The 277,302-nt window shown below is 37.3% G+C and overlaps 10 protein-coding genes and 4 long non-coding RNA genes across 37 annotated transcripts in view; 8 read left to right on the forward strand and 6 right to left on the reverse strand.

The window, feature by feature from the left end:
* Positions 1 to 1,479: 1,479 nt before the first annotated feature.
* On the reverse strand, positions 1,480 to 13,437 carry LOC149610468 (glutamate receptor 2-like). 12 transcript variants are annotated; one of them, XM_089859494.1, is made up of 13 exons: positions 12,669 to 13,437; positions 12,432 to 12,479; positions 12,200 to 12,355; positions 12,062 to 12,145; positions 11,800 to 11,905; positions 11,622 to 11,721; positions 6,192 to 6,289; positions 5,821 to 5,911; positions 4,727 to 5,045; positions 4,470 to 4,670; positions 3,877 to 3,893; positions 3,052 to 3,356; positions 1,480 to 2,147 (listed from the first exon to the last, which is right to left on the reverse strand). In XM_089859494.1, the coding sequence occupies exons 7-13, from the start codon at positions 6,287 to 6,289 to the stop codon at positions 1,925 to 1,927; spliced, it is 1,254 nt and encodes a 417-aa protein (XP_089715620.1). In that variant the 5' UTR covers positions 11,622 to 11,721; positions 11,800 to 11,905; positions 12,062 to 12,145; positions 12,200 to 12,355; positions 12,432 to 12,479; positions 12,669 to 13,437; the 3' UTR covers positions 1,480 to 1,924. The 12 variants fall into 12 exon arrangements, 10 of the variants coding, with proteins under 10 accessions (XP_089715620.1, XP_089715616.1, XP_089715621.1 ...); XM_089859490.1 differs by having other exon boundaries at positions 12,200 to 12,316; positions 12,389 to 12,479; positions 12,669 to 13,435; XR_016376762.1 differs by lacking the exon at positions 12,669 to 13,437 and adding exons at positions 2,278 to 2,365; positions 2,437 to 2,640 and having other exon boundaries at positions 2,043 to 2,147; positions 12,200 to 12,662.
* Positions 13,438 to 14,369: 932 nt separating this feature from the next.
* LOC149610469 (uncharacterized) lies at positions 14,370 to 118,020 on the reverse strand. 3 transcript variants are annotated; one of them, XM_089859473.1, is made up of 19 exons: positions 117,086 to 118,020; positions 74,031 to 74,276; positions 69,346 to 69,450; positions 65,492 to 65,571; positions 51,834 to 51,969; positions 49,843 to 49,907; positions 37,424 to 37,470; positions 36,009 to 36,111; positions 32,295 to 32,336; positions 29,968 to 30,055; positions 25,894 to 25,971; positions 25,563 to 25,764; positions 19,435 to 19,619; positions 19,072 to 19,367; positions 18,797 to 18,974; positions 18,493 to 18,658; positions 17,399 to 18,362; positions 16,374 to 16,706; positions 14,370 to 16,306 (listed from the first exon to the last, which is right to left on the reverse strand). In XM_089859473.1, exons 3-19 carry the CDS (start codon positions 69,448 to 69,450, stop codon positions 15,844 to 15,846), a joined length of 3,531 nt encoding a protein of 1,176 aa, XP_089715599.1. In that variant the 5' UTR covers positions 74,031 to 74,276; positions 117,086 to 118,020; the 3' UTR covers positions 14,370 to 15,843. The 3 variants fall into 3 exon arrangements, with proteins under 3 accessions (XP_089715599.1, XP_089715598.1, XP_089715597.1); XM_089859472.1 differs by lacking the exons at positions 74,031 to 74,276; positions 117,086 to 118,020 and adding an exon at positions 71,552 to 72,044 and having other exon boundaries at positions 51,834 to 51,966; XM_089859471.1 differs by lacking the exons at positions 74,031 to 74,276; positions 117,086 to 118,020 and adding an exon at positions 71,552 to 72,043.
* Positions 57,790 to 60,860, forward strand: LOC149610470 (uncharacterized). The gene is made up of 4 exons (XR_016376657.1): positions 57,790 to 58,593; positions 58,946 to 59,068; positions 59,144 to 59,162; positions 59,239 to 60,860. It is a non-coding gene; the product is annotated as an uncharacterized LOC149610470 (long non-coding RNA).
* LOC149610471 (uncharacterized) lies at positions 83,400 to 87,004 on the forward strand. Its single transcript, XR_016376815.1, has 2 exons — positions 83,400 to 86,243; positions 86,327 to 87,004. It is a non-coding gene; the product is annotated as an uncharacterized LOC149610471 (long non-coding RNA).
* A 655-nt stretch (positions 118,021 to 118,675) lies between the features above and the next one.
* Positions 118,676 to 160,635, reverse strand: how (protein held out wings). Of its 3 annotated transcripts, none has more exons than XM_089859499.1 (7): positions 160,451 to 160,635; positions 129,713 to 129,846; positions 129,488 to 129,604; positions 127,241 to 127,475; positions 126,665 to 126,949; positions 122,949 to 123,066; positions 118,676 to 121,797 (listed from the first exon to the last, which is right to left on the reverse strand). In XM_089859499.1, the coding sequence occupies exons 1-6, from the start codon at positions 160,470 to 160,472 to the stop codon at positions 122,993 to 122,995; spliced, it is 867 nt and encodes a 288-aa protein (XP_089715625.1). In that variant the 5' UTR covers positions 160,473 to 160,635; the 3' UTR covers positions 118,676 to 121,797; positions 122,949 to 122,992. The 3 variants fall into 3 exon arrangements, with proteins under 3 accessions (XP_089715625.1, XP_089715622.1, XP_089715623.1); XM_089859496.1 differs by lacking the exon at positions 160,451 to 160,635 and adding an exon at positions 149,271 to 149,942; XM_089859497.1 differs by lacking the exons at positions 118,676 to 121,797; positions 122,949 to 123,066; positions 160,451 to 160,635 and adding exons at positions 123,089 to 124,836; positions 149,271 to 149,943.
* A 178-nt stretch (positions 160,636 to 160,813) lies between these two features.
* On the forward strand, positions 160,814 to 184,309 carry LOC149610473 (APOBEC1 complementation factor-like). 6 transcript variants are annotated; one of them, XM_089859479.1, is made up of 10 exons: positions 160,814 to 161,579; positions 162,400 to 162,465; positions 167,678 to 167,852; positions 169,891 to 170,077; positions 170,574 to 170,703; positions 174,712 to 174,792; positions 175,604 to 175,708; positions 177,024 to 177,150; positions 178,796 to 178,975; positions 182,587 to 184,309. In XM_089859479.1, exons 1-10 carry the CDS (start codon positions 160,989 to 160,991, stop codon positions 182,628 to 182,630), a joined length of 1,686 nt encoding a protein of 561 aa, XP_089715605.1. In that variant the 5' UTR covers positions 160,814 to 160,988; the 3' UTR covers positions 182,631 to 184,309. The 6 variants fall into 6 exon arrangements, with proteins under 6 accessions (XP_089715605.1, XP_089715606.1, XP_089715610.1 ...); XM_089859480.1 differs by having other exon boundaries at positions 170,577 to 170,703; XM_089859481.1 differs by having other exon boundaries at positions 160,816 to 161,579; positions 178,850 to 178,975.
* On the forward strand, positions 179,240 to 180,326 carry LOC149610474 (uncharacterized). The gene is made up of 2 exons (XR_016376764.1): positions 179,240 to 179,577; positions 179,886 to 180,326. It is a non-coding gene; the product is annotated as an uncharacterized LOC149610474 (long non-coding RNA).
* Positions 184,310 to 187,743: 3,434 nt separating the features above from the next.
* On the forward strand, positions 187,744 to 190,542 carry LOC149610475 (uncharacterized). 2 transcript variants are annotated; one of them, XR_016376509.1, is made up of 3 exons: positions 187,744 to 188,086; positions 188,308 to 189,732; positions 190,330 to 190,542. XR_016376509.1 is itself a non-coding variant. In XM_089858869.1 (2 exons), exons 1-2 carry the CDS (start codon positions 187,814 to 187,816, stop codon positions 189,664 to 189,666), a joined length of 1,632 nt encoding a protein of 543 aa, XP_089714995.1. In that variant the 5' UTR covers positions 187,744 to 187,813; the 3' UTR covers positions 189,667 to 190,542. The 2 variants fall into 2 exon arrangements, 1 of the variants encoding a protein (XP_089714995.1); XM_089858869.1 differs by having other exon boundaries at positions 188,308 to 190,542.
* LOC149610476 (inhibitor of Bruton tyrosine kinase) lies at positions 190,522 to 201,215 on the reverse strand. 2 transcript variants are annotated; one of them, XM_089858868.1, is made up of 13 exons: positions 201,061 to 201,215; positions 200,641 to 200,811; positions 199,778 to 199,988; positions 198,589 to 199,210; positions 198,216 to 198,511; positions 197,084 to 197,436; positions 196,112 to 196,436; positions 195,230 to 195,426; positions 194,793 to 195,010; positions 194,121 to 194,222; positions 193,924 to 194,041; positions 192,604 to 193,396; positions 190,522 to 190,891 (listed from the first exon to the last, which is right to left on the reverse strand). In XM_089858868.1, exons 2-13 carry the CDS (start codon positions 200,799 to 200,801, stop codon positions 190,766 to 190,768), a joined length of 3,522 nt encoding a protein of 1,173 aa, XP_089714994.1. In that variant the 5' UTR covers positions 200,802 to 200,811; positions 201,061 to 201,215; the 3' UTR covers positions 190,522 to 190,765. The 2 variants fall into 2 exon arrangements, with proteins under 2 accessions (XP_089714994.1, XP_089714993.1); XM_089858867.1 differs by having other exon boundaries at positions 196,112 to 196,466.
* A 492-nt stretch (positions 201,216 to 201,707) lies between these two features.
* LOC149610477 (sodium-dependent glucose transporter 1A-like) lies at positions 201,708 to 207,116 on the forward strand. The gene is made up of 4 exons (XM_089858871.1): positions 201,708 to 202,002; positions 202,205 to 202,331; positions 202,840 to 202,998; positions 205,008 to 207,116. The coding sequence occupies exons 1-4, from the start codon at positions 201,871 to 201,873 to the stop codon at positions 206,069 to 206,071; spliced, it is 1,482 nt and encodes a 493-aa protein (XP_089714997.1). The 5' UTR covers positions 201,708 to 201,870; the 3' UTR covers positions 206,072 to 207,116.
* Positions 207,117 to 208,411: 1,295 nt separating this feature from the next.
* LOC149610478 (uncharacterized) lies at positions 208,412 to 232,022 on the reverse strand. 2 transcript variants are annotated; one of them, XM_089859657.1, is made up of 22 exons: positions 231,874 to 232,022; positions 229,811 to 230,314; positions 228,343 to 228,384; positions 227,451 to 227,611; positions 222,886 to 223,134; positions 222,500 to 222,821; positions 221,712 to 222,442; positions 221,489 to 221,633; positions 220,994 to 221,415; positions 220,579 to 220,928; positions 220,311 to 220,496; positions 219,561 to 220,237; positions 213,152 to 219,495; positions 212,623 to 212,955; positions 212,388 to 212,556; positions 211,863 to 212,319; positions 211,446 to 211,807; positions 210,023 to 211,381; positions 209,488 to 209,942; positions 209,283 to 209,406; positions 208,925 to 209,217; positions 208,412 to 208,840 (listed from the first exon to the last, which is right to left on the reverse strand). In XM_089859657.1, exons 2-22 carry the CDS (start codon positions 229,881 to 229,883, stop codon positions 208,703 to 208,705), a joined length of 13,392 nt encoding a protein of 4,463 aa, XP_089715783.1. In that variant the 5' UTR covers positions 229,884 to 230,314; positions 231,874 to 232,022; the 3' UTR covers positions 208,412 to 208,702. The 2 variants fall into 2 exon arrangements, with proteins under 2 accessions (XP_089715783.1, XP_089715784.1); XM_089859658.1 differs by having other exon boundaries at positions 209,497 to 209,942; positions 231,874 to 232,021.
* Positions 232,023 to 241,208: 9,186 nt separating this feature from the next.
* On the reverse strand, positions 241,209 to 242,044 carry LOC149610479 (uncharacterized). Its single transcript, XR_016376510.1, has 2 exons — positions 241,622 to 242,044; positions 241,209 to 241,551 (listed from the first exon to the last, which is right to left on the reverse strand). It is a non-coding gene; the product is annotated as an uncharacterized LOC149610479 (long non-coding RNA).
* A 15,086-nt stretch (positions 242,045 to 257,130) lies between these two features.
* Positions 257,131 to 271,387, forward strand: Hmgs (hydroxymethylglutaryl-CoA synthase). Its single transcript, XM_089858870.1, has 9 exons — positions 257,131 to 257,652; positions 257,713 to 258,173; positions 259,190 to 259,315; positions 259,387 to 259,551; positions 260,918 to 261,071; positions 265,273 to 265,443; positions 265,511 to 265,743; positions 265,814 to 265,962; positions 266,728 to 271,387. Exons 2-9 carry the CDS (start codon positions 257,720 to 257,722, stop codon positions 266,776 to 266,778), a joined length of 1,503 nt encoding a protein of 500 aa, XP_089714996.1. The 5' UTR covers positions 257,131 to 257,652; positions 257,713 to 257,719; the 3' UTR covers positions 266,779 to 271,387.
* Positions 271,388 to 274,029: 2,642 nt separating this feature from the next.
* Positions 274,030 to 277,302, forward strand: part of LOC149610481 (suppressor of lurcher protein 1-like) — a 5,357-nt gene continuing 2,084 nt past the window's right edge. Inside the window, exons 1-8 of the mRNA XM_089859540.1 lie at positions 274,030 to 274,036; positions 274,356 to 274,560; positions 275,055 to 275,269; positions 275,339 to 275,555; positions 275,732 to 275,958; positions 276,037 to 276,283; positions 276,346 to 276,536; positions 276,986 to 277,193. Of these exons, the coding sequence (XP_089715666.1) occupies positions 274,030 to 274,036; positions 274,356 to 274,560; positions 275,055 to 275,269; positions 275,339 to 275,555; positions 275,732 to 275,958; positions 276,037 to 276,283; positions 276,346 to 276,536; positions 276,986 to 277,193 (1,517 nt within the window). The remainder of the gene's footprint in view (positions 274,037 to 274,355; positions 274,561 to 275,054; positions 275,270 to 275,338; positions 275,556 to 275,731; positions 275,959 to 276,036; positions 276,284 to 276,345; positions 276,537 to 276,985; positions 277,194 to 277,302) is intronic.

Raw genomic sequence — 277,302 nt, forward strand, 5'->3', positions numbered from 1 at the left:
AAAAACTTAAAAGAATCGTGATACATTAGGTAAATTTTTTCCAGAAGTATATAATATCTTTGGAAGAGAAGTAAGGCACTAACCTAGAGCCCAGAGCTAGGGTATCGCGGCAGGTGTTACGAGGGTACATGGAACTGAAAAAATAAAGTGACGGTGAAATACCTGTTGCAGAGCAGACTGGTGGGTATGTTTTACGTCAAATGGTACATTTTTGGTGTAGCTCAAAAACGATTCTTCGATGTAAAAATTGGGGTAGGCAATTTATAAATTAGAATTAAAATGAGATCTGCTACTTCATGGAGGATTTTTTTTTAAAAAACTTTAATTAAAAGTGTTAATACGGGAGCTTTCGGACCGCGGTCCCTCTTCAGCCGTTGTTACAGAATCGGGACATACAAGGGAGCTGACCCATAGCTGTCTCTGCAAACTCTCTAGACACAAAACAACCAGAGCGCAGGCGCTGAAAAGCGAGATGGAAGGCATAGTTTACCCCCGTGTCTTTCCCTCACTCTTAGTTACATCGAAGAGGTTTATAGAGAGCTTTCATATGGGATAGTAGTACGTCACACCCTCCAAAGTCTTACCGCTGTTCTGGTAGCCATATTGGGTGGTCTTAGCTTCATTCCCGCTTTAAACCCACCGATATGGCAGCGTATATTATGTCACGAGACTCCAATTGAAAGCTCTCTATATATCACTCGTATATTGAGTGACGTCACTTTCAATAAAAATCCGAAGAATATTTAGTATAAAATCTCTATAATAATCTCACAAGCAACTAAAGTCATTAAATTAAAAGTGAGCGTAAATATTTACTTTTTCGAAATTGCGTTGTAATTGGCAATTTCCAATAATTACGGCTCCACTGAATGCATTCTCAACACGCGTATAAGTTCACTTAGAAATGCTAAACAGATAACTTTGGTATTTTAAGAATTTCAGGGTTAATATTTAATTTGATATTAAAGGTGGGAATTATTTAAATATAAAAAGGAAGGTGTTAGTTATACGAATTGCTTTTTTGTGGAGAAACCAGTTAGAAAGGGAGCGCTAGGGAGGCGTAAACTGGGAGATACCTGAAAAAAAAAAAAAAAAGAATTCCGGCCAGATCCTGAAGAAAAGATGGATGGAGTAGTAATCTCCATCCCTATAACGTTGCAGTCTGTGCCTCCATCTATGCACAGCGTTTCGGCAGGGCCGTTCAGTGCGGAAACATAAATGATGCCCCCTGTGTCTTAAAGAAGCTACTTTACAACAATACAATACAATGGCACTACGCGGCAGCACTTAACAATCACCTCTTCAGAAGGTAGGGGCGTGCGCAAGATACAGTGGGAGACTTTCATTACCGCAAATTGCCCATCATCATCAAATTACCGCTCCATCTTACCTCTTTTCTCTCTGTTGATAGACAGCTTCCCGCTTACATACACGTGGATTTTTTTAGATTTAAGAAATTAAATGAATTGTGATGCTATCGCCACCTATTACCTAGTTTGAAAACTAGTATTTATTATTTTTTTTTCGGTCAGAAGATTATAATTTTATTTTCCTTAGAGAGAAGTGTTCCTCCATTTCTAACACTAAAGCCATGTAGAATTTGAAGCAAAAGGACTAACAAAGTAATTTGCGCATGTTTTAAGTTACCAATGAGCCATTTAAGATGACTTTCGTATTAATTACTGAAACTTGGCCGATAATAATATTCTACGGCATCTCTAATTATCGAAAACTAGCTTCCTGATTAGTACTAACAGAATTTTAATCGTTAGTTAAAGCAAAGTTCCTCCGCTGTTATTCTAAGAACTTTTCATAAGATGCTGATTGCGCGCGTTTAAGAGGTTTAAACGTGACTAGAAATTATTGGAATATTATTTAACGGGACATGACGTCACTGTCAATAATATTCCGTTGAATTTAGGTTTCAAATTTTTTTGAAAAAATTCCCGCTTATAACAATCTCAAACACAAAGACAGACAAGGCGATTCCGTGAAACGTTAACATAAGATAGAATATAGATCTCAAATGTTTCATTTCCATGGCTTGATCTTCTTGGGAAGTGTCTTGCAATTCGCATTTCCAGTAATTGCGGCTGGTTTGCGACAACCAACGGCTGAATAAACTTCCTTCCAACATGTACCTCACTCTACACAATAAATATGGTAAATAGCAATAGCACAATGAAAGGTAAAAATATAATAAGAAAATAATAGAAGTGGCACGTGGAATTTTTATTCCACGGTTATGCGACTAATAATGGGTGGAGCTTGTATTACCCTTCTTTAACATGGCATAACTGAAGTACTTGCCCACCCATATTGGGAAGTTGCTTCAACTTGAGTCCATAAGAATTCCTAGTGTCATCTATATACACTCATAATTTGACACTGATTTATGACTCTGAGAGCTTGTGAAATGTCATAAAGCTGACTTACTATTGACATAATTTCATAAGATATGTTCCATAAGTTTGTCACTGGTTACTGAGAGCTTGTCATGAAGTGGCGTAGGTGAAACGTCATAGATTCTCGTAAAGCGACGCCTGGTGAGGCGCTGACAAATACTTAATAGGAAGATGGACTCCAAAACCGCGTGTAGTCAATTCCCGTGTCGTTCTCGATCTAGCTCTCAGTAATTCTCTAGCATTACAAAGTATAGGTAATATCATACTTATGAAACATATGTTATAAACTTATGATATTAAGTGTCACTCTTTAATAAACTTACGCTATAATTGTACGGCAATTAAAATTGGTATTAATTTAGTTAAGAAGTTAAGGTAATTTGAATTTAAAACTTAAAGGCCGACTTCCAGAAAAAAAAAGGATTCTAGCTAACTGAAATCCGTGCAATGTGGTTCTAGCGAACATCTTCAGTTCACTAGAACCACATTGCACGGCTTTCACTTAGCTATATAACCCTTCCAACTTTTGCTCCAGCAGAGATTCGAAAATCGGCAAGGTCTGTCCATTGTTAGTCTCGATGCTCGGTTTTCAGTTCGCTAGAACCCTTTTCACTGAAAGTCGGCCTTTAAGGATAGAAAGCCTTACTTGCGAAATAGTTTTTTCAAGAAGATCTTATCCATTTTGGGGGAAGCGGCGAAAGCCAGATGATATCCACTGCAAACTTGTTCTACCAGATAGAAGTTACGATGACCGGGCAATTGAGTGCAGAAATAGGAGAGGGCCATCCTGACAACGGCCGGGTCGATGACGGCCACAGCCTCTCCGTCTTTGACCATTTGATAAATGTCCGGTTTGGCAAAGGCGAAAGGATGGATGATGCTCTCCTTGCCCTTACTCTTCCATGACAGAGCGTTGCTCCAAACGCCGTAATAGTCCCCAAAAGAGGAATCCTGTGTCGAGATAAGAACAAAGTGGATCTTAATCATTGGCTTCGGAAGATATTGGGATTCTTGCGAGTCGGAATCGATACGGCGAAAATTTCGGAAAAATCACGTCGTGGATACGATTAGGGATACATATCGCTAATAGGAATCATTGTTTAATCATTTTCTCAACGAATCTAGGACTGCGGATTTTGTGGTAAGAGACTCAAGAGCTAGACTAATCATCATGTATGACCAATTTTATCTCGCAAATAATGTATGTCGTTGCGCGTTAAACCTAGCGCGCACCCACCGTGGTGTAATAATAATAATTATAATAATGCAAACCAATGAAATCATCCAATCTTGGCTAGTAAGTTCTCAAGCCCGGCCCACAAAACCCGCATAGAAATAAACACGAGATATATTGGGGCACCCAACGTGGCGGTGCTACAAACCAATGAAATCACCCAGTTAGAAAGACGTTCCGTATCCCTTTCTCTACGCTTTGATTTTAGCCAATCAAAGTAACGTTTTTCATACTTACGCTCATGCAACTGGTGAATATCTTCTTAGGACTGTTCACGAGCTCGAGCCAGCTCGGGCTCGTGACGAGCGAGCCGAGTTCGAGCCGAGCCGAGCCGCCACTTTTGCGGCTCGATTAATTAACGAGCGAGCTTTTTTATGGTCGAGCCGAGCCGAGCCGATAGGCATCGAGCCGAGCCGACTCGCGAGCCGGCTCGCGAGCTTAGTCACTGATATAGTGCTTTCCTTTTAGTCTTTATTCTCTCCACCAATAGCGTTCCGTTGTATCTTTACATGAAATAAAGCGTGGGAAAAATCTCTCGTCTCTAACCTTGAGCATATTTTAAAGAGCGGGGTTTACTGAACCACTACATTCCTAAACATGGGATGGCATTTATAGTCATTCTCAAGTTTGACGTTAGTAGTAGCAATTTTTTTTAATCATGTATATGTTAATCGAGCCAGCTCGGCTCGGCTCGATCATTTTCGAGCCGAGCCGAGCTAGAGCCGAGCCAAGACCCAGCTCGGCTCGAGTCGAGCCGAGCCGCCGTTTTTTTGACTCGAGCCGAGCCGAGCTTTTAAAAAGCTCGCTCAGCTCGGCTCGTGAACAGTCCTATATCTTCTCATCAGGAATTACGGGAACAATCTCAGGATGCTCAGCCAAATCTTTGACAGAATGAATGACAGAATCATCCACTTGAACCATAAGCACCGCTTTCAGTTGTCCAGAGAAGGCATTCATCAAAATCATCATCAGAATCAACCAAAGACCAAAGTTCATTCGGTTGACCGACCGAGTTGGACTTCGGTCGGTTCCTAAAGATGGAATGAATCAATAAAGTCAAAGTTTCAGAAGTCGATGACATAAATACCTTCGTAGAAAAGAGTGGCCAAGTACATCCAAAGATAATGGCTAAAGAAACGACTATACGGCAATGGAGCTTTGAGAAACATCTTGGCTCGTAAATAATCACCAACAGAGGACAGAGTCATCATGAGGAACATGGCCACGAACATGCAAATCCATATTTCGGAATCGAAGGTCAGAAAGAATCCAAAGATACTACCCGGTTGTGCCCTTCCCGCTGATGCCAAAAGAACGAATGTTGAGGAATGGTAAACTGGACTGATCTCCATTCCAGCCATACGTTCCTCGTCAGGTACAAAGGGTCCCATGATAATGTCGATTTCCTGAAAAGGACAAGATTCAAACGTAACAAAGGTTGTTTTCGAGATCCAGAAGGTGAAATGTAAATCATAAAATTTTATAAAATATGATCAGTGTTCCAAAAATGGTATAATTCGTATTAACCAACGATTAGGCCAAACTGCTTTAACTAAAAGGCTGAAATTTTGCACGGACGTTACTCTTAAGTAGTAGGCACTCACCAAGAAAGGTTTTTCCAATCCGTGGCCATTTTGAAAAATGGCGGCCAAAAATGTAAAAAGCCTTCTTTATGAAATAACGCCCGTGCATTTCAACAGATGTCTTTAATATTTTGTACACTTTTTCCCTAAATGCTATAGACAGGCTTTTGGGTTTCCATTTGTAGCCATCTTTTAAAATGGCGGCCGGAAAAGTAAAAACTTTTATGGAATAACGTTGATTGTGTGTCAACTGATCTCACAAATATTTAGTATACTGGTTTCCCAATATTATATTGACGGGCCTTATGGCTTTTGGGCTTCGATTTGAAGCCATCTTATCTTTAAATATGGGCCCCGAAAACTAATAAAAATGTCCCGATGAGCTGACGGACTACGCCGGGTGCCGTTGACCATTACCGAATACATTGTCAGGTGGCCTTATAAGCCTCCAATTAATCATTTCCTGACATTTATTATCAGAATATCAAAATTTAATGACGTAGATATTGGTGAATAACTCAAAAAATTTTGAAAGTCAATTGCAATTGAAAATGACAATTCTATCAATTTCTTCGATTAGAATCAAATGTTATTATACCTCTCTTTTTACCATTCCAACCAAACCAGTCCAAGTGCCGTTCGAGAGTTCACGACCCCATTCATTGTCCGCGGGCACAACGGTTTCGTACCTGTATCAACGACCGCCGACCAACAGGGAAGGAGACATAAAAAAAAATATTATATCAAAATACTAATACATATAATCACATTAACAGTAAATATCAGCGTATCCCTTGACACTACACCCTAATACAAAACCACCCTTCCATTTCCTTCAATCGCAGTGCCAAGTAACACACGGTGGGAAACGTAGAAACGGTATAGGTAACGGATTTTTGGGTATTAAATAAAAAAGTAGGAAGAGAAATTTTAAGGTAAATGTCTATAGTAAAAAAAAAAACACTGAACTCGAAACGAAGATCCTTGCTAAGGACGTTGAAAACGTGACCCAAAATTCCTCCGGCGGCTTTCTCGGTATCGCTTGAAATGCTAGCCCAAGGGATCATCTGGAAAATACGTTTCCCGAAGTGAGACTGGTTTTAGTTTAGGTGGCATTATCGCTTATCCATACAAAAACAACTCCAAATGCCTCGCGTGCAATCACCAAACACCGAGAAATTCTTACATTATAAAAGTTCAACTTTATTTGTGGGAGGAATTTGTTTAACAGATATGAAAGGGGTACTTAGATGCTCCCCAAAAATAACCTTTCAGAACTTGAAACAAATAAAACCAGGAGCAGCTCTGCTGCTGATAGAATTGTTGACGAAATAACCTTTGAATATTGTCATAAGTTCATCTTTGAATATTGCCATAAGTTCATCTTTGAATATTGTCACAAGTTCATCTTTGAATATTGTCATAAGTTCATCTTTGAATATTGTCATAAGTTCATCTTTGAATATTGTCATAAGTTCATCTTTGAATATAGTCATAAGTTCATCTTTGAATATAGTCATAAGTTCATCTTTGAATATTGTCATAAGTTCATCTTTGAATATAGTCATAAGTTCATCTTTGAATATTGCCATAAGTTCATCTTTGAATATTGCCATAAGTTCATCTCTGAATATTGCCATAAGTTCATCTTTGAATATTGTCATAAGTTCATCTTTGAATATTGTCATAAGTTCATCTTTGAATTATAAAAAAACGTCTTGGTTTGGACCAAGGCCGAAAAAACAAACGATATGTGTGAGGTTTATCAATTGGCTGAAGTTTCAGATATTGCAATTTTTTTTAGTTATTTTTATCCATTTAATCCTTAAAAAATATTAAATTCAATCAACTGATTTTACTGTTAATCGATCTATTCCCTCTAAATTAATTGAAAAAATTACATATCTACGCTTTTTCAAGAACAATTACATTTTCCGAAAACATTTTATCATGAAATTAATTATTTTGAAGGGAGTACGTGCTGAGGGATCAATAATGAATATTTGAAATACTCTGTATAAAAAGACCAAGTGAACTTTGACATAATTCGAAAGGAAAATGTAAATTTTTAAAAGTGGATTCCAAAGCAGGGTGTTGCACGAATTCATACATTTAATTTCGTACTACGAAATGCTACATTTCCAATGTCGCGACTATGAAGTAAAGGTTGCACTGCAATTTCCCTCTTCGTACTTTAGAATTTGAAACGTCACCACCCCTTTCTACATTGTTGGCGTTACTTGTACACCGGTAACGTATTACGCATAATCATTTTAGCACGCGTAAATACCATTTCGGAAAACACACAGTGGCGAGGCCACCATTGGGTATTCTCCCTCGCACCAAGGGTCACCGCCAGACGGTAACAAAGTTGACTGCAGGCAGGAGGCTAGTCAACTTTCACTGCCTATAGCGGTGCTTCTAGGCGAGAGAGAGGACCTTAATGGCGGCATCACACCTGTGTTTTAATTCTCTTTATGTAATTTCTAAAATGGTCTACTCTCTTACAAATGTACACCGATTGGACTGAGTGATCGGTCCTTCAGGCGTTAGCGAGTGTCAAGCCACAACAATAATCATTCTTGTACACGAACGTTTTATAGTTTTAGGTTATTAAGGTTGGCGGGCAAGTCCGAAGAGTCATGTACCGTTCACTAATGTCACGTGAAAAGGTTTCGACCTATATGGTAATATTTGCTGGGTGTATTGCGTCGGCTCAGATACAATTAAAATTGTAAAATTTTATATATTGGGGAAATGGAGGAAGGGGGGGGGGTTAAGTTAAGTGTGACCTTCTTCGTTTAACTGGTAATGAATGGAGATGAATATAACAAGCCTTTGGAACTGAAACGTATTTCTTTTTATGCAATCTTTACCCTTACCTTTGGTTATATACCGATATCATATTTGTCCAGTGTTACAGATAGCTACCTACTAAATGAAACCACACAGGATAAACGATGTTGCTTTGTCTTAAATAGACGACATAAGTTATTTAGTTTATTAACTAGTCTGAACAAAATAAATTTAAATTATCATGTTTTTTTGAACATCAGTCTTCTTAGCAACTTACAGATTTGAACTATTTTTGGGTGCAAATTTGAAAATTTGTCAAGCCAGCAACAATTAAATCTATGTCCGTCAAGGTGCTTACACGAAATCCCTTCAAAATAATTAATTTCATGATAAAATGTTTTCGGAAAATGTAATTGTTCTTGAAAAAGCGTAGATATGTAATTTTTTCAATTAATTTAGAGGGAATAGATCGATTAACAGTAAAATCAGTTGATTGAATTTAATATTTTTTAAGGATTAAATGGATAAAAATAACTAAAAAAAATTGCAATATCTGAAACTTCAGCCAATTGATAAACCTCACACATATCGTTTGTTTTTTCGGCCTTGGTCCAAACCAAGACGTTTTTTTATAATATCTGTCACTTCAGTCTTAATGTAATTAAATTTTGAATAATTATGTTAGCTCTACCGTCATACATTTTGGGTTGAAAGAAGAACTTATGTATCGTTAATTACATTTAACTTATATAAAAAACATAGATTTCGATAAGCATATAATTTGTACTTTATTTAAGATAAAGTTTAAAAATTACAATATTTAAAATATAGAATAAAAATGTTTATTTGTATCGTACACTCTATACATATACAGTGTGGTCGAGATCAGACCAACACCTTCCTTTATGTACAACCCCCAATACTGCCAACGGCTGATGTCATACTAAATTATACAGCGTGTAAATAAATGTCTGGAATTCATGATTATTATATGCTAGTGACAAGTTACAAAAAGAATACTGGAGAATATGCCTGAACACAACAAAATATTTTAAAGCACAGTCCTACGATTGGTCTTAGAACGTGGGCCTCAAATTAAAACTTCTTAACTGTTTGGTAAACACATCAACGAAAATATTCGACGTTTCTACCATTGTGGTTGAGGCAGACGACTGTCCATGTCTTGCAATACATTTGCAAGCAGTAAATTCATGACGCCTGGTAAGACTAATGGTATTGCCGTCTTAGGTAATCCTCGTCCGTTAAGGCATGATGTAAGGGGTATGATAATGCCGGTAGTGATGCCATTGTAAACTGGCACAAACAGTAGAAAGGCATAGTGCAACTTCTTGTTCCACCGCTCTATTATTACTTATTAGCATGAATTGGCTTCAAAACGTGCTACGATGTCAAAATCTCTATCCTCATTACAGACTATACAGTCTCTTCTACATTCACGATCTTGCACTACCGAAATCACGAAGGTGCTCGCCAATGTCGGCAAAGGTGCTTCGCACCGGATGTTGTCGGTGTGGAAACAGTTCGGCATAAAGCACTGCCTTTAGTTGAACGTTACTGCGACCTTCACCCAAAATAAACATCTTGTCCAATTTGTCCTGGTTTGAATAGGTTGGCATTTTGCTAGGAAACGAAACTAACTACTATAATTCTACTACTTAGCTGCTACACTGAAGACCCTGTATATCAAAAGGGACCGGAAGTACCTCAAAGTTTTCAAAGATTGCCAGATTGAGCGGGTCATGGGGTTTATAGTGGTGAAGGTTGCTTTGACTTTCGACACGTGACACCGCGGTATGTTTTTGGTGCTTCAATGTCCTCTCCCGATAGGCCCAACCAATTACCATCCTGGTTTTTCGGCTCAGTGTTGCGGTATTGCCGGTCCCATTAGAAATACAAGGTCTGTATTGTTAAGGCTTAGAAATACGTGGTCTTATAAACTGGTCCTCAGGATTAGTGACCCCTAACGTCTATAAAAAATAAACTGGTCCTTAGGACCAGTGACTCTTACCATAATATTCTTTCTACTGGTCCCATTGTAAAGTTTTTTGTTGATATATATATGCGCTAGCCCACTTGCGAGAAAGTTCAAGGTAGTTTGACCATAAATGATAGGTTTGACTAAATTGACTCTGCGAGACTTCAAAATTCCAATCGTACCGAGACTGCCGACTGCCGTATAGTTTTAAATCTAACTTAATACCACTACCAAAACCTGGTACCACTTGGCAAAGCCCTTCATTTGGGTCTAAACTCTAGAGTGATACGGTTTGTTGTGTTTGAAAGAGAAAAGTTAAGAGTAGAAATTGGAAGAAAGCTTGAATTTTTAAACTGGTCCCGCCTCAATTCCCATCAAAAAACTTAATTATTAATTTTTTCAATTAAAAAACTGGTCCAAGCAATTAATAAACTGGTTTTGGACCAGTGGACGTGTGCTATTTCTAAGTCTGGTAGTGTTAAAATTGTAACAATACTCTTGTTAAAAAGGCACAAATACTGTAACATCCCGCCCAAACTTTTAAGTTTCGCTCCTTTTCAATGGCTCTCTTTTCAATATGGGAAAAATGCTTTTAAATGACAATTTATTTACGTGTAAGAATTAAACAGGAAAATGGAGCCTGAGTGTAAGATAAGTGTAGTTTTAATTATAATTTGTTAGATTAATTATAAGGAATCCATGAATTTCCCAAAAACATTCGTGTTTTGGGTTGATTTCACATTAATTATACTTGATTAAGTTTAATTTAACGGTTTATCTAGTGTGGATACAAGTTTCGATAGAATATTAACTTTAATTGCAATTACCCTAAAATATGTAAGACCTTTCGATGTATTTTAATGATGAATTAAATTAATTTGAAAGTGAAATAGGAAACATCTGTGGCTGTGCGAAAAACTTGTGATGTTTTAATCTTAATTTGAGCGCGGTTCGGGAGAGTGGATTAAGCTTAAAAGTATAATTTATTGGCATTTTTTACCCTAATTGGAACGTTTAGTGAAGTTTAACATTTTTGCCAGTCATTATTTTACCCAAAACTTTTGAATTTCGCGCCAATTAATGTACTTTCAAGATAGTTTAAATTAACTTAAGTGTGAAATAGAAAACCTTGGGATTTCCCAATGGCTTGGGTAGTTTTAAATAAGATTAAAAGTTATTTGAGTTTTTATCCAAAAAATGAATATATTTGGTTTAATTTCACGTTAATTATATTTTATTGAGTGACAATTAACGTAGGATTGTGTTTCGGCAGTGTACATTTAGGTTATAAAATGACTTTCAATATATACTTCACGTTAATTGCAATTTTTAGTGGAGCTTTTGAATCTTATTTTACCCTACACTTTCGAATTTCGCGCCTATAAATGGACTTTAAAGATAATTTAAATTAACTTAAGTGTGAAATAGAAAACATGGGGCTATACCAACAGCTTGTCCAGTTTAAATCTTAAGTTACTCGAGTTCTCATCCAAAATATGTACATTTCATCTTTAAATTCACGCTAATTATACTTAATTAAGTTTAAATTTATGAAGGATTGAGGTTTGGCAGTGTTGATTTAGCTTATAAAATGAGTTTCAAATTACCTTTACAGTAAAGTTCAGAAGAGTTTTTTCATTCTTGCCAACACATTGCGTTCAATTTTTATCACACCCCGTGCTAAATTTTCGGTAACATAAAGATCATCTATAACATATGTTAATGAATGATGTGATTCTATAGTTTAGCAACTTTGGCTTCAATAACAGTAATTAAATTAAATACCTAAACAATTCATAGCAATTTAGTCAAATAAACAAACGGCAATGTGAACTGTGGAAATAGTGAACAACATAACCCTCCGTTGCTGACGTGGTTACGTTTGAAAAATCTGCGCAGATGTAAACATGGAAATTATTTGACTAATTAAATTACATAACGACGCTGTCCTCCTGGATTAACCAGCACCACTGTTATATTTATGAATTAACAAAATCCACTGTTGGTAACAAATGGTTTTTAAAATGATTAACGTAACATAACATACTGACTGGTTCAATAGTATAGAAATTGTTTTAATGAATGATCTGGTCCTCTACGTTGGTTGAGTTTCAGGAATTATATCACACACCTTCACAATTAGTAGCATTTTAGTGAGATTAACAAATAATGAAACCTTGTATACCTCAAATGAGAATGTTGAATTAACTGCGCTAACGTAAACACGACGACTCTTAAAACTGCCGTAAGGAAAACACATTGAACTTTTTGTCATTTCCAGTAGTATTTTGAAGTTCTCGATCTTTTCAAAGGGTGAAAAGCACTATCTTTATTTCAACACCTTAATAATTTGAATAAATATGCCATTTTTTACTTCAAATTGGAAGCGCACATGGTAAATACAGTAAAAAAAAAACCTGGGGTTAGCCTGGTTAGGAAATGTTTCTAGCATAAAACGGAGCAGACTATATAAAGAATTCCAAAACAAATGAGAGCTGGAAATAAGCCTTTTTAATAATCTTTGAAGAGGACAGACACTATAAAGACTATAATTTCATAGACTAACTAAAATACAACCTAAGCCTTGGCCGTAAAGAACGTCGAAAAACTTACTTCAAAAGATATAAAAACCTCTATTAACTGTAATTATTTACCTGAATTAATTTTTTAGATGAAAATTCGACCTGATAACAAAGTATTTGTTCTTAAGGGTGTTATAGATAATTAGCAAATCCAAATAAAAATGTTCAAGCTCGGATGAAATACCAAAGTAATTAATTTTAGTTGCCTTACTGTCGTCTGTTATGAAATTAGGAATTTTCCACATAAAAGCAAACGTTTGAAATTTATCAACGTAACTTGTTAGCACGCAAAAAGCTAGGCCGTTCTAGTTATCAATGAGAACGAAAATGGGGAAATAAGTTTAAACGCGCTAGGAGGTTAGGCTGACTTCTGACCCAAAAGTAAATTTTTGACGTACTATCTTAATTAGTTAAATTACAAAAATTAGAATTCATTAATTAAAAATCGAAACACGTAAGTTTCTCATTTAAGAAATGCTTGTTAATTTAGAAGCATTCCTAAAACTAACTTCGCTATAGTTTTTCCGTATGGCCTGTCTCAATTTCCTTAAAAAACCGAATTTTTTTTAATGCTTTTTCTATGGGACGCTAACCCTAAAAGGTGTGACTTTTTGTTTAACATTACGGAAGGGTGTCATGTCATATCTACAAGGGCCTACCGGCCCTGTAGAATATTGTCATAAGTTCATCTTTGAATATTGTCATAAGTTCATAAGATATTTTCCATAAGTTTGTCACTGGTTACTGAGAGCTTGTCATGAAGTGACGTACAGGTGAAATGTCATAGATTCTCTTAAAGCGACGCCTGGTGAAGCGCTGTCAAAGGTTGTTTAGTACAGACTAAATAGGAAGATGGGCTGCAAAACCGAGTGTAGTCAATTCTCGCTTGTCGTTCTCGAACTAGCTCTCGTTAAGTCTCTTGCATTACGAAGCATAAGTAGTGTCATACTTATGGAACATATCTTATAAACTTAAGCTTGAAACTAATAGAACTGTTAAGGTTTTCATGAAATAACCATTGAAAATATAGTATAACACTCCTTCCACATATAAAACGTGGATTTAACCAGAATCTGTGCTCGATAATAAATAATTATTTTGTTAAGGTTGTCTTTAAAAACTTGTACGTTTAAGTTTACTTGACCAAGCAATAGGAGGTGAAATGTTTAAAATTCCGAACTGAAATAAAAAACTTAAAAAGTTACTGGAAACAATTACCGGTAAAAACCCAAGACGAAGTTGTCGGGTGACCGCGGCTTCCGCACTTTCGTTCTGTAATTAGATTAAATCGTTAAATAGTGTGCGCTTTAATTAGTAATATAATTAATGTCTGTTTGAAGCCTAGTAACTGCGTAAACTTCAATAATAACCCTATGTAGCATTATTGAATTTCCTGCCTTGAAATTTAAACAAAACATAACTTACATATAAAATTACGATATAAAAAACTTAATTGATGGATTTAGACATAATTAAATATTTTCAAAGCTTAAATGTTTTAAAGAATTCAATAAAAAAACGTTAACAACTTACTGCCATAGGAGAGGGTTACTTGGGTAAATTTTTAAATAAACCAGCGTCGCCTCAAAAACTGAAAGATTTAATCAAACGCTTTGTGGTGGTTAACTGTTTTTCCCCAGTCCTGAGAACTCACCTGCTAATGACAAAAATATTGATTATGCATTAAGAACTATCTTCCAAAATCTTCGGACATGTAAAAAAATTCTTAATATTATAATACTGGAGGCTATAACTTCAAAAACAAAGAAAAACTTTGAACAATTTTTTTTTTCTTTTTTCTGCAAAAAGCGTAATACAAAACTTTTATTCTTAACTTTTAATCTTTCTTTTTCAAATTAAAAAAGTATTACGAACAGAACAAGTTTGGGTTTTTTGTATAAATTTACATAATTTTTGTGAGGTGGGTGGAAGTGAATTGGGAATTAATAAATTTTATGATTCGCGTTAACGGAAGACCAGAGAGACAAAAAAATTATTGAGCAAAATCAATGAAACTTATATAAAAAAAATCTGCAAAATTATTGAAGCTTTGTTTAATTCCTAACTAATTTTTGTTCCTAAGTCTTTCTCGACTCTCTAAGACTTCGGAAATGACAACTAAATTAATATTCTAAGCTTATTTAGGTCTATATCTGGGTTAATAACATGTTTAATATAAATTTAAAATTAAAAAAAAAAATTAATATAAATTTTTGCAACATTCGTAAAAACAATTAACCCTGAGCGCATTTTTCTCTTCAATTGAAATTTTTGATTTCATTTAATAACTATACAATTAATCATCCTTAAAGCGTTAGATCTAAGGGGAGGGGGGGGGCGAAAAATGTACAAGGATTTATATAAAAACACATTTAAATATAATTATGATAAATGAATTTGTCTTGACCAATGGTAGGCAATTAACAATTATTGTTTGTTTAAAAATATGTATGACGGCCATCTTAAAAAAATATAGGGGGAAATTTTTCTGTACAAAAATCGCCCTAAATTTACAATTCATTTAATGATTTTTGTTTTTAATTATCAAATCGGGGGCTATGAATTATGACGAGAGATACACGATGTTTAATTTTAATGATATGAATTTTATTAAGTTTTAAAAATATGGATGCTTTAAGATTCGATTGAGATATTATTAGATTTTAAAACGAACAATGAGATTCAATGTATTTTTGAAAATTATGATTATTTTTAAGCACCATTTTATATTAATGCTGAAACACAGTAGGTTTAACAGCATTGGTTGGATTACTTCAGCAATCATTGTGAGCTATTTAATACTTGCGTAATTGATGAACAGTTTGGTTAAAGGGAAGGTGAAACTACCCAAATCTTTTATTTTCTTTGCTATCCTTTAAAATCACTAAGAGAAATATTTTCCTTGTTTATCTCATCAATTTTAAACCTAAGAAACCATTTTGAACTCCAAAAACTATTAGCTAGTTCCAATATCAATTTAAAAATTCATAAACTTTGTTCAAATGGAAACATCAGATAGCTTTCACCCTCCCTTTATCTCACTGCATACTCGGTAGGCGACGCATTAATCTTGCTATGACGTCATATAGCGGTAAATTTAACAAGGGAACAAGCACATGAGGAAGACAATATGCATTTTGTACGATTATACAGTTTCATCATGAAAACGAAACGACTATTTCCCGGTAGATGAAGTGATTATTAAACAAACGAACAAACAAACAATCAATTTTAAAACAAACAACAATCATACAAACGATTCTTCTACAATGGGCTTATCATGATCGAATCGCTTATGGTCTCTGAGCAAGTTATCATTGGTGGGAGGTGGCGGTCGATACGGAGGAGGCATTAACTTGTCCTTGTCTAGACCTGGGGAAGTATTATTAGTCGAATTACTACTAGTACTACTGGTACTACAAGTATTGCTATTCGCGGATGTTGGCGGGTTGAACAGGCTCCTCAACTGAGCGACACTCCAGTTAATACTGCCTTGAAGGTCATCCGGAACATCGGGACACTCGCGCCAAGTCCTTTGCAAAGCGATCACTTTGTTCTTGGGGGAACGAACGCCGCTAATTTGTTCATCCGTCACGTGAACCGGCGGTAATTGGCGGAAACGCAATGAGGACCCACCCTCGGATGGCGATCTAACAGCCGCCTTGTGGGATAATTTCGTAGCTCTACGTTGCTTGACACCACTTGACCTACTGCAAGAATTATTTATAATATTAGGATTCTCATTTGCGTAGGTTTGATGAATAGTTAAGGACTTACTTGCTACAAGTGCTTTCATCAGAAGAGCTAACTTTAACGGAGACAGCCCTATGAAGGTCACCTTTATCCGATGAAGGGCTGGTTGACGCCTGATTGTTGTACAATTTAAGAGATTCTTCGTAAAGTTGTCGGGCGCGAGCGCTAAGATTCGTTTGTTCTTGTCGCATTTGATCAGTGACTTCTAGGGAAGTTTGGGGTTGAATTCTTCTCCTGAGGATATTCCTCCTACACACGGCTTCTTCGTAACTAGGCGGCTCCTGTTTAGACTTGGGCGTACTCGCGCAATGGCTCGAGAATTCTTCCGAATACCCGGGGCTCATTCTATTCGTGTGCCTAATAAAAAAAAATTTTGTTAAAGTGTTAGTGACATAATTTTCGTCATCCACAAACTTAATATGCGAAAAAAATGCTTGAAAAATCTAGTTTATTATGTTTACTTTTTTATTTGGTTTCGTAGCAATTTAGAAAATTGCAATCCAAGTATTGTGTTTGGAAAAGGCTTAGTTAAAATTTTGTTTCGTTTGATGACGTAGTAAGGAGAAATTTTCTCTCTAGATATCGCTCACGTGACGCCTGTTAGTGTCGCCGCGCCTTGTTAAGCCTATTTTATTCAGATTCGCGCGGCATTAGTAGACTCGGGAGTCTCGTGCGCTCGCGCTTGGCTTTCCCGCAAGATGCCGTGAGTGACGTATCAAGGAGAAAAACCCGCCAAAAATCTTCTCCGCAAATTTGCTTTTGCCCCCAAATTTCAAATGTTTGAAGTGTCTTTTCTGTGTTTTCCCTCAAATTTAAATATTTATCAAGCATATTTTTGGAATCAGAAGAGTTTAAACTCTCAAAAAAGTAAGGTTTTCTTTAGATTTGAGATCATTTTTAAATCACGTCGCTATTCCTTTAATAAGTTAAAAGGAAAAACTATATTTGGAGAACTATAATGGTGCATATATTAATCATCCCTCCTCGGGAATAAGTCCCCACCCTGTTCTAACAGTTTTAAAGGGATTGGAATGTCGCCGATTGCTTACCTTAAATTATTGATGTTTTCATAGATGTGCAATTCACCGCACGAAATTGAACCCATGTCCCCTAACTGTGGCGCGTAACTGTCCGTTTCATCACTTGGTGAGACTGAGTTACCCTGAATAGGCGTTCCGTTGACTAACTGGTCGATTTTCGACGTGGACTGACTTCTTTTCCAATCCATGGTGCCAGAATGATTGGCGAACCATACCGCTTGAATGTCCGGTTCCACTCTTTGACTTCGGCACAAAGTTCTACCATTTTTACCTCTGGGAGGTGAGGGAGCCCGACCTTTCCTGTGCATCGCGGGACGTTTTTGAAAGTCATTCGCAGTCTCGCATGTCGAATACTTGCGCATCAAACTCTCTTCCGACGCGCTTCTCCATAGAGATTGTCCGCCATTATAACCGCGTTGTAAGGGTTCGAAACTAGATTGAACTTGTCGACGATTACGCGATAGACGCTTGTGGTCCCTAAGTTTAACCGGACCGTGGCTATCACGTCTCGGGGTTTGAAAACCGCTTGAATCAAAGGCATTTTGACGCGGAAGAGAGGATAACGTTTTGAAGAACTCGTCGTTCAAGTAACGTCTTCGGTGTACGAGATCGTGGCATGACCCATCGATTCCGTTATATTTGAAGCCCGATTTCATACAACTTATTTCATTGGACGACGTACCCATTGTGTCCATTTGGTGCGGCACACTCTTTGTCATGTTGGAACCGACTGAATTTTTACGAGAGTCGACACCAGAAGTTTCACCACCGTCCCGATTATTTTGTTGTTCCATTTCTTCTTCGGGTGTGTAAAGTTGGTTATCGCTTAAAGTCAGACCAGAATCGCGACTAAGATTTGTTAAAGAAACTTTCGTTTTCGACGTTGGTTTGGGACTGAATGGCTCGTTTAAGTCTTGATAGAATAAATCACGATCCAAGCTGTCAATGGAAGATGAATCGTCTCTATGGTATTCTGTAAAGAAAGGTATTATTGTTATTATACCGTGGGACGCAAATACGTCCATAATTCGTTTGTATGTTTGATGAAACACTTATAGGCATTCGAGGTCGGTAAGAACAAAGCAAAAATAAAAATAACATACCTCCATTGGCATCTTGGAGGCTATCTTCCCTTTCTTTGATACCAGAATCTTTCCTCTCACTGGTCGAACTTCCACTAAAGGAACTTTTACTTTGTTCTTCGCCAAAGAGAGACGGGTAATTTTCGATTAGATAAGCGATAACTTTTGGCACTTTTTTCGAAACATCCTAAAAGAGAAGAAAAAAAAAATAATGGAAGATATCATTATTACGAGTTACACTTAAAATTCTTTCCTGCCCGACCCATAAGGTCATTAGGGTTCAAAATGATACAAACAAAACAAGATAAGGTAAGAATAAACTTACTTCGCTTTGTAAGGTGGAGGAGTAGAGAGTGGCGGGGCTCAAAAGACTAGGGCCAATACAGACGCCCAAATTATCGGCGCACATTTTATTCTCGGAAGAATTTTGGGCTACGCAATGTAGTACACTGAGCAAATGTTTCAAAAGTTGAAGATTCAAAGGCGGGAGCTTTGACAATAAACTGTAAAGCGAAAGAGAGAAGAGACCACAAATTTAATTGGGTTCGAAAATTTGAAATTGTAACAAAGGAAAGTATGCCACAAATATTAAAAACATACCTTGAAATATTTTGCCGCGTCCTCCAATCATCCGTGGGGTCAAGGGCATCCAACCACTCGTAATAGAGAGAAGATTGAAGTAGGCAATCGGACAAGGATCGCAAAAACTCCTTGAGCAAACAGGCCAAAACGACCGGAGATGAATTCTCCAAACAATCCAATCCGGACAAATCCTCTTCCGAACTTGGTGAAGCCAATAACATATCCTTGGTCTCCCTCAGAACTCTAGCGTTGGCGGACTTACGAAAAATGCCCACTGTCTGGGGACCTTTCGAGTACAACTGGGAAAGGATTTTCTAGAGAACGCAAAGTATTTTAAGGATTAGGTATGTCCCACAATTTTGGAGTCGCGTTGTCGCTTACCACAATAGAGGGTGGAAGATTCCCAGAATTCCAAGCATTCGCAACTTGCCAACCAAAGATGCCACTTTGAGAGGAAGGCAACGCGCTGTCAACTGAATCGGACTTGGATACTTGACGTTTGAATGGCCAATTGATAAGAGTCTGACGACGGTTACCTTTCCGTGATTTCTTCGGGAAGCAAGGACCTTTTAGAATAAACAAAATAACTTAAAATTAATAGCTGTATAACATTTTAATTGAGGGTTCCAATGTGGTATTGGTAAAGTTTACCCGACACTTTTTTTAAATTATCAAAACTTTTTGAACTTCGCCGTTTAGCCGATGTCTTCATTTCGACATAAAGTATAAAGGTGCTCGAGTCTTAGGTTATATTGGGTGAAGTTGGGGTCGGGTTAAGGTTCGGTTGGGTTAAGTTTGGGTCGGGTTAAGGTTAGGTTTACTGCAGGTTTAGGTCATTTAAGATTGCGCTGTTTCAAAATTTACGTTCATTTCTATCAATTTTAAACCGTAATAATAATAAAACGAATGAAGTGTAACTTTGTAAAGAAAGGTTGATTATGTTAAAAAGTAAAAAGACTTTTAAAGTTTCCTGGTAGGCATAACGCAAGAATGAAAAACATACTTTTAATAACAATGAGAACAAGCCGCCGATTAAATTTAAAACGAACCCTAAATATTGTCTTTATCTAAAACATTGTTGTCAATACAATTACTACCAAACCTGTTAACAAAAACCAGGAAGTTATAATTGTACGTATACAACGATACCATCGATAATATTCCTTAGAGTATTCCAATGTTTATTTAATTAAGAATGCTATAATTAAGGTTTAGGGCGATAACAAGTAAGTCGAGGAGAAGCGAGACTTCCTTGGCCAATTCTTTTAACATCTAATTATCAACTTGTCACCCATTTGTACAAAAAAAAAAAAGAAATAAAAACTCGAAACCACTAAGGTTGTCTGTCCGTATAATTCAAATTAATGACAAACCTTTGGGCGTAATCGGAAAACTAGACCGTACGACAATGAGCTTACGAAAAGCCTTCATTAAAAAGTGTTAATAGTGCTTAGGCTGGGTTCCCCCTAAACAAATTAACGCTACATAAGCGTGAAGAAAGATTAGCCTAGGTGGAGTGTAACAAAAAAAAGTGATTTTTCTTTTATATTATTTATTGAATAGCAATTTTCATTCCATTCCAAATAGCTACTAGCATAAGTTAATAAGATATGATCTTCCATAAGTTTGTCACTGGTTACTGAGACCAGGGTTCGGAACGAAAATTTTACATTGAAAATCCCTGACTTTTCCAGGTTATCCCTGACCAAATTTTGGCAATATCCCTGACCATTTTAAGGTGTTTACCAGAGCCAACTCCATAATTACACCTGCCTCATATTTAGCATTGCTCGAAGCATGGTTTGATATCCCAAACGATTTCCCTGACATATCCCTGACCATTTTAAGGTGTTTACCAGAGCCCACTGCATAATTACACCTGGCTCATATTTAGTATTGCTCGAAGCATGGTTTGATATACCTAACGGAATCTCTGACATATCCCTGACTTATTCAGGTTATCCAGGTTCCTTACGAACCCTGTGAGAGCTTGTCATGAAGTGACGTAGGCCATAGATTCTCGCCTGGTGAGGCGCTGTTAAAGGCTTAGTACAGACTAAATACGAAGATGGACTGCAAAATTAACCGAGTGTAGGACTTCAATTCTCGTTTGTCGTTCTCGAACTAGCTCGATCCGTTTTAAGCCTCAAGCATTACGGAGTATAGGTAGAGTCATACTTATGGATGCAACATATCTTATAAACTTATGCTACTAGCTAGTGTTGGGTTCAGTGTGTAAAAACGCGAGAAACTCATTCCATAATCAAGTAACAACCTTGGAAACGTTATTCTATTCAGCATCGGGCCTCAAAAATTAATTCGCTCCTTTCACACAATCCATCTAACTCTCCTTATTTTTGCTTTTTAGCTTGGTGCGTTTTTAAGAGACGGCCCGTGTCACTTAATTAGAATCAAAAGCCGTAAAAAGAAAATATTTTCTTGAAAAGGAATAGTTATTTGCACGCTAAACCGTTTTATCTCACTCAAAACGTGAGTTTTATGGAAGGTCTGTACGAAATTAAGGCCGGGGGATGTTCTTTGGGTCGAGAATGTTTTATGACATTTTGGCACAAGGGACACCGCTTTCAAGTTATGATTGGATGAAGTATTTTACGAATGACCAATTAATTATTAAATTTAAATAAGAAACTGAGAGACAATGCACATTAAAATTAATTAAGTTGTCATCCACAAAATACTGCAATCATAACTGGAAAAAGGGTGGCCCCCTAAGGACAAAATGTCACATAAATTACACTTTTAACTCGAAATCACCCATAGTGTAACACCTCCATAATTTCATACAGACCTTTCAGAAACACTTGCCTGTGTATTATACCAATATGTCTGAACGACTCATTTAAACATTAACAAACAGTTTCTTAAGTAGACCATGTTCACGAGTAACAAACATTTTCTTAAATATAAAGATCATGCTTACTAATTTGTTATGCAACGAGGTTTTTTAGCTAGCTAGGAATTTGTTGGATCCTTTTGAAGTTTCGTTAGCCAACAAATTTAAATCTATACTAAATCCGATCAAGGGTAAAACAGTCTGGTTTTTGACCACCGGGACATTGATGGGTATATGGACAACAAAAAGACGTCACAGTCAAGATTGAGTCCGATTTAGTTTGACGTGTTGTAATTGTCTCTGACTTAAAACATATAACAAAAACATAACACCTTTGTCAGCTCCTCACAAGGCGTCGCTTTCATCTACGCCACTTCATGACAAGCTCGCAGTAGCCAGCGACAAACTTATGGAACATAGCTTATGAAATTGTGATAGAATCAAAACTATTTCACCATATCTTGGATGATTTAAAAGGAGGCCCCGTCATATAACCACCATCACACACACATTTTTATTTTGGTCGAAATAGACACCGTCTAGGTCCTAAACTATATCGTGGGAAGACGGTTTTGGTTTTTTTAACTACGCTTTCGGAAAAAGATGAGAGGAGTATTAAGAAAGAGGCGACCAAATACGGGGGATTTAGCTATATATACATTTAACTCCGTTTTAGCTTAGAGAAAAAAGATTAACTTTTAGTTTTAGCAGCTCATGAGAGGCCGAGGGTTCCTTCTTTGACGGCCGCGATGGTGGGTTGATGGTAACTTGGAGGAAGAGAGGTGAAATGGAGAACAAATGTTGCAGGGCAATGAAAGCCTCAAGTACCTTGAGCACGCCCTTAGCTTTGGTAACGGATTGTTAAGTGCTGCCATGCAAGGCAATTTTAAAATAGAAGCTAGTTATCATGAATTAGCTTCAATTTTTAAGACACAGATGGCTTTCTCAACGTTTTCGTACCGTACGACCCTACCTGATGGGATGTACAGAGGCTACGTCATTGCATAAGTTAATAAGATATGCTGCATAAGTATGACACTACCTATACTTCGTAATGCTAGAGAGAGCCTGAGAGCTAGTTCGAGAACGACAAGCGAGAATTAACTATACGCGGTTAGTTCTGCAGTCCATCTATTCCTATTTAGTCTGCACTAAGCCTTTTAATGTGCGTCACCAGACCTTGCTTTACGTGAATGACCTACTTCAATCACTTCATGGCAAGCTCTCAGTAACCAGTGACAAACTTACGGAAGATATCTTATGAACTTAAGGTTATTGGTAACTACTCCATTTCACATCTCCCCTCCAAGATAGCACCAGCGCACGTACTAAATGCCTACCTCCGAAAAAACTATGAATCAAAACCCGCTGGTGTGTTAATAACTAAGAACTGATTTTGGACTTGGAACTTTACGGGGCCCCATCACTGAAACACACACGCAGTTTCAATGCCGCGCCGAGTTCAATTCGCACTAAGATATAAGATGATGCTTTCCTTTAAATCTTAAACTTGGCTCGCCCTAATCTAAAGGTATATCTGCGAAATCCATCAAGTATATCTTGAACCTCTTGACCAACGATGCTGAAACTCGCTTTGCAGAAAAGTAGTTGATATTCTTAAGTACTAAGAAAGCGGTTTTTTCAAACCACTGTCATTTTGAAAAATGGTGGCCAGATAAGTTACTAAAACGTCCTGACGCCCTAAAAAATATTTTAACTATACCATTTATTAGCTTTTCCTTACACAGTTTCAAAAACAGAAGCAAAGTTTGTTTGTTTTACTATGGAATGTTTGTTTATAAATTACAGCGTACATGGTGTTTACATAAGGTCCCACATCTCCGCAAAAAACATTTAGTTGCGGAGATGTGGGCTGCCAAACATTGAAAGGCTCCTAAATATTTTAATAGTAATAACACACGTTTAAAGTATTTAGTTTTACTTTAACAGCTTACGCACACTTTTACTCATTTAATAGTACACTTCTGCTAGATAAAGGTTCAATAACGTTCTTAGATTTAAAACTATTGAAGGCTGATATGTCTTACTCCACCATGTATAACTATTTCCTCGTATTAGGGGCTAATCAATGTTTGGGAGCCCACATCTCCGTAAGTAAATATTGCAGACCCCATGTTCTTCGACACTTTCCACACAGTTTGACTTATGGCCGACTATTCAGAAACATATTTTAAAAAGACTTCATAGAACCGTTCAGTTATAGTATTTCTCTACTAAGACACATTCTACTTCAAATCTTGAACTAAGAAGTCCTCCAGAACTATTTATACTAAGTCAAACCAGTTGTTATGACCATTAACTATCAGTTAAGTCGAAGGCTCGAAGCGTGGGTACCTTGCTATAGTAATTATCGTAAATCTTTTGCGACCCTCAAAAAGTATTGGATTTATGAACTTTTCAAACCTCAGTAACAATATTTATTAGACGAGGTAATTTAACTTTGACAAATTCGGTCCTTTCTTGGTAACAATTACATTTGTGAAAAGTTTCTTACCTAATCGTAGGTAGATCTGAATCATCATTACAATCTTGAAAAACTAACTGTACAATTACATTACGTATGACTTAGGTATGCGGATCAAGTTATCACACGACAATAGAAACAACATAAGCGCATTACCATTAAGTTGATACAATTTATATCAAGTCACGATTCACGAATTGTAAAAAAAAACTTCAATGTCTCAATAATCACTACTTCCTATGTCGACCACACACACGCAAAGTTAATTTAAATTATACCCGATATGAACGCGACCTTTTCAAAGTCAAATCAAGCATGGTTAATAAGCTTGGCATTTCTGTACCCTAAGTACCTTTGATCTTTTAGAATTGTACCTTAAGGTTAAGCAGCGACTAAAATCAAAATTTTACGTTTCAGGGAGGTCCTCGTGGCTCTAAGTTGAAAAGGTCACGTTTTATAAGTATCACCAGAGATAATTTAGCAAGAGGAGCCGTAGCTTAACCATGAGAATGTGTATATGAATTTGAACATTAGTTTATAAGATATGTTCCATAAGTATGACACTATCGATACTTCGTAATGCTAGAGACTTACTGAGAGGTAGTTCGAGAACGACAAGCGAGAATTGACTACACTCGGTTTTGCAGGACTTCCATCTTCCTAATTAGTCTGTACTAAGCCTATGACAGAGCCTCACCAGGCGTCGCTTTCACTTACGTCACTTCATGACAAGCTCACAGTAACCAGTGAAAAACTTATGAAACATATCTTATGAACTTATGATATAAATCAAAGCCCTAACTGACTTATAATCAAAGGCCCAGCCCAGAAGGTTGAAAATTTGCAGGGACGTTGCTCTTATGTAGTAGGCAAGCACTAAGAAAGATTTTTCAATCCGCCGCCATCTTGAAAAATGGTGTTCCGAAAACTAATAAAAATACCCGACAGGCAACGCCAGGTGACTTTGCTACAAGTTTAATATAATTAACTTGAATATACAACACATTTAAACCAAAAAAGGGCATAACAGATAAGCCAAACCAAAAATCAAATTTAGTTCCCTAAAAACTTCAAAGTACCTTATTTCAAAGAACTAACTTTCTATTCCCCTTTCAATTTATCTTTACCGTTATCACGACATTAAATAAAAAATAAAGAAACATGTCTTACTTTGCAATCGTCTCCGTAGAATAAAGGCGCATTTCGAATCGGTGGTCACGTGACTAACATTTACGTCTAAATCGGAACGACGCAATAATTCGCGAATCAGATTCATCTTGATGCAAAATGGGAATTCATGTCCGACCAACGGATAAGGACTCTCGTCCTTACCCGTTCTCACCCATAACTGATAGTCTCGCGCCTCTTCATCCTTCATTAACAAATACAAGTAAAAGAATTTCATTAGATAAAATATTATCGAAGATAAAAAAATCTTTTCTAAAAAAAATCCGCAGGGGTTAATGTTAATTTATGATTGAGAAATAAATGTATAACTTACTGGTAAAAAGAGCTGTCGAAGGACTAGTCGAACGCAATCGAGGGCGGTGTGAGAGTTGGTGATTTGCAGAGTTTTTACCTGGAAATGAAATCATGGAAAAAAATCTAGATTATCGATTTTATTTCTTGTTTAAAGGAAGGGTCCAGGTAACATAACATTATACCAAGAAGTGATATCTAGTTTATTAGTGAAAAGGTATAAATTCGCCGCATTTCCAGTCCAAACGTAGGTCCGGAGTTAATCCCCGCCTGCCTCTAAACTACAACCAGCATCTCATTGGTTATTGAAAACTCACGTCAGCGCCACGCGAATGACGAAAATTACTTGTATTTTCCGACTGAGGAGAGACAAAATAGCCCGGCGTCCTTTTACGTCCCCCCTTGTATTTTGAAAGGGGGACTGGGACTATGGCGCGCGAATACTTAGGCATCTTAGACATTCTCCCTACTAGATATCACTTCTTGGTATAAACTTATGTTTACCCGAACTGTTCCTTTAATAAAATTATTTCAGAAATTAATCGCGACGGTTTTGAACAGTTCCTGTCACAAAAGGGAAGTATACACGAAGCATATTCGGGTTTCGTAGTTTTTGGGAGGTATCAGGCTCCATCTTTAATGGGCGGTTAATTACACGAAGATATTATTTTAGAAAGCCCGGCCGCAAATCATTCAAACCGCACCAACCGAACTTTAAAAGGAGATTTCTTTTTAATTAAATATGTCAAAAATTAATTGGGCCAATATATTTTGAAGTTTGATATATTAAAGGGAGGGTATGTATGAACAAGACAGATTCATGGCACGCAGGGCTCGTAAATTTCTGGTAAATTAAGAGCATGGGCCTGTACAGGTGACGATAACGCGTTTATGAACTTTGAGTAAACTACCTTATATTTATTATTGGGAAAGGCAAACGCAGCTGATGCACACGGTAAGCAGTGATTCTATTACTACTAGGCCTAGTCGAAGTTAATTATTATTTTAACTTCATATGACATTACAGAAGTTTCAAGCGTTTCGAATGTTTTGTTGGTCTCTGAACCTCCGGGCTAGAATTTTTTCTTTGTTAATCGAAAGAGCGCATAAAATAATGAATATATCAATTGGAACTATGTTTCTATCTACAATATTAGAAAAGATACACGAAATTAAGTTTCCGTAATGGATGACACTACGCGTTAGGCTACTCCGCGACGCACTGGCGAGTACCTCTATTGGACGAACACGTCAGGTGGTACTAGGCGTCCAATAGGGAGAGGTACTTCCCAGTGCTTCGCGGAGTAGCCTAACGCGTAGTGTCCATTACAGAAACTTAATTGCTGGTATCTTCTTTAATATTGTAGATAGAAACATGGTTCCAATTGATAACATTCATTATTTCATACCCTCTTTCGATTAAAAAAGAAAATATTCTAGCCCGACGGATCCATTTAAGTAGAGTAGGATTAGGATTACCCTGGATACGGGCTTTACTCTGAGCAAAAGTGCGCGGCAGAGTAAACGCTTCAACAGGGTACAGACAGGGGTCACGGTATATTGGGACTAAATTCACCTCGCAGTTAACTTCGCAGGTTTTAATTAAGTAATCGTTGGGCTTAATTATATAAAATGCACAACAATATTGGAAGAGATTTGCATTTTTGAAAGGTTTCGCCTTAGCAACATGACAAACAAACTTGACGTAGAGAAACATTTAATTATTAAGCTCCACCCTCGGCTGAATTAGGCCTATTAACCGACTTAAAACACGTAACACATTTAGTTCCATCCGTCTACTGATGTATTTGGTTTACTTAAAAGTGTGATTTATTATAGTAGAGTAGAAATCGGGGTATTGTTTAAAATCGCAAATAAATAAATAAAAAAAAAAAACGTAGCACCAAAATCGTCCATAAATTTTGGTCGCCCATGGCCTTATTTTGTTTACAACACGTCATGTCAATTTAATCCAAGTCCATACGCGACGCAACCATTAATAAAGAGTAATAGTAAAGACTGTCCGATAAACGTCCTAAAACCAACTTCTTTCCAATTACACGTCACTCTACGAACGCGTATCGAATTATAGATAGGAAATGGGCACCCCAATGCCAGGGGCTACGTATCGTACACTAAGCTATAGTAAACGAAACAAAAATGGCCTCAAGCTGAAACAAAGAAGACGTCGTGGGACCACTCTGAAGTGATTTAATGAATGAAAAAATGTTCCCGATGAGAGAAAGAAGAGAGAGATCGCGGATGTTTCAAATTTTACTATCCCTAGCTCTAGCTCTTGGTATAGATAAGGATCTATAAATTTATTCACCTATTTTTCATTCGCTAATTTGTTTCTTAGATCTATCTTGAAGAAGTTAGAATTAGAACCCGCCTCAATTTCCAACACTCGAAGCTAAACCGCCAAAAGAATGTCGGCCACTAATTATAAATCGACTTATACTATTAACAAGTAACTTGCAAATGGTCCAAGAAACAGAGAGTTAGGCCTAATATAAGAAACGCCTTATTCAGTGTTCACAGATTTTACATCTTGCGTTAAAGCATAAGTTTATAAGATATGTTCCGTAAGTTTGTCACTGGTTACAAACTGGAGCTTGTCATGAAGTGACGTAAGTCATAGATTCGAGGTAAAGCGACGCCTGGTGATTGGGCACTGTCAAAGGCTTAGTTACAGGCTAAATAGGAAGATGGAAGATCTGCAAAATTAACCGAGTGTACTCAATCCTCGCTTGTCGTTCTCGAACTAGCTCGAGCTGTAAGTCTATGGCATTTAGAAGTATAGGTAGTGTCATACTTATGGAACATATTGTTATAATAGACTTATAATAGACTTCATAAAAAAGTAACTAGACGAGATAAGAACATGATAGAACAAAGGTCATGTTAAAGAAGTTATATAAACAGACGTAGGTGTAATCTCACCAGTTAGTATTAGTATGTAGATCGAGACTAGAGTTGACTCAATAAACTATGTCGTTATAAAGCGTTGCCTTTGACCTAACTCCGTACCGTAATACATATCTTATAAACTTATGGTCTAGGCATGATATTATTATTATCCTATTTAGGAAAGATTGATAACAATAGCTTGCCAAAAACAGGTACTACAGACTTTAAATGCCCATTCAGACTACTAGTAAAATCTAATCGTTAACTTCGGTTTATTTCACTGTTCAGACGTTAGAGCAGACGATTTAAAACGAGTCGCGTTTATGATAAAGCCAACCAATAAAGTCAACTATTTTCTACACTTCATGCTCCCTTTAACTGCTCATTTTCAACGGATATCTTTGAAGTAAGATATCAGACCTTTGGCACGTTTTCAAAACCACACACAGGAAGTTACCTAAGTTTATATTGAAATCTCATTTAGAAGAAGTAGGCCTAAAAGGCCCAATGAATGAATGACTTCATGATAATGGAATTAATAAATTATTAAAAAATTTACTTGATTCACAATTACAAAAGTTGGCAAAGAGACCACCATACTATACCACCGATGGTTTTATAATTTCTTGGGGGTACTGTGCGCATTTATAACGGCAAAGGAAGGCAGGAAGCGTGAGTAACCCAAATTAGTCCGAAAAGGAACCGGCGTTTCCATTTCGCGGGAAAGAAATTGAGAACGCACGTGACAGTGATAGTAGCGCGCCGAAATAGAACTCGCGCGGTTTTTCCAAAACCGGGAAAATTTTTACCACTCTAGTCTATAGGCCTACATTTAAAATTAAAACCAGAAGTGATATCTAATTTATTGGGGAGAAGGCATAAATTCTCCTGATTTCCAGCTTTATCTCCAGTCCAAACGTAGGTCCGGAGTTAGTCCCCGCCTCTAAATTACAACCAGCATCTCATTGGCTTTTGAAAACGCACGTCAGCGCGACGCGAATGACGAAAATTACGTATTTTCCGACTGAGGGGAGGTGAAAGAGCCCGGCCTCCTTTTGCGTCCCCCCCCCTTGTATTTTGAAAGGGGGACTGGGACTATGGCGCGCGAATACATAGGTATCTTATAACTTCTCCCTAGTAAACTAGATATCACTTCTTGATTAAAATTAAAAGGAACAAAACTTACGTATTCTTGTTTGGTCGCGGCGTCCGAATATGAGACGTGAATGGACGAAGGTGATAGACCCTCGTTCTCTTTCGCCTCGTGAACTAACCTAAGAATAAAGAAAATTACAATAATTTAATAAATGTTTTTCACAGTACATTTTTTAAAAAACAAAATGGTTAGTATACTGCGATTTTAAACTCTCAAAATAGCTTTAATGCCTCGTTCACACTTATTCATTTTCAAATTAAATTATTTCAGGGTGTTTCTGATAAGTTTGTCATAAATTAAAGGGGATGTTCTTTGGGAAATCGATTTTGAGTCGAAAGTGTAATTTCTATGACATATTGCCATAGGGGTCACTGTTTTCGAGTTATGATTTGAGTGTTTTAGGGATGGCCCCATAATTAAATTAGAAATCATTGTCTTAATCAGTTTCTTAATTAAATTTAAGGGGTCATCCGTAAAATACTCAAATCGTAACTTAAAAACAGCGGCCCGGACGGCACAAAACCATAGAAATTACATTTTCAACTAAAAATGGCCCCCCTCAATTTATGGCAGACTTATGTAACAGCGAAAAATTAGCCAGTGCGAACAGGGAACAGAGTTTATGCTAACAGCTGCATGTAATTCTATGGATTAAAAGCGTTCAAAATCCTTCGAAATTTTATGAAAAGAATTATATGGTTATACATAATTCGCCAATTTTGAGTATCACGCGATTTCTGCCATGGTAAAGCGATTTTTGGCTATGAATTTGGAGATATTATGAAAATATAATTTATATTTTGTTATGCTTGTAGACTGAGGGCCCAAAAAGTTGTTCAACCTCATCTTAATTGCAATGATTGGTCTTTTCATTCTAAACGGTTCTCCATCTCATGGGCTTTTCTTTTGCCATTTAATAGTTCTTTATCTCACGGTTTTTCATTTGAAAGTTGTCAATCTCACGGGTTTTCCATTTAAAAGTTGTCAAACTCACGGTTTTTCCATTTAAAAGTTATCAAACTCACGGTTTTTCCATTTAAAAGTTGTCAAACTCACGGTTTTTCCATTTAAAAGTTGTCAAACTCACGGTTTTTCCATTTAAAAGTTGTCAAACTCACGGTTTTTCCATTTAAAAGTTGTCAAACTCATGGTTTTTCCATTTAAAAGTTGTCAAACTCACGGTTTTTCCATTTAAAAGTTGTCAAACTCACGGTTTTTCCATTTAAAAGTTGTCAAACTCACGGTTTTTCCATTTAAAAGTTGTCAAACTCACGGTTTTTCCATTTAAAAGTTGTCAAACTCACGGTTTTTCCATTTAAAAGTTGTCAAACTCACGGTTTTTCCATTTAAAAGTTGTCAAACTCACGGTTTTTCCATTTAAAAGTTGTCAAACTCACGGTTTTTCCATTTAAAAGTTGTCAAACTCACGGTTTTTCCATTTAAAATTTGTCAATCTCACGGTTTTTCCATTTAAAAGTTGTCAATCTCACGGTTTTTCCATTTAAAAGTTGTCAATCTCACGGGTTTATCCATTTAAAATTTGTCAATCTCACGGTTTTTCCATTTAAAAGTTGTCAATCTCACGGGTTTATCCATTTAAAAGTTCTCAAACTCACGGGTTTATCCATTTAAAAGTTCTCAATCTCACGGGTTCATCCATTTAAAAGTTCTCAATCTCACGGGTTCATCCATTTAAAAGTTCTCAATCTCACGGGTTCATCCATTTAAAAGTTCTCAATCTCACGGGTTCATCCATTTAAAAGTTTTCAATCTCACGGGTTCATCCATTTAAAAGTTCTCAATCTCACGGGTTCATCCATTTAAAAGTTCGCAAAACTCACGGTTCATCCATTTAAAAGTTCTCAATCTCACGGTTTATCCCTTTAAATGTTCTGCGTCCTAGCTTTCCCAATTTAAATGAATGAAAAGACCAATAAAAGAAGCGATAGATACCTGTAAACTGACCAAATGACGTTGAAGAAACTTATCCAAACTCTTAAGTCAACACCAGTGAATATTCCGCAAGAAAAGAAAACTTCACAATGACGCTTTGAAAAGCACATGCAATTATAAACTAAATAACTTCCTTGTGGAAATTAAAATTCCACGGAAAATCGAAACAAATTAAAACCACATATTCCCAAAATTAACAATAATTTAAACCCCAAATATTCTACAAATTTGCGAAATTAATATAAAACTTCGATGGAAATCGGCGAAAAGGTTTCCCGGTACCGTATCAACACCAGAACGCTACGAATATTTACAGACCGCAAGCTAACATTGTATAACACTTACACGAAACGGAAGATAAAATGTTATAAAGTAATAAAGATTGAAAACACGATGACACTTACTGTTCGAGCCTGCTCTTCCATAAAGTCCTGCTTGGATGAGATCTGCGTAAGAAAAAAGAGAAACCGAGAAAAATTTAATGATGATCGGTTACGCGTCATCAATCTCGCTAACTCATAAAAATAATATCAGTTTTTCTTTCAGACACCAAATTTTAAGGGCAATTAAATAATCGACCAAAAAAAAAAAAAAAAAAAAAAATAAAACCAATTTGATAGTTCTCTCGCTCAGGAAATACGCAATTATTGTATCTTCATCTGTCGAGAAGTATTGAAATTGTCAAGTCTGGGCCTAGGGACATACATACACAAGTTGAAATTCTAACCATGGTCTAGTTCTCGTAATTTGTGGCTTCCAGGGGCGGAGATTCGCGAGCGTAAAGTTTTAATTAATTTAATTATTAGTAAAGAACTAATATTCTTCAATACTTTCAATAATAGATTATTTAGAATTACCTAGGAATAAATTATTATTCGATTTTTTGCTTTATTTATTAGGGCTTCGAATGTAATTTCTTAGTTGGTACTGTATAACACAAATTAAGGGGGATGTTCTTTGAGCGATTTTGAGTCTAAAATGTATCCGGCCACTGTTTTTGAGTTCAGATTTCAGTGTTTTAGGCATAACCCCTTAATTAAATTAGAAATAATTGCCTTCCAGTTTCTTAATTAAATCTAAAGGGGTCATCAGTAAAATACTCTAATCTTAACTTTCATAGAACATATTTGACTCAAAATCGTGCAAGAACACCCCCCCCCCCCCTAATTAATGCCAGACCTATCAGAAACCTTCAAAAGTGTGTATGGAGAAAAATATGATCCACTGATTTAAGAAAATAAATAGTAAGTCAAATAAGATCTAAAATATTATGAGAGACAGTCACTTTAAATTTTAAGTTGAAATATTAATTTTTTCTCGGCCATTTACATTTTCTTCTCAATAATATAAAGCCACATTAACCCATTTTACGTGCAGAACTATTTGCAATCATTGCAAAAAAAAACTATTTAACCGAAGGTACAAATATTTATGTTTACAGTTGAAAAATTGAATAGGAATTTAGGGTAAGAATCTCTCCTAACTGGGTAATAGATATTTTGACATTTAATGAGGCGTTACAAAAGATACTACTATACCCGTCCCTATACCGCGACCATCTAATCAGAAATAAAACTTTTTTTGGCGCAATAAAAATGATATCATCAAAATTTCTGAGAGAGAGAAAAAACAAACAAACATGGATTTAAATATAGCGATGGAGTTAATGGACTGTTTTGGTGCATAAAACCACATCAGAATAAAATCTATGACGGGTAAATGGATGAAAATCAATTTTAAATGCGTTTCTGATGTAGTTATGTGTTAATATTCTTGTTACTATAAATATGTGCAATTTCAAGAATTCACCATCATCTTAGGACAATTTTCGGAACTCCCACGCCTCTCCCTGACCATTTATGGCCTCTTTTGAGGTTAGAGAAATTTTGGTCGATTTCAGAGCCCCTAGACATTTCTTTGAGAAATTTTGGCCAATTTTCGAGCCCCTAGACATTTCCTTTAGAAATTTGGCCTATTTTCGAATTCCTAGACATTCCCGTGAGCATATTTGGCCTACTTTCGAATTCCATGACATTTCCTTAACCATACTTGGCCTACTTTCAAGCTCCCAGTCATTCCTGTGACCATATTTGGCCTATTTTCGAACTCCTAGACATTCCTGTGACCATATTTGGCCTATTTTCGAACTCCTAGACATTCCTGTGACCATATTTGACCTATTTTCGAACTCCTAGACATTCCCGTGACCATATTTGGCCTATTTTCGAACTGCTAGACATTCCCGTGACCATATTTGGTATATTTTCGAACTCTTAGACATTCCCATGACCATATTTGGCCTACTTTCGAACTCCTTGACATTTCCTTGACCATATTTTGGCCTATTTTAGAACTCCTAGACATTTCCTTGACCATATTTTGGCCTATTTTAGAACTCCTAGACATTTCCATGACCACATTAAGCCTATTTTCTGACTCCTAGATATTTCCATGACCACATTAAGCCTATTTTCTGACTCCTAGATATTTCCATGACCACATTAAGCCTATTTTCTGACTCCTAGATATTTCCATGACCACATCTGGCCTATTCTCTGACTACCCAACACTAATTTTGGGTCTACTTTTGCAATTAGAAGACTTTACCTAAACCTTAAAAGACCAAATTCAAATTCACTAACATTCCCATTTCCCGACTATCCCAGTCCAGCGGAAACTTAGCAACACTGTACTTTAAGTGAGGTTGTTCGTAACAGTACTCATCAACTTGTTAACAACCCTCGTTTGGATCTCTTACCTTAAAAGAAAAGCTAAGATGTTAAAAATACAGAGGCGTCGCAAAGAAAACGAGTTAGGTATATCTGTAAAATATTAATAGCGGATTTTTACAAGACATGGGCGTTCAGAAGTGATGAGCCGTTCCGCTTGGCAGATACACTCTTGTAACTACACTTAAGGGTTCAAGGTCGTTGCAATTATTAACCAGGTAGAGAAAAAGAAGAGTTGAGAAAACTGGCTTCCAAATTTTTGGGCAGAAAGATAGATAGATGTACGAGAGAGATATTAAACCCAACATTAAAACTATTTAAAATAATATTAAAACGCTTATGATAGCGAAGTGTTTTTCTTTTTAGAAATTTGTTGAGAAGAGTTCATGTCAGTTTAACTTTTATGAATCTAATGAGACTGAATAAAGTCCGTTAAACTCAAACTGGGAGAGTTTCAATAAATAAATCACTTAATTTAATTTAAATGAAATGCTTATTGTTCAATACTAATGATTTTTCAATAGAAGATATTTTTAAATGTATATACAGGGTGTTTCTGATTAGTATGGCATAAATTAAGGGGGATGTTCTTGAAGTCGAAAACGTAACTTCTATCTCCATTTTGTAAATTGCCCTAAGGGACACCATTTTCGAGTTATGATTTGAGTGTTTTAGGGATGGTCCCTTAATTAATTTAGGAATCATTGTCTTTCAGTTTATTAATTAAATTTAAGGGGTCATCCGTAAAATACTCCATCCAATCTTAACTTAGAAACAGTGGACCGGACTGCAAAATGGCATAAAAGTTACATATTTGACTCAAAATCGCACAAAAACATCCCCTTATCCGAAACACCCTGTATGTTTCTTAATAGTGAAGAGCTATTCAGAAATGTTTACAAAATATTTTAAAATTTAATTTTAAACTTATATTACCCAATTTTTGATAAATTATATCGAATAAATAAGAAATTTCGTATTTGAAGCTTTAAAGAAATCATTAATTATTATATATTTTCAAAATTGAGATGCGAAAAAAAAATGCTTTCAGATTTAATTTTCCTCATCCACTTAATTCTTTCACGTCGTCTTTAAGAAGTTAAGTTTGACGTTTAATTATAAAACTCGTTACAATTTCGATATTTATTTATCTATATTTATTTTACCAAGATCTAAACTAATAAATAAATAAATAAATAAATAAATAAAGTAAAGGTTTAGGGGAAATTAAAACTAGTGAAATGAATAGGGTTAGTACGATTGAATACCCCAAAACATCCTTAATCGCGTTATTACTGATTTTAACTTTTTAAGACTTAATTTGTGTCTGAATTAATTCCCTCAAATTTTATAAATACTTAAAAATAAATAAATAGATTAAAAATTTACCTGAAAGTGGCCACGACGTTGGTAGTTGGCCAACCCAAAACGAATGAATTCTCTGCCGTTTTGGCCACTTCGGATATCTCCTCGATACAATCGGAAATCCACAATCCTATGAAAAACATTAGCATGTACAAAAATGGGCCAAGCCTCGCCTCGTGCCCTTTCCGCCGTAAAACGTTCTGAGATCCCATTTAGAGCCAAGTCTGCCTTTTCTTCTCATTCAATCGCCAATTGAACAATTATGTTATAAATTAAGTCCTTTTCCTAATTAATAACCAATATTCTTTGACTCTATCATAATTATACATCTTTGTTCGTATCAAAAATATCGTGACTTGGCAATCGAGGGTAAGTAATATTAAAAGGAAGTCGAGGGGATATTCACAAAATCGTTGCTGATTTTAAAATAATCGAAGGGATATTCACTAAATCGTTGCCGATTTTAAAATAATCGAAGGGGATGACCTGCGCTTGCCAAGTCACGATATTTTTGATACGAACAAAGATGTATAATTATGATAGAGTCAAAGAATATTGGTTATTAATTAGGAAAAGGACTTAATTTATAACATAATTGTTCAATTGGCGATTGAATGAGAAGAAAAGGCAGACTTGGCTCTAAATGGGATCTCAGAACGTTTTACGGCGGAAAGGGCACGAGGCGAGGCTTGGCCCATTTTTGTACATGCTAATGTTTTTCATAGGATCTCACTTCTTTTTGTAGACCCTCTCGTTATACTTTGATAGTTATATTAAAACAAGACCCTCTCGTGGTACTTCGTTTGCCAATATAATCGCTAACGTTTGTCCTTATTTACGCTGAATTACCCCTTTCGACCCGCAGAGAATATGTAATAAAGATTGTACGCGATATCCTAATATAAGAATGTAGCATCAGTTACGACACATTTCTTTTAAACTACTACTCTTATTAGCTTTAATATATATTTAACTTTCGGTTAACTTTGGACCATTACGTCCTTTCATAGAGAACACACACTATTTCTGTTGAAAAGACGGCAGCGCCATCTAGTTTTAAAATAAAGAACTAAAGAACAATTTTATAAAAATTTCGGGATGTTTTAATTTTTCTGTGCTTTATAAAATAAATGAAAACTAAATCCTGAATTTTAAGTTTCTATCTACCCTAGAAGTACCTTAGAATTTTGATGATCGGTGAGTGAGTGAGTGAGTGACAAAATAAGGCAAATTTCACCTTCGATATTTCGAAAAGTATATAGGGTAGGAACTTGAAATTTGGAAACTATAACTAGGATTGACAGTCCTCGCGGCAAGCAAAATTTCAGACTTTTACCTATACCCATCACGAAGTTACAGTGGGCTTAAAAGTGTCGTGAGTTGCTTCGAGAAAAGGGTGTCAGTGCTCGACTTGGCTGGGAGCACTGCCGTGCTCCCAGATTCGCATATCAACACCTTCTCTTTTAATTTATATGTTCCGGATGGTCTAAAAATTTCAAAACACAATACGTCGAGAAAAAAAAAATTAATTAAATAAATAAAACGCAAAATTTGTCGCGAAAAATTAATTTATAAAAAAAAATTATAAATATATTAATCCTGGGGCCAACAGTATTAAAACATTCACTTAGAAAAGAAAGTAGTTTTTTGGAGATTAAAATCGGTAGAAGAAAACGCCTTCCTCAAATAACACAGTCAATAGCTTTGCACTTAGGGATAATAAAAAAAAATTGAAAAATCGTCGGTATATCTGTTTTACAATCGGCAATATTCCAAAATAGAAGTTGAGAGATAGAGATAGGTCAAAATAAAAAAAAAAAATAAAAATTCACTTTCACTGAAAAATTGCTCTCGGAACGCACACACAAACTGATAACGTCTAAAACCGTGGCAAATTTTTCAAACCTAACCGCTGATAAAATAGAAATATTTTCCAAAATACGGTAGATAAGCGTTTCAAGCCCGATTCACAAAAAAAGGTAATATTTCTTATTCACAAATTTGACGAGTTGGAAAATAAAAAAAATATATATTTTTAAAGATAAACTTTTTTTAATATTTTTTATTATTTATTCAAAAAGAATTTACTACGCCCAAATTATTCACGGTTCAGTTAGTTAAATAAATAAATAAATAAATAAACACACGAATTAATTATAATATATTACGGATATAAATGCGCGTTGCGTCTAGTTAGATTCGCGAACAATATTAGACTGAAGAATGTTTTAATTATATACAATATCAACTTTTAATATTATTTTTTTATTTTGTCACATATTTTAAGAGGGGGGTTTCGCAAGGTAATATTTAATATTACTAAGGTTCTTTATAAATGAAAATTAAGTAAAGTAAAATGCCGCAGTCAATATTTTCGGGGTTACGCTATACCAAAAAGATTTAAAGGGGGGGGAAGGCATATAAAGTTTCCAAATGTATATGCCTCGTTCTCAAGAGACATTTTTTTTTTCAAAAAATTGGGAAATATACTAAATGGGAAACGTTTCGATGAACAAGTTGGTTAATAGTGTGTTAGGGGAGTTCACGTATACTTGAAAATTAAAGTATATATATTTTTGAAGTGGTTTGTTTGTTTTTGTGTTTGTTCTTTATGCATATTTAATTAACAATTCGATAATTAACGATATCGGCAAACTGCATGGCTGATATCAGTAACACTAGGGGTAGGAATGGTTTACAAGTGTTTTGGTTCATTTCTTTTCAAGATTAAGAGGGATGGAGGCTAGTCATTAAGGCTGTAATTGTGTAAAGAACGAACAATTCTAGGTCATTTAAAGTTTTACCTTTATGAATAACCCCTAATTAAGCACGGATTTATTGAATTTGAAAGTTATTAGCTATTTAGGGTCTACAGAGACAGAAAACTTTTCTTGGTTTTCAGTCCAATAAAACACCAAGCTTTGTAAGTAACACTCTTTAAAGTGCTTAACTTCGAAAGCATGATAGGGACTTGGAAATAGATAGCTTGCAGTTGGAGGAGGAGCTATAATTTGTGAGATAATTTACACGATCATATTGCTGGGTTGAATGCAGGAGGAAAGCTGAAATCCACCAATATGGCTACCAGAACTGAGGAGGATCTAGCCTAGCATTCACCCTTTTCGAGCTTAGCTTGACCCCAGCACCATTATGGTAAGTTTTCTTTTATAGTATGTATGCTATTTAAGCCCCTCCTCCTGGTATGTATGTTTTTAGTATTAATGAAAGCTAGCGTGACGTTGCATGATGTAGTACCGCCAAGCACCTATGGTAAAGTAATTATTCAACTCAAAATTATTCAAATATATTTATAATTTTGAATGTTTTTCAAGAAATAAATCGAAACTTAAGTAAGGATTACTTCAAGGAGCCAGTGAAACTTGTCGATGTAATAGTTATGAAAACAGACTTACGTCAGCTAATTCTACATAAATTACTACATCTACATCATCATCAATCTCATTATCCCCAACAAATATAACTTTTATTTTTAGGGGAAAAGGCTAAATTATAAAGACATTCAATTCAAACAGGTAGTACAATATCACACAGACAGACAGACAAAAAAGAAAAACTAAATACTCCTTATCCATAACCTTATTTTTCCCTCCCCAGCATAAATAAAGTAAAAAAAAAAAAAGAAATCCAGTTTTCTTAAATCACAAAACCCTTCGCCTTCCTTACCTCCCTTTACTATAAAATTGTATAATGATTTAACGAATTAATTAAAAATATCTAAGCTTATATAGAAAAAGAAAAAAAAAATGGTAAAAATTAAAACCAAGAAGCAAGGTCTCTCTTAAAAGGAGTGTGCCGCCACGTTTGGTCTTCGGTGTTCCACCATGTCCGCCTTCCGGCAAAATACAGGTATATACGAAAGAAAACCAATACAGAGTTATAGAATAGAACAAGGTCGGTCGGTACTGTACCAGAAAAGACAAACGTCACCCCTTCCGTCTACTACGTATGGCCCCTATTCCCCTATTTTTCCCCATTCCAGAATTATCATTAAATTAAAATTAAGTCGTCGTTTCGTTTCTACGCACAGAGATCCTTTGTCGAAGGTGAAAGTACTAAAGAAATATGTGGTCCGTCAACATTTAAAAGGGACTCGTGCGGGGTTGCTTCGATTTTAATTACCTTACGCATAAAAGATTCAACAGGTCTTGCTTATAGTTGCTTAGCACATTTTATCTTATTAGTTGTCAGAAATAATTTTAACTTACAGCTTTAAAAGGGATATTCCGGGCTAGATTTTATTTGTCTATTTCAATCGAAAGAGCGTATAAAATAATGAATATCATCAATTGGAACCATGTTTCTATCTACAATATTAAAGAAGATACAAGCAGTTAAGTTTCCATAATGGATGGCACTACGCGTTAGGCTACTCCGCGAAGCACTGGGAAGTACCCCTCCCTATTGGACGAATCCGTCAGGTGGTACTAGGCGTCCATAAGGTGTACTTCCCAGTGCTTTGCATGAAAGCCTAACGCGTAGTGTGTCCATTACGGAAACTTAATTGCTCGTATATTCTTTAATATTGAAGATAGAAACATGGTTCCAATTGATAACATTCATTATTTTATACCCTCTTTCGAATAAAAAAGGAAAAATCCAAGCAAGCTGTATCCCTATAATAAGGTTGCCACGAAATTATCGGAATAAATTTCCCTGACTTTTCCTCACCCATTTTTACGATTTTCTCTGACGTTTATAGGCCCAATTGCTATTATTTTAAATATAAGAAGGGGTAATATAATTAAACAATTTCGTTTAATTCGCATTTTACGAATATTTAACGTGATCTCACTTAAATGGCGTTTCAAACGTCACCCAGCTGGATGGTTGAAACGCGGATATTTTAACAACTTCTTTGTTGAAACCCTAAAGAATCCCTGACTTTCCCTAACTTTTTTGGGCAATTTTGAAATTCCAGGTTTCAGACTTTTCCAGGTTTTCCTTAACCTGTAGCGACCCTGTAATAATCTGAAATAGAATTTAACTCCCTCCAAAAATACACCAAAACTTAATCGATCGAAGCCAAAATCAAACCATCTGATAACAGCTTTGTTCTTCACAAATGTTAAAAATTTTCAACGAGTTCGAACCAACCGTTTGTCAATTATCGCAAAAAAGAGATGCCCAAACACCCACATAAATAAGAAAACATACTCAGAAAACCCCAAGCATAAGGAATTCCAAATAACCAACGATCATACCAAGGTGCTACACGAGTACATAAATTTTATTACATTACAAATACTCCGGTTTGAAGGTATGTATCCTTTTTTAGGCAGTTCTTATTTTTTTGTATGGACAAGATTGATCAACTAGGGAAGGTTTTATCACCATTAAAAAGCAACCGCCTTATACAATCTATCCAAGCCCCTCCGGGGTCAAACGAGTACAGAAACCGCATGCTCGGTTCTTCTATTTCCTCCGAGAAAAGGACGTAGACATTGCACGCATGAAGATAGGATAAATGATGGTGTAGGCTTAACACTTAAGTCTATGACAAACTGAGCGACAGACGAATTATGAGGGATTTTTTTAAGAGAGGGTTGGATTTATTTTGAAGGTTTGTGTTACCATCTAAAGCGGATTAAAAATATTTAGGATCTCTCGTTCTTCTTTGGTTTCGAACGAATGGTTATGAATCTATTGATTTCAATCACTTGTATTTGTAACTTTAATTGACAAGAGCTAGAGTCCAAGAAATCGTCAAGTCAGGCTTTGATTTTCATAATATCTTTGGGCCCTCGTGTTCATACAACAGCGTAAGTTCATAAGATATGTTCCATAAGTTTGTCACTGGTTACAAACTGGAGCTTGTCATGTAGAGACGTAGGTCAGATTCAGGGTAAAGCGACGCCTGGTGAGGCGCTGTCAAAGACTTAGTACAGACTTAGTAGGAAGATGAACTGCAAAACCGAGTGTAGTCAGTTCTCGAACTAGCTCGAGCTGTAAGTCTCTAGCATTACGAACGAAGTATAGGTAGTGTCATACTTATGGAATATATCTTATAAACTTATGATTTCAGGTGTACTAAATAAAGTCAAGTTGGCCTTTCTCAATCCAATTTTGAAATAGTAGCGACGGTATAGTGGTTAGTTAAGTTGAAGCAACCCTTAATTTTAAAATTTCCCTGAAATTACCCAGAAATGTACAGTTCTTTTTGGTTGACCCATTCCTGGTTGGATATTCATGGTTGAAATGAATAAACTAGAGCTGATAAAATATCCACACCACTGTTTTTGTTCGAAATCTTTTCCACGAACGTTTATAGCACGATTTGCAATTCTACCCAGTTAATGAAAATTTATAGTGGCAATTCCGGAGTCGGTATAGTTAAAGTATCCGAAAAAACCGTCAACGTAAATTTGACGTAGCAAATCTTACTTTATTCGAGATAGACAAATTCTCATTTGAAGCTAAACGAACAAATATATTGTCTTATGTTTGCAACTAAGAATATACAGGGTATTTCTGATAAGTCAGGCTTAAATTAAGGGGGGATGTTCTTTGGGAAATAAATTTTGAGTTGAAAATGTGTAATTTCTATCTCCTTTTTGCCACAAGGGACACTGTTTTCGAGTTAAGATTGATATGTGATTTAGGAATGAAATTAACTTCTCGAGTCAAAATTGATTTCCCAAAGAATATCCCCCTGCCTTAATTAACGCAATTCAGACTTATAAGAAACACCCTGTATTTTTTTAATGAAAAAAAAAATGTCGCGTGAATTTTAATGAGTATCGTCCTTTTGGTATCGTTTAGACTATTTTTAGACTGCAGTCAAATTTAACCCTGTAGAATATCCGAAACGACAAAACGTCAAACTTAATTTAGCGAAAAATATCACGAAATGTTTTTAAAAGACACTGACTCACTCAGACTGTTGACGCACGGGACCATTATATCCCGGTTTAACTCGTTTAAATATAACGTTAATTAACAAGAGACTATATCCAGAAAGGCACTAAAGCAATCGGGGTCACGCCGATATTATAATATCGATTCCTCCTCGATATTTGTTCTTTCGATAATTATCGGTCAAGATAAAAATAGGATATACCTTCTTAAGACAGGTGAAATTATAGATATAACTATAATGATAAGGGGAATAAACATAATAGTGTACCACGCCCCGATTAAAATGTTTATCTTTTTTCTCTTACTTCGTCTTTATCAAGAAGTGATATCTAGTTTACTAGGGAGAAGGTATGAGATTCAAAAGTATTCGGGCGCCATAGTCCCAGTCCCCCTTTCAAATTACAAGGGGGACGTAAAAGGAGGCCGGGCTTTTTCGCCTCTCCTCAATCGGAAAATAGGCAATTTTCTTCATTCGCGTTGCGCTGACGTGAGTTTTCAAGAACCAATGAGATGCTGGTTGTAATTTAGAGGCGGCGGGGATTAACTCCGGACCTACGTTTGGACTGGAGATAACGCTAGAAATGGGGCGAATTTAGACCTTTCCTTCTCCCTAGTAAACTAGTTATCACTTCTTGTCTTTATCTTATATGATAATCAGCGGCTATTGAATTTCTAGTAAAAATTTTAGGCCCGGTTTCACACGCCCGTGAGATGTCATTGACCATTATAACGTTTCTAATCCGGATTCGTTTTCCAATTGACCTAAAACCACCACCGCCACTTTGCCCCTTACTCGTACTCTACAGACAACAATACTCCTTGTTTGGGAAATTCAAGTATCTAACAGTTGCTCATGCCATGATCAGCCAATTAAACTAGTTTGGAACGTGACGATTTATTTACTCGATTTAAAATTGCCGGCGTGGCTTTTATTTTTGCCTTTCATATAAAATTCGCTTTGTCTATTTTGATATTAATGCATCATAAGTTCATAAGATATGTTCCATAAGTTTGTCACTTGTTACTGAAAGCTTGTCATGAAGTCACGTAGGTGAAAAATCATCGATTCTTCAGCCTGGTATGGTGCTGTCAAAGGCTAAGTACAAACTAATTAGATAAATTGCCTGTAAAACCAAGGAAATTAGGTCTAACTGATTTTTTCAAATAATTGATATTGTATAAAATTTTTAATATCTGGAACTTCAGTCATTCCATTTTGTTCACTAATCTTTTACACACAAAGACAGTTTTTATTAATTGAATAGGATCCAATCAGGATCGTGACTGGTAAATTACCTAAGTAATCTTCTGATTTTTATAATGCTATAGTTATTAAATTACCGATTACCAGTAACTCAGCGTAATTGGTGTACACGCTATAATTTTCTGTACTTGCTAGATTACACGCAATCCTTATATACCCTTTTTACAACCTAAAATTGCTAAATGATTACACGTAACTAACCCCTAATCAGTAAGTGTACAGGGAATCTGATTGAACAGCCCCTTGTAGAGGATTCATAATTTTTGTCAATGAATATTTTTAGATATTAACTATTGACTATAGTATTTACACGGCAACCGATTTATGAATAAAACGTCTTATAACGCTTGAATAATTCAGTATTTTAATTTTAACCCCTGCAGTTGCTTATCAATAAATAGCAATATTTGCATATAGGGGTAAATAAGTGTAGTCCTCTCGAGTCGGAGAGGCAAATTTTGGTTTCCCAACTTGTTTTAATATTTGAATTAGTTAATTATTGTTTGTAAAAATTATGGTAGCTTCGTATCTCCATACTCTTTGCGACAGATAGCTGAGAAATACATGTTCAGGAACGATTCCAGGTTTCGAATAATATAAATAAAATTCCCATTTCAGTTTCCCTGGGCTGGGGTTTTTACCATCAGATCTAGACTAGTTTCAGGTATTCGTGAGATTGGAATGGAGTCAGACTATACTCTGATATCTTTATTTTGATTATTGCTCTGCTAAGGTTAAATTTTCTTATCGTCTATTGCTCCGATGTTTTGTTACGATACGGAATGGGGCTCGGAAGAATGAAGAGAATTTCGGAATTGGCTTGACATTATCGATAAGATCGTAAAGAACATTTTTTATGCCAAGCCTCTCTCTAAACACTAACCCTTTCGATACTTCTCTGTGGGTAAAGATTTAACGAGAAACGAAAAAAAAAAAATGCCATTTAGAAAAACAAGAAAAATTACGATTTCGTATTGTTAAGATCTACGTGTGTCAGCGTATTCCCAAAAATTCCTTCTCTTCTCTAATGCTTACTATACATGAAAGGGGGTGGGCAACCTCAGTATCGAGACCAGCGAGCACGAATCGAATTTTTGTGCTCACTATCGAGATATACAAGGGGGTTGATACATTGCCATCCGTCTCCGCGCACTCTCATGATACAAAAATACTACTGCGCAGGCGCCAAAAAGCCAGATGGAAGCCAAAGTTGTACCCCGTGTCTTTCCCTTTTAGTTACATCGAAATGCTCAATTTCAGGTTGAGTACAAATCGCCCAATTGCCATATCTAAAAAATGGCAAGCAGATAAGAAATTTACATATGCAGTTCACAGTTCCGTTTGCGAGAAACTGGTTGCAATCCAGCTCCTGTTCTTCAAAACAATGGCTAAGAATCGTTTAAGCCTTTAATTGTTCTCGGAAAACGTTTTAATTTATGGGTTAATCGGTTAAATAGTTAGCAGAAAACTCTGCCTTCCATCTCGCTCTTGCTTTTTTTGCACCTGCGCTGTAGGAGTTTTAGACTATGAGAGTGCGCAAGGGCAGAAATGGATCAACCCCCCTTGGTATGTCCTGATACTAGGGGTTGCCTACCCCCTTGTTCTCTTTCCCTGCTCCTAGTTAAATAAATTTTCGTGTATCCCATCTCCACAAACAAACATACACACTAAACTCGGTTTCTATAACCTACGTTGAGATAATACATTCACATGCAATGCTAAAAAATAGAAACTACCTTTTACTGAGAACGTTCTCGTATTTCACGCGAAGAAAATGCAGATAAAATAAAGACTCCACCTTAAATTCCACCGACAGGCATTTAAAGATAGATAAACTTATCTTCGGAAAATAGTTAAAATATTTAAAGCGTCTACGATCTACCACACTCGGTTCTTTAATTGAATAAAGTTGTAAAAGGATTGTGAGAAAAATATTCTTAGGATAAGGTTTATAAAAAAATATTGTAAACTACAATATACGTACGAGTTATCTACGTTTACTAAGGCTATTTATGCAAATGCAACGCATATTTTGTATGAAACTCGGTATGCTAAATAGTAGATCTACGGAATTAAACTATAAGGGGTCAATGCTTGCAATGTGAACGTTTAAATTCCGAGCCACAAATACTTGAAGCGCTAGTGTTAGTTGTTCAATATCTGTAATTACTCACTAGTCTATAATTTTGATAACTATTTTTAAACTATAAGGGGTCAATGCTTGCAATGTGAACGTCTAAATTCCGAGCCACAAATACTTGAAGCGTTAGCGTTAATTGCTCATTATCTGTAATTACTTATTAATCAATGGTAATTGAGAACTATTTTTAAAATCAAAGGAACCTTGTTTATTTCTAAAAATTCTAATAGGTCTGAAATTTAATATATCGATTTCATCTGTGGTAAAAAGTGATTTTCACAATTGTGATCTATTCCATACAGTATAGTGAGTGGTCTTGCCTATACGTTTATGATAACGAATGGAATGTTTGTATTTAAAACAAAAACCTAGAAACTAACTAACTAACCAACTGGGTATCAGAGCAGTACTCCGTTTGGTTATAAAAACTACCAAAAAACCTGTACTGTTAAACATTACTAAAACATTGCATCTGCCAGTGGTATGGCACGATCTGAACAATGCTGCACAGGTGGATTTATCAGTATAAGCGATTTAACTTGGTAAAATTAGACTACAATGAAAATTAACTTTATAGATAACGTACTTAGTTTCAATTTGAAGTACAAAATATTTTAAAACTTTTCAGGGTTAATTAAAAAACACAATACGCAGGTCTACCCTTTTTTCATGTTCGTATAAACTCTGTTTCAATTTGTTTGTACGCTTTCCAAATTAAGAAAATAAGTTGAACCAGGAATACATACAGCTACTAGGAATCATAGTGTCCCAATGAATCCCATATTAATTTCTTCACGGGTTTTGTGGGACGGACTTGAGAACTTACTATCCGTCACCCCTCATAATTTTGACGTCTTTCTAACTATGATTTCATTGGTTAGTAGCAACGCGTGGTCAGGAGCCCGAGGTCAAGGTTCAGCGTGGCAGCGATATAGATCATTCGTGAAGTAAAATTCGTCATACATTATGATAAGTCTAGCTCTTAACACAAACTCTGCATAAATACGTTGAGAAAATGGCTACACGTAGATTCTTATTATCAATAAGTATTCCTGGCTTAACCAAGTGGGTCAAAAATCTAGACTGAATAACGTGTGCACCAAATTTCCCTTAAAAGCCATGAAAAGATTTGCATTTTTTTGTCCATAGACTCTCCTAAAAGTCGTTACATCTTTCTTTATTGATTACCTTATCATCACTATCGTTTTTGTTATAAAACTTGACCCGTTATATAAGGGGTAAAGATTTTTCGTACGTTTTTTTCCTTCACAAACATCTCGCTGACGAGATATTCCCATAAAAAAAAAGTACAAAGACATCGGAGTTGAGGAACTAAATACTTTTTAAAAACTCAAATTCAGTCCAAAAAAAGGGTTCGAGACAAAGTCTCCTAAAACTAAAAAAGACCTTATACAATTTTCCAAGTCGGGCGATATCAAAGAACTTTCCAAAAGAGATAAAAAAGAAAAGTAGGTTACCAAGTCTCGAACCTCGAAAAAGTTTTAAATATTTCAAATTTTGGGGGGTGAAACCTTGACGGGTCGTAGCTGTATTATAGTCAACTATATCTTAACTTTTAATATTGCGAATTAATACGTTTTTGCTAAGAATATTGAAATCTAATTGCAAAAGGTACGCGAAGCAACCTGTTGTTGGGACAAAACTGAAATATTTTTTTTTTCGTGTATATAAATATTTCATTTGTGGTAATTTTTCAATTGTTTCTTTAGTTAACTGGCATTAAAATGATACCTCAATGTTTTAGCACATATTTTTTAATAATGTAGGTAATTTAAGTTTACAAATTACCATATCAAGGTGTGAAGATTTTAGAGATGTGAAATTGAAGTAATTTTTGAAAGCTGTAATTTAACGATTCTAATTTATGGGGAAAATATAATTACCGTTGTTATCTCGGTAATTTATGGTAATTTATTTTTTAAGGTGTAAATTAATAAATTAGATTAAACTAAGTTGAGTTGTGAGCACTTCATTCCTAATTTTGGGGCCTTAAACAGCGCTAATGGGAAATTGGGGTAAAAAATTGGTCTACGGAACTATAACAATCAAATTTTTATACTTAAATATTTAGTCAAAAAGGTTTTGATGCTGATCGCCTAAATTTGGAAACTCTTTGCTAATTTATAACTGTAAAATACGATTGTAAAATTGCGGTATGATAAAAATCGTAAGGTAAGTTACGGCGGTATTTGGTAAAAGTTACTGATGGTAAATTATCGACTCATATCTCCCTCTGATTATGACGAACATTTTTAAAATAAATCAAGAAACTATAAATTTGTTGCAGAAAATCAAATGTGAATATTTTAAATCGTTCAGAGGAGGTTTCATTAAACTCCGTGATATTTCACACTTTTACCGATTTGTCATAACTCTGAGCACCTGTTTCGCAACAAAACGTATTTCGCTAAAAAAAACCTGTTAATCAAAGCCTCAACATATCTATATTCATGGGACAATTAAATTTCATTAAACCAACTTGCTAAGGAATAATGTCGCAAAAACCGTAAATGAAAATGAAGAAAAGCAATTTCAAAACAAAAGTAAATCAAGGCTTTCTCTCTCTTCTCTCTTATCATTTCGCATTAGATTGAGAAAAAATATATTAGAAATAAATTAAAAATGCAATTTACCGCTTGATCGAATTCATTAAGATCAATTAAAAATGTACACCCCCCCTGTATAAGAAAACTATTACGTAGTTTTAATTTTATATAACAAGGATACCAATCGGATCCGGCGGTTTTTAAAGTACTTTGCTAAAAGGGTTCTTTAAAATAAAATAAAAAATAATAAAAATTTGAAATTTTGAAAAATGTATTTGGAACAAACCCCTTAAAGGTAAGATTTTTTAAAGGTACTTACTAAACCGCGTTAACCACGCCACACAAACTATAAATTTTAAATTTTCAAGTTTAAAGGGTAGTTGTATCGAAAATTGACGTTAGGTCACGTGATTTAATCATAACGTAATAATTCTTACTTAAATTAAGGCCCTAAAATGTTGGCCCTAAGGGGCAAAATCGCCACCCATAGAACCCACTGTATTCTGGTTCTAGCACCCTGTTTAGTCTGCTACTTCGAATTTTCTTGTGACGTCACACCGTCCTTCTTAACTCTACTACCAATATTGACGTGACGTCTCCGTAGCTCCACCTCACTCAGTATCAATCAATTTGTCTAAAAATGCGTGCACCAATTCAATACACGCTATAGTTGCGTTGTCATTCGGCGTCCATCTTTGAAAATGGCGTCTCAAACGTATTTCTTAATTCCTTTTATGCAGATTCAACAACTGCCAGTTCAGTTCAATTGCGAAAACTGATTCAAATAATCATTTCACTTTCTATTTACCATACTTAATCCCAGAGATAAGAGTGTTTAACACTAGACGTCGTCCATTGATTATAATCTCCAAAAAACTTTTATAAGACGCGGGTAACTTAAAATGGTTTCAAGGCAATTTTTCTTTTTCTTTTTTTCGGTTTCACGGATTTTTGTTTAACAACAATTGTTAAAAAGAGAAATGATGAGAAAAGAAGCATCTTTTTTCTTACCTCAATTTGGCGATGAGCAAGAAATCGTGAAAAAGAAAGAGGTGTCGATCCTGACTTTGCACTCCCTGTTTTTTCAAAAGAAGAATCGAAAAAAGAGAGAGAAAAAATATTATAGCATTAACCTAATTTTATCCCTAAACGAGCCTAAAAACGAACAGTGTTTTTAAACCAAAAAAAGTAAAATTGAGGGCGCCTCTTACTTAGCACGATAGAGAGGCGCGGACAAAAACAATTATTATATCTTAATTCAAATCTTATCTATTCAAAAACACCGATTACTGATGATGTACCCTTCTTCCTTAACTAACTAACCTTTAGTTTAATCGCACGAAAGAACCTCATTAACTTGAAGCATAAGTTCATACGATATGTTCACCATAAGTTTGTCACTGGTTACAAACTGGAGCTTGTCATGAAGTGACCTAGGTAGGTCATAGATTCGAGGTAAAGTGATGCCTGGTGATCTGGCGCTGTCAAAGGCTTAGTGCAGCCTTAATAGGATGACGGACTGCAAAACCAACCGAGTGTAGTCAATTGTCAATACTCGATTGCCGTTCTCGGACTAGCTCGAGCTGTAAGCCTCTCGCATTACGAAGTACAGGTAGTTGTCATAATTATGGATGGAACATATCTTATAAACTTATGCCACAACTGATAATAATTTAATAATTTCCAATTCAATATTTAAACGGAAACCAGCGGACAACAAACGTTGCTTCGAGAGGGTAGACACTTAAGAACTCAGGTGTACAATATATCTTGAACTCAATGCACTGTCAAAGCTGAATTGTGAGTTCCGAAGGCTTTGAACCCAATGCACTGTCAAAGCTGAACTCTTTTGAACTCAGGTGTACATCCAAAGCGTCTACCCCTCGCGTTGCTTATGCACGTGAACCAGTACTTCAACGTTATAAACATCTAACGCCCGTAAACCCGTTACGGAACCACGACACAACACATAATAATACAAGCCCCGACATAATCCAAAGCACATATCTACTAATAATATATTGATTCCGCGATTCTATTCAATAATGAATACAGTGAGATTAGTGACCCATAATTGCGACAATAAACCCAACTATAAAGGGGTGTGCCCTAACGGCGGCGGATGTCCTATGGTCACGCGATATATATCGGGAACTTCCGGTTAATAGCAGATTGGTTGGTGCCTTTTGAACTAAGTGAATAAAGGGCCGGGGACTATACCGAGTTTATTATTAAAGGAAAAGTTCAGGTAACATAACATTATACCAGGGATAGATTTAATTTTAGAAGTAGGAATGGAGAACAGAGTAATGTGGGCGCGCGTCAAAGTCCCGGACCCCCTTCCACGGGACCGGGGCAGCATGAAAGAAGAGGCGAGTCATAGCGACAGAGGTAAAAGGAATGGCGTATTTTACGCCGTCCCTGTCAGCAACGTCATCAAAACGTACTTTAAGTGAGCCAATAAGATAATTTAAACTTTTCGTTACCGTTGGAGGGAGGGGCTCTATACTGGGTTATGAGTCGGACTGGTGTAAATACAAACCGTTCTCCATTCCTACTTCCAGAAGTGAGATGAGACAAGAAGTACTGAGCTAACCAAATTCTTCACTCGGCGATAGTGAATATTCTTGATAACACACCAACGGTTGGCCCTCTGGTGGCGGTTTCAGAATTTTCCCTCCAAAACGTGAGACGCTCGCGGTGGTAGACGACCGAACTAGATTCAAGCACCCGCGTCCGTGTTTCGCCGCTTTAGGTTGAGGGGAAGGGGGTAGGAAATGTTTTTGGAACTCGACCAATTTTTTTCTCTCTAGTGTAGGCGCGATGGAAGCGGCATAAAATCCTCAAATTTGTTCACTAGTGCCAGGATCTACTATCAATGCTAGAGCCCTTCACTTCTAGTCTCATCTCACTTCTGCTACTTCTAATCTATCCCTCGTATAATGTTATGTTACCTGAACTTTTCCTTTAACATTATTGAAACAGCGTGAGAAAGAACTTACGATTGTAAATTGAACAGGACTTTCCATGATGAACTGTCTCCGCTTTCCGTTGTTGTTGATTCCATGACTAGTAAGAGGAGTAATTTCGGGACTCGAAAGTTGACGTTTCGTTAGGAGTGGGTGAACCCTGTTGCTGCTATCAAGAAATAAAAAATACAAAACAAATAAGTTAACACTTATCTAAAGACTTAAGATACATTCATATCCGTAATAGATAAGCTCATTGTTTTGTAATAAAGGAAACTTTACTAAACACGTGCTCGGTTTCAACTATTTGAGCACACATTTCTACGACAACTACGAAACCCTTTCTTAATTACTCAAGGTTGCTTTTTATTAGGTAATAATTTAACCTACAGTCGCGGAAGTAAATTTCGGAAGGAGGAAGTTAGTTTACCGAATCATTTATAGAGAAGTGCTCAGCAGCTTTTAATTTTTGAAACGAACTTATTTATCGATGCGGAAGCCAGTACTAGTACTGTTCAACGGCATTTGACAAAACAGATGTGCACCACAATAGAGTGGTACCAAGAAGCGATATCTAGTTTACTAGGGAAGAGGTATAAATTCGCCACATTTCCAGCTTTATCTCCAGTCCAAACGTAGGTCCGGAGTTAATTCCCGCCTCTAAATTACAACCAGCATCTCATTGGTTCTTGAAAACTCACGTCAGCGCGACGCGAATGACGAAAATTACGTATTTTCCGACTGAGGAGAGGCGAAATAGCCCGGCCTCCTTTTACGTCCCCCCTTGTATTTTGAATGGGGGACTGGGACTATGGCGCGCGAATACTTAGGCATCCTATACCTTCTCCCTACTAAACTAGATATCGCTTCTTGGTGGTACTGAGAGGGGAGGAGCTACGGGGACGTGACGTCAATATTGGTAGTCTAAATAGATAGCTTTCAGATGGGATAGTAGTACGTCACACCCTCCCAAGTCTTACCGCTGTTGGGTGGTCTCAACTTCATTCCTACCCACCAATGTGGCAGCGTAAATTATGTCACGAGACTCAGACTGAAAGCTCTCTATTGTATGGCCTGAGCTGACGACTTCCAATATGGTAAAAGATGGGGTGTGACGTCACGAGAAAATTCGTGGTAGCAGACTACAGCTCATAATTTGAAACATCTTGCGATAGAGAAAAGTGTTTTCAAGTGCCACTGAAACGACTTCTGGTTTTAGTCCTGAAGCAATTAATTGACATTAAGCAATGCTTCTTGGATCATATAATACTACTGTTAATAACTCCCCATTTAATTAAGACTCGAATTGTCAACGATATAGGGTGGTAATAACGAAGTACAATGGGTTCTATGGGCAATTTTGAGCCCAAAATGTTCGATGACACCGTTTCATAGATTATAGGCTAATTAAAACGAAAGTCTTCAGTCACGTTTACTTTACACAACTCTTGGCTGACTTATATATACTCTTGATACATAACTCATACGTAAATTTTTGGCGTAACGTAATAAATATTTAGTAAAATGTAGTCTTGATTACTTGATTAGACGCTTTCGAAATTAAAAGATTTACTCCATAACTTTCTCGAAAAGAAAACCACGATCGTTAAGTAAAATAAATCATAAACTCACGGCCAAACGTACAATTTTAGTTAAATTAATATAATATTATTACATGCGCGGCCTCATATATCAAAGAAACAAATCCAGAACATTTTTCCAACTTCAAAAAAGGTTAAGGCCCATTCAGAATAGATTTAAATTCGTCTGTCGACTAGTTAATTTCGATTCCGTCGCGTCGGTACAAGTGTTCATTTCATTGTTCATACGTCAGAGTAGACGACTTAAAACGAGTCACGTATATGGTGATTTTTGAGCCAAGCCTTTTGAATACTAAAACAGTCGAATCCAAGATGGCAAGTGAGATGAGACTGAAATGATGACAGGCGACCTGCGGCGATTGTTAAGTGCTGCCGCGTAGCGCCATTGTATTTGTATGAGAACTAGCTTCTATTTTTAAGATAGAGGGATCGTCCTTTACAATTTCGTCTAGTACGACCCTACCTAACCGCGGACTATGGTGCCGAAGGTGGGGGTACAGAGGCAACGTCATAGGTATGGGGGTTTCCACTCCATTCCTCTCTCCTTCAAGCAAATACTATACATCGCCAAGAATCCTAAAACTTTCATACATCGTCTGCTAAAGCATAACTCACTCGATCTTGAGTGACTAAAGCATGATCGAGTGAGCTATATATGGCTAAAGAAAAGGGGCTAACGAGGTGCTGCCATCTGGACACAGCAAGACGAAATAGAAAATTTTCAAACTAAACCCACGAATCCTTTACGTAGACGTTGACACGTGAGAACAGTCTAATTAAGCGACTTCACCGACGTCTGAAGGGGCCTTTAAGATTTGAGACTGGATGAAGTCCATCAATTTAAACGTAGAATTTAGCCTCGAGTAAGACATTTTCCTGTAAAACATATTCTGGAAAGAGTGGGGCCTTTTTTTAAATTACGCCAAAAGTAAACTTATAACTTTCCGAAATAGGCCATGTCATGTTTTTATATTTTGATATGAAAAATTTTAAAGGAACACAAATTTCTCTTTATACTGAATGTAAAAGAAATTCCAGCTTCTGGAATTTGTGATCTATAAAAAAACATGTATATAAACGTAATTGAAAAGCAAGATGCTAATAAATAATAAATAAGTTTCGCCATATTATTAAAGCTGTGCGAAATTATCCTTTGACAAAAATATAGTGTCGAAAGATTCATCTTCATTTGGAATTTATTTATTTTTTTATAAACAACCATCAGATTAAAAGGATACTCCAGGCTAGATTTTTTTTCTTTTTTAATCGAAAGAGGGTATAAAATAATGAATGTTATCAATTGGAACCATGTTTCTATCTACAATATTAAAGAAGATACAATCGATTGTATCCGTAATGGACACTGCGCGTTAGGCTTTGCCGCGAAGCACTAGGGAGTACCTCTATTGGACGAATCCGTCGGTTGGTACTAGGAGTCCAATAGGGAGGGGTACTTCCCAGTGCTTCGCGGAGTAGCCTAACGCGTAGTGCCATCCATTACGGAAACTTAATTGCTCGTATCTTCATTAATATTGAAGATATAAACATGGTTCCAATTGAAAACATTTATTATTTTATACGTTCTTTCGATTAAAAAAGAAGAAAGCAAAATTCTAGCCCGGGGTATCGCTTTAATAATAATTATAATTTATTGTTCTGTGGAGTTCATACTTAGGGGAATTTTGTGGGCATGGTCAGATGCTAATCATGAACTTTAATAATTTAGCATATGGGTCATTCCACACCGATTCGAACGACCATGTTACCATGGGTCGGCCGATCTTAATGAAATTTTAACCAGGTTAACTAACAACTATTTGATGGTGAAAGCCCAAATTTTAGCCCAAAATATTAATTAGAACCAAAAGTAGAGGCTTTTGAAAAAAAGTCACGTTTTTAGGTTTGAGCCATGACCATATTCGTACCCCTAAGCATAATGTTGAATAACTTTTTTCCAGTTTGATCAAATTTTGTAATATTTTCAGATATAGGGTAATATAACCAGTCAATTTCAATAGTGCTGACGATATGTATCTAACTTGAACGGTTCTCTCGCAAATAGGGATCAATTTTGAATTTTCGGAGAGCGGGGGGTGAACTTTGATGCATAACTCTCCAAGGCCGTTAACTTCGATTTTTTAGTTTTTATAAGGTATCGATAGCCCTATTCCTAGGCTTTAACGTGATACCAGATTTGTTTGTGATATTTTGGTTCTAAGGCACAAAAAATGTAAAAAACTAAATTTCGAGAAAAGCACATTTTTAGGGAAAAAAATATTTTTTACTGCGCGAGGAAAACCATTATTTAGCCATAAATAGTGCTTGTGCATTATCTAGGCATATTTTGGGAATCGTCAATTTCCCTAAATATGCCTAGAAAGTTCTGCTTTAACTTTGTCGCTCCTCAAAAACCTGATAAAGGAAGTTATTTTCATCTTTGATGGCTTCCATCACTGAGGCCACATACACGTCTTTATCGTATTTGGCCGTTACGTAGCCCCCAACAGAAATATCAACAAATCGAATTGTATTCACGTTGGAATCAACATCCTAATCTATTGCGACCATAACAAATGTGCTGAACGAATCACTTGCAAGTCTGTACATTTGTGTGATGAGGAAGAGTCTATGGTGGCTTCGAGGGCCTATGAAAACACAAGCTTCTACCATTAACTACTTCATTAAGTCCATAATATCATACATTCAGGTCATTTTACCACACGTCAAACATCTACACTGCTTTAGCGATGTAGGTGCTTCGGAATAAAAAAATTGCAAAAAATCTGCTGAATTTAGGTTTCCACTATTCGGATTTTGACTAACCGCAGACTGGAATTCCTTTGCTTATTCGCATAGTAAAAGCCCCTGTGACAGTATTGGTATGACGTGCTTCCTTGCAAAACTTTGAAAATGATCAAATATTAAAGCCTTTACAATTCTGTAAATGGCCAGCAAGAAGCATTCTTGGTACTAAATTTGTTTTACATTTCGAAAGAGGATGTTAAATTTCATCAACTATCTCTTGATAGACAGGCTTGTACTGTCATTGGCACTCGAAGCCACCATAAATTCATTTCCACATCACACAGTTAATTACAAATGTACAGACTTGCAAGTGATTCGTTCAGCACATTTGTTATGGTCGCAATAGATTAGGATGTTGATTCCAACGTGAATACAATTCGATTTGTTGATATTTCTGTTGGGGGCTACGTAACGGCCAAATACGATAAAGACGTGTATGTGGCCTCAGTGATGGAAGCCATCAAAGATGAAAATAACTTCCTTTATCAGGTTTTTGAGGAGCGACAAAGTTAAAGCAGAACTTTCTAGGCATATTTAGGGAAATTGACGATTCCCAAAATATGCCTAGATAATGCACAAGCACTATTTATGGCTAAATAATGGTTTTCCTCGCGCAGTAAAAAATATTTTTTTCCCTAAAAATGTGCTTTTCTCGAAATTTAGTTTTTTACATTTTTTGTGCCTTAGAACCAAAATATCACAAACAAATCTGGTATCACGTTAAAGCCTAGGAATAGGGCTATCGATACCTTATAAAAACTAAAAAATCGAAGTTAACGGCCTTGGAGAGTTATGCATCAAAGTTCACCCCCCGCTCTCCGAAAATTCAAAATTGATCCCTATTTGCGAGAGAACCGTTCAAGTTAGATACATATCGTCAGCACTATTGAAATTGACTGGTTATATTACCCTATATCTGAAAATATTACAAAATTTGATCAAACTGGAAAAAAGTTATTCAACATTATGCTTAGGGGTACGAATATGGTCATGGCTCAAACCTAAAAACGTGACTTTTTTTCAAAAGCCTCTACTTTTGGTTCTAATTAATATTTTGGGCTAAAATTTGGGCTTTCACCATCAAATAGTTGATAGTTAACGTGGTTAAAATTTCAATAAGATCGGCCGACCCATGGTAACATGGTCGTTCGAATCGGTGTGGAATGACCCATATATATAATTAAGGTTTTTACTAGTTCATCGCGTCACGTGACTCTTCTAGTTCAATAACAAACAAAACACTCTCTGATTACGCATTTGAAGATTAATCTAAATGAATATTTTTTATTACGAAAAATAAAACCTTGAAAAGTTGCTTGGTAATTTATCGGTAATTTTTGGCTCTTAGTAAATTTATTTATTATTTTTTTTTTTACTAATTTCTAAGTCAAAATTAAAATACTTAGAATTTAAGAATTTAAACTAAATTCCTTTAAGATAAGAGACCGTCTATAAGACTATATCATAAAATTACATCGTTAAAGTTTATTAACTACTGGAATTTAGAACGACACTCGTACATACATAAGCAACAACATCTTATTTCAGAAATTGGGTTTCGTCTGGTGCCGGTGCCGGTCGAGTTAAGTTTAAGAATTTCTCATACAGGGTACATAAATATAAATATTTATTATACTGTGTATTTATATTTATATTTACCCATATATACCGTATACAAAACTGCGTGTAAAATATAAGCGGGTGTTAGTTATCAAGCCAAATAAGGTGTTCAAGAAATCTACCCCAAATACCTTAAAAAATAAAATAATAAAATATGCTTTTTTCTTATTTTTGTACATTTCTGATTTATTTTAAAGATAGTATTATATTAAAATTTTAATCCTAGGTTCTAAAATAGGCTATAAAACTAAATACATAAATAATTCAAATTCTATTTACTAGATATGCAAATTAGAGACCACGTGGCTAGTAGGTGCCAGAAAAGTAACCAGAACGTTATCTGACGTCATATATTTTCCATATTTTTTAAAAAAATTTCAAAGTAGCCCAGGCAACATTTGGAACCTTTGCTACTAGTAATCTACATGTCAGTCAACAAAGGCACTAATCACTCTTATTTACTGTCAAAGAAAATAACTAACAGGCTTACCCTAGGTCGCTCGTAATTTATTACTCAGCGATAGGAGCTCAGCCTATTGAGTGGTAGCATAGCCCACTTGAATACCGCGCTCACGAACGCAAGATGATCGGCCGTCATACATAGGGCGACCACCTCGGGTACGTGAACCCAACTTTCGAGTGGGCTATGCCGTCTGCTACGAGAAACCGAAATGCAAGCCCAAAATACCAATACTAGTTATAAAATTTACGTTACACGATTGGCTCATAAAATATGGCTTATATCGCTTTGGACAGTGGACTACAAGGTAATACCAAGAAGTGATATCTAGTTTATTAGGGAGAAGGTATAAGAAGCCTAAGTATTCGCGCGCCATAGTCCAAGTCCCCCTTTCAAAATACAAGGGGGGTCGTGAAAGGAGACCTGGCTATTTTCGCCTTTCCTCAGTCGGAAAATATGTAATTTTCGTCATTCGCATCGCGCTGACGTGAGTTTTCAAGAACCAATGAGATGGTGGTTGTAATTTAGAGGCGGGGATTAACTCCGGATCTATACGTTTGGACTGGAGATAAAGCTAGAAATGAGGCGAATTTATACCTTCTCCCTAGTAAACTAGATATCGCTCCTTGGTAATACTAGACACTGTTATTCATATTTAGTGAATGTCCCCTCGCACAGTCAAGTAACTTTCAAGGATAATGTTCGAGAAATAAATCTGGCACCCTACCCTTCCACCGAAAAGAAAGAAAAAACAGCTTTCAAGATTCAAATAGCGCGAAAAAGTGGGTGCTAACACATTCCTGAATATAAAATCAATGCCTTTGAATTGATTCTCTCTCTCTCGAACCCCTATGCAGTTTCAGAGAAGCAATGTATGTATGTATATATATTTCATCTTTTTACCTAGAAGGTTGTAAGGTAGTGTGATACCAGGAAAAGTTATCAAAAATAGCTAAGACGAAAACAGAAAAAAGAAGTATTTCAAACGAAACTCGAAAAGATAGATAATATATCTAACAAGCAATAAAAAGTCATAAAACACGTTGGCACGCTTTTTACCCCAAGACCATTATTTTTCACCAAATTTCGCCTCTCGACTAAGATTTTTTTTAAAGGTAATTTTTAAAAGGTAATTTTAAAGGGCACGCCTCACGAAATAATATTGGTTAACTTCCAATAGAGCTCAAGAAAAGCTACGACCTACGAGAAATGGGACCCAATTTAGGGAGAGAATACGAAAATCCATAGACCTTTCACAGGGTTCACGTGATCGTGGATGTTAAAAAGTGGGTAGGCAACCCTCAGTTTCAGGACATGAATATGAACAGAAGTGAGATGAGACTAGAAGCGAGGGGGAAGACACTTGAGAACTCAGGTGTACAATATGACTTGAACTCAATGTACTATCAAAGCTGAACTCTGAGTTCCGAAGGATTTGAACTCTATGCACTGTCAAAGCTGAACTCTTTTGAACTCAGGTGTACACAGAGATCTAGAGCGTCTACCCCCTCGACTAGAAGTGAAGGGCTCTAGCATTGATAGTAGATCCTGGCACTAGTGAACAAATTTGAGGATTTTATGCCGCTTCCCACGCGCCTACACTCGAGAGAAAAAAATTGGTCGAGTTCCAAAAACATTTCCTACCCCCTTCCCCTCAACCTAAAGCGGCCGAACACGGACGCGGCTCCTTGAATCTAGTTCGGCCGTCTACCGCCACCAGCGTCTCACGTTTTGGAGGGAAAATTCAGAAACCGCTACTAGAGGGCCAACCGTTGGTGTCTTATCAAGAATATTCACTTTCGCCGAGTGAAGAATTTGGTTAGCTCAGTACTTCTGGTCTCATCTCACTTCTGATATGAATAGTCTATTACTGTCTAAACGGTTTTCCAATACAAGGGAATCGTTAAGAAATAGTGTCCAGAAATGTGTCTTTATAAATTTCTTATATTTGCAAATCCGCAATTTGCAACAATTTGGTTCTACCATAGAGGATATACAGTAGAGGAGTAGACTAGACACTTAAGTCTGAACCAAAAAAAGTTTGTTATTCATTTCCGGTTTTTTCCCATTGAACAATAGAGCAATCTCAGAAGCCTAAGTGTGACATCACCCATGCTATTTGCCCATAGAACCAAAGCGGTACACAAACATGGCCGCCCATTGCCAAAGCTAAGCCAGTGACGTTAAACCTAGGCACTGACGTCACAACTGAGATAACTCATACATCATTATAGGTTGAAAAATGTCGCCCGGAAATAAGAAAAATTTCTTATAGGACATGTGTCCAGTGACCCCCTGTTTGGCTGGAAGATTTATAGGACATTGTCCACTGGAGTGTGCAAAAATAGGGTCGCATCTTCATAGTCAAGCTATCAAAACTTGGGAAAATGTTTGATCAAACTGTCCAGTGGCCCCCTTAGTCTTTACAATAAAATTAAGGGACATTTTAAAATTTTATTGGACAATGTCCAGTGTCCTGTGCTTATTTCCGGCCCTACTATTGAGGCATAGAGTGATGATATTTGGACAAATGTAACCAACTAGGTGTCTACCAAGAAACAGCGTACCGGAAGTAGCTAAAAAGCATTTAACTAGAAGTGAATACAACAACTGTCTACTCCTCTACCATATATCCTCTATGGTTCTAGTCTAGGTAAAAGCTATTTACTGAGACTTCCCCTTTAATAGGCAAGACACCCAACGGTAAATTATCTTCGTTTCGAGACTTTTTCAAGGATAAAAAGTTGGAAATTAATTTCGCTATTCTTTTAAGTTTGGATTTTAAGCGATTTTGAAAGCTAAGCAATGAAACAACTTATCGAAAATCGTGAGCCTTTCACCCCCTATATTACCATTCCGGCTGTAGTAACAACAGTGAACCAGAAAAAAAAATCGAGATAAAATTTCACCGAATCAAAGGTCAATGCTAAAGAAACTGAATAACCATAGAAGCATAAAGCATGCATGCTGCTAGAGATGTAGATTTCACAATGAGACAAGACATATAAACTATTATAAACGATTATTAACAAATTGTTGAGGAATTGCCTAATATAACACACAAACCCATATTGTAATAGGTAGGTGCGGGCCTACGATTGAAACAAGAGGTTGCATTTACAAGATATGTCCTTGCTCAACAGTTTCACTTGGATTATAGTGCAGAAGGCCCAGCCAAAAATTTTAACTCCTTATAGGAAAAAAATAGGTATTCTTTCCGGAATTATACGATTAAACAAAGGTGTTTCTATAGGAAAATGTAGGGCTAAAAATGCTCATAAATAATACTATTTTGGCATAAACCAAGAAGCGATATCTAGTTTACTAGGGAGAAGGTATAAATTCGCCACATTCCCAGCTCTATCTCTAGTCCAAAGTCTCCAAACGTAGGTCTGGATTTAATCTCCGCCTCTAAATTACAACCAGCATCTCATTGGTTCTTGAAACCTCACGTCAGCGCGACGCGAACGACGAAAATTAAGTATTATCCGATTGAGGAGAGGCAAAATGGCTCTAGCATTTTGAAAGGGGGACTGGGACTATGGCGCGCGAATAGTAAGGCAACGTAAAACTTCTCCCTAGTAAACTAGATATCACTTCTTGCTTAAACTATGTAGAAAAATCACAAAAAAAAAATAACCAATTGAATTTTACTTTGAAAAGAGGAACTTAACTAAAATATAATATAATATAATAGGGTATGTAAGAAATCCTGAGCGAGCCTTCCAAGTGAGCTCCGCAATTTCGGTGTCTAATCAAAAGTAATCTCAATAAAAGAGTTAAATTTTGATAAATTTGATGCTAAACAAGTAACTGTGAAAAATATAGAATATTATAGGACCTTTCATGAAATTATAAGATAATATAGGACAGGTTCAAAAATATAGGATTTTATAGGAAGAAAAGCTGGGCTCCCTGAAATTGTAATGCACTGTAAAAGGTAAGATACCTTAAAAGGGGGATAGATTCTTTAATATCACTAATTAATAACAAATCTTAAATTAAACCTCAACCTCGCTTCTCTGTGAAACCTTTAAACACAAGAAGTGACACACAAGATGTTTGCAAAAAAAAACGTGCCTGCCATAAAAAAGAAGCGTTGCAAAAGTAAGTCACAAGAACTTTGACACTTAATATTCATAATACGAACTAACTAATAAGTTATAAAGAAAATAAACCCAAACAAATTGACTGTTAAATACCATTCTACTCATTAAAATAATTGCTTGACCGAGATTCGAAAAAATTCCTTCTTGTAACTTTCACATTACGGTAAAACTCATTCACACGCTGTCTTAAGTTTTAACCGCTAACTTAACCTCACGTTTAAGGTAATAACAAAACCACATTTCTCACACACACACACACCAACGTATTTTCTACTTCTAAACATTTCATAAGACCCCCTCCTAGGCCTAAGTTCGTTCAATTCCTTCAAATCTCAATTCTCAATCAAATATTTCAGCATACAGCTAATCTTTCAAAGAGATATCTAGGCTATCCGCTATTACATCTTAAAAGGTAAGAGAAAAAAGTGTTTTCTTTTATCCATTATGATTTCATTCAATTACAGACATTCATTATATTAGTGAATACACATATTGTAATATACAATTTCTCCCCTTTTTTCACGAACTTTTTCTCTCCTAAAGGTCAATCTCTGGGGGTCAAGGTATTACGGCGCCTGATAAACGTGAAATTCCAAAAGATTGGGAAATATTATGTACCTCTTTTAAAGGAGAATTGGCTTCAAGGTATTAATTACCAAATTAATACACGTGATTATCATATTAATAGTTAGAGTAATTAGAAGATTTTTGGGTGTAATTTTTGGTTTTGTAATGATGCATGATTTTTAATTTCCAAATTCGCTGATAAATTTTTCCATTTTAATTTTTGTATCAACGTCAAATGTTCTGTTGGTTATTTTACTAAAGGCTGGTTTTCACTGGCCTGAAACGAAGGAAAATCCGCGTGCCGCGAAGGTTTTTCAGAGGTATCTTGCCGCGTTCCGTGAAATATGTTTGGTGAAAATCAGGCTTAAGGTAAGCTTACCCGGCATTTCTCGTGTGTTTTAAGGGTCTGGAAACCGGGAAGGGTTTCCATGTCTACGTTGACACTAAAAACTAAATAATCTTTGGTTGTATGTTTGCATGTTATGGTTTTTTCAAACAAATCAAACCTTTTTTAGAACTTAACAAATTCAATAAAACTATGCTTAATTATGGGTTATTCATAAAAGAACATAGATAAGGGGGTTCGCGGACCCAACCTTGAGGAACTCAACCAAAAGTATTACATCTAAAGCCTTCCCCAAGTGAGCAGATATGAATCATACAGCTTGGGCAAGTTCTGCGCATTAATAACAAGCAAACAAACTGCGTAAATAATCTTTCTGAAAATTTGAAATTAATTTCAAACATCGACAATTTTCCCATTGGCAAAACAATGTTTATCCTACATTAAAGAAGCCAGAGAAATTTCCACCCACGTTTCTTAACTCTTAACTGCGCTTCAAAGTTGCCAATAATTTGTAATAGCGTCTCAGGTTTGGTTGGGAACTGATTAACTGAATGATCACTGAATCGAGCAGAATACTACAACCTTTTCAGTATGTTGTAGAAAGTTAGCGGTTAAATTGCACACGTCACAAATGACTGGCAACTCTTCTATTATTTGATGCCAATTCTCCTTTAGAGTTGAAAGCGCGGCACACAAACCCCGGAAAATGCTAAGCTTAGCTCGTGTTAAAAGGGTTAAAAATAAAATTAATGTAATAATTTAGTTTTTAAAAGACCGTGCCATTGAAATTATAAAATAATATAAAAACCACTTTTTCCTATTATCGTAGAATGAGGTAATGTCTACAAAGGCCCCACCCCATTTACTTAGATATTTACGATTATCTCGGTGATTAGCTGAGAAAATATTTCACTAAAGGGAAGGTAAACTTGTAATATAACACCTTTCTAAAACTCAAGATTGAAAAATCTCCGGAGTGTTAAAATAATAATAATAAATGCGAGGATGTCGAATAATTTTCACGTTTTTAAGCGATAAGAGCTTACTTCAAGACTCGATTTGAATTAATTTTTCAAGGGTGTAGTTTTTAAAGTTGAACACAAAATAATGGTTATGGATGGCATATACTGGCGTCACGAATTCAATATTAAAAATGGTACTTAAAAAGCGTTTTCAAGAACTATTGTACATCTTTCGTTTTTAAATGAAAGACAACACTTCTGCTCAGTAAATTTGGAAGTTACGTAACCAGTATAAACCAATTGGTTTTCGAGAATTCCTAAACTCTTTAAACCTGGAATTCATACAGCTACTTGGAATCATTGATTCAATTAAGATTTTGTAATGGGGCGTAATGGACACTACGCTAAGCACTGGGAAGTACCCCTCCCTATTGGACGCCAAGTACCACCTGACAAATTCGTCTAATAAGGAGCTAACAACTGGCTAGGGGGAAGAGATAGTGTGACGTCACGCAGCCGCCCTCTGGTTGGCATTTTTGTGCGTAGAACACTGTTTCCAACCGTTAGGGGGGATGAAACTCCAATAAGAGATAGAAGGGTGTGACGTTTCAGGGTCAGAACTGTTAGCTCCCTATAGGGTTACTCCCCAGCGCTTCACGGAGTATCCTTACGCGTAGTGCCATCCATTACGGAAACTTTATTGTTTGTATCTTCTCTAATATCGTAGATAGAAACATGGTTCCAATTGATATATTCATTAATTTATACACTCTCTCGATTAAAAAATAAAACATTTAGTCCAAAGTAGGTATCCCTTTAAATAAAGTAATATTCACCTCAGAGTTAGGTAAAAGGTAAATCTTACCCATGTATTTAGTTTTAATTAAAAGAGAAAATGAAGAATAAAGGTAATCTAACCCTAATTATTGTATAACCTTCACTTTAAAAGCAATTAAGATTTCCTAAGATTAATTTTCACTATAGGTAGTACGTAACGTAATAACGGAAACTTTTACAGTATAATTATTCAATACCACCTTCTCTTTAAAATTTAAACTTAAGCAATTAAGAGATCCTGAGAAAGTAACCAGTAACCCGAGTTTAGCAGCCAAGATTCCGATACCCTGACTAATTTTTATAATAACTAGGAAACGATGAACAATCAAGAAAAGAAAAAAGAAAAAAATATTCAAACAAAGCATATGGAAAAACAATATTCACCTTTCGTTCTTTGAGGAGTTCCTGGAAAGTGCTCTCTGCAACTTGAGTGTTGTAGATTTGCTTCTGAGTAGGGCTTTCCTCTGTTAAATAACAAACAAAAATAACAATGATTAGCCTGAATTAAACCGTATCCTTTAAGTAAATTATATAAAAATTCCCCCCTCAAGAAAGTTCCATCAAAATCGACCGCGAGGAATTTCCCGTTATAATCTCAATTTCTGTTCGAAAGCGTACTAAAGACAATACTAGCATAAGGAATTTATGCTCTTAATTACATATAATTACGGTTATGGCACGCCTTTGTCTTCAATACACTTTCATAATGAACCCCTAAAGCGTGATTTAATCCTTACGCGACCGCAACGACATTAAAGAGTGAATTAAACATGAATTAATTTAATTATCTCATAGAATTGAATGATACAAGACCCTAAAAATGTTAAAAGACGTTAGAGTCTGGAGTTTGACCAATGACTACGTGGTTATCAAAAGACATAACACTTGGTATGTTAACAACAGAGCCGTCAGATAAGGATGGCTTCAAACAACAAGGACTTAGCCCTATCTAATACCATAAGTTTATAAGATATGTTCTATAAGTATGACACTACCTATACTTCGTAATGTTAGAGACTTACTGAGAGCTAGTTCGAGAACGACAAGCGAGAATTGACACCACTCGGTTTTGCAGGACTTCCATCTTCCTATTTAGTCTTTACTAAGTCTTTGACAGCGCCTCACCAGGCGGCGCTTTACCTCGAATCTATGACCTACGTCACTTCATGACAAGCTGTCAGCAACCAGTGACAAACTTATGAATCATTGTCTTATGAACTTATGCTAATACTCTTCGTATTATAGAGAGCTTTCAGTTGGCTGAGTAGTACGTCACACCCTCCTTGCCAAGGTTCTGGCAGCCATATTGGTGGGTATCAGATTTCCTTCTGTATTCAACCCACCTGCAGTATGGCTGTGAAAATTATCTTAGCTCCTCCCCCAACCGAAATATCCCTATTAAAGCAGACGACACTTCGGTCCCTCCCCTTTCGAAAATGGATGCTGGGAACTAACAGCCAAGTTGTTGTATGAAGCCCAGCCCCACTTTATCACCTTTTACGAAATTGAGACTATTTTTCCCCAATTGCTTTGAACATGTTACGGATAATTATTATTAAATGAATTAAATAAATTCTTCTACACCTAGCCTAGGAATACTACATCATAAGGTGGCGGCTTTTCGCGACCCCGAAAACCCAAGAAGTGAAAGAAAACCCACGCTTAAAATTACGCAACAAAAAGAAAAGAAGCGGAAGACGTACATACCGCAACCTACCCTGCGAGAAAAATTCGCTTAATACTTTTAATATCTAGAGTCTAAAATTTTTAATAATTTTTTTTGTGTTAAATTAGTTCATATCTAACATATTTTTAGGTGCTTTTATAGCGTAAGTTTTCGTTGTTTTTAATGCCTTGGGATGGAAATTTCACACTCTTTATAGAGAAGGAAGCGGGAAAAAAGGTGGAAGTTAGATCCATATATCCCAAGGGTCCAAAGCAATCAAATGTTTATTCAATTTCCTTCTGACGAATCTTATCAACACTCTTCCTGAACTTATTATAATAGCTTATGGGCAACTTTATGTCAACTTTTACATAGTCTTTCAGACTAGGAGGACTGATACCATTTACACCAGGAGGGCATGCTGCTTGGAAGACAAAGTGCAGTAGAACGAAGCCTCGCCTCCTGGTGTAAATGGTATCAGTTCTCGTAGTCTGAAAACTATGTATAAAGAGTATTTCAGATAAGTCTGCCATAAATTAAGGGGATGTTCTTTGGGAAATCAATTTTGAGTCGAAAATGTTGCTGCTATGACACTATCCCGTCCGAGCCACTGCTTTCCAGTTACGGTTAGAGTGTTTTAGGGATGACCCCTTAATTAAATTTGAAATCATTGCCTAAATCAGTTTCTTAATTAAATATAAGGGGTCATCCCTAGAATACTTCATCCAATCTTAACTTGAAAACAGCGGCCCGGACGGCAAAAATGTCATAGAAAGTACATTTTCGACTCAAAATCAATTTCCCAATAAACATCCCCCTTAAGTTATGGCAGACTTTTCAGAAACACCCTGTATAACTTATTTGATTTCTCAATTAAAAATTTAGCAGCTATCACAGAGGTTGTCTACTTAGAACGTTTCACGTGGTCTCCTCATTTGCATATACCGAAGTTTAAATTTTAGCTAGTCTACAAGCCACTTTTGACATACATTTAACACCAAAACCACGTTTGACGTAAATGTTTTTGGATCTGAAAGAATCAGCCACGCGTCAATTTTGACTGAAGCAGTCAAATTTCATCTACATAAAAAGGTAATATAAAGCTCGTGTACAAGTCACTTGACGTGTCTCAAAACTCATTCACACGTCAAATTTGATGTAATCAAATTTCGCTGATAAAACTGGCCAAAATTAAAAGGTACTTTTTAAAAGAGGGGCAGACAGGCGCCTAAATTGGGATCAACACTGGGAATTCAACTGGACTGTCTATCCCCTCGACGCAATGCCCATATACGGACCTAAAAACGTTTAAATACCTCAAGATTTTCTGGCAAATTCCATTGGGTTCTCGGGGAGGTCTGACATGCATGGAGCAATGAAAAGAGGAGAGCCTGATTCCGCTAAAACAACCTTTAACGAGGCAGTAAACTACTTCTCCCGTCTTTATTGCTCCATGGGGAGAGATCCGCGAGACCCCAATGGAATTCGCCATTAATTGTACCTCACTTTTTGAACTTCAATATCTCATTTTATGCAGTTTACAAACTAGGAGGATTCATAGCATTTACACAGGGAGGCCAGGCTTCAGGTGTTATACAAGGAGGCCTAATTCACTGGGTGAGTCTAAAGCCACGCCTCCTTGTGTAAATGGTATCAATCCTCCTAGGCTGTAAACTAGGTATATTTGTATCTGTATAAATCCCTACATTGTCTCCCCTTAATTCTTCAATCTTGTTAATTGCTATTTAGCCCATTTGATGCAGTATATACTCCAGTTAAAAAAATCTAATGCAGACATTTAAAGACAAATTTTCTTTATACACGCTTTAAACTAAAGTTATTGTTTTTTTCCGTTATCAGTGTTGCCAGGCCGTTGGTGAGTCATGAGATTGCAGAGAGAAAGGTTAACAGTTCAGTTTGAATCAGTACTCGATTAAATTGCCTCTCCGAGACCCTACCAACACTGCATTGAGGGTTTTAGCTAAAAGAGAGTAGGGGAGGAATTTCCTGCAGCCCTTTTAGTGAAAACTATCCATGTTCAAAAGAACCAGATGAGTCAGCTTCTATTTTTAAGACACTTAGACACAGGGGGCAACTGACCCAACTGGAGTGGTTTTTTAGTTGAAGCAACCCTTTCAGAGCAAACTTAGTCATACCTCAGATATTCCCCTGAATTTATTTCCCTAAGTTTTCCCTGAGTTTTTGTCAACCATTTATTTCCCTAAGGGTTCCCTGATTTTTTGTCAATTATTTATTTTCCTTAGTTTCCCTGAGTTTTTGTCAACCATTTATTTCCCTAAGGGTTCCCTGATTTTTTGTCAATTATTTATTTTCCTTAGTTTCCCTGAGTTTTTGTCAACTAGAAATTCTAAATTTCCCTAACTTTTCCCTGAGTTTTTGTCAACTAGAAATTCTAAATTTCCCTAACTTTTCCCTGAGTTTTGTTAACTAGAAATTCTAAATTTCCCTAGCTTTTCCCTGAGTTTCTTGTCAATTATATATTTCCCTGAGTTTTCTAGGTTTGTAACATCAGGCCAAATTCCAAAAACCATTTTAAAAATGATCAACTTACCGAAGTGAGGGTTCCCCTCTCATCCAAATAGAGTTTGTCATTGGGGAATAGAGCTTGGATCCAATCGAGATCCGAGTCTTCCTGTTTGTTCTCTCGCGAAACCATCTAAAAACACGAACAAAATACAAAATAAATAAAATGAGACATTTGTCGTAGTACATAAATAAACAACTCCGAAGACAACTCGAGTTACGTGATATAAATGTACCTCTACACTAAGAAAACTCGACCAAGACCGAAGAGAAGAAACAAACAGTCATCATTAAGAGAGTGACTTGCCGCTAAGTCACGTAGCGTCGAAATAAAATACCCAAAACGCTTCCCTCCTCCCCCCAAGATGAAGTTAGGGTCTTACACGCACTAGAGGGGGGCGAGTAAGAGACAACTACAACTCCGAGAAAGGGAGCTGGAAAGATGAATCAAAAATAACGCGAATTTTAAATTACCGGTGTGGTGTGGTAATAGACAGACGGACGTACGAACGGGGGTGGGAAGATCAAGAGATGGAGATGAGATCTTAGCCGTGAGATGTTGCGTAATTTCAGGGGCGAATCAGGTATTGGCAGCTTGGTATAAAGGCTCTTTGGACACTTAGCATTAAGTGCTGTTGGCGTTTATGAAATTCTCGACTGACACATTTATGTAAGGGGTAGGACATCGTCCAAATTTCTCAACCGGAATATTTGCATGATTTTAGAAAAAGAGTTAGTCTGGTGTATTTTATACATGAATTCATACCATTTACACAAGAAGGCCGGGCTTCATGTGTTCCACAAGAAGGCCTGACTCACTGGTCGAGTCAAAAGCCACACCTCCTCGTGTAAATGGTATGAATCCTCCTAGTCTGTAAACTATGTATTAACTATTTTCAATTAACCGATTAGTTCAGAACCAACAGAGGCTAAGGCAGTAAGAGGGTTGCCAGTCAAGGAGAGAGGCATGGAGTGGAAACCCCCACAACTATAACGTTGCCTCTGTACCCCCACATGCCCACCTACGAGGCTACGACATCGAAGTCCTCCCAGCATTCTCCTGACCTTATCGAGCGTTTAGGTAGGGTCGTACAGTACGGAATCATAAATGTCGCCCCCTCTAACTTAAAAATAGAAGCTATTTTTCATACAAATACAATGGCGCTACGCGGCAGCACTTAACAATGGACTACCAGTACCAAAGGGTAGGCGCGTGCGCGAGGTACATTGGGAGAGTACGGTGTCGCAGTTTGCCCATTGCCACTCCATCTCTCGTGAGAACAGAGAATATCTGTTGACCCTGTGATCGAATGAACCCTGTGAGACTTATTGTTTTCCGCCAACACTGAACTTTCTAAACATTTTCGAATGAAAATTCCATCACACTATGAATAGCCCTGTCTATATACACATTTAGATCTGTTTTTTATCCCGAAAACATACGGATAAAGCTTAAAAACAAAACAGTGGCAAATGTCCCTCCCCTCTGACAACGCCATCATCCCATCCGTCAATTAGATGTTGTCTTTGTTGAGATTCGTGACTGGTTACCGTCCAAAAGAAAGAAAGAAAAACAAACGAAAAGAATAGAAAAATTCGGACTATAAAACAACAATGGACATCCGGTCTGGTGGTCAGACAGACTTTTCAAATTAAGCCATGTAAGACTCTCGACATACATTTTATTCAAATTCAAGGGGTTACTTTCAACGGTGTATCCTTACCAACGCTTTCTACTTCGTCTAATGAACTAAAATGATGCTCGGAGTAATGAAAACAATACGATAAGTGCCGGGGACCTACATTTTTCCAAAACTGTTTTAAACGCCAATATCAAATTAACATTATAAGAATGAAGATGCTCATCTTAGTACATCGACTGAAAGACTTATTTTAATGAGGCATTGTTTCCGAATGACCGTTTGCAATTATCCAATTAAAACACGGCGCCGTCGCTGCGCAAACTGTTATTATATAACTTTTGACCGGATTTTCACGTGCTTTTGCCAAATGAATTTAAATTAAATTGTGATAATAATATTCCTGGGTTTTAAGAGAAATAAATGTAGCGAACTTTCATTAATAAAGAAGACTAATACATAAATATTCATGACTTGAAGATGAAACAGTTTCAAAAAGAATGCCGCATTCTGTCTCAGAAATTAAGAGTTTAGGGTAAGACAATTAATGTCTTTTGAAATTTAATTCAGATTCAAAAAGGGGTGAAAACTTACAGTTGCCATTAGATGAATCAAAACGAAATCACTATCACTGGTCCCGAATCATAAATTGAAGACAATAACGCACACTCTATTTCACGCAGTTTGTAACTAACACCATCAGGAGGATCTTGCAGAGTTAAATCATAGTTAACACACTTAAAAGCACCGCAAAACAGATGAACCAATCGATCACAACAACACAAACAACTTGTTTATACCGGGTTAAAGGTGGTTAAAATATTGGTCATTGCCACTGTCCAGTTAGTTGTCCACTAATCTCAAAAACACAGGGTGGTAATTAACGCATTTAAAAACACCACAAAACAGAAGAAGAACCGGTCACTAAAAGTATCCAACACACACAACTTGAGTGTTTATACCGGGCTAAAGGTGGTTAAAATATTGGCCATTGCCACTGTCCACTAGTCTCAACAACACCGGGTAGTAGTTTACACATTTAAAAACACCGCAAAACTGAAGAACCGTCCGATCACTTCAAGACACAATGAAACAACTCAAGTCTAAGAGGTGGTAAAAAAAAAGTTTTTCCACGGTCCAGTTGGTTGTCCACTAATCTCAACAACACGGCCCGGGGTGGGGAGCCTTTTGCTTTCAAAAACCACCTCTCTGTTCTGCTCCTTAGCAGAAAAGCGAGGGAATGAATTGAATGTCACACACACACCTGAGACTTTCTTGGACAAAAAGAATATTCGACTCGAGTTGCCAACAAAATAATTCGTGGAAATTTTTACGCGAGCTCCTTGGAATCTTTTACTACGAAAACAAACTCTTTCGCAATCGGAATTTTCCAAAACCAGTGGTGGTGGTGGTGGTGGTATTTCGTAGAAGGGGGTATATTATAGAGAGAGAGAAAGAGAGCCAGGTATCTATCAAGAAATACGTATTTCGGATTTTTTGGTAGGAGCGAAAAATCTCCTTACTGCAATCGCTCGCACCCGGTTTGGCAGGTGTTTTTCCGCCCCACCCACCCATCACCCGGACAACCATTTTCTTCTTTTTCCATATTCCACCACCACCTCAAGGACTTGACCCCTTCGGCTTTTAAAAATCTCGCTTCCTCCCACTGTTTTTTATTCTCAAGAATTAATCAATTGTAATCCACCCAGTGTCTCATTTTCAATGTTTTCTTTTGTATCCGGTGAAAGACATCACGTAGGCAATCACTGGTTTGCGACAGCGTAAGGATTCAGTGGGTGATTGTACATACCAACACTTTGTACTCTTCTTTTTTTTTTTAAGGAATAAATTGCTCATTATCAGCATCTTCTTCATTTATAATTAATTTTTAAATCGTTAAGGGAAGAAGATACTGATAATAAGCAATTAGTTAGGAGCACTATTCAGTACTATAATGACCACTTCGAAGATTTCTGGTCCAGTGTCTTCGGGAAATTTTTTTCTTTATGTGACGTAATAGAACTTAATCAAAAATCGCGGGTAAACAATTTGATATTTGACCTTGGAGGAGATTTGAGATGGAGTAGTAATGTTCGTGGGCCATGTGAGGCAACGAGTCTCCCAGAGTACCTTGCGCAACACGTACTACGTATGCAAACGTCATACCCTTCTATCTCTTAGCTCAGTGTCATCCCCTACTGGACGTGTACAGTATCGCCTCTTACAAGAGCGCCCCTAGAGGGAGAGGTACACAGTCTCTAACGACACCAGTCTATAGCCTATTTCAGCCCCTCTTCTGGTATCTTTTTAGCGTGACGTTGCATGACGTAGCATTGCCAAGTCGTAACTATCAAGTTTTTCTCGAAAATACACCTAATCCATTAATGGAAAAGTGAAGCTAACGTAACGTTAAACCTTAAAAGAACGACCTTTTCATAAAATGAAAGGAAAAACCAAGAAAAAAAATTATCTCTTATTACAAAATAATTAGCAATTAATTTGTCTTAAAAACTAGGTCTACTGCGCCAGGGGATTGGATGAATTTTCACAGGCTGAGAGAGGTAAGGGTAAGAGGTTCTGGCTAGCAGACGCCACTAAACCAACGGCGGATGGCGCAGTAGCCCTCGTTTTTAAGACCAATTAAATGCTAATAATTTTTTAATAAGATATCATTTATTTCTTTTTTAATATTTTTCCTCTTATACTAAAAGCTGGAAATCTGGCGAATTTATACCTTCTCCCTAGATATCGCTTCTTGGTCCCACTTTGTGCTTTCGCTTTACTTATGGTAACACGCTACTTATTGTATATTTTGTTTCCGCGCTAAGGAAATAATTCAAATAAACCCTTCTATGATTTTTACCTACAAATATAAGGAGTTACATTTCAAATATTTGACCCGCAGTCAGTGTAACATTACCGGATTCAAAATACCTCTTTTCATAAAATTTAAATTCCAGGTAACGTGATAGGTCTTTCAACCTCAAATTGACAGACACCAGACAAAAAAACAAATTCAATAACACTAGTCCTATAATGGAATAAAAAATAAACAAAATAGAAAAGAACCTACCTATGCATAACGTAATAAATGTTCTTAGATCAGCCAAAATCTATCCATTTTTTGGAGGTAATCGTTCAAATCCAAATCACAACAACAACAACGGCAGAGAAAACACACGAGGGGGTATAATTTTCGCTCCAAATTCCTGCGTCGTCGTCCGTTGTTATCTCCCAAATTAAATGTTTAACTCGGAATATCCGTTAGATGGACATCCTTATCATCCAAAACAAACAATTAACTTCGCTGTGTGGTCTCCTATAATTAAAAAGACAAAAAAGAAAAACAGTCGTTAAAATTCGTCAAGCCTAAAAACAAATATAGAAATACGGGCTAAGTAAGAAGGGGTTTAAGAATTTTTGCAGAAAATATTTGAAATAAAGCTAGTACTTGAGAATTTATTTAATTTGCTCGTGAATATGTAGAGCCATAGGGGATATAGGTAGTCGTGAGATTGTGGTTCAGTTACATGTTCTTGCGTGAGTGGAAGTGGTTCGCGCTAGAAACTATTGATGGCCGATATTTAACTAAATGAAACCAATTTTTACCAATTATCAACCGATCATTGAAAGATTTTAATCGATTTTTTAACTAAATGAAACCAAAACCAGTATCCATATTTTTACCGATCATTGACAGATTTTTAACCGATTATTTACCTAAATGAAAAATATGGATAGATTTTTACCAATTATAAACCGATCATTGACAGTTTTTACAAGATTTCAAACCGATTATAAACAGATTTTTACCGATTATTTAGAAGATAATCGATTATTTAACCCAATGAAACCGATATCGATTGATTTTTACCAATAAATTGCTAAATTAACCGATTAATTAATCACAAATAGAGACAAATGACCTTTTGAACTTTCGACAATGGTATAAACACAAATTGAAAAGAAATCAACATTCAAACTCAAAATGAATAACTTCACGCTTACCCCAGTTCCGTATTTTTTAAAAATACCATCACACAGCGTGTGAAAAAAAATAATAATAATTTAAATTGCCGACAAATATTTTTCATATATATTTATCATAAGATTATTAAAAAAACAACGGGGGATTCTTAGCATATCAGCAAGAATAGCTTAGGGCTGCTATACTAATATACAATGGTGTAAAATAACTACCCTCTCTTTTTTAAAAATATAAGAGTAATTTTAATCTTTAGACTTGAGTTAAATTCAGAACTTTTAGATTTAAAACGCCGGGGAAAATTTTTTCTTATATCTCATATTTGACCTACTTTAATATTAATATTATTATTATTTTATTTCATAGGTAGGCTATTCAGCAAAAATAAAAAAAAAACTGTTTTCTTGTAAGCGTCAGGCTCGATAAAACTTTTAAGAATGTAACGGTATATGTTAAATAGAGGGAGGCCCCCTCTTTGGTGGTATTATTATTCGAGTAGAGCATCTTTTTTGAATACAAAGAAACGGCTTTCAATTTTTGTTTTTTTATGCCTCTGAGACTTAGTAAAAGGGTGGAAGAAGGAAAACCCACTTTTGAAGCATGACGCAATCTTCCCTGTCAACAACCCCTAATAGAAATCAAACCCGAATTCCTTTTAGGAAAAAGAATGAACGAACGTTACTTTTACGTTTAACCATTACGCATTTTTGCAGTTGGCCACATTGCACCCATTACGTAAACGAAAGTAAAGGGAGGAAGAAACGTAACCCAGGCTCATACAACTTTTGGAAAACCGATTTCCCCAAGTTCTCCATGTTTTTTTTTAAATTAAACAAAATCCTTCAGAGCAAACTTACTCAAACCTCACAAATTTCCCTGATTTCCCTTAATTTTACTAAATATATTCTAAATTTATCTGAGTTTTTTTGTCAACTATTTATTTCCCTGAGTTTTCCAGGTTTGTAAGGAACCCTCGTTTTCGTAGAATAATTTTAAAAGGGACACGATAGTACTTTAATATTACGTCACAACGTTTTCATGGATTTTCGACCAACAACGCAAATTATTGGTCTAACCCTCATTCAACCTTTTTTTTTTAAAAAAAAATTGTTGACAATCACTTTGGGATCAAGAAAAACTGATTGTCCTAAATTCGTCAACTATTTTCAATTTATTTCTAAAAATTACCTCTATGTCATGACGCAACACTTTTACAGACAAAACGAAATATACCGTTTAATTTTCATGAGAGTTCAAACACAGACCAGAAATTGGTCTGTGGTTCAAACGTACCAAAGGTTGAAACAGTTTGTTTTATGTTGAACAAGAAACAACAGAAAAAGGTATTTCAACCAACTATCTAGCCTCTCTTTATGAAATTGAACGTCCTAGTTTCATTTTATACTTAAATTGCGTTTGTAACTTAACTCTACTAACGTTAATGGTTAAAATAAGAATGAAAGAAGCTTCATTTATGACCAAAGGATGGTCCATTACAGCAGAAGGGGATAATAGAAGAAGGATGACACTCTGTATCCTCTTAATACTTCAGTTACGTAACATGATTCTTCCCTGGCTCATACACCCTTTTTGTTTGCTCTCCTGCTCATCAAACTAAGTTCAGATGGGCATCGCACCATGCAGGGTGAATTCTATACTGTTTGCCAGTACTAAATCCCCAGCAATCAACTAACACCCCTTGATTGTCTTGACGTGGGACAAAAACACACAAGCGCATGCTCCTTGCTAAATAGTTAAGGCGGCGCTAATAGAGTAATGATGAGGGAACTATTTATCGCGTATGCGATTCGCGATTCGGTTTAGTAACCTTGCTCCTAATGTAATGTAATAATGTTGGGAAGATTCACGTTACAATTACCCCGCTTTACGGTAGTTACACTTCCCTCGAAGAGAAGTATTATATACTTCTTATTACAGTAACAAAATATTCCATGCTTAGTTACGAGAGCACAGCACCGAAAAAAAATAATGAAAAAGAAAAAAACGAAAACGAAGACTAAGAGAAACTTTTCCCGCTTGTTTCTTTAAATCTTAATTCAGAAGAATGAAAGGTTTATAGGCGGGCATGACCATAAGGAAGAGAAAATAACGGCATTTTACGACTTGACTAGCATGCACAGCTCACTCAACACGCACCATCCATGTCACTGGATTACAAAAAGGCATTTATTACAGGATTGGCCGGGTCTTTTTTTGGTTAATGTTAGCTAGCACTCAGCCATAGACTTAAATAAAAATAACTTCTCAAGTCTCAGACAAGAAAGGAAAAGCTTAATTTTACGGGGTCGTTTTTTGCCTAACTTCACGGTTTAATCTATCAAAAGAAAAAAGAAGAATCGAAATAGAAATTGTTTCGAGATTTTTGAACTCGCCAGTCCTGTCTCTCTCTGTCTTATGGGATAAAGAGGATGTTTCTGATAAGTCTGCCATAAATTAAGGGGATGTTCTTTGGGAAATTGATTTTGAGTCGAAAATGTTTTATACATAGTTGTCAGACTAGGAGGATTCATACCATTTACACAAGGAGGCAAGGTTTCAGGTGTTACAAAACACAAGGAGGCGACAATTCGTGGAGGAGTCTAAAGCCAGGCCTCCTTGTGTAAATGCAGTTTGAATCATCCTTGTCTGAAAACGATGTATGGCATACATTTTGGCGTTCGGGTCACTATTTTCGAGTTATGATTTTGAGTGATTTAGGGATGACCCCTTGATTAAATTCGAAATCATTGTCTTTCAGTTTCTTAAGTAAATTTAAAGGGTCATTCGTAAAATACTCCATCCAATCTTAACTTGAAAACAGTTAAACTATGCATGAGATTTTGCCGTTCAGGCCACTTTTTTTTTCTAGTTATGATTAGAGTATTTAGGGATAACCCCTTAAATAAATTAGAAAAAATTGTCTAAATCAGTTTCTTAATTAAATTAAAGGGGTCATCAATAAAATACCACAATCTTAACTCGAAAACAGTGGCCCTTGTGGCAAAAATGTCACAAAAATTACATTTTCGACTCGAAATCGTTCGTCCAAAGAACATTCCCCTTAATTTATGGCAGACTTATCAGAAACACCATGTATAATAGATTTGATAGACAATTTAGGATGGCTTGTAAAAATAAAAGGTGTAATGGCCTTTAAGGATGTTCAGTTTAGTTTTTTTGAAGCACCAAACAGACAACCAATTCGATTCAATTGATGGTCTTTATTGAGCTAAATTATTATTGACTTTGGATTTATTAATACTTCCATCCCAGAGAAATAAGAATGAGTTTATTGGCTCCGGGAGTCTTTTGGGGGTTGACTTAATATAGTAAACAAGTTATTTTGGGGCAGTCTTTATAAATTTTATAAGAAGATCATTAAATAACAATGGTTCTTTTCAACCTGGACTATTTTAAATTATTTTTCGGAAGACATTTTTGAGCAGATTTAATTGATTATTTATAGGCTTAGAAGCAGAAAATATCTTTTACCTCCCCCATTTCTTAACTTTAACTGAGCTTCATGGTTGCCAGTAATTTATGAGGATCTCCTGCGGGTTTGGAACTGAATCAGCAGAACTTTCAGTCTTTTGTACATAGCGAGTTTAAATGCACTCACTGGCAACACGTATCTGCACACTATCTACACACATTGGTGCTTAGAGTATGGGTTAGCCTAAAATTACTATAGAGAGACACAGCAGTACAGGCAAAACCCCTCCTACCTAACGTCATACCTCTGCTTATCCAATCAGCTTTACTCCCCACTAGCCTTCCATTTAATAAAATTCTCCACCATGTAGATGTAAAAGGCAGGAGGCTTTTTCAAGCCCAGCCCTTTGCTGTTTCCCTACAGATTAGGCTAAACACTAAAACAAGGGTCAGAGGTCATGGGACGAAACCAACTTGGGAAGGAAATCAACAAACAACATGATATATTGTTGCATGATATTTTTTGTTTGTTCACTAAGTTGAACCCTTGGTTATGTATTATTACCTTTTATTACCTTGTGGCATTATTGGTATCATAAAGTTTACGATTAAAATTTTCCGAAAAATGCTTAGGTTAATTTAAATAAATAAATAATCATTTAAAAATACTTGCAGTATTTAATATCGCTGAAATCAGTAGGGTTATATAATGAATTTCAGTTGAAATAAAAATTTCATGATCTATTTAAAAAAGTGGGTACTAATTAGTTATGTTTAAAAAACAGAGAGAAAAACAAAACTGTTTTCCAACAACATGCCTCAGGTTGGAACAATTAAAATTCCAAACAAACAGACATACACTAAGCAATCTAGATTCATCATAACACATTCCTACACATAAAAACAATTCGTGATAAATACACGCTTCAACTCTTTAAAATTTATTAAAGTGTTTACTCTTGTCTCACCTGTATTACATATTTTAACAAGAGAGAAATATTGAATGTGCGCAGCCAATATATACCCCCCCTTTCTACCTTTAAAACCATAATCCACTTCCTGGTGTTTATTGTACAACATATATATCATTATAATAAATACCTTAATAGCGGGGTTTTGAAAAAACATTTCCTGAACAGTCGTGTCGTGACAATACCAGGTATGAAAGAGACTAACTAACACCAGCGTACACACCACCACCAAGGGGGGTGCAAATGTATTTATCTCAGAAATGAATTCATAAGTCACCATCTGTATCGCCAGAGGGGTCGGTCATTCCCAAAAACATAACCAGGTAAGTTTGTTTTTCTATGTATTTAATTTTATTAGCTTGATTTGTTTTTATTTTTTCAGGATTTTGATAAAATTCCTTGAGCATTTTTATTTTTAGGGTAGTATTTGAGGATTGATTTGGATTTAGTTCGGATTTAGAGGATCTTCTAAAAAAACTATAGACTTTTGGATTTATTTAGAAAATACACTAAAATCAATGTTTATTGGAGGGGGGGGGATTTTGGTGCTGTAAGTTGTGAGAATATTTTGTTGGTATCTTTGAGAAAAAAACTAAGAATATTTTCATGTATTTAAAAAATTTTATAGGGCGATTTGAGGTTGTTTTTTTAGATATTTCACTAATTTTCTGTAGATTTTTGTTATATTCTAAGGATTTTTGTTATATTCTAAGAATTTTTCTTATATTCTAAAGATTTTTCTTGTATTCTAAGGATTTTTCTTATATTCTAAGGATTTTTCTTATATTCTAAGGATTTTTCTTATATTCTAAGGATTTTTCTTATATTCTAAGAATTTTCTGTAGATTTTCTTATATTCTAATAATTTTCGGTAGAGTTTCGTCATATTTTAAGAATTTTCTGTAGAGTTCCGTCATATTTTAAGAATTTTCTGTAGAGTTCCGTCATATGTTAAGAATTTTCTGTAGAGTGCCGTCATATTTTAAGAATTTTCTGTAGAGTGCCGTCATATTTTAAGAATTTTCTGTAGAGTTCCGTCATATTTTAAGAATTTTCTGTAGAGTTCCGTCATATTTTAAGAATTTTCTGTAGAGTTCCGTCATATTTTAAGAATTTTCTGTAGAGTTCCGTCATATTTTAAGAATTTTCTGTACAGTTCCGTCATATTTTAAGAATTTTCTGTACAGTTCCGTCATATTTTAAGAATTTTCTGTACAGTTCCGTCTTATTTAAGAATTTTCTGTAAATTTTTGTCACATTTTAAGAATTTTCTGTAAATTTTTGTCACATTTTAAGAATTTTCTGTAAATTTTTGCCATATCTTAAGAATAATGCATAATAACGCTACTTTCAGTAGAATTATGAATAATTCCGGGACGGCGTGATATATTAGGGAATGACCGACTCCTCGCCATCCATAACCATAATCGCGGCGTCCACGTGTAAAGAGAGAAAGTGTTTTAATGGTTGCGGAAAGAAATTCCAACAAGATTCCTGGCCACCCTCCCTCCCCCCATTACTTAATATAATAGCTTGGAGGAGGTAAAGAAAGAGAGGAGGGGGGAACTCCCCTTCTTTTTGTTTAAGAGATATTCAAAAGAACCTGTTCTTAGACTCATTTAAAATAGAAACAGAAAATAAAAGAGTCAAGAGATAGAGCCGGGATATTCAAATTTTGGCCCGTTACCGGTTGCTTGACAGGAATGTTATTTCAACGAGTTTGCTCCCCTTTAAAGGGAGAGTGAAATGGAAGATCAAGTGAGTTTACTTTTATCAGGGATAGATGTAATTTTAGAAGTAGGAATGGAGAACAGAGTAATCTTGACGCGCGTCAAAGTCCCAGACCCCCATCAACGGGACGGAGGGGTATGAAAGAAGAGGCGGGTCATAGCGACAGAGGTAAAAAGGAATTACGTATTTTTCGCCGTCCCCGTCAGCAACGTCATCAAAACGGTACTTTAAGTGAGCCAATTAGATAATTTAAACTTTTCGTTACGTGCTATAGGGAGGGGCTCTATACTGGGCTATGAGTCGGGTTGAAGTAAATACTAACCGCTTTTCATTCCTACTTCTGAAATTAAATATATCCCTGCTTTTATCGATTCTTCTACTAATTATAAGACCAATCTGCGAAGAGAGAGGCTAGAGGGGTGTAGTTTAATTATGGTTCCTCCCCTTTCCACCAAAATGGCGGCAAATTTTACTGAGTGGAAGGCAAGTGAGGAAATGCATCTGATTGGCTAAGCGGAGGCATGACGTTTAAGGGGGGATATTTTCACACCTTTACCCACACCCTATGGTGAAACATTCAGGAAATACCTCCCGAGTTATTTTAAAATTCAAATTAGTTTCAGATTTCATAGATGATTTCAAATTATCACCTCCGATTAACCAATCGCGTAATACCTTGCCTTCTTCTTCTTAACAAAATTTACGTGACACCATCTATAGAGTGGTACTAAGATGGGAGGAGCTACGGGGACGTGACGTCAATATTGGTAGTATAAATTGTATGGCCTGAGCTGACGACTTCCAATATGGTCGCCTAAAACAACAGATGTAAGAGATAGGACGGTGTGACGTCATGAGAAAGATCGCAGTAGCAGACTAAATTTCGCGCCATCCACGATTGCGCAATTTTTATCAAATCTCGCGCGCAGATTTCATTCGACATAATTGCATAAATTTGCTTCTTCGGCATCACTTAACTGAACCTGGTAATAAGTTTGGAACCGTAAATTTAATTTAAAATTAAGAATATAAATCTTAGTTTGAATTCACGACACGAAACTAAAATAAAATGATTAAATTTTGCCCATTAGAAAATCAGTGAATATAATTATATATTCATCTGAAAAAAAATATCTATGCTTCGCTTTGTACTTCATACGGGTTCTTTCAAAAAATTACATCCCGATATTTGGCACAACAACAAACAAGTCAAATATACTTTTAAATTTTCAAATAAAAGATTATTTTCTCTTATTGAACATTTTAAAGCAATGCCAGAAGTATAAATGCGTGTGTATTACACACGATTACATCATAAAAAAATACCGATATCAATTAAGGTACTAATAAAATAAAACAAGAAGAAAAAGAAAAGAAACATGGCGCGCTCGTAAAATTTCCCGCGTAGAGCCACAACCACAATTTGTTTTCGCGCCAAAAAAACCCTTAACCTATAGATTGATGCAATTTCTCGTGAAGTCGAGCTATTGAGAAGAGATGGGACGAACGCTAGGAGACTTCCAAATGAGTTAGAACAACTTCGCGCAATTCCATTTACCTTTTTATCTACATGCGTAGTTACAATAAAAAGAAGTTTCTTGTGACCTTGTGAGTGTTTGTGGCGTGAGTGTTTGTGGCGTTATGTTTGTGGATATTGGATAGTTAAGAAAATTATCGCTACGTTCTCGTATTGGAAATTAAAGAGTTAGACTAAACAATAGATAGTGTGCAGACAATCATTTGTGAGTGCAATTCAACGGCTATCTACAACAGACTGAAAATCTTGTAGAATTCTGTTCGATTCAGTGATCGTTCAGTTCCAAACCCGCTGTAGATGCTCTAGTGACAAATTACTGGCACCCCTGAATCGTGGTTCAAGTTGAGAAACGGAGGATTATAGAATTTCTAGGAGCATTCATGCTATTTACCCAAGGAGGCCAGACTGCTTTGAGGACAGTTTTTTTTTCCTGCAAGTAGCCTGGCATTCTTGTGTATATGGTATCAATCCTCTTAGTGGGGAATGTCGAAATCAAAAATTAAAACCCAAAGTTTCATCAAAATCTCTACAAGAAATATTAACACAAACAAACGTAGCTACTACTATTACGTAATATTAATTTTCCTTGTTTTCATTATTATTAATCCCCCTACAACTACACCACCTCTACGCTCCTCTTCAAGCGTTTGAAGCCAAAAAAGTCGATTAAATTCAATATTTATTAATATAAAAAAAAATAAGAAGGTATCGGTAACTTGGCCCTTGGCGACTTGTCCTTGAGAAAAACGGATAATCTCGGAGGGCTCTCCGGGATTGAGTAAATTCTACAGGGCCGGTAGGCCCTTGTAGATATGACATGACACCCTTCCGTAATGTTAAAGAAAAAGTCACACCTTTTAGGGTTAGCGTCCCATAGAAAAAGCATTAAAAAATTTTCGGTTTTTTAACGAAATGGTCATAGGTCATACGGGAAAAGTATAGCGAAGTTAGTTTTCGCAATACTTCTAAATTAACAAGCATTTATTAAATGGGAAACTTACGTGTTTCGATTTTTAATTAATGAATTCTAATTTTTGTAATTTAACTAATTAAGATAGTACGTCAAAAAATTACTTTTGGGCCAGAAGTCAGCCTAACCTTATAGCACGCTTAAACCTAATTCTACATTTCGTTCTCGTTGACAACTAGAAGGGCCTAGGTTTGTGGGTGCTAACAAGTTACGTTGACATATTTCAAATGTTGGCTTTCTTGCTGATTTTCCTAATTTCTTAGCAGTGGACGCTAACAAATTACTTTGGTATTTCAACCGAGCTTGAGCACCTTTATATGTATTTTCTAATTAACTGTAGCACCCTTAATAAGAAATACGTCGTTATCAGGTCGAATTTTCGTCTAGAAAAGTAATTCAGGTAAATAATTACAGTTAACAGAGGTTTTTATATCATTTAAAGTAAGTTTTTGAACGTTCTTTACGGCCAAGGCTTAAGTTGTATAGACTAATAGCACCCCATCTTATTTCCCCATAGAGCTTAATACAGTCGAAGGCAGAGGGCTGCCATTACCCTATTTTAGTTACTCTTTAAAGATTATTAAAAAGGCTGATTTCCAGCTCTCATTTGTTTTGGAATCCTGTGTATAGTCTGCTCAATTTTATGCTAGAAACATAGCCTAACCGGGTTAACACTAGGCTTTTTATGCTGTATTTACCGTGTGCGCTTCCAATAAATGGCATACCTATTCAAATTATTAACGTGTTGAAATAAAGATAATGCTTTTCACCCTGTGAAAAGATCGAAAACTTCAAAATACTACTCGTAAGATGACAAAAAGTTTAATATGTTTTCCCTACTGCAGAGTCGTGATGTTTACGTTAGCGCAGCTTAACTATTTGTTACCAACAGTGGATTTTGTTAATTCATAAATATAAGTAACAGTGGTGCTGATTAATCCAGGAGGTCAGTGTCGTTATGTAATTTAATTAGTCAAATAATTTCCATGTTTACATCAGCGCAGATTTTTCCAACGTAACCACGTCAGCAACGGAGGGTTACGTTGTTGGCTATCTCCACAGTTCACATTTATTTGTCTAAATTGCTATGAATTGTTTAGGTATTTAATTTAATTACTGTTATTGAAGCCAAAGTTGCTAAACTATAGAATCACATCATTCATTAACATATGTTATAGATGATTTTTATGTTACCGCAAATTTAGCACGTGGTATGATAAAAGTTTAACACATTGTGTTGGCAAGAATGAAAAACTCTTCTAAACTTTACAATTAAGGTGATTTGAAACTCATTTTATAAGCTAAATCAACACTGCCAAACCTCAATCCTTCATTAATTTCATCTTAATTATGTATAATTAACGTTAATTTAAACATGAAATATACATATTTGGATGAGAACTCGAGTAACTCTGAAATAAAATACTTAATTAAGATTAAAACTGCACAAGCTGTTAGTATAGCCCCATGTTTTCTATCTCATACTTAGTTAATTTAAATTATCTTTAAAGTACATTAATAGGCGCGAAATTTGAAAGTTTAAGGTAAAATAAGAGTCAAAACCCACTAAAAATTGCAATTAAGGTTAAGTATATATTGAAAGTCATTTATAACCTAAATGTACACTGCCGAAATACAATCTTACGTTAATTTTAAATCAATTAAATATAATTAACGTGAAATTAAACCAAAAATATTCATTTTTTGGATTAAAAGCTCAAATAACTTTTAAATAAACTGTTTAATTAAGATTAAAACTACCCAAGCCGTTGGTAAATCCCAATGTTTTCTATTTCACACTTCAGTTAATTTCAACTATGTTTAAAGTACATTAATTGGCGCGAAATTCAAAAGTTTAGGGTAAAATAATGACTGTGGCAAAAATGTTAAACTGCACAAAATATTCCAATTAGGGTAAAAAATTCCAATAAATTATACTTTTAAGCTTAATCCACTCTCCCGAACTGCGCTCAAATTAAGATTAAAACAACGCAAGTTTTTCGCACAGCCACAGATGTTTCCTATTTCGCTTTCGAATTAATTTAATTCATCATTAAAATACATCAAAAGCTCATACTTATTTTAGAGTAATTGCAATTAAAGTTAATATTTCATTGAAACTTGTATTATAAACTAAATCCACACTAGATAAACCGTTAAATTAAACTTAATTAAGTATAATTAATGTGAAATTAACCCAAAACACGAATGTTTTTGGTAAATTCATGGATACCTTATAATTAAACTAACAAATTATAATTAAAACTACACTTATCTTTCACTCAGCCTCCATTTTCCTGTTTAATTCTTACACTTAAAAAATTTAAAATCATTTTTCCCATATTGAAAAGAGAGCCATTGAAAAGGCGCGAAATTTAAAAGTGTTTTGGGGGGAGGGGGCGGGGGTACAGTTTGTGTGCCTTTTTAACAGGAGTATTGTTACAATTGTAACACTACAGACCTTGTATTTCTAATGGAACCGGCAATACCGCAACGCTGAGCCGAAAAACCAGGATGGTAATTGTTTGGACCTATCGGGTGAGGACATTGGAGCACCAAAAACATACCGCGGTGTCACTTGTTGAACGTTAAAGCGACCTTCATCACTTTAAATCCCATGACCTGCTCAATCTGGCAATCTTTGAAAACTCAACTTTGAGGTACTTCCGGTCCCTTTTGATATACAGGGTCTTCAGTGTAGGAGCTAAGTAGTAGAATTACAGTAGTTAGTCTCGTTTCCTAGCAAAATGCCAACCTGTTCTAACCAGGACAAATTGGACAGGATGTTTTTTTGGGTGAAGGTCGCAGTAACGTTCAACTAAAGGCAGTGCTTTATGCCGAACGGTTTCCACACCGACAACAACCGGTGCGAAGCACCTTTTCCGACATTGGCGAGCACCTTCGTGATTTCGGTAGTGCAAGATCATGAACGTAGAAGAGACTGTATAGTCTGTAATGAGGATATAGATTTTGACATCGTAGCACGTTTTGAAGCCAATTCATGCTAATAGTAGAGCGGTGGAACAAGAAGTTGCACTAAGCCATTCTACTGTTTGTGCCAGTTTACAAGGGCATCATTACTGGCATTATCATACCCCCTACATCAAGCCTTAACGGACGAGGATTTCCCAAGACGGCAATACCATTAGTCTTACCATGCGTCATGAGTTTACTGCTTGCAAATGTATTGCAAGACATGGACAGTCGTCTGGAAGATTGCCTAAACCACAATGGTAGAAACGTCGAATATTTACGTTGAGGTGTTTACCAAACAGTTAAGAGGTTGCAATTTGAGGCCCACGTTCTAAGACTAATCGTAGGACAGTGCTTTAAAATATTTTGTTGCATTCTCCAGTATTCTTTTTGTACCTTGTCACTCGTTGTCACTTGCATACAATAAAACATGAATTCTAAACATTTATTTACACCCTGTATAATTTAGTATGACATCACCCGTTGGCAGTATTGGGGGTTGTACATAAAGGAAGCTGTTGGTCTGATCTCGACACCACTGTATACGTATACAGTGTACGAAACAAATATTTTTCTTCCATATTTCAAATACCGTCGTTTTTAAGCTTCTTTCATAAATAAAGTGCAACATTATATGCTTATCGAAATCAATGTTATTGGATATAAGTTAAATGTAATTAACGATACTGAAGTACTTCTTTAAGCAATTAGAAATAGATCAACCCCAAATGTATGACGGTAAAGCAAACATAATTATTCAAAATTTAATTACATTAAGACTGAAGTAACAGATATTATAAAAAAACGTCTTGGTTTGGACCAAGGCCGAAAAAACAAACGATATGTGTGAGGTTTATCAATTGGCTGAAGTTTCAGATATTGCAATTTTTTTAGTTATTTTTATCCATTTAATCCTTAATCAATATTAAATTCAATCAACTGATTTTACTGTTAATCGATCTATTCCCTCTAAATTAATTGAAAAAATTACATATCTACGCTTTTTCAAGAACAATTACATTTTCCGAAAACATTTTATCATGAAATTAATTATTTTGAAGGGATTTCGTGTAAGCACTTGACGGACATAGTTTTAATTGTTGCTGGCTTGACAAATTTTCAAGTTTGCATCAAAAAAAAAAAAAAACTTAAAGTGTTAGCGACATAATTTTCGTCACCCACAAACTTATAATGCTAAAAAAATCCTTGAAAAATCTAGTTTATTATGATATGTTTACTTTTGTATTTGGTTTCGTAGAAATTAGTTAAATTGCAATCAAAGTTTAGTGTTTGGAAAAGGCCTAGTTAAAATTTTGTTTCGCTTGATGACGTAGTAAGGAGAAACTTTCACTCTTGATGTCGCTCACGTGACGCCTATAAGTGTCTCAGCGCCGCGTTAAGCCTATTTTATTCAGATTCGCGCGGCATTGGTATACTCGGGAGTCTCGGGCGCGCGCGCTTGGCTTTTCCGCGAGATGCCGTGAGTGACGTAGCAAGGAGAAACCCCGCCAAAAATCTTCTCCGCAAATTTGCTTTTGCCCCCCAAATTTCAAGTTTTCAAAGTGTTTTTTCTGTGTTTTCCTTCATATTTAAATATTAATCAAGCATATATTTGGAATCAGAAGAGTTTATACTCTCAAAAAAGTAAGGTTTTCTTTAGATTTGAGATAATTTTTAAATTACGTCGCTATTCCTTTAAATCGGTAAGTTGCTAAGAAGACTGATGTTAAAAAAAATATGATAATTTAAATTTATTTTGTTCAGACTAGTTAATAAACGAATGCCGTATACTTAAGACAAAGCAACATCGTTTATCCTGTGTGGTTTTTGTTAGTAAGTAGCTATCTGTAGCACTGGAAAAATATGATATCGGTATAAATATAACCAAAGGTATAGGTAAAGATTACATAAAAAGAAATACGTTTCAGTACCAATGGCTTTTGTATTCATTTCCATTCATTACCAGTTAAACGAAGAAGGTCACACTTAACTTAACCCCCCGCCCCAAGAAAGTATAAAGTACGAAGATGAAAATTGCAGTGCAACCTTTCTTTCACAGTCGCGACATTAGAAATGTAGCATTTCGATATACGAAATTAAATGTATGAATTCGTGCAACACCCTGGTTTGGCATCCACTATTAAATATTTACATCTTCCTTTCGAATTATGTCAAAGTTCGCTTGGCCTTCTTAGACACAGTATTTCAAATATTCAATATTAAATCCCTCAACACGTACTCCCTTCAAAATAATTAATTTCATGATAAAATGTTTTCGGAAAATGTAATTGTTCTTGAAAAAGCGTAGATATGTAATTTTTTCAATTAATTTAGAGGGAATAGATCGATTAACAGTAAAATCAGTTGATTGAATTTAATATTGATTAAGGATTAAATGGATAAAAATAACTAAAAAAATTGCAATATCTGAAACTTCAGCCAATTGATAAACCTCACACATATCGTTTGTTTTTTCGGCCTTGGTCCAAACCAAGACGTTTTTTTATAATTTGTTAAGTATTCTATCCGGGGACACGAGCAGAAAAGAAGTAGTAATAGCATAAGTTTATAAGATACGTTCCAAAAGTATGACACTACCTATACTTCGTAATGCTAGAGACTTACCGAGAGCTAGTTCGAGAACGACAAGCGAGAATTGACTACACTCGGGGTATACAGTCCATCTTCCTATTTTGTCTGTACTAAGCCTTTGACAGCGCCTCACCAGGCGTCGCTTTACCTCGAATCTATGACCTACGGCACTTCATGACAAGCTCCAGTTTGTAACCATGACGTGAAAAACTTAAGGAACTTATGCTATAATTTCTGGTACTACAGTCATTCCATTTTGTTCTCTGTACTATAAGACACGTTTTCATTAATACATGACAATCTCCAGTTTGTAGCCAGTGACAAACTTATGGAACATATCTTATGAACTCATGGTGGTGGTAGTAGTAGTAGTGAAGAGGACCCGACCAAGAAAAACAGGGAGACAAATTTGGGTTCTCGAATACCATTAAAAATAATTTTTACGCTGGCTTCTCCCCCTTCATTTTAAAATACTTTTTTTTTCACTCCACCAAATTATTGAAAGAAGAAGAAAAAAAAACGAAACACCTAACCTATCGGTACTTTAATTAAAACTGGTCTGAAGAAACCGGTTACGAAATACCCGGAGTGTTTTAAATTCCGCCAGAGGTGCATGGGGAGCCTCTTTTTTAAGGATTTGGGCTTTTTGGGTTTGTGCCTGCCTACTTTTCGATATTATAATTCCGATTGGAATAACAATTTGGGGTTGGTATTATTAATACAGTTTGTGTGACCGTATCGCGGTGATAACCCATTGAAAATTGAATTAAATCTAGCGTTTTCTTGATCTTGATCTTGATCCACGCTCATTTTCAAATCAGTTGTTTCATTTCTCTGATCAATGGCATAAAATAACCATTGCTTATTATGTTTTTTAGGTAGAAAATTGGCCATTTATAATTAACGACGTTTATTTAACCTTTAAGGCCTATTTTCAAATTACACTGAACAGTGGAAAATGGCAACCCCGCTTGAACTAAGATGGTAATGTGAACTATATCGAAAGCGGTTACAACAAGCTTCAACTCTTTATGCACTAGTACAAAGAACAACGTTTAAGACCTTATTTAGCTGTGGTGTTATGTATGATCTCGGGTTCCCCGTTATACAGTGTGTTTCTGATAAGTCTGTCATAAATTAAGGGTGATGTTCTTTGGGAAATCAATTTTGAGTCGAAAATGTAATTGCTATGACATTTTCCGTCCAGACTACTGTTTTTGAGTTAAGATTTAATGGAGTATTTTATGGATGACCCCTTAAATATAATTAAGAAACTTAAAAGACAATGATTTCTAATTTAATTAAGGGGTCATCCGTAAAACACTCAAACCATAACTCGAAAACTGTGGCCCGGACGGCAAAATGGAGATAGAAATAACATTTTCGACTCAAAATTTATTTCCCAAAGAACATCCCCCTTAATTTATGACAGACTTATCCGAAACGGGTGTGACCCAAAATCCCCCCAGCCAAAATCCCCCCGGACAAAATCCCCCCAAATCATAAGTAACGGACAAAATCCCCCCAATGTAGGACAAAATCCCCCCAAATCATTATAACAAGACAAAATCCCCCCAAATCATTATAGCAAGACAAAATCCCCCCAAATAATTAAAACAAGACAAAATCCCTCCAAATGATATTTAACGGTAAGGTTTGGTTAGGATAGGTTAGGTTTGGTTAGGTTAGTAATATTTTATAAATCATTTAACAATGTTACGCCTTTTCCAAAATTTTGATGTTTAGCTTCATTGACTTCTCAAATAATATGCCTTTTCCAAATCATTACTGTTATGTTAGGTTAGGTTTGGTTAGTAATATTTTAAAAATCATTTAACAATGTTACGCCTTTTCTAAAATATTGATGTTTAGCTTCATTGACTTCCCCAATAATATGCCTTTTCCAAAACATTACTGTTATGTTATGTTAGGTTAGGTTTGGTTAAGTTAGGTTAGTAATATTTTATAAATCATTTAACAACGTTACGCCTTTTCCAAAATATTGATGTTATGCTTCATTGAGTTCTCGGTACAATTTCGGTATGAGTGAATAAGGTCAAAAATCATTTTAGAGCAAAATCAAGCACACCATTCGATAGAGCGTAAAATTTAGATCTAAAATGGCCGCCGCTTTTTTCAAATTTCCAAAAAAAAAAGTCTTATCCCCCATAAGAATTGCCACCTTTTCCAAAATATTGATGTTTAACGTTAGGGTTCATTTTCACTTAAGAGGCCGAATAGGTTAGGTTAGGTTAGGTTAGGTTGGGTTAGGTTAGGTTGGGTTGGGTTAGGCTGGGTTGGGTTGGGTTGGGTTAGGTTAGGTTAGGTTAGGTTAGGTTAGGTTAGGTTGGGTTAGGTTGGGTTGGGTTGGGTTGGGTTAGGTTAGGTTAGGTTAGGTCAGGTTGGGTTGGGTTGGGTTGGGTTGGGTTGGGTTGGGTTAGGTTAGGTTAGGTTAGGTTTGGTTAGGTCAGGTTAGGTTGGAAAAGGTGCCAAATTATTGGCCCTCTGATGTTTTCCACACTGTTTTTGACCTTGTTCACCTATACTGCAAAAAATGTTTTTGGTTTTTTTTTTGGAAATTTGAAAAAAGCGGGGAATATTTTAGATCTAAATTTTACGCTCTATCGAATGGTGTGCTTGATTTTGCTCTAAAATGATTTTTGACCTCATACCGAAATCCTACCGACTTCTCAAATAATATTTTATAAATCATTTAACAATGTTACGCCTTTTCCAAAATATAAATGTTTAGCATCATTGACTTATCAAATAATATGCCTTTTCCAAAACATTACTGTTATGTTAGGTTAGTAGTATTTTACAAATCATTTAACAATGTTACGCCTTTTCCAAAACGTTACTGTTATGTTAGGTTAGGTTTGGTTAGGCTAGTAATATTTTATAAATCATTTAACAATGTTACGTCTTGTTATAATTATTAGGGGGGATTTTGTCTTGTTATAATGATTTGGGGGGATTTTGTCCTGTTATAATGATTTGGGGGGATTTTGTCTTGTTATATTGATTTGCAGGGATTTTGTCTTGTTATAATGATTTGGGGGGATTTTGTCCTACATTGGGGGGATTTTGTCCGTTACTTAAGATTTGGGGGGATTTTGGCCGGGGGGATTTTGGTATACAATCATCAGAAACACCCTGTTTAAACTAAAATCACGAGGGGTCGTTAAAAAACCCGCGATTACTAATCATACGGCATCAAGTCTTAATTGTAATTTACTTAATAAATAATTAATTAACTTTAATTTTCTTTTTAACCCGAAACATCTGGGATTAACTTTCTACTAAATGAAGAAGATATGGTCTAGGTCTAATAGAGCTAGTACCTTATAGATCCGACTTTGGACTTTCGAAACTAGGTAGGATAGGATTAAGAAGTGATATCTAGTTTACTAGGGAGAAGGTATAAGATGCCAGGCTAAGTATTCGCGCGCCATAGTCCCAGTCCCCCTTTCAAAATACAAGGGGGGATGTAAAATGAGGCCGGGCTATTTCGCCTCTCCTCAGTCGGAAAATACGTAATTTTCGTCATTCGTGTCGCGCTGACGTGCGTTTTAAAGAACCAATGAGATGCTGGTTGTAATTTAGAGGCGGCGGGGATTAACTCCGGACCTACGTTTGGACTGGAGATAAAGCTAGAAATGTGGCGAATTTATACCTTCTCCCTAATAAACTAGATATCACTTCTTGGTAGGACCAGAAGAAAATAGGGGAAGTACGTATTCTTAGCTATTTCGCGAGACGTCACTTTATCGGTTTTTTCGCGCCACTGAATATCCGCTTTTTTTGGCGGGAAACCGCGGATGAATACAAGAAACTATTTTCTTCGAAGGTTCGTCTGCTATCCAGCTGAATGCTGATTTTGTTATGGTACCTGACTTCTTGAGTTTACTATGGCCGAGGCTTAACGAGTCACTCGAATTTGGCGAAAATTCTACTTGAATACCTTTAGTTTTGCCTTTAAAACTTGTCTGGCTTTTCTTGTCACTAGTTTCACGATATACTAAATTACACTGGACAGAACTATCCATTTTTAACTCTTAATTGAACGATAACTTTCAATGTCAATCTACCCGGGCGAAAGAAGGACGGAAATCGTCGTCTATACTCTGTAGTTCGGCGCACCTTCAAAAATTTCTATCGGTTCTCTGCCTATCTCTGATTGGCCAATTTAAAGCGATAGCTTGTTTCTGGGAGAGAAGGACGACTTGCACAAGCTAAAGGTACGAATACGTACTTCCCCTATTTTCTTCTGGTAGGACTAATAAACTAGATATCACTTCTTGGTAGGATCTTGTGGTAGTTTGAAAATATTCGGAACGACTTAAGAAAGACGTTGGCGGAATATTTATTTCTTTTTAAGCCGGCTGCGTTTCTCATTTACATATATCGTTTCTTCCCAAAAGAGTGTATGTTTACGAAAAGGGAGTCAACGTTAATTTGAATATTCATTTATACAAACAGTGAACACACGCATGATCAGGGACGAAGAAGCGACTAGCTTAAGTTCGCTTATAAGGCGTTGACTTCGACGTCAAACTTCCAAGAAAGATACAAATAAGCTTCGTTTAAAATAGGATGACAGATTATGGATTAGAATCGAAGGCAGGGTTGAAATGGAATTTTCAGATTCAAATTCCCTGATTTTTGCAGATTTTCCCTGACCTTTTTTACGATTTTAGCTTACGTCTTTATGACCAATTTCCATTTCTCTAAATATAAGCAAACAATTGCATTGCGTTTAAATCGCATTTTTGAATATTTAATGTAAAGCATTAAAACTTTACCCAGCTGGATGGTTGAAACCGCAGATATTTAAGCCACTTTGGTTAATTTCCCTTAATTTTTTGATATTTTTTTAAAATTCCCTGACTTTTCCATGACTTTGTTGATATTTTTTTTAAAATTCCCTGACTTTTCCATGACTTTGTTGATATTTTTTTTAAATTTCCTGACTTTTCCATGACTTTGTTGATATTTTTTTTAAATTTCCTGACTTTTCCATGACTTTGTTGATATTTTTTTAAAATTCCCTGACTTTTCCATGACTTTGTTGATATTTTTTTAAAATCCCCTGACTTTTCCCTTTCTTTTTTGATATTTTTTTAAAATTCCCTGATTTTTCCCTTACTTTTTGGATATTTTTTTAAAATTCCCTGATTTTTCCCTTTCTTTTTTGATATTTATTTTTAAGTTCCCTTACTTTGTTGATATTTTTAAAATCTCCTGACTTCTCCCTGATCTTCTTGGCCTATTTTGAAATTTCCTATGCGGTGGTTTCTCTACAAGCAATAAATGCAATGCTCTATTGTCAACATTTCGACTTCATATTAGCCCTAACCTTCATATTACAGAGAAAAGCCTTTGTTTTGAAGTATTGTGGGAGTTGATGATCCATTTTCTGACTCAACCTTTTGACTCATAAAAATTAATCATAACTTTTATACAAGTGTCTTCGCAAATTTCCCTTCCGCATTAACAGTAGTACCCCCACACACAAATAAAAAGCCATATAGATTTTGTTATCCCGGATTTACGTCCAAATTTAAAGAGTCCTAGAAAAGTTCTTGAGACTATAAATGGCGGGCGACCCGACTTTTGGGCGGGGGATCAGGCGTACGCGTAGGAGTTTCCTGGGTAGTTCAAAAACGTCGAACTTTAACTAAAGAAAAGGCTATTTTGAAGAAAAGAAAACCTACACGATGAACTTGACACGGGAGACAAGAGAAGGAAGGCGAGTGTTCTCCAAGAAGGACGACTGTTGTCGGTTACAAGAACGACCTACTATAATAAAGGACAACCCGAAGAAAAGGTTCTTGACAGATACAATATCCTATTGTAAAGAATACCTAAAGTCCTCTTTCAGTGGATAGGAAGTCACTATCAACTTAGATACCAAACCACTATCTAGAGTGCTCGAGTCTATTTGGTATCTGATAAAAAATGTCCTTCTGTATTCATTAATTTGATCTATTTCAATCTCTCTGGCAGAACCAGAGTTTACTCCTTTGGGCCTGAGCCAGTACAGGGAAAGGCTTAGAGTAGGTAGTAGCTATGGAGACTCGGGTCTGTTTTCATTTTACTAGTTTCGAGTCGGTGGACGGACACTTGAGAGTAAAAGATGGAAGATTTACCTTAAGGATATTTTAAAGTTATGTGCAGAAACTAGAGGAATAGACACATAATTGCGATTTTCCCTGACATTTCCATGAGGTCTCCCTCGCGCCAAGAAGCAACGCCAGACGGAGTCACGGAGCCCGAGATCACTTAACAAGTATTTTGTCCCCATGAAAAACAGCACTACCGTACCAACGTTATAACAATATTATTATTATTCAATTGATCTGATTATTAATGAATTCGTTAGGATAAAAAGCAATTAAGTACCTTCAAATCGCAACGTTACCGTGTTTAAGAAAAGTGTACGAAAAGCTCACATGTTTCCTACTTTAATTCCGTTAAGTAAGTTCTAATGTAACAACAATTTCTATGCTTTGAATTTAAAAACTTAAAAGCAAATGTGTGATTTTTCTGGCACCAAACTTTGAAGATCTTAGATAATTTCTATTTGTACACCGTAATAGACCATCCCATTAATGACTTGCAGGGAAACCAACACACAGGATGGGGGTGCCCTCTTACGTTACTTCCCTCACGCTAAGAGGCAACACCAGATGGAGCCCAAGTTCACTACACACGAAGGGAGGCTAGCCAACTCTCACTGCCTCTAGCGGTGCTTCTTTACGCTAAGGAAATAACCCAAGAAGGGCGGGGACTATCTTCTGGAATAGATCACTTCTATGTAACTAATTGGGAAAGACACGTGGGTAAAGCTTTGCCTTCCACATCGCTTTTCGGTGCCTGCGCTGTAGTCTTTTTGTATCTTGAGAGTGCGCAAAGACGGGGATGACAATGCATCAACGCCCTTGTATGTCCCAATACTGAGTGTTGCCTACCCCTATTTTACATCGAAAAGGTCTATCAATGGAGTGGTCTATTTCGTCAAAATTGCCTACCGATTTTGTGGGGGCCTATTCCTTGAAAAGTTCCTTTTAAGGAGGAGTCGGCTTGTCAACTTTTGAAACGGCAAGCTAATGGCTATAGGCATAAACAGGTGAAGAAGCGATTTGGGGAAAATGTTCAAATGGAACGACAGGTATGACAAAAGAACCTGCCAGTGCTCACGTAGGCCCTTCTATCCCCTTGTCAGATTGAGGATCCCGATAACTCTTATCAGAGGACTACCCCCGGACATCTTTTCAGGTGTTTCAAGGTCAAAAAGGGAGCTGCTTTTATCAGAGATAATGGGGTCAGAGGTTAGACCAAGCTCGGTTTGACATTGACAATAGAAAACCAGGGTGGCACCAGGAGGTCGGACGTCGCCTATTCCGAGAAAGCCATTAGCTCTTCGGGTTCTGTCGCCAGAAAAAGAAGAAAAAAAAACTGGAACAAAAGAATAATACCGGGAATAGCATCTTTAGAGGCTTAAGAGTTTTCTAGGTTAATTTTCCAGGGAAAAAATTTCAAATACGCCATTTTCCCTTTGAAAGGATCGTTCGATTTTAAAGTGGCAGTGAACTGCTTGACAATATGACTTGAGAGGTATCATATGGCACAACTCTTGATTATCTGAAGACCCTCATTCGTGCTACTTATTATTTAGTTAAATTGCAACGAACAATATGTTGTTTCCCAACTATTTCGGTACATTCACAAAATTTCACAAATTACGCAACCTTGCCTTACATAGTTTTCAGCTAGTTATGGGTAAAAACCGATATCCTGTCGGTATCGGTGACCGGTACAACACTCGAGCTTAAATTAAATATTTTAACCCATCAATCAGTTCTAAGTTAATTTACCCATTTATCGGTTAGTAATCGGTAAAAAAGTCGATATTGGTTTCATTGGATTAAATAATCGGTTAAAATCGGTATTAGTTCCAGTAAAACTTCGATAGATTCATCGGTTAATTAATTTACGATATAGACCAACACTAGTTTTCATAATACGATGTCTTTGGCGTTCTCACATTAATGACTGGCCGTTGACGAGCAGAGAAAAAGGCTAACAGTTCAGTTTAAATCAGTTCTTGACTAAATTGACTTAACTACACTGAAAGGAGATGAATTTTCACGAGTCCCTTTCTTGAAATTTATCAATTTTTCTCGCATCCTGAGCCGTCAAGGGCTTCCAGGGATACTGACCGTATTGACCAAAACCCTCCTCCTGATGGCCCTTGCCCTTGCTCGCATGCGAACTTCACTTGAAAGACAATCAATCTTTTCGAAGCTCTTTGCATTTTCTCGCGATGAAAAACATTTGGGCGGAAGTTACAAAAACGATGCGAGCATTTACAACCGCGATGAAAGAAAGGTGCCCTAAAGGTGAAACCAACTCGTAATTGGCTAAAATCAAGAGTATCAGTTCGGCCGGTACCTTTTGAACCATCCATAAAACCATCCACTGTGAAACACGTGCGACCTTTTCGCCTCCAAGGTAAAAAAGCCAATCCCACGGACGGTAGGTCCCAGCTTAATGGGCCCACCCCAATGGAAACCACCCCAAAACTCAAGGAGCATCTTTTGAAAACCATAAAACACGTGCAGCAGAAAAAAGACCAATCCCATCTTGAAGCCTTACTTCCAACGGCTTGTACTTCGCTCAGGCCCAAACACTGCAAAGAAAACTAATGTCAATACCTAGGCGACTTGTCTAGGGTAAATAAATGGTACCACTTCGAATTTTGGACTCCCCAAAGCAACAAAACCGTAAAACACGTGCACTTTCCCGCCAAAAACTCCCGCATTTATCTCACGCTGCTCTCTAAATTTCAATGAATTCTATAGTAAAATTACTATAGAACTATATATAAAACACGTGCAACCATTTTCCCGCCAAAAATAAACCATAGATCACGTGCTACACCTTCAATTTCAATGGTATCGATTGTAAATTTACGCACAAACCATAAAACACGTGCGTTTTCAGTCATAATAAACCATTACTCTCATGTTGCAGTTTCACGTTTTGAATAAAAATCTAGCGTACACTATAATGGTAAGCAAACTCCCATACACTAAAAAGAAACCTATCCAATGGTGTCATTCATAAAATCACCTTTGAAAAATGTTTCAGATTCTCGTTTTCAATGATTTCGTATAGTAAACTATAGCAGGAAATTTTCGCGCGCAAAGTTTTCCCGCCAAAATAAACCAATCCCTAAGCTCCAACCTTAATTTCAATGACTTCTATGACGGGTTTTGTTCATTCAAAGAGTGTCGACTTAACAACATACGACAGAAATTCGATCTTTTCAATGGCTCTATTGACCAGTGAAAGGAAACGTTTGGTAACTTATGGGTATGTGTAATTAATAGCGGTACTTGGTAAATTACTGACATATCTCCAAATGTTGTCATCTTACAATATTAAACCATTTCTAAAGGTCGCGCGTTTTGTATAACCAGAAGGGGATAATAGAAGAAGGATGACACTCTGTATCCTCTTAATAGTTCAGTTCATGATTCTTCCCAGGCTCACCCTCTTTGTTTTCTCTCCTGCTCAACAAACTTCAGATGGGCATCCCACGTTGCTAGGGTGAATTCTATAGCTGTTTGGTTATAAATCCTCAGCAATCAACCCATAAACCTTGATTGTCTTGACGTGAGACAAAAATCCACAAGCGCATGCGTCTTGACAAATAGTTACGCTATTAGAGTAATGATTCGGGAACCATTTATAGCGTATATGATTCGGTTTAGTAACCTTGCTCCAAATGTAAAATGATGTTGGGAAGAATCATGTTACAATTACCCCGCTTTGTGCTGTACACTTCTCTCGAAGAGAAGTATAATATATTGCTGGGATAACGGAATTGAGCACTAAACCAGGTGCGTACTAAAAATGGCGCCACGAAGACATTTCCCGCTTTTTTTAAAGAATGATGCAAGTAGTACTAATTTCGCTAATGAAAGAATCACCCTGTAAAACAGTTAAGTATTCTGGCGGCAAGTAACATATTCTTAAGAGCTGCCGATGACGCGACGTCTAAAGTTGAACCATACTATAGCCGCCCTATACCTACACCCAAAAGATATCGTAGCCAAAGCGATTAAGGCAATAATCATTAAGCCACGGCCTATCTGACACCAAAAATCACCACTCCGAGGGAGATTAACTTAGGCTGACAAAAAAAATGGAAATTGTAATACGTATAGTTTGTAAAAAGGGCAAGCGATATAAAGGCGTCGTCAACCATGTGTGGAGTAAAAATGAATATTACAAAAATAGCTCACTAAACCTATGCACCGTCCGGTCTCAGGTATGTATGTTTAGTCGTACAATCAGAAACAAATTAATTCGAAATTAACTTTCAATCAATTTCAAAAGATCTGAGATAATTATAACTACTTGAAAGTCCAATTATTTCGCTTTTTGTGACGTAACTTATAATTATTTTGATATGCAAGTCCACGAAAAGGGTACGTCATGTATCTACTCCGAGGATGCCCATTTCCGCACAATTTTTGAGAATCATAGCCCAATTCCGCACACTTTTTATGGCCCATTTCAGCACAGTTTTTACATTGAAATTTTAGTTCACCATTTTTAGCATAGCCCATTTCCGCACAGTTTGCAAATAAAACATTTTTATTTTCTTGTTGATAAGGTTAGGTTCGGTTCGTTTAGGGTTAGGTTTGGTTCGGGTTCTATTGGAGTTAGGTTAGGTTATGCTACAATTAATAGAGGCATGCTATCTACTCGAATAGATTGGTGGGCGTACAAGTGTTGCCAGCCATTTGCGAGCGCAATTCAACCCGCTTTCTATTTAAAACAGACTGAAAAGCTCGTAAATCTGTTCGATTCAGTAATCATTCAGTCCCAAACCTGCTGGGAATTTATTGGCAGCACTGAAGTGCAGTTAAGGTTAAGAAACTAGTGGGAGACAATTTGTCTAAACCCTTTAGTCCTAATATCTATAAAAATTTAAATCAGGAGAGTCATATGATGCTTTTTGAAAATTCAAGTCAAATAATTCTAAATCAGAAATTAATTTGATGTAAAAATTTTGTCTCTGATGAAGATATTGCCTTGTTCGGTGACACAATAACTGAAATTAACGATTTAAAATTCTCAACAGTGCACTGTTGTCATTCTTGATTTCATTTTGTTTTGTTGTTATTTGTTGTACATCACAACTTTGGGTTTATAGGTTTCTGTAACTAGGGGAATTTAAAAGAGAACGAGTGGATATGAGTAACATATACATATAGTTGATGTCTAAATGTTGATTTAACTGTTTTAGGAAATGCAAGCATGCGTTTAAGCGCCTGATAACTAACTAGCTAGCTCGCTCGCTCAGCTGCATTGCGGGCGGCCTTCTTTGTGTTTCGATGGTCAAATGGGTCAAGAGGCACACCCACCCATCCTACTAGCTCTTTTACGAGCATTTTAAGAATACATACAAAAACCCCAAAACACGTGACGCACTTTTTGGGAATTTTATAATGGGTAAACAGAATATTCATTTAAGTGGGATTAGGCCTAGTACTCGAGTTCGTTTGGGGTCAAATGGGGCGCCCCCATTTCTATTTTATTTTGTTTCTTATGTAGGATGTAGAGAAACTACAGGAAGTTCGTAAAGCGGTGGTATAGTTTCCAAACTTCAGTGGCTTGGTTCTATGGGAAATAAATTTTTGAGTCGAAAATGTTCAATGACATTTTGACCTAAAGGATACCCGTTATGATTGGAGTGATTTACGAAAGACCCCTTCACTTAATTTTAAGGGGTCATCCCTAAAGCACTCTAAGCGTGGTTAGGTAAAGGGTGGCCCTTAGGGCATAATGTCATCGAACATTTTCGACTCAAAATCACCCATAATCCCCATTGTGCTTGTCCTACCGCCCTTCTTGGAACACCCTGTATACTTTAACTGTATAAGTCATCATGACATTTGACCCTAAGGGTCAAATTAACAATGATTAATCTGAGGGTGTCATCTCTAAAAGACTTCAAACCATAACTTGTAAACAGTGTCTCTTAGAGCAAAATATCATTGAACATTTTCGACTCAAAATCGCCCATATAGAACCCACTTTACTTCGGTACTGTCACCCAGGATTTTATGGAACAACCACTATATCACAGTTTATACTCAATTACTTACACAAATTCCAAAATCTAATTCAAATTTCTTTAAAAAATTTATAACGTTAATAAATTAAAAAAATAAAATGGGTTAAATGTTTCAAACGCAATTAAACTAAACACCCAAAAATTAAAAAGGGGTACGAATATTCTATAAATGATTTTCAACTTGCAAACGAGGTTAAATCAAGGTAATTCGACATTTTTAGCACCCTAAATTAAGAGTACTACCTCCTGCAGTATACCCCAAATAAAACCACTCACAAGAAAACGTTTTAACCATCCCATACCAGGAAGCTTAAACGCGTTAGCATTTCAAACAATTTTTATAATAAACTAGAATCGGATCGGAAAAAGAATTTCTTAAAAAGTTAAAACAGTGTTATTTGAAAATTTCCGAGAACATAAAAAAGTAATTACTAAATATCATCGTAAAAGGTTTTACAGAGAAGGGGGTTCTAAAAGATTTTAAAATATTATTAGCCCCCCCTCTCTCCATTTAAAAATCAACCGTGACTCTAAAAACCATACGTCATATAATGAATGAATGATAACCATTAAGTGTCTTAGATACACCAATCGCAAAATACCACGAACTAAGTTTTACAAAAAAAAAAAAAATAATAATTCCCAAATCGCCTGCAGGAATTTTATGACCAAAAAAAAATTAAATGTATAAATTTCTATCTATTCAAGACTGTAGCAAGAATTGATAGATTCGATTATTCTACATTTAAAAAAAAAGCGAACCACGAAAGAAATTGCCCACGGCCTTTTTAACCCGTTTCTTGTACGTTATAACATAAGTGCATATGATATGTTCTAAGATAAGTTTGTCACTGGCTACAAAGAAGCAATATCTAGATTACTAGGGAGAAGGTATAAGATGCGCCATAGTCCTAATACCCCTTTCAAAATACAAGGGGGGACGTAAAAGGAGGCCGGGATATTTCGCCTCTCCTCAGTCGGAAAATACGTAATTTTCGTCATTCGCGTCGCGCTGACGTGGGTTTTCAAGAGCCAATAAGATGCTGGTTGTAATTTAGAGGCGGGGATTAACTCCGGACTTACGGGTTTGGACTGGAGATAAAGCTGGAAATGTGGCGAATTTATACCTTATCCCTAGTAAACTAGATATCACTTCTTTTGTGTCAAGTGACGTAGGTCATAGATTCTCGTAAAGCGACGCCTGCCTGGTCACCCTGGTGAGGCACTGTCAAAGGCTTAGTACAGGCTAAATAGCAAGATGGAAGTCCTGCAAAACTAACCGAGAGTAGACATACAATTCTCGCTTGTCGTTCTCGAATTAGCTCTCAGTAAGTCTCTAGCATTACGAAGTATAGGTAGTGTCATACTTATGGAACATACCTTATAAACTTATGATTATAAGTTATAAAGACTTCAATTTTTGATTTCAAACTAAATGTATTAGTCTTTTTAAAAAACGCTTAACTATTATGAAAACGTTCGTTTGCGGGAAGTTTTCAATTTTTTATTTTTCGTGTCTTTCAAACACCTCAAGGGAATAATAAGAGAGAGAAAAAAAACCTTATTTTTTGTTGAATTAGCTACGTAAAATCAACAATTAATTGCTTTTTTAAAAATTATTGGATTCGAAATAATTTAATTAAGTTCTTTTCATCGTAATCTTCTCTTTTTCTTTCAGAAAATTAATTTATAAATTGATAATTTAATTAAGTACTGTTAATTGTTTATCTTCTCTTTCCCTCTTGAAAATTAGTTGATAAAAAAATTTGATAAAATTTAAACTAATAATTAGTGATTATAAATTTGAAACTATTTATTGTTTACCCAATGGCCAAATAAAATAAAGACAATATAATTTTAAGTTTGAAGGCATCTTAATTCCCGTAAGTTCATCAATAATTTTAATATTCAAAACGGAGGAAAGGCGCATGATATAGTCCGTTAAGTTGATAAAAATGACAATGACGCTAGAAAGGGCTTCAACGTTACCAGTCCACCAAAGTCTTTATTGTTTCAAGCCATATCTGAAGACAACAAGGTGGTCAAACACCGAGTCCATTTCACCCCCTGACTTTCGAAAAGAGTGTCCAAACCGAAGTAACAGTGACAAAAAATTGCAAATTCAACTTAAATAAACCCTTAGCAACCCCACACTAAACATAATAAAACAAAAAAACACACTAATATGTGCAAGTCAAACTCAAACCATCCATGAATAACAACAACACCACCCTTCAATCAAAGTATCATTAAAAATAGCTTAAAATACGACAGCCCCTTTAGCTTTAAAATTTAAAATAAAATACTTAGTAAAATAACTAAAAATAAAATTAAAAAAAAAGTTTGAATAAGTCATAAGATTTCTGACGTCTATAGCTTTCCGTGTTTCAAATATTAACAGAAAAGGGGGTAGGGGAGACCAAGAAAAAACCCATTGAAAAGCTAGACAAAAGAGACTTGGACCAACAGTAAAACACCGCACCACACACAGACCGTAGAAAGTTAAAAGAAAACGGCGTTGAGAGTTAAAAGGGGAACGAATACGTCACGACTAAATTCTAAACCTAATCAAGAGAGCGTGGAATGTGGGTTGTGGTTTCTCTTCTTCTAAATAAACGGCATCCCACGTTATTTCAATGATATCCTTACAACTGTCAAAGACTGACGAATGCCAACACTCTCCAGAGCAAAAGTAATGCCTTTTCATACCATACAAACACACACCAGTGTATTTATTTAATTATTTCACGACGAAAGCATTTGTGGTTGTTTAAATATTTTTATAACATAATAATTTGCATTAAGATTATTTTCTTTACACGGCGTATATTATATTATGTTTTAAATAATATTAATGAGTAGCTAAGATTTTTAAAATAAATTATATACAGGGTGTTTTTGAAAAGGGTCTATCAGATATTAAGGGAGATGTTCTATGTGTGATTTAGAGTCAAAAAGGTAATTTCTATGGCATTTCGTTACGAGGGCCACCGTTTTCATGTTGTTTGGAGTGTTTTACGGATGACCCCTTAATGAAATTAGAAATCACTGTATTTAAGTTTATTAATTACATTTAAGGGGTTCATAGTGGTTATCGATAAATATTCCAAACATAACCTTTGTGGTAAAATTGTAACATTTTGTAGACGAAAATGTTACATACAAGGCCACAATTTCCAAGTTATGGTTGGAGTGTTTTAGGGACGATCCCTTAATTAAATTAGAAATCATTGTCTTTAAGTTTCTTAATTAAATTTAAGGGGTCATTCGTAAATACTTCAAACAACTTGGAAACGGAGGCAATTGTGGAAAATGTCATAGGACAGACATTTTTGGACTCGAAATCGCCCAAAGAACATGACATAGTACATACCCCCTTAATTTTTGACAGGCCCTTTCAGTAGAAACACCCTGTATGTATTTGGGGGCTGAATTTAATCTAAAAGGGTTAAGGAATGTTATTTGAAGAAACATAAAGGAATAAAACTCGAAACGCTAATGAACCTAACATAAAAACGAACGGGGGAATTTATTTTGAATTTTATTACCGTCTCAAGAGCTTTAAGATTCGGATTTTATTTAAGTGGGGTCCTTGATTTTTTAAGTAATTTCTTTTTTAAGTAAAGTTTGTTTGGTTACATTATTTAGATTTCAACCGCTAAAATCGACAGAGTGGAACGAATTCTATTATTTAGAACTTAAAGTAACTGTTTTCTCCGCTTTAATTTATACGAAAGATGTTCGGTAATCCTTTTTTGAATGACAGATTGAGATCAAAAAATGAATTTCAGGGGGAACATTACTTACTACGGTGCAGTGAACTAACCGCGTGCTATACCCTGTGGCATTGACGTATCCTCTAACAGTACAAGGAGTCACGGTTGCCAAAAAAAGAAAAATATCATATTCAAATTAAGTCAGTTTTCCAGGTTATTTCCTGACTATTTTCAGTTTCTTTTTCGTTATTTGAGGGGAATTTAAAATGGGATCTTATATAGCTACCCGAATTTTTTGATGGATTTAGAATATAACTATAAAATTATGTTCCATGAGCGGCTTGAAAGCACACCAAAATTGTATTGAGAAACTGGTTTTACAATTACTTTTTGGTATAAAGGGGGTTTCTGATAAGTCTGCCATAAATTAAGCTGGATATTCTTTAAGCGATTTTGAGTCGAATTTTGATGTCAGGGCCACTGTTCTCAAGTTAAGATTGGATGGAGTATTTTACGGATGACCCCTTAAATTTAATTAGGAAACTGATTTAGACAATTAGTTCTAATCATAACTCGAAAACAGGGCCCGGACGGCAAAATGGAGATAGAAATTAAATTTTCGACTCAAAATCGCCCAAAGAACATCCCCCTTAACTTATGCCAGACTTATCAGAAACACCCTTTATACCACTTAGGCTTTTTTTTTTCATTTCATTAATTAGTCTAGGATTATTCTGATCTATGTACATTTTGGAAGACCAGTAAGGTATATCACTGGGTTCATACGAAATTTCCAAAAACTAATACATAGTTTCCACTAAAGGGGGTTTTATGCCTTTACCCTAGTGTTGCCAGGCCCGTTGGTGAGTCTAGAGATTGCGGAGAGAAAGGCTAGCAGTTCAGTTTGAAACAGTACTTGACCAACTTGACTTACAGAAGACCTGACAACACCGCACTTAAGTTTAAGCTGAGAGAAGTAGTCATGAACATCCGGTATGTGAATCTAAAAACATTAGGGATGTTGAATCCGGCGGTCCTCAACAAGCCTGGTCACTTATACTTAAATAATTATTGAATTAATGGTTTTCCCCACTGAGGTCTTCCCAGGACCATAAAACCCCGTAAGGGCTTCATAATTATAAAGTCCACCAAAAGGTCCGTATTGTTTGGTCAAACACTATAGGCTCAATTTTACCCCAGAATCTGATATTCTCAGAGCTTCCATGATCTCATGAAGCCTGTGGATAAATACTCTGATTCGATGCGTTTAGTTAAACTTATTGTTCCGGCGTTAAAAATTGTACTTTTTACACGTTTCCCATCAAAAAGTGGGCGCAGCCATTATGGGAGGACGGTTACTTCCGTTGCTGAATAACTCTCCTAAATGGAGTACCCTTGATGACCATCTTGCCGCCACGGACTTCGTGCACCCCTCCCAACATGGCTTTCGTGCCCGTCGCTCTTGCGAAACCAACCTGCTGGAGGCATCTCACTCGTGGGTTACTTGGCTAGATGACGGCGAGCCGGTCGACGTCATCTACCTCGATTTGTCGAAGGCGTTGACACCATCCCAACGAAGGGCATTACTGAGGGTCTCATCAGTGCAGGCTTATCCGGCTCGGCGCTCAGCTGGTTAACCTCGTTCGTGTCCGGCCGCATGCAGCGAGTTGTCCTCAAGGGTCACTCTTCCCCGCCTCTGCCCCTACACAGTGGGGTTCCGCAAGGGTCTGTCCTGGGGCCGCTCCTCTTCGGGGTGTTCATTAACTCGCTCCCCGCTGTAGTCAACGACTCCCTGGTTTTATTGTTTGCGGACGACTGTAAACTATCCCGACGGGTCTCTGGCTCGGCCGACTGCCTTGCCCTCCAGGCTGACCTGGACGCTGTCCTCGCATGGGCCGCGACCTACGGCCTCCACTTTAACGCCGGGAAGTGCGAGGTCCTGCACCTTGGAACGCGCAACCCACGCCACCAATACCATGTTGGCAGTACCCCCCTCCCGCCATCGTCGTCTGCTGCCGACCTCGGCACCCTGGTCGACGAGGACCTGCTGTTCCGCCGCCACACCTCTAAAATAGTCGGCCGCCTGAACTCGATCTCAGGGCTGGTCAACGTAACTTTTACTTTCGCTCCCCACGGTTCATGCGTACCATTTACAACTCCCTGGTTCTCCCATCCGTCGACTTCGCGTCGATTATATGGTCTCCTCCGCAGGCGGGGCCCAAGACGTCGCTCACCAAGGCCCATAATCGCTTCACGAAACTTACCAAGGGCTGTGAGCGCCTACTCCCTGCCCGGCGTGACTCTCGGCTTCGTGTCCTGCCGCCGGTCCTCCGCCATCGCGTTAACGACCTCGTTTACCTGTTCGACCTGTTCCGCGGGGCCGTCGACGCTCCGGTCGCCAAGTACTTCGCACTTGCCTCTGAGACGCGTACCCGTGGCCATCGCCTCAAACTCCGAAAACCTCGCGCCCGCACTCGCCATCGCCAGCACCACTTCACTGCCCGTGTGGTGAATGACTGGAACGCGCTCCCCCCCGCCCTCCTCGACTCTCCTGGCCGGAAGTCGTTTCGACTCGCCGTCTCGACCTGGCTCTCTTCCGTCCCCTAACCGCCGGTGTGTGTGCCAGTGTGTCCATTAGTGTTTTTTTAATTAATTTATTTTGTTGGTTTTTGTTTTTGTTTTCTATCTGTTCATATTGTTCTTTTTTATGTGCTACTATGCTGTTTTTGTTTTTACCATGGAGGGGGGTTGTACCCAAGCCCTGGTGGCTTCACAACCCTATCCCTCGAGTTCCACTAAATAAATAAATAAAGTAAATGCTTGGGTAAATGGCGGTCAGTTGGTTACAATAGGATCGTAAGAGAGTGGTCCATACAACCGTATCGAAAACTAGTACAAAAGGCTCATAGATATCTATGAACGTTTTCTAGTACGTGTACCAAAAAGAGTCTTAGGTGGTCTACACTATAGTCCGTCTAAAGTAACTTTCAGAGAAAAATACAGAACAGAAGACAGTGCCTTTTTACAGGTTACGGGTTTTTGGTTCTATAGACCATTGCATTAATTCCAAAATAGAAGCAAACACCACAGGAAGTAGGCCACCATCTTCATAGGTTATTTCCCTCGCGTCATTTAGCACCGCTAGAGGCAGCTCGAGTCGGTTAGCCTCCCGCATATAGTGAACTTGGCATCCGCCTGGCGTTGCACCTGTGTGTTGGTTTCTTTCTCTGGAAGTAATTTATGGAATTGTCTAATTCCATTTAGTATTGTGATTTAATAAACAACCACAAAGGCAGGAAAGGTAAGCTTTTGGTTGTAACAACAATCGGACACTGCCACAATAAGCCTCTGGCTTTCTTTTCTACCCGTCAATAAACTTATTATTATTATTATTATTATTAATGCGAGTTGGCAGGCCTTCCGCGTGTAGTGAACTCTGGCTACTCCTGGCGTTGCTTCTTGGCACCAGTGAGAATACCCCATTGGCGGTCTCGCCCCTGTATGTTGGTTTCTCTGTCCACGAAGGCACTAAAAGCAAGCTTTCGATCGTAACAACAATCGGACCCAACCTACTACTACTCCAGGGACCCTACTCTAGTACTCTCTCTCTCATGTAGCATTCGTACAAAAACCAATCACAAATACTACACCAATGTTAAACAGATTCCGTCCAAAAAAAAAAAAAAAAATTTAAGAATAAAAAAGAAATCGGTTTCATTTCGAGAAAAGTTTTTGGCCTCTTTTTCTTTCGTTGAAAATTGAAACGAGAAGATGACCTTTACGGTCAAGCATTAACTATATAAAAAAAGTCTAGATACGAAAACGAGATTCCCGCATCGCATATACTCGTTTTGGGAGGAATAATAAAAAAGGAGGCCATTCAAGATTTTTTTAACCACTTTTAAGGATCGTGTATTAAACTATATCGAAACTCGAAAGAATGAAGAACATATAATGTAAAAACTTTTCCTTTTGAAACTCAGAAACGCGCGCGACCGCGGCTGGACCACCTGACACCTGCGAGTGAAAGGCTGCTATGCTACGCTCCACCCGCATCCTAACATCGCCTTAACATAGTGAACTGATGGATGATGAGCTATTCTAAATAACACGAAAGAAGAAATTTTCTATCTCATCAAAACTTTTTAACAGATAAAATTTAATTTCACGCTCGCTTTAAAATAGAAAGGATAACTTTTAAATTTCTTATGGGGGGAGAAAAGGTAATCAAAAGTTGGATCTTTCGGGTCAACTCGGGTCAGTATGGGTTCATGAATGAAAATGGGCACAAATCTAGTCAGATTGCTGTGGGGATTCGAGTGCTTATGGATTTCTGCCGTCATAGATTTTTGTATAGTACCTAGAAGTGATATCTAGTTTCCTAGGGAGAAGGTATAAATTCGCCACATTTCCTGCTTTATCTCCAGTCCAAACGTAGGTCCGGAGTTAATCCCCGCCTCTAAATTACAATAAGTATCTCATTGGTTCTTGAAAACTCACGTCAGCACGACGCGAATGACGAAAATTACGTATTTTCCGACTGAGGAGAGACGAAATAGTCCGGCCTCCTTTTACGTCCCCCTTGTATTTTGAAAGGGGGACTGGGACTATGGCGCGTGAATACTTTGGCATCTTATATCTTGTACCTAGTAAACTAGATATAGCGTCTTGATAGTAGCAAGAACAAATATAGCTATATATACCAAAACGACACTAGTGTTTAGAGACATTAGAAGAAATTCAAATTCCGAATAATGCGATAAAGTTAAAAACAAACAATTTCTATGGACGGAAGAGATCAAAACACTAAACAACAACAAACTTATGAAACTGAATTGGGTGTACAATTAAAAATAAGGAGCAATATTACAGCTGTAGTTATCACAATTACGGGGCTCGGACGAAATATTTACATTGAAAATCCTTCACTTGATCAAAATTAGCCAATATCCCTGATAATTGTAAGGTGTTTACCAGAGTCCACTTCATCACACTAGGCCCATATTTAGCATTGGTCGAAGCATGGTTCAACATACCAAACAAAATCCCTGACTTTTTACAAAAGCTTAAAATACCTGACTTATTCACCCATTTCCCAAATCCCTGACTTATCCAGATTTCGTATGAACCCTGGCTTCGGTCCTAGTACCCATTGTGCTTTGGTCCTCTACCAACCTTTTTAAGAACACCCTGTATACTTTAACTATAGTATAGGTCATCATATTAAATCCAAAATGGAGGTTAGAAGTCACGGGGTCGTAAAAGCGTCTATTATTACCTTGAAAAACATCACCTGGCGCACGGAAAAATTTGGTACACACACACCTGAGTAATCTTAGGTATCTCCATCCTTAAAAATATTTACCGTTAAGATTGCAAGCTATTAAAACCCTATTTTTAGCCAAAAAAAAACCTCGTATTTGCGTTCCTGATCAAAAACTGAACGGGAAATTTGACACAAACAAGTTTGATGTTTTTTTTTGGTTAAACATTTTAAAAGGTTTCCCCTTCTTTGTGCCTCGCCGAAGATATGTAAGCAAAGTTTATCTTTCGTATACATACCACTAAAAGATTAAAGATAATCTCGTAATTTAGAACCAAGAATCTTTGGCAAGTTACGTAACAAATATTTCTTCTCAAACTTAAAACGTTTTAAGGTTTCTTGTTGATGTAATAATGTAGATAAGATTAAAATAATACAAGAATACGTATGTTTCTTCCTGCATGCGTTAAGCGACCGCGTTTTGGAAAAGTAAATAACTAAAGATGGCCTCCTAGTTTTTATATTATTATTATTATTCCTGGACTGGAAGGACGTATTAGAAAGGAGTGGTAATCAATAAAGAGTGGTACTGGGAGGAGAGGAGCTACGGGGAACGTGACGTCAATATGGTAGTCTAGTAAAACATCCAGGAAATATCTCAGAGTTACTTTAAATTCAAATTAGTTTCAGATTTCATAGATGATTTGAAATTAGCACCTCCTGCCAATAGCGTAACACCCTGCCTTTTTCTTAATAAAATTTACTTGACACACTCTATAGAGTGGTACTGAGGAGGGAGGAGCTACGGGGGACGTGACGTCAGGGAGAAATGAAGTGAGATGGAGTGGAAAATGATGATGAGCGACCTGCGGCACTGAAACGCTCCCAGTGTACCCTGAGCACCACCTTACCCTTCGGTCGGCAATTGTTAAGCACTGCCATTGTATTTGTATGAGAACTAGCTTCTATTTTTAAGACACAGGGTCATCCTTTACGTTTCCGTACCTAAACGCTGAGGATGCTGGGAGGACTTCGGTGCCACAGGTATGGGTACAGAGGTAACGTTATAGGTATGGGTATTGCTACTCCATTCCTCTCTCCTTCAAGCATACAGTATTTACGAGAGGTATTTCTGTGGGATCTTCCATAACCTGTTGGTAACCCGCGCGTGCCTTTTGTTAGTGTCTAACATTCCCAGTCGGTGAACGCGCTTGGTAAGTCCCGTATGGTGAAAACGACCTTGGGCTACCCCCGGAGGACCAGTAACTCGAGTTCATCGAGGAAGCGGGGAGGGAAAGATTGTATAGTGGAAGGCTAGCGATTACCGCTCCTCTTACAACACATCCTCCATGGTGTAACTAGGCTTCACCCACTGGACAAACGTATCCATTCTCTTTAGAACGCAATAGCCGTTTATAGAAAATTTGACATTTTCAACTCTGACCCCAGCAGCTGTTTCTTAACGCGCGTCAACCTCTCCTTTCTAGTACCTTCTCCCAGGTTTTTCAATGGCACTTGTTTGCGAAAAAAACCCAGGGGGAAAATATAAAATGTTTTTCAAGTGTTTGTATATCGGTGTGGGGGAGGATAATGGAGTGTTAAAATAAACTTAACGGGAGTTCTGACGTGTGAGGTTTTTGAAGAAAAGCACCTTGCCATTTTGGGTTCATTTTCAAATTACATGGTCATTTCTTTCTCGCTTTTACGTTGTAAAATACTTTGTATGAATTTGTTTTGTATTTAAAAAATATATGTTCAACAAATTGAAAACCACCACCAAAACAAGTGTCAAAGCGTGAAGGAACCAAAAAACCTTAATCTACTATACTTTTATCAATACTATTGAAAGATTCGATAAACCATGAAAATACGCCCAACCAAACACATCTTTAAGAGAAAAAAACCCACCCTAACCTTTGGCCTGACCTTCTTAAACCACGTAAAGTTCATACTGGTCAAGGGCCTAGGAAAGTAGAAAACATCTTAAAAACCCATGTCAAATGCTAAACCACAAGTTCATAAGATATATTCCATAAGTTTGTCACTGGTTACAAACTGGAGCTTGTCATGAAGTGACGTAGGTCATAGATTCGAGGTAAAGCGACGCCTGGTGAGGCGCTGTCAAAGGTTTAGTACAGACTAAATAGGAACTGCAAAACAAAGTGTAGTCAATTCTCGCTTGTCATTCTCGAACTAGCTCGCGCTGTAAGTCTCTAGCATTACGAAGTATAGGTAGTGTCATACTTATGGAACATATCTTATAGACTTATGGCTTAACCAAATAAAGTAGTCTCCCTTTCAAACCGATCAAAATTTCTGAGGTTTACCGTTATACATAGTTTACACGCAAGGAGTATTCATACCATTTGCACAAGGAGACCATGCAACTTAGAGTGTAAAATAGCAGATGATTTTACACTCTAAGTCGCTTGGTCTCCTTGTATTAGTGGTAGGAATCCTCCATGCCTGTAAACTATGTATAAGAAGATTTTTTTCTACGATTAAGCTAACACGAGTAGATATTAATTAATATTACGTCATCGTAATTATTTTCGATTAAAACTAACTGATAAAAATATTTCGGTAAAAGACTAAAAGCAATGAGAGTTTACAGGGAACGCTTAAAATTCCCGTAATAACATTTTAAAGCCATTTTAAAAGGGGGATATATGATAAAGAACAGGAAAAGTATAATTTAATTCCATTGCCGCCGCGTCTGTCCATTTCCGAAAGTGCCGTTTTTCCGGTTATTTTACGGACTATGCGCCCAGGAAAAGCCATTAATTTGCCTAAAAACTAGGGGTAAAAGAATTCCGGATGAAAGCCCATCTTTTTTTATATAGGCTCCCATAGCTCTAACTCTAAAAATCTATCCATAAGTTTATAAGATATGTTCCATAAGTTTGTCACTGGTTACAAACTGGAGCTTGTCATGAAGTGACGCAGTGCATAGATTCGTGGTAAAGCGACGCCTGGTGAGGTACTGTCAAAGGCTTAGTAATGCAGACTAAATAGGAAAATGGACTGCAAAACCGAGTGTAGTCGTTCTCGAACATATAAGATATATGTTGTGTTTGTCAAATTGTCACTGGTTACAAACTGGAGCTTGTCATGTTGTCATGAAGTGATGCAGTCATAGACTCTTGTAAAGTGAAGCCAGGTGAGGTGCTGTGAAAGGCTTAGTACAGACTAAATAGGAAGATGAAAGTCCTGCAAAACTAACCGAGTGTAGACATACAATTCTCGCTTGTCGTTCTTGAACTAGCTCTCTGTAAGTCTCTAGCATTACGAAGTATAGGAAGTGTTAAACTTATGGAACATATCTTATAAACTTATGGTTAAATACACATGGCCGGTATATCTTTTAAACTATGGCGAATGCGCGTTTTTTTCGTCGTTTCGGATCACTCGTTACGCTTTTTTGGAAAAGTTAATCGAATCAATTTCCCGGTTTATTTCCCCTGAAATTTCATTTTCTTTTAGATACACTTTACCGTTTAGTCAAACCGGTAAATGTCATTTTTCACTTCGGTTTCTACCGTCTAAACTTGGTCTACTAGACAAATGATTTCTTTTAAAAGTTCCCAGGGTTACTAAGCTTCCGTAATAAAAGATAAGTGAGCAAAATGCAATGACTGAAGTCCAGATATTATAAATTTTCAGTATAGAGACATGATTATCAAATATGAATTATTTGGAAAAATTGCTTATCTTCGCTTTTTTTTCACCAAATTCCATTTGACTAAATTATTAATTTGAGTAATATACAGGGTGTTTCTGATAAGTCTGTCATAAATTAAGGGGGATATTCTTATGGGTGATTTGGAGTTAAAAATGTAACATCTATCTCCATTTTGGCGTCCGGGTCACCGTTTTCGAGTTATGATTTGAGTATTATTTTAGGCATGACCCCTTAATTAAAATAGAAATCATTGTCTTTCATTCAGTTTCTTAATTAATTTAAGGGGTCATCCGTAAAACACTCCAATCTCAACTCGAAAACAGGGGTCCTTAGGGCAAAATGTCATAGAAATTACATTTTCGGCTCTAAATCGCCCAAAGAACATCCCCCTTAATTTATGGCAGACTTATCAGGAACACCCTGTATAGTTGCACCCTAAAATAATCTCTAATTATACCATCAATGATGCACTAAAGGGGCTAGTGATATCCTCCCCTTCCGTTTCCGTTTCTTAACTCTTAACTGCCCATGACAATCTGATATTTCACACCTATTTTCAAAACCCCTAAGCACTTTTCCAGATAATATAGCAACCCTGAAATGGATTAACATCGCATTTTCTGAAATACCCTCGTTTAACTAACAGGCGACAGGTTTAGGCTCAAGCTTAAAGAAAACATTACCATATCCCTCTTCACAGGTTTCATATTTCTATTTAGAATATCTTTTTTCCCTGAGCCACAGAATAAACAAATATCTTTTAGATCAAAATCGTGACCTCTCGTCTGGAGAGCGAAAGAGAGAGAGTGGGCAGAGGGGTCAGCGGGTGGTTTAAATCAGATGGGAGAGAGAGCGATGATACGAGAGAGAGGAGAAAGCCACACTGATCATATAAAAATTCCAAGAAAGGCGCGCAACAGACTGGACGGGGGGGACTCCCCCTGAGAAATATTTGGGCTTTCCATTATATCCCATTGAGGGAATATCTTTTTTTTATGCAAGTCTAGGGGGAAACGATAAATGACATGATATTAGGCAGAAGCTTCGTAATGTCAATGGATGGATTATGGAAGAATTTTTTCAATTGTCTCGTGAATAATGAATATAATTCGCGTAGGGTGATACAAACTCATATACTCAAATTTAGTGAAAAGAGTGATTATAAATGTTAAAAATACTAACGAAAAAGTGGGTAAGAATGTTAAAAAAATAGTAACCGAAAAATGTAAATAAAAAAAAACGTAAACAAAGAGCGACTTAAAAGTGATTAAAAATGCACAAATTTAGCTATTTAATAGGGCTATGTCGGAAGAAACGTTTTTCAGAGATGGCAGATTTTTAGGTATTTCACGTCAACGGTCACCTTAGACCTCATAAAAGGTCTAGGGCAAAATTCTATTTAGCCACTTCTGGCTGCAAAGTAACTATTATCGTTTTATAGAGTAATGTCAGTTCTACTATGCAAACGTCATCTCTTAGCTCAGTGTCATCCCCCCTACCAGGCGCGTACAGTATCCCCCTCTTACAAAAGCGCGCCTAGAGGGAGGGATACACAGTCTACTCCCCTCTCTACCGACACTACTCCCCAAAATAAAACTCAATTGAATTTTTTAATTAAAAACATTCCTGAGCGAGCGAACCGATTTTGGGGTCTGTAAAAATGTAATCTCGCTAATTCCACGTTTAAAACGTAATCCACATGGGCGATTGAAATTTATGAAAATTTATGGCCAAGAAGATAAATAACAACGCAATACCCCCAAAAAAACTCTCAAATAGTAGCTACTTTTGGAAAAGTGACTTCTAGTCACCAAAGTGGAAAAAAGGTAGCAGCCCTGTTGTCTAAAACTTGCAAGATTTGTAGGTCAAAATAAGAAACATTCCCTAAAATCCAGTAGATTTTCATTGCCAAATTAAATTTTGATAGGCAATTTTTCTTGATTAGGTAGATATTAATTCAAGTACACAAAAGACCGAAAATGCATTCAATATTTATGAAAATATTGAATATATTCATAGATATTCATGGCCATTGGTAATTCTCTCTAGCCATCCAGACGTTTTTTACAGGGGGTGAAAGGTTACGGGGTAATAATGGAGGTTTTGTCTTCTGAGTGGAAAATCCATCGCAACCCACAAAATTAAACTTAACGTCAAATTTAAACGTCAAAACCCAGACATAAATAAATATAAATTTGATGGGATAAAAATAATAACAGACTAAAAAAAGAACCAAATTCAGCTTTTTTCTCTATATACTCGTCTGAGTTCAAAGGTCATTCACTAAGGTTCACTCAGTTACGAGTTTGTTAGACAAATCATTCGTTAAATATAAAAGGCACTGCAGGAACAAAATTATTAAACTTTAAATAAAATCATCTTTGTAAGATCTACCAATTTCAATTAAAATTATACATTTAAAGATTTACCAATTTCAGTAAAAATCATCAATTAAAGATTTACCAATTTCAGTAAAAATCATCTATTAAAGATCTACCAATTTCAATAAAATCATCTTTGAAAGATCTACCAATTTCAATAAAATCATCTTTGAAAGATCTACCAATTTCAATAAAATCATCTTTGAAAGATCTACCAATTTCAATAAAATCATCTTTGAAAGATCTACCAATTTCAATAAAATCATCTTTGAAAGATCTACCAATTTCAATAAAATCATCTTTGAAAGATCTACCAATTTCAATAAAATCATCTTTGAAAGATCTACCAATTTCAATAAAATCATCTTTGAAAGATCTACCAATTTCAATAAAATCATCTTTGAAAAACCTACCAATTTCAAAAAAAATCATCTTTGAAAAACCTACCAATTTCAATAAAAATCATCTTTTGCAGATCTACCAATTTCAATAAAAATCATCTTTTGCAGATCTACCAATTTCAATAAAATCATCTTTTGCAGATCTACCAATTTCAATAAAAATCATCTTTTGCAGATCTACCAATTTCAATAAAAATCATCTTTTGCAGATCTATCAATTAATAAACTAAAGGTCATCAGAGTTAATGATTCCTTAACTTCTTCTACACAATGCATTAATTTTCAGAAGCCAATAACAACTTATTAATAAGCAGGGAAAAAATCGAAATAAACTTACGATTTAAATTTCCAAGGATGACTGTCCCTCCTTCCGGGTCTTGTCAAGAGACTAGGTCAAAGTTCACAGTCTTCCGATGGCTAACCGACACTTTCTTCAACCCGTCACGATGACAAAACCACGCGCACGCACAAAAATGACAGCAGCGAGGTCGAAAAATTAATTATTATTTTTTTTCTTTCACAAAAATTCGGTTCGTTAAAAGTGGCTTCCTATTTGAAAATTATCCTGGCTGTTCGATATTTCTTAATCGTACCACCAAAGTGTAAACGTAAAGTAAATCTTCAAGAGGGGGCTTGCGCTTGAGCTAAGCAGAAACGTCGTCTAACCTGCTCCAACACTACAGGCAATGATTCGGCCTTCGCCTCAAAACTCTCTGCTAGAAAATTTTTACCAAAGTTCGTTCCAACACACACGGCGATCGGTCGCGACTACTGACTATACATTTACCTTACTACGGGGTTCGGCGGGCGGGAATAAATGGCAATTTTTGGGACACGTTTTTCGTTAAGGGGAGGGGGGGGAACGCAGTTACTTAGGGGCTAAGGGGGCTGAATGATGATCAGACGAGAAAATATTTTTTCTTGAAAATTTCTTGAGATGAGAGGAGAGTGTGAGGGTTGCCAAGTGAAGAAAGGGGGATGAAAAACCGTTTTTTCCTTCGAACGGAGAGGGGAGGATTGAAAGGGTGGGTCAAAACTTGACCCCCTGAGGCTGGAAACCAGTTTGTCCCACATTCCAAACGTACGCAACGCGATTCCAGCGGCCTACCGAGATTTTTAAGTAGGATTGACTTTCGTAGCTGTTTAGAAAGAGGTGCGCAAAGTGTTCCCCCGTTGATTTTTTCAGGAATACTAATTAGACAGTGACGTCACATCATTTGACGCGTAATTTGAGCTAGATATGCATGATGAACTTGAATGGGCGGATGCGTCAAGTAAAGTCGTCCGCTAAGGCTTATCCAATCTTGATAAATATTCTTACTGCCTATATCCCTGAATTCATACGGTTGGCATTGCTGAAGAGGCTCGTATTCTTTAGTTGTAAGCTACAATTAATAAAGTCTTTTAACCCTTAGGCCTATTTTCTTTTATTTTAAACACTGGGTTAAATTATGGGTTGGTAAAGCCGTGAAAAACGCCTAAAAAGTAACAATGAACAAGCCTGGGGCTTACCTCGTTTCCTTCAAACAATCAAAATGCAAGTTGTTTGATTACAACTTGCCACGCAATTGGGTAATTATCCAAGGGTGAACTTTCACCTCTTAGCAATTAACGTGAAGTTATGATTATGGGAAAAATCATCAAGTGAAATTCGTATATGACGAGCTTTCTTCAAACGTAACTTGTGGTTACGATTTTCCCGCCTAAATTTGGCGGGAAACGTACATTTTTGGCGCGGTGCAGCTGGCGCCCTCTGTTAAGTAACACGGAAACTAAAACAAGACTGGTAGATCCGTAATAAGGGTTCTAATTTTCTGCAAACACGCTCATTTAGAGGTCAAAGGGCATTTAGTACTAATTCGCTGTTCATCCTGCTGTGAGTATTTTTCACTTTGGCACAAATTCACTGTGAAATAACGCAAAACAATTAGGGAAAACATTTGTTTTATTTGAATAAGGAAAATTTTAAGTACACAAAAAAGTTTTTGAACTTCTCAAAAAAAAAAAAAAAACTTCTTGTTTTTCTAAGTACAGATTTAAAATACATCTTTTTTTATATACCAGCTAAAGATTCGTGATTCTTTAACAATATAATTTAAATACCAGATCTTGACAAAAAAACAACTAATATTGAATAAAAGACTATTTTTGGCTCGTTAACCAGTGTATTAACTATTTATAAATTGTAGTTATATAAAAAAAAAGCTTAAATCTGGATTGTGGCATCGTCATTAACGATTCCGTAAATATATTGTTTGAGAAATTATAAAAGAAGTGTCGTGGTACCAATAATTATGTACAAAAAAAAAAAAGAAATTAAAAATTAATTTCCTGTTATTATTACTAGTAATTATTTTGAAATTAACATTGCACTAATTAGTAAATTCATTAGTAATTTTACACTTGAATTTTTAAACATTTTATCTTTAACATTATGGCAAAAAAAAAGAAAATTAAAAAATCCGGATTTCTTTGAATTTTAAATATTAAAATTAAATTTAATCGGTAGCAATTGCTATTTTCTACTTTTTTTTTCAAAAAGCCAAACTTCAATTAATTTGGCACATTTTTCTGACGTCACTAACTATTAATATTAAACTTGAAAATATATTTATTACTATTTTATTGTGAAGTTGTGGCCCTTATTTTTTCGTTAAAAACTAAATAAAAATTAATTATTATTGGCACTATTTCATTACTCTTTTTAAAAAAAACAAAATTACAACAATTAATGGGGATTTTTTTTAATTAATAAAACTAAGATCTTAATTCCGTTTAAGTACTTAACGCAAAAAAAAAAAAAAAAATATTAACTAGTACAAAAACGCCCTTCTCAATAAACTAACTATTTATTAACCTTTCAGGTCTTTCAAAACTTCCAAAATTTAAATGGTTTGAAAAATAAAACCATAAAGATAAAAAAAAAAAATGTCATGTTATTATCGATTGTGACTCATTACTTTTGAGAATTTAAAAAGAAGAATAGTGACCCATTAATGGTTTCTTTAATTAAGCTGAATTTATGTTAATTATTTAGGTTTGTAAGTCTGAGCAAAATCTATATGATATTTGCGTTATAAAGAGTGCAATACGTCTATCGCATCTAATTTAAAGCTGCCTTGAAAATCTTGCCGCAAATATTTACTAATCGGTGTAATTAAACGATAATTGCTCAAAACTTTACATTCAGATCTGTCTCTTCGGTCTTTGTATCACTGAAAGCTTCCTATTGGTTGAAATACTGCTTAAGAAAACCTTAAAACGTTCGAGATTGTTCCAACTTTTAACGCTAAATTTAATTTAAAACAACTTAGTTTTCATTTAATTTGAACGGATATTAAGCTCCAATATTAAAATTAAAGTAACGGAAAAAATAAATTTAGATCCATTAAACGAACGATATTTAGCAAATAAATGTCTAAATTGTTCAATATATTTTTTAATTAATTAATTAATTAATTAATTATCATTTTCTTTAACGAACTAAAATTAAATTAAATCAGATCATAAACCTTAATTAATTAATCTTAAGTTTGACCCTTAAGTAGAAACAATACAATAAACCCACCTGTTTGTTTCGGTATAAGCGAATACTTCGATACTCTTAACACTTAAGCCGCCTAAAAAACTAACTAACTAAAGTTAGAAACAACTAACTATAACTATAAACTAAACTAAAAAAAAATTATACCTATAAAGAGTGGATACCATTTTTTAAGTAAATTCATTAACCAATTAAAAAAGTTATAAATCCACTAAACTCACAAAAACAATTATTCAGAGAGAGAAAAAAAATTAAGGATAAATTAAATGGACGTTACTTGTGTTTGTGGTTTTTTTTTTTTTTTTTTCACAACAATATTAACAAACAAAACAAAGAGGTATTAGAATAAAGATGATCTCCATCTTATTTCCCAATCTTTTTAGTCTTTAAGTCAAAAAAGGGTTAAAAAAGATCCAAAAAAATCGTTATAAGTTTTTACGGCGAATTTTTTTATCCTTGTTTTCAACATTATCGCAGATGCACGAAAAAAAAAATAATTAAAATAAAATAAAAGTGGGGATGGATAGATTACGAATTTCACAATTAAACCACCGTTTAGACGATACTTTTAACAACATTTGTTTGTTTGAGCTGCACATCTTGGTAAATAAGCCTTTTTGGTAAATAACCAAGTGCCGGTCTTCCTCGATCGATCGATCAAATCGAAAGAAATTCTTATAAATTAAAAATTATTTTAACTATGAACTAAAGCGAAAAAGAAGATTATTTCTTAAATGATTAAATTTGATTTTTGTTTTTGTTATTACGTAATATATTTTGACGAAAGTCAAAAAAATAAAACATTTGTATAGTGCGATTGAAGCCTCGTTTGCTTGTGTGTAATTTTAATCTTAGGAATGTTCGACAATTTCATGTGTTTTTTTGTCTTTTGTTGCGACATGCACAGATCGTTTCATTTCATTTCGTGATAATTAAAGCGAAAGTGAATTAAAAATTAATTAATAGAAGGTTGTGTTGTTAGTTTTAGCTGAGTATATTAAATGTAAGATTAACCGGTACTAAACTATAACTAATAATAGCGAGGTGTTTCTTATATTTTTTAAAATATATTTTAAACCGGGTTAAGTAAGTAAGAGAGACATGAAAATACTACAACATTAACATAGCCACTTAGCAGTGCACCACACGTTTTCTGAAAGGATTACCGGTTTCTTTAATTGATTTAATTATCAATAAATCTGCGGAATTTTAATTAATTAGCTGCAATTAAGGTAATATAAGATGTGTATAAATCTTGATTAATTATTAAGTTTTTAACTAACTTTTTAAACCGTAGTTAAAAACAATTAATGTGAATTCGTTTTAAATTAAAGTTTTAGGTAAATTGTAACTTATTCTTCAAAGCTTTTTCCGTGAAAAGTTGACAACTTTTAAGAAACGTGAGACGCTGCAGCGTTTTAGGCGCACGATAGACGTGGGTGAGTGGTGATTGGTTGGTGGGTGGCAGGTTAGTAGAATCTCAGCTGTTGATTTGTTGGCGAAGGCTAAGGGTTTTTTTTTTTTTTTAATTTTTTTTTTTTTTTTTTGAATGTGATCAGGAGCGAGGTGTTAAACCAAGTGAGAGAAAAATTTGAGAAAGAAAAAAGAAAAAAAGAAATTTTGGTTAGTTGATGTGATTTGAATTAAAATAAAATTAATAAATATTAAAAAATAATTTAATTAAAATTAAAGGGTTTTAGTTCCATTTTTTTTAAAATTTTCTTAATTTAATTTTTAAACCCGAATTATTAAGAATTAAACTGACATTTTTACTGTCAAATTAATTTAATTAATTTAAACTACAATAAATTTTTCATTGGAACTGAACCTTTAATTAAAATTAAATAAAAAATTGGGGTTGTAAAGATAGAAAAATTAATTTGTTTTAAAATAAAAAATCCCAATTTTTTTTTTATTTTAAATCTCTAGCAAAAATTGATTAAAAAAGCGTGGTGTTTTTTTGGTTTTTTGTTTTTATGATAATCTGATTAAAAATCTAAGAGTTAGGGCAAAAAATTAAATTAATCTTGAGCAAGTTAGTCGAAAGAAAAAATTCAAATGCCAATTAGTAAAAAGAGTGCTGCATGATTTTCCTTAAAAATTAAAAATTAAAATCCGTTGATTAAAAAAAAAACCTTACTAAAAAAATCTAATAAAATAAAATAAAATAAACTAGGCCGCACTGCAGCGAAATTTGATAAATTTTATTTAATAATAATAATAATAATATATATATAATAGCGGTTGAAAAAAAAATCTCAAAAAAGTCTTGTATTTTTTTTTTCTCACTGACAATAATTCGCCTAACGCGTCCCGAAGCTAAATTTAAATTAAACTAATTCTGTAACCAGACAGAATATTTTAATTTATCGTTTTTTTTTAATCCATCGTAATTGCCGCGACGAATAAATTTAAGCTACACGAAAAAAAAAAAAAAAAAAAAAAAAAAAAAAAAAATATTTCCGCTCAGCGGAAAATATTTTCAAATAAACTGTACAAAACTTTGCGTAAACCTCTCCGGGGGGCAAAAAAATGGGGGGCGCGCACACACACTAAATATTTTTCAAATATTTACAACCACAAAAAAATATTCTAAATAAACGAAACAAAAAATAATAATAATAATAATAATAACAAAACAACTACGAAAACTAACCTTGAGCTACTAATAATTTTTGTGTATTTTTGTTTTTTTTGTGTTTAAGAAAGAGATCCAGCTCTCTGGTAGGGGTGTTCTCGTACCCCTATGTGACGCCGTTGTTTAACAACTGCACCTATATATGATACAATTAACAAGTTGCGTAAATTGTGACCAAAAAAAAATTGGGGTAGAAAAAACAAAATGACTATAAATTTGAGTACGATATTGTATACAGTTAAATTGTATTTGGATGATGTTAAACGTGGTAAATTAAATTATATTTTACAATTGATAATATATTATGATAGAGCACATTAAGAGCTTCAAAATGAACCAAATTACGTCGAAATCGGTCAAAAATTAAGCGAGTTACGAAACATTTTCCTGTATTTCATTTTTTACGTTAACGTTAACGTTAAGTCCGTCCGTAAGTCTTATACAATTGCTGGAATATTGTCCATATTTTTCTTTAATATAATTATTATTTAATATACCTAATTTATGAAGCTCTTAATGAAGTCTATCATAATTAATTATCACTCATAAATTATAAATTATCAATTAGCCCATTTAACTTTTTAACCTTTAAACTTAAGTAGCGAAAACCTTTAAGCACCCCCTACGTAATAAATATATATTTTCATCTGAAAGCGAATAACACGTCCCTATAATGTATATATATATATATAAATTTAAGCGTAGTCCCTTCCAATTAAGGCGTAATTAATAAAATAATTAATTAAACTAAATCTAAGGTAGTTTTTCCATAAACATTAGAAGAAAAAAAATTCTATAGCGAAAAATAAATATATATGTATATAAAGCATGCAACAAAAAAAAAAAAGGAAAAAAATGCCAAAAAAGCATTGCCTAACAAACAATAACGAAAAAAGCAAAAAAAAAAAAAAATCCCCATATTTTCAGACAAAAATATAATAATTAAAAAGAAAAAAAAAACTTATTTTTAAACAATGGGGCAAAAAAAAAATTAATTATTCAAATTTAACATTACTAGGCCTAAAAACGTTTCAACTTCTCTTTTTCCTAACAAAACATGGTCCCAGTATAATCTCCAAAATTCTGTGCACCAAATTTTTTGGAAGATTGGTTTTGGCACAACATTTTTTTAACGCGCAAATTATTAAAAAAAAAATGGCGTATTTTAAAGATAATTGATTAAAGTTCGTGATATTCTTTTATAAATTTCCCCGAGAGCGTATTTGATTTCTTTTTATATTAATTAATTAATTAAATAAATTTTAAATTGTTCTTTTGCATAATTAATTTCTTTTAAAAAATTTACGTGAAAAAGCGTTTTGAAAAAAATTTATATCAATTGTTGATCTAATAATATAATAATAATAATAATTTAAAGCGATAACTTGTCCTAAAAATATCTTTTGGTTTAAAATAATTTTCTCCTTAATTAATTAATTAATTAATTAAGTAATTAATATTTTCAATTAATATAAATTTTTCTCTTCCCTGAGAGGATAATTATGGCTAAAAAAAATAAGTAATCAGAAAAATAACCTAAACTCGAGTTGTAGCGGATTATTTTCGTAAACTGGGGATAGTTCGATTTGATATATCACAGATTTCTGCTTTTGCGGTCTCTTCGTTTGATTTTTTGTGTGGAAAAAATAAGCCCAAATCAAAAAAGGCGCGTTGATTCTTTTTGATTCGAATTTTTTGTAGCTCTACGTGTATATTTCGCTACAAATGTATTTTGTTTTTTAACATTAAATTACCGCACATTATGGGCGATAACTAATCAGGGAAAATCTTAAGTAGCAGACGAAAAAAAATGAAATTGTAACACCATGCACGTGCTATTTAAATTTCCTTTCTTTTTTATATTTAGGACTACTGGTCTATTCCCTATAGCTTGTTTTATAATAAACTGTAAAAAATAAAAAGAAACAAAAATCACAGGATTTAGTTTTTCATTTCATACAGAGCGTTTCTGCGGTTGAATGTTATTATAATTGGCTACCCGAGTGCAAAAATGTAAATGGATTGTGTTTTTACATGAACAGGCTTCCAAAACGTACGCAATCTCAGAAAGCCAATTAGCCTTATTCCTGATCAGCGCCACCTACCCATAGCGGCGACTTTGAGAACTACTGTAAGCGGCAAGCCAATCAGATGTCGCTAAAATCTGGTGACGTCACTGACTGGCACTCTCGGGTCTTACCAAAAATGACGTCACCAGATTTTAGCGACATCTGATTGCTTGCCGCTTACAGTAGTTCTCAAAGTCACCGCTATGGGTAGATGGCGCTGATCAGGAATAAGGCTAATTGAGCTATTTCAGTTGTAACGTCAGCGCCTAGGTACAACGTCACGGCATGGATAAAGAATGCGCGTGAGGAAATTTGTTTTCACTCTACAGGATAGGCAACTCCCTATCTCGAACGACAGATTATTCTGTATATACTCTATTGCAACATCGGTTGTCAGCACGCGCAAAGCTAGGTCTCTATGTAATTTAGCCTTGCGCGTGCTGACAAGAGACGAGCCTCGAGCTAAAAAGTTCGCGGATATTTTAAATGCTGGAGATCCTGAAGTTTTTTGTCTCTTGACAGCACGTACAAAGCTTGGTTATATAGAGACCTAGCTTTGCTCGTGCTGACAACCGATGTTGTAACAGAGTATATACAGAATAAGCTGTCGTTCGAGATAGGGAGTTGCCGATCCTGTAGAGTGAAAACAAATTTCATCACGCGCATTCTTTATCCATGGTCACGGGCTTAGCTTTGGCAGTGGGCGGCCATGTTTGGTACCGTTTTGCTTCTATGGGCAAATAGCATGGGTGACAAGTGACACTAAGGCTTCTGAGATAGCTCTAGAGACCCTTTCGATGTAACTAAGAGGGAAAGACACGGGGTAAAACTTTGCCTTCCACCTTGCTTTTTGGCGCCTGTGCTGTACTCTTTTTGTATCATGAGAGTGCGCATAGACCTATGGCAATGTATCAACCCAATTGTATGTCCCGATACTGAGAGTTGCCTACGTCCTATTTGACATCGAAAAGGTCTTATTGGTTTCAAGGAAGAAAATTACTTCATCGTGGCCAATTAGTTTCTCTCTATACCCATAAGTTTATAAGATACGTTCCATAAGTATGACACTTCCTATACTTCGTAATGCTAGAGACTTACTAAGAGCTAGTTCGAGAACGACAAGCGAGAATTGACTACACGCGGTTATACAGTCCATCTTCCTATTTAGTCGGTACTAAGCCCCTTGACAGTGCCTCACCAGGCGTCACTTTATGAAGTTTCACCTATAAGTCACTTCATGACAAGCTCTCAGTAACCAGTGACAAAACTTACGGAACATATCTTATGAACTTAGAAAGTGTTGTTGAAATATCTTCGAACTTTGTTGTGCCATTTGTGAACTGTCGATCCTTCGCGAAAATAGGAGCCTATATGCTATATTGTACACTATAGCGAGATATAGTGCAACATATCCAAACCCTGAACCCATGGTAAAGCAACCCTTATTTGTTCAGACAATTTACCATCAAAGATGCCCTAACAATCTTTAAGTTCAAAGTTACTCGCGAAATTATTCTAAAATAAAAACTTCCCTCGCTCTCAGGTAGCCATTTGTGTAAGATAAAAGAAAAATCAACCATTTTCAATTATAGTTTTTTTTTTTTGAAGGAAGAATATGAAATATTTTAGTAAAGAATGGTCATCATCGGCCAAGAAATAACGCACCAGTCGCCGCGGCGTGTTCAGCGGATGGATATTCCGCTAGCAAGGGAGAGGTCAAGGCGGCGTATTGATGATAATCGTATGGAGTGTAAAGCAGTCCATCGGCCTGAGAGATTAGGGGCGGAGGTCCACCTCCGTTGAGCAAGGCGGCCGCCGTGCTGGCGTTCATGGGCAGACGAGGAGAGAGGATGAGAGGGGCGCCCAAGGGCTGACCACCAGGACCCCGAAACTGCGTTGTCGAGAAGGCCATTGCTGTGTGCGGAGTAATGATTCGTGGAGATTCGGTGGCTTCGCAAGAACATTTAAAGAACAGAGTTAGACCAATCGCCTTAATTGTTCATATTGTTTAGCCAAGATATTTTGACCTCCCATTCGGGATTACACATAGTTTTTGGACTAGGAGGATTCATACCATTTACACAAGGTATGACTCAAAAGCCAAGCCTCCTTGTGTAAATGGTATGAATCCTCCTAGTCTGTAAACAATGCACAAGATAACTTTGGGCTGCTGGTTAGTTAGAATGCGGTGACGTGTACAATCGACGCAATGGAGTTTTGAACGATAAATACCATACATACCAGCGATTTTGGCATTAGAGTCTCTGTAAGTGCCATTGATAATGGCGAGCTCCATTAGCTGCCTCTTCTTTAGTTCGTCTTCACCTTCTGTGACTGGCACTAATAATTTTTGGACTTCCTCGATGGCTCGCTGTATTTTGACTGTCGCTCTATTTGGGGTGTCGTCCACCGTGATTAAGACATGGAGATCGTCGCTCAAATGTTCCCAGTTTTGTTTACCTCGATTTTGTTCTTCCTGCGTTTGTTTTATTTTTGTTATAGTTTCTCAAATCAGGGATAGATTTAATTTTAGAAGTAGGAATGGAGAAGAGAGTAATGTGGGCACGCGTCAAAGTCCCGGACTCCCTTCCACGGGACAGTGGGGGTGTGAAAGAAGAGGTGGGTCATAGCGACAGAGGTAAAAATGAATTACGTATTTTTCACCGTCCCTGTCAGCAACGTCATCAAAACGTAGTTTAAGTGAGCCAATAAGATAATTTAAACTTTTCGTTACGTGTTTGAGGGAGGGGCTCTATACCGGGCTATGAGTCGGACTGAAGTAAATACTAACCGTTCTCCGTTCCTACTTCTAAAATTAAATCTATCCCTGCTCAAATTTAGTTTCCAGAAAACACTCATAAATTCAATATGACTAATTCGTTTGAAGGCGAAGCAAATCAAGACCTAGTTATTCGATTCCGTTAGAAGTTCATTCAACTTTAGTTAAGAGTTTTGTCCAACAACTTAGAGCCAACAGAGAAGAATTCAGGGTTAAAGAAATTCGAATTCGCGTCATAACATAATAGGGCGATTTTCGAATTTACAACCTTTCTCTACAGTGGTTCTGGCAAAGAGGACAGACTAAGAAAAATTTTATTCTTGAAACAATATAAGAAAAAGATAGTTGGCGACACTGGTAGACCTATTTTAGTTCAAGTACGTAAATGAATCGAATAACTGAAGTCCCGTTCAACTTACAACCTCCCTTTTATATTACAAAACAATAGCGATAAATTAGTAATATTTAAACGGAGCCAAATGCTACTTACGTCGTTAGTCAAATTCCAAACAACAAAATGGAAGCAATAATTTGTTAAGTAATTTCGTTAGTAATTAACGTTTGTTAAGAGCGACACTTACAATGCACTAAGAAGTAAGTTTTTAATATTTTTGAATAGACAGGGTTCGTACGAAATTTTTACATTGAAAATCTCTGACTTTTCCAGGTTATCCCTGACCATTTTCAGGTGTTTACCAGAGCCAACTTCATCACACTTGGCTAATATTTAGCATTGCATGAAAAATGGTTTGATATACTAAACAAAATCCCTGACATATCCCTGAATTTTTAGGAAAATGTTTTAAATCCCTGACTTTTTCCCCTATTTTCCATATCCCTGACTTATCCAGGTTATACAGGTTCCGTACGAACCCTGATAGAAGCGACCAATGTCCAAATTGCAAAACAGGGTTTTTAAAAGTATTTTGGCCGCTAACCCCTCAAAAATTATGTGAAGTAATTTAACGAATGGTAGTTTTATAACATTATCGGTTTCAGCATAAGTTTATAAGATATGTTCCAATGGTATGACACTTCCTATGTTTCGTAATGCTAGCTCGAGCTAGTTCGAGAACGACAAGCGAGAATTGACTACACTCGGTTTTTACAGCCTATCTTCCAATTGACCATTACGGAAATGACGTACTGAGAAGCCAACCCACAGGGGCGAGGTCGCCATTTTGGTATTCTTCCCAATCCTCGTCATTGTTACACTATGGTACATCGCTCGAGCGGCTCGAAACTTGAAAGAGGGTCCTGTTTGCGCCTGATTAATCACATAAACCTGTAAACCCTCGCGACAAGAGACGCCAGACGGAGCCCCAGTTCACTGCACGCAGGAGGCTAACCAACTCGCACTGCCTCTACCGGTGCTTCTTGGCGCCAGTGAAGAAAACCCCTGTACGTTGTTTTTCTGTATGAAATTTCCGAAATGGTCTATTTAGTCTATACTAAGCCTTAGACATCGTCTCACCAGGCGTCGCTCTACCTCGAATCTATGACCTACGTCACTTCATATCAAGATCTCAATAACCAGTGAGAAACTTATGGAACGTATCTTATGAACTTATGGATGGTTTTAGGTTATGACAACATGTCAAACACCACCCACACACCCACCCACCAAACCAGCCCAAGTTCCTACTCAAAGAAATTAGCCCCCCAAAAAAATGTTCGGGAATGTGAAACGTGTTTTGTTTATTTCCTACCTTTTTCTTATCCCTCATGGAGCCCTTCCCTCGCACCATTATTTTACAACCAGTCTCTTGCTCTAATTGTTTGGCAGTCATTCCACGAGGACCCAAAATTCGACCAACAAAATTATACTAAAAGAGGACAACAAAATATTATTTATCTTAATTTTTAATAAACACTGGATATTGAAGCGAAACGAGGGGTTTAAAAAAATTTAATAAAGCTCCATAATGGCTTACGTCTGGATGGTCTTTTACTGGAACATATACTTTTTCAGATCTAGTCAAGACTGCGCCCTCAGGTTCGGGTAAATCGAGAGGTTCTTTTCGCATTCCATTTATTTGAAATAACGAACTCCGAACTTTGCCAATTTCTGAAAATACAAAATAAAAACAAAAAATTGTTTTATTGCTATTTTACATGAAATAGGAATAACAAAAAACTTTGTAAAATTATAAATTTTTTCTAATTGGTGCACCGAAACCATTATACCAAATAAAATACAACATCTTGTTCTTTATGGAAGATTATAAGAGGATAAAACAGCGAGCGACATGACCCCCTAAGTAAGCAAAACTATGTCAGTACCCGAATATGCAATTTTTGATCCTCATGTTGTAGTTTGAGAAATGTGGAAGGGCGACAAAATTATAGTTCTTTCGGTTACAGATTTAAACGAGCAATACAATTTTAGGAACACCTTTCCAGGTTCTTTTCCCCATATATTTTCAGGCGCAAGGCCATGGTAATGGTTATTTTCAGTTGGGCAACCCGTCCAGGGTAAACTTACTCAAGCCCCAAAATTTTCCTCAATTTTACTAAAAATTATAATTTTCCCAGATTTTTCCCGTGGGTTTAAGAAAAACTTGCGTGTGACATTTACTAAATAAATAAATATAATTTCCCTCGAGTTTCCCCTGAATTTTAATAATAGATTTCCCGGAATTTTCCCGAAATTTTACTAAAATTTGTAAATTTCCCTGAGTCTTCCCTTAATATTTAGCCAACAATTTATTTCCCTGACACATCCAGGTTCTCCGGGTACCTTGGTTTGTAAGAACCCTGAAAATGCTTCTGATGGTCTTTGATGAATTAAGTTTTTACTCTAGTTGACAGTACAAAAACCCCTTTCATTTGTTTACTAAACAAAATAAACTAACGTTAAGTAAGAGTTAATTTAAAATCCAACAACAAAAAATTAGTTCTCTGAAACACGTTACTTAGTTTCGTCTCTTTGCAACAGTTAACTAACACACACGCATGATATGGTGTTGATGGAGAATCTAAATAAAGACTGCTCATGGTAGATCTGGCCTAAAATTGCCAAGCTAAAAATACATTTTCGTTAAAAGCAACGTTTTTTGGCCCCAATATAGTATCCTCCAACTCAAACGCAACTACGTATCATAATCAGACATTTTTTGCAGGAAAATATTGGACTAGGACCCAAAAAAAAGAGTGACTTAAATATCTGAACTGATTCAACTGAAACGTAATACAGGAGGAACCACCTGAGAAGGCGTAAATTTAAAATTGGCCCTAATAGATATGATGAATCAGACATTACGTAGCGGATTTGCCAAGGAAATAAGTTATAAGGCGTTTAAAGGAAAAGTTCACCTAACAAAACATTATAGCTTAACAAAAAACGGCCTTTTCCTAAATATAAAATGAAAAAACATTAATGATCTCTTATTACAAAATAATTAGTAAGCATTTAATTAGTCTGAAAAACAATCAAGGACTACTGCGCAATCCGCCATTGGTTTAGTGGCTGCTAGCTGGAACCTCCCACCCCTACCTCTCTTAGCCTGTGGGAATTCAACCAATCCCGTAAGGGTAAGAGGATCGGGCTAGCAGACGCCACTAAACCAATGGCGGGTTGCGCAGTAGTCCTTGATATTTTTTAAGACTAATTAAATGCTTACTAATTATTTTGTAATAAGAGATCATTAATTTTATTTAACATTTTTCCTTTTATATTTAGAAAACGGCCGATTTAGCAGACGCCACTAAACAAATGGCGGCACGGTAGTCCTCGTTTTTAAGACTAAATTAAATGCTAATTATTGTGTAATAAGAGATCGTTTATTTTATTTTAATATTTTTCCTTTTATATTTAGAAAAAGGCCGTTCTTTTAAGGTATAATCAGGGATAGATGCAATTTTAGACGTAGGAATAGAGAACAGAGTAATGTGGGCGCGCGTCAAAGTCCCGGACCCCCTTCCTCGGGACGGAGGGGTATGAAAGTAGAGGCGGGTCATAGCGACAGAGGTAAAAAGGAATTACGTATTTTTCGTCGTCCCCGTTAGCAACGTCATCAAAACGTAGTTTAAGTCAGCCAATTAGATAATTTAAACTTTTCGTTACGTGTTGGAGGGAGGGGCTCTATAATGGGCTATGAATCGGACTGAAGTAAATACTAACCGGTCTCCATTCCTGCTTCTAAAATTAAATCTATCTATGGTATAATTAACTTTTCCTTTAACATCAAGATAGGTAAGAAGTTTGATACAGTTTTACTAGTAGTGGTGGTGGTATAGTAGCGGGAGAAATGCAGGAAATTTAATTTTGGGCAAATCCAAATTTACACCGGTCGTCAAATAAATCACACTCTCCTATACATACATAGCAGGTACCCAGTTCCAAGTGCCAAGAAACTGTCAACCAAAATTTTTTGAAGTAAAAACTCCCGCAAGAACTCGGAAAAAGTTAGACGGATGAAGATGAGGATAAACCCCCCAAAACCAGAAGTAAATTAACACGAAGTAAAAGTTCCATTTCAAATTACATTCCCCTTCGTTAAGAGGACGTGAACCATGATTAAACTACAGATTTACGCGTTCTAGAAGGAGCTGGAGCATCATCCGTTTTGAAACCCCTGACAGAAGCTTTAGTCTTCTCTTCCCTCCTACCATTTCAAAGGTTCATAGCCAATAGAGGTAAAGGAAACGTCAAATGACGTCATTGCAAGTTTTATTTACTCCTGGAGTCCTGGGTTTGTTTGGCACAATAATATTTTTAGAATCCAATTCCCTGACTTTCTCCCAGGGGTTGGGTAGAGCTAACTATACTGTGTGGTACATAGGAGCTTCCCCACAATACACAGGTACGTTTTACGGTGGAAAAACTGTAGTTGTATGAATATATAATGTTATATCTCATACGAAAGAAATAAGAGGTCTATTTTCTACTCTTTTAAGTTTCTGCATTTTCTTAATTGCGAGGGAGTGAGAGTTACCGTTAATGCTGCAATGCGGAATGAGTTTGGTATTGGTCGCCACTATCAAGGAGTAGACTTATTGTCAGTTACCTTACCTATGACAGCGCTGTCAATATTACGTGTATTTCTTCTAATGCAGTCAAACGTATATTGTAAACCGATTAGGCAGAGTAAATGGTCCCTCGGTCATTAGTGGCATGGAAACACACAAATTTCACAACTGAAGTTTATCAGCAAATAAAATTTTAAATTTTGGTGTGAAAAAAAAATTGACTCAAAAATAATTGATATTTTATAACGCGTTTTCGAAGTTGAAAAATATTAATATATGGACCTTCAGCCAATATACAATCTCTATTTTTATCTCATTTTAATTTTTAATAATGTCAAATTACGTCGTCCACGAGGGCTTTCACTTTATTGCAATATTTAACGAAATTTGGTTAAAACTTCCTTTAACACGTTTAAGTATCTTGTGCATAGCGGGAAAGCCTAACGCCTAGAGTGCATTACGAGCCAATACTATTAATACTTAATTGTTCGTATCTTTTTTAATATTGTAGATAGAAACATGGTTCCAATTGACATATTCATTATTTTATACGCTCTTTCGATTAAGAAAGATAAAGATTCTAGATCGACATATCCCTCTAATATATGACCTTCAGCAGCTATCTTTTACTCTTTAAAGTCATCCTAATTTCTAATAATTTCCAAATGCAATCCTCCAAAGGGGCTTTCACTTTCATACAATATTTGGTTAAAACGTCCTAGGCCTATAAATAGTTTAATTATCTCTACATGGTCTGCTAATTTTCGACGACTATATGTTCATTTATCGCACCTAAATGACACGGAATCTAGCTATCTTCCCAGTCTAGAGTTAATTCCCTAACTAGTGGCAAAAATAACTGGGCGTCCTAAATCTTAAAACAATCATTAATAACATCGAATTAATATATTTCTGATATAGCGGGACTAAGTTAAAGCTAAGAAAAAACGAGTTCTTTCACTGTGGAGATAACCGTCTTTTCGTTTGAAAAAGCACCAAACGATTCGGAGCGCGGAGAAATTTTTTCAGCAATTTTTTTTACTTTGAAAAGAGCTGCCGAGTGCGCTACAAAGATTTTGAGGTTATTGCGGTATGCCAAATTTGGTTGGGATAATATTTCCATATAAATCTGGATATTACGCCCGTTATGGTGCGCTTGTCTTGGTTGGGTCGGTACTCTACCTACGCGGATAAAATTGGCGTTTCTTTATGGGGCTTCTTATCCATTATCATAGATAGATATATCATATCAGGTATTGAATTATTTTAAGTCAAGTTCAAACCACAGCGAGCGCGGTGTATAATAATACACCTAACTGTTATCTAGTGTATTTGACTGACCTCCATTTGGAAATTAACGAGATTCCTCGAAAATATTTCATAGATAATCATAATTTCAAGAAATAAAAAACGTCTTAACCTTAATTCGAATGAAGCCGATAATTCGAGCAACCATTTTCCAAGATGGTTGGTTAACATAAAACTATAATATCACCAGAATCGCCGTAATTCTTCAATACAAATTTCATTCAAGGAGCTTTTCCAAATTCCTCTTTTATTAGTACAAAAGTCAACAACATTGCGTTGGAAAATGATCAAGTATCATGAACTTAAATGGTAGTACCAAGAAGGGATATCTAGTTTACTAGGGAGAAGTTATAAGATGCCTAAGTATTCGAACGCCAGACTCCCAGTCCCCCTTTCAAAATACAAGGGGGGACGTAAAAGGAGGCCGGGCTATTTCGCCTCTCCTCAGTCGGAAAATACGTAACTTTCGTCATTCGCGTCGCGCTGACGTGAGTTTTCAAGAACCAATGAGATGCTGGTTGTAATTTAAAGGCGGGGATTAACGCCGGAGCGGCCGGACCTACGATTGGACTGGAGATAAAGCTAGAAATGTGGTGAATATAAACCTTCTCCCTAGTAAACTAGATATCGCTTCTTGCTCTCAGTAACCAGTGACTTATGGTAGTAAATTCCTCACTCGTAAAGTTAATTTGCCAATCTGTTAACACAAATATCATCGCGGCTTTCCCTGAACACGGTTTGAACTATACACAAGGAAAATAATTTAAAATACAAAGTTTTTCAATTCACCCCGACTTGAATTGAAAGAAGATTTAAATAGTAATATAACAGGAACTATTTCGACGTAACAGTGGGGGAGAGGGAGTTGGGTGGATGGGTGGGTTATAACGGGACCTAATAAGATATAACGAGACATTGCGACGCGTCGTATAAATCACGCTTGAACAAATTAAGGAAAACAAAACGAGGAACAAACACACACCTAGATAGAAACACGAACGGGGCTATCTTTTTGTGTTACAGTATAGAAGGATAGATAGTTAGGAAATTTTGACAGGAGATTATTTTATTAAAAACTAGCTATAGATACATGTATATAAAAACACGCCTTTTTTCTTTTTCAAAAGATATATTAAATTGCGTCACTCCCAACAGTATATAGGAAATAAAATTGAGAAATAATTAAGTTTAGGAAAGGTTAAACGCCCCATTTTCAAACCCTCAGTGAATGAAATGGAATGGAATTCTAGCATAAGTTTATAAGATATGTTCCATAAGTTTCTCACTGGTAACCGAGAGCTTGTCATGAAGTGACGTAGGTCATAGATTCGAGGTAAAGCGACGCCTGGTGAGGCGCTGTCAAAGGCTTAGTACACACTAAATAAGAAGATGGACTGCAAAATCGAGTTTAGTTAATTCTTGAGTTGTTCTCGAACTAGCATTACGAAGTATAGGAAGTGTCATACTTATAGAACATATCTTATAAACTTATGGTGCACTTCAAGAGAGTTTAGTTAATTGTTCTCGAACTAGCATTACTAAGTATTGGAAGTGTCATACTTATGGAACATATCTTATAAACTTACGGTGCACTTCAATAGAGTCTCAGCTGTGGTTTAGTTTATAGACTTATGAATTTAGTTTGTACAATTTTTTTCTAACTATTTAACAGAACTTTAAAACTCCAATTGGCTCAATTTTGAAATTTACCACAACTTCAATAAAGATTATCTCACTCACATTAACACCCAAACAAGTCTTATTTCTTTACAGACATTACCATGCAGATAAATGTTTAATTCTGACAGATATTTACTAGATAAATGTAGGTTTTTGACAAATAAACCGAGAGAGACTATTTCACCCTCCCTTTAAGAACAAACAATCAAACACATTAACATTCCGCAACGACAACCCCGATGACCGACGACGCCTTGCCAAAAACCTCTAAATAGCGAATTTTATTTTTCAATTAAGTAGCGATCGTTAACATTTGGCAGATTGATTAAAAGTCGCAACAGCGGCGGCGGCGTCGTCGAGTGTTCCTCTTAACACAGTGACTCTCTTATCAAAACCGGCCCCTTCGATTTCTCAAGAATTCATTCGCATTACTAAGAATATAAGTGAGACTAAAATTCTAAATTTAGTGATACCCTGTCAGCACGTCGGGCATATTTATTTTTACTTTTCGTGCACCCATTTTTAAAGATGGCGGCAAATCGAGCCCCAAAAGCCATGCATAAAGCTTATCTATAGGATATAGGAAATAACTGTACTAAATATTATTCAGGGTTCGTACAAAATTTTTGGAATGAAATTCCCTGACTTTTCCAGGTTTTCCCTGACTAAATTCCACAAATTTCCCTGACCTTTTGCAGTAACGTACATGGCGAACATATATGAAAATCAATCTAAAATCACTCTAATCATTTTTGAACGAGTTGTTATTGTTATAAAAATAAGTCGACTATTTGGTTTAAATTTAACTTTAAGCAAAGCGAGCGAAGGGAGCTCCGCGATTTTGGGGCTCTGGTCAAATCTCAGACAACACTTTGTCTGATACTGTTATCCAGACTTTCCCTCTAATATATTTTTCCCTGACTTTTCCAGGTTTTCCAGGATTTCCAGGTAGTGTACGAACCCTGTTATTGAAATCGGTTGAAACGCGCAATTAACATAAAGATTGATTTTTACATTTCTTGCGGCCATTTTTCAAGATGGCGGCGGATTGGAAAATCTTTATTAGTGCGTGCTAACTACTTAAATTTCAGCCTTCTAGCTAAATCGGTTTGCGCTGGGCGGCGAATATCAGTCAGTCATTCATGAATACATATAGATAACAGGAATCATTGTGCAATTTCTATGCGGGTTTTGTGGGCCGGGCTTGAGTACTTTCCGTCACGCATCATATTTATGACGTCTTTCTAACTGTGATTACAATGGTTGGTAGCAACGAGAGGTCGGGTGCTCGCGCTAGGTTCAACAGGCAGCGAGATTTTATTCACAAGGTAATTGTAAGTCTAGCTCTTCCCACAAAACCCGCCTAGATACGTTGATAAAATGGTTCCGACACACTGTATGAATTCCTGCTTCTACTTATATACATTAACTAATCTATTAAAAATTTAATAAAAAATTGAGAGTGCGATCTATACATGATTTTATCAGAGTTAAACCAAAATTTAGCAGACGAAATTCGGTAACAATGTATGCGAAGATGGTATAGTCAAGTCCCCATGTTCTTAGTAACGTGAATGAACTCTTTAAAGTTTTTTCAATACAACATAGAAAATTCCGTACAGTACTCTACGAGAGTAACGTAGAAGAAACAAGGACGGTTGAAATTTTTAAGTGGTGACACAGGGATTTGGATTTACGCAATATTAATGGTAGAACGGGGCGAAAATTACTCCTACATTTCTGTAAAAGCATCAGCGGATCAAGCAGAGAGACCTTTCTTTAGAAATGCATTCATTCGAAGTTAGTAAATAACACTTCCTATCGTTCGTGACTCGCAGTTTTATTTCGTTTTGTTCTTTGAGTAACCAGGAATACATACAACCAATAGGAATCATTGTGTAACCATTTCCTCAACGTATCTAGGCGGATTTTGTGGGAGGAGCTGAGCCTCATCATTATTTATGCCGAATTTTACCTGACGCTAATGCATCTCGCCGCGCGTTGCACCTCGCGTAGCTACCAACCAATCAATAGTACTCAAGACCTACCTTTAAAAATCGCGTAGAAATTAACGCGGGTGATATGAAGGGCACAGTTATTCCTACAAGCTGTATATATTCCTGGTGTTCCGGCATAGAACTAAGGTTTCTTACAGACAGCTTTCATTTGGGGACAGTAGTACGTAACACCCTCAGGAGACAGGAGTTCTAGCAGAAATACTGAGGGATTTCTGCCTTTTCCCTGCATTGAACCCGAATCTTAGCTACAGTCCCAACTGTAAGACTTTTATTATAGACTATTCCAAAAATTACTCGCAGAGAAACCAACACACAGGAGGGGAGGCCGACCTTAGGTAATTTCCCTCGCACCAAGATGCAACGTCAGACGGAGCCCCAGTTCAATATACGCGGAGGGACTCGAGGGAGGCTAGCCAACTCGCACTGCCTCTAACGGCGCTTCTTGACGCGAGGCAAATGACCCTAGAAGATGACCCCCCCCCGGTCGCTATGGCGTTTTCTCCTCTTTACGAAATTAACGAAACGATCTATTCGAAATTACAATATCAATAACCTTATTCTTAGTTAGTGTAGCCAAGAAGCGATATCTAGTTTGCTAGGGAGAAAAATAAGATGCCTAAGTATACGCACGCCATAGTCCCAGTCCCCCTTTCAAAATACAAGGGGGGACGTAAAAGGAGGCCGGGCTATTTCGCTGCCTCTCCCCAGTCGGAAAATACGTAATTTTCGTCATTCGCGTCGCGCTGACGTGAGTTTTCAAGAACCAATGAGATGCTGGTTGTAATTTAGAGGCGGGGATTAACTCCGGACCTACTATACGTTTGGACTGGAGATAAAGCTAGAAACGTGGCGAATTCATACCTTCTCCCTAGTAAACTAGATATCGCTTCTTGATGTAGCATTATGTGTTCTAAACACATTAACTTAAAATTAATTTGCTTCTGACTACGCAGTTTGAGATTAAAAGAAAAGAAAAAAACCCTGAGACAGAACCAGAAAGAAAAAAATGTGGCAGACCCCCTTGAGGGCATATCCATATTTTTCTATAACCGAAATACAATTTAACTTGACACTAAAACAGAAGCTACGTATAATACATTGCAAATGACGTAAGAAAAACACCATAATTCTGTTGTTCCCCATACTGCAAAGTCATATATGAAATTGACATAATCACGAGAGGGTCGTTTATTTTCTACGCTTACGTTTTACTTTTTTATTTTTTTGTCTTTTTCTTATTCCAAGTCCTTTCTAGAAAACTATAACCTAACCAGCGATGGTATTCATTTGGGACGCGGAATTAATTGAAGAATGAAAAACATATTTATATTCTCTTTAATTAGTGTTTTAATGCATTGCTATCGCCTTAAGCCTAATGGTATAAAGTAATAATTAAAAAGACACTAAGAATAAAAAACCGAATTAACATCGTCGCATTATTATTACCACAAAAGGAGAAAAATTTTCAAATATGAATTTAAGAAAGTGTAACTAGTAATTTTAAAAGTTTTGTTTCGGTAGTTTTTTTACGTTTTTTATACACAAAAACGTTACGAATGTTTTAAATGGGAGGGGGCAAAACAAAGAGTTTTTGAGTTCAGTTTGAGTTTTAAAAAAATAGGGCCAAATAATAACGATAAAATAAAAACTTATTGCTTAGTCAAAACATTCCCATACTTGGCTCAATTTAATTTAACGGTTCTTTATTTTAAAAGGGAAGGTTCGTTTTCTTTTCTATTTGAAATAAAATAATATTTTTCAATCGGAACTACGCGTCTATCTACAATGTTAAAGAAGATACGAGAAATTAAGTTATCAAACTGGAGCCAACGAGTTACGCCCAGGCAGTCAAAATCAGATTATTAATTCGTTGGACCACTATTTTAGTTAAAGCCCCGAGTCTTGCTGGTCCCCGGGACTACTTTAATAATTCCAAATTAAATTCATAGGGTAAGCATAAGTTCAAAAGATATGTTCCATAAGCTTGTCATGAAGTGACGTAGGTCATAGATTCTTGTAGAGCGACGCCTGGTGAGGCGCTGTCAAAGGCTTAGTACAGACTAAATAGGGAACTGGACTGCAAAATTAACCGAGTGTAGTCAATTCTCGCTATAGTCATTCTCGAACTAGTTCGAGCTATAAGTCTCTAGTAGTATAGAAAGTGTCATACTTATGGAACATATCTTTTAAACTTATGGTAAGGGATACTGGTCCTTGGGACTAGTTTAATAATTAAAGTCACCAGGAGTCCCTAGTCCGGAGGACAAGTTTGGAAAATAATCCTTATTTGAAGCCTGGTTAGGCCTATCTGAGAAGCAGACGACGCTGTGGTATTAAGTTCAAACTTACGACAGAAAGGCCTACGCGTTGGCTCAAGTTACGTTAATAACTCGAGTCGCACCATCTTTAATATTGTAGCAACACGCATTTGTAATTCCAATTTGAATATTCATTATTTGACACGCTATTTCAAACACCCTGCGCCGTTTCCTTTAGTTTACTAAATATTAAATAAGAGTTGTTTATTTGATGCGTCAACTTCAGCAACTTATATTACACAACACTCATAACTTTCAATAAAAAAGATCTACCAAAAATAGAAAGGAAAAAAACCCTTTACTAAATTACTCCACCCGATCTGTTCATTCAATACATATAATTAATTTGGTTTTGGCAAGAATGTCTAAATCGGCACGTGGCACACAGACAGATTAGCAACCAAACAACATCATTTAAACCTAATTTAACTTTTCTTTTTTTCGGTTCAAAGATGAAAAAAAGCGGAAAAAAACAAAAAACATTGAGGTAGCAAACAATCTCCCGCGCAACCGAAATAAAAGATTGGATAAGTTCCAAAATCCTTTTATTTTTTTCTTTCATCTCTTGTTTTTCGTTTCAATTTATACTCAATTCAAAGTATTGTAATGGCAGTTAAAATTCCGAAGCCGTTTCAGTTCCAACCCTATAAATTAATTTGAAAGGAAAAACCTTCCCCTCTTAAAGGCCGACTTCCATCGAAAAGAGTTCTAGCGTCGCATTTTACTAATTGTCGGGTCAAAGGAAACAAATTCAAACACCAGTTTTTAATAGGTTATTTCCAGGACTATATATTCTTAGCAGACTCAAACTATATTTCAAAAAACTACAATAAAAATTCCCAAAAACCTCGCCCCCACTTTATAACAATTAAAAACTCCGTAACTTCTCCCTACGCAATTGTACTAAATTCAAATTTCCCTAACATCTAATGAGTGACTCTGAATTGACGATCCTGATCATTTTGCACTAATTTGAAAATTCCCAAAACGTTCCCCTGAAATTTGTGCATTCATTTGAAAATTCCCAAACGCCCCCCTGAAATTTGTGCATTAATTTGAAAATTCCTAAAACGTTCCCCTGAAATTTGTGCATTCATTTGAAAATTCCCAAACGCCCCCCTGAAATTTGTGCATTAATTTGAAAATTCCCATGGCCTTTGAGGACCAATTGAAAAATTTCCTAACCTGTGCCAAACTTTCTTTTCACTTTGTCCCTACCATCCTGGATTAATATATAAAACCACTCAAACTTTACCGTCATCATTGTCGATTAATAAATACCTTTGATTACCATACGTTTCCTGATATCCTAAATCACAATTTTTACAATTCAGGTAAGGTACTAAAATTGCCTTTACACATAAAACCACCAATTACAACCAAAAACATTCTACCAAACCAAAAATGTCCTTAAATACCCTCAGTTCAACAGAAAAACCGAGGAAAATTGATTACGCTCAAAGGGCTACTCCCACATTTTAATTTTTCCTTTTTTAAATCGCAAGGGCGCATAAAAACATAAAATATATCAATTGGAACCATGATTCGAGTAATGAGGTTTCCTTAATGGACACTAAGCGTTAGGACTGGGGAGTAGCCTAACGTGTAGTGTCCATTACGTGCCATTACAGAAATTTAATTGCTCGTAAAGTCCTTAATATTGTAGATAGAAACATGGTTCCAATTGATACATTCATTACTTTTATACGCTCTTTCGATTAAAAAAGAAAAAAAAACTAGTACAAAGTATCCCTTTAAACATAAATATCTGAAAAGAAAGAAACCAAAAACATCCCGTCATAAAGCAAGCGTTCTAACTACTACTACCGGTTCCTGTAATATAAGTAACCCACCGACGAACTAAAGGCAATCTTATTAATATAAATTCTTTTCAAAATGTTATGATTCACTATTGCGGAAGTCTCCAAATTGGAATAGAAATAATCCTAAAGTAGAGGGGAGAATTAATTCAAACCTAAACGCGTCGCGGGAGATTTCTTTAATGTTACTTTATTTTAAACTTAAAGTGCGAGTTAGGGAAGTTTTTAGGTTGAAATAGAGTAAGGGAGGGAGGAAGAAGTGTCGGAAATGGATGGAAGAGTGCTTAAAAAATACGGTGTCTAATTTTAGCTCTTGAGAGTGGGAGTAGTAGTTAGAAACTGAACTGAAGAAGAGCGGAGCAATCTCGGATGCTCAAGAGAAATAAATGATTGTCACGGTGTGGCTGCGCGGCTGCGGACTGAAAAAGCTCCCAAAACTACTTTTCATTTAACACCGTTCTCCACCTGACTTTAAAAACATCTTCCTATCACTCAACCTTTAAAGGGATAGTGAAATATATCTCTTAATTATATCAGAAGTATATAATACTTTCGAGAGAAGTGTACAAGCACAAAGCGGGAGGGTATTTGTAACATGATTCTTCCCAACATCATTTTACATTTGGAGTATTCAAGGTCACTAAACCGAATCACATACGCGATAAATAGTTCCCTCATCATTACTTTATTAGCGATTAACTATTTAATTGACAAGGCGCATGCGCTTGTGGATTGTTGTCCCACGTCAAGAAAATAAAGGTTTGTGGGTTGATTGCTAAGGATTTAGTACCAAACACTTATAGAATTCACCCCATGGTACGATGCCATCAGAGGTGTGATGACTCTGATGAGTATGAGAGAAAACAAAACATGGGAAGAATCATGTTGCATAACTAAAGTATTTAGAGGATACAGAGTGTCACCCTTCTTCAATTATCCCCTTCTGATTATATATTTATAACTTGGCTGGCGCTTCTTAGTCATATGAATAAATTTAGTTCATTTAAACACGTTTCCGTTTCCAACTATTAACAGGAGTGGCTTTATGGTCCTTTTTCATAGAAGCGAGCTGTTAACGTCAATGGTTGACGCAAATAAACATATTCAAATATGATAATTTTAATTTTCCTTGGATGATCCAAGGAGGGTATAAAGGAGAGGAGTTGGATTTTTCTTCCCCTCAGGTGGTACTAGACGTCCAAATAGGGAGGGGTACTTCCCAGTGCTTCGCTGGAAAGCCTAACACGTAGTGCCATCCATTACGGGATGTTAATTGCTTGTATCTTCCTTAATAGCGTAGATAGAAACAAGGTTCCAATTGATAGATTCATTATTTTATACGCTCTTTCGATTAAAAGAGAAGAAAATCTAGCTCGAGGTATACTTGAAAATGTAAAAATTAAGCCCAATAAGACCAGACGTCCATGATTTCATCAACCCACAGAGGACATGATAAACCAAGAGCCTCTCTTTCAGTTTACTAGACTCCAAACTTGATGGGTTTATACTACCCTTCAAGATTTCCTTTGTAATACTGTATATTAAAATGAAATTTACATTGCGACTCAAGATATTGTGAAACCGAGTGAAGCATCGATGAGTTTTGTCTCTTGCAAAACCGTGGGAAATTCGCAAAAGAAAGAAATAAGGTACGTAGGCAATCGAGAGCGTGTTTTGAAAGCTTCGAACGGTATTTTACCTTATAACAATGCTTCGCGATTGATTTTAGTCAAAATAAACAATTCGTGTACAGGGTGTTACTGAAAGGTCTGTAAAAAATCATATCCGGGCCCTCCGGGGGTGTTCTTTGGGCGATTTCGAGTTCAAAATTCAGGGGTTTGCTCTTTGAGGAAAGTGGTGAGATTGAGTAGAAATCTCCATACCTATGAGGTAGCCTCTGTAAAACTTTCCCTTTCATCTCACTTTTCGACGCGTGCGCTGTAGTCTTTTCGTATCATGACTCATGAGAGTGCACAGAGACGACCCCCTTGTATGTACTGAGGGTTGCCTACCCCCTTTCTTCACATCTAAAATGTCTCTTAACATTCTCCAACCAAAGGTAGGAGCGTGCGCAATGTACTACGGGATACTTTTATTATCGTAAATGGCCCACGAAAATTTCTTCTCAATCTCACATTCTCTTTCCTTCGTTTTTTCGTTCCAAAAATTAAAACTTTTTCTAGAACTAGGTCCAAAAGACAGACGTCCATATTCATCCTTAACAACTGGCGCGTATTACTCCACCCTACATACTTATAATTTCACCTTTCCTTCAAAACCGAGAACCTCATCTCTTTACCATTAATCCATAGGTAACGCAACAATAATAAGTAGACCAATTTAATTCCACTACATAAAATAAGTCTAGTCAAATGTAATCTCAATAAAAAAAGATAAATTATGATCTATTTGGTGCTGAACTATACGAAAAATTCGACTAAGTAGAAAAACAGGATCAAGAAGCGACATCTAGTTTAATAGGGGAGAAGGTATAAATTCGCCACATTTCCAGCTTTATCTCCAGTCCAAACGTAGGTCCGGAGTTAATCCCCGCCTCTAAATTACAACCAGCATCTCATTGGTTCTTGAAAACTCACGTCAGCGCGACGCGAATGACGAAAATTAACAGTCATATTTTCCGACTGAGGAGAGGCGAAATAGCCCAGCCTCCTTTTACGTCCCCCCCCACTTGTATTTTGAAAGGGGGACTGGAACTATGGCATGCGAATACTTAGGCATCTTAAACCTTCTCCCTAATAAATTAGATATCCCTTCTTGAAAAGATATTATAGGACCTTTCACGAAATCATAGGATAATATAGGACAGATTCAAAAATATAGGATTTTATACGAATTACAGGATCGCTGTACTCTCTGATAAAGCCATAAAACAAAACTTAAGCCAACCAAACCCGAGCTCAAACCTTCCTTCAGAAATTTACCATTAGGGCAATTAAAATCATCATACTTATAGTTAATACATTACTTATAACTCATCATCAAGGCTCATCCTTCGTCATGGAGTGAGATAGAAGAGAAAGAAAGGAAGAAAGACAGGAGGGAAATAAGGGTAGAAACTCAAAAGCAGATGAGAGCGGAGTAAAAAGAAAAAGAAAAAAAAATCCGGCAGATTACTAAAAGTAGCGCTACGTGCTCACTAAGATTATCTAGGCAGAAGACAGGCCCTTCTCTATTTTGGCTACCGCCTCCGAAATCGGAAAAGAATTCAGAAAGGAGATACGATGAACTATGTACCTTTTCAGTCGGAGCTAAAATATTCCCTCTTAATACCGAACTAAGCTATTTTTTTTATATTAAAAAGTCGTCATAAAAGAACCCCCTTAATTTAAGCATCTTTGTTTGTTGTCTAGAAGACTAAGTTTAAAACTGGTTCTGGAATACGAGGCTTAATATAGGCTACATTTTATATTTAAACGAAATAAAGCTTCCCATTATTACTGAATAGTCACTCGACTTATCGTCTAGAATCCCTACTTAAATGATTTTATAACAGAGAGAGCACAGAAAAGGAGGAGAAGGCAACCGTAGTTTCGGAACCAAAACTCGAGGAACGCGTGCCACGCCTACTTTTAGAGGCAATGTAGGATGTAATGTATGCAACCATACCTGACACACTAATTTCTATTCAAACCTTTCCTTGCACCTTAAATGGCGCCATTGTCATGACGATACAATAGACCATTTCTGTAGTGCCATAGGAAAAGCAACAGGTTAGGTTACTTCCCTGTCGCCAAGAAGCACCTCAAGCGACAGTGTGAGTCGACTATACTCCCGCGTGTAGCGAAAGCGAGCTACATCTGTCGTTGCCTCTTGGCGCTAGGGAACTCTCCTAGAATGGCGGCCCATCCCCTGTACGTTGCTTCCTCGGCAAGTATTTAATGGAACGATCTATTGCGGAACAAATTCTACACCTATGTGTTTGCTTAGGACATAGTTCGGCTAAAGGATTTTTTATTTTGCCGGTTCCCCCAGTGTTGCCAGACAGTTGGTAAGTCAAGATAGAAAGGCTAGCAGATCAGTTTGAACCAGTACTTAACCAACTCGACTCACAGAAGGCCTGACACCAGGAATGGAGAAGCCAAGACTTGGCTTCTGTTAAAAGTAAGTGCTTGTTCAAATCGGTAACAAACATGACCGCGAATATTCTGGCCGATATTCTGAATTTTTTTGTATAGATGGCGCTGCAAACGAGGCAAAAATACGTCACCGTAATGTGACGTATTATTAATTCAAAACCAATGCTATTCACAGCACTCTATACCACCTTTACATGTGTATAGCTATGGAAACCCCCTAAATTCTCTGTACTTTCATGTCCTTTAAATTAATCTTTCTGCTGATAACGAAAGAGTCAAGTACCCCTGAAAAACCTTAAATTCTTCAATTCATTTTCGTTTGTGGTATTTCAAGAGGGTGAAAGCCCATTCAAACTTACTAAAATCTTAGGTTCACGTCGGTAAAGTCGGTTTACTCACTTAGTTAGACTGTTTGTTCACACCAGTCAACGACTGCACGTAAAAGCTTCGCAGTTTCAGTTTGAAAATTATCAATTTCCTTCGGTTAGTGTCGAGATGGCACCACCTCGTCATGGACAAAGCAACACTGAAGGACCGATGGCAGCCCATAGAGCCCCGACTAAACAATCAATGTTAAGTTTACTTCCCCCTTTTCAGCCCCAAAATGGAGGGGGGTTATGAAAAATACCGAGTCAAATCCCGGAAAAAGCTAGCGCCATCTAGACAAAAATAAAACGGGTAGCTGCTTCCCTCATTAGAACGTTGATTCCCCCATATGCCCCCCCCCCACTATCCGGTTTGCTACTAGGGCTATCAGCCGCTAGAAGGCGAATTAACAAGTATTTTTCAACTTTCTTCCTCTGCCATCGATCCTTCAGCCCTCGTTAGCGCCTTTTCTTTAGCCATACATAGCCCAATCGTTCATGCCTCACTAACGCGTGATCGAGTGGGCTATGTTTTAGCAGACGATATATGAAAAGTTTTAGAATTCTTGGCGCGCTCTTTGACATTCCGAATCCACCTTATTCCCTATCACCGGAAGTTAGGCTTACCTCAGAATTCGTGAAAGGGAATAACGGGCAAAATTAGTCTGTCGTCTGCTACATTACATATTGTTGACCTACGTATCAGACGACAGACGAAATTCTTCCCGTTAATCCCTTCCACAAATACCGATGTAAGTCTAACTTCCTGCGACAGAGGAGGCTATTTTAGTACTCAAAAGTCAGTCGTCTTCCCTCACGTCTGAACAGGGATTTAAAATGAACGTACTGACGCAACCGAAACTAAATTAACCAAAGGCAACCGACGGAAACCTAAGATTCTTTACACTAGTCCGAACAGGCCTTAAAACCAACGAGCACTTTCAACTTTTTCATACAATCTCCGACTCTCCGTGCTTGTAGCGAAACGAGACTACGTCACGCGTCCACTAAAATAGGGGAGGTGAAAATTCCCCCCCCCCCACACTAGATTTTTCTTAGCCACAGGGTGTTAAAGAGAAATCGAGAAAAAAAGTCTAAAATCATCTAGTGAGTGAACGAGCGAGAGAGAGAGAGAGAGAGAGAGGGGGGCTGGCTGTTGGTCTATTTTGGAAAAGTCGGTTATTTTCTTTTGACAATTTCCGAAGCCATGTGTTTAACGTTAAACAAGAGGGGATTACACTTAAGTTCCTTTAAAGAACGTTTAGTTCCAATTCTTTGAATGTAAAATACGAAAATAGCGTCGAAGAATAAACAATAGAAGTGTTATATTAATCACTTTTTGTAGAGTCAAAACAATGAACGATAACAGCGGGGCAGGTAAAGAAAAATAAAAAAAATTTAAGGATACAATTAAAATCTTATCTTTAGGATCTCCTAATCTCTTTAAATGGAGTCTTTTACACATACAAATATTTCGCCAAATAAAAAATATCTGGCTGGCACAAAAGAAGAATACTATCGCACACTTTGTAATCATGACAGTTCGGTATTTTTTTTTATTTTATATTTTTGATGCTGGGATTAGTCAATAGACTCAAAATAGATCTATTGCAGTGCACCTTTGGATGGCGAAAGTTAAATTTATTTTGTAACTAAAACTGAACCGAACCAAAGGTGGTATCAAGTCATTTTTATGTGAAAATGTTAAAGTTATAGACAGCTCCCAGACAAGAGTTGCCAGACATTTGTAACAGCTAACAGACTAAAAAGTTTGCAGTTCTGTAATTCAGTTTCAAACTCGAGATGATCTCACAAATTATTGTCTACTCTGAAGCGCAGTTAAAGTTAAGTAACCTATTGAAAATTTGTCTAGCCCCTTTAGTGGGAAGACGCAAAAGTGCTCCCGCCCTTTCCCCTCAAAATGGCGGAGAACTATACAGAGCGGAAAGCTAATACCTTAATGGATGCATAAGCCGATTTTGCATGCTCCCTGTACTAGAAAAGTACAGAAATAACAATACAGACGTCAGAGCTTTAAATGACTATAGTTTGAGTGACAGCTGGTAAAATCCTAAACTAGTACCAAGACATTCCATTATGGACCCCTAGCGGAATTTCTTTGAACTACCATTTGGCAGAATACAGCTAACCATGTCAAAAGCACTCCCGTTATTACTACCAGAGATATTGCACCACCTTTGTAAGTTTGAAAACTCTTTACAATGGTTCCGATTCACAGACAGATAACGAAGTTCATATAAAACTGTGCAGAGCGTCATAGTAATTTGGCACGGTAAAGCCCCGCCCATTTTCCAATACCCAAAACATTAAAAACTCCTAAGCCTACTTCTAAATCTAGGCAGGAACCTAAGGCCGAAGTTCACGTAGCAACGTCATTCTCATAAAATAAGTAATTTGGCACACATTTCAAGTTAGAAAGATGCATCGCAAAAACAACCTTTCTAACATTTCACGGGACCGGTAGTCATTAGGAGTGATACAGTACTTATATCTGAGATTCTACCAAGGTTTTCATTTTTCTTAAATTAAAAACAAGAACGCAAAAACCTGTAGATTAAATTCAGCGATGACTTCTCTGAAAACAACGCACCCTAGGCTGTGTTACTGTGTAGGCATGTCTACGCACGCCTACGTGAGTTTTTAAACAGTCCCACTCTCCAAAAGTTAATATACGAAAATACCCCCACGTAGACCGAGGCTTAGCGAGTCAGCCCAGGGGATAAGTAAAGTGTAGAGAAAGCTTCCTTTGCGGGCTTTTTTTGACAAGTTTCGGTTCGGGAATCGGGGAATCGTGCAGCCTCGGTTAAACCTCGGCCCCCCACATACATAGAGGGATTCCTATACACGGCCCGTATAGGAATAGGAATTTACAGTGCAAAAAGAGAGTTACGTACCTTCGTCTAATAACCTTTCTAAGTGAATAAATACTGTCGGGAAGGCTCCTAATTGTTTCTTATCCTTTAGAAGTTGCGCTAGATAATCCGCAATGCCTTGAGTATTGTTATTTACGGTATTTACGTTTATAATTTGTACGTCTCCCATGTTAGAACCGTCCAGGTTTTTGGAACACGGCGCGGGAGAGTCCGAAACGCGAATCGCCGAAGGGGGTTCGCGCGAAAAATTCCGTAAGAGATTCTGATGCTTGAAGACGATTTCGTATTTTCTTCCCAAGGACTAGATGATTTTATAAGGAATTTAACTCGAAGAAACGAAGAACTAAACTTTAAAACCGCGCGAGGTCGATTCGATATATTTCAATAAAAACTTGATAAATAATAATTTAAAAACAAAATCGCGCAACGGCGGCTCTCAGGAGTGTCTCGTAGTTCGAACTTGTCGCGAAGACTTTTCGTAACTTTCTTACGTAAAAACCTCGGGCTTCTTTCGCGGTGGGGAGTTAAGTTTGTTCTATAAATGGTTACGAGGGGCGCCTCGCATTGGTACAGCGGAGGAGAGATCTACAACAGAGCTAGGCTAGTAAAAGAGTAGGCAGCTCTCTAAGAAAACTCTCGCGTTTCGCCCCGTAACAAAAATCACAGCCAAGACTCCAGCCTCACGTAACGTCAAACAGTATCGTAAAATAGAAGTCTAGCATCGCGCATGCGTCATTACGATGACGAGTTTTTTCGTTTCAAGGGGGCGCGAGCGTAGGATTGCGAGGGAAGTAATAAGGGAGGGAGGGTGTAACGTCAAATTGCGCCATTTGATAACAAAAAGGACGTATGTTTGTGTTTTTTTATTAAAAGGATGAAAATTTAAATTAGGTTTTTTGATTATACAAATTTCTTAATCATTAATATATGTAGATGTTTTTTAAGAGAAACCGTTACCAACTTTATTTTTTTTAATTGCGAAGATGAAAGGGAAGGTGAAATGCAAAATATAATAGTTTTTCTGAATAACTCGAAAACAAAAAAGAAAGACCCCTGGGCCCTTGCTAGTTTTCGTTATTTATTTATTTACTAATAGCAGAGGTTCCCAGCGTCCCAAAAATGTAAAGCTACTTTTAAAATTGTCAAAACATAGGGATGTTATCCCATCTGAACGTTTAGGTAAAAATTAAAATGAATCCATTGTGTAGATCGCTAACTAGTAAAATAAATATCGGTTAAAACGGGCAGATGTTACCTCACAAATATGTTTTGTTTACTTTCCTAACCCACCATTTTGAAATGGGGCGACATATGACATATTTAACCCAAAAACCACCCTACAACATTTTTGTCAAAAATAAAAATAAAAGGCAGATAAAAAATATATCACACCCTCCCTTTTAAAATCTCTCGCATTAAAAAAGGACGTAACTATAGATACGTCGTTTATTCACTTTAATTTCACAGACATCGCAAAATGTGAAAACTTCATTTATCCTGAACCAACCTTCATGCAAATTAGCTTAATTTTCGTTTACAGGGTGGGCTTTAAAGCCTGTTTTGTACCGCCTAGTTAAAATTTGATAATAAAAAAATCTGTAGGTGGTTAAAACGGGTGACTTTTTCGGTCTTTTTTAGGCTTAAAAACTTTCAAAAAATATATAAATTTATATTTTCCAACTTATAACTTTTAACCCCCTCATTTTCGATTTTTACAACAAAAAGGATTTTCAACCTCGGCGGCTCTGAGTGATTCAACCTACATACGGTTTAGAACTTTAGATACCGCCAGACCTATAATACCGAAAGTATGCCCTTTTTTGGCTAAAATGTAGTTAAAGATTTATACCACGGATTTTACAAAACAAAACGTAATAAACTAGACCGGTGGTTTCTTTCTTTTTTGTTAAACCAGAATTATCATAATACTCATATTTTTAGCTTTAAATTTAAACTTTAATTTTTTTATACGAAATTCCTTTTTAGGAAAGAAAAAAATAACCGAATTATTATGAAATGGTATTTTTCCCTTCTGTTTTTTTTTTCTTCTTTGTATTGAAAAATAAAAGTGGTTTGTAATTTGCATAAAAATGTCATATTTTACTACTAAATTTTACGTTATATGGTTTTCTATACAGGGTGTTTTTTAAAGGTCTGTCAGATATTAAAGGGGGTATGTTCTTTGGGCCGTTTTGAGTCAAAAATGTTACATGACATTTTGCCCTAAGTTATTTTGAAGTGTTTTAAGGATGACCCCTTAATTAAATTACAAATCATTGTCTTTCAATTTCTTAATTAAATTTAGGGGTCATCCGTAAATACTCCAATCATAACTTGAAAACGGTGTCCCTTAGGGCAAAATGTCATAGAACATTTTCGACTCAAAATTGTCCATAGAACACTCCGTTTAATTTCTTACAGAATTTTCAGAAACACCCTGTATAGACGAAGTCTTTAATTGATTATAAAGGTGTAAATAATAATATTTTAATTTTTGAAAATAAATCAAAAAATAAATTTGTTTTGAAGAATTTAGTTATCGGCTACCGCTTAAATATTATATTTAAATCCTAAATCAATGAGTAAGTGTGGAGTGGACATAATTAAATTTAAAAGCAAGGATAATTAAGATAAGTGTGGGAATTAGATCCTTCATAAGACCGGTTAAATAGCGTAGGAATAGAAATAAATGTGCTCTAAAAATGAAGACATATGTAGAGCAAAATTAATCTCAAATTTTTCTGGACCGTATTCTTCAAAGAGGGTCATTAAATCTTGGTTTTTAATTAAGTACTAAGGAATGTAATTAGTCTTCTCTACTCCCACCCACTTGAAGAGTAAGTAGAGAACAAATAACAAAATTACTGAAATTAACACAAGTATGAGTACAGTTGTAATGTGTTAAGTTTGAAGAAAAAAAACTATTTTTCAAAGCATATGGGGTAGATTTAAAATGGGGTTCCATGAAAACCAAACCCATTTTAGCTACGAGCGTGACTATATAACTACAACGTAGCTTATAGGGCGGATACATCGGTGGCCTTGAGTGTGTGTGTCTGTGCAGAGTTCGATCAACGAAATACATGGTTACGGGACTGGTGCTGTCTTGAAGGAGAGAAAGCAATGGAGTGGAAACCCCCATACCTATAGCATTGCCTCTGTACCCAAACCTACGGCACCGAAATCCTCCCAACATCCTCAGCGTTTAGGTAGGGTCCTATAGTACGAAATTGTAAAGGACGCTCCCTCTATCTTGAAAACAGAAGGTAGCTCTCATACAAATAAAATGGCGCTACCCGGCAGCACTTAACAATCGCCTACCGAAGGTAGGGGCGTGCGCGAGGTACACTGGCAGAGCGGAGCCTCCGAAATGAACTAGGCCCATGCATGTCAAATTTTATGTGGGGAAATATCCAGTTTGTTAAGGAAAATATTTTCACCACATATGTGTACGAGATGGCGCTCATATTACCGTTGTGACAGGGGTCTTCCTTAAATTATCGTTGATATTTTAGGGGTCAGTCATAAAATTTTTATGATAGAGAAAAGTTTCATCCTAAAATTAACGTAAATGTTTTCGGGGCTATCCACTTTTTATTGAATCTTTCGGTTAGATTGTATTGATGACAACGAAATAAATTATTTCAATTAAAATAATTCAGTAAGAGTAATAACAACGTATACTTACAATCCGCGACCTTGGCCCAAATACTTAAGCAGTCGACAGGTTCACGGGGTTGAACTTTGTTTATTTTACGGTAATATAAGCGCCCCCAAGCGTAAAACCACGGCGAACTAAATTGGTTAAAAAATATTCTCGCTTCGCTACATGCATGGGCCTAGTTCATTTCGGAGGCTCCGGGCAGAGTTACGGTGCCGCAGGTCGCCCATCATCATTTCTAATCTATCTCACCTCCCTTATCCCTGGTGCTGTAACGGCTTTAGACATTTGTAGTTTGTACTACCAGGGCCGTCGAGAGACTGGGGCAATTTGGTCAGTTTTCCATGTACCTTCTAGCAAGAGTCCATCACACTTATGAACTTCTGCTTCAAGAGAGCCCGAGCCACCTGTAGGGCTGTCTTGATGGGGCCCGCGATTTCTTCTTATTCCCTGGGGCCCGCAAACTCTCTCGACGGTCCTGAAGGTGAGATGGAGTGGGAACGCTTTCGTGGAGATTGACAAGTGCTGCCGCGTAGTGCCATTTAATAAAATGAATTAGATTCTATTTTTAAGACACAGGGGCCATTGTCGTTGTACGACCCTATCAAAATGCCTCTGAGGATTTTAATTGTTGCCTTAGATGGGGATACAGAGGCTACCTTATAGGTGTGGAGATTTCTATTCAATTTCGCCTCTTTCCTCCATGGAAAACGTTTGGTACAATTATAGCGTTAACGACAGATTCTGTGGTGTACATGCGTCGCGCAAATCAATCTCCCATGTAACATCCTTCACTGCCAATTCGAATGGTCAAGTTTAAATAGGTCAAGCCGTAAATGGCAACAACCTTTACTGATAATAACGGAAGGATTAAACAATGTTATCGGGTCTTGACTTGTAGAACAGGAAGGCGGTGACGCGGTTGGGAAATTGTACCCAATCCCTTTGAGGTGGTACTTCATAAAATTTACGTTACCACACGTAGCTATTAATAAACGTATTCAAGCTTTCTTGTCTAATTTCGGATTTAAATAGCTAGAAGTTATCAAACTTAACACCTGAGGTGAGATTTCTAAGTGACCATTTGCCCCGTCCCCTCATAATGTCTTTGAGTGTCGAGCACCCAAAAGTGAATTCATTCTTGTTTCAATACCACAAATTAGGTTATTTTTAACTGCGTTGGCAAATAGTTAAGCGCTAATAGTGATGATGTGGGAACTATTTATCGCGTATGTGATTCGGTTTAGTAACCTTGAGTCCAAATGTAAAATGATGTTGGGAAGAATCATGTTACAATTACCACGCTTTGTGGTAGGTACACTTCACTCGAAGAGAAGTATTATATGCTTCTGGTTTCCATTAAAGGGGTTTTTGCCGTTCACCCAGTCACTGTGTTGCCAGGTCCCTGTTTAGTCAAGATATTGCACAGAGAAAGGCTATAGCAGTCCAGCAGCTTCACTCAGTACTTGACCAGCTTGAGTGATCGATATAAGGTCTGACAATGTTACAATGAAGTTCCCCCTAAAAGATAAAGTATGTATGTTCCAAACTTCCCTACTATCCCTAACAGGAAGTTATAGAAAAATTGGACCAAATATCACGTGTCCTATGACGTCAAAATTAAAATCCCGCCTAAATTGGGCGCCGCCACCTTTAAAATCCGCAAAAATGATTGATTTTGCATAGAGATGGCAATAGCGTGTTACAATTACCCCGATTTGTGCTGGTACGCTTCTCTTGAAGAGAAGTATTATATACTTCTGGCTGGTTTTTCTGTTAACTTTAAGTTGAAAAGCGTCGAAAAAGGGCAAATTCTATTAAAAGTTTTTTGGCATTATTTTAAAGGTTGTGGGCGTAGACGTAGCCGCATAAACGGAGGCGTCGTAAAAAAATACGAGTTTATAGGCAGAAAGAGAGAGAGAGGTCAAAACTACCTCCGATATATCAGATGGTGCGGTTGTTTTGAATTTAACTAAACAAGTTATAAAAGCGAACAGCAGCACATGTTCCTCAAATTTGACATTTCTGATGCCAGACATGTATTTCTTCGGAAATTTTTAACGATTTGCATATCGACGGTTCCCAAAGAATTGTATTTGAGGAATATCGAGGAGTAGTAACCTTCGGGAGGAGTCCAAACTCGAGTTAATTGAAGATACCAAATGGGGTCGTAATGGCGAACCAAAGTTTCTCGAACTCAACCTGTCCCTGAAGGTTTTTCAAAGGGAGACCGAAACAGAATTAATCTACCCCCACGGAATTAAGGAATTGTACTGCAAAAACTATCTCTAGAATGGTCTACATATATTCCCAATGGAATCCAACACCGTAAAATTCCCGAGTAGCTAGTAAGCATATTTGAATTAATAAATCTTCCCAATGGAGTTAGCATAAGATGTATATTTTTCAATGGAATATCAAATGCTTTCCAATGGAATATCAAATGCTTTCCAATGGAATGTCAAATTCTTTCGAATGGAATGTCAATTTTTTTCCAATGGAATATCAAATACTTTCCAATGGAATGTCAAATTCTTTCCAATGGAATATCAAATTCTTTCCAATGGAATATCAAATTCTTTCCAATGGAATATCAAATCCTTTCCAAAGGCATATCAAATCCTTTCCAAAGGCATATCAAATTCTTTCCAAAGGCATATCAAATTCTTTCCAAAGGCATATCAAATTCTTTCCAATGGAATATCAAATCCTTTCCAAAGGCATATCAAATGTTTTCCAAAGGCATATCAAATTCTTTCCAAAGGCATATCAAATTCTTTCCAATGGAACATCAAATTCTTTCCAACGGAACATCAAATTCTTTCCAATGGAACATCAAATTCTTTCCAATGGAACATCAAATTCTTTCCAATAAAACATCAAATTCTTTCCAATGGAACATCAAATTCTTTCCAATGGAACATCAAATTCTTTCCAATGGAACATCAAATTCCTTCCAATGGAACATCAAATTCCTTCCAATGGAATATCAAATGCTTTCTAATGGAATAGAAAATGCTTTCTAATGGAATAGCAAATGTTTTCCAATGGAATGTAAATTGTTTTCCGATGGAATGTAAAATTCTTTGCAATGGAGTGTAAAATGCTTTCCAATTGAATATCAAATGTTTCCCAATGGAATAGTAAATGTTTCCCAATGGAATAGTAAATGTTTTCCAATGGAATAGCAAATTACTTCCAATGGAACATGTTCCAATGGAATGTAAAATTCTTTCCAATGTAATATCAAATTATTTCCAATGGAATATCAATTTCTTTCCAATGTAATATCAAATTATTTCCAATGGAATATCAATTTCTTTCCAATGGAATATCAAATTATTTCCAATGGAATATCAAATTATTTCCAATGGAATATCAAATTATTTCCAATGGAATACCAATTGCTTTCCAATGAAATATTTGCTTCTTTTCAATGAAATGTCAAATTCTTTCCTACGGAATATCCTCAAAAAACCGATTTTGTGAAAGGGCCCGTTAAGAAACCTTTCCAATGGAATTTCGTTTCCCCATTGAAATTACCCTAAATAACGTTTCCTCATTGAAATACCCCTAAAGAACGCTTCCCATTGAAATACCCCTAAATAACGCTTCCCATATGTTGCGTGCTCATGTCTTCGAAAGACTCCAATAATCAAACTTATTACCTTGTTTATTACACATTTTCCCTTCCACCATCCCTTTAAGAAATTAGTTCTGTTGCGTCACAAAGTGACGACGCCCGAACGAACGAAGGAAGGAACGGTTCCCTTGCCCCCTCCCCCTTAATGGCCCCCTAAAAAGAAACATCTATGCATCGAAAGATAATGCGAAGGCGGAAATATATCACAGCTAGCAGAGAAGAAAAGCTATAAGAAGTCTAACCCGGTAGGTAAGGAGGGAGGGGTGTTATACCTGCCGCCTACATGCACGCCTAAATAAACGGAGCCCCGTTATATAATATACATGTGACGTAGTATAGTTATTACCTGTCTGGAGGGGGTTCCCTCGTTCCACTAAATAACTACGGGGCTATTTTCACCATGGACATATATGGGCAATGCCGTCGCTCTAATGGCCTCGTCTTTCCTTCTCCCAAATAAAATGGGAACTTCGGGATAAAAATTGCGAAATCAAATATACGTTCGATCATAAGTTTATAAGTGATATGTTCCTTCCATAAGTATGACACTACCTATACTTTGTAATGCTAGAGGCAAACTGAGAGCTAGTTCGAGAATGACAAGCGAGAATTGACTACACTCGGTTTTGCAGTCCATCTAGTTCTATTTAGCCTGTATTAAGCCTTTGACAGCGCCCCAGTCACCAGGCGTCGCTTTACCCTGAATCTATGACCTACATTACTTCATGACAAGCTCCAGTTTGTAACCAGTGACAAACTTATGGAGCAACATATCTTATGAACTTATGGTTCGAGATTGTATCAAACCTAAATAATAATTTGTTTTGATATAAATGGAGTGTCATTTATATAATACGATTATAATGACTTTGTAACTTAATGTTGTAATAAAATCTCCACTCTCAAATTAATTACCGCAGCTAAAATTCCATTGTTAAATAATCTTACAATTTTCTTATAGACTGGGATTAGGTTCTGCTTGATACGCGCTTGATTTTATTCGTATGTGTCTTATCATAAGTTCAAAAGATATGTTCCATAAGTTTGTCACTGGTTACTGAGAGCTTGTCATGAAGTGAGTGAGGTAGGTCATAGATTCGTGGTAAAGCGACGCCTGGTGAGGCGCTGTCAAAGGCTTAGTACAGACTAAATAGTCAGTGACGTAGGTTGAACGTCATAGATTCTTGTAAAGCGACGCCTGGTGAGCCGCTGTCAAAGGCTTAGTACACACTAAATAGGACTAGATGGACTGCAAAATTAACCGGGCGTAGTCAATTCTCGCTTGTCGTTCTCGAACTAGCTCTCAGTGAGTTTCTAGTATTACGAAGTATAGGTAGTGTCATACTTTTGGAACATATAAACTTATGCTCTTATTGTTTGCTACGTACCTACTGGAAACAACCGATCTACTCCATATTTTCTCTATTGTCAGTATGACGTCACAAATGCATTGCTATTGTCAAAGGTAATCAGTCATCTATGCTCAAACTAAGCAGAACTTTACTAAAAGCAGGAGGACTTCTGCTAAAGGGTACTATAGCTGTATCTACATCTAGTATCCCCGGTAGATAACCCAATTACCCTGTAGACGATGTTTCAATATCACATCTATGGGACTTATCTAATTCAAAATAATCAATGCATTGTCAAAGACAATCCAATTTAATCAAGTAGGTCACGTGAGTGTGATTTGTACCACCAACTCAATATCAGGTTGACGCTTAATAAATTTTCCCCAGATGTCTTATTAATTTCGTTAGAAATTACTTATTAATTAAAAACTACACAGTACTTATTATCATGGAATGATATCCTTCATTTCAAAAATACCGCCCAAACTTAAACATTTGGAGAACGACCATCGCCCCATCTAGTAGCGTATTCGCCAACTAAACATTTTCGGAAAAAGTATATTTTACAAATGTTTCTGTAAAACATGGATTTAGATACGTTACTAAACTACAATTAACAAATAATATTAATTAATTACGAAATATTTAAGTGATAAGCACTCATTTACAAAACTAGATGTCGCTGTAAGGTTGATGTAAAACCTCTGCAGAGTGGCGTCACCTATCGATAAATCTGTAAACCATTCAGACATAATAAACCCCCAACCCAATCCCCCTATCCCACCAGGGATAAGGTAGTCAGATGGATTGGAAATGATGGTGGGCGACCTGCGGCACCATATCTCTCCCAGTGTACCTCGCGCACGCCCCTACCCTTCCGTAGGCGATTGCTAAGTGCTGCCGCGTAGCGCCATTTTATTTGAATGAGAACTAGCTTCTATTTTTGAGATAGAGGGAGCGTCCTTTACAATTTCGTCCGGCACGACCCTACCTAACCGCTGGGGATGATGGGAGGACTATGGTGCCGTAGGTGGGGGTACAAAGGCAACGCTTAAGGTATGGGGGTTTCCACTCCATTACTCTCTCCTTCAAGATCCCACACAGTTCTTTTTATCATGCAATGATATCCTTCATTTCAAAAATACCGCCCAAACTTAAACATTTGGAGACCGACCATCGCCCCATCTAGTAGCGTATTCCCAACTAAACATTTTTAGAAAAAGTATATTTTACAAATAATTCACAAAATGTTTTGTAAAACATGAATTAGATACGTTGCTAAACTACAATTAATAAATGATATTAATTAATTAATAAATAGTTTAAGTAATAAGCACTCATTTACAAAACTAGATGTCGCTGTAAGCTTGACGTAAAACCTCTGCAGAGTGGCGTCACCTATCGATAAATCTAGTAACCATTCAGACATAATAAAGCCCCAACCCCATCCCTCCTTGCATTTTTCTAGAGTAACCTTGAATCCCTCCTATCCCATTTTCCCACCGTTTCTTCACGGTTTCTTCAAAGAGGAGACCTCTCTCTCCTCTTTGGTTTCTTGAGGAAGAACTTTCCTACTTATGCTAATATTATGTCTTTCCCGTCTTTCGTTGTAAATAAACAAAAAATAGTTAAAAACACCAGATTTATATGAGATAGTTGAAGCAACAATTCTAATGTTTAATACATTGAATACTTTCTTGTACTGTGCATCTGCATTATATATGCATATGTGCGATGTTAAATGATGAGCAGCTAAATGAGCGCCTATTTTTGTTATAATCAAGTTTTATCAACTCAATAAATTTCCCTCTTTTTCTAAAATTTTACTAAAGTGGATATGTTGCCACCTTTTCCACAATATTGTTATTCTTTCTACCCTAAAAAGAGGCGCACTTTCAGCCACAGCAGGGTTCGTACGAAATTTTTACATTGAAATTCCTGACTTTTCCAGGTTATCCCTGACCAAATTTTTGCAATATCCCTGACCATTTTAAGGTGTTTACCAGAACCCACTTCATAATTACACCTGCCTCATATTTTAGCATTGCTTGAAGCATGGTTTGATATACTTAACGAAATCCCTGACATATCCCTGACTTTTTAGGAAAACAATAAACATTTTAAATCCCTGACTTATCCAGGTTCCGTACGAACCCTGCACAGTTAAAGAATACTTGACAATTAGGGTTGCCTAATTTTTAATCTCAAATTTTCCCCACTTTTATTTGCAAAAACGTCAGAATGTTATGTTTAAAAATTACTTCTACCATGACGTTTTAAATACATTACTTCGTGCTACTACACCGTAGAAAAATTACCGAACTAATTTGAAATTCTGAATTCTCTTGACTTTTGGAGACAATTTTAAAACCCCTGACTTTAACTGACATTGAACGTACATTTACAAAATTCCTGACTATTCCAAGATTTTCAGGTACTTTGGAAAGTAAAAACCCAACTTGAGTAAAGCTGTCAAGAGTACCAAAATGGCGATACCGATAAAACAAATAATCCCATATTCAAAAAAAAATGCCAGAACACTTACGTTGCTGGGATTTTCGATACATCCTACTCAATCTTCTGAAAATTCCGATAATAATGTAGTGTCGACACAATCATCACAAATTTAAACACTTAATAACTGTACCCATTAACTATCATTAACTTAAATATCGCAAGGCAAATAATTACACGTCAAAGTGAAGTGAACGACAAACTTTGAAAACTACGTCACTTAGCGCGGGAAAGTGGATTTCGTCATAACTATAGAGCAAAGCGTAACTTTTGACCTCTCTCGTTTTTCATTGGATGTCAAGATAGCGAGAGAGAGAAAAAGAAGCCAATCGGGCGTTTATCCTTGCTCCCCAAAAGAAACCTCCCCTTCACGCGCGTAGCTTATGTACCTCTCGCGAACGCCAGACTGCTAGGGCACCCAGGGAGTCAGACAGAGTTCTCTTTCCCGCCCAAAAGATAAATCACATCGTAATCCGCGTCATTTCAAGTCGGACGGCTTTTTGCGGGGACCGACGGACATTATAATTTTTACCCTAATTTTAAACAAATTGAACGATAATAATTCAGCCATGGATATCCCTAAATCGAAAGAAGCGTCTTTATTAGAACTAATACAACGAACTGGATGTAATATGATCCAAGAAAATGGACAACGTTTGTTCGGTCCCCCGCCAACGTGGGAAGGGCCACCTCCGACGAAAGGTTGCGAAGTTTTCGTTGGTAAAATACCTCGCGATCTTTACGAAGATGAATTGGTACCCGTATTCGAGACTGTGGGACCAATTTACCAATTGCGCTTAATGATGGAGTATTCCAATACAAACCGCGGATTCGCCTTTGTAATGTACGGCAAACCCGAACACGCCAAGAAAGCCGTCCAACTCCTGGACAATTACGAAATCCGTCGAGGAAAGTTCATTGGTGTTTGCAAGTCTGTCGATAATTGCCGATTGTTCGTTGGCGGCATCCCGAAGACAAAGGGACGCGAGGAAATCCTCGCTGAAATGGAGAAAATTACCGAAGACGTGGTGGACGTAATTTTGTATCCAAGCGTGGTTGATAAAACCAAAAACCGCGGATTTGCATTTGTGGAATACGGAAATCATCGCGCCGCTGCTATGGCCAGGAGAAAATTGATCCCTGGAAAGGTGCAACTCTTTGTAAGTTTGAAAAACTTTATTTGCTTGAACCTTGTATGCTTATAACTCAGATATATAAGTTGTTTTTCTGTCTATAGGCCTACAAAACAAATTAAATATGATGTTTGAATAGGTTAAATAAAGTCTAGTATACAAACATAAGCTTTAGAGGGTTAATTAGAGATGTGACATTACCGTAATTTTTAAAAATAGTAATTTACCGGGTAAATTACCAATTAAAATTTCGGAATAACAAAAAATACCGTAATTTTTAAAAATAGTAATTTACCGGGTAAATTACCAATTAAAATTTCGGAATAACAAAAATTACCGTAATTTATGGTATTTTATAGTTTCACAGGCTTATTACCGCGGTAATTCACGTAATTTACCGGTAAATTTACGTCTCTAGGGTTAATACAATTAATAGAGGTTTTCTAACGTTAATTTGTATTTTTGAGCTATGTACACGATTATAACCACTATTTACCCATGTAATCTCACTCCTCTCTCGTCTTTTATCACACTTACAATCAAATATTTATGGATATGAACGGACATGTTTAGGGATGCTAAAATTACTAGTAGCTAAAAGTGCGCCTCTTAAGTTCAGAAAGAAACTAAATTAAGAATATTGTTGAAATAAAAACCAGCTAATTAGCAGTAATTTTTTAAAAGGTAACAATAGGGGTATAGAAACATATCCATTTTAGTGATATTTTGGAAATGGTGAAATTTATTCAGTTGATAAAACTTGATAATAACAAAAACGGGCGCACATTTATCAGCTGATCTAAAATTAAGCATCAGTTGATGCTTACTGAATAAATTTAAAACACAGGGTCATGAAATCGCCGTGGACTGGGCAGAACCCGAGCCTGATGTGGACGAAGAAACAATGAACAAGGTACTGTTAATTTCTATTAAAATTTTAATATTAAAATGTACATCAGATGTTGTCTTTGATGAGGCTTTGAACTTTAGGGCTTTAAATGTATCCCTTCACATCTTGTTTATTATTTTTCTTAAGTTTCTTTCGGAAAAACACGATAAACATATAATTGAAAAAACTCTTGAGTAGGGTTCAACTTTCATCACGACCATTTAACTTTTTTTATATTATAAGAGTGGTACAAACGTCAAGAGGTCCACATATTTGCCCTTAAAATATTTTTAGAGTATATGGTATAGAAATCAGTCAAGTTAAAAACCTCTAAGGAGATATACGATGTTTGCACTTAAAATCCACCATGGACCGCAACGTCCTTAATTCAAAGCGATTAAGCCTAAACTTAAAGATGAATTTAGATGAAATACAAAGGCTTAGCATTTTTTAATTTTAAGATAACCTAGATTTGAACTATAGATATAGTCTGCGAGTGCAATTCACCGCTATCTACCAACAACTGATTGATTGTGAAAATATTGTAGTTCTGTTCTATTCAGATCATTCAGTTCCAAACCTAAAATGCTCTAATAACAAATAACTGGCAACTCTGAAGCGCTGTTAAAGTTAATTAAGAAACGGTATAGCCCCTTAGTGCACTCTATCTCGATCTAATAACCCCGATTCAATTAAACTTCAACAATGCAGATATTCTCTTTTAAGTAGCCCTTATTTTTACCTCTAGGCCTACTTCCGATTAATATAACTTTCCCAGGGTTTAAAGGTCAGCTCTTTCTTTATCCCTTGATCAGAAACGGTAGCCAGTAGGCCTAGTCTACTTTCACAAGTTCGCAATTGAATTTTCCCACGGTCTAGACTAGACAATCCTTTCTTTGGTACAAACTCCCTAAATAAAAGAAAGACGCGACTTACTGGCACCTTTTGGGGTCTTTTTCTCCAAAAGAGTATAGATTTACGACTGGTCATAAGTTTATGATAGAAGTCTCGTAAGTCTAACACTTTGTAATGCCAAAATGAAAGTCTAAATAGAGACCACACGTGGAAACCTTAATTCCCCGTGTCTATAGGCCTAAGTATCACCATGGTAGAATAAGAATTACCTTGGTCTGTGTATACAATAAGCCTTTGAAGACGTCTGTATATACTTTATACAAAACCACACTGGAAAATAAGTGTCAAACGTACATAGAATATATTGTACAGGGTGTTTCAAGAAGGGTGGTAGGTCCGTTTTGACTTTTGAGTCAAACAAACTGGCCACAAAGTGTCAAACTTACATAGAATATATTGTACAGGGTGTTTCAAGAAGGGTGGTAGGTCCGTTTTGAGTCAAATGTTCTTTGACATTTTCTCACAAGGGCCACCATAAACAAGTCATGATTTGAGTGTTTTACGGTTGACCCCTGGGCCCTTAGTTAAATTAGAAATCATCGTCTTTCAGTTTCCCACTTAAATTTAAGGGGTCGTCCGTAAAATATCATAGAAATTGCATTTTCGACTCAAAATCGACCATAGAGTGGTACTTTGAGGGGAAAAGCTACGTGAGCACGTGACCTCAATATTTGTAGCCTAAATTGTATGGCCTGAGCTGACGACTACCAATATGGTCGCCAAAACCAACAGAGGTAAGAGATAGGAGGGTGTGACGTCACGAGAAAGTTCGTAGTAGCAAACTATACATAGCTTACAGACTAGTAATGGTATTCATACCATTTACATAAGGAGGTAAGGCTTCAGGTGTTACAGAAGGAGACCTGAGTCTATATCTGGGCCTCCTTGCGTAAATGGTATGAATCCTCCTAGTCTGTAAACTATATATAGCACCTGAACCCACTGTACCACGGCCAAACCACACTTCATAGAACACCCTGTATAGAGTGCTGTCAGAAGCGCTGGTGTGATGTCAACCATGCTGTTTTCCCATAAAGAAAAAACGGTAACTGTCATGGCCGTCCATTGCTAAAGGCAGACTCGTGACGTTTAACCTTGGATCTGACGTCACAACTGACAGCACTCTATTAAGAACTCACGTGGTGCGAGGGACGCCAAAAGCATTAGACACCCGTCATCCCTTATCTGATTTTATTTGTAAAGGTTAGATACGATCCGCCCCCTTTTTTGAAAGATTCGTTCTCTCTCCCTTTTTTTGGAATTCTTCTAGAGAAAGCTAATTTAGGTATACAGTACATACTGTTCATAATCAGACGGACGGTACAGAGGTATATACGTTTCATTATGCTATGGTATTACTCAAAAATATACGACACTTTCTGTCACAAAGATAAGATATGAAATCTTTTTGTTTTCGTTGTCGGACTTTGAGACGCGAATTAAAAAGCGTGATAAGGATTAAACCGACAATGATACTAGTGCATCATGTGTAGGTGTACCTATACTTCATCGAACGTGTTTCCCTAGAAATCAAGGAATCCATCCCACCATGCCTTGTAGAATCTGAATTTTTCACATGGTTTAGTTTTTGGGAGACAGTTTTGGAATCCCATACACAATAGGTCGGATGTTTTTATTTGTTTTTTTTTTAGCATTCATGTTACTAAAAATATGCATGGGAAAATAGGTTTAGCCTATTTAGTACATTCCGTACGTACTTTGTAGCGAAAATACTTCAGGAATTGTTTGGTTCTAAGCTTATAACACTGATTAAATGTAAAGAATGCTCTATGACATAGTGGGAGTAATAATAGCCAGGAATGCATACAGCTACTAGGAATCATTGTGTCCCCATATCTCATGGTAATTTCTATGCGGGGTTATGTTGATTGCGTCATAATTCTGACGTCTTTTCTAACTGGTATTTCATTGGTTGGTAGCAACGAGAAGTCGGGTGCGATTGCAAGGTTCAACGTGCTACGAGATAATTATTCGCGAAGTAAAATCCGTCATACCAAACATAATGTTGATAAAATGGCTTCACAATGATTCCAATTAGCTACTTGCATTCCTGGTATAACTTACAGTTAAATATGGTAATCTGGCTAAGCTATCCTCGGTGTTGGCCCGATGTTTTAAGTCAGTGTATCACTATCACTAACACTAAATAGTGTCTTTGGATAACTTTGTTGTGCTTAACCGTTTTTGCAATTTTGAAATTCGAATAAACGATACTTAAGTCTTCATAGAAAAATCCGTTTATTACAAAAAGAGAAACCAATACACAGGGGCGATCCCGCCATTGGGGTATCCTCCCACTCACCAAGAACCAACGCAGAGACAGTGCGAGTTGGTTACTAGCCTCCTGCGTGTAGTGAACTCGGTCTCCGTCTGGCGAGATGGAGGATACCCCAATGGCGGGCTCGCCCTTGTGTGTTGCTTTCTATTTTAAAAGTTAAGAATCTTAGTCTTTCCATATTCTCAGTAACCTGAATGAATTCTTGCACTTGAGTGTTAGTTTTTACGAAATGGTAAGATTTGGGCAGAAAATGAGCATCACAAAAGACTTTAGATCTGGTGATAGTGGTCTATTTGCTGATCGTCGCGATTTTTCAGGCTTCATCGCGAAAAGACCACCATTGGTGATGGGACATTAAAGGGTGTATTTCTTTTATACGACACTAAAGAAACCAATTTGGTTTTAAAGAGAATTTTGCCCCTATTAGAGTCTCTATTTTATAGTTTTGTTGCCAAAATAGCATCGTGGAATCGGTTCCCACGGAACAGTATCGACCTTGAACCCTACCATAAACGTTTCCGAGAATCGGGGTAGATTTTTATGATCTCTAATTGAAAAAACTAAAAATAAAAATAAATAATAAAATACACCCTACATATTGAAACCATTCGGCTCCCTTTCATGTGTACGAAAATTAGTGCACGATCCATTTATGACACCTGGACACCCAGGCAAAGGAAAATTTACAGAAAATCCTCTAAAGAGCTATCTCAGAAGCCTTGGTGTGACGTCACCCATGCTATTTCATAATTTGTTCATGGAGACAAAGCGGTACCAAACATGGCCGCCCGCTGCCAAAGCTAAGCTCGTAACGTTTTACCTAGGCCATAGACGTCACAACTTATATAGCTTTATTGAACCCTGAGGGCAGAAAACAATAAAAAGATCCAGAGGAAACTTAATTGATTGCATGTGTTTCGTTGAGTTGCCATTTGACAATAGAGCTTTCGATTGGGATAGGGGCTAAGATTCGTGAGATAATTTACACGGCCATACTGGTGGGTTGAAGGCAGGATTAAAGGTGAAATTCACCAATATGGCTGCCAGAATCGTGGTGACAATTAGGAGACGGGGGTGAGATGGAGTAGTTATGTGCGATGAAAATCTCCCTGTGTACCTCTCGCACGCCCCTACCCTTCGATTGTTAGTTAAGTGCTGCCGCGTAGCGCCATTGTGTTTGTATGAGAACTATAGCTTCTATTTTAAAGACACAGGGGGTATTCTTTACGATTCCCAAACTGGTCGACCCTAAATAAACCCTGAGGATGCTGGGAGAACTTCGGTACCAAGGGGGAGTGTTACAGAGGAAAAGGTTAAAGGTATGGGGATTACCACTCCATCCCTCTCTCCTTCAAGGCAGGATGACTTCGTTGCCGTAAACGGGGGTACAACAGAGGCTTCATTATAGCAGAAGTGGGATGAGACTAGAAGTGAAGGGATCTAGCATTGATAGTAGATCCTGGCACTAGTGAACAAATTTGAGGATTTTATCCCGCTTCCATCGCGCCTACACTACTGAGAAAAAAATTGGTCGAGTGCCAAAAACATTTCCTACCCCCTTCCCCTCAACCTAAAGCGGCCGAACTCGGACGCCTGTGCTTGAATCTAGTTCGGCCGTCTACCACCGCGAGCGTCTCACGTTTTGGAGGGAAAATTCAGAAACCGCTACTAGAGGGCCAACCGCTCTTGTGTTATCAAGAATATTCACCTTCGCCGAGTGAAGAATTTGGTTAGCTCAGTACTTCTGGTCTCATCTCACTTCTGATTATAGTAATGGAGATTACTTACTACTCTATTTCACCTCTCTCCTCCAGGGTGTGACGTGCTTATCACCCAAATGAAAGCTCTCTCATTATACTTTCCCCTCAATATGGAGGCGTTCCCTATATAAACGTATTTTCCTCTGTATGGACTTTATGGGTCGGGTCTCGATATTAGAGTATCACACGTTTAGATTTATTAGTTTATTGACGCTATTACGTCCCGTGAGAAAATCTTTATTTTGAACTTTGAACTGTATAGGTCACCATACTGTACGTTCGTAACCTGATGCTGAGCACCACTGAGGAGCAAATAAGGGACTACTTCGCCATTAATGGTTCGCTGAAGATCGAAAAAGTTAAAAAGCTCAGGGACTTTGCCTTCGTTCATTATCGAAGCAGAGAGGAGGCAGAAGAAGCTCTCGAAACACTAGATAGTAGGTTTTGCATCAAACTTTGACACACTGTTTTTAATCTGAAGAGGCGACTAAAGTCAAAGGCACGGGAACCATAAGACTATGTCACTCTCATTGAACTTGAACTTAACTCCCCGCCTTTGGCTACGGTCTTTTCTTATTTAGACCATTTTGTTTATAAACATGATGGAAAGGTCAAGATGAGGCGGACATCCCAAGTTTTAAAATAATTTATTTATTATTTTTTTGGGATTGATGATAAAATTGCATGGTTACGACTTGTTGCGTCACTCCATTTTAGTGTTTAAACTATCTCAGTGTTGTTATAGTTAAGCGTGGAAAATAGACCTAAGGTTACGTAGAAAGAATTAAGGATTTGCAAATAGGTGTAAAAGGTCACGTTGAGAGAGGGCCATTGAAAATAGGCCTAAATGATTAGTCAAAAGACGGGGAATTTGAAAATGGGCCTAAATAATGAGGCAAAAGACGGGGGATTTGAAAATAGGTCAAAAGAACTGGTGCTAGAAGTCAGGGAAATTGAAAATACGATTAAATGAGCAGGTAGAAGTCAGCAGCGAAATTGAAAGTACCCCTAAATAGTCAGCGAAAAGTCGGGGAATTGGAAAATAGATGTAAATAACAAAGCAAAAGTCGGAGAATTAAAAAATAGATTTAAATGATCAACCCGAAGTCTGGGAATTTAAAATAGCCCTGAAATATCACACAAAAGTAATTGGGTTATTTGAAAATAGGCCTGAAATTATCAGGTAAAAGTCAGGGGAGTTTTAAAATAGACCAAAATGATCAGGTCAAAGATGGAACATTTAAAAATTGGCTTGAAAGTTTGGGTCAAAGTCGGATAATTTGAAAAAAAAAAAAAAAATAAGAAATAATCCATAAAGATAAGAGATAACTAAGAATTTGAGAATTTTCACAAGAGTAAAGGAATAAAGCAAAGGCCAAGGAAAAAGAACGGCGAAAACTTGACCTTCCAGCATTCCCCTCAAAGACGAGAGGGTTCTCCTTTTCTCTCGCATTGAGAGAATTGTCGAAATAGTCTACAATTAGCTGATATATCAAGAGCCTAGGAAGATGAAATATAATGGGTTTTAACATAAGTTCATAAGATATGTTCCATAAGTTTGTCACTGGTTACTGAGAGTTACTGAGAGCTTGTCTTGAAGTGACGTAGGTCATAGATTCGAGGTAAAGCGACGCCTGGTGCGGCGCTGTCAAAGGTTTATTGCAGACTAAATAGGAAGATGGACTGCAAAACCTAGTGTATTCAATCCTAGCTTTGTTCTCGATCCAGCCAGTCTCAGACTTATGGAACATATCTTATAAACTTATGGTTTTTACACATGTCTGAATATTTGCAAAAATTTGCATTATTGTCTACAGGACATGAAAGTGCCTGAGAATTATCTTCAAAATGGTCTATAAAATCGCATCACCGGGGATAGGCTTGTTATTTTCCCAACTGTGTTAATTAACGTTCGTGTAGGCAGGGATCCATGTAATTTTAGAAGTAGGAATGGAGAACAGGGTAATCTGGGCGCTTCAAAGTCCCAGACCCCCTTCCACGTGACGGAGGGGGATGAAAGAAGAGGCGGGTTATGTTTTATCAGGGATAGATTTAATTTTAGAAGTAGGAATGGAGAACGGTTAGTATTTACTTCAGTCCGACTCATAGCCCAGTATAGAACCCCTCCCTCCAACACGTAACCAAAATTTTAAGTTATCTTCTTGGCTCACTTAAACCACGTTTTGATGACGTTTCTGACGGGGACGGCGAAAAATACGTAATTCCTTTTTACCTCTGTCGCTATGACCCGCCTCTTCTTTCATACCCCTCCGTCCCGGTGAAGGGGTCCGGGACTTTGACGCGCGCCCACATTACTCTGTTCTCCATTCCTACTTCTAAAATTAAATCTATCCCTATTTTTATAAATTGACTTTTTCTTTTAAAGAATTAAAAAATTCCTAATTCTATACTTTGTTTCAAAATGCAACAAGGCTTAACATTTCCTTTGTGTCGTTCGCGTTACGTTTCCATTAGAAAGCGAATTAGACGGCGCGATTATTGACGTCACGTGGGCTAAACCGGCTGATTTGGTGAAGAAAAGAGGGGGCAGGCAATTGTTGACGTCGGTACCCGTCACCCCCGTCATGTACATGCCACCTGGTTACGAAATGCCATCTTTGGCCAATTACGCCGTGGCAAACGCCAACAACATCGCTGCCGGGTACGTATTATCAAAAGTATATAATACTTCTCTTCGATAGAAGTGTACCACAAAGCGAGGTGTAATTGTAACGTGGTTCTTCCCAACATCATTTTACATTTGGAGCAAGGTTACTAAACCGAATCACATACGCGATAAATAGTTCCCTCGTCATTACTCTATTAGCGCTTAATTATTTGCCAATGCGCATGCGCTTGTGGATTTTTGTCAAGACAATCAAGGTTTGTGGGTTGATTACTGAGGGTTTAGTACCAAACAGTTACAGAATTCACCCTGCACGGTGCGATGCCCATCTGAACTTAGTTTGATGAGCGGGAGAGCAAACAAAAAGGGATCAATCGCATGGGAAGAATGACGTTACATAGCTAAAGTATTAGGAGGATTCAGAGTGTCATCCTTCTTCTATTATCCTCTTCTGATATTATTCAATAGCCTTTGGAGTTATGGATATCTTGTCAAACCTATTGTTTTGTTTTCTATTCTTTTTGCGAATAAGTAGAGGAATGGTTGTACCAAGGGTCTCAGTTCGTGGAAGAAGCCGAGGTGCCGCTGGTTTGAGAACCGGAAGAGGCGCCAGTATCCAGGGTTACCGAGCACCCCTCTATAGATCCGTCAAATCTTACGAGGTATTTATTTACTTCTATATCCTAAATTAAGCTATGGCGATATCGAACAGGGTTCATTCAAACCTGGAAAACTCAGGGAAGTAAATAGTTCATGAAAAACTCAGGGAAATTCCGAATTTTAAGTGAAGTATACAGGGAAATCAGGGAAATATTTTTGGTTTGTTATTACTCCATATAAGGGGAAAACTCGAGGAAATATATAGGAAAAACATGGAAAACTCGGGGAAATTTATAGGGAAAACTCGGGGAAATATATAGGAAAAAAACCTGTAAAACTCAGGGAAATATATAAGAACAAATCTGGAAAACTCAGGTAAATAAATATATTGGAAAAACCTGGTGAACTCAGGTAAATATATAGAATAAAACGTGAAAAACTCAGGGAAATATATAGAATAAAACCTGGAAAATTCAGGAAAATATAAAGAATAAAACCTGGAAAATTCAGGGAAATATATAGAATAAAACCTGGAAAACTCAGGAAAATATATAGGAAAAAACCTGGAAACTCGGGGAAATATACAGGAAAAAATCTGGAAAACTCAGGGAAGTATATGAGAAAAAACCTATAAAACTCAAGGGAATTCTGTTTTCCAAAAGTTGTATGAATCCTGTCGAAGTTTTACTGGAATCGATACGGATTTTAACCGATTATTTAAACTCGGCCGCGATAATTGATTATTTATTCCAATGAATCCGATATCGATTTGGGAATCTGATCGAGTGATTGATTAGCCCCTCGAGATAGATAAATCAAGTTGAAACTTAACAATTTTGTATTATAAATTCATTGACAATTTTTATACCGTATTTCGAATTACATACAGGGTGTTTCTGAAAGGTCTGTTTGAAATTAAGGGAGGTGCTCTTTGGACGATTTCGAGTTAAAAATGTTCAATGACATTTTGCCCAAGTTAAGATTGGCGTGTTTTAGGGATGACCCCTTACAAATCTTTCGTTTTCTTAGTTAAATTTAAGGGGTCATCCCTAAAACACTCCAAACATAACTTGAAAACAGTGTCCCGAGCGACAAAATCTTATAGAACATTCTCGACTCGAAATCTCCCAAATAACAACCATCTATCCATCTTCCTTAATTTTTAACAGACATTTCAATAACACCCTGTACACGTATTGGTTCTGAATGGCGCATGTCATACCAGGCCCAGGGTGACCAGGCTTTTCCTATTTTACCCTGAATGCCCTGCTTTGATTTCACCCGTTTCTTAATCATTTGCTATCTAATTTATATATCTTTACGTAATCACAACGTGACCTTGGGAGTGTTTGTTTGGCTTGATTTCATAATAGCTTCACTGAATCCGCTTCGTTATAGCTAGGAGGATATAGGGGTGAGGGAGTCTTCGACTGCCCATTCTTAGAGCTCAGGTTTCGGCCTCTCCGATGGGAGATTCGTGCACGCGCACGTAGTTAAATTGGTTACGCGCATCACGTGACCACGCAAATCCAATTCAAAATATAGCGGGTTTTTCATGCTAGCTTAGGCCTTTGAAGCAACGCCGCCTATATTACGTGTTCACTGCACATGTAGAGATATTTTTCATCGGGCGTTAATCCACCTTATTCCCTTTCGCCGGAAGTTAGGCTTAGCTCGGGATTCATGGGGGTGAGTAACGGGAAGAAATTGGTCTGTCGTCTGCTACAAAGGCCAAAAATATGTACTGTAGCGGACGACAGACCAATTTCTTCCCGTTACTCACCCCCATGAATCCCGAGCTAAGCCTAACTTCCGGTGAAAGGGAATAAGGTGGATTCGACCCTCCTACAGGTTTTAATCAGAGAGAATTTAGAAGAGGAGTGGAAGGCCCCCCCCCCTTTGACTCTATTAAACGTGATGACGCCCAAAAAAGATGTCGCGTTGAGCTTTTTGGGGTAGACGAGTTTCCGGTCACATGTTCTAAAATCTCTCTGTTACAAAGGCATCATACCGGAAATCGACCTGCCTAGATAACGTTTAGCAGACGACGTTGCGCTACATTCCAAACCACCCCTTCCACTCCCCTTCTAAATTCTCTCTGCTTTAATCCATCTTAAACACTTATCTGGTAGAGTTTTTGGTGTAGTGAAAGAGTAAAAAAACATTACCTTTACTTCAGTTTTATCTAAGAACCATAATTTACTATTAATAAGAAATAAAATAATGATAAATGTTCAATTAAAGCACTAAAAAATTGCAGCGCGAAGCATTAAGTCTTTAACAAAAATTAAAACAAACGAACAGTCGACGCCCGATGACGATGTGCGCGGAACTAGATGCGCGGCTAAGAATTTCCCAGAACGAGTGAAAACTGGGGAAACCACGGCCGATAATCTGTAAGCGCGTTTCAATGGGAAAACGGGCAGTCGAAGACTCCCTCACCCCTGTATCCTCCTAGATATTAGCATAAGTTTATAAGATATGTTCCATAAGTGTGTCACTCGTTAATGAGAGGTTGTCATGAAGTGACGTAGGCGAAACGTCATAGATTCTTGTAAAGCGACGCGTAGTGAGGCTTTGTCAAAGGCTTAGTACAGACTAAAGAGGAGGATGGACTGCAAAACCGAGTGTAGTCAATTCTCACGTCGTTCTTGAACTAGCTCTCATTAAGCCTCTAACATTACGAAGTATGGGTAGTGACATACTTATGGAACATATCTTATAAACTTATGATATTAGACTCCGAAATTGCGGAGGTGGCTTCCGTCGCTCAGGATTTACTTAAGTTCCTCTTTTCAAAGTATAAATTAAAACTACTTTCATTACGCAATAAATATTTTCAAAACGTTTTAATAAAAAAATAAAAACGGAGACGGCTCAGACGACTAGTTTCGCTCTTTGTTACAAAAGCATCTTCACGTCTGATTTGTCGCTCGCTAAAATGCGATTTAGGAAACCGCGTCATTCGGGTCACGTGTCATCCCAACGATTTGTTAATCTCTTTTGATGTCGTTAATATGTTCACTAGTATACCAGTGGAGAAAGCATTAGATGTAGTACACGATAGATTAGTTACCTCTAATTTTAATTATACTTAGAGATCATAGACCTTATCAACCTATAGTGAAACTGTGTATCGTTGATCCGTTTTTTAAAATTAATGATAAATTCTATAAACCAAAAATAGGTCTAGCAATGGGTAGCCCACTCTCTCCACTATTAAAGGGAGGGTGAAGTAGAAAATCAAGTGACTTTTTATCGATTCTTCAACTAATTATAAGACCTGCAGTCTGCATAGTGAAACATTTAGGAAATACTTCAGAATGATTTTAAAATTCAAATTAGGTTCAGATTTTAAGGATAATTTTAAACAAATTCCTATAAAAAAACACATTTTATTTCCTTTCCTATATAAAAACACATTTTATTTCCTTTCCTATATAAAAACACATTTTATTTCCTTTCCTATATAAAAACACATTTTATCTCCTATATTTTCCTATATAAAACACATTTTATTTCCTATATTTTCCTATATAAAAACACATTTTATCTCCTATATTTTCCTATATAAAAACACATTTTATTTCTAATATTTTCCTTTATAAAAACACATTTTATTTCTAATATTTTCCTTTATAAAAACACATTTTATTTCTAATATTTTCCTTTATAAAAACACATTTTATTTCTAATATTTTCCTTTATAAAAACACATTTTATTTCCTATATTTTCCTATATAAAAACACATTTTATTTCCTATATTTTCCTATATAAAACACATTTTATTTCCTATATTTCCCTATAAAACGCATCTTTTCAACTATATTTTCCTATAAAAACACATCTTTTCTCCTATAAAATCCTATTTTTTTTAATAAGGAATCTAAATTCTTGGCTGTGCTCCCTGGACTGTACATATGTGTTTCCAATCAATAATCTCGTTATTATTTATATTTTTTTTATCTTGTATACAACACTTTTCTTGCATTTGCTGGTCACCCGCTACATTAACACAAAATCTATATTTTCTTCAATTTCTTCCTTTTTTCCCCCGGGCCCTTAAAAGCATTTTCTGGATATCCAACCTAACATGGAACTAATTCCGACCAATCCTTTTACGCTTAAACCGGCCCGACACCCGGTTCAGGTACTGTTCTTTCTATCTTTATCTTTTCTAATTCCCTTTTCAACTTTTGCTGTCTTATAAACTATTTATAAAGTCAATAAAACACCTATTTTCTCTATTAACGGATATAAATAATTAACCCTTCCATTTAAAGAGAAAGTGAAATGGCCATATAGGAACATCTTTTTTAATTTATGCGCTATTGTAAAGAAGTGATATCTAGTTTATTAGGGCGAAGGTATAAGATGCCATAGTCCCAGTCCCCTTTCAAAATTCAAGGGGGGACGTAAATGGAGGCCGGGCTATTTCGCCTCTCCTCAGTCGGAAAATACCTAATTTTCGTCATTCGCGTCGTGCTGACGTGAGTTTTCAAGAACCAGTGAAATGGTGGTTGTAATTTAGAGGAAGGATTAACTCCGGACCTACATTTGGACTGGAGATAAAGCTGGAAATATGGCGAATTCGGAATTTAACCTTCTCCCTAGTAAACTAGATATCACTTCTTGATATTGTCAAAATCAGTCAGTTAAGTTTATAAATGATATGTTCCATAAGTATGACACGTCCTATACTTCGTAATGCTAGACACTTACAGCTCGAGCTAGTTCGAGAACGACAAGCGAGAATTGCATGTATACAGTCGGTTAGTTTTGCAGCCTATCTTCCTATTTAGTCTGTATAAGCCTTTGACAGCGCCCTCACCAGGCGTCACTTTACGAGAATCTATGATGTTTGAAAATAGATTTTGATAATTTTTTATCAGAATGAATAGACAGACATATGGCCATTTCATTCTCCCTTTAAAGTATGCGTAACCTTTAACATTTCTCAGATCCTTCAAGAACTTTGCCAAAAGAACAATTGGGGCGAACCAGTTTTCCAATTGTTGTCAACTGGGGGTAACACGGAGTCAGATGTACAGTTGTTCAATTTCAAGGTATGTATACATTTTTTTATTTAAAGAAAATTTTGGTTATAGAGAGCTTTCAGTTGGAGGAGGGGCTGAGTCTCGTGACATAATTTACGCTGCCATATTGGTGGGTTTAAAGCGGGAATGATGCTGAGATCACCCAATATGACTACCAGAACAGCGGTAAGACTTGGGAGGGTGCGACGTACTACTATCCCACCTGAAAGCTCTCTATAGGCCAAGGTAAAAGCGGCATCCCAGTCAACTGGGGCTATTTAACCTATCTGGTGGTAGAAATAATTCCAGAACAGGGTTCGTACACGAAATGGGAAGCCTGGAAAAGTCGGGGAAATTTAAAATGGGGCCGAAAAGATCGGGCAAAAGTCAGGGAAAAATGTTTTTGGAGTGAAAGTCGGGATATCAGGGTGACCATTAAGTGTGTACTGAGAGTTTTGGTAATTCAATGTTCGTACGGAACCTGGGTAACGTGTACAAGCAGGGAGGAATGAGGGTAAGATGGAGTGGAATGATGTGTGGGTGATCTGCGGCAATGAAAGTGTACCTTGCGCACGCCCCTACCCTTTAGTAGTAGCAGAAGTGAGATGAGACTCGAAGTGAAGGGCTCTAGCATTGGTAATAGATCCGGGCATTAGTGAACAAATTTGAGGATTTTATGCCGCTTCCATCGCGCCTAAACTAGAGAGAAAAAATTGGTCGAGTTCCAAAAACATTTCCTACCCCCTTCCCCTCGAACTAAAGCCGCGGAACACGAACGCCTGTGCTTGGATCTAGTTCGGCTGTCTACCGCCACGAGCGTCTCACGTTTTGGAGGGAAAATTCAGAAACCGCTACTAGAGGGCCAACCGTTGGTGTGCTATCAAGAATATTCACTTTCGCCGAGTGAAGAATTTGGTTAGCTTAGTATTTCTGGTCTCATCTCACTTCTGGTAGTAGCCATTGAGTTGAGTAGTAGCAGACGATTATTAAAGGCTGTCGCGTAGCGTCATTGCATTTGTATCTGAACTATAGCTTCTATTTTTAAGACATAGGGGGCGTCCTTTACGATTCCGTACTGTACGACCCTACCTAAACGCTGAGGATGCTGGGAGGACTTCGGTGCCGTTCCGTAGATGGGGATACAGAGGCAATTAACGTTATAGTTATGGGGGTAAACCACTAACCACTCCATCCGTCTCTCCTTCAAGGTTAGGGGGCTTACATTAGCTAAAACGAGTCTCTTATCTGGGATGGAGAACCGACAATTTTTTGAACTAAAAATTATCCCAATTTAATTTTGTTAATGGGGAATTTAAAGTATTTTCTCGCGATCTCTCGCACTTAGGTGACCCTTCCTGGCTTGACCAGTCCTTATAACACCTTTAGCCCGCCTAAACTGTGCCAGTATATGGAAGAAGCCAAGCAATACGCTGCCGAATATGTTCTCACTCAACTTGGAATCACGTTGGACAGTAAGTGAAGTTACAATCCTCCCTCGCGAAGTTAATTGGAATATTTAGGATAAAAAAAAAATCATTTTGAGAAGTATTTCTCCGGTTTTTCTCGAGGCGGTGAGTCAGGGTCCATAAGCAGCTTAAAGTACAGCGCGATAACGGAATTTTGTTATCAAAGTTGCACATTTTATCAAAAAATAACTTAGGCCTAGTTTCGTCAGGAGATCATTACCCGAAGGATAAAACGCTCCCTACGATCTCTGAACAATATCAATACAATTTTAGTTTAATTTTTTAAGTGATAGAACAATCATGCTAAGCTTTTCCGCCTTTACTAATTACTGTGTTAAAGTTAATTAGGGGGAAATTTATCTGCCTGCAAGTATCATTAAATGTTGTCCTTGACTGTAATTTGGTTAGATTACTTAGAATTTAATAATGAAACGATGATTACCCATGAAAAATATGCCGTTAAAGGCCGAGTTCAAGCGAATTAAAGTGTTCTAACGAACTGAAAACCGCGAACGTCGAGACTAACAAAGGAGCGACCGAGGAGATTTTATCGTATCCCCATTGGGGCAAAATTTGAATGGTTCTATGTAACTGAAGATAAATCATTTCCTTCAGAGGAAATGCAAAAACTCGGATGGAAAAAAATTTGGAAGGATTTCTATTGTTTATCTTTAGTTTCGAAGATAGGGACGGTCGCCTCCGAGGGGCTAACCATTAAGAATTTACCTGTACACTGATTACGTTATCATTTAGTACAATAATGATTACACGATGAGTACGATATAATAACGGCATGATTACGATGAGTACGATATAATAACGGCATGATTACGATGAGTACGATATAATAACGGTACTATTACGATGAGTACGAAATAATTAAGGTACGATTATGATGAGAACGAAATAATAACGGTACGATTACGATGAGTACGAAATAATAACGGTACGATTACGATGAGTACGAAATAATAACGGTACGATTACGATGAGTACGAAATAATAACGGTACGATTACGATGAGTACGAAATAATAACGGTACGATTACGATGAGTACGAAATAATAACGGTACGATGAGTACGAAATAATAACGGTACGATGAGTACGAAATAATAACGGTACGATTACGATGAGTACGAAATAATTAAGGTACGATTATGATGAGTACAATATAATAACGGTACGATTACGATCAGTACTAAATAATTAAGGTACGATTACGATCAGTACTAAATAATTAAGGTACGATTACGATCAGTACGGTGCATAACTATATGAAGATTACGCTTGAGTACAGGTGAAGTCATATACAATGATTACTGATGATTTCGTGTGATAACATTACATAATGATTACGCGTGATTACGGAGTGTAACAGGATTACGCGTGATTATGGACGATAAGAGGATTACTCTTGATTACGGATGATAACAGTGTTACGAATGAGTACTTAGGATTACAGACTGATTACGTTATCATAGGGTGTTCGCCGATTACGGCAAGTTGTTGGCCCCTCGGTCGCCCCATTGTTAATCGGCTTGAGTTTACTAGAACCATTTTTGTGGGAACTCGACCTTTACGCATTTACTAATTAGTCGCCATTTCGGACTTTTTTTCCCACCTATACCACTAATACCACTCGCTTCTAGTGGTTTGGAAATCTAGTGTGAGAAATAAGGTTAAAACTATGGGACCGTTTTCAGACGTGGAGCACGTTTTCAGCGGTTACGCCATGCCGGTAGCGGCCACTAACACTCCGACCACGTCAGCGACGGCAAATTCGAACAGCGGCAACTTTAACAGGATGAGTTTCTTAGGAGGGCCAGCAGGTACGGGAACCGAGAGACTCAAAGATTTATTCTCTAATGGCCTTGACGGTCACGGCGGCTTTGAAGTGGGGGTTTGGTCGAGTAACGGCGGCGACTCCCCCACCGCGGAAGCTACTTCCTTCTCTGGCCACTTGTTCTCGTCGACGAGACCGTTTTCCCCGCCTCCCAAACAGGCCGGCTTTGCTTATGGCAGCAAATTTCCGTTTAGAGACACGCAACCGTCCAACCAATCGTCCGTTTCCGACAACCCTCGTTCTCGTATGTTTTCACGTTCATTTAAATACAGGGGCAGACGTTCATTACGCGAAGTTCTTAATCGTCATCCAATATAGTCCCCAGTGTGGAAATGGACCGTCTCGAAAGATGGGCGAGTCAAATAAGTCGTGAGAACTTCTCGTAATGAACGTTTGACCAGAGGCTATCCACTCGTCATTCAGGTGCGCATCATCACGTTAATTCAATTGGAATTTCTATTGAATTTGTGGGGTTTAGACTCTTGAATTCACGCATATGATCTCTTGAATTCAACGCGAATGCTCTCATGAATTCAGTGAGTTTGTTCTCATGAATTCAGTGTGTATTCTTTCTTGAATTCATGCAACGCGTACTCTCTCTTGAATTCATGCAACGCGTACTCTCTCTTGAATTCATGCAACGCGTACTCTCTCTTGAATTCATGCAACGCGTACTCTCTCTTGAATTCATGCAACGCGTACTCTCTCTTGAATTCATGCAACGCGTACTCTCTCTTGAATTCATGCAACGCGTACTCTCTCTTGAATTCATGCAACGCGTACTCTCTCTTGAATTCATGCAACGCGTACTCTCTCTTGAATTCAAGGCGTACTCTCTCTTGAATTCAAGGCGTACTCTCTCTTGAATTCAAGGCGTACTCTCTCTTGAATTCAAGGCGTACTCTCTCTTGAATTCAAGGCGTACTCTCTTATGAATTCAAGGCGTACTCTCTCTTGAATTCAAGGCGTACTCTCTCTTGAATTCAAGGCGTACGTTCTGACGAATTCAACGCGTATACTCCGATGAATTCAAGGCGTACTCTCTTATGAATTCAGCCCGTACTCTCTCTTGAACTCAACTCGTACCCTCTGATGAATTCAATGTGTACGCTCTCTTGAATTGAACGCGTACGCTGTCTCTTGAATTAAATTCATATGGCATACAGTATAATTCAGTGAGAGAATTCCATTTTGAATTGACTTGACTACCTTCCCTAAAATCCAGTGCAAATGTTTTGTTGAATTGAATTCATAATTTCCTGGGCTTCCACCTGATTTTCGCTAGAATATTGTTTGCTTTGCTATACTCTACGCGTTCACCGGCACCTCATCTGAAGGAATTGGATAGCCTTGTATTAAGTTTGTTTTATATTGTACAGTACTATTGTTTTCACCTTTTTTATTTGAATTCAGTCTTTCTGTTTTGTAAGGTATGTACAGTATTTTAATCCAATAGTGTTCCTGCAGCTTCAATTGCACCGCTTATGGGCAAATATGGTTCCTAATCTTTGGGGTATCGGTGCACGGGGGGGGGGGATTTACGAAAAGATTCTCTGAGATAAGCCTATATGGAGCATACAATGATTTGGGTTTTGAAAAGGGTGGTTTAGAATAGCTATTCGAGTCCCACAGAGAGTCCCATCTTATCCCCATATTTTAGTGGTTTTCAGACCAAGGATGATGGGGGGAGGATACGCAATCTGAAAGAAATATGTGCGCTAACTGTGGAACGACTTAGGTTGGGTGGGATGCCAAAAAATGGCGGAGGAATAGTCTGACTCAATTGTAATTGGTTCGTCTGTAGCCCTTCTTGACCAATTACCAATGCGTCCGATTATTCCTCCGCCATATTTGGCGTCCCACCCAACCTGAGCCGTTCCACAGTTAGCTAGCCTATTTCTCTCAGATTACCCATCATCCATCCTTGTTTAGGCATATCGGAATATTACCGATGTGTTGTTCCCAATACATAAGGTGTTTCTGATAAGTCTGCCATAGATTAATGGGTTTGTTCATTGTCACGTGTCAAATTGAGCGGAAAGTGTCAAAGAACATGGTGGGGTCTACAACGTTTGCTTCCAAACATTGATTGGCCCCTAAAAACAATGAAATAGATTACACATGTGGAGTAAGACATATCAGCCTTCATTAGTCTTCAATCTACGAACGTTAATGAACCTTTATTTTGCAAAAGTGTACTATTAAATGGGTTGAAGTGTGCAGAGTACGCTGGTCAACTAGAGCTAATTACTCCACACTTGCGTCGTTATTTACTTGTTTTACGGGCCAATCAATGTTTGGGAGCCCATATCTTCACATAACCATAACTTTATAACACTACCTATACTTCGTAATGCTAGAGACTTACCGAGAGCTAATTCGAGAACGACAAGCGAGAATTGACTACACTCGGTTAGTTTTGCAGGACATCCATCTTCCTATTTAGTCTGTACTAAGCCCTTGACAAAGCCTTACCAGGCGTCGCTTTACCCAGAATCTATGACCTGCGTCACTTCATGACAAGCTCTCAGTAACCAGTGACAAAATTATGAAACATCTTATGAACTTAACTAAACGTTGTAGACCCCATGTTCTTTGACACTTTTTACCCAAAGAATACACCCTTCAATTTATGGCAGACTTATCAGAAACACCCTGTATCTCAAAAAACGTTTGCAAATAACCCTTTCGGTTAAATCTTCTATAACCGCATGGGGTAAGAAAGGTAAGGGTATGGTAACTAATTACTGATCATAAACCTCATGCATTACGGGAATTTAGACCCCTTAAAGGGATTAAAAAGGGATCGAACTAATCGTCCGCTACCGGAAGCGTATGGCCAAGAGACAACTTTGTTTTAGGGTGACAGTTAGGAGTAGGTACTAGGTAGCAAGGTGACGCGGAACCCAAAAATTGGGGTCTTTAAACTCTTTTTATTTAAAAGAACTTTTAAGTAGTTGGCGTCGGGGTGGATTTAAAATACGTCATGATACCGCACACGTGGTAAGAATGGGTAAAGCAGTATCTCTCCTTCATACCACGTGCAGTGACGTAATTAAAAATATTTATAGTGTTACTCTTAAAGGATGGTTGTTCTTGAAATGGGACCCAATACCGAACCACTCCGCTGCCAACTACTTCAAAGTTCTTTTAACCAAGTATAATCGGGAAATGATAGAGGTGGCACAAGGAATTATTATTTGCTATAATGATAGAGGTTTAGCTCGAGGGGCTAATCACTCTCCAGAGTCTCTGTACGCCGATTACGCATTATGCGTAATAATTTTAAAATAAGCATTGTCAAAGGCAAGTAACTTAAAGATTACGCGTAGTCTCTTAAGTACAGTTAATGGTACAGTCTCTAATTACACCAATTACGCGAAGTGAGTGGCCCCTCGGTTGAGCTTTCGTCAAAATCCTTTAATGACGTCAACATCGCCGCGAGATTACTGAAAATAATCCACCCACATTTCGAAGATAAGGATTCTCGGTGTCACCTCTACAATATCCTCCTTTAACAATAGTATAACCTAGGTATAACTATCTTTAACTAATAAAATAAACCATGGTTATGGTTTTTCTTTTCTTGAAAATCAGCTTATGCCGAATTTTACGAAATGCCTCATCCACCAATGTTTTAACAACCTTTCTTTTTGGATTATATGGTTTAAATCCATTAATTCTTTCAACAAAATTTATGAACTTTTCGTTCTTATTACCATGAATCTATTCAACACGTGTATAGATTCATGTTATTACTTTATGCGCTTCCTAAGGTTACAATTATATCTCAAAATAATCCCCTTAAAGGTTCCGATAGCTTTCGGAATTTGTTAGTATTGTCCTTTTTCATTTTTTTTATATAGTTCTGAACATTACATAACATATAAGAATATGTTTTATTCATATTATTGTCAAAAAACCGGTCAAAAAATAATATTAATAATTTAAAAAAAAAGCAATTAGGCTTAGACGTCCGATGCAAAATTAAGAAATTACTTATTAGATCTTTAGCATGATAAGACCGGGTTAGTTAACTATATTTAAAACAAAGCACGAATCCCAAACTATAGGTTAGTTTTAAGTTTAACTATAAATATCCTTGTAACAAGGATTTTATTAATATTTTTCTTTTTATTTAGAAAAATTTGCTAAAATATGGTTTTTTAGCAAAGTTAAGAGTATTTTATTAAAAAAAAAAAAAAAAAAGCAAAACTGTGTTATAGGTTTTATACGTGTAGTAAAGGTGTACTTAAACGCTCCTAAGTATTATTTTTAATTTTAAGGAGAAATTTTTAAATTTAAAAATAAACAGTTTAGAAAATTAAAAATATTAATTTAGTTTCAAAAATATAATTTAAACCATTTGGAAAATATTAATTTAGTTTAGATGCTTTCAAAATATATTTTAAAATAAAAATAAAATTTAGAAAATATTAATTTAGTTTCAAAAATATAATTTAAACCATTTGGAAAATATTAATTTAGTTTAGATGCTTTCAAAATATGATTAAAAATAATTTAGATGCTTTCAAAATATGATTAAAAATAATTTAGATGCTTTCAAAATATGATTAAAAATAATTTAGATGCTTTCAAATTCAAAATATGATTAAAAATAATTTAGATGCTTTCAAAATATAATTAAAAATAATTTTAGGGGGTGTTTAAGTATGCCTTTACAAATTACACTAGCTCAATAAGGAACCCTAATTTAAAATATACTTTTGTACAAACTACAGATGTTCATTTTAAAATGGTGAAATTTTAAAATTTGATAAAGAGAACTTAAATTTTTTAAATTGGATAATTAAAAAAATTATATAAAAACCTATTAAATTTAAATATTAAAATATTTTAAATTAAAATTGGATAAATAAATATTTTAATAAAATTAACCTATTAAATTAATCTTTTTAAATATAAACCTAATAATAACATAGTAATAAAATGAACGAATTAAAAAAAATGTGGTTTAAAATCTCGTACAATTTAACTTAAATAACAACACTTAAATAAAAAAAAATTAAATTAACCTAATGACCTATAAGAAAACCAAATATTAAATAATAATAATACTAGAATGCTGTATAAAGTTGGTAAAACGTGCTTAATTTTTCTTCAATTCATTTAATCCATATATAATCGCTTAATGTATTTATTTTTGTCTTGCTTAAACTTTATGTAAACCTTTAATATTTTGCTTAATTTTCAGTTAACCAAAAAAAAAAATTTAAAATGTAATAAAATAAAGAAAAAAATAAATATGTAGTATCAATATGAATATATCGTCAATAATAAAAGAATGTATTATGAATAATGGTTCTGTGGACTTCATTTTTAAGAATTAATCCTTGAAAGATCGAGAAATTCTACTTAAAAATCAAGAAATTCTGCTTAAAAATCAAGAAATTCTACTTAAAAATCGAGAAATTCTACTTAAAAATCGAGAAATTCTACTTAAAAATCGAGAAATTCTACCTGAAAATCAAGAAATTCTACTTACAAATCAAGAAATTCTATTAAAACGTCAAGAAATTCTATAAAAAGTCATTTTTAACAATTAATCCTTGATAAATCAAGAAATTCTACTTAAAAATCAAGAAATTCTACTTTAAAATCAAGAAATTCTATTTTAAAATTAAGAAATTCTATTAAAACGTCAAGAAATTCTATTAAAAAGTCAAGAAATTCTATTTTAAAATTAAGAAATTCTATTAGAACGTCAAGAAATTCTATTTTAAAATTAAGAAATTCTATTAGAACGTCAAGAAATTCTATTAAAAAGTCAAGAAATTCTATTAAAAAGACGAGAAATTCTATTAAAAGTCAAGAAATTCTATTAGAAAGACGAGAAATTCTATTAAAAACTCAAGAAATTCTATCAAAAACTCAACAAATTCTATCAAAAACTCAAGCAATTCTATCAAAAATTCAAGAAATTCTATCAAAAACTCAAGAAATTCTATCAAAAACTCAAGAAATTCTATCAAAAAATCAAGAAATACGACGGAAAATCGTGAAACCAGGTGAGAAATCTTGAAATATTATGAAAATTCATGAATCCCATGACAAAAATCAAGAAATGCGAGAGAATAGTCAGGAAATTCGTCGTAGAAAAATTAAGCCTGACAGAACAAATCAGGAAATTCGTTAGAAAAATCAAGAAATGTGACATATGAATTCAAGAACTTAGATGGGAACGACGTCTTTGATAAAATGCTAAACTGATTGAGAATCTATATGACCCCTTTATGAAGCCCAAAGCACTTGACATTTAACCTTCGAGGTATTTATTTCTATAGTTAATTGTTATATATATATTTTATCACCGACTATTAACAACTTTTTCGAGGCATTTTCTTTTTTCAACTTTCATTGTTCCTCCTTTATAAATTTCTCTTATCAATTTTGTATTTATCGTTCTTCCTCCTACACCTTTCCATTATAATAATCTTTACTCACTCTTTTATTATCTAAAGCGGGGAGGTTTTTTTTCTAATAATTTTGTAACTATAAATGTTTTGATAGTGTTATAACTTTTAATTTACGCAATATAAGTGTAGTATGGTGCAAAACCGCAAACGTTCATCATATCCACGATTCCGCCCCAAATTATTTGATAGAAACCACTTTTAGTTGCCCCTATCTGGGGGTTGATTGTCCCATTCTGAGGGAGAAATCAATTAACTATTGTTTGTTTAGCAATTTTTAGCCTACAACTCATTGCGAATAATTAAGAAGTCAAATCAAGGGCAGGGCCCCCAGAGGTCCTATAATTCCTATAAAATCCTATATTTTTAAAACTGTCCTATAAAATCCTATATTTTTGGCAAAAATCGCCAAAAATTCTATAAAATCCTATAATTTTGAAATTTGGGCGAATTTTAAGCAACCCATCGGTTAAACCAAAAGTAAATGTTTTTATTTACTTTTGGTTAAACCAATACTCAGGTCTAAAAAATATCATAAAATGGGGATGGTCTATCCAAGGATTATTTAAAATGTCTAAATAATCCTTTGTCTATCTAATATTCTAGCTTATCTAGTTAAATAAAAGCTCGGTATATTATGGTACTGATAACTAAACATTCAGTGTGTACCACCATGGTGAGTTTTTCGTGTGGGCAGCTAATAGGGAGTCTATTAGTTGTCATTTGCTAGATCAAAAAAGGCGGGAATTAATTTTTTCGCAGTACTGGTGTTCTTTATAAAAATAAAAGTTAATATTTTACTGTCCTATATAGTCCTATAATTCTGGAAATCCCTGTTTGTAGTAGACCCCAATTTTTAAGTTTGTTTGAATGAAGGGCAGATAGGACTATAAGATACTCAAAGGACATCCCCGTATCTCTAGTAGAACCAAAGTTATGAGCCTCCAAATTTGGTTGTAATGCTTTTCCCGTGGAAGGTGGTATGTTTTCCAACATTTAGCTTAATTACTCGGCCCCTGTTTGCAGTACTGGTTCTTTAAAAAAGGAAAAATTGATAATTTTGTGTCCTATATAATCCTATAATTCTGGAAAACTGTCCTATAAAATCCTATATTTTCATGAAAAAAGTCCTATAATTCCTATAAATATTTTCGAAATTCGGCTGGGGGCCCTGCAAGGGTCAAATGGCCCAAACGGCTATCAGTGAAAACGTTTATAGGCTTATGGGAAAAACTGCACAATTTTCATAGTTTTTCATACTTTACATACACCGCGAACAGCTTGCGCCGTTGAGCTCGTGATCGAGTGGGCTATGGTCATGGAAACTTCAACCGTCCTATAATTCCTGTAAAATCTTATATTTTTGAATATGTCCTATATTATCCTATAATTTTATTCATATAATATCCCATATTTTTAACTTGGAAGACGTTTTCGCATAGTTTAGCATCAAATTTATCAAAATTTTTGCACTTATATCGAGATCACGTTTGACTAGACACCGAAATTGCGGAGATATATTTGCTCGCCCTGGATTTTTATATAATGTATTTTAATTAAATTTCTGTATTCAAAGTAAAATCCAATTTGTTATTTTTTTGAAATTTTTCTACTAAGCCAAAATAATCTATATCTATATAAATCAAAGTCCTGACTGATAATCAACGCCCAGCCCAAACCGCTTGCCCTAGAATGCTGAAAATTTGCAGGAACGTTACTCATAAGTAGTAGGCACGTACTAAGAAAGATTTTTCCAATCCGCCGCCATCTTAAAAAATGGCGCCCAGAAATGTTAAAAAAATCTTCTCTATGCAACAAAGTCCGCGCTTTTCAACCGATTTTGTAAACTTTTGGTACACTGCTTTCCTTTAACCTATAGGCGGGCTGAATGGTCTTTTGAGTTCGATTTGTTGCCATCTTTTTAAATGGCGGCCAAAAACTTAAAAACCCTTCTGTATGGAATAATGTCCGCATGAAAAGTAATAAAAAATGTCCCGACGGGCAACACCGAGTGCCTTAGCTCCTAGTGTGCTACAAAAAAATTGGTCATCAGTAAAATCTGCCCATTCTTTATATCATTTTGATGGAAGTTCTTATTATACGCGAGCGACGCCGCGGGTAACAGCTAGTGTTATATATGAGAATTGTTAGTCCTATATTTTCATATAAAATCATATAATTTCGGGAAAAAAATCCTATTTTTGCTATAGGCTGGGCTACCCCGGTCCCCCATGGAACAAAATAAACTCACTCGATTTTAGCTAACGCGCAACCGCGAGTGACGTCATACCACCAGTTTTCCCTTCCGTCTTCTGCTACTTCACTCACTGAGTCACTGTGTGTTCCGAGGCCCAAGTATTTGACACTATCCTCTTTCCTCAATCCTCACCATGCCGAATTGTTGTTATAACGGTTGTAAGAATGATTCGAGGAGTTCCCATAAAAAATATATGAAAGGAATAACCTTTCACGCGTTTCCTAAACCAAAAACCCAGTTAGAAAAATGTAAAAGATGGATTGCCGCTTGTGGAAGACCCAATTTTCTCACACTAGACAGAATTACTAAATGTCGTTACCTTTGTTCTGAACATTTCGTTGGCGGTACTGGTCCTACTGTGGATTACCCTGATCCCATGACATATGATCCAATTAAATATATGATTGTAAGTAACAAGCCCAAATTTGAATAATACTAAAAACTATAGAGTGCTGTCAGTTGTGACGTCAGATCCAAGGTTAAACGTCACGAGTCTGCCTTTAGCAATGGGCGGCCATGACAGTTACCGTTTTTTCTTTATGGGAAAACAGCATGGGTGACGTCACACCGGCGCTTCTGACAGCACTCTATTTGCTTTCCTATTTAAAGTATTAATATGTAATGCAGGATCCAAGAGAACAGAAATCTGTCAACTCTTCAAATGAATGTTCTCAATCTCAAAACAGCGCAATCTTAGTTAAGGAGGAAATGGTTGATTCTGGTTTGGGTGAATGCCCAGAAAGTCATGTTGAAAATTTTAACATGGAAAAACAGCAAGAAGAAATATTACCATCGGCTAATTTGGATAATTTTATTATTGCAAGTAGTGTTGTTAAAGATGAGCCGGCTATCAATGAAATTTACGGTAACCAAGACAAAGATAATGCTGAAGAACTACCGATGAATATTAGCGAACCACATGAAACTTTGTTTCTTCCAAATTGCCAAAAAGAAGAATTATCAAGTGTTGAACTTGACAGCAATCAAAAATCCACATTTGCAACTTTAGAAGACTTATTTTCGGAATTTTGGCAGTTTCAAATCGCAAAATACGAACCGCAGTTAAATTGGTCCATAACAAGGAGCTGTAGCTCCAATTCCCTGTTTGTATTTAGCACATTAAGACCTGAAGATATTGGACATATTACAATTGAAATTGATGAACGACTCCATGTACTAATAAAAGTTTACGGAGTTCTTCTTAACGATGAACACAACAGCGTCCTTTCCAACATCATACCCGAAACGCTGACAACTTTGGAAGATTTAATTAATCTCTTAAGGCATTTAGATTATTTAAAATTATGCCCAGGAATATCGGATCCAAGATATAAAGTGTTTTACGAAGATTTAAACGGTGGTCACGTTAGCCGATTCACTAACGTTATACACTCAAATACTTGCCATGGTCTTTTGAAACGTTCGCATAATTCAGAAAGATGTTTAGAATGCGGAATATTAAGAAGTAATCTGGTCCGAAGGCTTAAAAGATACGGTCAGGAAACTGGACCCGAAAAGAAAAAGGAGAATCATCGTTGCAAGACGAAAAACCAACTACACGAAGTTATTCGGCAGAAAAACAAAGAAATGAAAAAATATAGGAGACAGAACAGGAGCCTGCGTTTAAGAATAGAAACCCTTCGTAAACTTAAGGGTGGGCCAAATGAAAAGGATGTTTTTAGCGAAATATCTGATGACGATGATCCATTTTCGAGCAAAGAAAATTTCTTAAGGATTTTAATGAAGCAGCAAATGGATCTGCTTAAAAAAAATAAATCTAGACCCGCTAAATGGCCCGAATCTATTATTAAATGGTGCTCTTATATTAGAGCCAAATCAAACTCTACTTACGATGCCATTCGCGAAGTCATGCCATTACCGTCAATATCGACGTTGTCGACTTACACCTCAGTTTTACCATCCGAAAGCGGATTTACTGCTGAAGAAATGAGAGAAGAAACTGATATTGACCTCTCTTCTCCCTGATAGAACCGTGTTATTAATCTGGAGGTTCATTGTATCATACTTTGCGCGAAATGACCTATTATTTACCTATTTTTTGGCCTAAAACTCTGTATGGAAATAATTAGCCTATTATTTACCTACTTTTTGGCCTAAAACTCTGTATGGGAATAATTGGCCTATTGTTTACCTAATTTTTGGCCCAAAACTCTATGCGAATAATTGGCCTATTATTTACCTACTTTTTGGCCTAAAACTCTGTATGGGAATAATTGGCCTATTATTTACCTAATTTTTGGCCTAAAACTCTGTATGAGAATAATTGGCCTATTATTTTCCTTCCTTTTTGGCCTAAAACTCTGTATGGGAATAATTGTCCTATTATTTACCTACTTTTGGCCTAAAACTCTGTATGGGAATAATTGGCCTATTATTTAATTATTTTTGGCCTAAAAAACTGTATGGCAATAATTGGCCTATTATTTACCTACTTTTAGGCCTAAAACTCTGTATGGGAATAATTGGCCTATTATTTACCTACTTTTAGGCCTAAAACTCTTTATGGGAATAACTGACCTATTATTTACCTACCTTTTGGCCTAAAACTCTGTATGGGAATAATTGGCCTATTATTTACCTACTTTTAGGCCTAAAACTCGGTATGGGAATAATTGGCCTATTATTTACCTATTTTTGGCCTAAAACTCTGTATGGGAATAATTGGCCTATTATTTACCTATTTTTAGGCCTAAAACTCTGTATGGGAATAATTGGCCTATTATTTACCTACTTTTTGGCCTAAAACTGTATGGGAATAATTGGCCTATTATTTGTTTAGCTATTTGGCCTACAAATCTTTGCGAATAATTAACAAATAAATTGTTAAACAATCAGTGAAAACATTTATTTCCGAAAAACTGTACAAGTTTCATAGTTTTTCATTATAGAAACATTCATGAAATTAAAAATAGACCGCAATATACTCTTATATACAAAATAACGTTATAAACTAAAATTTAATTTGTAAAAAACCATTCTTACAAATGTCACGTGTGTTGCATTATTATTAGGGAATGTGCCTTTTATAGCAAGTATTTATATTAGGTTTACATTAACAATCTCTTTAGGTTTTCCTCCAATGGGGTGTGGCCATTTTAGCGGGCAAAATTCGAGACACGCTGATAAGTTCATCAGGATAATATATCAATTCATAATGAGCCAAGAGCTCGCTCATGGCTTCCTCTTCAATCTGCCAAAAAAGTAAAATTATTAAAAAAAATTAAATGATATAATGCAATTAAGGCACTTTCCCACTTCAGCCTTGGTCTGGTCATTATGCATAATCGCGGTGTACATAGAGCTCAAAATAGTTAAGTAATATTTTCTTCTGGTAATACCCACTTAACCATGGCAAAACCTCTACATACTACGCGTAATCAATGGCGAAACCTCTACATACTACGCGTAATCAATGGCGAAACCTCTACATACTACGCGTAATCAAAGGCGAAACCCCAACATACTACGCGTAATCAATGGCGAAACCCCAACATACTACGCGTAATCAATGGCGAAACCCCAACATACTACGCGTAATCAATGGCGAAACCCCAACATACTACGCGTAATCAATGGCGAAACCTCTACATACTACGCGTAATCAATGGCGAAACCTCTACATACTACGCGTAATCAATGGCGAAACCCCAACATACTACGCGTAATCAATGGCCAAACCTCTACATACTACGCGTAATCAATGGCGAAACCTCTACATACTACGCGTAATCAATGGCGAAACCTCTACATACTACGCGTAATCAATGGCGAAACCCCAACATACTACGCGTAATCAATGGCGAAACCTCTACATACTACGCGTAATCAATGGCGAAACCTCTACATACTACGCGTAATCAATGGCGAAACCTCTACATACTACGCGTAATCAATGGCGAAACCTTAACATACTACGCGTAATCAATGGCGAAACCTCTACATACTACGCGTAATCAATGGCGAAACCTCTACATACTACGCGTAATCAATGGCGAAACCTCTACATACTACGCGTAATCAATGGCGAAACCTCTACATACTACGCGTAATCAATGGCGAAACCTTAACATACTACGCGTAATCAATGGCGAAACCTCTACATACTACGCGTAATCAATGGCGAAACCTTAACATACTACGCGTAATCAAAGGCGAAACCCCAACATACTACGCGTAATCAATGGCGAAACCCCAACATACTACGCGTAATCAATGGCGAAACCTCTACATACTACGCGTAATCAATGGCGAAACCTCTACATACTACGCGTAATCAATGGCGAAACCTCTACATACTACGCGTAATCAATGGCGAAACCTCTACATACTACGCGTAATCAATGGCGAAACCTTAACATACTACGCGTAATCAATGGCGAAACCTCTACATACTACGCGTAATCAATGGCGAAACCTCAACATACTGCGCGTAATCAATGGCGAAACCTGAACATACTACGCGTAATCAAAAGGCGAAACCCCAACATACTACGCGTAATTAACAGCGAAACTCCAACATACAACGCCGCACGCGTAATCAATGGCTAAACCCCAACATCCTGCGCGTAATCAATGGCGAAACCTCAACATTCTGCGCGTAACCTTGACGTTACCTCAACATACTTCGCGTAATCTAACGTCGCCACATACTCCGGGTAACCTTGTCGTTACCTCAACATCCTCCGCGTGAACTTGACGTTTGACGTACCCTAAACATACTCCAGCGTGACCTTGGCGTAACCTAAACATACTCCGCGTAATATTGGTGTAATCCATGCACCAATTGGTTAAATGACTTAAATCGAATAGTCTTCGCGTGATCCCAGATTACACAATAGGTATACATACAGTTACACTGAAAGTGATCAGCCCTCCCAGCCTATTATAAAAACAAATTCATACCTTAATTAAAGCCAAGGACTTGGTCCGAGTATCATTTCTGATCAATTCCTCTTCCTCCAACTCTTCTTTAATAATCTTACTCATTTCTGGAATCGGATCATTTAAGGAGAATATTGGACTTTCAATTGGAGCTTTAGGGATATTCCACGGATTTTCACGAGGGGATGTGGGCGTTGTTATATCATTGGGAATCCAATCTGACAAACTGGGAGTAATTGTCTTTGACGTAACATCTGTTGATTTTGCCAACAACTTCTTCTGTTTTTGAGACAATCCGCTTTTTTTCTTCGAACTGGGTGGAGTTGTCAGAGTTAACGAAGCCCTTTGCGACTCGGCTTGCATAATTTCACTCAAACTTGGTACATCAGACGCTTCTTTAGGAGAAGCGGGATGACCCCAACCACCACTGGGTGTAAATGGGGTTTTAGGCTTAACAGAAACAGGGGTTGTTACTACCGTAGCCTTAGGAGAGGGTGTCGGTGGGGTCGGAACTTGTTTGGGTTTCTCTGACGACTCCGTTAGAGTTTCTTCTTCATTCTTTGCAATGTCCTCCGTTTCTTTCTCGGATATTCTCCTGCTATGCGTTCTTCTTCTTTTTGGTCTTTCCTCCTTATCCGTGACGTGAAATTCTTGATCGGGGGCAACGGGGTAAAGTTTGGCGATGTTTTCCAATTCATCTATCGTTGGTCCACACGAATAAGGGGTGATGTATCGTTTATCCATTCCTGGAACCATTTGACGATACGTATCGGTCAGATCTGTCATAGCTTGGTCATTTAAGATCTCCAGACATCTGTTTAATTAAATTAATTTATTAATACTAACAGGGAGCCCACTCTTAAATTTAAATTGCTTATAGGAAAAATAGGAATTTTTTTCCGGAATTATAGGATTTTAAAGGAGAAAAAATGTGTTTTTATAGGAAAATATAGGACTAAAAATGCTCTAATATAATACAATTTTGGGCTTAAACTATGTAGAAAAGTCCCAAAAATAACAAATTGGATTTTACTTTGAAAACTCAGAAGAACTTAATTAAAATATAACATAATATAATATATAAAAAATCCTAAGCGAGCTCCGCAATTTCGGTGTCTATTCAAATGTGATCTCGATTAAAAAAAAGCTAAATTTTGATAAATTTGATGTTAAACTATACGAAAACTTCGACTAAGTCAAAAATATAGGATATTATAGGACCTTTCATGAAATTATAGGATAATAAAGGACAGGTTCAAAAATATAGGAATTTATAGGAATTATAGGACCGGTGGGCTCCCTGAACTAACTATGCCTGAGCCTTAATTAAAATTAACTCACTCCAGTTCTAATAGAGCTGAAATATTAATGCATATATATTGCAGACAAGTCTTTTTCAATTGGGACGCGTTAAAAATGTAAGAAAGTTCCAATAATTCGCAAACATTCTTCAATGTAACTGCAAAGAAATTTTTAATTATTAAAAATTATTTTTAGCCTAGTAACAAAATCTTTCTACGCAAAATAATAAAACCTACTCATATCTACTAAGGCAACTTCGCTCATTTCTTTGAGACGAGGTATCAAATATTGATCGGACATTGTTAATGTTTGGCACATGAAGTCGACATCTTCCGAATCTAAAAATCAACAACGTTTTTAAAACATGGATTAGGAAAACACTTTCACATTTATTAAAGGGAGGGTGAAGTAGAAAATCAAGTGATTTTTTTTATCGATTCTTCTACTAATTACAAGACCAGCATGCATAGTGAAACATTCAGGAAATACCAGCTCCGAATGATTTTAAAATTCAAATTAGCTTCAGATTTGAAGGATAATTTTAAAGAAGGTCCTCCGACCAATCGCGTAACGCCCTGCCTTTTTATTAACAAAATTCTCGTGGCACGCCCCATGTTTCGCGCCACGATTATCACGTCGCGCGCCTAATTTTATCAAATATCGTGATAAATTTCATTCGACACGGAGCGTGCCACGAGAATTTTGTTAACGAAAAGGCAGGGCGTTACGCGATTGGTCGGAGGGGCTTATTTCAAGTTATACTTAAAATGTGAACATAATTTGAATTTTAAAATCATTCGGAGACTGTATTCCCTGAATTTTTGACTATGCAGACTGGTCTTATAATTAGTAGAAGAATCGATAAAAAATCACTTGATTTTCTACTTCACCCTCCCTTTAATAATTACCGTATAATAAAGCTCCGGAATCGGTGTAAAGATAGTCAATGAGAGCGGTCATAACTCTCGAATGAATTGGCAAACTAATTTGATTCGTAGATCCAGACTCAATCCAACCACAATTGAGCATACTATGGAAATAATCCATTCTAGAAACAAGAATGCATCGATGACAACTAAATTCCACTCCATCCGATGCCCTCAAGTTCACATCGCAGAAATTTGTGCTACAGTGAAATGTAATATATTAGTTACTTTACCAAGTTATAGAGCTATCTCAGAAGCCTTAGTGTGACGTCACCCATGCTATTTTCCCGTAGAACCAAAGCAGTACCCAACATGGCCACCCACTGCCTGCCACAGCTAAGCGCGTGACCTAGGCACTGACGTCACAACTGAGATAGCTCTATTGTCTAAGAGGAAAGATTAAATATTTATTGGTTTACAATTTAGAACTGTCATAGGTCATATTGGGTAAAGTAACGTCCCCCTTAGCAGTCACTTTGTTTTCAAATACTGAAACTCTTTGAAGTCTTTCAGCCAAAGGTTTTATCCCCAATTTCTTAGAAAGTTCAATTACGCTGTGAATGATGCTTATGTGTTCACTGGATTTGGCTCCACCTTGAGGACCCCCTTTTTTCCTCTAAAATAAAATATAAACAAATGAAAATTCCATTTTATAAGCGTAAGTCCATCCCAGGGGCTTATATACTATAAAAAGTTTAAAAACACATTTTTCTCCTATTTTTTCCTATAAAAAACACGTTTTTCTCCCATATTTTCCTATAAAAACACGTTTTACTACTATACTTTCCTATAAAAACACGTTTTCTCCTATACTTTCCTATAAAAACACGTTTTTCTCCTATACTTTCCTATAAAAACACGTTTTTCTTATATATTTTCCTATAAAAACGCGTTTTCATTCTATATTATCCTATAAAAAATTTTTCTCCGATATTTTCCTATAAAAACACATTTTTTTCTATATTTTCCTATAAAAACACATTTTTCTCCTATATTTTCCTATAAAAACACATTTTTCTCCTATATTTTCCTATAAAAACACATTTTTCTCCTATATTTTCCTATAAAAACGCGTTTTCATTCTATATTTTCCTATAAAAACGCGTTTTCATTCTATATTTTCCTATAAAAACACATTTTCTCCTATATTTTCCTATAAAAAACACATTTTTCTAATATATTTTCCTATAAAACACATCTTTTCGCCTATAAAAGCCTATAATTCCGGAAAGAAACACTATTTTTCCTATAAAGAATTTGAATTTTTGACCGGACTCTTTGTGCCATCCCCATTTTCTTACCTTTTTAGACTCCGAATTCTTATCTTCTTTTGTCGATTTAATATTCGGTAAAACTTTCCCTTCGACTAAATAATCGCAGGTATTACAATAAATATATTGCAAAACATATTTGAAAATTTCGGGTTTGGTAAATTCCATATTCAACTGCGTAACATTTTCCGACGTTCCCTTTTTTGTCAGTTGTTTTTGAAAATAATCGCAACGGCTGGCCAAGATGAATTTATGAGCCGGGTAATTAGTTTTCCCAACTTTTATAACAACATCGTGAATGGTATCGTTCAAAGAAACCTCGTCGTAAAGCCTCTTCAAGTCATTTTCCATTGTACTTGTCGAAACAAAAGGTAATTCGGTTAAACTGCGATGATAATTAAAAAAGAATTAAAAACATTCTTATAATTCTAACATGGATAAAGAATGCGCGTGAGGAAATTTGTTTTCACTCTACAGGATAGGCAACTCCCTATCTCGAGCGACAGCTTATTCTGTATATACTCTGTTACAACGTCGGTTGTCAGCACGCGCAAAGCTAAGTCTCTATGTAACCTATCTTTGTACGTGCTGTCAAGAGACAAAAAACTTCAGGATCTTCGGGATTTAAAATATCCGCGAGTTTTTTAGCTCGAGTGCACGGACCTCTAGGCCTTAGTTTCAAATACGTGTAGTAGGCTGTAGGTAATTTCACACGTATTTGAAACTAAGGCCTAGAGGTCCGTGCATTCGAGCTAAAAAACTCGCAGATATTTTAAATCCTGAAGATCCTGAAGTTTTTAGTCTCTTGACAGCACGTACAAAGCTACGTTACATAGAGAAACAGCTTTGCGCGTGCTGACAACCGATGTTGTAACAAAGTATATACAGAATAAGCTGTCGTCCGAGATAGGGAGTTGCCGATCCTGTAGAGTGAAAACAAATTTCCTCACGCGCATTCTTTATCCATGATTCTAATCTAAAGAAGAATTTAATCAAAATTACTGCGTCTTCGGATGAGATTGAATAACGGCGTAATTCCTCCCCTTATTATCGCAAAAAATGGTACTTGCACGATGAAGATAGGGTATTCGCTTGACTCTCAAGAGTTCACATTCGTCTCGGTTCAAAAGAGGGACTAAACCGTTGGCAGTTGGAGTTTTGATGGCGGAAGAAGAAGATTCAGGTTTCTTTTCTTGGGTTTTATTTTGTAAGAAACGCCCGTCATAACCAGCTCCTTCGTTAGTAACAAAGGCAACGCTATAGTAGTTTAGACAAACATCGACAAGAATGGGTTGAAGAGTTTGCGCAAATAAACAACGAACTAGAACAGGGTGTTCTTCGCGCCAGAGAAAGAGCTTTAAAAGAAAGAAAGTAACGAAATGTTCAATATAATTACAAGGTTTTAACACGGACGTTCATTTTTTTATGCTAGGCCTATGGGGGGTACTTGGACTGTGACTCGAAACCCGTTTTTCTAGGATTCTTAACGGGTACCCGGGTCCTTGGCCAAGGCCGAAAATTACCCGTTTAGGGCTGGACGAGTCCATTTTTTTCACAAGGGGGCAAACTTAAACAGGCAGTCGGACTCGAGGACTCGACGCGCCCTGCAAAAATTGGACTCGAGGACTCGACGCGCCTCGCAAAAATTGGGCTCGAGGACTCGACGCGCCCTGCAAAAATTGGGCTCGAGGACTCGACGCGCCCTGCAAAAATTGGGCTCGAGGACTCGACGCGCCCTGCAAAAATTGGACTCGAGGACTCGACGCGCCCTGCAAAAATTGGACTCGAGGACTCGACGCGCCCTGCAAAAATTGGACTCGAGGACTCGACGCGCCCTGCAAAAATTGGACTCGAGGACTCGACGCGCCCTGCAAAAATTGGACTCGAGGACTCGACGCGCCTCGCAAAAATTGGACTCGAGGACTCGAAGCGCCCTGCTAAAATTGGACTCGAGGCGCCCTGCTAAAATTGGACTCGAGGACTCGACGCGCCCTGGAAAAATTGGACTCGAGGCGCCCTGCAAAAATTGGATTCGAGGCGCCCTGTAAAATTAGACTTGACGAGCCCACTTTTCCAGGGCTCGAGCTCGGACTCAAAACCTAAAAATGAGGACTCGTACACCTCTATTTTATACCTTTCCTGAACGTGTTAATAGCAAAACTTTCAGCTCATGGGCTCCATCTTCGCGTATTCCAACTACATCACATTTGGAATCCAAGCGTCCACCCACGACGCATATCTTCTTCAATTCCAACTGTTTCGAAGCGATCTTCCTGCACTGAAATTCGTGAAGAACAAAAACATCGCCTTTGTCAGTGGCGCAAACGGTAGCTCCATCACTGGCTTCAACATGAGTCAGTTTGGTGTCTTTGTTGTTTAAAGCGGCCACTTGTCGGGGAAGAATTTGAGTCCGGTCTCCTTTAGGATGTCCTTAATGTTCAGAATTTAAATCTCCATTAAAGGACTTCCTGCCTGAACATGAAACTCTCACTAAGTCATAAGCATACCAAGCTGCCCAGCATTCAACCCAAATGTAAAAACAGCGTCCTTAGTGAAGATAACCGAATGAAACTTGGCAGCTGCGCAACCAATCATGGTATGTCCTTTGAGTAATTTAAGCGAAACTGGTCTAGGAACCAGCAAACTCTCAGGAGGTGGTAAGTGCCCGAGTTGATGGTAGGTATTGGTACCGCAAGTCCATACTTGGCCTCCATCAGTCAAAATAACAAGATGATGTTGTCCAGCTGCAACGTAAGTGGTCCTGGACCCTCCCAAACCCTTAACAAGCTTGGGAGCCAGAACAGTAGCTTCTAGGGTTTGTCCTAGTCGACCTCCGAGACCGTGACCACACGTAAATAGTTGGCCATCATTTGATAAGAAAGCTGTATGAAATTTGCAAAGAATAACTTTGCTAATGCTGACATTGACGCGTCGAAAGGCTTCTAAGAGTTCTGGGGTTTCCCTGCTCAGATCATTTCCAGTTCCGAGATTATAATTAGAGTTTGAACCCCAACAATAAACTTCTGAAGGATCAGATGTTCGGTATTCAACATAGGGTAGTCGATCTTTCATCACAATGCCAAGGGGTGTTAGACCCTCGTGATCTACTACTTTCAAACTTGCTTTGTGCTGAAATTAATAATACTGAGCATACATTATATATTTAAGGGGAGGGTGAAGTAGAAAATCAAGAGATTTTTTTATCGATTCTTCTACTAATTATAAGACCAGTCTGCAAATAGTGAAACATTCAGGAAATACCAGCTCCGAATGATTTTAAAATTATTTCAAATTAGGTTCAGATTTTAAGGATAATTTTAAAGAAGGACCTCCGACCAATCGCGCAACGCCCCGCCTTTTTATTAACAAAATTCTCGTGGCACGCATGCTCCATGTCTCGCGCTACGATTGTCACGTCACGAGCAGATTTTATCAAATCTCGTGATAAATTTCATTCGACATAGAACATGCCCCGAGAATTTTGTTAATAAAAAGGCAGGGCGTTACGCGATTGGTCGGAGGGGTTTATTTCAAATTATCCTTAAAATCTGAACCTAATTTGAATTTTAAAATCATTCGGAGCTGGTATTTCCTGAATGTTTCACTATGCAGACTGGTCTTAAAATTAGTAGAAGAATCGATAAAAAAATTACTTGATTTTCTACTTCACCCTCCCTTTAAGCGAATAAATCTCACAGTCAATAGAATTCTGGCAGCTGCAAGTTGTCCATAAAAAAGGCCACGATGAAGGGCAGTCCATCCTGATTCTTTATCTTTGGCGTCAACTGAAGCTTGACAGTTTTGAAGCAACCAAGAAACCAGTTCAGTTTTACCACAAGAGCTCGCAATATGCAAAAGAGTTCGCCCAAAGTGATCAATTAACACTCCAAAGTTGGAACAAGTATATCTGAAATAACGTTACTTTTTCTAGCTGTATCACGAAAAACAGTTGCATGCACCATAGCCCACATGATCACGCACGCTGCCTGCACGCGCTCTAGAAGCCCGTCCAAACGATTTTTTTACATGTTAACTCGCGAATGCGGCGCGTCATCACATAGGTTCGGTCTAAAATTCAAACCCGTCTGGTTTTAACATGGGCGTCTATGGGAAAGGACCAGTTTTATCAACGTTTTTGACAATATTAGTGCATCTACTGGTTCAAATCTCTTGAATTTTTAATGAGACGTGTATTGAAAGGTTTGATATTATCCTGTAAAATTTAAAGTCTTCAGCTATAATAGTTTTTTTTATAAAAAATAAAAATCATAACATAGTAGAGAATTTTGCCCCTTCAATTTCTCTACTATGTGATGATTTTTATTTTTTATAAAAAAAAAACTATTATAGCTGGAGACTTTAAATTTTACAGGATAATATCAAACCTTTCAATACACGTCTCATTAAAAATTCAAGAGATTTGAACCAGTAGATGCACTAATATTGTCAAAAACGTTGAAAAAACTGGTCCCCTCCCATAGACGCCCATGTTAAAACCAGACTTGCGTGATCGAGTGGGCTGTGCCTGCACCATAAGAATAGGATTGAAATACTCCTACTTGCAATAAGATTGAATTTGATTTGTATCACCACGAATCATGGCAGCTACAAGGTCACAGGCTTGAGTTTGAGAACGACATCGAGAAGTACAATCTCTATCACAAGCATCACCACCAAATGTTGTTGGAATTTCTTTAACAATGTCTCCATATTGATCCATAAAAATAGACCTACAATAAAGAACCTGGGGATTAAAATAATGGCGTCCATTGTCATCGTAAATAATTAGAGCTGACAACGAGTTTTTAGATAGATAAGAATTTAATCATCATTTATATGGATAGGATATGACAAATAAGCTTCCAGCCAAATATCTCAAATTTTTAAGTAACCACGTCTACTAGATAAATTCTATTTATATTTTATTTTCAAGAATAAGTTAGTTATACAAGAAATCTTAATTATAAACTGCTACATACCTTTCAATCTTATAAATTTGCCAAGTAAAATCTACGACTTTCGCGTCCAGAGGACAACAACAACAAACTTCTTAAGCAGACAATCAAGCAGACATTAATTGAAAAATCTGGGATGAGACACGAGCTGGCATGGTTTAAGGTTATTCCATGCGTTGCCTACGTTAATCAAGGCCTGTGCGCGGCGCCGAATTTTATTTTTATTTTGGCAATTTAAGTTGCCAAATTCTCTCACCTGAGGCGCTATTAGCTGGACCTAAGGCGCTAATAGCTGGACCTAAATAATTTGAAATGTTCATTTTCTCGCGTTTGGAATTTGAAATGCTCATTTTCTCGCGCTTAGAATTTTAAATACTCATTTTCTCGCGCGTTTCGGTCCAGCTATCAATGAAATCTCGCGCTAAAATAGGGAGAAATAAGAAGTCGCGTTTCCGTTTCTTAAAAGTCCCCCCCCCCCCTTCAAAGCCACCGCGCACAGGCCTTGATTAACGTAGGCAGCGATCCATGGCAAGAGAAACTCGAATTTCATTACATTTTGAATTTTGGAAAAAATACAGGAAATTGAGTCTAAGCCTCCATCTGGCATTGAGAACAATGCCATTTTTGCAATAAATAAATGGCATGAAATAAATGTCTTATCCCAGTTTAAAGATCCTTGATAGCGTTCCGGGCTCCGGCCCGGGAACAAGCACAACTCTCTCTACACGCGCAAGCGCCGCAAGTGTGTACCCGTAGTGGTTACGTCAATCACTTCGCTGGCTTTAAGCGGTGCTGCAGCTGGCACTTTTCGTAATTTCCTTCTGCTAAACAGTCATGGAAAGCATAGAAAACATGGAAAATACAGCAAACGAAGAAAATGTTTACGGTTCAAAGTATTGTTCTTTAAGAGTAAAAACTGTTAAAATCCTGAAAACAGGAAATATTTATCTATCTTTTATAGCCTTAGTAAGTATTAGTCTTAGTTTTCTAAAATTTAGTTACTTCATAAGCCTTGGCTTCGTCATGCAGCCTTCCTAAGTTCCTACCGGCAAATTTAAGCCGGTAGGCGGGAGCTCGAATGTCGAAAGTCAGAAGGTCATAATTAGAAATAAATTATTCGACGTGACTTTTTTTTTTAAATTTATGTTTTATATTTAAATTTATTTAGGGTTGGTGCACAGCCATTGCTGGTCCAACGCTTCTTGATTTGGCTACTAATGTTGGAAAAGGTGTTCAGGAAATAGCATCAATTTACGCATTTCGATCTTGCGGATATGTTACTGGTGCTTTAATTGGTAAGTTTTTGAAACTACACGTGTAAAAAATAGCCGCATTCCATACCTCTATAATATCAAAAGTGTATGTCACCACTTTTGATAATATATATTTTAAGAGGGAAAGTATAATTTCTGGTCCCATTCCGCAATGATGACCTTCAATCATGCGTCAATTGATAGAGACTGATTTCAATATTGTTTATTTAAAGGGAGGGTGAAGTAGAAAATCAAGTGATTTATCGATTCTTCTACTAATTATAAGACCAGCCTGTATAGTGAAACATTCAGGAAATACTTCCGAATGATTTTAAAATTCAAATTAGGTTCAGATTTTAAGGATGATTTTAAATAAGCCCCTCCGACCAATCGCGTAACGCCCTGCCTTTTTGTTAACAAAATCTTTCACTATGCAGACTGGTCTTATAATTAGTAGAAGAATCGATAAAAAATCACTTGATTTTCTACTTCACCCTCCCTTTAAAGCTTTTTGAAAAGATTTATAAAATTTCTTTCTTTTATCTTTCAGGAGGAATATTGTTTGATAAATTTCATCGTGTGAGAACGTATATAACTATAATGTTTTTGGCTGCTGTCATGACCTTCGCCATACCATGGTGCAGTCATCTGGCATCGTTGGCCTTTTGCCTCTTAGTATCAGGATTAGCCCTGGGATCTCTGGATACTGGTGAGTGAAATTTCAATTGTTATTTTGTTTTGAATGTTAGAGATGGACTTGATTGTACATGATGAAGTCAATGAATGCTTAGTTTAAAATGTTGCTTAGCACTTACCCGCGTTTTGCACATGCTAGCTAAGCGAGTCGTCCCAAATTTTCTGTGCTTTAGTTCAAGGTCTCGTTCACAAATCCACTAGTGTTGGTTCATGGTTTACATTGCCTAAGGTCATATTGCTTTACAAATGTTGAAGCACAAAATCGTACCGTGCGCTTGGGTTGAAGGCCATTTTGCTTGACCAAATTTGACCCCCAAGGTCGTAATATGCGCTCGGGTTCAAGATCATATTGCTTTACCAAATTTGACCCCACAAAATAGTACCATGCGCTTGGGTTGAAGGCCATTTTGATTGACCAAATTTGACCCCACAAAATCGTACCATGCGCTCGGGTTCAAGGTCACATTGATTGACCAAATTTGACCCTACAGAATCGTACCATGCGCTCGGGTTCAAGGTCACATTGCTTGACCAAATTTGACCCCACAGAATCGTACCATGCGCTCGGGTTCAAGGTCACATTGCTTGACCAAATTTGACCCCACAGAATCGTACCATGTGCTCGGGTTCAAGGTCACAATGCTTTGCAAACGTTGAAGCACAAAATCGTACCATGCGCTCGGGTTCAAGGTCACATTGCTTTGCAAACGTTGAAGCACAAAATCGGACCATGCGCTTGGGTTCAAGGTCACTTTTCTTGACCAAATGTTTATCCGCGAAACCGTACATTGTGCTTGGGTTCAAGGTCACATTGCTTTAGAAATGTTGAAGCACAAAATCGTACCATGCGCTCGGGTTCAAGGTCACATTGCTTTACAAACGTTGAAGCACAAAATCGTACCATGCGCTCGGGTTCAAGGTCACTTTGCTTGACCAAATGTTTACCCGCGTAACCGTACTGTGCGCTTGGGTTCAAGGTCACACGTGTTGAACTATAAAATTGTTCCATAGACTTGAGTTTAATATCTCATTTCATTGCTTGGCAACCTCTGACCCACAAACTTACCATACCATTGGGTTGAAGGTCACACTTGTCGAACTATAGAAATTTTCCATACACTTGAGTTCAAGATCTCATTTCATTGCTTGGCAACACTCTGACCCACAAACTTACCATATGCCATTGGGTTCAAGGTCACATTGTTCATCAAGTGTTGAACCACGAAAGTTTTAAACTCCCTATCAGCTTGTATTCAGTAATGTCAGCCCACACATACTAATTCGTCCAAAAACCATCCATTTCCTTGATATGCCTGCAATGACGCCATGCCTTACATTACCTATACTAAATCTAACACCACAATGCTGTAATAAACTTAATGGCCAGCTTCAGTAGGCCCGTCTTTGAGAAATATTTCCAGCGTTTGTTGTGCATAAGTTTATAAGATATGTGCCATAAGTATGACACTTTCTATGCTTCGTAATGTTAGAGACTTACAGCTCGAGCTAGTTCGAGAACGACAAGCGAGAATTGACTAAGCTCGGTTTTTGTAGTCCATCTTTCTATTTAGTCTGTACTAAGCCTTTGACAGCGCCTCATCAGGCGTCGCTTTACCTCGAATCTATGACCTATACGTCACTTCATGACAAGCTCTTAGTAACCAGTGACAAACTTATGGAACATACCTTACGAACGATTTGTGCTATTAACGAAATAAAGTATCGCCGGTCTGAGCTAGACTTCTTTGCGGATGAATATTTTGTTTCCCGTTATTTCCTCGAATTCCTAAATCCCTCCTTGTAATGGTTTTGACTATCCATGTTGGTTTAGTTGCTTATGGGATTGTATTTATTCGTTTTTCACTCATGGCAGTTTGGTTTTTCAATTTTCCAACCAATTCCAAATAGTTTCCAATTCTATTGTTTGCATTATTTGATGTTATACACCTGCAAATGTTTTTGCTCTCTGAGGTCAAGCTGTTTCTCTATTTTTCCTTAATCAGTATAAAAAAATTATTTCAGGCGGCAATGTTTGGTGTTTAAACATCTGGACCAAACAAAGCGGGCCTTACATGCAGGCCCTACATTTCTTATTCGGCCTAGGAGCCTTGGTGTCACCCTTATTTGCCGAACCTTTTCTGAGACCTTTAAAACGCGACGTTCCGCAATTAAATATCTCTGAACAATTAAATAACTCTGAAATTTTAAGCAACATATCTTTGTTAAACGATTCACTCACCTTGGAATCTGAACCCATCGAAGAGGGTTACTACATCATAAACGCGTACGCGATAGCCGCTGGTTTCATGTTATTAGTGACCGTCTCAGTCGTAACCTTGTTTATAATCGCACCAGCTGACGATGAACACGCGGTTTCGAAAGCCATGGCTGTCTCAGCCAATAAGAATTCGGTGTTAAACGTCGCGTTTTTAGTTTGTTGTTGCTTTTTTTATCAATGTTACGGTGGCATGGAAGTGGCGTATGGTCAATTAATAGCCACTTACTGCGTTAAGAGTAAACTTCAACTTTCAAAATCGGTCGGGTCTTTCGTGACGTCCGTCTTTTGGGGTTGCTTTACTGTTGGTCGAGGGTTATCTATATTTTGGGCCACAAAATTTAGTCCCCTTTCCATGTTGATTTGTGATTTTGTCATTATCCTAATTAGTAGTATGTTATTGGCCATATTCGGTGATACGAGCGAGATGGTGTTATGGGTTTGTACCGGTTTAAATGGGCTGGGGATGGCTTCGGTTTACGCCTCGGCTATGGCTTGGGTCGAAGAGTCTTACGTGATAACGAACAAAGTGGCTTCCATTTTTGTCGTCACCTGTTCATCGGGTGAAGTGATATATCCCCTTGTTATTGGTTTGTTTATTGAAAAAATACCTATGATTATAATGTATATGACACTGGCTTGCATATGTTTTTGTACGGTTATGTTTGCGGTTATGTATAAACTGGCAAATGAATTGCATAAAAACGCTCCAAAGACTAGAGTTGAGGAAAAGGATATTCAGTTAGCTAATAATGTCGAAAGTGCAAATTTACAAGTTCAAGATGCGTCGAAAACGGAAGTTATATCTTAATTTAGTTAGGTACAAAATTTAGAGTAATCTTTGCAAGATGTATGGGTTGCAACCAAAAGTATATAGATATAAAAACAGAAAGTACACTTTCGTTTAAACTTGCTGGCGCCGTGTAATACGAGTAGCCCCCCCTTTACCTCTCTGAATAGTGTCGACCCCCTCTGCGTATGATTACCTTCCCGACCGTGGCTTAGGCTCATAAAGTAGCAGGTGCTATCTCTATTACCGAAAATTAACGTTAGGATCGCCAGCATCATGTACTACTTTCTATAATAAACCTATGACGTCAAGAAGCTCTTCCCTGATTGGTTTGTTCCAGTCGGCGGTTGAGAGAAGGGTAGTTTGCTTCTCAGTAAACACATGTCGTCTACAGCCAAGGGCAGGGAGGGAATTGTTAATGAAGTGTACTTTTTATTTTTATATCTATACACTTTTGTTGTAACGGACCGTTTGTGAAGCAATAGTTTTAGAAAGCGAAATTTGAGACATCCTCAAAGGAGGTCTTCCTGAATAATTTTGAAAATCCTCATCCGGTGTGTGTATAATTTTCGACAGTTGGTTGAACTAAGTGTAATTAAACATTCTGCAAAGATAAACTCAGACCCGCATTTAAATTCGCCCCTATTGTCATCGTCCCGTTATTTAAGAAAAATTTAAATTATAAACGTGAAATTTACATTAGAGTGCGAAGAATTTGACTTGAGCCATAAATTAAGCAATATCTCAAGAAACGTTGATACGTTTTTGAATTACGCATTTAAAATCAAATTTTTATTTACGTTAACTCTTTATTTGACCTTGTTTTTGAGTCTTAATCTCCAATTCCTATTACAACTACCCTACTGATAAATCTGTTTAAACTTATCAAGTAGTTCAGAAAGTAACCGGTGAGAAAACTTGTGAAAATGTTAAGATAGTGGTAATCTCTTTTTAAAGAAATTTTTACCTTGAATACTATGGTACTATGGTACAATTTTAAACTCAGTAAATTGTTGCGACTGATGATGTTTTTGATGTTACCGCTGTAGAAATGTTTCATCCTACGAACCTTTTCTGGTCCCATTTTCAAAACCTTTGCACTTATGAAAGCGAAAGTTCAGGCAACGTAACATTACACTTTAAAAGAACGGTCTTTTTCTAAATATAAAAGGAAAAATATTTATATAAAAAAAGATCTCTTATTACAAAATAATTAGGATTTAATTAGTCTTAAAAACGAGGACTACTGTGCCATCCGCCGTTGGTTTAGTGGCGTCTGCTAAATCGAACCTCTTACCCCATTACCTCTCTCAGCCTGCGAGAATTCAACCAATCCCGTAAGTGTAAGTGGTTCGGGTTAGCAGACGCCACTAAACCAATGGCGGATGGCGCAGTAGTCCTTGTTTTAAAGACTAATTAAATGTTTATTTAAAGAGAAAGTTTATTTTTTTTTATTTTTAATATTTTTCCTTTTATATTTAGGATAAGGCCGTTCTTTTAAGGTATAATGTTATGTTACCTGGCCTTTTACGTTTATTAAAAATGTTACATTAGGCGGGGTTATTTAACCTATTTATGGTAGAGACCAGAAAGGACCATATCTTAACGGTGCCCTTCAATTTTTTGACCTATTATTTAACCAGTGAACAGTATAAAACTGCCATTATAATAGTCACCAAGTGCCATAACCCCCAAAGTAGAGACTGAAAAAAAATTCTACTTGTTTAGGTTATGTTTATTCGTTGTTATTTGTATGTTTATATTAATTTTCAAATACTGTGAAAGCGTTTATCGAACAATTTTCATATCTGTTATTTTTTATGAAAGAAAAAAAAAATTATATATCCCCACCAATCAAAATGAGCCAAAAATGACAAATATATTTTATTACCGGTGTATTACCAATAGCATAATGAAGTAGTTAATTAGAAAATATAGTGCTTTTATTTTTATTGTAAGAAAATTAATTTTTATATTGTTACTAACAAAATTTTAACCTAACGTCGATTGTTTTTCTAAACGTAAGGGTTTTTTTTTATTATTGTGTTCTCGGAAGTAGATAAACTGAAGTCATGGTTCCCCTGTACCTGAAACTTAATTCAGGGCAGCCTAAAATCGTGGTATAATTATTAACTTCGGGAATAATACTAATGTTATTACTAATTAATTATTTCTATTTTGCACAATTTTTTGTTAAGTTTATTGTTGAATATTATACGGTAGAGTACTTGTTTCCGTATCAGTATTCGTTACTGTAATTTTGTACCCACAATCACTTACAAAAGAAATATTTATATCAATCATTGTTACTAAATTAACACTGGAAAATATATATGTGTTTTAAAAAATACCTCAGTGAGATTTCAATTTTAGTCAAATTTTATTATAAATAGCATACACGATTCTTTTTATAGTACAAAAAAGGAAATAAACATTGGATGGGAAGGAAATTAAAAATATAGAAGGGATGATAGAAATATTGGTTGTTTCGTTCGTTTTTGATTAGTTAATTAATTAAATAAGAGAACAAATGCTTTGTTTTGGCACAAAAGAATAATATTATAATTCTAAATTAGAATAGAAATAATTTTTTTACAAATTTTTTATTAGTATTTTAAAAGAAACATTTATCGCAGTTGTTGAGCATTTTTCTCAGTTTTGTTTACGGGTTCTCTTCGAAGATAAGGTCTTTCTATCTGGTGTCTTGTACTTCCTGGCGGGTGCCTTAGTAGGTGCTGCCTCTAAAATTTCATCGTCCACGCTCTTACCGTCGTAGAAATCCAGATCATCCTGTAATTTATGTTTAATTTAGACTCTGTATCTATTTCGTAATTTTCCCAAAGACTATATAAAATAGTTCGAACAAAGTTTTACCATGGTCATGCTAGCGACAACCGGAGAGATGCATCGTTGACAAACGCTCTTTCCGATTCCGTAGTTAGTGGTCAAGCATTCGCATCGTTGGCATTCCGGAGGTTGAAGGGTCCTTAGGATTCTCCTTGAGAAAATGTCCATACTCTTCTTGTTGGTAACCTTCTTGGTGTTGAAGACTGAACCGTTGATTTCCAGCGAAAGGGGAACGCAGAGATCCTTGGGCAACCTAAGTTGAGCCAGGAGGTCTCTGTCTCCGCTTTCCTTGTTGGTGTAGGCAACCGTCTTGTCAATACCTTTATGGGAAAAATAATGTCAATATTGGCGGACACTTTTCGATTTTGAATTTAGATCAACTTACCAATTACTTTCTTGGAAAGTTTGTCCTTGTTGCCTGAGCCTCGGCTAACTGGTTCCATATCGAAGATGGTGTGAAGAGTGATGTCGCTGTCCAACATGGTCCTCAACATCTCGCTGTAATCTCCCTGTTAAATTTAAGAAATTGCGTTTAATAATTAACCTTACTCGACTGTACATTGAGTGAAATAAGTTTTCATCGATGTTACCCTACAAACCTTCATTTCTTCGGTACGACAAGCGGAGCATTTGGCTAAAATGAAGGTCTTAGTTGCTCCAGCTAAGAAGGGCAGGCGTGCGGCGTATCTTAAAGCGTCGAAGACGTTGGAGGAGACTTGGTTGCGCTTGAGTGGCAAGTTACCCAAGGTGGTGCTGAGTGATCGACCATTTCCGAAAGCTTTTCCGTCAATGGTGACGACATGGGGCTCGGCGTGGATGCCTTCGCCTCCGAATCCGACAACGGAGAATCTGATCTTGTTGTATCCATCGGACTTCAATCCTTCTTCGAGGTTGTTGGCCAAACGAGTGATGACTGGGTTGATTTCCTTGTTACAGGGGCCTTGTTCAACAACGAAAACGACATCGGAAGACTTGGTGCTAGGGGAAGCGATGGTGATCAAGTCACCTCCCTTCATCTCTTCACCATCGTACCTCTCGCAACGAACTAATGATAGAAATTAATACGGTTAGATTTAAGTTTTGAGAATCTTGGATTATATATAATCCAGTGTTGCTATTACTTACCGCAATAGCTGGGCATTCTCAGTTCGACACCTTCTTCTCGGCATCTTTCCAAGTAGGCGGCGATGGCGGTGCAACTCTTCTTCTGTCGGTGGTTTTCACGTCGGACGTAGGTCAAGTCGTTGATGCACATGTCTAAGAATGGACGAGGAGCAACCAAACCGAAGCAAGATCTCAGTGGGGACTCATTGGAATCGAATAATTTTCCGCACTCTTCTCGGACAATGGGCTCGTCAGCGCTTTGTTTGGCAACGTTGGTGGCCTTGCAAGATTTGTCACCGACTCTCCAGCTGGTAGCGAATTCTTCGACATTTTCCATCATTTCGTTTTGTGGGTTCATCTTGTCCATAGCTGGTTCGTTGTTGAAGCTACCCAAAAGACCTCCGGTCTTGGCAAAGTAGAATCCAGATAATTCGAGAGTACAGATGTCGTGTTCCAAGTTGCATCGCACGGCGAATCCTCTGCGTTCGTCTCCCATGAAGATGGTTCCGTCTTCCATCGTGACGCGAATTCCGTTAGGCGTGATTTCTTGCGGAAGTTCGACTTTTTCGTCGTTCTTGGTGACCTTGTAGTCGCTTCCAACTTCGATCTTAACACCATCAGCAATCATAACGAGTGATTTACGGACTGCGCGTTGGACGGGATCGCGGACGTAGTTAACGAAAACGGTGAAGTTTCCGTCGACAAAGTCTTTAGCTAACAAATAAGAGCATTCTCCAGCGTAATCGAAATGGAAGTTGTCGAAGGTGATGTAGTGTTGATTTCCGGCGACGATGGCCTTGCCGTTGAATGGAGGAATGTAGAAGTTGGGATCGAAGTACTTCTTGTATTGGTAATAAAAGTCGGCGAAGTTGTTACTGTCCAACATGTTGCCCAAGTATCCTAACTGACTGTAGTCGATGTTTTGCAAATCCTTGAGAGATGTCACGGCAGCAGCGGCAAGCGGCAATTTCATTTTCAATTCAACGCGTCCGTGTTCGGGTTCAACGGTCAATCTTACGCTGTTCCTGACGTCGGAGAATTCTTCGATGGCGCCAATGAGAGAAGCGTACAAGATCTTTACAGTCTTGGCAGAGATCTCTTCGAAGATGTTGATGACCAAAGTGTCAAAGCCTAGATGGTAAGCGGTATGACGAACGCTGTCGAAGCCTTGGTGCATCATGTCGTTCAAGTTGTTAATTTGCTTGTGTTCACGGACATACTTGATGACGACTTCGGCGTAGTGTCCGGCGTTTCTTACTAGATCTCGGACCATCTTGCTAACCCTGAGGTAGTTGCGAGAAACACTTCGGGAAATATCATCGTACGAAATCTTTTTCAATGCTTGGCAAGTCTCGCTTTCGCAGAATCCGCCCATTTTGTCTGGACAGTTACATAAAGTTAGGCGTGCTCATCTATTTTAGTTTCATAGTTATTCAGTACTTACTGGAAATAATCTTTGCAAAGTCGACGACCATTTCGAAGAAGGGACTCATTCTGCGCATGACTGGTTCCATCATTTGTCCAACGCGATCGTAATAGTATTCGTAGTATTCGGCACTGGCATCGGCCAAGTCCATTGACATCATGACTAAATAGCTGAAGGCTTCGTTGTACAAGTCATCGAGGTAGTATTCCAATTCTTGTCTCATTTCCATCATTCTGATTTGAACTCGTTGGTAAGCAGCGGCAATACATCTCATGGCGGAACTCATTTGACGGACAACAGTTTCGTATTTCTCGGCGATATAGGAAGCGGCAGATTTGAAGCAGTTGTTCATGCAGTTCATCATTCTGGATCCCATTTCGCTGAGGAATGTTAATGATTAATAAATTGCCAAAAGGATGAAATAATAAAACTTACCTCATGGCGTTGAGCATTTGGCTAGCTGATCCGTGAATGGATTTCATGTAGAACTCGTTCCTCATGTACATCTTCTTTACGTTGTACGACATCCTTTGGTAGTCGTTGTTGATTTCGTTCATTTCCGAGGCCATGCTGTTTTTAACGGAGCTGAATTCGGGTTCGGCGATCTGGTTCATTCTGCGGGCAGCGTAGTAGAGTTCTTCATTGGAACTTTGGGCATAGTCGTTGACGGATCGGGCCATTCTCCTGTAAGCCTTGGATGACATGGAAGAAACTTTGTCGCTAACGTCGGACAAGAGCTCGGGACGATAGTTCAAGCGAGATGCCAAGATACGGTCCTGGTTCAAGCTAAGGTGGAAGAGAGCGTCTGAGGTACGAGGTTCGTTTTCCTTGCTGTGGGCCAGTTCAACGTGAATGTGGCTTTCTGGCATGGCGGCCTTGATGTTCATGGTTTCTGTTGATTTGTAGGAAGTAATTTTAAGTACGACTTTTTCAATGGGTAAAGTAAGTGAATAGTTTTACCTTCACCGGATTTCAAGGTGACATCCATGTTGCGATGACGTTGGCTAAGGCGGAAGTGACCGTGCATGTTAGGGGCATCATTTACGGTATGGTCGAATTCCATGGTAAATTCTTCGTCTCGGTTGAAAAGACGGCCCAACAATTGGGATCTTTCCTCGTTCATGCGGGTCTTTGTTTGAAAACAAATCAAACCATTAGTCTTAGGTTAGATTACAATTTAAATTTAAATATTTACCGTAACTTCCAACTTCTGTTTCAACTTTTCGATCTTGGCGCGAAGTTCGCTGATTCTCTCACGACCGTTTTGTCCCAAGAAGCTCATTTTAAGTCCAGCGTTCATTTCATCGGCGGTGTTGATCATTTCTCCGTTCAGTTTCATATCGACGCGAGCGGCTGGGTTGCTGGCCAGGATAGCGAAGTTGTAGTTGCATTCTCGCTTGTTTCGGGATTGATCTTGGGCACGGATTTCGAAAACGGTGTTCTTACGTTGGTCTCGGGAGTATTCGACCTCTCCGCGGGCGAAGAATTCCTTGGAGTTGATGTTGTATTCACCACGAGCAACGATTTCCTGGAGAAAAAGAATTAAGTTTTAAATCTTGTACCATTTAATTTTTCATAACACTATCCCTTAATCTGTCTTTCACTTTATCTGGGATTTTTAAATAAATTACACCAAATTGTAATTGACTATGGACAAGAAGATACTTTACTATAGCAGTAAGCCTAGTATGACTTTAAATAGTGGACTTGTGCTGTAATAATACCTTTCTCATTTGAGGGTAAGAAATGGTGCATTGCAATTTTCGTGCCATAGTTCTGTATCCGCCGAGGTTGGAATGTTCTAAGGTGACTTTCAAGTTCTTGTCTGGGTTCCTGGCAGCATCGAAGAGGATATCGAAGGTCATGATGGCTCCGTTACTAGTTGGGGCCTGTTCAGCTCTGATTTCCATAGACCTGACTGGCAAGTTGACTCTGGCGACCATTTCGCTTCCACCATTACGTCTGGGGGCTGATCGGAGTTCGTAGGAGAAAACGGAGTTTTCTTTTTCATCGAAGGTGATTCTGCTGGTTTGGCTGAAGCTGTTGTCGGTAGTTTGAGTGACGCTGGTGAATCCCATGGTTCTGCTTGGGGCAATACTGACTAAGTTAAGCTCAACAGCGGGTGTCATCTTGCAGGATCCTTTCAAGGTGTAAGGGAAACTGGGAAGAGACAGAACGAAACTCTTTTCTTCGTCGTTAATTGTTTCGATTTCCAAATATCTCTTTCCGTTGACCTCTCCGTTCAGGGTGACTTTTTTGTCTCCGTAAGTGTAATCGGTTTTAATAGAGTCCAAACTGGAGAAAGGAAGCATTATTTCAACGTTTCCGACGCGGTTAGCGGAGGTGGTTTGGTGTTCGAAGTGAAAGTAGGTCTTTCGCTCGCCCTCGGAGTTGCATTGGAAGGAAGTTAGGAGATTTCCGCGTCTGTTTTGTTGGCGGATTTGAACATTCACGTCTCTGTAGCTTCTGTACGGAGTACGAAGGGTCATTTCTCCCATGAAGTTGACGGTGCTGTGGAATTTCATCGATCCAGTGAAGGTAGAGCGTTCGGATCGGGGGTCTTCGAAGGTGATGGTCATGACGTTGCGGCCTCTTTCGTTCTTCATGCTTCCGGCAACAGAGTAGCTTTCGTGTCCGGTGATGGGTGTTTGAAGGGTGAGTTTAACTTCGTTTTCTCCGTATTGGATTCCAGCTTGTCCCTTTTGTCCGGTCATTTCATAACCAATGGTTCCAACCAAAGCGGCTTCGTTTTCGTAGTTGCCGTATAGAACGTACTTTTCGCTGGGAAGGGTTAAGGTCACTCGGGGTGCAAAACGGGTCATTTCACGGTTCTTGTGTACGGTGGTCAAAAGAGAAACGGTTTCCATTCCGTTGACTGGTAGCCTCATGTTAACCGATAGGTCAAAGGCGGTGGGCGATGTTTTGCTCTTGCATCCTAAGCTCATGCGGCGGGCGTTTTGCATGGAAGTTTCAACATCCAAAGAGAGTTCGGAGTTTTGAGGAGTTCCGTCGGTCTTGGCCTTCAAGTCGGCTCTGAACATGCGTACTGGGCCGGTTGGGAGGTTCAAGTTAACTAAACCATCCAAAGAGCGTCCTTCTTCGCGTCTCATGTTGATGGACAATCGGGATTGACCGTTGTACATACCGTCTACGACCAAGGTGGATTCGAATCGTCGGCTTGGCTCCGAGATGAGGTTGCCATTGACGGAGAGAGCGCGTTTGGTTAAAAAAGGTGATTCCATTTCCAAGGTACCGTCGACGTTCAAGAAGGGACGTTTGTTGTAGTTGTACTTAGCCGTTAAGCTGTGGTTGTCCCCGCTCATAACGTTAACGTTTAAGATGGCGGAATTGTCCTTGGGAGTCATCAATTTGCCTTCAACCTTGAAGATACCGGCTGGAATCATTCGGCAACGAGCTTCGAGACTCGCGGTTGTTTGCAAAGAGTCGCTTCCGTCGTATGAAACTTCTAAAGAGTGAGGCTCTTGGTTGGCGATTACAACGAACTTTCCGTTAATGACCTTGCGGTTGTTGGAATAAGTCAGACGAGTGGAGAATTCGTTTCTCGAAATGAGTGGAGTGAATAATTTGAATTCGTGCTCCAATCCTCTTGGGTTGCTTTTAAAGGAGGTGGACATTTTGTGGGCGGCGTTTTCCAAGCTTGCGTCAAAGTTCATGCGACGCTTGTCAGCAAAGTTGACGTTCATTTTAGCGTTGAGTTCGTTGGTTGAAAGTAAGCGAGACCTTAGCTGAACTTCGGCGTTCATTTCCTTTCCAGGGTTCTTAAAGGAAGCGACGAGAGAGTGCTCATCTCTGCGACCCAAGTTGAGGTTGAGGCTGGCTTCCATTGAGGTGCTATCCTTACCCTTGATGGCACCGGTCATTTCCATGGGATGGGTGGCCATGTTTTCGGCTTTAATTTGGAACTCTGTTAATCCGGTTTGAAGCTTTAGAAATCCGTTAAGAACCATTGGGCGGGAGTTTTCATTCGTCTTCGTGGTGATTTCGAAATTGTAGCTGTCTGGAGTCATTCCAACGGTTCCTTCTCCCTTAAAGTAAGGAATAGCGTTGAAGGGAGTAGTCAGTTCAACCTTTCCGTTGATTTCGTCACGTTTGTTGGCGTAACGTGCCGATGCAGAGGTGGTGGTGAAATATGGAGTGTTGAGTTCAAAGCTTCCATCAAAACCATTTGGCATGGTTCTCAATTTGCAGACAAGTTCGCTTTTCTTGGATGGTTCGTCGTATTGAAGGCTAGTGCGAAGTTCTTGGTCGTTCAAAACGGCTTGGAATTCCACGTTCTTGCAAGGACGGAATGGAGTGTCCAAGGTGAAAGTGACCCTTTTTTCGCTACCGGTGGTAATTTCTCCGTTGGCGTTGATTCTTTGAATAGCTTCGGGACCGTATTGGGCGCTGGTGCTGAATCGGTAACCTCCGTTGATCTTGTTGAAGGATCCATCAAATCTCATCATCTCAGCATTGCGGAATGGACTCTCCATGTTCATTTGAACAGTCAAGCCGTTATCTCTGAATTCGTAACTTCCGGTGACTCGAAGGGCTTTCTGGTTTTCCCTTTGGGCCAAAAAGGACGCCATTTTCAAGTCTCCGACCAATTGCATTTCGGTGTTGACAACCATGTTTTTGTAACCTCTGAATGGGGTAGTTATAACCAATCGGGTGATTAATTTCTCGTCGGTTTCGTGGGTGAGAGTGGCGTCAATTTTCTTGTTGTTAGAATATTCGCATTGCAAATTGGCGTCAAAGCGTTGGAGGTTGCCATTCAAAGATCCACGAAGAGCTGCCCTTTCGTATCCGGAATATGGAGTAGCGTAGCTCAAGGCGAAGGAGTTGGGGGTGAATTTTCCGTTTAGGTTGATTTTATTGTTTTCGTAGTTGATCTTGATGTCGCCTTCTTTCTCGTTTCTCTTGAAGGAAAGGGTTCCTTGGTATCCCATTGTTCTAATTCCACGGAATGGGGTGGTGATGGTGATTCTGGTGCTGTAAGAGTTCCTTTCATACATGTAAGAAATTCGACCGGTCACTTCTCGTTCGGTAGCGTACTTGAAGGAGGCTTCGACCATTTTTTCGTTGGAGTTGGTGTCTAATTTACCGGAGAAAGCCATATCTTCCATGTTACGGATGGTGGAGGTCAATTTCGCCATTAAAATTGGAGTTTCGATGGAGTTGTCCAATTTAGCTTCGAAGTCGAAGCGACCATTTTTGTTATATACAATGTTCAAACGAGGTTGGTAAAAGGATCGGGCGGCATCGACTTCGTAGCTAGTCTCGATAGCCAAATCGGATAGGCTTTCAAAGGGAACCAGCATGCTCATTTTAGCAGCGGAGGTGCTGCTGTAGCGGTTTTGTGGGCGGTGGCTGTACTCTCCCGTAAGAGCGATGTATTTAACTCCGGAAACCATGACTTCGCTAACGTGCTTGGCAGAGTTACGGTTGGATGATTGGTCGACGGTGAAAGAGATGGATCTGTATTTCCTGATGGGGGTGAAAATGTTTAATTTGCTGACGAAGTTGGAGTTGTCGTTGATGTTAAGCTCGTGGCTGGCCTTGTACTCCTTCCTGTTGGCTGAAGCGGTCATTTGGGTAGTGAAGAGCATTTGTTGCCTTTGGTGTTCGAAGTTAAATCGAATGTCGTCCATGTTCATGTCTGGTGCGATGACGTTAAGACGAGCGTTGACATTGTAAAGGTTCCTTCCTTGAGTTAAAACGGCGGACATGTCGGCGCGGTTGTTAGAATCTCCGTAGTTGTAAATGGCGTTGGCGGTCATTCTACTTCCCTCCAATTTTCCATTAGCCGAAACGACGAGGGCTCTCTTAAATAAGTTGTTTCCCTTGAAGGAGAATCCAGCTTCGGTGTTTTCGGCTGAGTTGAAGGAGAGTTCGCTTTCAACAACGATGTCGTTGATGAGTTGGGCGGTCAAGCTTGTGAGCATTTTGTTGCTGTCGCTGGTGTGTTTAGCAACGATTTCTCCAACGCGGTATTTGTCCATGGTTGAACTGTAGGAGAAGGATCCATACATATTCTTGCCATTACGGTTGTTTGAGTTCAAACCCTTGAATTTGAGGGTCAATTTCTCGTTGTTTAAAGAAGAGTCTAAGGCAGCGTTGATTTCCCTCCTAAGATGGTTGTAGGTCAGACGAGTCCTCATTCGTTCGTAGTTGCGGATGGTAGTGGTAGTGGAGACTTCCAAAGTGCAAGATCTTTGCCTGTCGTTGCTGTCGGTGTTACCCTCAATGGCGACGGTGTATTGGTGTCTGTTGTTGTACATAACTTCGGCTTGGGATTTGAATTGTCCAGCGTTGGTGGGCTCGATCGCCATGAAAGCGGAAGCCTGGCTCAATGTATCGTATGGGGTGGTCATGTTGAGAGTTAAGGACAAAGGCTGTTTGGAGGCGGCACCGGTAACTTCTAAAACTCGGTTAGCGCGACGTCCCATGATGGTGAAGCTCGCATCAGCGGGATTAATTTTGAAGGAGGTCTTTCCAGTCATGTATTCGAAATCCTTGAAGGGAGTAGCTAGTCGGGCGGCGATATCCAAGAAAGCGTTGTTGGGATCGGAGCTTACTTTTACTTCGGTTGTCAGAGAGATTTTCTTTCCCCTTTGGTATTCCGCGTTAATTTCATTTTTCATCTCGTTGTTCATTTCGGTGTGTTGAACTCCCAAAGACATTTCTTCCATGCCTTCGAAGGGGGTACGCATCTTGATTTCTCCTTGGGCAATTACTCCGGCGCTCTTACGGTTAACGTGCCCGCTCATTTCAACTCGGACTCTTCGGCCTTCGGTGTATTCGAGTTCGGCATTCAAGTTGCTCTTGGCGCGCTTGCTTAGGCTTCCCTCCACGCTTCCATCAAAGGAACCGGACATTCTGTTACCAGGGTAGCTCAGACTAAATTTTCCTTGGTGTCCTTTTCCTTCTGGCTTGTATTCTCCTTCGAATCTGATGCTGTTGGTGGTATCGCGATCGGCGTCCATCATTAAGTTCAAGGAGCAAGTTTTAACTCGTTCGCTGTTGAGAATGTTAACTAAAGCGGTCATGCGGCGATCGGCGAGAAGGTTGGCTTTCATGGAGAATTGCTCCGAGTTTCCTTCGGTCACGGCTTCGGCGCTGTAAGCCTTGCTGGGGGTCTGCAAAAGAGCGGAGGCTCGATGGTTCATGGATCGAATGAAGGTGTACTGGGTGTTGACAGCGTATAATCCGCGTCCCATATCGAAGTTGGCACTGGCAGTGTAGTGACGGCCTTCGTCGGACTTGACCTTTAAGTTGGCGCTCATTTTAGGGTTGCGGAAAGCGGTCATTTCGGTCTTAAGTTCGGCGTCCATTTTTCTGTTGTCACCCCTGTTCAAGTAGCTGATTTCGGCCTTGACGAAGTTTCTTCCCTTGTATTCGGAGATGAGGTTGGCTGTAATACGGTCATCGGTACGGGTGGAGACTTCGACGTTAACGATGGATCCTCCCAAAGTGCTGTCGAGCTTGAAGTTTCCGTTGACGTTCATACCTTCCATCGAAGCGCTGGAAATCATAACGTATTCCGTGTTGGCTCCAAGACGAGCAGTAACTTGATCCTTGATGGAGTTCATGGTGTTTTCGTGTTCTCCCTTGACGAGGAAGTCGATGTCTCGTTGAGGATAGATGAGACGGAAGCTGGCTTCTGCCTTGTTGTTGGAAAGGGTACCTTCGTACTTGAGAATCTCTTGCAAGGTGATCTTGTGAAGATTTCCAGATTTACTATCTCCGACAGTTAATTCTAAACTGTTTTCGATTTGTCCTTCGGTACTTTGGGTTTCGAAAGACATCTCGGTACGGTATTCAGGCAAAGCGGTGCAATGGATGGATGTTGTTCCAGAGTATTTAACCAAGGAGTTGGCGGAGTGGTCACGGAATTTTCCAGCAATTTCGAGCTTTTCTTTTCTGCCTCGGTTCAACTTGTATTCGACAGTTCCCTTCATAGCGTAAGCGTTCTTTCGAGCGGTTAGGTAACCATTGAGACTGAGTTCGGCAGCGGATGAAGAGAGACCCATTTGGATTTCGTTACGGTTGCCCAAAGATACTTCTCCTGTTATTAAAGTTTAGAAAAATCAAGTGATATTGTAAATATAAAGAAATTGAGACACGACGTACCTTTCAATACTACTGGCCGAACGGTCATGTCTTCAATGGAAAGTTCAGCACTGTATTTCTCTCCGACTTTGATTAAGGTGTTTCCGCGTACGGTCAGAATGTTCTTGGCGTTGTTAACTGGTCCACGAACGATCAAGGATGGAGTGTACAAGAAACCACCGTTTTCGTCTTGGCTGGTAGCCATTGTAGCTTCTACGGACATTTGTTCCATGTCGTTTACGCTGGCTGCGAGGGTTAATCGCCTTTCAGCATCGTTGTTGATGTGCTTTCCAGTGATGGCCATTCTATTGGCGGGAGCGCGAGCGAAAAGGTTGAAGGTCATATCGTTCTCTTGGTAGTTGACCTGAAGTCCGGCGGAGATTTCGCGATCGATGTTGGATCCGGGGGTGTTGAACTTGCAAAGGAAGTCAATCTTCTCGTTGTTGTTGTTGTAACTCATATCGAAATCGTATCGGGTCAAGGTGGTGTCGGTTTTGTGCAAGTAAGCCTTCAAGAAGGTTTGTCCGTTTAAGGGAAACAATGGCATTCCCTTTCGGCTGGTGGGTAGTTCCATCTCTCCGCACAATTGCATGCCAACGATGTCGTTTCCGACGCATTTTCTGACGGTGTTGACGTCATTGGAGTAAGCCATAGCTGGGCTTTCTTCTTTGTCACCCTTGATCAAAAAGATTCGGGTCCTAATAAAAATAATACGGTTAAAATCAATGTAAAAATTTTAAACTTTTGCGTTAGTTTTTAAAGGACACGTACTGTAGGTCGAAAAGCTCAACATTTTCTCTGGGTACGTTGATTTGAGACTTGACAAGTTTGCCTGATTGGATCTTCAATAAACCGTCAATCATGGTGGAACTGTGCAAATTAGCGATTATTCTCAGTCCAACGCTGCTGGTTTTGGTAGCTTCGACCCTCATGGTGGCCGACATTTCAATGGCACCACTATTTGTTTGTTTGAATTTGTTAGATTACTTTTAGTTTTGAACTTAAGAATGCATTATCAAGGGGACTTAATTATCCCTACCTTGGTTGGAAGACTCCGGAAACGTCAATACTGTCGAGAGACCTCATGTCCATTTTACCCTTGATTTTAAGATCAACGGAAGTAGTTCCGTCCAGGGTTAACCTAAGGGGCAAACCACCGGCGGTGGGAACGGTGAAGGTGGTATCGAATAATACGGCGCTCTTGGTGAAAGTGTAGTCGCGGTCGACGGCCATAGCGTTTAGGATTTCGGGTAAAGACATAGTTTCGTAACTCATACCGACGTTGTTGGTGTTCTCCATACCGAATCGTTTGTACAACATGGAGTTTCCGAAGATTTTCATATCGACAGAGGCGACAGATTCTCGGTGGAAAAGTCCTTTGGCATTGTACTGCGTTTTTAAAAGTATTAGATGATTAATATATATTTCTTCACCAGTATTGTGCTAAGACTTACTTTGTGTCCCATCATTTCAATGGCGCGTTCTTCTTGCCTGGCTTTGTTCTTTTTGTTCTTGTTGGACTCTCCTCTAAGATATCCTTCGGGTCCAAAAAGTGACTCAACAAGTCGTTCCATTCCCTCGGCACGTCCTTCGATTTCCAACAAGTTGACGTTGTTACCGAAAACATCGACGGTCAAGTTGAGCATCAATGATCGGGGCAAGAAACCTTCAGGGGTGAAAACGGACTGGGCCTTGGCCGAAGCACCGAAATCAATCGATTTCAAGAAGAAGTTGTTGCTGTAAGCTCGAGAGAATTTCCTGAAGTCAGTGTTGAATTTGTTCATCATTGCGACGTCGTCCATGATTTTGTTCAAGTCCATTTCTTGGCGTTCTGCGCGGGGAATTTTTTCCAAATAGGTGAAGACGAAAGATCCGACTGTGTTGGTAGATGAAATTATTCAATTAGTTTAATTTTTGGGGAAAAACCTTCGTGTTATGTTAATAGTTACCTTGGTTAATTCGTTCGTTAGCCAACATGTCTTTAACAACTTCGATGACTTCCATGTTGGGGCATTTCATCATGGCATTGAAAGAGGCAATTCGTACTTCAACTTTTTCCAATCGGTCACGGAAAACGTCCATCATGGTGCTCAACTGTTAAGAAGCGTTTAAGCGTTAAACATCTTTTCGAATGGTTTAAGGCGCTTTTTGAAAAGTAAACATCTAACTTACTGGTTTAGATTGGCAAGGTACGCGTCTGAATGATTGCAAAGCAGCGACTCTAATTTCATCTCCCAAATCCTTGTTTTGAACGCATTGTTGGAGGGTGCTTTCAACTTCGCTGTTAACTCCCATGTTACCCAAAGCCTTCAAGATGGTCAAAGTCTCGTCCTTGTTGTTACCCTGGCAGTTGCCTCCCAAGGCGTTGGCGATTTTACGGACGATGGTTTGAACTTCACGTTCGCGTTGGCATTCAGGGTTCTTGGAGCAGTAGGTGTGAACCAGAGATGAGACACCCAAGAAAGATTCGCGACGTTCCAAGAGAGGCGTCAAGGCTACCAACATTTCCTTGTTGGGGTTCTTGACGAAGACTAAAGAGCTTAGGTACAATGTAAGATCGGCGTCGCTCAAATCTCCGTTGGAGGCCATTTCCAAAACCATCTTAGCGGCACCGGAACTTCCACACATGGCGATGGCGTCAACCAACATTTTGTTGGCACGTTCGTTTCCAGGGCATAATCGGCTGACTCGACGGTAGATATTAACCAGATCAGGGTGGGCTAAGGGTTGGAGACTGTGAACCAAGTTGGTGAAGAGACGGGGAACGGATGGGCGGATGTCGTTGACGGAAGCTTGGGACAAGGCTCTCAAGGCTTCGTCGGCCTTGGCGATGTTTTCATTGCGTTGTTCCCGTTCGATTTCGGAATGATCAAAGTTGAGTTCCATTTGGTCAGCGAAGTATTCTGTAACGCGAAATCATTATATTAAATTGAACGCTGTCTTGAAGGGCTCAAACGTACCGTTTCCGGTGAAAGCGCTTCGTCCCTCGGTTCTATAAGTCAAAGAGAGGGTAACTTTGGTTAGGGCGCCGTTCTTTTGTTGCCTGGAGAATGGTCGGAGAAGATGGCTTTCCGTGCATTGGACGCTTTCCAATCGGTTGGATCGGTAGTTTTGAGTGCATTCTTGCATTCCCTTCAGAAGGGGCTTCGATTTGGAATCGAAAAGTGGTGATTCCTCTCGGGCTGAGCAAGATGCCAAGTTCTTGATCTTGCGAATGGATTGTGTCCTATAACCGCGGGGTAAGGCCTCGTAGGTGGTCGTACATGTTCCAGAGATGTCAGTCTGTTAGATTATGTTCAGTTTTTGTTAAAAAATTATCCTACTGAACCTATTTGTTATTAATGACCTCAAGAACTTGTTCGGAATCTTCCAGGTTTCCAGTGGTGGTTTGGAAAGCGGACAAGATGGCTCTCTTGATGTTGAGGGCTTCGATGGTCTCCTCGTTACGTGGACACACATTCTCGACTCGGCCGTTTTGGAAAGAGAACCTCAATGGGTAAGCTTCCAACGATCGTCGGAAAGAACCATCCAAATCGGCGGGAATCCTCCTTCTTGAATCGGTGCTTTCAGATTGCTCCAAAGTGACACCGGAGAGCTAAAATTTACATATTTTTTTCTCATTACTGAAAATCAAAACCTATCCCTAGTTTGCTTAAAACATGCTGCTAATTAGTTTGTTTACTGCAATTTTGATATTGAGGAAATCTATTTTATAGTAACATTTATCCAAAACTATCACAAACATTCCCTTCAATTCTAGAATTTTTATGACGTAGCCATGAACCTGCGCTAGAAACTTTATTCCTCTTTATATTTTATGAATTTGCATAAGTAACAACTAAGTAGTAAGTGTGTTTGGTATGAGCATATTAGTATTTTGTTGAAGTGTAAGAAAACACTGAAAGTAGCTGCGCAGTTAGTAAAGATTGATTGCTTTTCTGTTGTTTACGGAAAAGCCCTCGAGTGTTATCTCTCCTTTTCTTATCCGTTGTAAATAAATGTATTTCTTTAGATATAAGCTAAGATAAGTGTTCAAAAGTAATAGGGAAACCCGATATGACAGAAGAAAATAATATCCCTTTGAATATATACCACAATCTTAAGAAGTTTAAATACTTCTCGGAACCTTAAATCCTCAATCTTTCTGGACTAGAAGAAACACTAGTAATAGCAGAAGTATATAATACTTCTCTTCGAGAGAAGTGTACCAAAACGCGGGATAATTGTAACCTTATTCTTCCCAACACCAGAACATTTACTACAATGTTACTAAACCGAATCACATACGCGATAAATAAGTCCCTCATCATTACTCTATTAGAGCTTAACTATTTGTCAAGGTGCACCTGTGGATTTTGTCTCACGTCAAGACAATCAAGGTTTGTGTTTTGATTGCTTAGTGTACCAAACACTTATAGAATTCACCCACCCACGACGCGACGCCCATCTGAACTTAGTTTGTTAAGCAGGAGAACAAGCAAAAAGGGGTGAGCATTATCTCGCGTAAATGCGGGCTTTAGTGACTGACCCCTCGTTCATGTCCTACATCAAATCTTGTAATTTGAAGCCCGTGATATTATCATATGTTCAATGGATTATGATTCTTAGTTCCTTGTTGGGAAATTTGACTGGAATAGAATTATTATCATCCGTTTACAGTAATATTATTTTTGACCTTAAATTAATTTTAATCAGTAATTATTAAGATTTATCTGAACTTAGTTAAACATAATTTTGGAAATATTGTAATCCGATCTTCACGAGACTAATTTGTTTTGATTAATCAGAATGATGATATTGAGAATTTACAAAGTGGAACGACCTTGAAACATGAGACTATAATATATAATTGATATATTTATTTAGAAATTTAAAATCACATATTCCTAGTAACAGTAACTATTCTCCCTTGTCCCGCTACACGCTACAGTCACGAGGTATTATGTTTAACCAAGAAGTGATATCTAGTTTATTAGGGAGAAGTTGGAAATTCGCCACATTTCTAGCTTTATCTCCAGTCCAAACGTAGGTCCGGAGTTAATCCCCGCCTCTAAATTACAACCAGCATCTCATTGGTTCTTGAAAACTCACGTCAGCGCGACGCGAATGACGGGAAAATTACTTGTATTTTCCGACTGAGGAGAGGCAGCGAAGTAGCCCGGCCTCCTCTGACGTCCCCCCTTGTATTTTTAAAGGGGGACTGGGACTATGGTGCACGAATACTTAGGCATCTTACACCTTCTCCCTAATAAACTAGATATCACTTCTTGGTTTTACGATAGTGTCGCCTACAATTCCAAAAAAAGCTCAAATCAAAAATTTTAAATTAATTTCCTTTGAAGTATTAGCTTTCGAAGTTAATTTAATTCCAAAAACTCGAAGTTGTTACTATTTAATTTGTTTGTGACGACTTAATGTTTACAAATAATTTCTTGTAAAACCTAATGCAGTTTAACACTGAAGACTGGAGTTTCAACATCTCTAATCTACAAAGTGACCTTAGAAGTATTATTTTGAAATCTTATAAGGTACATACGTAACCTCTTAACTTGTTTTTAAATCATTTTTATTAAATTCTTAATCAACTCTCGAAAAAAGAAAAATTATCAAAATAAAAAAAAAAAGAAATCTGATTTAATTTTGAAGTGTTTTCGCAAAACTTTCCTTTGAACCTTAAAACGATTTTGAGAAACAATTAACGCAATATTCCTGGCAAAGAGATAACGATAATAATCTCTCGAGTGTCACTTTGTAGGTTAAAGAACAAAGATTTAGGAACGAGAGAGAGAGAGAAAAAACTTGACTCTCCATCTGTTTTTTAAAATCAAATCTTTCCAAATAACAGATAATGAGCCTTGATTATCTCCTAGTTCTTTAAGGTCTTAAATATGTTTCTTATCAGCTTGAGCTTTGTGTTTTGTTTTCCCTCTATAACTAGCGTTGAAACCTCAATCCCAAAGTGTCGAGATTTCATAGGCATTGGTGTCACCGAACCTAAAAATCTGTCGCCTTATCTATTCGAAACATGGGACGTTGTTTTAACCAAATGAAATAGGGATGGAATGACTTTGTATTTTCATCTTTTCTACAATCTCAAGGAGTTCGTACGCAATTATGACCCTCGCAGTCTCTACGGGCAACCTGATTGGTTGATTCTAATAACCAATAGAAGATATTTCTAAAATAAACTAGCGCAAATTATGTATTTTGTTCCGAGGGGCTGCTAACTTCCTCTAAACGATGGACGCTTGATATAAAATTCGTTATGTCATCCATTTTTTAGGTCAATTCACAAATGAAAAATAAGTGAATTCTTAAACTTTTTGACAGAATTCGTGGAAATTTATAGGGAATTATATATGTATATTTTTTATGAATTCATGGAAATTTTTGGGAATTGACTCGAACGCTTGGAAATATACTTGAATTCATGGAAGGGTCGTCAAGAGGGGCGAGGTAATTAATCAGGTCAGTTTCCCTGGGGCCCGTACCTTCTAGGGGTCCGGGAGGCGTGTAGGGCAGTCCTGAAGGGGGCCCACAAACGTTTTCGACGGCCCTGACTCATGAATGGAATAAACCAGGGTTTTTTAATGAGGGAATTCTAATTTTTATGAATTCATGGAAATTTTTGGGATTTTACTCGAATTCATGGAATAAAGTATTGGTATTATTTTGGGAGAATTCAGAACTCTATTTCTACTTTCTACAAGTTGATTTTTATTATTTGTTATAATATGAATTACCAGAGGAAGATGCTAATTTTCTCATTTTACTTTTGATAAAATCAGATAGCTATAACCCGAAGTTAAACACTGTGCCAAATATAAATTCATTTCCCTTTTGAGACGATACTGTAATTCGATCTTGGGTAGATGTAGATAACTGGTTTTTAATGCTGAATTCGTCTATAACGTTAAAGCAGTGGGGTTGTCTTTTCTTTTAGGATCTTCTATTGTGCATGTACATTCTTAGTAAAATTGAATAATTTCCAACTGTTATTTAGATGTCCTATTTAAGTTTAAGAGAATTTAAACTCGAATATCCGCGACGTCTCTCTTATATAATCTACTTCCCTTCTTAAATTGGTCGGCCTTCAAATACCCCTTTCCTCTTTGTCTCTATATAAAACAGTAACAAAGAGTAGACACTATTGACTATATTAACGAGATAAAGCATCTTGTATTATTTTTCTATCATCTCTAATAGATTGAAAGGCAGTAAGATGTCATTACGTGATCCAACGGACGCTCTTAATAATATCAGAAGGGGATAATAGAAGAAGGATGACACTCTGTATCCTCTTAATACTTTAGTTATGTAACATGATTCTTCCAAAGATCGTGCAGATGGGCATCGCGCCCTGGGGTGAATTCAATAACTGTTTGGTGAAAATTCTCACCAATCTACCCACAAACCTCGTCTAGACTTGGGACCAGGGCCGGATTAAGCAATTTTTCAATCGGGGGCCGAGACAATATGCCCCCTTATGTCGATAAAAAGGAACAGCAAATGTTGCTAAGGAGGAATAATTTAACTCAATGCGCCCCCAACAAGCCTTGCGCCCTCTAGCCAGTGCCCCTCGTCCCCCCCCCTTTAATCCGGCCCTGCTTGGGACAAAAATCCAGAAGCGCGCCTTGGCAAATAGTTAATGTCTAATAGAGCAATGATGAGGGAACTATTTATCGCGTATGTGATATTCGGTTTAGTAACCTTGCTCAAATTCTTCTCATGTTGCGATGAATCATGTTACAATTACCCCGTTTTGTGGTACACTTCTCTCGAAGAGAAGTATTATATACTTCTCTCTCATGGTGCAATGAATGCCGCGTTCACACTATTCAAATTCTGGTTACACGATGAGTTCTACACTGAAATTAGCATCGCGTAAGATAATGTAGAGTTGGTATTTACCTTCATGACCATTTCGCATTTGCTAGTGACATGCAACTCGACGGTAGACTTCATGTGCAACCTTGAGGCTTCGGTCGTGGTTCCTTCCAAGGTGCTGACTGTTTCCATTTCGTAATCGTAGACGTAGTGTTTTCCATTTTCGTAGTTAAATTTGGAGCTCTCTGTTTAATGAAGAATTAAATAATGAATTAATTAATTGAAATTAAAGTATAAGTTAGCGGGTTTCTTCCAATATGGCGTATAGTATAGAATTTTAGGCTTTGTTATTGAATCCCAGAACATGCAGTTCTAATGCCTAAAGGTCAGGTTAATTGGAGGTGGTACAAATATATCTAAAGACACCTCCGACTTGGACACTAATAAGTGCCAATGAAACTAAGGTACATTGGCAGTGATCCTTTGAACAATTACATAGGATGCCAGTTCAACCTGGGTGGGATAGTGTCGCTCTTTAATGGACCCTTTTCAAGGACGGGGGTGAAATAAAGCCTGGCGTTTGACCACCTTGTCTTCCGAAGAAGGAGGGTCCGGTATGTTTAAAACAAAGAAGCTAGATATTTCTTCAAATAATTCGAATCAAATTTGTGGTGGACTGCTAACTTTGAAGCCCTATCAACATCTTTATTGTAAACATACCAAACAATCAATGGTCTATTTTAGCCCAATGTCTATTAATGTATTTAGTGTCAGAATAGTCAGTCAGTCAGGGTTAACTAACTCCAAGTCGCTACCGAGCCATAACCTAATCTGCATATTCAGTTTCATTTGAAAGACCTAAAATCCCTTTTTGGAATTAAATATGATAATTGATCCCTCGATATTGGCCTATAGATTCGCCTTATTGGAAAATGCTTTCATTTTTTTGAACATGTGTAAAACAAATAAAACTTACCAACACACTGCCTTGCGCAAGATCCACTTTGTTCGAGTGGAACTAAAGAGAAAAAAATAGTATTTGCTTATTAATAATTCCCCATACAAAGCAATGAAGTATTTCGAGAAAATTTTAAATTTCGTTTTAATATTTCTTTTTATTTTTAAATTTTATCGAAATATTTGTTCTCCGTCACTCGATTAGGGTTTTTTTTTCCTTTCAGGGACTTTTTCTTTGGAAATATGTTTAAGTGGTATCTATATCTTAAAAGATATGAAGTATGTGTCCTTCCCCCCGAGAAAAATAAAATTGGGATTATTAGCCTTCGATTATAGATTGCTAAATGGGCACGTGGGGATAGAATGACTTATTTCCTCCCTATCCCCCCTGATAAGGGACAAATAAACCACCCAACCAACCAATATGTCTTGCACCAGCGTCTCCTTTCTCTGATGATTGCAATTTTTTTAATGGAAATGTCGCTCTTAGTTCAGTGAACTGCTAAAATCATAGACGGTAATCTCTTTCCCAATGTCCCTAACCCTTAAATTATATTATCTAAGGCGTAATTAAAACCCGAATGATATAAAAAAAAACGAACATTATAAAATTTCAAATTTTTCCAACTAACTATTCTGATTTACACAAAATTTTTAAATTTCAATTGGTTAGAGGATGCCGAATGTAACCCATCCATTACCTATTGGGCCAGAGAAATTAGCATCTTAAAACCTATTTTCTAGGACCCCTAATTGGAATACTTCAGTTTCCTGATTGTAACCCATCTAATGGGCAAGTGAAATAGCGTCATAAAACGTATTATCTAAGACCCATAATTGGAATACTACACATTAATTGAAAATAGCGTCATGAAACGTATTATCTAGGACCCCCAATTGGAATACTACCCATTAAAACAAAATAGCGTCATAAAACCTATTATTTCGGACCCCCAATTGCCCAATTGGAATACTTCAGTTTCCCGACTGTCCAGAACCAAAAATATTAGAAGCAAAAACACACTCAATTCATAATTTAGACCTTTCTTTTACGTATTGTCGATGTCTAATAGGCTAAGGTATGGACCCCATTTCGTGTCTTAGGACGATGGTCAAGACACGTAATACTCTAACCATAGACAAACCTCGATTCTGAAACATTATCGGGTACCCAACTTAAATATTTTCGAAGGGCCATATCATTCAGGTATAAACGAATAGAATTAAAATGGATTATTGCAGAATTTACAAAGTATATCCCCAACACGAGATACAATCCGAATCAGAGACTGCGTATGCATTGGAATTATTTTCAATACCGTGGCTAAATCTCTACTTGGGCGCGTGTCTTTCAACTAGACTCGAATAACACGTAAAGTCTTCGACCATTCGAACTTTGGGGACACAATTATAGTTATGGTCAAAGTCAAAAACTCGAGGGTGTCCGAGCAAGAATTAAAACGCGATAATGAAAAATGGGTACTCACTGGCAACTGCAGCTACAGTGATGGCAGCGAAGATGCAAATCGAAACGACGTTAGTTTTTCCCATGATTATCATCCACCTTCAAGGTATGAAGCTCGGATGTATCGAAAACAAATAGTTTTTTTAAAGTCCTTTTTCTTTCGAAATAACAACTCTTCGATATTGCTATAACTCGTTCGGTTTTAATAAACCGCAAGACTATGCGGGTAGCGAATAAGATCGCCCCCTTTCTTTTTTTGCGTGGTTGCCTTGACGGTTACCACTTAAAACTAAAGCTTTCCAAGAGTCGAGTTGCGCCTTTTATAGTCTCAGCCTCTCTAGCGTTTCAAGGGACTGGCGGGGCAGAGTCCGAACCAGGGTCAATTCCGTTGTTTCGCGATTATACAAACGATGACTCGGTGCTAAGTTAATCGTCGCTTTTTTCCCCTCTTAGGTCATCCCCCTTGTATTTCAATTTGAAGATTTCTCCTCCTTTCCAGGTGCCGTCGGAATTATTTAGCTGAATTCTATAGATTGTCAATGCGGGGGAGAGAATGTGAGAGAGGGAGAGAAACGTTTCTTTAGTTTTTATAAGCAGATAAGAACCAAACTGATAAGTTTGGCGATATTGGAATTCTCGTTGCAACAAGAATGGCAGGCTCTCGAGAAAGAATTAACAAAAATGATGATTTTTCTTTATCATTTATAAGAGAGTTGGCTGTCACAAACTTCGAGGTGATTTTCGTTAAGTTTAAGAAAACATCTCTTTCTCTCTCTGATTCATCCTTTAAGGTGTTTCTTTCGCAACACCTTTAATGACTTGGTTAAACTTTAATTGAAGTATAAGGTTATGTTTTCATCATTGAAAAAAGGTCAATTTGGTTGAAAAAAGGTTAACTGAAGAAATGGTTAGGTAACAGTGAAGTAAAGTTTGTTTGATCAGACTTGAATTGTAGCATGTGGTAAAGTTATACGAAGAAATGGTTAGGGAACGAATGAAATTAACCAGGAGAAAAACCAGCCAGCCGTGTGCACTGGATTTCTATTGCTATTTCGTATATTGGAGCTCTTAGAGTATGCTATGAATTTAAATATCCGTCAGAAATTAAAGGGGATGTTCTTTAGGCGATTTTGAGTCGAAAATATAACTTCAATGACATTTTGCCGTCCGGGCCACCGGTTTCGAGTTATGATTGACCCCTTAATTAAATTAGAAATCATTGTCTTTCAGTTTCTTAATTAAATTTAAGGAGTCATCCGTAAAACACTCCATTCTTAACTTGAAAACACTAAAAACAGTGTTCCTTGTGACAAAATGTCATAGTACATTTTCGACTAAAAATCGCCCTTAATATCAGACAGATCTTCCAAAATATCCTGTATATATCTGTTCTTTATACATTGCAACAATTCGTCACAGAATTTGACCAAACTGCATGACACATATCAGTAACAGGGTAAGCTAGGTTCTAGAAGTGGTTTGGTTTAGTTGCATGCGCAAGGTTGGGTCCGCGAACCCCAAGATTTTAAGCCAGTAAAGAACGTCTTATTCTAGACCCTTAACACTTTAGTTTTATGAATAACCCCTAATAACATATACATCGTTGTTGCAAATCTTTGTTTCTTAACAAACAAACATAATGGAGATATTTCATACAAAGACTATTTAGTGTTTGCATAGACTAGAAACACTTCCCGGTTTACATTCCACTAAAACATCCGGGCAAGGTCGGCCTGGGTAGTTTAGCTAATTAACCATAGACGAGCCTAAAATTAGTCAAAAAAACATATACACATGGGAATAGCAATTTTGTACGGCTCAACCATCTTGTTAATGTACTGGGTGGGGTTTTATCAATGCCGCGGCAAGTTCACCGGGTTTTCTCGAGTTCTGACGTTCGAAATACCCTGATTTCTTCGTATCTCTTTCAACTATATCGCTATCATTTGCAAAATATTTGACCATCCGTCACTCAAACTCAAACAATATCAGTAAATTGAAAATTTGAATCATCTGTGAAATTCTTTCTATTTTCTTAATCGGGACATTATTGTTAAAGAGTAGAAGCAGAACGAAATATCTCACCGGTTTTAATTTCTTCTCGTTTATTTCTAAAATCTCCGAATGTAGTTAGTACGAACGAACCACGATTATTAAAATTTAGACTGTAGAGAACGTTTTGTCGGCGGCTCTATTTTAAACTATATAAAGACAGAGCTATTATGTCTTCAAAATCTATTCCCGAATGCGGGGAGGATGGTTCGCTTTAAACAAATTTGTTTTTAAACGATTTCAATTGTAAGTGTGTTGACGGCTAGGCATATCTTTCGTTTCCTGGAATAAATGTCTTGGGAAAAATACTTGGCCACTCCATTTTGCCATGGAGTTTGGCTAGACCCTTCAATATCGAGTGTCTAGCAAATTTCAATCCTTTTCAATAGCTATAGTTTCTTTGGCGACTAGCCAGTACGCTATTATAACCAAAATAACTTTGATTTTTCACTGTCGGTGTTACATCCTTAATAAAGGTCGAGATTCAGGCAATAAATGACGTGGTTTTAGGTGCCATGATATGCGGGCACCAATGGGAAATGAACTTGGGCTTCACGGGGTGGTAGGATCGACGTACAATGGGTTCTATGGGGCCAATTTTGAGTCGAAAATAATGTATTTTCTATGCCACCGCTTAAAGGTTATGATTGAAGTGTTTTACAAGTGGGCCCTTAATTTAAGTAAGAAACTATGAAAGGCAATGATAATTTAAGTAAGGGGTCATCCTATAACGGTAAAACACTCCAGTTATAGTTTGTAAACGGTGGCGATTAGGGCAAAGTGTCATTAAACATTTTCGACTCATAACCAACCGCCCATACTTCGGTCCTACCAACCACTCTTTTCGGAACACTGTGTATTGGATGGGTTTCTACAGAACTCTTATTTGGTATTTGTTACCACTATGTGGCATAGCGGGTATCGCTTTTTCCTCGAAGCAACAGGGTTCGTGGTTCTATCCCTGACTCTAGGTAGTACCTGTGGAAAAACCTGGGAACAAACCCTTCTGCGTAGAGTTTGCATGTTCTCTCAAAGGAGTTTTCCTCCGCGGTCTAACCCGTCTCTCCTTTCCGTCAAAATTTGCCGAGGTTAACTGGTAATAGTTAGTATAGGGCGCTGTCGGTTAGCTGTTGCCATAGGGGCTAGCCACCATCCTTCTATGCATTGTAAAGGAACCCTCCTGTAAATAAACCAGAGGCTTAGTGTGGACATCCCTTCATAGATAAAGCTTAGATTATTATTATTATTATGTAAAAAATGCTCTATATGTATAAACAAATTTGTCTGATGGGCTATAACCCGGATCTTGGACTTAACTGGCGCGAGGAAAGGGATAAAATTAGCGATAGAAAACGTTCCACGGTCTTTTAGCGGCCAATGCTTTCTTGTAAGCATAGAAAACCGGTTTTTCTGTAGTTTTGATGCAAAATTACCAACGAAGTTATAAATATTTTGCACTAAAAGAGCTGCAAAACATTAATCCTCCATCTCTCAGCTTAAACTTCATTGCAGTGTTGTCAAACCCTATGTTGGTCAAGTACTGAGTGAAGCTGGACTGCTGGCCTTTCTCTGTGCAATCTCTTGACTAACCAGTGGCCTGGCAACACAGTGACTGGGTGAACGGGAAAAACCCCTTTAATGGAATCTACGAATACGTAATATAAACCAGAAGTATATAATACTTCTTTTCGAGAGAAGTGTACCACAAATCGGGAGGGTAATTGTAACGTGATTCTTCCCAACATCCCTTAACATTTGGAGCAAGGTTCCTAAAAGCGGAATCACATATGCAATAAATAGCTCCCTAGCTCATAACTACTCTCTTAGCGCATTTGCCAAGGTGCATGCGCTTGTGGATTTTTGTCACGCATCAAGACAATCAAGGTTTGTGGGTAGATTGGTGAGGATTTAGTACTACCAAACAGTTAAAGAATTCACCCCACGGCGCGATGCCCATCTGAACTTATTTGATGAGCAGCAAAGCAAACAAAAAGGGGTCAGCCTGGAAGAATCATGTTACGTAACTGAAGTATTAAGAGTATACAGAGTGTCATCCTTCTATTATCCCCTTCTGTCTGTGTAAACCCGTTTACTGAAAATGTACATTCAGTGAAAGTTCTAGAAAAGTGAAGAAGGAAGGTATTCCATCCATCCATCTTTGCCAGAAACGTTTTGTGTTTATATTTCTATGGAAGACCGCCTATTGCGCAACGGAATTAGAATTTTTTTAAGTTTTCAATGTTCAGAGAGAAAGCGTTTGATCGAAAAAGTATTTTCGTTTCATTATTACGCAAGATTTTCTCTTTTTTATTTTATTTGCCTTTCTCCATCACCAAACTAAAATTTTATAAGGGTTCTTAAAGAACAGGATGTCAAGTTCAACGTGGTAGGTGAAGGTGAACCGGTAGAGTAACGCGGAATGGCGATACAAACCATTCCTTACTTCTGTTCAACCGTATTTGACCTACTAGCGAAAGTTAACGCGTATTGATACATTGTGGTAATGATTAGTTGGAAAGAAAGTAGTGGTTCTCAAGTAAGGGTGAATATAAAGCGTGTATCCCAATATTTTGGGGGTATTTTAATCCAAGGCCGATGGAATGTTTTTGGATCTATTGGATTTTTCAATATTTAACTTTATACGTCGTAAATAAAAATTGTCTTATGATTATCATTTGCAAATTTGTTTTGGACTTCAGGAACTGAATGCCTAAATAAATGACCCCCTCTTTTCTCTAGATCCAATGTTTTTCATTTAAATTTAAGTCCCTTCTCCTTAAATTTCATGATAGTTGCTATACTTGTATAGGGATTTTTTTTTTACTTTAACTAGTTTGTGAACCCCTCAAATGACATTGAATTATTAATAAAATCTGTCATTGTAGACAAAGACTGGAAAGTGTAAAAGATAAGGTTTGAAAATGAACTGCCTGAAGTAACAGATATTAAAATTTTCACTTTTGAAGACATCATTATAAAACATCAATTATTTTAAAAAATTCTTATCTTACTTTTTTTCACCAAAATTACTTCGGGAAAGTATTTTAAAAAGGAACATGCGCGTTATTTAAAAATACTACGGCTTTACATTTTATTTTTTATCAAATATTTAAAATTAGGTAGAAAATTGACCCTATAACGTGAGAAAATCGTTGAGAGCTTACAAAATATAAACCGTATTAAAACTTTACAAAACATATTCTTAAATTGTAAAGCTTTCAAAGTATTAAATATTAACGTGCTGTGTTGCTCTCAAAGATCACGATCAATCTACAGATCTTTTCGACACTAATAACTAAATCACAAAGAAAAGGCCTATATTATTTTCCGCTTCGCAATATTTTCAATTTTAAAATATAAAAATTTAAACTCTTCAAGAGAAATCTTTTCAGATATCCAAGCATTTGAATCTCCTAGAATCAAATGTTAGTTGAAAGTAAAAGCAGTACCAAGCTAGTATCCCTTAAACCCTTCTTGGTGACAACTACTATTGAGGACAAAATAGTTGGTAAATATTGCTGAAAAATATTTTGGGAAAATGAAATTTTGGTGAAAAAAAGTAAGATAAGAATTTTTTAAAATAATTGATGTTTTATAATGATGTCTTCAAAAGTGAAAATTTTAATATCTGTTACTTCAGGCAGTTCATTTTCAAACCTTATCTTTTACACTTTCCAGTCTTTGTCTACAATGACAGATTTTATTAATATCTGTCACTTCAGTCTTCATATTAATTAAAATTCTTTAGAAAATATGGGAGAAAAAGTCCTAGGCCGTTGCGCGTCCATCGGTAATCTAGCTTAGTGCTTAAAATTATGAACTGTTTCTTCTTTTATGACATCTAATTGCGATATCTTTCCCGCGAAATCGTCAACAGTTCATTGAACGTCGTATTTACTTTCAGTTATTAAATCTGATCCGATAAGGTGATAATTTTCATCCGACCTAGCGCTATCTGAACGATTTATAATCTTATATCTGTTCAGATATCTTTTTAATTTTACAGATATCCGTGTTTAACTTTATACACTGATTACATGTACAACCATTCCAGTACACATTAAAAGGTATCGTTCCTTTCAAACGAATTCCCAATGGACCGAAATCCCATTCGACCGAATATCCCGCAATGATTTTAGATTTCCAGCCCAATGGCTATATTCCCGATGGAGCGAAATCCCAATCGTCCGAATATGCCTCTAAAAAATACATGAATATAACTTGAAACACTGTAGCCGTAAGCGATTCGGTGGTGTAGTGCATACGATGTTGGACTGCGAAGCGATAGGTTGTTGGTTCGAATCTCCGAAAGGTATGTTAATAATATTAAAAGTAAATGTTTCGTGATACTAATTAAAACGCTCACTTTCATTCCTTTCAAGGCAAGAGATATATAGAATTAATAAACAAATTGTGCTTAAAATGGAGTACAGTCTTAATGGTAGTTCCATCAATGTCTTTAAATTTTAAATTAAAATTTTAATATTTTGGTTTCGGGTGGGTTGGGTTAGGTTAGGTTAGGTTAAGTTAGGTTAGCATAGGTTAAGTTAGGTTAGCTTAGGTTAGGTTAGCTTAGGTTAGTTTAGGTTTGGTTTGGTTCCAATAATTCGTTGACACCTTTTCCAAAATATTATCCCTTTAAATAGCTACCACCTTTTCCAAAACATTCGCCTATTAATTAGCTGCCACCTTTTCCAAAAGATTTTCCTATTAATTAGCTGCCACCTTTTTCAAAATATTCTCCTATTAATTAGCTGCAACCTTTTCCAAAACATTCTCTTACTAATTAGCTACCACATTTTCCAAAATACTCTCCTTTTAACTAGCTACCACCTTTTCCAAAATATGCTCCTTTTAATTAGCTACCACCTTTTCCAAAACATTCTCCTATTAATTAGCTGCCACCTTTTCCAAAATATTCTCCTATTAATTAGCTGCAACCTTTTCCAAAACATTCTCCTACTAATTAGATGCCACATTTTCCAAAATATTCTCCTTTTAATTAGCTACCACCTTTTCTAAAATATTCTCCTATAAATTAGCTGCCACCTTTTCCAACATATACTCCAATTAATTATCTGACATCTTTTCCAAAATATTTCTATTATTGCTAATAAATGGTTCGTGGCAAGAGGCGGGCTTTTAATACTCATATAAATAAGGTGAGGTTCGCCGTAATTAAAACGTAGTTAAAATAAGTGCAGTAATACATTTTCAACTCACATTTATTTTAACAATAATAAGTTGTGAAATTAAAAATATATTTAATGCAAAACCACACAGTATGTCTTCTTCCAGTTCAATAGAATTTCGGTCCAATGGGACTATAATAAAACCGCACCTTTGGCTACGTTCGGTCGAATGGGACCCCAAAAAAAACCCCCTTCTGTCGAATGGGAATTCGGTTCAATGGGACCAAAGCCATTAAAACCCTCAATTATTTAGCCAAGACTGAGATACAGAGATTCATGTAATTTTACAAGCAGGAATAGAGAACAGGGGACTTTTTGCGCACGTCAAACACCCTTCCTTGAGTCGGGGCCGGGGGGGCGTATGAAAGAAGAGGCTGGTCATTAAGACAGAGGTAAAGAGCAACGATCTATTTTTGGCCGTCTCCGTCAGCAACGTCATCAAAACGTAGTTTTAGTGAGCCAATTAGATAATTTAAAATTTTCAATACGAGTTGAAGGGATTGGATTTATACTGGGCAATGTGTCGGACTGAAGTTTACACCATGAACCTTCTATATAATGGACCAAAATCTTAATGGCGGATCCCATGTTAAAGTTTTCTTGCTAAAGTGTCCCAAAATAATAAAGAAAAAAAGCTAGCAGACGACAAGGTCTTGGAGAAAGACGGTACAATGTAAACTAGTAAAATGGCCGCTTGGTCTCATTTCGCTAAGACTTTGGACAAATGTAAATTTTTTTGCATCAATTTAAAAGTAGAGTTTAATAAAATAATTAAAAATAGGAAAATTAAAGATCTGTGCGTTTGGCAATTGTGAGAGTGATTCAAAGAAATTAAAATGTAAAAACATAAACAGATTTTATTAATATCTGTCACTTCAGTCTTCATATTAATTAAAATTCTTTAGAAAATATGGGAGAAAAAGTCCTAGGCCGTTGCGCGTCCATCGGTAATCTAGCTTAAATACCAGCCGTCGGTAATACGGCTAAATTACTAGTCGTCGGTAATGCGACTAAATTACCAGTCGTCGGTAATGCGGCTAAATTACCAGTCGTCGGTAATCTAGCTTAATTACCGGTCGTCGGTAATCTAGCTTAATTACCAGTCGTCGGTAATCTAGCTTAATTACCAGTCCTCGGTAATATAGCTTAATTACCGGTCGTCGTTAATCTAGCTTAATTACCGGTCGTCGGTAATCTAGCTTAATTACCGGTCGTCGGTAATCTAGCTTAATTACCGATCGTCGGTAATCTAGCTTAATTACCGGTCGTCGGTAATCTAGCTTAATTACCGGTCGTCGGTAATCTAGCTTAATTACCGGTCGTCGGTAATCTAGCTTAATTACCGATCGTCGGTATTACCAGTCGTCGGTAATCTAGCTTAATTACCATTCGTCTGTAATGTAGCTTAATTACCGGTCGTCGGTAATCTAGCTTAATTACCGGTCGTCAGTAATCTAGCTTAATTACCGGTCGTCGGTAATCTAGCTTAATTACCGGTCGTCGTTAATCTAGCTTAATTACCAGTCGTCGGTAATCTAGCTTAATTACCAGTCCTCGGTAATATAGCTTAATTACCGGTCGTCGTTAATCTAGCTTAATTACCGGTCGTCGGTAATCTAGCTTAATTACCGGTCGTCGGTAATCTAGCTTAATTACCGATCGTCGGTAATCTAGCTTAATTACCGGTCGTCGGTAATCTAGCTTAATTACCGGTCGTCGGTAATCTAGCTTAATTACCGGTCGTCGGTAATCTAGCTTAATTACCGATCGTCGGTATTACCAGTCGTCGGTAATCTAGCTTAATTACCATTCGTCTGTAATGTAGCTTAATTACCGGTCGTCGGTAATCTAGCTTAATTACCGGTCGTCAGTAATCTAGCTTAATTACCGGTCGTCGGTAATCTAGCTTAATTACCGGTCGTCGTTAATCTAGCTTAATTACCGGTCGTCGGTAATACGGCTAAATTACTAGTCGTCGGTAATGCGACTAAATTACCAGTCGTCGGTAATGCCGCTAAATTACCAGTCGTCGGTAATCTAGCTTAATTACCGGTCGTCGGTAATCTAGCTTAATTTCCGGTCGTCGGTAATCTAGCTTAATTACCGGTCGTCGGTAATCTAGCTTAATTACCGGTCGTCGGTAATCTAGCTTAATTACCGGTCGTCGGTAATCTAGCTTAATTTCCGGTCGTCGTTAGTCTAGCTTAATTACCGGTCGTCGGTAATCTAGCTTAATTACCGGTCGTCGGTAATCTAGCTCAATTACCGGTCGTCGGTAATCTAGCTTAATTACCGGTCGTCGGTAATCTAGCTTAATTACCGATCGTCGTTAATCTAGCTTAATTACCGGTCGTCGGTAATCTAGCTTAATTACCGGTCGTCGGTAATCTAGCTTAATTACCGGTCGTCGGTAATCTAGCTTAATTACCGGTCGTCGGTAATCTAGCTTAATTACCGATCGTCGTTAATCTAGCTTAATTACCGGTCGTCGGTAATCTAGCTTAATTACCGATCGTCGGTAATCTAGCTTAATTACCGATCGTCGGTAATCTAGCTTAATTACCGGTCGTCGGTAATCTAGCTTAATTACCGGTCATCGGTAATCTAGCTTAATTACCGGTCGTCGGTAATCTAGCTTAATTACCGGTCGTCGGTAATCTAGCTTAATTACCGGTCGTCGGTAATCTAGCTTAATTACCGGTCGTCGGTAATCTAGCTTAATTACCGGTCGTCGGTAATCTAGCTTAATTACCGGTCGTCGTTAATCTAGCTTAATTACCGGTCGTCGGTAATCTAGCTTAATTACCGGTCGTCGGTAATCTAGCTTAATTACCGGTCGTCGGTATTACCAGTCGTCGGTAATCTAGCTTAATTACCGGTCGTCGGTAATCTAGCTTAATTACCGGTCGTCGGTAATCTAGCTTAATTGCCGGTCGTCGGTAATCTAGCTTAATTACCGGTCGTCGTTAATCTAGCTTGATTACCGGTCGTCGGTAATCTAGCTTAATTACCGGTCGTCGTTAATCTAGCTTAATTACCGGTCGTCGGTAATCTAGCTTAATTACCGGTCGTCGGTAATCTAGCTTAATTTCCGGTCGTCGTTAGTCTAGCTTAATTACCGGTCGTCGGTAATCTAGCTTAATTACCGGTCGTCGGTAATCTAGCTCAATTACCGGTCGTCGGTAATCTAGCTTAATTACCGGTCGTCGGTAATCTAGCTTAATTACCGATCGTCGTTAATCTAGCTTAATTACCGGTCGTCGGTAATCTAGCTTAATTACCGGTCGTCGGTAATCTAGCTTAATTACCGGTCGTCGGTAATCTAGCTTAATTACCGGTCGTCGGTAATCTAGCTTAATTACCGATCGTCGTTAATCTAGCTTAATTACCGGTCGTCGGTAATCTAGCTTAATTACCGATCGTCGGTAATCTAGCTTAATTACCGATCGTCGGTAATCTAGCTTAATTACCGGTCGTCGGTAATCTAGCTTAATTACCGGTCATCGGTAATCTAGCTTAATTACCGGTCGTCGGTAATCTAGCTTAATTACCGGTCGTCGGTAATCTAGCTTAATTACCGGTCGTCGGTAATCTAGCTTAATTACCGGTCGTCGGTAATCTAGCTTAATTACCGGTCGTCGGTAATCTGGTTTAATTACCCTTAATTGGTAATCTAGATTAATTACCCTTAATTGGTAATCTAGATTAATTATCCTTAATTGGTAATCTAGATTAATTACCCTTAATTGGTAATCTAGATTAATTACCCTTAATTGGTAATCTAGATTAATTACCCTTAATTGGTAATCTAGATTTATTACCCTTAATTGGTAATCTAGATTAATTACCCTTAATTGGTAATCTAGATTAATTACCCTTAATTGGTAATCTAGATTAATTACCCTTAATTGGTAATCTAGATTAATTACCCTTAATTGGTAATCTAGATTAATTACCCTTAATTGGTAATCTAGATTAATTACCCTTAATTGATAATCTAGATTAGTAACCCTTAATTGGTAATTTAATTAGTAACCCTTAATTCGTAATTTAATTAGTAACCATTAATTCGTAATTTAATTAGTAACCATTAATTCGTAATCTAGTTTAATAACCTCTAATTTGTAGTCTAGTTTAATTAACTCTAATTGATAATTTATTTTAAGAACGTTTAATTGGTAAACTACTTTAATTATTTAAATTCGTAATCTAGTTTATTTATCTTTAATTGGGAGTCTAGTTTAATTATCTTTTATTGGTAATCCAGAATAATTAGCAGGGAAAAGTTAAAATGTCCATTAAGCTAGTTTGAATTTGACTATATCCGCGACAATTTAGACCCGTGTGTTTTGATGGCGTCGCTGTAGCGGCCGCGTCAACGTCACTGCAGCAATATTAAAGCCGTCTTATCTCACTATCGATAGGCCATTCCAACCAAAAGGCATTAAGAAGAAACAATCGGATTATTATGAGGCAACTATACGTTAAAAAAGGCCAATATTGGCTGCGCTGATATTTCCTAATAAAACAGTGTATCCATCTAAATATCGCAGATTGGGGTAGTTTTTAAAATTTAAAATTAAACATACTTAAAATTAATTTTTCTCAAAAACCTTAAAAATGGTCCTAGAAAAAGGTTTAAATTTTGATATCAAACCGTTCCCAAACGTAACAAACGAATATTTCATGTCAAAAAGGTGGCCACAAAATGGCTAAATTTGAAAAAAACTCCATGTTATTTCTATGGGAAAATTTAACTTTTTCACCAAAAGGGCTGATTAATTTTATGGAAATGAAAACCACCCTTAGCAACTTTATTTTTTATACAATAAACTAATGGGTGGATCTTCTTGAAATTTTAACCACATATTGAGGGCCCGAATTGTAGTTCTGTGGAATTTTTTCAAAGCAGTTAATACGATACAAAAAAAGTTATAACCAATCAAAAAACCATCCTTATACATTAAAGTCGGTATGAGGTCTTATCTAAGAGAGCTATCGCTCTCCTAGAATTGACTGCCGCTGTAACATTTTTGATGAAAGAATAAATTTGGTTAATACAAGTGATTATTTGAATATCAACTTTTAGAAAAGTATGTTTTTCTCCAAAACTTTTGCGTCTATTTATTCAAATTTTTTTCCTATATTTTACAAAAATTTATTCCAATGATATCATGTATTTTTTTTTAACTTTGTCTATGAAGGGATTTCCACACTAAGCCTGTGGCTTGTTTACAGGTGGGTTCCTTTACAATGCATAGAAGGGGTGAGGATAAATTACATATTTCCATTTTTAAATAATTGAAAAGTAGGTAGTGTGGCGCATTCCTGTAAGCTAAGCTTCTGGGCAATCATACCCTACAAGTGCCAACTGCCCCTTGCCCGCTGGAGGTGGGTTGACCTCACCACTCCTTGCGTCACTTGCCAAGTAAACGATATGTTACGTCAAGGTGGTCAAATACTAGAGTCTATTTCACCCCCTCCCCAGACTTTTGAAAAATTGCCTCTTAATGGATCGTACCTGAGATTGGGTGTAGTGGTAAACCGAGACGTGACAACCAACGAAGTTGTGTTACCATCTCATATTGGTGTTGACCTAACTATGTCTCTCTCGTATGTTGCCCTGTTTCAAGGAACCTATTCGTGGCTACGTGACCCATGTTTGAAAACATGTAATTTACCTTGTTAATTATTGTGTTATTGTATGACCTTTCGAACGATAAGACACCTTGTAATTTAATAAGCAAGTTAAAATAGGTGATTGCTTATTGTAATCTGTATATGCGAGGGCGTTTTTTTCCCTGTTAACCCCGCTATAGCTAACTTGGCATTTTGATAAGAAGTCCTATAACATCTTCGAATAATAAGAAGTTATCTCTCGCGGTTTTTATTGTTCCTAATGATTTGATAGAAAACGCTTATGTTTTCGAAAACGACAGAGATTTTTTCCCCCCTCTTGGTGAATCATTCCTCCCCTTGCAAGGAATCGGAGCTAATGCCCTCGCGATAAATTATATGACGAACTTGGAAACACCGAAATATTCGCTGACCGTGCTCTAATTTGCAAAAAATAGCATAATGTATAAATGGAAATTATTATCTTCAATGCTGATTTGCGTATTTTCGGGGGTGTGATGCCGTTTATGAGTGAATCTTTGCACCCAAGCTCAGATTCTTATTTTGCTTTCGAGTTCTTTTCATCGATGGCATCCCCAGAAAACTGAAATATTTCTACAGATAAGAAACTTGGAATATTGGACTTTCTTCGTCGGAATTAGTCCTTGGAAGGTGGGACTCTATACGAATAACAATGATTAAGCCTGGTTCCCACTTGTCGAACTTCTGCGAATTTTTGGAGCTGATTACAATTTGGGTATGAGAAAATGCGGACATATCTGATACCCGTTGTTTTTTCGTTAAGTGGGAACCAGGATGAAAGCTCTCTAGGTAAGATGGAGCGGCATTGATGAAGGTCGATTTGCGGCAATGAAAGTCTCCCTGTGTACCTTGCGCATGCCCCTACCCTCCGGTAGGCGATTGACCATTTCTATGTAACTATAAGAGGGAAAGACACTGTGGTAAAGCTTTGGCTTCCATCTCCCTTTTTTTTTGGCCCTTGCGCTGTACTCTGTTTGTATCATGAGAGTGCGCAGAGACAGATGGCAATGTATCAACCCCTTTATATATCCCAATACTGCATGTTGCCTACCCCGTTATTTTACGTCGTAAAGGTCTATTGTTAAGTGTTGCCACTTAGCGCCATTGTAATTGTATGAGTACTAGCTTCTTTTTTTAAGACACGTGAGGCCATCCTCGACATTTCCGTAACTTACGACCCCACCGAAATGTTTAGCATACTGGGAGGACTTCGTTGTCGTAGATAGGTGTACAGACTGAAACGTTACGGGTATGGAGATTCCAACACCATCCCTCTCTCCTTCAAGTGGGAACTAGTCTTTGTCCCCGTAGTTGGTATGAAAGACGGTACAGGTACAGGTCAGCGAGGGTAAATAGGCTTAATGCAGCCGAGATAATGGTAAGCGTAGCGCTAGAGTGGGCTGATTTGACCTTGGTGAATTGGTTGCTAAGCTCTGCCGCGATATTTTTCCGCAGTTACCCCACTCTCCATATTTACTGTTCGTGGATCCCTGTAAACCTTTTTTCTATTGGTCATTTTTTATTAGGCTGACTTAAAGGTGCTTTTCGGACAGTGGGACAAACGACGATCTTCCTCATAGGACTTTAGCAGGTGGGTAAAAAAGGAGAGGGGTCGGACAGCCCCTTTAAGAATTTTGGTTCTTTAGCACTTTGCCGTTTGATGTATGTACTTACTATCTGGGTAACTCGACTAAACTTGTAGTGATATTACAATGTAACTATAATCGTGGTTAGAGTAATAAGGAATTTCAATAAAACGGACAGGACCAAAACGTGAATATTCTGAAGACTCTTGGGGCAAGAGTCTAGAACTACACCTATATTCCCAGAAATGAGGAAAACATTAAGCTTTCAGCCTTGTCCTGGACACGTGCAAATTTAAGTTACAATTATTATAGAGAAAATATGTTTTCTTCGTTCACGGTTTGATCACGTGTCTTCCAAAATGGTTCGAGCAAATTGATTAATTTTATAATATCGCCTATTTCTTTACAACGAGTTGGAATAATATAGTTTGAAATCACGTTGCATTGTGTGATATGGAAATCTAGATTATTATAGCATAAGTTAATGATGATAAGCATCCAACGCTACACAGTGTGATTGAAACCATTTCAGGACATGAAGTGAAATAGACCATGGATTCGATAGGTATTGCATTCTGGGAGACTATACTTCGGTAATGCTAATTACTGATAGGGCGCGAAGCTTGTTCAGGGCATTCGGAGTTAAGTTTTCCCCAAAGGAACGACTACTTCGGTGTTGATTTTTACCCCCTAGGTTTCGACCCTGACCTTTTTCTGTTCCATAATTACCAATGGTACCAGAGTGCCAGGAGCAGAATGGTACTTTATTCTTGAACTGGCGTCAAATACACGTGAATGGGAAGTTTCTGGGTTTGGGATAGGTCAGATACTTTGACGTTAGCAACTTTTACGTCACATGGTAACAGGGTTCGAGTCCAAAAAAACCCACTGGTTTTATTGGGTTTTACCCATCATGGTAGCAATATAAATAATAAATCAACGATAATGTTGCGTATATTTTTTTCAAGATTCTGGACGAAGGCTTATTGGGATAAACTTATATATAGTATGATGGGTGTACCTTTTGAAACAATCTCTGAACATGACCGTATTTAGTTCGTAATAAGATTGACATTTAAGTGGCAAAAGGGGTTTCCGATCTAATCTCGCCCTAGAAGCAGAAATGATTTCGCTCGACGTCATAAGAGATACTAGCACTTAAAGGTCGAAAAACAGAGTTTAATAAGGCCTATATGCCTAGAATCGTTCAAGAACTGTATATGAGATTGAATGATTGATCGAGGCTAAATTATACCAATTCGCCCTCGACAACAATCTCTTTTCGCTGTGATTCCATTACCTCCCCCATCTCTCTCTCTCTCTCTCTCTCTCTCTCTCTCTCTCTCTCTCTCTCTCTCTCTCGTTTCTTTATCTCCGATAACTTACGTAACAATCCCTCGCTCCTTAAGATTTATGGGTAATTCTACCACTGCATTTGAATAAAAATAATCTCTAGAAAGTTCTAATGATCGGGCGCTAGAAAGGAATTCATTCCATAAGAAACGTGCGAGAAGATGATCAAAATTCAAGATTTTTGTAGGGTGAAATCAGGAACTCATAAGCTAATGGGAATCATTGTGTACATATTTTTTTTCAACGTATCTAGGCGGGCTATGAGGGAGGAGCTATACTAATCATCATGTATGATACATTTTCATTTACGAATAATTTATCTCACTGCGCATTGAACACTGCACGTTGCTACGTCACAGTCATATGCACTGCTCTTGTGACCTTATTGTGCATGTGCTAGTAATATAAGCAGACGACTAACCAATGAAAGCACATTTAGAATTACCTCAGAATTATGACGCGTGGCTGAGAGCACTCAAGCCCCGCCCATAATACCCGCATAGAAACTAACTGACCATGATGGTGACTTATCATTTGGATGTTTGCGAAAGGAATCAACAGCCTGAACCAAATTATAAAAGCATTGCGTTGTCTTTATAACCTAACAGAAAGTGAGAATGTAAAAAGGGTGCTACCGCCCATCGCACAAACCGAACTACATTTACCATTTCTGCACTACAAAATATACAGGGTGTTTCTTAAAGGTCAGGTCAGAAATTAAGGGGTGATTTTGAGCCGAAAGTGTAATTTCTATGACATTTCGCCGTCAGGGACATGACCATTTTGAAATTAAGATTGGAGTATTTTACGCATGATCCCTTCTTAAATTTAAGAAACTGAAAGATAATGATAATGATAAATTATAAATTAATTATAGAGTCATCCGTAAAACACTCAAATCATAACTCTAAAACAGTGACCCGGACGGCATAATGACATAGATCATCTTCGAATCGAAATCGTCCAAAGGGCATCCCCCTTAATTTCTGATAAACCTTTCGGAAACACCCTGTACACTTTGGTTTGAATGCAAATAAACCGTTTGACAATAACAGGGTTGCCACGGGTCAGGGAATTCAAAAATGGGCCGAAAAGGTCAGGGAATTTTAAAAATTTCAGCAAAGTCAGGGAATTTGATTTTAGTGGGTAAAATTTCTGGGGATAATCCTCTATTGAAAGAGTTATGAAAGTTTTCCCTCATTCTCTACACAGAAAACTATAGAGCAATCCTTAAAAATGTCTAGAATTGTTTTTAAAAAATCTCTTATGCTTTTATTTATAGTTAAAATGTTTCTTAATCATTTTGGTGCAGTAAATACGTTGGAAAACTAAATGTAGAGAGTTTATTTAATTATAAACATTTAAAACGTGCTGTAAACATTTACACATTCGGCCTAAAAAGGTCAGGGAAAACATGGAAAAGTCAGGGAATTTGGTTCTGAAAATTCCGTTGCAACCCTGAATAAACGATTTCGTTTTAAAGCACTTTGGGTTGAACTTTAAAATTGTCTAAAATATTGTTTCAGTTCATTTAGTTCATTTTTAAAATTTTCCCGGTGCATATTTTAAGCACCCAACGTACAATCTGATTTTTTCTTTCCATTGGGATTTCGCAATATTTGATTATAGTACAGGCGTTAGTTCCCCCGCTATCTGCACGAGGCTCAAGAATGTGTTGAACTTTATAACCCCCGCACTCGTTCATGGATGGTACTTGCAAATGGCGAGCCAAAAGCAAACGCTATCGTTGATTGAGATTGCTTGTTGTTTAGCGCACTCACTCTATTTTCAGAGCTTGTAAAACGCTTTTTTTTTGCATAACCAAAACTATAAAGTTCCCCCTTTCTCCCCCCATCCAATGTTTTAAAGGAATAGAGAATCTTCCAGACTGAGAAAAGTGCGTGTTTTATGATGGAATTCATAAACGCAACGCAATTTGGTACAGGCGAAGGCAGGGCGTCGCAAACGTCCCTGCCTTCGCCTGTACTAAATTGCGTTGCGTCCGACGTTTATGAATTCCACCTTTAGTCTATAAACACAGTTTGTAAATCGCCATTCTCGGACCTTTGCTGAATGTATAGAGTTGAAATGGCAATGCGCGTCGTTTGATTTGAACTTGGAGGAGAGAAGGATGGAGTGGCAAGCCCCATACCTATAACGGTGCCTCAGTACCCCCACCTATGGCATTGAAGTCCTCAGCGTTTCGGTAGGGTCGTACTACGGAAACGTTGATGATGCCCCATAGTTCTCATACGAATACAATGGCGCTACGCGGCAGCACTTAACAATTGCCTACCAGTGTGCACGAGGTACGCTGGGAGACTTCCATCGCCGCAGGTTGCCCATCATCATTTCTACTCCATCTTACCTCTTTTCTCCCTGATATGAAAAAAAGTGTTACGAGATTCGTATCAACTTTTAAATATAGGTCAGTAGACATAAATTAGTAAAAGATATTAAAGAAAAAGGTGTATACCACATGGTAGTTCTAAGTCAATATTGGCCTTCAAATAATAGACCATTTCGATGTAACTAAGAAGGAAGGACACGGGGGGGGGAGGTAAAACTCCGCCTTCCATCTCGCTTTTTAGCGCCTGCGCTGTTGTCATTTTGTATCATGAGAGTGCGCAGAGACGGCATCGTATCAACCCCCTTGTATGTCCCTATACCAAAAGTATATAGATATAAAACCAAAAAGTACATTTCATTAACAGTTCTCTGCCTTTGGCTGTAGACGACATGTAAACTGAGAAGCAAACTACCCCCTACACAAACTAAAGAATAAGGGAAAAGCTTCTTGACGTCATAGGTTTATAGAAAGTAGTACATGATTCTGGCGATCCAAACGTTACTTTTTGATACTAGAGCTAGCACCTACTACTTTATGAGCCTCATACGCAGAGGGGGGTTGACACTTTTCTGGGATAAAGGAGGACTTCTCATATTACAAAGCGCGAGCAAGTTTCAAAGAAGTGTAGTTTTTGTTTTCATAACTATTTACTTTTGAGAGTAGTCCACCCCCTTTTTTACGTCGAAAAGGTCTATTACTCTCAACTGTCTCTAGGAATCTGTAGTCTAAGGACTTTGTTTAACACAGAATATAAAATCATATTTTCACCAAACATTTAAGTCATATAGACCAAAGCCAAATATGAAAATTGTTCAAAATAAAATGTTCTTTGAATTCCAAAACAACTTCGTATGGAAAGATGTGTCGTATATTTATAGTTGGGCGGAAGATACGTTGGAACTTCCAAATAAGAAACACTGTTGTATGGTAAACAATGCGCCACATCATTTCGCCGAACCCCACAAAGGCTTTACTTGAAAAATAGTTTTCGATAGAGTTCTTTATGCCTTTAAAAAATCTAGAGTGTTCTAGGAAAGAAAGAATCCAGTGATTCATTTCAACGAGATTCTTGTTTACATTTTTATGACTTGATAGATAAGGGGGAATTATTTTTTTAAATGACCTCTGTTGGGGTGGGCTCGGGATTTATACAATAAAACACTTTTAACAATTAGATTTGATTACTAGGTCGTTCTAGATTATCATAATGCCTTGTAAATACGGGGAGTCGAATATTCCAATTGCTGGCAACATTTACGCAGTGTTTTAGTTTCTGATATTGTCTTTTAAACCAAGTTTAGTTTTTTTCCACTGAATATTGAACTGTGGCGCTGTCTTATCCCTTCTCCCGCTAGCAGATCGCTTAGTTATCTTTCAGCGTTCAAATATTATACAGGGTGTTTCTGATAAGGCTGCCATAGATTAAGGAGCATGTTCTTAGGTCGATTTTGTTCTATGACATTTTTCCCAAAGGGCCACTGTTTTCGAGTTAAGAATAGATTGGAGTACTTTACGGATCCAATCATAACTTGAAAACAGTGACCAAAGACGGCAAAATGCCATAGAAATTACATTTTAGACTCCAAATCGCCCAATGAACATCCCCCTTAATTTAAGTCAGGCTTATCAGAAACACCCTGTATGTAAATACGTGTCAATACAGCGAAGAATGATTAAGCGTGGAGTGGAAAATTTGGCTTTATTTATTTTAAGAGCAAGAATGGTGTTGGAATTAGACTCGTGTAAAATGTGCTGGTTAAAATACAAATATTAAAACAAAGATTAAGTATTGATAATTTTAGACTATTTTAATTCAATATTCACTGTGGAATGGAATGAATTAATTTATGATTGTTCTTGTAAAGTTCGTTTCCTACTTATGAAATCACGTGCAATGTTTTTTTTTAAATGTTTGCGACAACTTACTCTTGAGATAAGCGATTATTACCAGGCTCTAAAATCTAAATTTCTTTTATATTCTCTCATACACTGCTTACTTCGTTTTTTTTCTTGTTATTTACAATTTTTTTCCCCTGGCTGCTGTATAGGGACGGGTATTTACTATTTTGGTTAGAAAACGACAAAATGTGTACAAAATTAATATACGTATATATTGGTATTAAGTGGAAAAGGAAAATCGTCGGTTTTTTCACGTTTTAATAATAAAAAAATCTCAAGAGGCGATTGCTAGAATCAATGAAATAATTTAATAGATTACAAAGTTAAGTTGTTGAAGCTAGAATAGCTATTTTGGGGTCGGGTCAAATCTGATAAGGTCGCTAACGCAGTTTCTCAGTGATATGAGGTGCATTCTAGGCAATTTCTATCTTATCTATACAGGGTATAAACCTTCGTCAGTTGAGATACTTGTCCAAAGGAGTTGGTGTTGTTATGCATGGATAATTTCTACTGAATTTTACGGGCCCTGGTAGAAAAGTGTTTTAAATGAGTAGTTGCAAGAACGATAATTCATGCTTTATTCAAAATTTCGTTGATAAAAACTAAATTGGGGAGTCCATGTAAAATTAGAGTTTAAGTAACACTTAAAATCTTATACGCTGGAATCTGGACTCTAACTTCTGGATCTCATTGTTTCAATTTTCCCGAAACTGCGAACGTCCGACGTACATTTTCGGTTGATTTGCTTAACATTTTTATAGCGAGCGTTTGCGATCTCTAGAGTGTGGTGTACTCCTGTAAACTAAGCTTCTGGGCGACAAAGTTTATGGGAATAAGTCTCTTCGATGTAATTAAGAGGGAAACATACGTGGGTAAAACTCAGCCTCCGCTCTAGGCGCTTTGGGTCCAGACATAGTCCAGAGAGACGCCTACAGGTCAACCCACTTGTATGTCTCGATACTGAGGGTTGCCTACCACCTTTCTTATATCGAAGAGGCTTTTACGACACATGTTGGAGCCATCCCCAAAGCGTCGACTGCCCCGTGTGCGCCGGAGGTGACTTGACCTCTAATACACTTCCGTAACCTCCCAAGTATACATCATTTCCTTCAAATGATTATTCACATCCTGAATCCAATCCTGGCGGCGGCGGCTTCTCTCTCAACTTGCCTTGAAACCATTCAATTATAAAGTACCTTAAACTGTCTATTACCAGAAGGGGATAACAGAAGAAGGATGACACTCTGTATCCTGTTAATACTTTAGTTATGTAACATGATTCTTCCCAGGCGAGGGAGCCCTTTTGTTTGCTCTCCCGCTCATCAAACTTCAGATGGGGTGAATTCTATAACTGTTTGGTACTAAATCCTCAGCAATTAATCCACAAACCTTGATTGTCTTGACGTGGGACAAAAATCCACAAGCGTATGCGCCTTGGTTAGCAAATAGTTAAGCGCTAATAGAGTAATGATGTGGGAACTATTTATCGCGTATGTGATTCGGTTTAGTAACCTTGCTCCAAATGTAAAATGATGTTGGGAAGAATCATGTTACCATTACGCCGCTTTATGCTACACTTCTCTCGAAGAGAAGTATTATATACTTCTGCTATTATGGAATTACTCATTTTCAACTCAAGTTTCGTAATCTCAACATTGTTCGAATTAAAATGAATCACGTTTTTGGCAGATGCTAAAATTCTGCAATCGAAACCACAGAGTTACACAAAGTATTTTTAACTCTCTCTCTATACCTCTCCTTATGTAATAATATTGATAATTACGTTGAACGATCGATCTCCACTCGTAAAGGTTATCAAGGAACGAATGTATTATCTTGGAGGAGATATTTTATTACTGGAGCGGTATCCACTACAGCGGTAACACGGGTTCATCAAAGTGGGTACCCCCTTTGGACAAATTGTTCCTAAGCGTAGTCCAAGATTCATAGATCCAGCAGATTGTAGCGCCTCCATATACCCAGTTTCAGGCCCTCTTCGCTAGTACAAGGGTTTAGCTTACAGGTGGCGGTACTGTATTACGCACCAACCCAAACGTAAACGCACTCCTCGTTACAGAGTGCCAACTCTACCACTCCATCTCTCTAAGTTCATTCCTCCAAGGTATTTATTAGAAAAGATGTTCATTTTTGATTTGAGAAATTCTTTATTCTCGAGTACCTTTTGGGCACTTGAAAAAACCTAATGATTACGTCAAACTATGAACTTTATCTGTGATTTTTTTTATATTTAAGTTTTATCTCAGTGACTTTGCTATCAAAGATGTCAGTTAGGTAGCTCCCGAATTATTGTTTCTTTAAAAGAATTTGGACTTTTTCCAATTTTAATTTTTAGCTTCACCTCGGTGTGGATTTTAGTTTCTTGACAACCCTGTTAGTTCACCTTGACAGTATTTCTTTTCTATTATTACTAGCTTCAAAGGCATCATGCGTTGCCCGTCTGGGCATTTGATTACTTCTTGGGATGCCATTTTAAAAGATGTATGAAATCGAAACCCTAAAGCCATAAGGACTGTCTATTAGAATTGTTATTTGAAATACGTCAGAGGCACGTGACCGGGGAGAGGCGTGGTTCAAAGAAGCTTAGTTCGTTTTATTTCGAGAACTACCGCTTCCCGGAATTGGCGCTGGAATCTCGCAAAAAACAATGAATAGGTGTCCAGTCCCACTATATGTGGAGTCTTTGTATCTTGTTGTCACGTGGTGTCTGTGACGCATTTCAAATAATTTTACCCGCCCGCCATGCCCTATTTACAGTCCCTTTAAATATTATTGAAATCTGTTGAAACGCGCAGACATTACTTCATAAAGAAGATTTTTTTACATTATTGATAACCATTTTAAAATATGGCGGCTAAAACCTACGCTTCAAACAATTAAGGAGTTTAATTCGAATTTTGCCGAACTCCAAAGCCGAATTTAAAGTGAGATACAGACTGAGTTCCAAACTCCTAATTGATTAACTCTTGTTTAAACTTATCTGGATATGACTCAAGGGACGAGGAACGAAATTGTTCCTCCAAGTTAAGGGATAATGAATGAAAAGTTTCCTGGGAATGAGCAAAGGGATAATGAATGAAACGTTTCCTGGGAATGAGTAAAGAAATAATGAATGAAAAGTTTCGCAGAATGAGCAAAGGGAAATGAATGAAAAGTTTCGCAGAATAAGCAAAGGGATAATGAATGAAAAGTTTCCTGGGAATGAGTAAAGGGCTAATGAATAAAAAGTTTCGCAAAATGTTCAAAGGGATAATGAATGAAAAGTTTCACAGAATGAGTAAAGGGATAATGAATTAAATGTTTCACAGAATAAACAAAGGGATAATGAATGAATAGTTTCGCAGAATGAGTTGAAGTTTTTTTAAGAAATTGATAAAGGTAAAATGAAGGTAATATAACTTCTCGGCATAAGAAAAGCCATATTGAAATGAAATTTCGAGAAATTGAAGGAATAAAGACACGAAAATTTAAAGCTGGCTTTTTCTTTTAAAAAAAGGAAAAATAAGAAAAAACTTTTACTTGGGATCCCTTAAAATAAATAAGATGGGATATTTTAATAGAATAATCAGGAGGTGACAGCAACGGTAGTAACGTAAGCCTTGACGCGACAAACAGTATTCGTGACGTAGGCTAAACTTTAAACAAGCAGGCTGGATACATGTACATGATGGTAAGTTCAAATAGAGTGGAGCCAAGATCAAGGTAATCGCTTTTTTAACTATTATTTTTAAGGTTAAAACATTTTTTAGGAGTAACAAAGAGTGAATATTCCAATTCTTCGTATCTAAATACATAAATTAAACTAGTTTTAAACTTAAAATAAGGAAAGAAATTTGGTGTGAGGATAACCCTTTAATGAAGATGAAATAAAATGAAACTTCTAGGAATGAATTAAAAAAAACATTAATAGGGCCTTTTAGGTCTTAACCATCTTGTTTAGTAACATTTTCAAATCTTATTTCTTCAGTTCTAATTATCTTTGAAGACCTACTTTATGACGTACTTCATCAAACTTCTAATAAAATTGAGGTCTTCGAATGATAATTTTTAATGCATTGAAAATCGCTCTTATCTTTGTTTTCAAATTACTTTAAAGGCGATTAAATTTATACACAGTTTAATATATAAATCTTCTGTTGTAAAAATATTGTGGATATGCCTCCATCTCTGTTGTATAATTTTGATTAAACCTAGATTTACAAAACTGGGGGATCTGCTGTATTTATTAATTAGATTGGTAGATTTTGAAAACTTTTAAATGAACGCGCTATAAACATGATTTTAATTAATGATTATGAGCCTTTGTGATGTAATTATTTGTTATCTACATACCGTTCAATGGTCCATCTCATGATAACAATGTGGTTAGCCACCGAAAGACCTTTTCCACGTAAAAAAGGGGTAGGTAACCCTCAGTATCGGGACATACAAGGGGCTTGACCCATAGGCGTTTCTGGGCACTCTCATGATGCAAAAAGACTACAGCGCAGGCGCTAAAAAGCGAGATGGAAGGCAAAGTTTTACCCCGTGTTTTTCCCCACTAGTTACATCGAAATGGTCTATTTCAGCCTCGACATTTGAAAGGGGTCTATTCCGGTGTAAACTATCCAGAAGAGCGGTCATACCCATACCCCTATCCCTTTGCCGAGGAACCGTTCACTTAGCATAGTTGGTGTAAACACTGTACCTTTGACTGTACTAAAAGGATTACCTGTAATATTTGCAAGACGTACCCTTGACTTCCACTCTATAATCAAGTGTACATGAAATCTGAGATAAAGAATGGTTAGCCCCTCGCACTTAGCTTCGAGATTGTTATTATGCACGAGATTAAGTTGACCTATGACCACACTATTTATTACGAGGGGCTGATCACTGTCAAAATGCCTGTGCACCGATTACGGAATGCGTGTAATCATAAGTTTATATAAGATATGTTCCATAAGTATGACACTTCCTATACTTTGTAATGCTAGAGACTTACTGAAAGCTAGTTCTAGAACGACGCGAGAATTGACTACACTTGGTCTTGCAGTCCATCTCAATATATAGTCTGTACTAAGCCTTTGACAGCAGCGAATCACCAGGCGTCGCTTCGCTTTTCAAGAATCTATGACGTTTCACCCACGTCACTATATGACAAGCTCTCGGTAACCAAAGACGAACTTATGGAACATATCTTATGAACTTATGGTGTAATAATTTTAGCACTGTCAGGGGTAGGGCTTTTAAAGATTACAGTCATGTACACCGATTACAGTGAGTGACCGACCCCTCGATTTCTTATTCATAATTAAATACCGTAATATTTTATAATGATTGCAAGGAAAATATTGAGGTGTTTTTTAAAGTATGAATCACTTTTCTTTGAGTGGCGCGTTTCAAATTTTAAGGAAAGCTTTTAAATTGAAATCGTTTTATGAATCATAGTTGACAAAACACGACAATTTTGTCAGTAATTTAGAATTCCAAACTCATCTCACTTATTGCACTAATATTTTGTTTTCAAACCTATTCCGTTTATTTCGTATTGAAAAAATATATGAAACGTATTCGAAGGTTATCGGCAATCTTAGTAATAATCGAATATTGGCAATCGTAAAGATACCTTTGAAAAAAATAATACCGTCCGATTCTCAGCCTTGAAGTAAAATTTCCACTTTTAAAATCAAAATCTTATCTTTTTACATAAAAATATGACTTCTATTGTTCGCTTTTCAAGTTAAAGGAAAAGTTTAGGTAACATAACATTATACCTTAAAAGAACAGCCTTTTTCTAAATATAAAAGGAATTAAATATTAAAAGAAATGAATGATCTCTTATTACAATATGATAATTAGTATTTAATTAGTCTTGAAAACAATCAAGGACTACTGCGATATCCGCCATTGGTTTAGTGGCGTCTGTTAAATCGAACCACATAACCCTTACGCCTTACCTCTCTCAGCCTCCGAGAATTCAACAAATCCCGTGGTGGTAAGAGGTTCAGTTTAGCAGACGCCACTAAACAATGGCGGATGGCCCAGTAGCAGGGTGGGAAATAAGGAATTTGTTTAAACTGGACATTGGACCAGCGACCCCTCGGGCCTGGAATAATTAAACTGGTCCATGACCACTGACCAGGGCGCGTCGTCTGCTAAATTGAAGAAGTGGATAATTAAAATATATTAGCTTATGTCTGGGCTCTGGAAACCCTTGAATTTTCTTAGAGGTCCTGTGGACCACTGACCCCCCTCCGATTTAATTTTTAAACTGGTCATTTGCCCTGTACCACCGCCTTATTTCCCACGCTGCCCAGTAGTCCTTGATTGTTTTTAAGACTAATTAAATGCTAATTATTTTGTAATAACAGATCATTTACTTATTTAAATATTTTTCCTTTTATATTTAGGAAAAGGCCGTTAGTTATAATGTTATGTTACCTGAACTTTTCCTTTAATATGTACCATAATGGCAAATTATTAGGTATGCGATACAAAGAATACTATATCATTTCAACGGCTTCAAAATAGGAAAAAATTAAATATATAGTCATTTTAAACAATCTAAAAGGAAATCTTACAAAAATATATTATGCCGTTTAATAGTGACGTAATGACAGTTTTTATCACTTTTTATATACGATTTACTCTATATTTTTGTTAAAAATAATGAATCGTGAATAATAAATTGGTCGATAGTTGTGCTGTCATGAAGTTGGTTAAAATTCAAAAGCAGTTAAATTACCCAGTCATATATTTTTGCAATTATTATTATTAAATATTTTTTTTTCGAATAATTAATATACATATGAAACGTCACGTGGGCCGTGGCAGCCGGTTAGGCTTATCAGTGATCAACTTCGTCAGTATGTTATCTTCCCATAGGTCTTAATACAGTTAAAGGCAAGTAGCTGCCGATTCCCTATAAATTAAAATCCCCCACTTATTAGTGTGCGTAGCAATTACTAAAATCAATAACAGTGTATCCTATTCCTTATTAACATATTTAATTGGTTTTTAAACGATTTTAATTATTTGTTATTATTTCTTTTAGAAATCCAATTTATTTGTAACCATTTCCTTTAATTTTTTTAAAATGAAAAAGTCATTAAAAATCGTAATTCACTGTATCAAAACTGAGCAACGTGATTGGTTGTTGCTTGACAGAATTATAGATGTCGCTAGGTAGTTGTTTATTATTCATCCTTTATTTCTAGGCGGGAACCTTTAACGTGAACGCGTTGCGTCATTTGGTATTCTCATTCTCATGATCCGGCATCCCGCGCCTCCAAGCTTAAAAACCAAGCCCTTAGCCAAGGGCAAGGCAGCCAAGAGCCTGAACTGGCTAAACCATACTTCAAAGGCAGTTTGTGTTGGCGGCTGGAGCTACAAAGTACAAACGCGTTATCGGCGCTGCAGGAAGGGAAGGCCTAGATCGGGGGTGACGGAAAATTTTCTCTCCATCTCTCATCATATTATTCACTTCCGAGTTCAACACTACGGATATTCGAAAAAGAAGAATTTCTTCAGTGGAATTACTGCTCTTAAATAAAAACCGGTCGGTCCTTGACTCCTTTAGGTAAAAAGCTACGTAAGAAAAAAGCGTCGTGGACTTCTTCTTATTGAACCTTAGGGTGTGCAGCCTAGTTCATTTCATTTCCAAGGTTGTGTTTATTTTTATCAAGAAAAGAATTCCCGCTTTGACATTTAAGTGTTTGCGTTTTTATTTAATACTAATTTATCAAGAAGAAATAAATATTGGGCTCTAATTACGGTAAGTTTATCATTTAATTTAATTTTTAAAACAATAAATAAAGTAAATGTTTCTCGTTAGCAAAACCATGCCAACTACCCATCCTCCGTCGTCAAAAAATGGTTGTAACTGGCCAGAAAATGTTGGAATTTTAGCCCTTGAAGTATATTTCCCATCTTATTATGTGGATCAAAGGGAATTGGAGAAATTTGACGGAGTTTCTGAGGGTAAATACACGATAGGATTAGGTCAGAAAGGAATGGGATTCTGCTCGGACGTTGAAGACATCCATTCTCTGTGTTTAACCGTGACGCAAAAACTGGTTCAAAGCGCCGGTATTGGTTATGAGGAGATTGGACGATTAGAAGTGGGGACTGAAACTGTTATTGATAAGTCCAAGAGCGTCAAAACAGTTTTGATGCAATTATTCCAAGAAAGTGGAAATTCCGATGTTGAAGGAATCGATACGACTAACGCGTGTTATGGTGGAACTTCAGCTTTGATGAATTCTGTAGCTTGGGTTGAATCTAGCGCTTGGGATGGTAAGTTGCGTTTGATTTCGTTTAATACAGGGTTCATACAAACCTGGAAAACAGGGAAAACCTGGAAAAATCAGGGAAATAAATAGTTGGCAAAAACCTCAGGGAAATTTAGAATTTTTAATAAAATTCAGGGAAATCAGGGAAATTTGCGTCAAACAGGGGCCGAGTAATTGAGCAAAATGTTCAAAAAACAAACCCTTCATAGGATTAACATTACACTATACTTTGGAGGCACATAACTCTGGTTCTACTAGAGATACGGGGATGTCCTTTGAGTATGTTATATTCCTATTTATCCCCCATCTAACCATACTAAAAACGTACGGCTACGACAAACAGGGGCCGAGTAATTAAGCAAAATGTTCATAAACATCCCCTCCATAGGATTAACATTACACTATACTTTGGAGGCTCATAACTCTGGTTCTACTAGAGATACGGGGATGCCCTTAGAGTATATTATAGTCCTATTTATCCCCCATCTAACCATACTAAAAACGTACGGCTACGACAATCAGGGGCCGAGTAATTAAGCAAAATGTTCATAAACATACCCTCCATAGGATTAACATTACACTATACTTTGGGGGCTCATAATTCTGGTTATATTAGAGATACGGGGATGCCCTTTGAGTATATTATAGTCCTATTTATCCCCCATCCAACCATACTAAAAACGTACGGCTAAGACAAACAGGGGCCGAGTAATTAAGCAAAATGTTTGTGAACATACCCTCCATAGGATTAACATTACACTATACTTTGGTGGCTCATAACTCTGGTTCTACTAGAGATACGGGGATGTCCTTTGAGTATGTTATAGTCCTATTCCTCCCCCCCCTCCTTCTTTAACATTTGCTCCATAGGATACTCCATATAGGGGAAAACCTGAAAAACTCTGGGACGTATATGGGGAAAAACCTAGAAATCTCAGGGAAATTTGTTTTCCAAAAGTTGTATGAACCCTGTTAAATAGCGTTTAATAAACCTTTGGGTTAAGTTTATTTTACCCATAGGACGTTACGCGCTAGTTGTTGCTGGTGATATTGCAATTTACGCTTCGGGAAATGCCAGACCAACGGGAGGTTGTGGGGCTGTAGCCATGCTTATTGGTCCAAATGCGCCATTGGTTTTTGACAGAGGTATATATTTATTATTTTTAATACATTTTGTTTATTTCAAAACTAAATTAGTCCCAATTTTTCCTCTTCAGGAGTTCGTGCTAGTTTTATGACTCATGTTTATGACTTTTACAAACCTGATTTGAGTTCGGAATACCCGACTGTTGATGGAAAATTGTCTGTTTCCTGTTATTTTCGCGCGTTAGATAAGTGTTACGAAGGTTATAGGAGGAAAGCCGCCGCCGCTTTTGGAAAAGGTAAACAAAAAAATGAAATTAATTATTTAAAGTTTTTCTTCATTTTTTCCTATCTCATTAATAGTCTGAGGTTTTTAAGGTTTCAAAGAGTGGGATTAAATAAGCAATGTTGATTTGAATTTTGACGTAATATTAATTTATTAGGTCGTGGAAATAAGATTAAATTTGAATATTGGTATAAGATTTCATTGAAATAAGATTAAATTTTAATATTGGTATAAGATTTCTTTGAAATATCAATATTTGCGTCGATATTCGTAGAAATATCTATATTTGCGTCGATATTTATAGAAATATCAATGTTTGCGTCGATATTCTTTGAAATATCAATGTTTGCGTCGATATTCTTTGAAATATCAACGTGTGCGTCGATATTCATAGAAATATCAACGTGTGCGTCGATATCCATTGAAATATCAACGTATGCGTCGATATACATTGAAATACCAACGTATGCGTCGATATACATTGAAATACCAACGTATGCGTCGATATACATTGAAATATCAACGTGCGCGTCGATATCCATTGAAATATCAACGTATGCGTCAATATACATTGAAATATCGACGTATGCGTCGATATACATTGAAATATCAACGTGCGCGTCGATATCCATTGAAATATCAACGTATGCGTCAATATACATTGAAATATCGACGTATGCGTCGATATACATTGAAATATCAACGTATGCGTCGATATACATTGAAATATCAACGTGCGCGTCGATATCCATTGAAATATCAACGTATGCGTCAATATACATTGAAATATCGACGTATGCGTCGATATACATTGAAATATCAACGTGCGCGTCGATATCCATTGAAATATCAACGTATGCGTCAATATACATTGAAATATCGACGTATGCGTCGATATACATTGAAATATCAACGTGCGCGTCGATATCCATTGAAATATCAACGTATGCGTCAATATACATTGAAATATTGACGTATGCGTCGATATACATTGAAATATCAACGTATGCGTCGATATACATTGAAATATCAACGTATGCGTCGATATACATTGAAATATCAACGTATGCGTCGATATACATTGAAATATCAACGTGTGCGTCGATATACATTGAAATATCGATGTATGCGTCGATATCCATCGAAATGTCAATGTTTGCATTGATATCCATTGAAATATCAACGTTTGCGTCGATATCCATTGAAATATCAACGTGTGCGTCGATATCCATTGAAATATCAACGTTTGCGTCGATATCCATTGAAATATAAATGTTTTGCGTCGATATCCATTGAAATATAAATGTTTTGCGTCGATATCCATTGAAATATCATTGATTTGGGTCTAAATTAGTTTATATTATTATTTATTCGTACAGAAAAAATTACAATGGAGGACTTTGACGCCATTCTTTTTCACACCCCTTATTGCAAATTGGTGCAAAAATCCCTTGCCAGGTTATTGCTCTCTGACTTGCTAAGTGACCCTCATCCCAATATGGAAATCAAATACAAAGGACTTCAAAATTATAGGTACCGTATATGAATTGTTTATTTTGTTTCCCTATAACCATCCAAAACCCGTCGTCCCCAATTACATATTTGCGTAATAAAATGAAGGTATCGCGATCCATAATTGAACAACTGTTCAAACAAAGTGCATTTATACATTACCTGGTAAAGGTTTTTATTGGATAATTAATAGGATCATAAGTTTATAAGTGATATATTCCATAAGTATGACACTACCTATACTTTATAATATAAATCAAAAGTCCTGACTGACTGACTGATAATCAACGCCCAGCCCAAACCGCTTGCCCTAGAAGGCTGAAAATTTGCACGAACGTTACTTATAAGTAGTAGGCGCGTACTAAGAAAGATTTTTCCAATCCGCCGCCATCTTAAAAAATGGCGACCAGAAATGTAAAACATCTTCTCTATGCAACAAATTCCGCGCGTTTCAAACGATTTCGCAAATATTTAGTACACTGGTTTCCTTTGACCTATAGGCGGGTTGAATGATCTTTCGGGTTCGATTTGTCGCCATCTTTTTAAATGGCGGCCAAAAACTTAAAAACCCTTCTTTATGGAATGTCCGCGTGAAAAGTAATAAAAAATGCATCCCGACGGGCTGACGGGCAACGCCGAGTGCCGTCGCTCCTATAGGCGGGTTGAATGGTCTTTCGGGGTCGATTTGTTGCCATCTTTTTAAATGGCGGCCAAAATTTTAAAAACCCTTCTTTATGTAATAAAAAATGTAATAAAAAATGTCACGACGGGCTGACGGGCAACGCCGAGTGCCTTCGCTCCTAGGGTGCTACAAAAATATTAGTCATCAGTAAAATCTACCCATTCTTTATATCATTTTGATGGAAGTTCGCGACGCCACGGGTTACAGCTAGTACATTTATAATGCTTGACACTCGCTGAGAGTTAGTTAGCAAGAATTGACTTTTTTTGCAGTCCATCTTCCTATTTAGTCTGTACTAAGCCTTTGACCGCGCCTAGTCACCAGGTGTCGCTTTACCTCGAATCTATGACCTACGTTGTCACTTCATGACAAGCTCCAGTTTTGTAACCAGTGACAAACTTATGGTGAACATATCTTATGAACTTATGATAGGAATAAACATTTCCCTAAAGGGCTTTCACATCTCTAAGAGGAAAGTTCGTGGGTTTTTTTATTTTGACTTATTTCCTCAAGGTTAACATTTAATCACGGTGATTAGTTTATTTATTTATTTATTGACATTTATTTTAAGCGCCACCATATAATATTTTCTGATATTAACATGCATAATACGACCCTTATTTTATCCCTGAGATTTATAATTATAAATGATTAATTGGAATTTTAAATTAATATTGGCGTATTGCCTATAAATTAGAACATTAAAGGATAAGTTCAGGCAACATAACATCAAGAAGTGATATCTAGTTTATTAGGGAGAAGGTATAAATTCGCCACATTTCTAGCTTTATCTCCAGTCCAAACGTACATAGGTCCGGAGTTAATCCCCTCCTATAAATTACAACCAGCATCTCATTGGTTCTTGAAAAGTCACGTCAGCGCGACGCGAATGACGAAAATTACGTATTTTTCGACTGAGGAGAGGCGAAATAGCCCGGCCTCCTTTTACGTCCCCCCCCCCTTGTATTTTGAAAGGGGGGACTGGGACTATGGCGCGTGAATACAAAGGCATCTTATACCTTCTCCCTAATAAACTAGATATCACTTCTTGATAACATTATACCTTAAAAGAACGGCCTTTTTCTAAGTATAAAAGGAAAATAAATTAAAAATAAATAAATGATCTCTTATTGCAAAATTATTAATATTTAATTAGTCTTAAAAATAATCATGGACTACTGCGCCATCCGAAATTTATTTAGTGGCGTCTGCTAAATCGAATCACCTAACCCCACTGGATTGGTTGAATTCTCACATACTGTGAGAGGTAAGGGTTCTGGCTAGCAGACGCCACTAAACCAATGGCGGATGGCGCAGTAGTCCTTGATTGTTTTTAAGACTAATTAAATGCTAACTATTTAGTAATAAGAGATCATTTATTCATATATTTTTCCTTTTATATTTAGTAAAGGGCCGTTCTTTTAAGGTATAATGTTACGTTACCTGAACTTTTCCTTTAAAGTTTTTAAGAAAATTATTTATTATCTGTTATTCAAATAATTAACGAGTTGGCAAGCTTTTCCTAACAAATATAGTTAAGTTGGAGGTTTAAACTGTTTAAAACAGTTTTAGTTTGTTTTGGAAAGTTAATGAATTTGAATTTTAAATTGACATAGGGGTGTTGCCTAAAAAATTTGAATATTATAAGAAAATTATTTATCCATTATTCTTATTTAGTTTTTTAATTAAGTAAGAAGTTGACAAGCTTTTCCTAATGAATATTGTGATACTAGTCTAGAGGTTTAATGCAGTTGGGACAAAATATCATAGAACATATTTGATTCAAATTCCACCTTTCCGTCCTAAATAATATTTTGCAATCTATTATTTGAAGAGCAAAAAAAAAAAGGCTCCCAGCATAAGTTAATAAGATATATTCCATAAGTATGACACCACCTATACTTCGTAATGCTAGAGTTAGTTCGAGAACGACAAGCGAGAATTGAATGGCTTCACTCAGTTAATTTTGCAGAATTTCCATCTTCCTACTTAGTCTGTACTAAGCCTTTGACAGCGTCTCACCAGGCGACTGTACTAAGCCTTTGACAGCGTCTCACCAGGCGACTGTACTAAGCCTTTGACAGCGTCTCACCAGGCGACTGTACTGAGCCTTTGACAGCGTCTCACCAGGCGACTGTACTAAGCCTTTGACAGCGTCTCACCAGGCGACTGTACTAAGCCTTTGACAGCGTCTCACCAGGCGACTGTACTAAGCCTTTGACAGCGTCTCACCAGGCGACTGTACTAAGCCTTTGACAGCGTCTCACCAGGCGACTGTACTGAGCCTTTGACAGCGTCTCACCAGGCGACTGTACTAAGCCTTTGACAGCGTCTCACCAGGCGACTGTACTAAGCCTTTGACAGCGTCTCACCAGGCGACTGTACTAAGCCTTTGACAGCGTCTCACCAGGCGACTGTACTAAGCCTTTGACAGCGTCTCACCAGGCGACTGTACTAAGCCTTTGACAGCGTCTCGCCAGGCGACTGTACTAAGCCTTTGACAGCGTCTCGCCAGGCGACTGTACTAAGCCTTTGACAGCGTCTCGCCAGGCGACTGTACTGAGCCTTTGACAGCGTCTCACCAGGCGACTGTACTGAGCCTTTGACAGCGTCTCACCAGGCGACTGTACTAAGCCTTTGACAGCGTCTCACCAGGCGACTGTACTAAGCCTTTGACAGCGTCTCACCAGGCGACTGTACTAAGCCTTTGACAGCGTCTCGCCAGGCGACTGTACTAAGCCTTTGACAGCGTCTCGCCAGGCGACTGTACTAAGCCTTTGACAGCGTCTCACCAGGCGACTGTACTAAGCCTTTGACAGCGTCTCACCAGGCGACTGTACTAAGCCTTTGACAGCGTCTCACCAGGCGACTGTACTAAGCCTTTGACAGCGTCTCACCAGGCGACTGTACTAAGCCTTTGACAGCGTCTCACCAGGCGACTGTACTAAGCCTTTGACAGCGTCTCACCAGGCGACTGTACTAAGCCTTTGACAGCGTCTCGCCAGGCGACTGTACTAAGCCTTTGACAGCGTCTCGCCAGGCGACTGTACTAAGCCTTTGACAGCGTCTCACCAGGCGACTGTACTAAGCCTTTGACAGCGTCTCACCAGGCGACTGTACTAAGCCTTTGACAGCGTCTCGCCAGGCGACTGTACTAAGCCTTTGACAGCGTCTCGCCAGGCGACTGTACTAAGCCTTTGACAGCGTCTCGCCAGGCGACTGTACTAAGCCTTTGACAGCGTCTCGCCAGGCGACTGTACTAAGCCTTTGACAGCGTCTCGCCAGGCGACTGTACTAAGCCTTTGACAGCGTCTCACCAGGCGACTGTACTAAGCCTTTGACAGCGTCTCACCAGGCGTCGCTTTATGAGAATCTATGACGTTCACCTACGTCACTTCGTGACAAGCTCTAAGTAGCCACTGACAAACTTATGGAACATATATCTTATGAACTTATGCTCCCAGCCATTTTATAAATACACATCAAGGAAAAATCAAGAATCCACGTCAATAATAGAATAAATTGAAACTATATTTGCAGGGGAGTGACACTGGAAACCACTTATTACGATCGGGATCTCGAAAAACAATTGATATCGGCCAGCAATGATATTTTCCTTAAAAAGACAAAACCAAGTTTGAGTATAGCTACTAACGTAGGAAATACTTACACAGCTTCACTCTACTCCTGTTTGGCGTCGTATTTGGCCAGGTATTTTGATAATAGGACAGTTTTAAAACAACTATTTTGAAATTGAATCTGAAATAATAATATGTAGCGAACAGAAAGAGGATTTAGTCGGAAGGAGAATCGGACTATTTTCTTACGGCTCCGGAAGCGCCGCTACAATGTTTTCTATAAAAGTCGCTGCTCAAACGAATTCTAAATTCTCTCTGCAAAGACTTCAAAAATCTATTAGCGATTTACAAGCTAGATTAGAATCTAGGAAGAAAGTTTCGCCCCAAACGTTTACCGAAATTTTAAAGTTGAGGGAAGAAACTCATCATTTAGGTGCGTTCATTTTAATTTCTTTGGGTTTTGTTTGGGTTTTGATTTTAACCAAAGGTATGTATTTCTTCAGCTCCCTATAAACCACAGGGTAGTACCAGTGATCTCTTCCCTGGGACGTGGTACCTCAAGTCTATTGATGAAATGCATCGTAGGGATTATAACAAAATTCCAGGTTTAGAAATGAATGGCAATGGAAGCTGTCCAAGTCAGTCTAAAAAGGTCGAAAAGCGTTAATAATAGTGATTTTTATTTTTTATAGCAGGGTTCTTATAGACCATAATGTAATTTAGCGCCGCTCTAAACCGACCCCCCCGTCGCGTTTACGCCGCTCTAAACCGACCCCCGTCGCCTTTGCGCCGCTCTTAACCGACCCCCGTCGTCGCCTTTGCGCCGCTCTAAACCGACCCCCCCCCCCCCGTCGTCGCCTGAGCGCCGCTATAACGCAAACCCGACCCCCGTCGTCGCCTTTGCGCCGCTCTAACGCAAAGCCGACCCCCGTCGTCGCCTTTGCGCCGCTCTAAACCGACCCCCGTCGTCGCCTTTGCGCCGCTCTAAACCGACCCCCCCCCGTCGTCGCCTGAGCGCCGCTCTAACCCCGACATCTCCCCCCGGTCGTCGCCTTTGCGCCGCTCTAAACCGACCCCCCCCCCGTCGTCGCCTGAGCGCCGCTCTAAACCGACGCCCCCCCGTCGTCGCCTTTGCGCCGCTCTAAACCGACCCCCCCCCCGTCGCCGTCTTTGCGCCGCTCTAAACCGACCCCCCCCCCCCCCGTCGTCGCCTTTGCGCCCGCTCTAACCCCGACCTCCCCCCGTCGCCGTCTTTGCGCCCGCTCTAAACCGACCCCCCCCCCGTCGTCGCCTTTGCGCCCGCTCTAATGCATACACTATGATATTATGCGGCACGCTCTAAGCAGTTTCTGGTCTATTATGAACCCTGTATTTCAATCCCACAAACTATTAATCTCCCATTGATTTTTCTGCACAGTTAAACCACCATTCAACGGGAGCTTTGTCAACCAATGGCATAAAAAACTGAGTCCATCTTTTGATTAACTTTTCTTATTTAAATTAAGCTATACTAGCCAGATTATAAAAAAATCGAAAACAAATTATTCTTACCACGCAAGTGACCCTTTAATATAGTCACCAGGGGATGGGATGGGATGGGGCCTAAAAAAAAAGAGTTAAAACCTTTTCAAATGATATCACGAAAATAATGCCACCGTAAAATTATTTTACGGATGAAATTTTCTAGGAAAAAATAACAACAATTATTTAATTTTTTTCCTAATCAATCCATAGGGCTTATATATACATATATAAAAATGGGAAAATGAAAATGCTAATTTTTCTCCCATTTCTGTGATACATATATATCTTTTTCTCTCTCAAAACCAGTATTTATCAAATCAAATCAAATTAATATTAAGAACTTAAAAAAATAATTAATAATAAAGGGTAGTTTAGGCTTAGCTTATCAATTCTATTAATTAAACGTTTTGAAGACAACAACAAAAATCGCTATAAAATATATAATACAGAAATACACGAAATACAATTTAAAACAGTTTAAACTGGCTTGGGCATTATACCATAAGAGATAATCACAGCAGAAAAATAATTAATTAATTAATCAACCGTACCGTAATTTATTCAAAAATGAATCTCAATTTCTAAAAAAAAAAAAGGAAATCACGAAGAAAAGCAGTGGTGTGCGAGTCCCGTTTTTTCGGTTTCGAGCCGAGTCCGAGTATCGAAACTAATTTCTTATCGAGTATCGAGCCGAGTATCAAAAATACTTTCGAGTGTCGAGTATTTAGATAGGTCAAATTTTGGTTCTTTCGAGTAATTATCGAGTCTCAAATATTGACTTGTCGAGTAGCAATTTTGTAAATTTCTTGAAAATAACAAAGGTGTTCAATTATCTAATATCTAACTAGTTCAAAAAGATTGCTAGTGATCAATTAAACATTGAACAGGTGATTTTCAAAATAAATGCTCATGAACTCATCGTCTGCTATAGTTGTAAGCCTCGGACTCGAGTATTTGTCGAGTATTTAAGATGTTAAGAAAGCTACTCGAATCTGTCTCGAGTATCTCAATGTGTTGTTATCGAGTATCGAGTCGAGTACTCGGCTCGATACTCGAACCGAGTACTCGAACTTAACGAGTACTCGCACACCCCTGAAGAAAAAAGCATTTAACTTGTGTATCATCGTACATGACACAAGATATAATATAAATGATAGCTTGGTTTATCAAAGAAACTCAAAATAATTACGCGCATTTTTATATTCCCTCCCCATTTAATTTCATTTTGAAGTCTGTTTAATTTTTTAAGTTAAAGGGCGCTAACGGAGGCTTGCTAAGTAACGGCGCAAGTCCGCGCCATTTTGTTGGTGTAGACATAGAGCTCCCGTAAACCGCTGGTGTCGCCCTTAAAATTGTAAACAAAAATTATAATAGGTGTTTAGGGTTTTCTTTTGGTTGCTCAATTTTTTTAAAAAGGTAAAAGAAAATCATTGATAAAAGTAATTTAATTTAATTTAAGGATGGTTTACTTCAGTTTAAACTTTAAAGACTGCGGATTCTTTAAAATTATTATATAATTATTTAAATATCCTATTTTATATATTTACCAATTATTAATCGTTATTTATTAGTTATATTATTATTATTATTATTATTATTATAATTATTATTAAAAGAAATATCATACTTTACACAAAATTATTGGAGAAATATATATAAGGGATTGTTGGCTAAAAATAGACTAAGAATTATATTGGTAGTACAGGTAGAAACATAAAATAACATATTTTATTTTAATTCCCCTTTTTTTATTTTTTATTTTTTATTTTTTAATTAATCATTATTATGAAAGTCCATTTGGCGTGGGCAGGGATAGATTTAATTTTAGAAGTAGGAATAGAGGACGGAGTAATCTGGGCGCGCGTCAAAGTCCCCCCCCCCCTTCCACGGGACGGAGGGGTATGAAAGAAGAGGCGGAAGGGTCATAGCGACAGAGGTAAAAATGAATTAGCTATTTTTCGGCGTCCCCGTCAGCAACGTCATCAAAACGTAGTTTAAGTGAGCCAATAAGGTAATTTAAACTTTTCGTTACGTGTTGGAGGGAGGGGCTCTATACTGGGTGGTCTATAAGTCGGACTGAAGTAAATACTAACCTTTCTTCGTTCCTACTTCTAAAATTAAATCTATCCCTGGTGTGGGTTTATTCTTGTACACCAAGAATAAATTCATGGCCACTTGTGGGTAAAACAATGAATTGAAATACGTTACAGACACGTGTCCAAAATGGAGAGGCGTGGTTCAAATTTTTTTAGGAAGCCATGGAATCATGTAGTAGTGGTTTCTATTACTACTAATTTAGGGAATTTAGAATTGCCAGCCCCTTTATAAAATTCCACCAAGAAGTGATATCTAGTTTACGAGGGAGAAGGTATAAGATGCCTAAGTATTCGCGCTCCATAGTCCCAGTCCCCCTTTCAAAATACAAGGGGGGACGTAAAAGGAGGCCGGGCTATTTCGCCTCTCCTCATGCAGTCGGGAAATACGTAATTTTCGTCATTCGCGTCGCGCTGACGTGAGTTTTCAAGAACCAATGAGATGCTGGTTGTAATTTAGAGGCAGCGGGGATTAACTCCGGACCTACTATACGTTTGGACTGGAGATAAAGCTGGAAGTGCGGCGAATTTATACCTTCTCCCTAGTAAACTAGATATCACTCCTTGATTCCACTAATCATAATTTATTTGAATAGACTTCAAATAGACAACTGCATTTAGAGGGAATATGTTTTTTTAAACCCAATATTGTGATTTTATTTATGTAGAAATGTATTTTTTTTTCCTCAAGTTAGTTTAGATTCATATTTTTTATCGTAGGACTCAGAAGTTTAATGATTGTATTCCAATATATTTTAATTATATGTTTAGAGAGTATTTAGTTAAATACAGTTGTTAGGGTTAGGAAAAGGTTTACCGCGTGGTTTTGAGTTATTTTTAAAAACGCCGCGCGTTATAAAATGGTGTCAGGGGTAATGTACTTCTCAAAGGTTACCTCGTGTTGTTAACAGTAATAGAACGTTTCTATGGAATTAAAAGGGGAAGCGTGGGGATGCCTTCCATCTCGCTTTCGGCGCCTGCGCGGTATCAAGAGATGCGTAGGGATGCCTTCCATCTCGCTTTTGGCGCCTGCGCGGTATCAATAGATGCGTAGGGTTGCCTAGCTTTTTTTACTGCCAGAATGGTCTATTCAGTGAAAAGTGCAGGTTAAAATAGACCTTTTCGGTGTAAAAAAAGGGGGTAGGCAACTCAGTACGTCTCTGCGCACTCTCATGACACAAAAAGACTACAGCGCAGGCGCCAAAAAGCGAGATGGAAGGCAAAGTTTTACCCCCGTGTCTCTCCCTTTTAGTTACATCGAAATGGTCTGTTGTGGGGTTTAGGATATTAATAAGATTGTTATTTAACATAATTCCATCCGTTAATAAAACAGCCCATCGGTTCCAAAGAGTGGCTTGTCATGAATACATTCATTTCAACCATGAATGTTTTGAATAATACACGTGAACTTCATATGATAGTTAAACGCCACGAACCCTTACGTCAAAAGGGGGATGAATGTGGACCCTTTGACTTAAAGGGGCTCACCAGAGCTGTTGGGGTGAAGTCCCCCCTTAGTTCTGGAGAAAAACACTCTTCTCTATGGCCATAAAGATTGGTTCTACCAAAGAGAGTATAGGGGAGGAGTGGAAAGAGGGGAAAATCTTGTTCCTCTTTTCTACCACGCATCTTCAATGCGCAGTACCGAGGCATTTCCGTTTGAGGCATTAAACGGTATCGTAGGTGGCGCGACTGAGCCGGAAACTCCCTCGTACCACTAGTATAATTTAGGGGCAACATTGTAATTTAGCCTTGTGGAGCGGGGGAGCTTCAAATCCTCCCCTATACTCTCTTTGGTTCTACCGTCTTGGTGGGTGGGTAGCAATATGCTAACCAACAGTGCGATCCCCCCTTCACCCCAACAGCTCCGGCCAGTCCCTTCAATCATACAGTTAGATATTCATGGTTGAAATTAATATATTCGTGTTCTCAGACACTCGAGTGACCAAAGAAAACCTGTATGGATTTTCTACAGCCAAATTTGTAACTTTTAAAGGTGCTATAAAAGTGCAACCGCGACTTTTGGAACCCCTTTAAAGTTTGAAATATCGAATTGTCTGTTTGTCACCTGTACGAAGTTAAGAATTATAAAACGTAATCTTTGAATTTAAGTTTTAAATAAATATTGTGGTTAAATAATAAAAAATAGACGGTACGTGTGTAGCCGTCCAAATTAGGAGGGGGTGTTTAATAATAATAATAATGTAAATTTCTATATTGGTGCGATTGTGCAATCATGATTATGGTAATAATAATTAATATTTGTTAAATCTGGATGAGGAATTATTCAAACGTTTTGCCTGAAACGGAGATGTTGATTGTTGGGTCAAAGGTCAAGAAACAAAGGCGTGAAAATTGTGTGGTGTTATCTGTGTAAAAAAAATGTGTAATCGCCTCCCTGTTTTTCCCAAGCTATGTAATCCCTTATTGAAAAAAATATATATATATATTTTTAAGTAATTTGATATAAGATTATTATGCAAATTACGAGATACATATGTAAGCTTCATATCTGATTTAAAACGTAACTTAATTAATGGGTTTTTTTCTTCTTCTTACATAAAAGTGATGGGGATGTTACGTTTTGACCCATATTGCGTCGCAGCGTCATCATGTCTCACTATTGAATAAAAAGAGATGTTGTTTTATAATCTTTGACGTTGGCTTCAGAAGAGAAGATTCAAATGACCCGGAAATTCGACTTCTACTTCACTCTCATCTCTCTAGTTTATTACACTAAGATCACTGACTTTTTATTAGAGTTTTACTAACAATAATTTGACCCTAGATATTCATCTTTCCAGAAGTGAGATGAGACTAGAAGTATCGAGGTAACCAAATTCTTCACTCGGCGAAAGTGAATATTCTTGATAAGACACCAACGGTTGGCCCTCTAGTGGCGGTTTCTGAATTTCCCCTCCGAAACGTGAGACGCTCGCGGCGGTAGACGGCCGAACTAGAATCAAGGAGCCGCGTCCGTGTTCCGCGGCTTTAGGTTGAGGGGAAGGGGGTAGGAAATTTTTTTGGAACTCGACCAATTTTTTTCTCTCTAGCCTAGGCGCGATTGAAGCGGCGTAAAATCCTCAAATTTGTTCACTAATGCCAGGATCTATTACCAATGCTAGAGCCCTTCACTTCTAGTCTCATCTCACTTCTGATCTTTCCAGTATGGCCTTCTTAAGTATTTTTGGTCGTTTTATTGCAAATACCAAATAGACCTAATCGGCGTGAAAAAGGGAGTAGGCAACCCTCAGTATCGTGACATATAAGGATGTTGATACATGGCCGTCTCTGCGCACTTTCATGATACAAAGACTACAGCACATGCGCCAATCAGCGGGATAGAAGGCAAAGTTTTAACCCCCGTGTTTTCCCACTTAGTTACATCGAAATGGTCTGTTCATTAATATTTTCATTTAAATAAATTTTTTAATGCATATTTTATCGCGATAATTAATCTTCTAAGGTACGCGTGGTTATGATGATGCCACAGTTCCTGGAAATCCCGAAAAATCAGGTATTTTGAAAATGGGTTTGAAATGTCGGGGAGGGGGGAGTCATTTTATTTTTTAAAATACCATGAACTTCATATAATTTATGTTGGTTCGGTATATTTTTCAAGTATTTATAGGCATAAGTGCTATTATAGTTTCGTTTTTAAACCACTACATCCAGCATAAGTTCATAAGATATGTTCCATAAGTTTGTCACTGGTTATTGAGAGCTTGTCATGAAGTGACGTAGGTGGAACGTCATAGATTGTCGTAAAGCGACGCCTGGTGAGGCACTGTCAAAGGCTTAGTACAGACTAAATAGGAAGATGGACCGCAAAACGAACCGAGTGTAGTCAATTCTCGCTTGTCGTTCTCGAGCTGTAAGTCTCTAGCTTTACGAAGTATAGGTAGTGCCATACTTATGGTACATATCTTATAAACTTATGGTCCAGTTGTTATTCAAATAAAAGTGGGAAAATGGTTGAATGAGAAATACTTTAGAAGATCATGGAAAAGCTGGGGAATTTTGAAATAAAATATCTGTGGCAACTCTAAATTACTAATTATCCATGACCAATTTAATTAATAATTGATTGGTATAGCAATAGCATATACATTTCTGCAAGGAGGTACAGTTTTACTACCGTTTCACTTTACACTCCTTGTTTTATCGACTGAAACCTTCGTCTATCGAAACATACATATCTTCATGCTAGTATGTAATGGCCGTCTCTTAGGCGGTTGCTTCTCTGCATAGCTCAGATTTTCTGCGCGTTTTTTATATAACAAATCTAGGCTTCTAGACTTTCAAATCTTGCTCATTTTTAGGAAAATTTCGACTGCTTTAGTTTAAGCGCGTATTATACACTTCTTTTATCAGGTATGGCCAACAATTCTGTGGCTTTTATTTTAGCAAAATAATTAGAAGCCTTTGTCATTATAGATAATTTTCTAACGCTCCCAAAACACCCCATCCAAAAATATGAATTTTGACTACAAGAAACAACGATGGTTTAGTTCATTGGTGCTTTTATTTTGGGCTATCGAAAGAACGCACGCTGTTAATGCCGGTATGAAATTTGAAAAAAGTACAAATTGTGTGTTATCATAAGTTTATAAGATATCCTCCATAAGTAAGACACTATATATATTTCGTAATGCTAGAGACTACTGATAGCTAGTTCTAGAACGACAAGCGAGTATTGACTACACTCGGTGTTGCAGTCCATCTTCCTATTTAGTCTGTACTAATCCTTTGGCAGCGCCTCACCAGGCGTCGCTTTACGAGAATCTATGACCTATCGTCACTTCATGACAAGCTCACAGCAACCAGTGACAAACTTATGGAACAGATCTTATGAACTTATGATGTTATGTATGATACGCTAGTTTTTTGGAAACTGATAGGTCTCGCTCTGACCACGATGCGGTTAAAAACTTGGTTAATCAAATAGGTTATTGTAGAACTAATACTTATTTTTATTGAAAAAAACATTTTACACCATAAGAAACGCATTATAAACTTTCCCATTTACTTGTTCTTACCATAACTTTATAATACTCTCTATAAGTAAGGGTCATATTCGAAAGGATATGCATCCTTTATAAATGGATTGTCAGTGGCCTACTGTAATCTCCATCTCTAATCAAACTTATCTTGTATCAAAGAAAGCTCATGGGCATGAGTGAAACGGTGAAGTTCGTAGCGTTATCGGTGTATTGGGGATGGTCATCGGCATTTCCTTTGAATCCATCCGCCGACTCGTTCCACGCTTAGAGTCACGTGACATTTCCCTATCACTACTGTAGAAAATAGTAACACTACTACTTCAAAATATAGTTCTTGACACGCCCCCTACTTAACGGATTGTACATCCATTTAAAGTTTAATGGGACGCCATCGTTTTCATAGCGAGAAGATTCAAGTAGCTAAGGGTGCTTTAAATTTGTTATTGAAGGGTGCGAATGCGTCATTTTCGACGATACATTTGGCAAAGAATTTGGCGTTTTTACTTCACCTAATTGGCCCACTCCATACCACGATAATTTGGATTGCCTCCTCTACACGTTCGTCGCCAGTCAATCCGAAATTATCGAACTCACTTTTGACGAGTTCGACGTGCAAAAATCTCCCATCGAGTAAGATTGGCGTTAATAGACCATTCCATTAATTCCAGTAGAGAACCAAACACCACAGGGATGGGGCAGATCACCTTCTTGGGATATTTCCCTCGCGTCAAGTAGCGTGGCTAGAGGTAACGCGAGTCGGCTGCTAGCCTCTCACGTGTAGTGAACTCGGGCTCTGTCTGGCGTTACCTCTTGGCGCGAAGGAAATAACCTAAAGGCCTTTTCGGACGATACAAATTTTAAACTCATTTTAGATGAGTCAACTTTAGTTGAGTAAACTAGTTGTGTCGTGTGAACAAAAGTTGAACAAGTTGAATCACCAAATTAGGAATTGATCACTGACCAATTTTTGTTGACTCAACGTTTCGACCTATCTAGTTGAGTCAAAAAATTGTATCGTCTGAACAGCCTACCCCTGATGTGTGTTGGTTTCTCTGTAGTAATTAATGGAATAGTCTAATAGTATTTGCCGTAAAGCCCCGAATTTAACCCTTTTAAATTTACAGTTGCATTTTTGGCGATTTTGTTAAACTATTCCTGCATTTGGAAGAGCCTGCCGTGAACGAGTTAGCTTCTTTTAACAGTTTATTGTGTGGCAAAGTTGCAGATATCGATCAGATTCATTACTCCTCTAAAAATCACCTGATATTCGAGTTTCATTCCGATTGGCAAAGAGGGAATAACACTGGTTTTCGGGGAACATATCGATTCCTGAGTCACGGTATGCATTTTTCACATGCAGTAAATTTCAGTGGATGAAATGAAAGTTCGATGGTTGATTGATTTTCAGATCAGTTTCAAACAAATGGCGACTTGATTCACGGAACTTTGTGCAACTACCAATTTGTCAGCGGTAATGTTAGTTTGAATCGGGGTCGTTTCTACTCTCCTCAGTACCCTAGCACCTATCCTCAACAAGTTCGATGCAGTTACCAGTTTGCTGGCAAGGCCAATGAACGAGTCAAAGTCGTTTTTGAGCAAGTTCAACTGCAAAGAGGAGACATTAGGTATATAGACCCTTAGTTTAACATAAGTTCATATGATATGTCCCATTATAAGTTTGTCACTGGTTACTGAAAGCTTGTCATGAAGTGACGTAGGTTAAAAAGGAAAGAACATTTCTAGGCATTCTTGCTCGAGTACAATGGTGCACTAACCCTTTTCTCGATTGTCCATGGTTCAGTTGTCTTAATAGTCCGGACGTCATAGTGATTCACGATGGCCAGGACACGGCGTCCCCGGTCATCGGACATCTCTGTAACACTAACACATTCGTGGAGCAAGTTTCCACTGGTCCGGATTTATTCATCGAGTTCGTTAGTCGAAGTCATTTTCCCGGCCAGGGTTTTAAAGCTTCCTTCATATTTGAAAAGGAGAATTTCATCCCCGGTCTTACCTTCATTCATTCTGGTAGGAGTAGCTTACTTAGCTAGGACTTGGGCGTTAGGGTAAGCGTTAACAGATATTGGGACTTATTGCAATTTGCAGAGCAAGACGAATACGGTGGTGGGTCGTCACTGTCGACAATACCACCGTTGGGGGCTTTGACCCCTTGTGATCAATGGACGACGAGCGATGTTAGCAAAAATGGAACCATTTCAAGTCCCAATTATCCCGGACCCTATCCGGCCAAGATTCATTGTAGTTATCATTTTTCTGGTAGAGGTAAAGAAAGAGTGCAGATTTTTTTCACCGATTTTGATTTGCATAAACCTGAGGATTACACGGGCAAGGAGTAAGTACGTCTTCAAAGCGATGTAAGGTCTAAATTCAGTGTTTAATTGATGCGTTTATCAGCTGCGACGGCATTGACGTATTGACTGTTTTCGTGACTATTAATGGTCAAAAAGAACGAATAGACAATTTTTGCGGTAGCCGCCTCCCCCCTCCTATTATGTCCAACGGACAGTCCATGGTCGTCGAGTTCAAAGGAGTTCAATCTTCCGCCAATGTTCGTGGATTTCAGGCTGTTTACCGATTTGTAACAGGTAACAAAAACCCACTTTTTATCAGAAGTATATAATACTTCTATTCGAGAGAAGTGTACCAGCACAAAGCGGGGTAAGTGTAACGTCATTCTTCCCAACATCATTTTACATATGGAGCAAGGTTACTAAACCGAATCACAAACGCGACAAATAGTTCCCTCATCATTACTCTATTAGCGTTTAACTATTTGGCAAGACGCGCTTGTGCATTTTTGTCCCACGTCAAGACAATCAAGGTTTGTGGGTTTTTGATGGGAATTTAGTGTCAACTCACCTCTGAAGTTTGATGAGCGGGAAAGCAAACAAAAGGGTGAACCTGGGAAGAATGACGTTACATAACTAAAGTATTAAGAGGATACAGGGTGTCATCCTTCTTCTATTATCCCCTTCTGGTTTTATTCTTATACTTTTCGCCTATCTAAGAATGCAATATTGTAACCTACGTGTAGACTTCGGCATACAATCTGGGATTCAGGATCCAGGCGAAGTTTGTGGTTTTCAATACAATAGTTCCGTCCGAACCAATGGCACCTTTACGTCGCCTAATTGGCCCGGATATTACCCAAGGGACACTGAATGCCATTATTTCTTTTTCGCCCGCCCAGACCAAAGACTTCACATAACATTTGCTTATTTCGACGTCGAAGGAGTTTCACCGTAAGAAATATTAAGAATAATTTTATATTTTGTTCGGGATCCTAAATAATAACATAACCCAGGAATGCGTAGAGTTAATAGGAATGATTGTGTAGCCATTGTCTCAACG

Source organism: Phalangium opilio, unplaced genomic scaffold, assembly GCF_054372755.1.
Source record: "Phalangium opilio isolate 3A_F unplaced genomic scaffold, DU_Popi_V2 ptg000329l_1, whole genome shotgun sequence".
Classification (NCBI taxonomy): domain Eukaryota; kingdom Metazoa; phylum Arthropoda; class Arachnida; order Opiliones; family Phalangiidae; genus Phalangium; species Phalangium opilio.

Coding starts and splice junctions, on each gene's coding strand:
- LOC149610476 (XM_089858867.1), bottom strand. CDS start 200,801: ATGGATCAATATGGAGACATTGTTAAAGAAATTCCAACAACATTTGGT. Junction 199,989..200,640: donor CAAATTCAATCTTATTGCAA/GTAGGAGTATTT, acceptor ACGTTATTTCAG/ATATACTTGTTCCAACTTTG. Junction 199,211..199,777: donor CTGCCAGAATTCTATTGACT/GTGAGATTTATT, acceptor TATTAATTTCAG/CACAAAGCAAGTTTGAAAGT.
- LOC149610473 (XM_089859479.1), top strand. CDS start 160,989: ATGGATATCCCTAAATCGAAAGAAGCGTCTTTATTAGAACTAATACAA. Junction 161,580..162,399: donor CTGGAAAGGTGCAACTCTTT/GTAAGTTTGAAA, acceptor TTTAAAACACAG/GGTCATGAAATCGCCGTGGA. Junction 167,853..169,890: donor AGCTCTCGAAACACTAGATA/GTAGGTTTTGCA, acceptor CGTTTCCATTAG/AAAGCGAATTAGACGGCGCG.
- LOC149610478 (XM_089859657.1), bottom strand. CDS start 229,883: ATGATAATCATGGGAAAAACTAACGTCGTTTCGATTTGCATCTTCGCT. Junction 223,135..227,450: donor AATGCGAAATGGTCATGAAG/GTAAATACCAAC, acceptor TGTAAATTTTAG/CTCTCCGGTGTCACTTTGGA. Junction 211,808..211,862: donor CAAATGCTCAACGCCATGAG/GTAAGTTTTATT, acceptor AACATTCCTCAG/CGAAATGGGATCCAGAATGA.
- LOC149610475 (XM_089858869.1), top strand. CDS start 187,814: ATGCCGAATTGTTGTTATAACGGTTGTAAGAATGATTCGAGGAGTTCC. Junction 188,087..188,307: donor ATCCAATTAAATATATGATT/GTAAGTAACAAG, acceptor TATGTAATGCAG/GATCCAAGAGAACAGAAATC.
- how (XM_089859496.1), bottom strand. CDS start 149,418: ATGGGAGACGTACAAATTATAAACGTAAATACCGTAAATAACAATACT. Junction 126,950..127,240: donor CTCTAATGCCAAAATCGCTG/GTATGTATGGTA, acceptor GTTCTTGCGAAG/CCACCGAATCTCCACGAATC. Junction 123,067..126,664: donor TGAACACGCCGCGGCGACTG/GTGCGTTATTTC, acceptor TATCATATATAG/GTGCAGTTGTTAAACAACGG.
- LOC149610469 (XM_089859471.1), bottom strand. Junction 37,471..49,842: donor TTGCTCATCGCCAAATTGAG/GTAAGAAAAAAG, acceptor TGAAATTTTTAG/ACCATCCGGAACATATAAAT. Junction 32,337..36,008: donor AACGTCGTGGCCACTTTCAG/GTAAATTTTTAA, acceptor TTTCTTACGCAG/ATCTCATCCAAGCAGGACTT.
- LOC149610468 (XM_089859495.1), bottom strand. CDS start 6,289: ATGATCCCTTGGGCTAGCATTTCAAGCGATACCGAGAAAGCCGCCGGA. Junction 4,671..4,726: donor GGCCACTCTTTTCTACGAAG/GTATTTATGTCA, acceptor TTCCATCTTTAG/GAACCGACCGAAGTCCAACT. Junction 2,148..3,051: donor TTGAAAAAACTATTTCGCAA/GTAAGGCTTTCT, acceptor TTTATTGTGTAG/AGTGAGGTACATGTTGGAAG.
- Hmgs (XM_089858870.1), top strand. CDS start 257,720: ATGCCAACTACCCATCCTCCGTCGTCAAAAAATGGTTGTAACTGGCCA. Junction 258,174..259,189: donor TGAATCTAGCGCTTGGGATG/GTAAGTTGCGTT, acceptor TTTTACCCATAG/GACGTTACGCGCTAGTTGTT. Junction 259,552..260,917: donor CGCCGCCGCTTTTGGAAAAG/GTAAACAAAAAA, acceptor TTATTCGTACAG/AAAAAATTACAATGGAGGAC.
- LOC149610477 (XM_089858871.1), top strand. CDS start 201,871: ATGGAAAGCATAGAAAACATGGAAAATACAGCAAACGAAGAAAATGTT. Junction 202,332..202,839: donor TGTTACTGGTGCTTTAATTG/GTAAGTTTTTGA, acceptor TTTATCTTTCAG/GAGGAATATTGTTTGATAAA. Junction 202,999..205,007: donor CCTGGGATCTCTGGATACTG/GTGAGTGAAATT, acceptor AAATTATTTCAG/GCGGCAATGTTTGGTGTTTA.